This window comes from Labrus mixtus, chromosome 3, assembly GCF_963584025.1.
Source record: "Labrus mixtus chromosome 3, fLabMix1.1, whole genome shotgun sequence".
Lineage (NCBI taxonomy): Eukaryota > Metazoa > Chordata > Actinopteri > Labriformes > Labridae > Labrus > Labrus mixtus.
This window is the reverse complement of record NC_083614.1, coordinates 27,712,799-27,956,591: the sequence shown is the minus strand read 5'-3', so window position 1 is coordinate 27,956,591 and position 243,793 is coordinate 27,712,799. Positions and strand designations below refer to the sequence as shown.

The window sequence follows — 243,793 nt, the reverse complement described above, 5'->3', positions numbered from 1 at the left end:
CTCCCTACTAATACAAATCGAACTGTGATATAAACATAAGGAGAACCTATCTGATAAAAGACAGCTGCATAAAAGTGCAGCTAACAATGTCTTCTTATATGTTGTTTCTCAACTCCTACTCCATTCTTACTTCTTTAATAGTCTTGAGGACTGTTGAATTGGCAACACACGGAAACACAAGTCTTGGCAGGAAGTCCTTAATTTCTTACGGCTGGCAACAGTGGATGCCCCAAAAAGTAATCTGTCGCTTCCAGAGACTAATTTATCATCAGATGATGGTTGGTAGCTTCCAAGACGGCATTATGGTAAACACAAGGTCCTTGATTTTGGAGCTTGACCCTTCGTTTGGGCTATAATACTCTAGTTTAATTTTGTTCTGTCCGGTTGATCCGGCTTCCTCCCACAGTCCCAAGACATGCTCGTTAGCTTCATTGGTGTCTCTAAATTGCCCGAAAATGTGACAGTGTGTTGGTTGTCAATCTCTATATGTCAGCCCTGCGATTGACTGGTGAACAGTCCAGGGTGTACCTCGCCTCTTGCCCAATGACAGCTGGCATCGGCTCCAGCACCCCCGTGACCCCAGGACGGGAAAAGCAGTATAGAGATTGGATATGGGATAGTTTGATTTCAACAACTATTTTTTGAAAATTCTGCCTCTTCCAAACCTCCATACTTTCAGAAGTCCGGTGCTAGAGTCACTGGAGTATTCCTGTAAGCATCATGTCCAACTTGTTTAACCGTTATTAGCTTTTACAGCAAAGAGTTGCAGAAGTATTTCCAAGAATTAGTCAAGAAACTCATGTAAGTACCTGCTAATATGATGTTTTGGCTGTGCAGACTTCATGGAGATTGCAAAGTGTCCCCAACACTTGACGATTCATTATGCATAGAGGCCTAGATTCCTTTGTAGAGGATGAATAAATGCATTATGTTTGAATTATTTAACAGCGACATGACCTGTGTTTCTGAGCTGATGAGCTGTTTACACCCCTAATGTTGATGTTAGGTAAATAAACCGGCTCATTCTGCAGTCGTATCCATCCTCAGTCGTGTTCCTGACGGGCTTTAACTCGTCTCGACGCGACAACAAACACGAGGCCGCTGACACACACACAGAGCCGACGAGGGAAGGGTTTCCAAGATTTAGGACAAACACGGATGAATTAAACATCAGAGCAGCTTCCCACTCCTGAATTCCTTCCACTGCCGTCTCCATAAACAGATCAGCCATCAATCAGAGAGAAGATACACGAGAGCCTGTTTGTATCAAAGGACTGACACAGATACAGACCAGGAGAAAAAAAAAAGTGCTAAAACTGACGAGGACGTCGGCTCCGTCAAAACAGGAAGTGTTGTGTCAGAGCTGAGCGGGAGGCAGGATATGCCCAAAATAAACATAAGGGAAAAAAGTCACATTATTCTTCTCAAAGACAAACAACACAGACGTCATGATAAGAGTCTATATCCATTTTTTTTCTTCTTTTTTTTTTTTAAAAGATTACAATCAGTACAGGAGTCATTACATTGCCATTAAAAAAAAAGAAGATAGATGAGAAAATCTAACAAATCCAAAAATCATCCATTTTGATTTTTGTAGCATATTTGCATTACATCATATTAAAAAAAAAATCATTTCATTTGCAAGTTTTCAAATATAATCCGTAAAAAATACATCCCAGGGTTTGCTTTAGATAGTCCATATAAGCTCTGTTTCATGCAGCATTTAAATTCCTTCATTCATTGTAATTGAAAATTAAGTCGACCAGCTTTACAAGAACAACAGATTCGACAAAATATATATATATATATTTACCTGCATAAATCAAAGCCAGATCATTTTATCTTTAATCAAACTCTAACTAACTAATATCTGAATATATCAAAATACAATCACTTTCCTTCATTTGTTAGAGAAACAGATGTGTATATTCACAGGTATTGTAAAAAGAGTGATAAAATATCTTTATATAAAATGTACACCACTGCTCCTTCATCAGAAAATACCAAATAAATCAACTGTAGTGGTTTCAGAAGATGTATTTTAGTGGGATAGATTTGCTCTGATTGACTTAAAATGGTATTAGCTTCTTTCAGCGTGAGCTACAATTCTCTAAAATCAAAAAAAAGCAGCGTTTAAGATTGCTGTTAGCTTCAGACTCATTACAAGCAGCCGCTGTCAGTGTGATGTGATGTGAAAGATTCCCTCTGTAAAAACAGGGTTCATTCAGGCGTGTAGCATTTCTCCGTGTGCTGAGGGAAAGATCCTACATCAGTGACGCAGAGGACTCAAAGACTTCAACGCTTCCTTTACGTTTCGAGGCCATGGAGACGCGTCCTTTTTATATACATGACCACAACATTTTCTTTTTCCCCCCTCATTGAATGATGTGTGTGTTTTTGTTTTTTCTCTCCGTGCCTTCTCACTGTGCAACATTTGAAACAAAATGTGATGACAGGTGTGAGTTTGAAGTTTTTTTTGCTTATGTTGTCAGCCCCGTCAGTCAGACTCGATCACACAGCAGCCGCAGAGACCTGACGGAGCAGGTTAGCTGAAAGCTGACTGTTACAGGACGTTTTTTTATCCCCCACCATCAAACTTTAATTTTGGCTGCACATCTACTCACTTATGTTTTTACTGCTTACAGGGACTTTAAAATGTTAGAGTTAAAGGTCTGATATGTAAGATATCTACTGAATTAAATCACACAATGACCTTACTACATCATCAGACGTTAAGGAAACATGCTATGTTGAAGTGCCGGCTTCTCTGTCAATGCAGAAGCCAGTATGTCCTCCTTCTAAGTTTAGATTCAGGTCCTGATGGTTAGTTTTTGTTTTTAACCAGAGAAGGGAGGCGGTTTTGAGGAACCCCCACACGGCCGTTTTGCCCCTTGACCTTGGTTTGACAGGCAAATGACAAACCAACAGGTGCTGTAGCGATGAATGGAACTGGTTCAGATAGAACTTATTCTTAATCATTTTAAATGCAGACGCTCTAATAAGCTCCATAAGCAGAAACTTGGTAAAACTAGAATAAATATTGGAGATGGTTTTGGAAAATTGTGCAGAGCTGGCTAAACACTGAAGCTCTCTCCAATGTTTTGAGTTTGGACTGCAGTTCCCATTTTTAAACACTAGGTGTCAGAGATACATATTGGTCCTTTAAAGAACTTAACACAAAACCGTCAAAGCATTAACAACTTTTCAAAGCTTTTATGTCAACGTTTAGTCAAATACTCGTGTTCAAACTGCTGGGATGTTGTCGTCTGTTTCCGCACACCTTCACAACATTTTTTCTCTTTTGCCAATTGTCCCTTCTGCTCTTTTCCCTCTAGACTTACGTCAACCCAGATGTCCAAACATACTCCCGTGTTCGTGTTAATGTTTCTAGCAATGGGAATCGCTTTCAGATATCCACTTGCTGAAACATCTGCCCACCTATCACATGGGAGATAAATGTGTGTGCCTCTAAAAGCACTAAAAACACGACATCTGAAGAGCTTAAGAGCAGCATTTGTTTCCACAAACTCCTGACTACAAACTGTTTTATTCTGAATATTTGAACTGTCCAGATGTTTCAGTGGATTGTGTTTGTAATTTGAACATCAGCTGTTCTGTAATAGTCTTAAAATAAATTGTGGATATTTTAGGACACGGCTTGTATGTAAGACAGAGTCAGAGAGACAAAGCGTCCTTTCTCTACCAGAGTCCAGCTCCACATTCCTCTCATTCTGCAGGGCACGACCTGACCGCAGCTACATCTGAATCTGTGTCTGTCTGAGTGTCAGGCGGGAATTTGTTGCACTTTTTTTTTTTCTTTTTTTTTTTAGGTTCAGGAAATCTCTGCAAGGACACAGCGGTCACTCACAGAGGCGCACTGTGGGAACTCACAGGAGATTGGGCCATTTTATAGTGTCTGTGTAGAATTATTTATCCATCTTCCTACAGTCACACAGAACAAATGTCAGACATTCACTTTGATTGTGCTAAAACAAACGTCACTGTTTGTTTGATTATACCCCTCCAGCAGCTAGACACAGGAGGTGTAAGCAGAGTGATTAATCCAACAGCAGGATATTTTCTCTCTCTTAATGTCAGCGCACCTTCAACCAGCTGAACACACCTGACTCTGTCACTTCTTATGATGTTATTTCTTTTCATGATTCATGATGATTTAAAAAGACAAATGTGTGAACAGCTACTTAAACTTCTGTGACTTTGGTTTTAAAGTTTTCTTTAGTCGATTAAAAAAATCTTCTGAAAGAATTATTGCTTCTTTTTTTTCTCAGACAGCTCCCAGCTTCAAATGGAGAAACTATCAGAGCCATTTCACAACACGATAAAAGCAACATGTCGGTCTGAGACGCTAACTTGTGTCTTTGGTGCGTCGCTTAATTATTCACTTGATTCGTCTTTCATCTCTCTCTGTTGACGGCTCATTATCTCTGCATGTCTTTTCTCTAAAAACAACTTTCAGCAGCCCACCCGCCGCATACCGCCCATCTGCTCGTCCCTCCATCCATCTACAGGTCTGATCTGGGTTTTTGACAAAGTCCACTTTCAGTTCAGGAGGAGGAATATTGCCAGACAGTTTTCAGTCTAAAAGAGACTTTCAGGCTTCAGTGGCACAAAAAGTAGAGTTTTGTTTCTGATAGCGTCGACGTATTGAAGGTGAAAAATTGTTGTTGTTTTTTAAGTGAAGAGTACAAACAAATCATTTGGTCGTCTGTGAATAAGTCTGGAAATGTTTGGAGAGTAAAAACGTCAACATTTTTAAAATAATGAGAAGGGATGCACCACAGTTCACATTGAGTGTTGGGCTGAAATATATTTAAAATGAAGAAACAGCCCAACATGAACATTTCTGCATATATGACATGCAAAAAAAGATGATGCTAGCTGGTTGTCTATCATTCATGTTGCATAGAAATTATATATTCTTTTAATTTAACGATTTTAAAATAGTTTTCTTATTTCCCAGTATGAGGAATGTAGTATGTACACTGTGGAAATCGTTGTAACTTCTCTCTGCATCTCACCCGGGGTCAATACAGTAAAAGATGCCAAACTATTTGTTAATTTCACTCAAGCAGAGACTTGATGGTCTTTGCATCTAGGGTGCAAAAAAAGGTCATTGGCTTTGGGCTAAAACTAACTGCAAAACAACTGCAATATTGTTGATGCAAAAAAAAATTCAGAAAAACATGCATATATGTAAAGAGGAGCTGATTAACTTCTTATTTAGTGGATTTTATGTCCTCCAGACACCAAAAGAAGTTTATCTGATTCTTTCTATCACACACTGTGCAAAACTTCAAAAGGGTCTTTATGTGGAGGAAGTTCAGAATGTGCTTCCAGTAACAGAAAAAGAAGAAGAACATCAATTTAAATGGCCAAACAGTTGTTTAGATTTCTGCAAAAATAGTCTTAGAAACTGGGAGCTTCAAAAGGTCACTCTCAGGGTCACAGTCGGTGCCACAAGCGAGTGTAGGAGGGGACAAGTTATGTTAGCGTTGCTACAAAAAGCACTGGACCAAAAGAAGAAAGGTTGGATGTTTTTTTAAATGGATAAGACTGAGGGTCAAAAGGTCTCCGGTTACTGATGAGACTCAGGCAGAAACCACTGCTCAACAATTTGTACCAACTGAATGAAAAGTGAACTCTGACAAAACCCCCCTGTATCCTTGACACCTCCACATTCTTTCAGCTTCTGTCTCCATCTTTTATATCCTCTGACTCCTCCTTCACTTACTTCTCAAAACCTTTCTTAGCTCTAACTTGTATTATACAGAACGTTATTGCTGCTATGAGACGTATTAGCTGGTTAATGATTGCATTGTAGCAGCTTATGTGTAAAATGGACTTACAGTATGACTTCAATAACAACTGTCCCTTTAAATGGTTCTTAAAATGTCAAAACAAGATTAATAATATGATGCCAGTATATAGTAATTATCAGAACATAATATATACACTGGCAAGCAATTGTAGAACAATCACAATTATAAAATATTTTACGTAGCTGAGTTGTAAAGATCACATATTATGTAACATACTCTTTACCATTTATTTCTAACACTAATATGTGTCTCTAGCCTGTCTAAGAAGATGTGTGCTCAAACAGGCCGTTTGGAGATTTTCCCCTTTGTGACATCACAAAGGGCAGTAACCCCTCCCCCAGGTGGGTGACACTCCCACAGCTAGGTGTTTGTTCTGAACCTCTGAGTCTGCCTTCTCACCGAAAACAATAGAGCATGGAGCGAGAAAGCCCGAGACACCCGAGCCCTTCCAGAGAGGGGGCGTGGTCAGACGGGGGAGTTATAGGCCTGATCAAATACAGGACCAGAGTGGATTTAGAACAAGAAACTTCACAGACATGTTTTGAGGAGCTCTGAGAAGTATTTAAACTATTATAGTATTTTAAACCTTTTAATGTTCAGCTCTGGCCTGTTTTATACAAACTAACAGGGTTTCACATTTTGAGACTATTTAAAGGGACATTTTATGACATTCATGATCACGTGATCTGATTATATTGCATTCCCACGGCAAAATGGACTGGTTATAAAGCTGTTTAAAAAGTTAAAACATTGTTAGCATACAATGATAGTCCTTTTTTCTTTGCACCATATTCAACCTCAGACCTTTTTTCTTCTTTTGCTACTTGCGGCTGTTCGTCTTTTTGGAAGGGAGCTAGCAGTGTCTGTACTTAAAGCAGCCATAACTGTTACTACCCACACATATAAAATATTTTTTAAAAAAGAGACACAGATCAGGTCCCTGCCCTCGTTCCTGGAAGCCCTTGTTCCCTTTTCCTAGAAAAAACCCCGGAGCAGGATGCGATTTAGAAAAAAAGTGGTGGTAAATATTTGATCAGCAGTCTTATGAGTTGAAATTAAAATGTTTAACCACTAAACTTAAATCTGACCCCGGCTCTGCATGTCACTCAAAGGACAGCAGGTCAGGGTGATGCTCTGAGTCTTCAGTGCTCGCTCCTGTTACTTTACTGCAGGGGGCGCCATTCCCCAGTAGGACCTCTTCTCCCAGGCTGATGCGGCAGGGAGTTTTCCCCGAGCGGGGGGTGGAGGCCAGGCGGGAGTCTGGCCCCGGAGCCTTCTGCCAGACGTCGCAGGGTTTGGCTCGGGTCTCCAGCTGGGGCGGATCTTTATTGATGAGGTCTGGAACAGAGAGCTGGAGCTGCGTCTGATGCTCCGCCGCGCCTTCTTTTGTGCTTTCCACATCCTCCTCTCCTCCATCTACCACTCCATCAGCTGGACTTTCAGCGGCGACCTTCTCCTCCGCTTTCACGATCTCCTCCGACCCCTCTCCTTCCGTCTCGCCCCGCTGCTGCTGCTGCTGCTGCTGCTGCTGCTCCTCTTCGGCGATGAGCGGCGTCTTCTCTGGAGAGGAGAGGAAGGAGGAAGTGTCAGCGGCGTCTGGAGAGGAGACCACGGGATCAGAGGAGATCATCATGTCCTGGGTGGTCTTCAGAGCCCGAGGCAGACGCTTCTTCCCTGACGGGGGCGGAGGGTCCAGCCGAGGGAAGGAGTCGAAGGAGGAGATGTGACTGGAAGAGAGAGTCAAAAAACAGAAAGGCTAAGATAAGACATGAATAAGTCACAATGAAAACAAAGCAATCATTAGTGAAAAGAAAGTCCAACAACATTTAGAGGTTTCCTACATGAGCACACACTGCCTTCAAATGTTGTGAGATTGTATTTCTGGGATTGGAAGACAAATAAAGTCAGTACGTTAACATGCACATTGAAGTCGAGCTACAGTTACAGCTTGATTAGGCCATTTGATTGGAATAACGTCCTTGTCTCAGTACGCATGAAATATACGTGATGTGATGCTTCAAAGTTTTTTATGTGCTGTGCTGTATGTTTTTTTTGGATAGTGTTTCGCGCTCTTGGTGCAAGGCGAATTCCCCTAGGGGCAATAAAGGTCTCATTCATTCATTCATTCATTCATACATGATGTAAACGTGTCAGACTCCACTACAGTAGGTGGCGATATTCCCCTTTCAGCCAGTTACTATTGGACCTTCTTCAGTTTGTTCCGTCCAACTTGGCAAATAAGCAAACGGCAAAGCTATAAAGACAATATTTGCCTTTATATACATGCCATGTTTGGTTTGATAGAATCGCAAACAGAAAGCATAATGGCAGGTTTAATTAGCCAGGTTTAAAGATCGTAGCCGTAGCGTGAATACAGTGTTTGGGCGTGCACCGATTGCAGGGAATAAACATGACCACCCACTCCCACTCGCTCAAGGTGAATTCTCCTGATAATATCCTGCAGCGTTCTCACTTTCAGCTCACTCGGACTTTCTACGGGAAAAATACTCCGGGGGGGGGGGGGGTCTGGCAGAATAAAATCTGAGTGAAAATGTTTGCCACTGCTAATTGTGTATCAGTAAAATGTCCCTTCAGAATACAGCTCTACAATAAAGTACTTCATCCTTGCAGGAAATTAAGAAATGAGACGGTCTTATCATGATTGTCTCCTTAACACGACGCTGGAGCCAGATGTAAGTTAGCCTCACTTAGCATAAACGCTGCAGTCAGTACAACAGGAGGCCTCGCCCAACAGATGTGAGAGTTGAATTGATGGTTGCCAACAAAGCCAAAAAGTGTAACTAAGTGATAAATTAGAAATTCTTGGGACATAGCGTAACATTTCTGATTGTCTGAAACTCAGTGGTAGCCATACACAATTATAGAGAGGTGAAACGGCATCAAATTAAAGTGTGTTGCTTTAAGTGGTGGAGCCTGCATGCGTTTATTTGTGTGTGTGTGTGTGTGTGTGTGTGTGTGTGTGTGTGTGTGAAACGGGGCTGAGAGGACCAGCCAGAATTTAAATCTACTTTCACTCGACCGTGTTTAAAAAAAACATTCCAATTTCTCAAGCTGTTCCCCTACACAGGCAGACAATGAATACGGTGTATACATCCCATGGTGATAAGACAGAACTTATCTTTGCTGCTGTGTGATCGTTCCCCAGAGCCGACAGGAACGCACACAAAGATGATGAAGTTCACCGAGCACGGCTGTGCCGTAGCAGAATGCAAAGAGCACAGATACCGGCGTGTTGTTGATGGATTGTAATGACTCAGAGTCATCTTTATTAGTATTCTGTGTTCGCTTGTTATCAGAATGGGTGTTTTGTTTTTGAGGCTGCTGTTTCCCTCTCTGCCTGAGGGTGGGGCTGTTTACCACCTCTGAGATATGAGATGTTTCCATACACTGCATGACTGCGATTCCTAGCTGTTTTGATTAAGCCACACTGTGATTGGATATTTTTTACTTAATTAAAGTAAATCAATGATTTGCTCACTTTATGTAAAATACGTCTTAGTAAAATCTAAATCAGACGTACCATGGCAAGAGGCAGCGCTGCATCAGGACTAAAACCTCACGACACAAGAACACTTTCTTTCCCCTGCTGTCAGCCTCATGAATAATGTCCCTGCCCCCCCGCCGTCCCCCCTCCCCCGACATAACACACATTCACATCCAGCCCCACAGATAAATGTCAGTGATGTGAAGGCTGAAACTTTATGCTTTAAATCAGTTTTGATACATATTAGTAAATCTTTCCCATCCTGGTCTACAGATAATGACATCAACGATCCAAATGCTGGACAGAGAATGACACATATTTATAAAGGTCATGCTCTTTTCATTTCCAGACAGGTAATTAATAATACAAATACAGAGTTCAGCTAAAAAGATCTGAGCTTGAGTCCCCTCTCATACTTTCAAGATTCAACAATGATGAGTCACTTTATTAATACAAAAGCTGTCAGCTCCACTCGGCAGGACCAGTCGGTGCTCCGTAAAAACTTTTACAGATCATCACAGGTACTGTCGACTGAATCTATTCACAGCTCACTGAATGGAGATGAACGGGAGCAGAGCGGCAGAAAAAAATGACTTTTGCTTGACTGATCTTCAGTTGAAGAGACAACAGATCAATGCTTCTGGAACAAATCCTTGAATACACACTCAGAGCCACTTATGTGTGTGTGTGTTTGTGTGTGTGTGTGTGTATACACAGAATACACCCCTTAAAAAAAAGGAGATTTCTTTTCTTCTCTGATTGTAGAAGGAACTTAAAAAGTTCAATTTCAGACGTCTCATGCCGTTCTTTGATGTGCCGTTATTCATTTAAAACCACTTTTCAAAAGTAAATTATATCTTATATCATTCACCTTTTCTAACCCAGCACCTTATTAAAAGTGACAGACGCTTCATTCAGCACAGGTAATTTCATATTTCTGCCGACAATAAGGCTTCAAGAGGCTTTATCATTAAATTGAATGTGAGGACTTGGACTGCATACAGTACAAAAGCAGCACTGACAAAAAGGCTTCATCTAATAAGAGAGCCGGAAGTTACACTGATCCGTACCAGTCAGTTTGTGTCATCAAACCAGCAAGCTTCACGACACCTGACACCAGACACCAGCCCGAAAGAGAATTTAAAACAGTAAAAGTTTAATTTATGATGTTTTGTGTGTACCTGTTAGCGGTGGTGTGGTTGAGTTCGTCCATTCGGCTCCATACAGCACCAACACTCTTGTTAACCTCAGTTACCCCGATGTCCCCGAGGTGACTGGGCTCCTTTCTTCTTAACAAGTCGTTGACCTGAAGAAAGAAAGAAAGACAGATGAACAAAGAACGATAGAAAGAGAGAGAGAAACAACACAAGAACAAACAAAAGAAAGAAAGACAGACAAAAAAGATTGAGAGTAAAGAAGGAAAGAAAGACGGAACGAAAGGAAGGAAGACAGAAAGAAAGACAGAATAAAAAGAATGAACGCAAGACAGAAAGAAGGAAAGGGAGATCGAAAGAAAGAAAAATAAAAAACATGTAAAAATAGGGAAAGAAAGAAAGAAAGAAAGAAAGAAAAATGGACAAAACACAGACAGGAATAAAGAGTGAGTTAAAAAAGGAAATAAATAAAAATAAAGCAAATATCAAAGTAAAGAAAAGGAAAAGGACAAGGAAATGGATAGAAATAAGGAAAGAGGAGGACAATCAGGGAAAGACAGAACGGACAGAACGGACAGAACGGAAAGAAAAGAAAGGACAAAAACAAAAAAAAGAAATACAGAAATGAGGAAACAGGAGACACAAGTTGAGAGAAAAGGGGAAAGAAAGAGAAATGGAATGATTAGAAAAAAGATTAGAACAAAAGGTACTTTGATTCAAATGAAAATGAACAGAAAAAAAGGCAATGAAATCCTCTCTACAGCTCACACATCCAGAATAAAAAGAATGAATCCTTATGCTTTGTGGATGCTGGCATTTACCTTCGCGCCGACAGCCTTGCCCAGATTAATGGCATTTTTAAGCCTCTGTTGTCCTCCTGAGGATGGAGAGTCCGCGGCGCCTGACCCCAGATTGGGATTAGCAGATGCTGGGGAGCGTCTGGCCGAGGGCTGGCCCGGCCTCGAGGTCTGAGGACTCTGCTGCTGGGCGACGGAGTTCTCAAACATACCTTGATCGACTGTGAGGAAGAGAGAGAGAGAGAGGGAGAGCAGACAGAGGAGTTAGAAAGGCAGAGAGGTGAATACACGGCAGGATGTAGCAGAAGATTTGTATCAGCTTCAACGGCACGAGCTGTTGCAAAGCTGCAGAGCCTTCAAGCATGAGTCGGCACATATGGGATGTTTGCTTTGAAAATGAGATGCACAAACTCAGTGATCCAAAGAGGAATACCCTACTTAAATCCTGAAAATCCCCACAGCATTTTTCAGATTCCTCTTGTATCTCTGAAGCTTTGCTGGAAATACAAAGTCAGCAATATTTGGCAGAGGGGAGATCTTTTTTTTTTGGAATGGTAAACACCCTTATCTTAGAGGAGGGAACAACTCTACAGAAGTTGTTCGGATATCTTCTTTGGGACTTTTTTGGGTCTCAATAGTAATCCATTTGAACTGCTTTGAATTCAGGCTCACTAAAAGGAGCACAAGTATAAATATACATTTTCCTTAGTAAATATAAGTAATACCATTTATTTTTGAGGTCGTATGGTCACTAATAGAACAATGCTGTTTTTCTGAGTTGCTAACGTTATGTATTTGCGCCTCTCTTCTTCAGATACTGACATTGAACAAGAGAAGCCAAAAGCAGATAGTGCCCTCTGCTGGTTGAAAAGAGTATTGCAACTTACATTTTTGTCCAATCGATTGAAATTGTCCACATTTGTATCGGTTTTGTAGCGCGAGTAATCGTTACATCCTTTCCTGCAGGAGTTCACATTTAAACAAAACAAAATGCTATTTCTATCTGTATTCTCAACATCACATGGAGGCTCACAGCTTTGTTTATTTCATTGCCTTCACCAGGGACAGTGATTGCATTAACTTCACTCACACTTCCTACTCTTCTTCATATCTTTTCAGCTGCACAATAACTACTAGCATTCATTTTCATTTCAGTTTCAGCTTGAATGGGGGTATTAAAAAAAAATCTTAATGCTAGCACGTCAGGACTTTCTCAAGTTTTTATCTAATGCTGCATGAAGCATACAACTTTGTATGCGATTGCACCAATTTACAGATTTTTCTTAAAATTTGGTTGGAACACATCTAAGGGAAAGAGAGTTTCAGATATTCAAATAGATCATTTTTAGTGGAGTATGAGAAACCTCCTCCTTGGTAACTCTGCAGCTTTGCACAAAACAAACAGATGTTGCATCATTAGAGCAAAAGCCAAATGTATTTTATGAGAATGCTCACAACATTTGAGGGCCAGATGGCAGTGCTGTAACACTTTATGTAAGGACCATGAAATAATATATAGAACACAAGACTTCAGGCAATTGCAATGACACATGCACAGTAAAAATAAAATGAGGCAGAAATGGAACAAAATGCAGGATCAGAAACAGCAAAAAGTAAAAAGGAAGTTGAGGATGTTGCCAATCCACTTACGACAAAGTATCTTACCTGGGGAGAAATGTTTCTCGGCAAGCATTTAATGAGACATAAAAGTATCAGATTTCAGGTCATTTTACCTTTTAAGAAGCAGAGTATTGAGCTGTTTCTGCTTACTCAATAAAAAAAGCTTCTACGAGAGGACAAGGGATGGAAGTTAATGGCTAAAGGTTCAGTCAAGAGCTGCATAAACATGTCTGAAAGGTGGAACATCTCAGACAGATAAATGGGGAAAATGTTGCCATTTGGATTCAGGTGGAGCGCCAAAAAATCGGGTAACCTTGACTTCACTGTCCACACACAATTATTTCACTTACCCACCCTACAGATCTACAACAGTGCATTAGCCAGAGGCAGGAGGAGATGTGATCCAATAATATGAATCAACATGAAACAGAGGGCATGAAAAGTAACTTCAAGGAGACAGAGAGAAAGAGAGAGAGAGATATGAGAAGAACAGAGAGACAGATACACAACAGAGGAGCATGTAAGATGTCTACTGTTCAAACTTATGTAATAGACAAATCTGAAAAGTTATTTGTTGGCGCTTCCATCTTATGTTGGCCGTCTCTTAAAGAAGACTCGTATACTGTAAGGTTGCAGGTTAGCTCTGTAAGGCTGGCTTCCATGGCTAATCAGCGTTTATCAGATTGGGGGATAGGTGGGGTTGGGAGAGGCATGTCACAACCAATTATTTGGCCAAATAATCCCCAAGTGTTTGGTGTCAAAACAATTATTTTACTGCTCCTAATGGAGTTGCAGCCACCCCGACCTCAAATTGTAAATATCAAACACGTCTGATATCTACCATTATTGGGCAACTTCTGACGGAATACGTGCAACAATAACCAATGCGAGCGAACATACCGGGAAGCGTCACCATCCAGGCGTTGTGCACTTTTAGAGCTCACAAACATGGCATGCAGCAAACATTAACACAACTGCGCTCCGAGCCAAGTGGAATATTAAGAAAGAAGACCAGGTTGTGGAATTATGGCAACAGCTCGAGAGCCTTTGTAACGTCTCATTCAAGACATGCCGCAACAGGACAGCCAGCTGACGACGCTGATTGTCCTCCATATTTGCTTTTCTTCTGAAGCTGCGTTTGATCATGCAAGTTCCTGTGAGATCTCGCCTACAAATGGCAGGTGCGTTGTCTCGTCTAGTGGTTGAATTCAGAGGATTCTAAAATTTGTTAAAATGGTCCTCCTGTCTGTGGTCTCCCCCATTTTTTAAAATTGGTTAAGATATGAAAATGATCTAGTGTGTAGCCAGCCTTACAGTATGAACTTTAATCAAATAGCTAAAAGCCCAATATTTTTTTCCATTGGCACATTTCTTGCTGTCAGCTAGAGGTTGAGCTCACTGATTTCTCAGTATAAGATCTATGGAAACACCTTCTTGCCCATATGTTACCGTGACACAAAGGGTGCCTAATTTACATGATCTGGGTCTTTATTCAATGTCCCTGTTGAGTGTGAAGGTTATTCAGAGAGTACTGACTGTATATCACGGTCATCAAGTGAGCTCAGGATCAATAGTGACACACTGCGCAGGCTATTTAACATCCACATTGATCTCACCAGAGAACAAGGCCTCCATCTTTAACTACTAATGGAGATGTAATGGATGGAATTTGTAATGCGAGAAGGCTCCTTGGAGAACTTCATGAAGGACACGAGAAAGGCAAGGTGTTTGTGCATCATGCCTAACCAAACTGCTGCTCATTTGTTTGTGGGATTTAAAGATCGAATGTTTTGCAGTTATTCTCCACACTTGTCTTCAAAAAGCCATGCGGCTGAAAAGGTGAAACCTGCTGTTTGGAAACAAGCCCAGGTCTGGCTCATTTACACACAGATGTGATTTATTAGTAGTATTTATGACCATTTTCCCTGCCGCACTGTCCCCGAGCCAGCTTTAAAAACTCTGTGCTCTCGGGGGCTCCTGTGGACTCTAAACGAATGCAAATTTGGTCATTTCTCAAAGGCTGTCAAATAAAGTGATGCGTTCACATGCGCCGGTATACCCACAGCGGGTGGAGGTCAGACCGTCCTCAATAACGCAGGTTACAATAACTGCAATGACCTGGGAAATATAGAGTTTGAGAAATCCAAGACGTAATTAATAAAGACAACTTAATTAATATAGAAGTACGGCTAATTATGCAGGAGGGAGATTATGGTTTTAGAGTTGCATTTTCAGAAAAAGTAAAAGGAGAATGACTTCAACCAAGGTCCTCAGCCCAGAGTCGAACTGAGAAGAATTAGGTTTAAAAGGAGTAGGTCTTTCAAATCTGGCTAATAGGACGGTTTGTGGCTCCAACCTTCATAAACCGTCAACCATCATAAAACAAACAAAAAAAATTAAATAGGGCATTTAATCTATTTTTAAAGTCTAAAAATACAATCCGAACCAAAAGACCAAATCTAAGTGAGCGTGTTCTTTACACATGACGCTCATTCACTGCTTACACTAGAGACTTCATTCAGTGCGTCACTTCCTGCGCTGACATTTCCCCAGCAGCGTTCCCACCTCACCACTGAGGATTTCATCTGTGCAAACAGTTAATCTCTGTCGTCCTAATGAGTGCAGTTGGGACGTCCCCTGTGCTGCAGCCCTGCTGTGATTTAGGCTGATGAAACAGGTGGACATTTTTTTCCCCCCTCTTCTTCTACAAATCCTGCCGACTGAAGCATTAAAATGAGAGGATTAATTGTTGAGTCAGTCTGCACCGCAGCTTCGTCAGAGGTGGTGCATCAGTGAAGACTTTCTCTCAATCATATAATGCAGTGAAATATCTCGGCTGAATCTTTAAACACTCAGCGTCAAACTCAGCAACCAGTGTGAATATTTGAGTTCAGACCTGATAAGAACTTGTTAAAACAGCCAAACAGCAGTGTCCTTGTTTGAGAACAAACAGAAAGTGAGCAGGAAGTCTTTTAAAACAACGGGCACAATTTAGTATTCAGTGTTGTTCATGGCAACATGCATGAAAAAAAGATTAGTAGAGTTTAAAACAAGCTTTGCAAGTTGGTGACAAAGCTTCAGCGACAGCCTAAAAAACGAAATTATAGGATTAAAAATATCGTCTTTAAACACAAAGAAAGTGGCATAAAAACATCAGAATATGACTGTTGTTGCATGTCTGTGAGTTCAGCATTGACTGGAGTATAACTCAGTCAAGAGGTTAGCATGACTCAGCTAAAAAATAAACACAGCCTAGTGGTTGCTGCCCCAGCTGACAAACTTTGAACCACAGCAGTGGTTTAAAAATTGTGCACATTTCGCCATGACTGTATAGGTAACCTCCCTAAGGGGGGCGCCACCTGACAGCACTTCCTCGCCATGCCCCGCAAAGCATCGCATGCATTTAACTGCTGTGCAATTGTTTGTCAATAAAAGTTACCGAAGGAAATGAAGAGGAAAGGTCTGTGTGGGAGTGAAAAAAAGAAAGAGGAAAAAAGGAGGAAGACATTGTTTGGAGGGTTCCCGCAATGAATTTTTGCTTGGGGCCCCGACAGACTGTAGAATTGCCACTGCGCGCTCCATGTTCAGAGGCTACAGTCCTCAAAAGCGGGCGGCCCGGGTTCGAATCTGACTTGGGCTACTTTCCTGCATGTCATTCCCCACTCTCTCTCTCTCTCCCTTATGTTATGTCTGACCCCGTCCACCGTCCTTTCCCTCAAATAAAGGCCAAAAAATGAATAAAAATCTGTATGCACATATGCACAGTTATTCGACAGCAAAAAGTGGGAGTTGGCTCGAGGGCTTCTCGGCTGTTTATTCAAATGTAATTTCAGTATGGCAGCTCTACACTGACCTCATGCAGAGTCTTTGCTTTATTTCTCCTTCTCCACAAACCCTCCTTCCTTTTGTAATCACAGTAAAAATAAAAAAATAAAAAAAAAATAAAAAAAAAGCTATGGAGACTTTACCAGCAGAGAACTCCTGCAGCCTGTTTGTTTATCTCTGGAGGACTGTGTAACTCTGTCAGATTACTGTGTGGGTTCTGTTTGTCAAATTCTCTTTTAATTACAAACCGGCCTGAAGGATTTCAACTGCCGTAATTATCCTTCATTAACCACCAAAATGAGCAATTCTTCATTCATCTCCAGGAGCGTCTGTGGATTAACAGCGTTCTTCAAACAGTCCGATTAGAAACAAACACACATACAGAACCTTTATGTTGTCATAAAAGCAAAGCTGAACGCCGTCTTTTTCAGTGTGTAATCCCTCTTGTACTCTCAGGTGCTTTGTTGTTAAACTGCAGTCATTTCATCACATGTAATCTGTCACTTGCACACCCTGCAGAATAAACAAGATAAAGAGGAAGAAAGAAACAAAGTGGTGCACAAATCTGAAGCAGACAGCTCTCACTCCCACTCGTGTTCCAAATGGGCTGGAAAAAAAAACTGAAGCCATAACGCAATCCTGCGCAACATGAGCGAAAGGAAAATATATGTTAATCAAACAGTAGAATGAAACTTTAGTTGAACAAAGTCCGGTGTCATAAAAAGAAGCAGGAGCAGCGTTAAAGGTGACATAACATTATCATCATAGGTACTGAGTGACACATAGAAGTCGATGTTCAATGGGGAATTTTCCAGAAGTTGGTGCAGCCAGATTATGATCTTAAATCGAATATAGTGGGCAAAAAAACCCATCAAACAATTAAAAAATGATTTCATGGCTACACAAATCAGGTCCAAAGCATTTAACAGGAAGCTCTGCAAAGACTATTCCCAAGAAGTAAAGACAACTCAATCGACATCCATGCATCTTAAGATGTTAGGCTGATTGTAAACAAAGACCAATTGTTCAAACAACAAATACATTAAAATATTAAATATAATAATATAATATATAAAAGAAGAACTGGTGTAAGCAGCTCTGTGTGTGCTAGCTGGGTTAGCTTTGGATAATAAATTAGAGAGACATGAAGAGAAATCAGGATTTTGTGGACGTGTGAGAGTTAATATGTTGTTTGTGGCTTACATGACATGATGACATTGGCATGATGTTCTCTGTTTATGTGTGGACGTTTGTTTGTTTCTACTTGTTTTACTAATTCATTTTGCTTTAAACGCAGCTAACTGTGTGCGGCACTGGAGTCCAAGACAAATTTCACCACAAGGGGGAAAATAACTTGTATCATATCGTACTGTAACATATCGTAAGGTATCATCTTGTATTGTCTGTGTCGTATCGTATCACACTGCATCTGATGTTGATTGATCAACAATCACAGTCATTGCTCGTACCCATGTGATTTCAAATGCTGCTTCTCACAGTGTGGGGAACATCCTGTCAAACATGACTGCAAAACAAAAGCAGCTGACCGGCTGTTTTTGGGGCTTTTAGGACCACGCAGGAACGAGCAAACAGCAGTTTTACAGAGAGAGAAAGATATTTATCTCTGAGAGGAGGTGTGGAGCCTCAGCTGACCTTTAGATAAATGAACTGAAAAGCAAGTGCAATATGTGATTAAGACATTTGTTTTCCTGGTGTTAAGCTGCTTATTAACCAGTCGTTTAAACAGACAAAGTCCCGACCCCACGCACATTCTATTAATGGTGTCATGTTTGATTTTCTCAGGGCAGGTCGTTTTGAGAGTCGTTACAGAACCTGCTGGTTTTTGTAATACAGAGAACTCAGCTCCATCCACTTTGTTTCTAAATGTTTTCTCTACAACAATGTTATCCTGCAGCGTCATCCTTTATCCTAATGAGCAGTAATGATGAATCATGATGTAATTACGATGATAGGTCCATCACAAACGGTCCAATCAGCTCCCATCATCGTCCTCTGACTGACTCCTCTCTCTCTCTCTCTCTCTCTCTCTCTCTCTCTCTCTCTCTCTCTCTCTGGCTCAGAGCAGGCAGACAGTGAGAGGCTGTAATTAGCTCGACTCGGCTTTGGCATCACCGTTCAAAGTGCCAAACTGTGAGCTTTGTTCTAAGCTGAGGGTAACCCACTTCTGTCAGCGAGACGCAGCACACACACACACACACACACTCATGATATCTAGTGAAAAGTGTCATTTCTTTGTTACTGAACAATCGTGACGAAGAGGTTCAAATTATTTTAGATTTCTATCAAAACGCGAATGAGATCTTGACTATAAGAAAAATTTTCAAGAAGTCAAAAAAGTCTGATATGACTCTCCTACGATTGACTGATTGATTTCATTTGATTATTGTGTCATTCATGAACATTAAGCACATCCCTAAACGGGCTTACAACACACCATCATGAATACAAAAAGACCAGGAAACAAAATCACACATGAGATAAACCCTTCCTGATGTCTCTTCCAGGCTTGATGTTTGATTTCTATTCAAATAAATAAGCGCTCTGAAGATAGATTTCACTAACTTACAATCCAAAGTCCTGTAGCTTAAAACGTTTCACTCAGTCTGCTCATGAGCGAAGAGAAGTCCAGAAGGAACAAGTGAAGGAAGGAGACTGAACGATCAAGCTCCAGACTGCAATATGAAACTTTACATTTAAATCAACTTTCCAATGGAAATGAACACAAGTTTTCAGATTTGTTTCCATTAAAAAAAGAGGGCAATGACAATGACGGTAATTGTCTTGATGGTTAATTCACAATTAAACGTTTTACATATGGCAGCTGCACCCAAAATACATTTTGATCAATTCGATAGACTGGTGAAACTTTTTTGAGGACCCATTTGGAGACTTATAAATACATCTATAAAAGTGACAATATGTCACTTTTCCACCTTATAATCTTAGTTTCAAAGTTGATCTAGCAGCACAATACATTTCACATTTCTACAGAGAGCCCAAGTCACCTGCTTTTAGCTCTGTGTAACTTTAGCAGCGGAGCTCCTGCAAGGAATTTGTACGTCTTTACAGCACTAGTTCACACACCAGCCTTCAGCTAAAAAGAAGACCGTTAGGTCGTCTCGATACTGTTTGATAGGATTTTCTAAGGCTGAGACACGGAAGAGGACGGTGACGGATGAAGCTAAGAAGAGAAAAGGAGAGAATGATAGTGCAACAAGCTGGACTAGACCAAATATTGGACAGGCTTTTACATGCAGGCAAGAGCTTCACAAAACAGTAGGCTGCAAGTCTGACACATCATAGCCGTCAACGTGTACCAAATCAAATTGCGCCATAATCTTCCTTTAAAGAAATTGACCCCAGTGAATATTAACTGGTGTAAAACCTGGATACATATAAATATATATATATATATATATATATATTTATATATTTCAGGTTGAGGACCATTGGGGAGCTACAAATGTTCATTAGGAATGACAGCTTTGGATAATCCTCTTCTCTTAAAAAAACAAGAATAACTTGGAGACATGTGAAGAGAAATCAGGATTTTGTCACTTTACTCCAAAACTGATACAAATACAAAACATGTTTTCCTGTATGTCATGACTGTCAACATTTCTGCAGCATGGATTGAAATATTTGGTGAAAGTTGCTCCTCTGTTTTATTTCCCTTGATATGCTGAATTGATCGAGCCCTGCATGTTGACCGGGGAGAGCAGGGTGCTATAATATTACGGGCAAAGCTGCTTCAGAGCGAGACGCTGTGAGGGACGCTGAAACGCTCCCACTTGAAGACGCAAAAAAAAACACACTAATCTTCAGGGCAGACGGGGTCATTATCAGTGATGTATTAAATTAGAGCTCCTCATTCTGCTACATTAACATGTGCACGTGTGTGTGTGTGTGTGTGTGTGTGTGTGTCGATGTGTGAGAGGAAAACTATACCTGAGGTTTGAGAGGGTGGAAGAAAAATAGCTCCTGCTCTCACACAGACGAGAGGTGAAGCTGCTCATCTATTTTTTACCTGGCTTCATTAGAACATGAATGATTAAAGTGGAGGGGGGAGGCTCTGGTGGGGGGGTCTGTCTCAGACTGATGAGGGATCGTATTTATGGGAAGGATTAATGGAGGAAGTTTCTGGTTTTTCCGACTGACACCCCCAACTTTCTTATCATCTCTCTCTCTCTCCCTGGAAAGTAGAGCCCATCTGGATTCCACTTTCAGTTTGAGGAGGACAGAACGACTTCCTCTTCATACAAAATGTACATTTACTAAAAAGCATATAATTTTTTTGGAGAGGATGTTGTAGGATTTTTTAAAGGCTCTATTTAAAACAATCATTATCATTACTCCGTCATCCAAACATTGACAGGCTTCAAAACTCCTCTTCAGAAAACCACTGGATGATGCGCAGCTTTTTTCTCTGTTTACATCATTTCTTATTGAATATTTATGGAGAAAATAAGACATGTCTCGAGTTGTGGAAAGCTTGATTGACATGTTATGAACATTTTCTGATATTTTATGAAGGGAACAAGCACAAGCTTTGGGTTTGGATAAAAAAAAAGATTAAAAAATTGAGGTCATTGTGAAAAGAAATACAAAAAAACACACAGCAAGAGACGAGATCTGACGTATTGACAGTCAAGATGTTCACTGAATAAGGTTGTTATACGGTTTCCATTTCAAACTACATCTGCACTAGTATTTTACTTTTGGGTGGCTGCTTGTACGGCTAAAAGAGAATACATTCATCAAATATTAATTAAAAACATGATAAACACAATTCTTCATAAATTGAGCACACCCTGAAATTAAGTTGCCATAATCTGATAATTTGTATCCCCTAACATCTGAGTTTTAATTAAGCTGAATTATCTTCAGTAATCTGTGTTTCCATCATGTCTAAATCAGATCCTCCACAAGAATTATGGCACTAGAAAATCATCTCAGCGTTATCTAATAACACAAATATCTCCAGTCCCCGAAAGTAACGCCATCACAGCTGTAAGCTGTGCAGATGTCTCAGGCTCCTTCTACAGAGCTGACCTGCCCTGTCATGTCACACCCTCCTCTTCTTGAACAGAGCCTGACTTATCGTAAACAAAAGCCAGGCAGCCAACTTTGAATTCCATCCCACGAGAAAACATCTTTCAGCATCTATCTCGTGGTGACGGGCCGAGCCTCCCGCTCTGACCCCCTCCGTCTCAGGGGGAAAACAGACGCTCCATTGATAAAACACACACAGTCTTCTCCTCTTCCTCCACCCACTCCTCTTCATCTTCTTCTTCTTCTACCTTTCCTTCCACTACCTGAGGTAACCTTTCCAAACACTGCACCTCTGTTTTCCCTTTGGGTAAAAACACAGCATTTAGGCGACCTGACACCAAAACTTCTGTGAAGTTCTTACACTATGACTTTGACTGTGCAGAGCTCAAATTCTCCATTGCAACTCATACGAATAAATCTCCAGTTTAGTCATGCAATGATAAATCCTGGACAATCTCCACTGAATCCGATACTACTGATTGCATTTTAGTCAACATGGTTGAGCTGAAGACGAGGTGGGCCGTTCTTCTCTGACTGTTCAATCGAAAAACCATTACTGCAGCACTCCTCGGTCTCAGCTTTTTGCCTCCAAATCATCTTAAAAACACTTCAGACAGACAAAGAGGCTGCAGGGTTCAACACACTCTATACGCTCTACTTTAAAAAACGTGTTTCTTTTTAATAATTGTTGGTGGATCATGGGGCTTGGGGCCACATCCCGCCTCGAACGGGGTGCATGAGAGGGTCTAAAGACTGTGGACTTCACAGATTCATTACTGTGCGAAGTCTCAGGTCATCGTTGTTAAGATGAACCCAGAAAATACAAGAAGTATATACATCATAGAAACATTTTTTTATTTCAAAATACGATGCCATCTATAGGCAAAAGTAAATAAATAATTTGACCTCTTTCTGCACTTTGAGCTCTTTTGGTAAGACTGTCTTGAAGCTTTCTCATCTTCTAGTATTTTATACCAGACTTCTTCCAGCACTTCACACATTTATTTGTTAGATTTAGGATGTCTTTCAATTATTTTTCTGTCCATACTGACTCGTTAATGTTCAGGTCTAGACTCTGTATAAGAAAGTCCATGACTGTTTTTCTCTCAAAGTTTAAATTAACTGCAATAGCAGTGTGCGTGGGATAGCTATCATGCTGCAAAATAAAAATGTTCCAAATCAGCCCTTGGCAATATGAATCTTAATATCGTTGCTTAAACAATAAATCTATGCCGGCCTAAGACTTGTGCAGAGAACTGTATACAGGGTATATATATTTTACGTTTTTGGTGATGCACCCATTTGTTCTTGAGATACTTCAGTTTTTTTACCAAAGATGTGGACTAACTAACCATCCATCCATTATCTATACCACTTTTCCCATTCAGGGTCAAACCAACTCCAGCTGCCATTGGGCGAAAGGCACCCTGGACGGGTCGCCAGTCCATCACAGACATGACATATAGAGACAGACAACCAGCCACACTCACATTCACACCTAACAGCAATTTAGAGTCACCAATTAACCTTAAAAATTTGTCTTTGAACTGTGGGAGGAAGACCGGAGTACAGGGAGAGAACCCACCAACGAGGAGAACATGCAATCTCTCCGACAGATGGGGATTCTAACCAGGAACCTTCCCACTGTGAGGCAACAGCGCTAACCACTGCACCACTGTCCAGCCCAGTGACTAACCAACATTGCAATTGAAAACATAATTTTCATTTTCAATCCATGTTTTATTCAGAGTTGCGTTTTTTTTTTATAGACGTATGATATGCTGTCAACACATTTCAAGTCTCTGTGTGAAAGCATCAACAGTAAACGTCTGTCTTGGTGACATGCTTCCAGACTGCATGATGCATTGGGAGAAACCCATCATAAAAGATGGTTTGATCCTTTTCCAGCCTCTCTAATTACTGCAGCCTCATCAGACTACAATGCATTGCAGCCACAGCGGCTGTAATGAAAGGGAACACGTACGTTATTCCAAGCTGGGTGAAGCATGTTCTCCTTTAACTTGCTTTACTGTTACCGTAATCTCACGCTTTAACCTCTACACATGCATGTAGAAATCCACAGAACGGGTTCAACTCCACTTTTCTGGCAATTGTTCATGAACATTCTGGGAAATTACTGATGCAGTCAAGGCGGTTATTTACAAAACTTTATCGGAAAACTATTCCGGAGACATTTTCACATGTGGTTTTAAAGACAGTTTTCTGATAACATTGCTGCTGAAATATGTTTAAGTTTACATGGGTAAGCTTTTGAAATGAGAAATGTGTACTCTGTACAAGCTGACATTATCTTACATTTTGGTGATATTGAGGGCACTGCCTTTGGGAGGAAGAATTGGGCAGGGGGAGGAGGAGGAGGACAAAAATGAGACACCATTTAAAAAAAAAAAAAAAAAAGCTGGCTTCAGGTCTGAAGGTTGTAGCCAGACATGTTTGGGTGCTCTCACTCTCGTCTCTGTCCACAGTCATCAGATCAATAATTAATTTAGCCATTTGCCTCATCACTGTCTGTCTGACCCCGAAGCTCCCTGGAGTGTGAGCGTCTGAGGTCTGATCGTACAAGTGTAGCCGTGGATGGAGGTGAAAAAGAAAAACCAGGCGGGGATAGTTGTCAGTTGTTTGAGCATTGGGTTTCTCTTTTGGGGTTTTTGGCCTTGTTCTTTTATTCTTTGTTTCCAACATCCTCCTCTCTTCTGGTTTCAGTTTGCCGCAATATTTCACAATGGTTCAGCATGCTCTTGCTCCCATTCAGTGACTAAATAATGAAATGGAGGATGTTGGATTATAATGTCTGGCTCCCAGTCGGCGTTCCAGTTTAGCTCCAAAGGTTTTGGAAAATGAAGTCTTTTTAATTCAACTGGGAAAACATTTTCATTAAGTCGCTGGCTCTGCATCGGAGAGCTCTGTATAAAAAAGATGTCCCAGTTGTGATAAAAGATCTTTACCAGTAAGGAAACTTAAAGGTTAGCCTGCTACCGCATCCTGCACAACTTTTTTATTGCACACCTCTCCAATGTTAACCATGATTAACATGTGATGTCGCTTCATTTTGTCTGTTTTATTGTGAATATTTTGTGTTTTTACAAGAGTGTTTAAAGGCGTTATAATTGTTTACACTACAATATCTAAATGGACTAAATGGGTGAGTAGCAGAGAGAGTCACTCCCATGATTTCCCGCCAGCCTCCACGTCATATTTTGTTGCTGTTTTGATTGAGAGCCCCCTGGTGGTGGAATTTACATACTGTGTGTTTAAAATGTGGATTAAAATGTGTCACCTTGTGTAAAAGAGTTACTTGGCATGTATTTGCACACACAACAACGCTAAGACACATTTCTTCCTTTTGCTAGATATCCATTCATAGGGTAACACAGTGAAAGTCAAACTATTAAAAGATTATCTCCAGACCTCTTATTTTTATCCACATCGTAATATAAACACAAAAGGCCTAAAAACAAGTCAGACCAACCAGCAGCAGCTCATGTTTTACCTTAACAAGAAAGTGTGAATAAAAGGGGGGAGGGGAGGCTTCCACATGTCTGAGTGTCTTATCTTTAGTCTTCACATCAAACTGTGAAAAGATTCAATTTAACAGACTAAAAGCTCAAAATGATCAAAGGTGTCCCTTGTCTTCCTCATCAGTTCTCGCTTGTTCTCTGAGCTCGACATCCATCCCTTTTAATACAGCCTGTGCGTCAAACATTCGTCAACCGTCTTTTGTCAGCGTTAAAATGAAGCAACACAAAGGAAGCTTGAAAAGTAAAAAAAGCAGAAATGGGACATGACAGACAGATGTGGCTGAGACAGACCTGAAGCTGCGCTGATATCCAAGATCACTTTTGCTCTTTTAGCCTTTTACATCTGGAGCCCCACACGTTCCAGATTATAAAACCTCCCCCGAGCCGACACTAAGCATGGCCTGCAGCTATGCATCATGGGAACATCAAAGCAAATCGCCACCACATCCAGATGTTGGTGCACGGCTGAAACGTAATCAGAACATGCGGGCGGCTAAAGTCCCTACTGTCTCTGCATGTGTACGCACATGTGTATGAAAGGTGAAGTGAATGCACAAAAAAAACAGCCCCAGTGGAAGTTAAATGTGAAGATGGAGGGAATTGAAGAGGTTAGGGACATCAGTCACTATGTTTTCACTAATAAAACCCAGTGTCACAGTCAAAGCGGACTGAGCAGCAGACATGCTTGTCACAATCTTTGTGAGAACTCGGCTGTTTGTCTCCGATCATTCAACTCTGAGCTCAGAGGATTAATTGCTCTTCTTTAAAAGTCCCTTTATTCCCTCGGCTCTGCTGCTGCAGACATGGTCATGATTAGCTTGCAGAGCAGTGATGGTTCTGCTGTGAGTGTTTGTTTATATGTGACCCGCTAACCCTCTTGTGTCTCTGTCAGCACTGCTACACATCAACAAACAACCCACGCTAACACCTCACAAGCACAGTGAATGCTCTTCTTTGTTTGTGTACGTGTGTCCAATAAGAACAAAACACTCAGCTATACGGATAACGTTATTGAAAAGTTATGTGTATGGACAACTGAACAACTTCCATGGAAACCCATATATTACAACCATATCTCATGTTTAAACCACTGGCATTAATCTGCTGCTATAACAGCCTTGACTCGTCTAGTTTCATTCAGGCTTTTCAATTTATTTGAGCTCCGTCCCGGTTGGATTTTGGTCCCATTCAGCCATAAGCCTTATAGTGTAGTCAGCCACTGATGATCTCAAATTAACAGCGACCACTCATAATACGAGGTGTTGACCTTATTGGATTAACATTGGAATCTTTGATATGAATGTGGTACAAAAAACATGGTTGCTTTTGAGAAAAATGAATCCAGTGTAGGCCACCATTGTTGTTTACATTGCAGTGCAGTAATAATAATATCGAGACCATCGTCATCATCATCATTAAGGTCGTAGATATTCATGAAAGAGCTGGGTCTTTAGCTTTTTCTTAAAGGTGCAAAGGGACTCTGCAGATCGAATGGAGTTTGGATGTTCGTTCCACCACCGGGGGGCAACAGGTCATTGAGCCAATGTTTTTATGCCAGGTGTTAATTTGTCCATTGATTCCACTGATCAAATGTGTTACTGTAAGTTTTAGGTCAAACAAACGTCTTGATATATTGCGATCCGGTTTTTATTCTTTGTTTTCTGTCTGTTTAATTTGAGCTCTGTGAAGCACTTTGGGATGCATGATTGTATGAGAGGTGCTTAATGAATAAAGTTGAGCTGAGTTGAAATGTCTCTTTAAAGTCATGAATGTGTTGGACCATTGGGGGTTTATATTTGAAAAGCAAGTAACACAACTGCTTTACTGCACTGTTGGATTTTTAATATGACTTTTACATCCTTCGCTTCATCGTAAAGATGAAATCCAATTTGCTGTATAACTGAACCAATGTAATAAAAATGTTCACTCTTCTTGTCTTTACATAGTAAACGTCATCGCCAAACAAATTTCCGATGCAGAGTACAGTGCAGGTTTGTGTGTGTGTGTGGTAGAGTGAATTCCTGCAGGTGACAGACTGAGCTTGTAAAAGAAGAGTATTGATTGGAGCTGCTCTCTTGCTGTCCGAGCAGTTAACCCCAGTTTCAAACAACACATGCATGTGTCGGGGAAATCGATATACAAGTCACCAAAGCTTGCTCTGGGGTGTTGGTTGGCCACTTGGCCCTGTGATGGCACCGACAAGCCCCATCGGACATTAAATTAATTCTGAGAGGAAGAAGGAAACCGCAGAGTGTGTGAGAGAGACGAACAGACAGAGAGAAAGATTTAAGCTCCACTCAGCAATTAATCTTCTTAAACACAGTGCCTGATAGAACAGTGATTTTAATTCTTTAGATTTCTGTTTGAGGGCCTGATATGAACATAAATTTATGGAGATAAATTAAACATAAAGTAACATAATAAAGGACACTAGGATTGCTTTTTTAAATGGAGCTCTCTGGAGAGACTAGTTTGTTGATGTGAGTCTATTTAAAAGGCTGAAATGTGAAACACATCAGCCGAGTCTGAGAGTATCATGTCATTTAATGAGCATCAATTGATACCTGTAGCTAACAAAAAAAAGCACATCCAAAACGGCAAACAAGTATGAAAGACAGAGCAGCTATGTGATTACGTGCTCATCTGGTGCTCATTCAGGGAGCAAATGAGATCAAATTGCTACTTTCTGAAGCGAGTTGTCATCATGTCGCTTTGTACAGGGATTTGTTTTTGATTAGTCTCTGCAGGAATGTTAAAAAACCGCAGCTGGATTCAAATTCAATAGAGCCAATAGAGAGACACATCACTGTAGAAGTTTGCTGGAAAAAAGGATCTTAATTTGTAGATGACTTGAAATGGCTTACTGTAGACGTGCAAAAATGAATTTTAAGACTCTTCCAGGGCCTTCAGTCGGCCTGTCACTCCACACTGAGGGTGCTTTTACACCTGAAAGTCAAGTTAAGAATCATAAAAAGCTCTGGAGAGTTTAGGCTGATGTGACAGTATTCCAAGCATCAGTATGTAGACACAGCAGTTAAAAAAACAGGTTTGATTTGAGAGGCTATATTAGACTCGTTTAAGTTTTATATCTTCCACTGTGAAGTCTCTGTAGTAGCGTTGCATGATTTACATTTCTTTGGTCTGCAGTTTATTTTCATCATTCCAAAAGGGAAACAGGAGGACCAAGGTTGCAGATACACAAACCATTGTTATGATAAATAAGCACTTTTCCTACCATCACTCAGAAGGTTTCAAACTTTCTTCCAAGAGTGTGAAAATGGCACTGTGTCTGTCCTTGGCGTTCACAATGATTTCTCTCACAGACGGGCTCAGCTGCAGATTCAACATGTTTAATCAGCTGAAGAACGAGGCAGAAAAGGGCAGACTGGTGCTAGCATGTTCATGAAAAACTGCAAAAAAGAAGAGCTATAGATGCTAAACAAAGGCCTGTCATCTGATTTTATTTTAATTTTATTTGACATGCATTTTATAAATCCCTGAGGGAAATTCTGGTTTACACTGTGTTATTGAGGGACATGCTTCTCACACACATACAGTAGGCCTGAAATGCACACATGCAAGAAACAGGACCTGTGGACATGTATTAGTGGAGAGACGTCAGAGTGGGGATGCTACACAGGGAGCAACCCAGGGCATGTTGGGGGGTCAGTGCCATACTCAGGGGCACCTCAGCAGTACTCCAGATAACAGACCAACTTCCATATTTTGGTGTGCACCAGGATTTGAGCCTACTAGCCTCTAGTTCCCAACCCAAGTCCCTTTTGGGTACATTGAAGTATATACATGCAAGAGTGAATTAACCCCCAACTGCATTATGTGTTACTCTGACTTTGAGAAATTCAACCTAGTACAATTGCAGTTGGTTTAACATGTTCACGTGTATTTTAAAAGTCCAGTTTACCTGCACTAACAAAATAAATTGACTTTTTGTAAAGTCATGTAGACATACTGAATGCTGCTTTGTGTTTCCTCTAGAGCCCTTGGACTACAAATATGTCTGCCAGATTTCTTCTGTAGATGCTTAAAGCACATTAAAATGTACAGATTGGTGTCAAATGCCCCAATCATCAGCTGACACTGAAGTATAGCGAATGGACAATATAGATCTCACATTTGCACTCCAGCAAACACAAACACACACCTTCTTCTTGCCAGAACTCGACTGTATCACATAAATTCATTAGCGTTCAAATCAATACCTTGTTAAGAATGTAGGATTGAGTTCAAACTTTTTAACATTACCCAATGTGCCACACAAAGAAAATCAAAAAAGAAACTAATCTTCCCTTTCTCCAGCGTGTGAGCTCACTGCAAACCCCTGAATGGAGGGTTAATTACAGTCGATCATTTCAGAAAGCGGCTCTTCATAATCCTTTCTCCACAACAAGTCCTTCCCTGACCTCCAGTATGTCTGTTCAGGTAGAAGGCCAAGTGTTGTTTCTGTATAAGCATATTACCAGCAGATAAACCAGCACCAAGAGACTGTTAAAAAAAAAAAACCCACACATCATGTCTGACATTTAAGAGAGGTCGGAGGAAGAGCTGGGTTCAAATGATGACAGGAGAATAAGGTTAAGGTTGAACACTTGTGAGAGAAATATAGATTATGTGGAAGGAAAGAGAGAGAACCTGGAGTATTTACCCAAGAGGCTAGAGAAGAGAAAAGTGTCAAAAGCAGGCTGGAAACAGAAAAGACAAGGTTAGAATAAAGAAATTCAAGTTAAGAAATATGAGAAAATTGATTCTTTTTCAAACTTGTGTGTATGATTTGATTTGTATTGAGAAATTCCTTACAGAGACTGAAATATTGACACACTCAAAAGGACCTTTTTAGGGTTAGGACAAATTGCAGGTTCCATTCAAATATGACAAAAGGCACAAAAAATGTGTTTAGACAATGGAGTCACAGTTAAAAGAGAGCAGCCAACCGCATCCTGACTTAAAAAAGAACCACTATATGGTCAGGCAAATGGCTCACTGATAAAAAGCCATTGCAACATCCTCAAAAGAATGTGGTGTCCAAGGAAACATTCAGTACAAATCTATATTTGACTCTCATGTAAAGGCAAACATCGTCGGCGTAAAGAGTTACCTGCCATTACCTTTTCTTACCATAGGTGGTGCCAATGAGAACAAAATTAAAATCTTAGGGATAGGGTATGCAAACAGTTGAAGATGCAGCAATTACAGCTACATTTCAAACCCCTTTTTCTGTGTGTTTAGAATTAGTTACTGTACTGCTTTATGATCTCCTAATCCTCTGTATAGATTACAACAAATCCAGGGCAATGATAGCTGAATTGCATGGACACAGACTTTTTCTCAGTTTACTTAGTTTTTTATTTGAAGTTTCCATTGGTTGAAGAAAATCTGTGGAGGACATTACTTTTTAATAGGGCCCGACCGATATGAGATTTTAAGTCCGATAACGATATTAGGGAGAGAAAAAATCAGATCCTGATATATAGGCAGATATCTTCCTAAGATTTACGTTCCATCTGTAGAGATAGATATGCATATAGACATTTATTGCATTGATCCATCAAATGCAGTTTTCAAACACTTGTGGAAAAGATATACTGTTTATGAAGACAAAATGTTCACTCAACTGGTAAGTAACTGCACATGAGAGCGATAATGCTTGTTGTAATCCATATAGCGCCCTCTGCTGGTGACAAAGAGCCGCTAGTTGAAAAAAAAAAAAAAAATCAAATGAAAGGCTATTTCACTGGTGAATATATATAGTTAAATTGGAGCATATCTGTGATAAAATTAGCCGATACCGATAGTCACTGGATATGCTAATATCGGCCGATATTATCAGCTGGCTGATTAATGGGTCGGGCTCTACTTTTTAAACGTAACAATTTACTGATATTTCCTTTATGTGTCGACTTTCACACTTCCTACTCACGCACGCCCTTGTCTCCAGGCCGCCAATTAACCTATCTTTACAAAGGTCAAAAATGGGGCTAAGCCTAATATTGAAGGCGTTTCCTACATGATAATGTAAAAGTTAATCTTTCATTAAATGAGATTATTTAATCTTGAGATGGGGGACACCTTTTCAAAATGGAATCTCAGGGTGGAGATGTGTTTAACGGATGATTTATTGCACTGAATTAATTTGTTCGATTTCAAAGGGCTGTTTCATTACGTTTGAAATGACCATATTATCTGATGTTGATTGCATCACTTTTTAAATTGTGTTTTTATGGTTCATAGAGCCCATCTGTAATTTAAATCTCCAAGCCATGAGCTGCTTTATTGTGTTTTGCCCTGATGATGAGCTGTCTGACACGTCTGATCCTCGTACAGCTTTACCTTCACAGGTGCACATGTCGGATTTAAAATAGTTATGACTATACACACAATAATACACAGTACAGAAAAAGAGACATAAGAAGAGAATGTAGAAAAACGGCCAAATAATTAGAATAGGAAAAGAGAAGAAAGGGAAGATCGAGGAGGAGGAGGAGAGCGTGTTAAAGAAAGGACATACTTCACAATTTTTGCCAGTTTCACAAACACTGACAGTGAAAGAAAGAAAGAAAGAAAGAAAGCTAAGAGAACAGTGTATGTCAATGTAGAATCAGGGATTATTTGAGTGTGTTCGAGGACATTCTGGAAACTTTTTTTATTAGTTTAATTAGATTAAAGTCAATGTGGAAGATGTAATGACAGAGCACGTGTTGTCTTTAAAGCCAGAATGTGCTACATTTTACACATAAATACAGCAGAAATCAAGTATATACTGTGTAAATGTCTCTCTGAGTCATGACTGTCTACAATGAGTGAGAAGCCTGACTCCCTACAGCTGTACTGTTGTCAGAGCCATGTTAACATCATGTTTACATGGACGGGACGGCATTGCGTATATAGTTGTTTTAGTCAAGGACTAGAGAAAAGAAGAATAACATACTCACTTATTTTGATGTCACATAAGTGTCTTTAGATCACGCTCATTCTGTGTCACTTCATGTGCAATATGAAGCTACGAGTTAACCAAAGTGTGCTGACATTAGCGTATTAACACAAAAAGGCAGGCCACAATTGCAGCGCGAGCAAAGGACAATTTTATCTCTAAATTTTGCTCTAAATGGTGCTTAAATATGGTGCATTCTAATTGATAACTCCTTCATGTGAACGCGAGTGGAGAGGGGTTGGAGGTGTGCCGCTGGAGGAGAGCGGAGGCTTCAGAATAGCGGAGTTGCACATTATTCCTTTAAGAATCCAAACATAAACCTTAATGCCCACAGGGCATGTTCTTTATGTAATGCTGCAGGTTTCTGTCTGACTCAAGTGTAACCCTGATCAGATCCTGCATTACCACAGATGCAAGATATTTCTTTAAGGTTAGACTAATTAGCCTCAGGTCCATCAAGATGAGATCTGTTTTTCTTTACCCTATGCATGCTGGGGCGGGTTTGCAACTCCACAATTTGGACCCTGAACACATCAACCTTGCACTAAATGTGACCTTCTGACCAGTTTTTCTAGAAGCACTGGACCTTTACAGAAGCTGATTCAGAATTGGCACGCATTCCCAAACAAACCCATCTCTGATAGAATCTCTGTTATCCTTTATTAGGGAAACTCCCTCAGAGAGCGAGAGGTTAACTGGGAGTTGGTTTACTGCACTCTCACTGGATTGTTGATTGTATCAGGCCAAAGCTCTTTGCAGAAGATAGCGAGCACATTGAGGACTGGCCTGGATCCCTCCTTTTAAATCTCTGCAGCATCCACCTCTGCCAAATGCTGGCCTGTCTGCACAGAAGGGGACACAGTATATGGGAAGAAAACTCTCTGGCTTTCCTGGTGAAACAAAATGAACACTTTAATACGGCATTGTGCTTGGAGGCCATACACAGAGCTGGGGTTTAACAAATGAGACCACTTTCCGTTGCCATCCGTGAGCTGCTGTTCTGGCATGAGGGAAGAGGTTTTTGTTTATGGGATGAATAAAAAATAAATAAATAAATAAAAAAAACAGCGGTTCCTCGAGGTCCAACTAATCCCGGCTTTACATAAATTAAAAAGTGAGAAAATGTGTGGACAAGTGAAGTGCAAACATGCTCCGACTAACAAGTCAACAAATCATGAGGAGACAAAAAGAGGGCAGCCGGCAGAAGTCGAGGGCGGTTCAACAGTTCAAGAGTTCAGTAGGATGATGTAGAAAATAAAGTTTACATACATACAGAGTTCTGTCTGAAAATCGTCTTTCAGCCATTACGTGCAGAGCAAGAAAGGACTTGTCCATTCCAAACATGGAGAAGGTAATAAAGTTCCTCCTCAAGTGTTCATCTCATCAGAAGAGCCACTCCAGCGAAGACAAGAGCCCATCAGTCCCCCTGCCCAAATCTGTTCTTTCTGCCAGTGTGTTTGGCAGCTCTGCATCCAATCCAATCTAATCATTAACCCCTTACTTTTGGTTTCACTTCATGCGACATCCTGACATCTTTATGGGAAATACAGATGCACACAAAAGTTTAAACCGTTGAAGGAAAAGGACTTTTAGCATAAATTCAAAACAGGGTGGTAGGGGTACATTTTGGGAGTCTGTGTTGTATGTATATAAGAGGTCAGTGTGTGAAATAAAGAAAAAAAAGGCAAGAGAATGGGAAGGAAGCAAGCGACAGGTTTGGAGGAATAAGGGAAAATGCATCAGTTTGCATATAGATAGGAAATAAGATTCAGATATCTGTTTTACAGGTGCAAAGGTGTGTTCAGACCATAGACAGTTTTTAAGAAGTGGACATAGCTTCTTGGTTTCAAAGTGAAGATGTTGTCGAAGTACCTTAAAACCTGCATTCTTACCAACAGCCAGCAGAAGGCGACTCTGTGTTCTTAAAAAAATTAAGACAGATTGTACAGGGGAGTCTATCAGAAGTCCATTTTTCCAATGGTTTTATGGCTTAATTGTTAGTTTCTTATGCTCAGATGATTAGCATAATGTTCATCTTGTTTCCAGCTTCCAGAGTAAAGACAGTAAGATATAGATTAAGAAATATCAGAAAGCAAAGTGTGCTTTAAACCGGTCTACTTGTGTTTGGCAAGTTGCGTTCAGGGCAAGTGAGACAGAGAGAGGTTAAGCAATCCACCCCTTATGTCTAAATACGTTAACTTTTATATCTGGAAAAACAAGATGCCGATGGCCCGACAGCCAAAACTCGAGGCTTTCAAAACTATCGTCCGCCAACCAGAGGGTCCCATTGTCCACTTCTGACATACAGTCTATGGTCAGACAGAATTGGAATGAACTTATAATTGTACTTTACTCACATGATTTTTAAACAAGCTAACCATTTACTAGCAGCGATTGGACAATGAATGTGAAAAACGTATGCCGTAGTTGACAACTTCCATGACTGGACAAGAACCTGACATATATTCACATTACTTGTTGAACTCAAGCTCCCTGATCCACAGCTGTCTGTCAGTCTGTAAACTTAAAAGAACATATAAATAACAGTAAATAAATAATCTGAATAATACAATATATAAATATATATATATTTTGTACGAGAAATTGTTAAACTGTCCCACTGGGAAGAGGGAAATGGTTTCTATAGCAACTTATCTACTCAATGAAATCAATCAATTAACATCAATAGTGTCTTTTTGCCACTAGTGGCAGCATTGAGAACACAGCACATCTGTTAGTGAGAACAGAAGAAAAATGTGATTTTCAACTGATCTCACACAAAGCTGTGACAACAACCTCTTGGCATCTTTCAGGTACCTCTATGAGACCCCACTGTTATAGTTTAAATTGTTGGTATTTTGCATGAAGCCAACCCATTTCTAATAAAGTCGCTCCCGTTCTTTGCAGTTGGCATCCATGGATGTCAGATTTATTTGAGAAGTTTGACCGAACCGAAAGATATGTTCAGGTTCCCTCTGATCACCAACCAAGACCTTGATATGTACTTCAACAAGATCAGGACTTTTCCAGCTGCCTCTACCTCCTACTTGCTGCCTACCAAAGATCAACGTTGGTTCATTAATCTATTTCAGCCCTTCCTTTTCTCCCACTATACTGATGTAAGCCTGGTATACATACAGTAACTGTACACGTCTGACAGAGGTTAGTTTGCTACATGGTTATTCTTTCAAAACAGACAAAAACAGATCAAGGTAATTGTGTTTTCTCCGACAGGATTTTTCAGGGGTGCAGGTTAGTTTGTTAGACCGCTATTTCATCCCCCAGACAGTCAGGAGTCCCCTGTCTGTTGAGAACATTGAGAAGCCTTACTGTCTCCTCGTCCGCCCCCCAGCCAAAGATCTCCATCGCCTCCTCATCGTCCTCCCCCTCACTGTCATCGCTGTCGTCCGTATTCGACTCGTACTCCGAGGCGATACCTGACTCACGAAACCTGGCAAAGTCCAGGCTGCCCAGAGATTTGACGTCGCGGGACAACAAAGCCGTGTCCTCGGACACCTCTCGACCTTTGATCTCTGGCCTGTTGCCTTTGAGCGGAGGGGGAGGCGAGGGGAGTCGAGGAGGCGGAGGCCCCTGGAGGAAACGGAAACACTCCAGTTTGAGTAGACACTGGTCCCTACCTAGAGGACTTCCCAGGGTCCCGTTGGAGGATGAGAAGGCGTTACTTGTCCCGTCATTGGTGCCCAGTGCGGGGAAGTTAAGAGCAGAGACATCTGGTTTCGGTGTTGTTGGATCGCAGATCACAGGAGGTATCGTAGACCTGAAGGTGATCTCCAGCAAACTGTCCTGAGATCCCACTAAAGAGAGACGAGGAAAAAAGAGGGCGAAAATATGATGAACGATCAAAGGGAGGGATCTGCTAAAGAATAGATCAAACATAGCATATTCAAACTGTGCCTTGATTTAAATTCATCTGCTGTCGTCTCGCCTCTAAAGGATAATGGCAGAAAAATAATATAAAAGACACAGATATCTTTGAACCGTCTGGTGGGCAGGATTCTAACAGAATCAGTCACACAGTGACCAATAAATCAATGTGTGTTTTGTATTGGGTACGTGAAAAAAACAAACATGTTTCAAAGCATTTCATCATCATCATGGAGGAGGCTCTGTGACATGTTTTGCTTCCTCTTAAATAAGCAAACAGTTCAAAACAGAGAAATGTGCATTACAAGAATACTCAGTCTTCTAACTGTCAAATGCAAACTCCTGGTCAGCATGAAACATGAAGAACGTTGTGTTTATTCACGCTGGTAAGCTGCAGTCAAGTTGGAAACAATAGTTCCAAGTCACAAACAGCATCTAATGAAACATCCATAGTAAAGAGACAAGAGCTGAAAGATGCATTAGAGAGTTGATGGGGATTACGGTTGTAAACTGTTCAAGAGAAACAAAAGCCCCGATTCCACCAAGTAGTCCGGTTTGGATCAGTACAGTTTGGTACAGTTTGGTACGGTAAACCCAGAACTTGCTTGCGTTTCCACAGCCAACCGTACCCTTATTTGGTAAGCGGAGTGTAAGCCAGATGGAGATAGCCGCGTCAGCTATGTAATACATCTACATAGCAGCCCAACACATTGTAGCCCGTTATTACAGGGACACAGTAAACATGGGACCCTTTAGGGATTCGACCCCTGGCACCCCAACAGGAGTGTACCAAAAAAAGTAGGACGGTATGGATCCCTTATTTTGGTACCATTACCAACTTTTGATGGTGGAAACGCCAATATATGAGTACCGTACTGAACCAGGCCACTTGGTGGAAACGTTGCTAAATTTAGGATTTATTCAAATAAATTGCAGTGTAGGGTCCAAATCAAGGCCAATGGGAAGTCTGCAGAGGGTACATACTGTACATACATATCTACATTCAATTAGTGGTTTTAGACATTTCTGTGAACCTCGTTGTGGTCCATGGTTTTGCCATGTTGACATAGCCGGGCCTCAAAGCTGCTCTTTGAGGAGAAATGTAACCGTGGGTACTGAAAGTAAACTCCACATAAAAAAAAATAAAAAATCATCAGAGCCGCCTTTAAACATGCTTGTCATGTCTGATATTTAAAACATATGCCTGGATGAGTATTCCTCCAAAGAATGTCAACCTCAAGCATGGGATCCCTGCCATTTCTCTTCTAGCCAGACAGACCTCGTTTCACGCTGTAAAATTGAAGAGGATGCTGTGAAAAAAAAAAAAAAGGCTGTGAAATAGACCTCGCTCATGCTGGATACTTTCTTTTGTGAGCGCAGGAAAAGGACAGGAACTAATAAACCAATGACTGCTCCTTCCTATTCAGGGTTTTCAATAAGCCATGCTAGTGTGCTCGCAGGCACAATCCCACGACTCTGAAACTGACACCTCAGTCACAGACGAAATGCTGCTGTGATGATTTCATTATGCGTGTCCCAAGTCGAAAAGTGTCTCGAGAAAGGTATAGTTTAGAAATGTGTTGGAAAGCACTGAGCCTTTGGAGGGTATTAGGCCATACAGTAGCATAATGATGCTATAATTAACCAAATAAGTGAAAAGAAAAGAAACTTTGCATATCAGAGGATCTAAAGAACACTATTCCCGACCTTGTGCAAAATGACGTTCAGTCAAAACAACCAACATTCAAAGGTGGCAATGACACAACCACTCCCTCTGCATCCCCGAAATGTTGGCAGATGAGATAAAAGATAGCTTTTTGCAGGGTGACAATTGGAGGGCACGCAGGCCGGACTGCGACTGTCTGTCTGAATATGTGATGAACAGGTTGCACAGCGTGTAGAGCTGAGAGGAACAGTGACAGAGGGGACAGGGGAGGTGGTGGAACGGAAGAACGCCGACGGAGTGGTGGTGAATGCTAAACAGAGTGTTGAGCGGTTGATGTAACATCAGAAACTAGTCTCATTTTGCTGCTTTGGAGGTTTTCCATTTAGAAGGGTATATAGATCTGAAGTACCCTCTGTCTAATGTGTACACTTTATGTCTGCTCCTTATTGCTGTAGGTCATTGTTAAGTATGGCTGTGTGTGTGTATAGATTGGATGTTCCCTAACAGTGGTAATGTGTAATTATCTGAATAAGGCAATTCAAGATGCCTATTGCCATCTTTTTCCTTCTTCCATGTCTATCTTTTATGTCTGTTATTGTTATGCAATGCTTTTGAGACACTTATTCCGTTCTGCTGATGTTCTTTACTAAGAAATACTAAGAAGAAGAAAAAGCTTTGCCTGTACAATTGCTCAATGCCACGAAAACGTTATAAAATCACATTGCTGGATACGCCGTCGTCGATTTCAGCTTTCTGCTCGACGTACCCGCTGCAAAATATCGTATCGAGCCAACAAATGCCCAAAAAAAAAATCTGAGCGTCATATTTGCTTCCTCCCCTTCCTGCCATCCCAGCTTTGCTTGTCAACCATTTGATTTGTACATCTTTATACAAAAAGTAAAAACAATCAGAGTACCTCAAGCGTACCACTAGTGGTACTCGTACCACAGCTTGAGAATGAATGTTTCAGTGCACAATGATTTGGTGGATCACTCCTCCTGAGTGTTTCTTCATGTTTTTGTTTATGAATTGGGTCAAGTTGCTTTGACACAAACCTGTTGCTCATTCCACATTTCCCTTAGAGAGCTATTTATGCTTTTTCTTATTTCCTTGTTGAAGCTAACAAACGTCTCATATACAAAATTCTCTTCATTCATATCATGTCTTTTTCTTCTTCCTGTTCATGAACGTTTTACATGTTGACAGGAGTGCATAATGTGTTTCTAAACTCACTGGAGTGTGGTCCGGACATCTTGGTCTCCAGCTCCTGGATCTGTTTAACCAGCAGGGAGATGTGCTGCAGCAGGTCTTTGTTCTGCAGCAGCAGCTGGTGGACTCGAGCCTGAGCCTCCAGGCGAGCAGTGGCCTCTGCACTGAGCTGGTCCTTCAACAGATGGACCTGAGTTCAGAAGAGAAAGACAGAAGCGGAGGTGAAACATGGGGGGGTTAGGAAACGGTGACGAGTGGGGTGTATTCAAACTTTTTTTGTCCTCAGGTACAGCTCTTAAATCAGCACCGCTGTCCCTTATCTGAATTCTACAAACACACCACACAGCAATATTTAAAGGTGAGGGTCAAACTGTGTTTGCTCTTCAAACATCCTTTGCTTGTCGAGGAAATAAAGAAGTGAGTTCTGTTTGCTTTAAATATTTGAGTAAAGATAAACAGGTGAAATAGAATACACACATACTCTACCGAGCTTTTATTCAGCTCATGTTTTCCTACATGACCAACATTAAAAACCGGTGCTCTGAGGGGAGCTTTTTATTCATCTGTCATCTTTAGACAAAACCCTGATTTAAACCAAAGGCCTGCTGTGGAAGCCTCTTCATCAACCGTAATCTTTTCTATCACAAACTGAGTGTTAAGTTGACATTTGGGGAAAGTATCACAAGCAGCAGTGAAAAATAATTGGACGACAGGATGAAAACAAACATTAACTGTTGTTAAGCATGATGCTTGTTTGTGTTTTTTTAAACCAGGTAAATCATCTGTAATTACAGATTTTCACCACAGATGTCACCAAATGTACCAATTAGTGTGCTTATTACCATAATATGTTAAAGGTCACATTTGATCATTTTTAGCCAGTTTAAATAAGTCTCAGAGCTCCAGAAAATATTTCCGAGAAGGGCTCGAGCCGATCCCAGCTGTCATTGGGCGAGAGGCGGGGTACACCCTGGACTGGTCGCCAGCCAATCACAGGGCTGACATATAGAGACAGACAACCAGCCACACTCACATTTAGAGTCACCAATCAACCTAACAAGCATGTCTTTGGACTGTGGGAGGAAGCCTGAGTACCCCGAGAGAGCTCATGAGCAGGCACAGGGAGAGCATGCAAACTCCACACAGAGGACCTATCTGATGGGGGATTCAAACCAAGAACCTTCACACTGTGAGGCAACAGCGCTAACCACTGCCATTTCTGCAATCACGTCATTACAAATGACGAACAAGCCCAATCCACTGTATGTGTAAGTGTGTATGTGCCGTAATGAGGAAACAGAGAAGAAAAGTTCAAACACTGATCAATGAGGATTCAGAGGCCGAAAATGAGAAGTATAAAATCTTAGATCACAGAGAAGAAAATCAAAAACACGCCGTATGACAGGCTGAATTAACGCTCACATGAAAAAAAAAAAACTTGTGTTTTAATGAGGCTCCTAAAGAGCTCATATCTATGAAATATGAAAGAGATAGATAGATCTCTCCAGTGATAAATAAGTACACTCTTTTTAAATAAAATATTATCTTTAATGGGAAACACATCAAAAAGCGTGTATTTTAAAATGGGACTCGTTTCATCTATTATCTAAATAAATAATGAGGCGAGAGGCTGTGGGACGCTGCTGACTCAGCTCAGCAGGTGGCAGTGATTGATCAAGCTCACTGTGTTTTTACCGCGAGTCATTTATCAAAGCTCTGTCAAGAACATTCAGACAACACCTGAGTGTTGATACAGTCAGAGCAAAACAGATCAATCAGTGACAACGCGGTCAATATGTGTGAAAAGGCACCTCATAAACATATGCATGAGGCTGAAGTCTAATGATCAATAGACTTAGACGAGTTTAGTTTACAGCATTGAGGATGAGGCCACCTGACTGATGAGGAACATGAATAGTTTAAACATGTTTGGACTCAGTCTTGACATATGGATGGTTGATTTAAAGAACCTAAATGCAGAGCTGGTCATTCTGGAAAGCTAGCGAGGTTTGGAATGTAACATCTCCTCAAGGCTCCATCTGAACCCACCCTCTCCCCCCGGGGGGGCTCCTTCAAACGCAATGGTGATCACAGCTACGTTTTTTGGATTACACTCGGGAAGACGTTTTCACGCATGCACTCCTTAAAATGTCTCGGAGACAGAACATACCGGTGAGCAGATAAGAGAATGAAGCAGCTTCGCCAAGATGATGCCGGATGCCCATCAGTCGCCTGATGTAAAAGTCATCCCCCTGCCTGCTCACTCAAGGTGAAGACACCTGAACATTTCCAGCTGCGTTCACACATCGGTCACCAAAACTTTTAACTAAGAGGATGGCGGAAAAAATCCAGGTAAAGTTAGGGGGAAAAAATGTGGCCGTTGTTTTTTCACCCAATGGTCAAATTCGTATTTTTAAAAAATAGATTATTTTTTAAATTTTTTATAGTAGGCCTTTACTCGCATCAAACACAACCTGAGGAAGAAATAACCCCTTTCAGCCGACTGATTCTGGCAGACCAAACACTGCTACGGGATGTCACTTGTGATTCTTTGTTATAGGTGCATCTATACACTAAGTTTCTATTTTTTCAGCTCCATCTTCATCATTTTCTGCTTTATCTGCATCATCGTGTGAATTTCTAGCATTTTTTTTAATTTAGTACCTTCTTTATCATTTAAAAAAATCTCAATCATCTTCAGGAGTGTCTTCATCATCTTCATTTTCATCATCTTAATCATTCAACAACAAAAAAAATGCAAACTGCTCACATCACAGCTTTCATCAGTCAGTTGTAAGCTCAATTAGGCATCAAGTTAACTCATGATGCAACAGATAATGACTTGACATTTATTCACCTGGAGTCCTGAAGATAATAACGTTGGATGTCTTATGTAAAATGTCGATTTCTTTATTGCAACTATTCCTTCAGCCAAAGGCAGTTTTCCCTTTCAGACAATAAAACAACCATGACTGTTGTTTCAATGCATTTTCAAGCAAAAGAAGCCAAACAGTTTCTGGTATCAGGCTCTTAGGAGTATTCTCTACTTAGTCTGTTATGCCATTATACACCTCTGGCATTATAATCAGCAGACTTAATGATGATTAAAGTTCTAATATTGGATACGTGATCTCTTTATATGACGCACACTTTCAAGAAGTCAAGCTGAAGGTAATGGAAAGAAACACGAGCCTACTCGATCCTGTAATGACTTTGCTTTTTGTAGGTGTCAATAACATTTTTATGACACAGTAGCAGAGCTCAAGTTGCTGCTGCGATCCTCATGCAACCTCAATGCCTCCGTCTGCAGCTGTGGGCAATAAAACACAGACTCTATTTCGATTAAACACTGAACGGTGTAAAACTTCTATTACTTTCTTTTTATACGAGGGGGTGCAGGAAAAAGACACCATTCATTTAGGGCACACGTCCAAATCCACACACATATGCAATGTCTCGCTGCTCCCCCACAGTCTTTCCAGCAGCAATGACTCTCTGCTCTTCTTCCAAGTCCTCTCTGCATCAGATGTTAGAGGCCCCACCTCCTAACTTTTTTAACACCTTCTACCCTGAGATCATAATCACTTTCACCAGTTTCAAAAGGAGACATTTTCAAGGTTTCAAATGAAATCAGAAGAATGATTCAGGAAACGCAGAGTGAGCCGGATGAGCCCGTTTATTAATGATATTCTGATACGAAGCGATGGCCTTCATTGCATTAATAATGACCCTCGACTTCAAACATGGTCATGCAGGATTTCATATGTCAGCTGTTGAAGAGTGTTGAAGATGCTTTAATCCTTATACAACATAAGTGGTGGAGAGTATTAATATATTGATTGATAAGCAACTGTCTACAATGCTGTCGCTGATGGCCGAGCGGTTAGAATGGGTTGTAGTCCCTGAAGCGGGATAGCCCAGGTTCAAATCTGACCCACTTGTTCTTTACATCAGCTATCTTGTAAGTAACATGGTTTTAATTCATATTTGCAAATCTAATTTTGACAAGCTAAAAGTAGACAAAGCCTCACGAACAAACCAAACCAAAGAACAAAAAGGCTTATCCATGTAGCTTTCCATTATGAGCATTAAGCAGAAAAACAAACAAACAGGCGATGTACCGCACTTCAAACACAACAACTGCAGACCAGGGTTTAACACTTCTGCAGCCGTTACGACGTTTCCTTCTCTTTCTTAACCTGCTGCTTTATTTTCAGTTAAAACGTTACGATTCCTGATTGAACATAAAAATAGATAATCACCAGAGTGTGTCTGAACAGGTAGCACACCAGCTACCCGGGACATTAGTGGGCCGCAAGAGTGGACCAGAGAGCCGTGAGTCACAAGGCCTCACGTGGAGGAGCATGTCATAACTCCTAACGGCCCCCCGGTCTCTCGTTTCAGTCTGATGTGGTAACACAGAACTCGTTACCGTGGCAGCACAGAGGCTCTCGGCTCTTGACGTCAATGGAGACACAAATCAAAGGACAAACTACAAAACAAAGAGTAATTGGTAATTGAACAAAAGCCCACGGGTCACCTCAGGATTCTCTTTAGAAAATGTTCCAGAGAGTCCGTCAGCGGTTTTATATTAATTATTTAAAGCAAATATTTCTATGGATGTCGTCTGTTGCTGTGCATGTTGTTGGTTGGTGGCCTCTAAGTAGCATATGACGAGGGTTAATGATGTACTCGCTGAAACGTCTAACCTAAGTGTATTTTCTTCTGATAATTATTGCTCTGCATGCTTTTATACTTTTTCAATTTCATTTTTTAATCATAATTTCTTTTTTTTTTTGAGTGACTGTGTTCAACAGTCAAGGTAGCACAGATAAGAACAACACAGTCTACAGAAAAGCTGGAGTAGACCATTTTTTTGCTAAGCAATATTTGTTTTTTTTTTACAGCTACAGCTACATTTTTAAAGCGCTTGTTCGGATAAATATTTAACCGCTCACCACCACATGTGAATGTGTTCTGATGAAATACTTTTGAATTGCTGTGGACAGCAAACATGAAGTCAAACACTGATTTGTCGACAGCTTTTCTAAGCATTCTGGATTGTTGCCATATTGTCTTTTAGGTGACCATAGGTGACCCTGTTTTAGAGTGTGGGTAACTTATCATAATGCAAGCCCATATTTTGACATAAGCGGGGGGGGGGGGGCAGATGAAAGGAGCGGAAAAGGGGTGGAAAAAAACAAAATGATCACAGCTGAAAAATGTGTGCTCAGTACTTACTGATCGTGTTTTTACAAGAGAATGATTTTCTGTTTGTGGTGGTGGCTGACCAGTCTAGAGAAGCTAAGCCAACTTGCTGCTACCGTTCCATAATCTCTGCTAGTTTTTCCCGCAAAGCATTTAATTCACTATAAGGAAAAAGGATGAATGATAATCATCAAACTTCTTTTTTTTTCAGCCAGAAAAATGAGTAAATATTTGTAAATTTAGTGGACTAATGATTATTTCAGCATTACAGAAGAATGTTACTCTACCTTTAAAAAAACAAGTTCATGAGTTGAGTTCTAAGTTTATATTGATTGAAGTTAATATAAAGAACGGGTTGTTTTGGGGGAATTTCTCCTGCTCTTGACTTTCGTCTTCTGTTTTAAAAATGATGGTGTCCATTCGTATAAAGTTGAGGCGGCTGTGGCTCAGTGGTTGACTTGATGTTCTTCACTGGAAGTTTGAGAGTTTGATCCCCAGCCCTTGCAGTCACATGTCAAAAGCTGTTTTCACTTACACACTCCTGAAACTTTCAGACAGACTGCCCCTGTAATCCTGCTGAGTTGTTTGTTCACACATGCACCTCACAGTGGGAAACCACATCGGCTGGACAGGAAGGGGCGTGGCGAGGCATGACTTAAGAGCAATGACGTGGAAGGGACAGACAAAAAGCATATATGAGGGTGTAGTGAGAATCCGGGCTACGAGGAGAAAGGCCGGGCAAGATCAGAGGGGGGAAATCTGGCTGTTTGCGTTCACACATGAAGCTCATGACGAAAACTTCAGAAAGTTTTCAGGAGTTCAGAGACTGAAGCCCAGATTGCTCCTGCTGCATAGCCAGCGCCAATGGCGGTTAAATGCGTGTGAATGGAGTATAACTGACAGGCCGGTGTTTATGTAGCACCCTCTGCCATCAGCGTGTGAATGTGGTGTGAATGAGTGCATTCATTATTTTCATGCCTCTGTCTCTTCCCTTTAGCCTCTCCCTCTGGTTCTCTGTTTTCTGTCTTGGACTTGTTTTCAGCATTTGTCTGCCATAAAGACTCATCAGCCTCTTCCCACTGTAATCAGAAGACAGCGGTGCAGAAAGAGACTGAAGATGAAGTCAAAATTCAAAACCTTCCGTCTCAAGGCCTGCCTCCTCCCGTCTGACCGATCGCCAAGCAAAAAAAAAAAAAAGTGTGGAGGAAGACATCCATCTGCTTCCATTATCCTTGCACTTAAGAACAAATGGAGGTGATTCCAGACTGTGCTGGGGCCAGGCCTCCTCTGCAGACCTCATTTGTTAAGACTGTCACGCTGATGATGACTTTGGCGGTGTAATTTACAGCTGACACGATCTCTTCTCCCCGCTACAGAAAAAAAGCAGAGCTTAGCTTGGACACATGCTGCCCCCGCTCACTCCTCTAATAGCACATCAGACACTCCTGCAGGGTTTACACCGAGGCCTTGGGAGCAAGTGGCACCATTTGTCCCGATGCTGTCCGTGATAAGTGTCTCACGGAGCTGATTGAAAAGGCACTGAGTAATTTCATGCACACACAGCAGTGAACAAAGCAAAACAAGCACAATATAAAAGAGCTTAGTCATTCTAAAACTCAACAGACCTTTGTCGTCTGGATATTTGACCAGTAAGCAGCAGACTGTGTTATTGTGGTGCCAAACAAAAAGTGACATTTCTGATCTTGACTCCCTCTGAAGTAAAACATTTGTATCTGTATAAATCAAACGAAAAAATTACACATTCACTTCCTTACTACCTTATTTATATCCTGTGTTATTTCATATTTTGTCTGATTGTTCTCTTACTAAACCATTAGTCCAGCCTACAAGCTGTTGAACAGGTCTTGCCAAAAAAAACACAGGGTTAAACAGTAATCACTACCTACACAGCTCTGTTGAGAACAGCCGTGGTCACTGCAGCGTCTTCGCTTTCTATGTGATTGTAATCATCTGTTTTATTTGACAGTCTATGCAGTCCTGAAATAGGGGGGTCAGTAACTTTTGACCATTGCAGTATCCACATTTTGTGAACTATTAACACACAGCCATGACTTCTAAACAGGAATTCCTTGAAATACTACGGAAGCCCTAAGAGGACATGGAACCATCCGTTTTATTTGACTTTGTTTTCCTGTGATTAGGAGTACATTTCAGTCGTTCTCTCATTATCACAGAATTTATTCATCTCGTTATCTCGGGATTACAAAGCTTGTTTTCCTTGTGAATCAAGTAGATTTAAGTAGTTTTCTTGAAATCTCAAGATATTGATCATGGGAATAACCAGTATTGGTATACCGAGATGACAAGTAAATAATACTTAATAATAAAGTGGCACCTTGAGAAGAAAACCGAAATGTGCTTGTTATCATGGGGAAACAGAGTACATGAACTGTATGGATGTATGTCTGTTAAGGGATCCCTGTACAAGCTACATCAGCTCCTATACAATAACGTCGACCACCACATACTTACAATTTATTGTTATTTTACCTCTTTCATATTCGATAAGAAGGCTAAACTGGCTCAGAAATTGTGATAAAAAACAATTTTGATGAATAACATAGTACAAGAGTTTCTTCCTCCTCGTCGGCGGATGGATTCAGGGCCGAGCCACTGAGTGCACACTTTAACCACTGAGCCTGGACTTTTCTCTCTCTTAACCCCCTGCTCTGTTACTACCCCCACCTACTGCTTAAAGATGGGACAACACTGTCTCCTTCCCCGATTCTGTGTTTGTTAGGTTTTGTACCGAAGTACGATGCAGAATTAAGACGTGAAAGAAAGTCCCGCTTTGTTGCCACAGGCTGTGCAGAAGGAGCTCTGGTTTTCTCGTCCTGTCGGCAGGAGATCATCTTTTTCTCAAATTGGTTTCAGGACAGGCCTAGTTAACTGTTCTTTCATGGAATAAAGGCAGGAATAGACAGTCATAAAGATAAAGATCTCAGTGTAAATCCACATAAAGGAGACCGGACACCAGGCAAAACCAGACTATCAGACCAGTATAACAATCCCCTTGTAGGTCACAAGTCAAACAATTAGGGGCAAAATTGTTGACACTCCTTTGAAAAGTTGAAGAGAGCAGCTATAACCCTTCCTAACTAAAGTAGCGCCCAGACAAAGAGCCAATTAAAAAGATGCTCCCCTTGCGTTTTAGCCGAGTTGGTCCCTCGACAGTTCACCTGCAGCCTTCCAGTGTTCTCTGCCTTCTTATCGGAGCGTCACCAAATTGAAGGAGCTTCAAGCAACTCAAACGACTCCTTCAAGCTTTAATTAGGCGGCAGCGTCGCTCTTCCATTTTCATTGCTTTCTTTTGTTCAAAACTGTTCCCCAGAACAGCCCAAGGACACATTTTCATCTTCCAAACTCCTTCTCTTAAAGCAGTTTAACGCCCCCCCCCCCAATCTACTGAGTTCTTTTCAGAGCAAAAAGCATCTCTTGTCAACTATTTTGAACATTAAAAACAGGGATCGCTCCATCTTCCTACTTGGTTTCACACAAAAGTGATTCAGCCTACGACTAGAACATACAAACTTTAACTGTATGTCTGTTACTCAAAACAACTGAATCCTCATGTTTTAAGACTTACAGGAAAAAGCTTTGTAACTACCACTCAAAGAGCACTTGGTACTTCATATGGAGACCAAATGGGAGCGTAAAAGAAAAAAACATCAGGAACTCGTGGATCATCTTCTAATCTTGTCAAATTGCAGAACTCCCAGCAAGGGGAAATAAAGCAGTTCAAATGATTTCTCCATCAGACATGACTGTAAACAGTGACTCCCTCTTGCTGTGTAAGGGGATTAGGACCGTCGCTGGTGCGTTGTGCGACTCCACAGGCCTTGTTGCTGAGGATGTACTCTTCACACAGGATTACCATCATCGCATTCCCGGCCCACGCCAGGCCCCTTTTGATGTGGCGGTGTTTGAAACCCCTCCAACACTGTGATGCCTCTGTTCTCGTCTCAATTTTTTTGGAAGGGTAAAAAGAAGGGGTGAATGATCGTTGTGGTGGCGAAACGATAAGGAAACTGTTAGAAAAGCACTTAACGCTCAGTATTGGGGGATGAGAGAGCGCTGAATGTTTCAAGAGGGAAACAGAAAAGTCCGAGCAACGGCATGTGAGAGAGAGAGAGAGGGGTAGGGAGCAGCATGTGCAAAGCAAAAAGATTGAAGTGACTGGCGAATGAAAAGGGAAATGAAAGACAAAAGGACGGTGTAGGAGGCAGGAGAACTAGTTGGAGGGAAGACAGGAATGAGAAGGAGAGGAAAATATTACAAGTTCAAAAGTAGGAGAGAGAGGTAATGTAGGACTTAAGGAAGACAAAATAAGGACTGAAGGAAAGATGAGTAAACAAGGGAGACGAAGAGATGGCAAATGTTATTAAGCAATGATAGAGCTTATTTAACTTCATTAACCATCTCCGCCTCCACTCAGCCCTGAATGAGACGTGCTGGCAAGCTCGCTAAATTACCGCCATATTAACTCTGACCTCTGCTCCGCTCAGTTCAGCATCGAGAGTACATATCCTCTTGCCGGGTTTGGTCACAGAGTCTCTGGAGGTTGTTTGATTTTCAATGGTTCCAAGTTGGCCACTTTTGTCTCTAAAGCCCGGAAGAACCGTCAGGACTGCAGGTTTGTTCGGTCATCAATATTAATGTCCAGTGTCTACTTTTGGCTTCAGCGATCCTAGAAATAAATTCAAATATTGTAATCCCAGAGCTGTGGCGATGGTGTTATAGTGAACTCCACCGCAGGTCAATTGTCTTTCAAAACTGTCCTCGCAGCTTTGCAGCCGCATCGATTCTGTAACATCTGCATCGGTACATGTGTTGGCAAGGACCGAATGACGATGTAATTACCATTTGGATTTTTTGAGCACAGCGCCATCTCCTGCAGCCATATGTTGATGGTCATATGACACTTAACCCTACATTTCTCCCCCTGCTACGTTAGCGGTGTGTGAATGTGTATGAATGAATACATTAATACTGATGGACATATAACACAGCAGCCTCTGTGTGAATGGGTGGGTGTGACCTGCAGTGTAAAACGCGCTTTGAGTAGTCAGAAGACCAGAACAGTGCTTCATGTACAAGCTCCAGTCCATATTTCATATCCACCTTGTGACATCAAACATTTTTACAGTCCGCTTTAGCTCTTTCCATTTCAGTCCGTAGGGAGTTCCTGATTCTGTGGTACCAGAAGTTTCTTATTTCACTTCAAAATAAATCCTGTAGTTACAAGAAAAACAAGACAGCAATGGCAAAAATACCAAACATCCAAATGGAAATGCACAAAACACTGTGTCACAACGTCTAGGTCCATTTCTTATTTACAGTCTTTTATTGAGAGCTAACTCAGTAGCCCCGTAAACGCACCAGTAAGCCCTTCCTTAGTAGCCCAGTAAACACTGCTATCAGATGTTTATTACTGACAATCATTTGGATGATGCACCTGATCTGAGTTCATGAAAATCTAAAAGGTCTTTTACTTGATGTTCAAACAGCTCAGTATAGCTGGTTTGTTCCACTTATCTTTGTTTCTAACTTGTTGTTTTGTTTTGGTGGCGTTGTTCCAACAACTTGGGACAGATCTGCCCTGCAATCTGTAAAAGCACTTGGTGTTTGAATTTAATCAAATCATGACTGAGCTGGAGAGTTTGTGATCCTGTGAAATGTTGTCAACACACAGTCGAGACACTTTAAAAGCCAGAAGAGTGAAAACAAAACAACGTCAGCCTGTTTTCTGGAGTGAAACTGAGGCAAAGTCACCGGGGAACATGTTCTGTCCCCCCCCCCCCCCCAAAAAAAGTTATGAGCTCTCAATAACACAGACATACACACGCCCGAACACAACAATATCATAGAAGCACAGATGTAAAGCCAAACATTATCCTCGTGTGTCAGCCAAGTAATCACTGATTCAGCCTGTTACTTTCTACTGTTTGACCTTCAGTGGTGAAGGACGATTCCCCCCCCTCATTACAGCTGGTTAGAAGCAGCCTCAGGCAAGTTTAGTCCGACCTGTCTGGGCAACTTTATTTTGGAGAATGAGGGAGGACTCACAAACAGTCTAAACAGTCACTTTCCTCTCATAATAAACTCTTGGTCTTAACAGATGGTGGATTTGCAACGGTGGTGGATCAAGGCTGTGTCCTAAGTAGCCTGTGCCACCTTTAAAATCTGAGGAGCCACCACAGATACCGCCTCAAAATCCCAAATTGTAATTGGCTATTTTCCTTGTTAGAGGCAGAACTTGTGATAATTAAATATTTGGGCTGTGTCGCATTAGGCTGCTGGTAATTGTGGCTTTGAACATAGCTCTTATTTTTGGGTCCTTTAAGAATGAAGCTATGAGGGGCGCCAGGTAGCCCGGCCGTTATGTTGTGCACCCTCATGTATGGAGGCTATTATAGCCCTCATCGATCGACCCTGGGTTTCATTCCAACTTCCCGTCTCTCTTCCGCTGTCCTATCTGATAAAAGCAAAAAATGCCCCAAACAAGAAAAAGCTGTGAATGTTCATGTTTTTTTTGTTTTTTGTTTTGTAGAGGTGTTCGTGCATTTACTGTAGAGATAGGACAGTGGATAGAGTCAAAAATCACAAACAGAGAGATTTGGGAATGGCATGTGGGAAAAGGAGCCACAGGTCAGATTTGAACCCGGACCGCCCGCTGCAAGAACTACAGCCTCTATGGGGCATGCGCACTAACCACTTGGACACTGGCGCCCTATTTTAGTTTCCTTTTTCATTCACTGGAGTGTCACATCTTCTAGATATTTTTATGTTTATCAATTGAAGATCTAAGATTAGTGGAGACATTCCTGTGTGTGTGTACAAACTTCATGCCACCGCTGCATAAGTCAGTGCCTCAGTTGGGCCAGCCCAGTCAGAAAAATCGGGATCCGCCTCTGCTTCCCATTACATTCACTTAACAGAAAGGTGTGTCTTTGTGCGTTCCTTAATTGAAACATGTGAATCGTCTTGCGTGAGATTGTGGGTGTTTTCACAGACGTCAATCATCATGGAGGTTCATAGCTGTCCAGTAAAAAAAAAATTGTTTAATTAGTTTTGGTTGAAATGCTTTTAAATATACTTGATTCAAGAGATATAACTGAGAGCTACAACTGTATAAAGCATTCTAACTTTCTAAACTAATTGAGATGCAGAGTGGTCGCTCGAAAAGCAGCTCAGGTCAGCCCCACTGTGGGAAACCTTTACTAAATGGCAAAGGAGCCAAGGTCACACAGAAGCACCTCAGGGTAGAACAAAATCATTTGAAATATTCCACTTTAGGTGAAATACTTCCAGAGCAGTTTTAACATCTACAGCAGAGCAGCCACTGACCTCTGGCCTTATCAAAAGTATAATTAATGATATTTATGTCTGGGCACGGTCAATCCAAATGTGAGAGCTGTCAGTCGTAGCTGCAGTCTGTCCATCGTGGTTCGAGGTTAAGACAGAGGCAGAGGCTGCTTCAGTGTGACAGCCGGTTTCATCAGGACCCCCGTGTCCGTCGGAGGAAGCTGCGAGACGTCTGTGTTTAACTGACTGGGACACTTCTGGGTCAGGAGTTTGCGTGAGAAAACGTGTTAAGTTGTGAAATTGCGGTTTCACGTCTCGAGGCCTTTTTTGCAAGCAGCGGGCTGACAAACTGCATATGGGTGTATGCGTGTGTTTGTTGATTAAGCTCATACCGCCTGAAGCCATCGCTGTCACACGCCACCTCTCCCTCTGCAGCCGCCCAGGCTCCGTGATAGCAGGCTTTATACTGGGTTGAACTTGCAAATAACTTTTTAAATGAATTCACTTTGTAAATTATTCCTGAGTTTTTCCAATTGATCTTGTTTCATTTTTTTTTTGTTCAATGCAGTGTGGTCATGGTTGCTAAGTTTCTCATTTAATACAAAACTTTGAGATTCATTTCTTGTGTTGGGATAAAGTGCCGCCTGTATCCTGATCAAGTATAGATAGAAGTAGAATTGATTTAACAGATGGCTGACGTCACTCAGGCTTCGTACATTAACATTTACAGTGTATGGTTACCACAAAGGCCTTTGGGTGCAAAAGCAACAAACGATGCCTCACTGACTCAGGTGTAATGCAGCTCGTCTGTATTCAAGTGGACTCGACTGAAGCCGTGCAGCTTCATAAAAGAAACACAGCGGCCGGTCTAACGGTTCCCACAGCAACACAGAAGTGAAGTCAAGGTTAAAGTACCACTTATTATGGTAATGCCCGTCACATTATCAGCAGGCATCGAAGGAATCTGGGTTGCAATCTCTCTGCAAACAGGATAAATGCAAAGTGTGAAATGCAAAACCCAAATTACCACACAGTCAGATTTATAGCTGCAGTGGAAGGTTGCAAAACAAGTTCATAAGACGTATAATCGGATTTGTTAAATTAACTGTGCACGCTCCATCACAGATACTCTGTTACTGCCTGAAACCCTTCCCACTGCCACTTGGTGAACGCAGCAGAAATCTGTAAGTAAGACTTTACGGCTCACCTCAAATTTGATTTACTCTCCTTCGACTTTGGTCATTTGCCAATGATTAAAAAAACCCAAATATTTTGCCTGAGTTATCATATGTGTGCTTTTGTGTTTTTGTGTGTGAGATGCACCTGTGCCACAGCCACTTGTGTCTGCTGCTGCTGCTGCTGGAGCTGCTGTTGGAGCAGCTGGATCTGGTGGTGGACAGAGAGAGGGGCAGGTGGTGGTGGCAGCGCACCCGACGCAGGGAGCAGCATCCTGGGGCTGGCGATCAGCAGCGAGGCCTCCTCTGAAGGCTGACACTGGGGAGAGAAGAGAGAGAGAATTTATGTGAATATTCAGGAGCAAATCAAACACAAGAGCCACAAAAAAGACGTCAATTTTGGACCAGTTTGTCAGAAGATAATTGCCACCTTGAAAGAACTTTAATTGCACAATCCAATAAATTATTATTATTATTGTTCATTTTTGCCCATTTTCTGCTGCTGGCTGAAATAATTCCACTGTAATTTAAATCTCCATTATTCATTCAGGCTCATAATTTGCTAAATTTGGGCACAACGTTTTACCACACACAGTTCCCCTTAAAGTAAAAAAAAAAAAATTGTTTTTCCAAACTTGTGTTGACAAAAAAGAAGTTACAAGTTTGATGGTGATAAACAGAAAAATAGAGAGAAGAAACGACTGATGAATAAATAAACATAATCAGGACAAGAAACAGCATCGACAAAAAGCCTTTGAGAACAAGACATCGTCAACAGAAGCATCTGAATCTGAAATGTAGACTCGTTGATGAGTTGAACCAGTGTGAAACGAGCGCCGCTGAGAATGCAGATCGGCAGCACTGAAACTCTCCACTCAGACAATAATGAGCTCTGGGACTCAGCTTCTCCGTCATCTAACGCCATCAGGCATCCTAATTGTTTCATGGCTCGAGTAGCCAGTCGCACGCACTGTGCTCTCTCCATCTTTCAACCAGGAGAAAACATGCTTTGATTATGCAGACATGGTGCCTTTATCGTGGCTAAAACAAAGCATTAGCACCTTTTTTTAATGACGTGAAACTGAAGAATCAAACCTATAGCAACATCTGAAGGAACCCGTTTTAAATAAAAGTAGAAAATATGATGATATATTATACTACTTCCTGTTGTTTGTTTTTGATGGATATAGGATTAAAGCACAATGGCACCTTTGCTAGAACACACACTATCATGCCCTTTGTTCAAATGTTCTCCTTATTCACTGACAATGACCAATCACAAAAGAAATGAGTGCAACAAACAGCAGGTTTATTACAAAGAACAAAAAACACACTTTCAAGACTTTTTTTAAGAGTGGGGTTCAATCCACACTGGAGCTTGGCAAAAATCAAAAACAGGTGTCCAACAACTTGTCCTGCTGTTTTATAACGCCTCTTGATGTGAAGGCAGAGAGGGTCAAAGGCATTTCCAATGTTGATGCATGTTTAAGGCTGTGCGTGCATAATATGCAGTGGTAGAAGATCTTGGGTTCAACTGTGAATTAAAAGTGCTCAAGCCTCGTTACAATGTGCTCTGTAGTCCTTTACTAGCATACACAAGAGGTGAGCACGAATAACCACTGCTGCAGATGGATAGACCTCCCGTGAAACGTATAGCAATCTCACATTGACCACACACGTCATAAATCACAAATGATACATCTCTCCTTAAGGCATCGATTTGATTTGGTCTTATAGTCTACATTGCATTTTTTTACATTTTCAAATCAGGATCTGTTTATTAATTTCTTTGTTGGCTTTTATTTTTGCATCAGATTATTTTGTTTCCCTCTTTTTTTGTTCAATGTTAGAAACACTAGATCCTCACAGGAAGTTCTTAATGACACAAGACGGAACAACCTGTAGCCTGCACATACTGTCAGTTCTAAATAAATGACAGAAAGTTGAACTATTAATCCAAGACTTTTTGTTGATGTTCCCGGTTGAACCCAACCCGTACTGAAACCCTAATCCCTAACCGTGACCTCTAAGAAACTGTTACACCACCCCATCACTAAACTGAAGTGAACTGAATTTAGCAGTAAGTAATGAGATTGAAGTCAATTGGGGAGAGATAATAGGAATAAGCTGTGGTTTTGTTTCCGTGATTTACCCCCCCCCTCTCATTAGAAACAAAGCAAACCTTGAAACTAATTCCGACAACAAATTGCAATTTGTTCCAATCCCACAGAGACCATCAGCTCTGGTGCAAAAACAAGGATAATGAAGATGAGACAAGGAGTGAGTGGTTGCTTGCTTTAAGAATGATATGCCAGTCGAACTTTAACTGCTCGTGTAAAATTTGGCTCTTGTTTTTCCAGCTTTTACTTGGATCCACAGCAACAGGTTGCAGGACATCTAAAAATGTTCAAGACGTCCGAGTCTGAACAATATGGTTTCTGACTGAGCGCGGGGTAAAGGTGCTTAAAAGTGACCGGTAGTTCCGACGCAGGATGTGGTATACAAACAATTCGACGCCTGATTGAATTGAACCTGAACCCGCTTTAAGGAACTGATGCCAGAACGCCTCGCCATCTGTCGCTCCTTCTGGTGACACGCTGGCAATGTCAACACACACTCAAACACAGACTACACAAGAGGATGAATGACTGATGGCCTGTCTGAGCTGGATCCTTTAGGTTAATTAAAGGAAATCATCCAAGTCGACAGGTTGTTTGGTGCTTTTTCACATAATGACATAATAGCAAGGCAGGAGTCTCTTCAAGCTGTGTGTGTGTGTGTGTGTGTGCGCGCGTGTGTGTGTTGCATCCATTTACGATCACATTAAATGAGCTCACTTTCTCTTGAAGTGTCTCTTTAAGAGGACACATTATTCACAGTTTTTAACATAGGAGCTCCTTTCTGACACCTTCAATGACACTCAGCCTGCTCAGTAAAGGATAATTAACAGGATTGCTGTCTTTGCTTTGAAACAGTGGAACATTTTCAGGCAACAGAGGAAGCTTCTTTAAATGGAGGAGTGACTGATATGATTCAGCGCTAACTGAGAGGAACACTTTAAGCGCTGTGGACACAGAAAACATTCTCAGCTTTGGCAGAATAGAAAATATTGACAGAAGTAAACAGACTGTCAGCAGCACCAGCCGAATAAAATACAAAAAAAAAAGATTCATGAACCCTTTCACAAACATTTAAGCAGAAATCCCCAACATCATCCCAAAGAAAATCTGTATTTTACCACCAATTTTGAAGAGACTTGCTCGACAAATCTTTAACAAGACAATCAATCCACAATTGTTGTTGAAAATTGGCTGGTGCAAGAAGCATTTAGGACTGCACTGACTGTAGCTCTACTAAAGTCTACATCAGGCATGTAAGGCCCTTTCACACATGAACTCCTGACATTTTCTAAATTATTTTCAGGACATCCAGGGCCAGATATTTTACAGAATTGTTTTAATAATGGTGACTTTTTTTGGATAAACAACATCACAACATTCACAAGAATGTTTCTGCAATACAGACACGGGCCATAGAAAACATCATAGGGGCCACCGAAGTGAGCGGTGAAAAGTTTAAAGCAGCAGAACTCTGCTAAATGTGAATGATGCCAACATGCTTGCGGTAGGTAGAGGCTGGTAGGTACAGTCTGCATATATTGTGGGTGAAAAAAAGATCAGTTTCTGATGACACATGCAGCCTGCCCGGGACAATGTCTGGACATTTTCAGGAGTGCAAGTGCATGTGTGAAAGGGGCTAAAGAGTCTGGAAGTATACCCTTAAAAAGCCCAGTAACAAAAACTGATTTATGTAAAAATCAAGATTCTTCTCTTCTAAGATATAAAATTGATTCATAACTTCCAAAAATCAATTTAATATTTTTTTTTGGGGGGGGTGGGGGGGCTAATCAGTCACTCCCTGCTAAGCGCTAAGGCTAGCTCTTTAACCCATTCAGCCAGTCTCACAGATGACTGGTGTACATCCTGAAGTATGAACTAATTCATGAATAGACTTTGAATCCATGGATCAATGAATCCAGAATCGATTCTGAATCAAATCGTGACCACAAGAATCAAAATCGAATCACAGACACCCACAGATTCCCAGCCCTAACAAACATCCACTGTACCTAAAAATGATATGATTTATTCTCATGAAAAATGAAGCCAATGCTAAAGTGCAATATCCACTAGTTAAACTAAACGTTATGTGCACCCCCAAACAACACCTCCTGGGTCAAACCTTTTTTTTTTTTTAACGAAGATATTTGGCCTCAGTCTGACCTGAAATTACAGCAATCCCCAATCGCTATAAATTCAAAAAGAGCCTAAAATGCACTGGCGATTTGATGGCAAATGACTCTTAGGAGCTGCATGATACAGAGAGTGTTTTAGTGTATATGAATGTCATGCTGGATGTTAAATAAGGCAAACAATGCTGTTGTTGGAGGCCTTAAATGGATAAAGATAATGGAGAACACCACATTTGTAATCTTTCTGTGTTGCATGTTGAAAAATACATTCATAAGAAACGCCTCAGTGCTGATGAGATCCATCGCTCACAGATGATTAACTTGTAGATTTGATGCAGGATGGATGACTGAGTTAATTAACTAAAATGATTGATGGATGCATGAAAAATGATCCAAAGTGATCCATTTTCATTTTGTGAGACCAAAACTCAAGACAAGCGAGAAATCCAATTTGATTTTATCTGCAAAAATATGCCCACACAAACACTCTCACAAACACTCGGTAAGCAGTTTGTTTGGTGAGGGTTGAATATTCAAACACTTTGAGCTGTTCCCGAGCTTTGTTTACTGTACAGAATGAGAAACAACAAACCATTTACTATGAATTCTTAACTTGTTTACTGCAGTCAAAGCCAATTACCAAAGACAGCAGAGAAGAATATTCATACTGAGTTAAAGAGGGCGAAGAAATGTTCCACCACTGAAATTCCTCTCGATAACTGCTTGAGTCTGGCATGCCAGAGGGAAGTTTTTACTTTTACTATTCAAGTCCCACATTAATGCAGGTTCTCAGCAGACAGCTGGAGTCCTCCTTTATCCTTTTAGCCTTTAGTTATACCCAATGAGGGACAAAAAGGGGTGGGAAGGACACCAGAGCACCTTTCACACACGAACTCCTGACATTTTCAAGATAGTTTCAGGACATTCAGGCCTTGATATTTTCAGGAATTGCCCTTTTGCTCATGCACCACCCAGCAGGAGATTATCTGGGTCAGACCTGAAGTTCTCAGTTTTGTTTTGGTGAGGGATGGTGGTTTGTTATAATGCATGCAGGAGGAGGAGTTTTCTGTAGTGATGTTTCTTTTGTGTTCACTTCTACCACATCAAACAGATTGACAACTGAGGTGAGCAGTAAAAAGTATTAGAAACTTGGCTCAACATGAATGAAATCACCTCTCGGCCCATTCGCTCGTGGTCAATGTGTCTATATGCTAGCCCCTTTTACATTGCCTGTTCAAGGTGGGACTTTTCCACCATTGTTAAGCCTCGCAGTCAATGTAAATGTGATGAAGGCATTCTAAGGTGAAGATGTTCCACTGCTGTCATGGCATCGGAGGTATCACAGGTGAAATGGCATGTCGGTAAATGTTGTATTCAGCAGCGCGGAACAGTTTTGAGTCTATTTGCTTGTTTGCGTATTTGAAGCTCACACTGTTTGATTACACTCCACGCCCCTCATGCTTCTGCGATGCCGTATAGCAATGTAAAATCTCACACTGGGACAGCAAAATACCCCGTTGCAGATTCAGTGTAAATGTACAAAGGTGTAGTGATGGCAGAGTGATGGTGGAGTTTTGTAACAGCACTGTTACAGTAAAATACCGTAAAAGGACCATCTTCTGCATTCAAACATCGGCTAACCCAGACATATAACTAAAATCTAACTAATATAAAATCTGATCGTTGGAAATGTTTTAGAAGTGCAGTGCATGTTTGAAAGGGGCTCAGGGAAGAAACAGAGTGCAATAGAGCACTGGTCTAGCCTCAGGACCAACCACTACCTCCGTCATGCGAAATGGCAACTCACTGGAATTAGCTCTGCAAACTCTCTTTTGGGTCCCAACCCACCAGTTGAGAAACACGAGCATAGAGAGGAAAGGGTAACGGGAGACAAGAATGAAAAGCAAGATAGATGTCACAGGAAGAAGGAAGTTTTTCATTTCTCCTCCTCCAGCTCTGATTACATTTGCTGCTTTCTGTCTGTCAAACAGATTATTCCCTCCCACACGGAGACAGACTCACCAACACAGAGGCAATAAAACACCCAGAGGTTAGACAGGTTCTGGCTCCTTTTGCAGCCAACAGCCTCGGCTGCAGAGTTACAACTTTTATCAAGAGCTCTTATGAAACAGCAGATCACACCATCAACTGTAAAAGTCATTATAAAGTAGTAAGAGCAGCGGAGAGAGGGTCTTATGAGGATGAATGTTGGCATCTTAAGCTTTAATATCCTCGAGTTAAGATTCCCTACTTGTATGAATGAATGAGGTAGAGCATTCCCTCACCATGTTGGACTCTGTAACAGTATGTCACATTTAAGTCAGGGGAGAAAAAAATAATATTCCGATACAGCTGCCAAATTAAGATATGTGACTTTCACCTGTGCCTAAACTGTACGATGTCTAACATAAGAGGAGTTCAGGCATGTTGGGACAGTTTTCCATATAGTCCAAGCATTGCAGGAATAGTCTACATCAGTAATTTAATTCCTTAATATCTGTTTCCATTTTAACAACAGACCATGTTGACTACTAACAGTATGTGAAAAGTCCCAATGGTTTTTGGGAACATGGTATTTTAGTAACCAACACCAGTTTTAGAGAGGATACAAGATCAATGACGTCAAAAAAGCAGGCTCCGAAAATGTAATTTGGTCCTTATATATATTATTAAAGAACAAGAAGATATCCTGGAGATGGAAAAAGTACATGATGCCTCCATTACTTAGGAAACTCAGGAAAAGGTTTCTCTGTTATCAGTTCTATCATTTCTATTCCTGCCAATGTTTGAAAACATACATACCGGTATGCCAGTGCAGTAGAATTTCTGTCTCCCCTAGAGTAAGATAACATTGAAGCCCACAAGGTCAGAATTAAGGACACAGACTCCTAAAAAGCAGAGTAACTCTTCACTCTTTTCATTACAATTCAGTTATTGGTAAAAGCAGATTCCACGGCTCTGGTATGCATTTCTAAAACACCCCCAAGGCTGTTTGAAGCAAACTTTCTTTGAAGCTAACAAGGTCTCACAAATATTCAATCACACATGCCCCTTCTTTCTTGTAAGAGCAGAGGTGAGTATGCTTATAGTATAGACATAAGTTTAGCCTATACAGCATGCTTCCGTATATGGTAGAGTGATGTTACCCTCATCTGAGATAATCAGTGGCAACACAAAGAAGTGGCAGAACTCATTCAGCATTACTCTGCACTCAAAATGCACTGTTGATGTCATTTCCTCTCAATTGAGTTCAATAAAATAGCTACTCGTGACTCATTTCAAAGTTGATTAAACTCTCATTTAAATTCAGAATAGTCGACAAGTCCAAAGAAAACCCTCAGAAAACCGTTGAAATGAAGAACATTTATTTAAGTCCCTGAATCACAGTGTTTGCAGGTAAACAAAAGTGTGGTTAGCCGAGTGTGGCTGACCTCGGCAGCGCTACCACCACCAGTCTTCGGTCCTATGAACGTGCACATGCATGTGCTAAATATGGTTACCCATTGCTCCGGTCGAGTGGTTGTATGGTAGTTTAACCTGACATAGCCTAAATTGAATTTTAGCTTAATTTTTCTACATCAAAATATTGTCATGCTCAGCGCTACGAGACGCCATCTGTACACTGTGATGGTTTACATACTGGCAAAAGAGTAAGGTAAGAAGGCCAGATAACCAGGTTATAGTCGGTCCATCGCAACAGCCCCAACTAGTGGCAGTTGGCTGCGTCACAGCTTTGACACAATATTTACTTGGCATCTCGGCCCGACATATAAAAATAGTTTACCGACCACATATTCTGCTGCCCACTAGACATTTGTGTTGTGCCTAAGTCGTGTTCTGACCAATATCGATACCAATATTTCATGACAGGTCGATATCAAGCCAAAAATATCATCCAAAAGTGATATCAACATTTTTCCAGAATTCAATTACTGATATTTCTGCTCAGGTCAACTTTCAGCCAAGGCTTTCAAATAATGTGAAACCAGAATATCAAAGTGTGTCTCAGGCTTTGGACCCCTCAGAGGGAAAAATCTTTCTGGTCAAATGATGCACAATTTTCATCATACCTACCTAGCCACAGTCACTAACAATCTCCTGGAATCCAAAATATTATGTTTCCTTTCAGATAAGGCTCCCAATTTCCTTGGCAATTTCCATCTTTTGCTGTTTCTAATTTATCACCAACCTGAGGTGGGGGCTTTTGAAAGTCAAGGTCCAGAGGCCTGACACACAGAGCTTGTTAAAAATGTCTGCACCTGAGGAACCCTGTGCCCTTACATATCTCTAGAGCCTTTATTGCTTTTTCACCACAGTCATTGTTGTTAATGTCCAAGTAGTTCTAAATGCCAGTCCTGTTTCCTTGGCTAATGGTTATCTTGTTATTTTTTAATGATGCCGTTCCGCCGCTCTGTTGCTGGCATTCATTTGTATGTCTATGTGATTAAAGCTATGGTTCTCATCAGCCCAGAGCCCGGTTGGTTATAATGCCATGTTTCTAATGAGTGACTTTTTCAGCCAGGAGTGCTGGGTGAAGGTAATTAACTACCTGCTAAAGGAGGAAAACAGCCGGGTTGTGGATTAGGACTGTGGTTATTTTCAGGCTCGATGGCTGAGTCTTCGTTGACTCGAGTTAGAGTGAGTGTGTATTTGGAGGTAAAGTAAGCACTCTTTCAGAACCATATCTTACATTTCAGGCTCATGCATGGACATCTTCCCATATGTCCTCACGAAAGTCATTTTATGAACAATATTTCTTGTGACTAGCAATGTTAAAAAGGAATATTTTTTCCCCACCCAATTATCCATTTACAAAAATAATTAAGCACAACAAACCCTAAGTATCCCAAGGGCACCTGTATGTGATTACTACAAAATCCAATATGAACAAATGTGGAAATGCACACTCATTGGGTCTCCTCTTACAAACCTATAACCCAGATAAGACAATGCAAGGAGGCTTTATAAGTAAATAGGAAACCTATATTGTATATATAAATAATTTTCAATCAATAGCCCGGGCTTTCATTTCCTGCATTTCATTAAAATGACCCTGCCTTTAATATTTATATAAGAATGATTGATGCTGAAACACAAAGGTCTTAAACTATCTTGTTAAAGTCAATACAAACTTGGTTTCCCTGCTTCACAGTGATGAATACAGTTGAGTAAACACTTGATTTGGCAACATTTTGGTCTCACAGCTTGAACTGACTTTAAAGTTCTTACTTATTGCAACAACAAAAAGTGATTTCAATCATAAAATTCACCAATGGGTCAAAGCATTGTGATTAAATCATCTTTTTGGTTGCTTTGAGAAAGTGGGCGAGGTTACTTTTTTTTGCCACACTCTCAAGTGATAAACCAGTGTTTCTGACTGTGTATGTTAAGATTTGATGTAGCTGCATGCCTAACACTTTGCCATTCCCTATTTTCAATAGTCTCAAACTGTCCACGTTATGCCTCCTCTAAATAAGGCTTCTTCAGAGTTTTAACGGCTGAACAGATTTGATGGATCATACGCTAAAAGATGTTCAAAAACGCTGGATTTCAGCAGAGAAAAGAAGTACCACATAATGAATATTCAAACATTCCCGGTATGAAGATGGTCCAGATTGAGGAAAAAAAAAAAAAAAGGAATTGAATGTCAGCACAAATTGTTGCCTAATGGAGCGGAAAGTCAAGTGATGGCATTGAGAAAGAGGAAAGCGGAAGGGGGACTATAAAACTGATGTGTGGGAGGAAGTCCTAGTGTTGGTGATAATATGAGAAAGTTATCTTAAAGGCCACTTCACAAAACACTCGAGTGAAATTCATTGTGGACTAAGTCAGCTCTGCTTAAGGTGAAAAGGTCACTGTTTGATATTAGTATTGATATGTATGTATGTATGAAAGCAGCCAAGGCAGATCTAGAACAAAGGAGTGACAGGATTTTGACTATTTCGGACTTGAGATGCCTTCTTGTAGGTAGTTTCCAAATATCATAACTTTACCAATCCACTAATACAAACACCGGCTGAGAAAATCAAACTATCAGACCCAAGGCTTCCAGAAGAAGCGACCTCAACTCAAAACCAATATACTCACAACCCCACTCAGTTTACAGTTGGTAAGTTTAGAGGCTGCAGTCATGATGCCTGCCTGTTTTCAAGACTATTTAAAAGATAAGACTCCGTCCTGTCGTGATTTAAGGCAGAGAAGAAGATGTTAGTGTTGTCTGTGAGTTAAAGACTGTAAGAATACAGAGGAGCGCTCCTCAAACAGAGACAGAGTGGAATGAAGACCCGCCCACAACTGAGGGGAAAGCAATTCATCACACTCCTGGGACTTGCATGAAGGTGCCCTCTTGAAACTTTTATCTACTCGTTAAAGTAAGACAAATATTTCCTTAAAGCTGTGGTGAGTTGGGATGAACTTTTAACATGATTAAGAACCCTAAAAAGAAAAGTGCAACCGAAAGGACTTTCAGTAGATACAGACAAGAAGTAAAGCATCATTCAGAAATCATTTACCAACTCTGCAAATTTAGAGGCTGAAGCCGACCAATGCAAAGCCTGGATTTGTTGAATCAGTTGTAAACTGACTGTAAACAAAGTCAAAAACAGGCACACTCAAAATGTACTTGGCTCTATCTTGTACTTTTTTTTCTCTGTGATAGCCGATGAATGCCTTCTTCATTATTACAATTCAATCCAAACTTTTTGCAGACTCAAGGACGAGACAAAAGACAAGAAATTATGTATGAATGAATAACATACAAAAGTACAAATATCATCTATAAATGTTTTAGATGCAGGGAAATGTACCCATGTATCCAGAGCTGGGATTAGTGTAGTGTGGTGTTTACAGCTAAATATTTCATTTTCAGAGGAATCAGGCTGGACATCAATATGTACTCAAGATTTCTTTTTACTGTCATGCCTGGCCCTAATCCTCTTCTGTAAAATCCTTCAAACTGACAAAGATCAAGAGCCAAAAAATAAGGCGGAAAATCCGGACACTCTCATGCTGACTTCAACGCAAGGAACAGTCACTTCGAATGTGAGCTCCTTCCCAGGGCCCCTCCTGACCCGCTGGGCCCCTAAGCCGTGTGCTTCCTGGTCTCTTTAAGTAATCCTTCCATGTAAGGTACTGGTGGTGATTTCAAGTCTAAAAACGACTGAGGCGCACTAATGACAGCAGGAGGAAAAAAAAAAACAAGAGAAAGAAAGTGCTGCAAGTGGAGTGCTGCCTTCAGCGTTTCACTCAGCAGAGTGTTTACACCTGCCTGACAGCATCTGAGAGCCGACCAGAGGCAAGAAAAGAAGAAAAAAAAAGCCTATCAGAGCGCGTTGAACCACCTCACTTTAAAACAAAAGGTCCTTCTGAACACACTCAGGCACACACTAGTCCTTCTCTTTATCTAATTGAGGCACAAAGGAAACAGCAGCTTATACCATGACACTGACTTCCTTCTTTTGAGCTTAAAACCACAAATAAATATAAGAAAGGTTTGAAAGGACTTTATGTTTGATGCACTGATGCACAGCACTCTAGACGAGCATCTGTCCCTTCTGTCAAACAAACAAAACCAATACATCGTCTAGAAACGAGTTAAAACGCAGTTATCTCCAAACTGTGACGTTTGGCTTTCTAATTCCCTTAGTGGTTTGACTCCGGGCTGATACCAGAGGGAGCCTATTCAAAATTAAACGTCCCGAGTCAACCTCGTGGACAGAGGTGGGATTGATGCGTGCTCTCGTGAGCACCTCTGGGATCTTTTGAACGCGGGCCGCCGAGGGATTTGTCAGTCTAACGGGAGCCGACAGGAAGAGAATGAACTTTAACACCGGCAGGCTGCTTTCTCTTTCATGAGCTTCCAGAGAAAACCCCCTGTAGTGAGTCGAAATCTCTCCGTTCAGGGGGGAGACACACACACACACACACACACACACACACACACACACACACACACACGGTTGCTTGATAAAAATGCACACACGTGGGTGGTAACATGGAGGCACCCAGACACACACACACACACACACACTTAAGTCAATGTTACCTTCACTCTCCTGTCTCTGCACATTCCTATTTAATCTGTCAGGGCTGCTAAGGAAGACAAATGTGCTGGAGGAGAAGCTGCACGTTCGGGGGCAGAAGAACCTACACCAACTTCCTCCGGTGACCTGAGAATGGAGGTCGTCGCCGAGAGCCCGTTGTTTCAGTGATTTCACGCCGTGTTGCTTTCAATCAGCCGCTGCAATGAAAGGTCTCATAACTCTAACGTTAATGGGACCCGAGGACTGTTGAACAGCTGAATAAGTTGGTTTTTGTGACTCTGATTTAGCAGCTTAAGTCCTGCACAGTGGAGTATTGATGTGCGTGTGTGTGTGTGTGTGTGTGTGTGTGTGTGTGTGTGTGTGTGTGTGTGTGTGTGTGTGTGGGGGGGGGGGGTTAGGCAGGAATGTTTTAGCAAGCCCGGAGCTAAAGATGACATAACATCCTCATTTGGATCCTAATGAAAAGTTTGATAAACTTTTGCCTGGAGTGTAGCCTCACAGCTTGTTCGTTTAATTATTTACCATTAATCGAGACTGCCTGAGGAACTACCTCATTACCCAGCCTTAGCTACAGATCAGGGCTTTTCCTGACACTTTTACTGGCAAGGTGAGAAATACCCATAAAGACCAGAAAAAAAAACATCCCTTGAATTAGTGCTTGTGCCTGTGACCATCTGACCATGCAGCAGAGATCATACATTAAGCAGCTCTGTAATTGGCTCTGGAAATCACATTATTATGTTGGTGTGCTGGCAGACCTTCATTCTGAAATAACTGCAGAATAAACAGACTTTTGTGTTGACTTGAATCCCCCCCGGGGGTTAAAAACAAAGCAGGAATGTTTTAATCACTACAAAAAGGGAAAATGAAGGGGCACTTTTTGGCCTAGTGGGTTAGGCTGGCAACCTATGTACAGAGGCTGCCGTCCTCCAAGCGAAGGGGCGGCCCAGGTTCCAAGTCTGTCATGTAACTCCTTCCCCTGCATGTCACTCCCTAAAATCTCTCTCCCTGTATTCACTGTCCTATCAAGACAAACTGAAATAAATTTTAAAAAAAAAGAGGAAAAGGAGATCCTCAAAAACAAATCACTTGATAAATCTAAAGGCTTGTGTAAACTCTGAATATCTCGTGTCACAGCGAGGGGGGTCAGCCTGACCTGGGGTTGGCTGAACAGATGTTTGATTTCCTGCCAAGCTTTAACCTGAGCTGACTCAACATTTCTTATAGTCAGAAACATATTTCTATCCCTTTCCTTGGTTAGATTTTTTCTTTCCACATATACCAAACCACAAACTCTAACATGAATATACTGTGCGAACCTGAGGCTAAACGACGGGCCAAACACATTGTTCACTCGCAATGAAGTGACAGTAAAGTAATTGTCAGTGTGCCACGGTTTGTTTGTTTGTTTGTTCATTGAATGTTCCTGCAACCGAACCAGCACCTGAGAACGTAGGTTGGCTGTGCACGGTGGACCCCGTTGGTCTTTCATATCTAGAAATGTGTTTACACAAAACAGCTTGTAAATGTGATTGTAGTCTCTCGGTAAAGTTCAGAGAACACCTCCCTCGGTTAAATAAAAAAAATAAAAGAATCCCCCTGCATGGACACAGCGGAGGCTCTGTAAACAGGAAACAAATGAAAAAGGCTAAAGAACAAGATTCAGGCCAGCAACAGGTTTTAACCTCTGCCTCTGCACACACCTCTCTCTCTATTGTGAGTTCTTCTCTATGGGGAACAGAGCTACACCATATTAAAGAGATCCTTTCCCCTTCAGCCTGCAGATGCTCAGATTCTGCTTTTTCATTTGTAGGAGTGTTTTCCCTGTCGTGCACATTGATGATAAGGGGGAGGTAGCTTTTGAAGGTGCACTGAAGGGAGGGTATGTGTTTGACTGTTGAGGTTAGATATCAGCGTTGCCAAGCTTTTATACAGGATTTGTATCTAGAAACTATGAAAGCTGGGACAAAAAGTCGACAAAATAAACGTTGCAGGCATTCGTTTTAATCTTAAAGTGACGAGATTTATGCAACTGACCTTGAAAAAGTTACGCAATGAAAGAGCAAGGCCCAAATAAAGTTTGAGTATTGGGCTTCTTTGTGCGACAGATAAAATCATCTAAGTAACAACTAGAAATCCTTGCCCAGGGCCTAAAATATATAGAACACTTTTTGATCTTCACACACAGATATTGGGTGCAAAAAAAACGCGACACATAAACCACCGCTAGTCAGAAATACAAAAACCATCGTCTCACATGTAAGTTTGACTCTGTTTGGGGAACTTCTTCTGATTGTTTGTGGGTGTAGTTTTAAAATGCCTAAATGATTTTATGGTCAGTGTTGGATGAGGTGTGTTGAATGTGGTTGTACCAGCTGTGACGTTGTCATTTCCTGTAAAGGATAAATAAAGTGCCTAACAACAAAATAAAACACAGACATGTAAAATCATGATGATGATTTACCTTGCTCTCCGTGTGGTTCAGGTCAATCGCCTTGACCGTGGCGGTTGCCGTTGCCGTTGCCGTTGCCGTGGCGTCCAGATCCGTCACTCCTCTGTCGGGACTCGACTCCTCGGCCGCCGGCAACTGGACGGCCTCCTCTGCGTCGATGTCCGTCTCCTCGGTGACCGTGGGCGTCTTCTCTGCGCCTGTAAGCTCCCGGGCTGAGCCCATGAAAGTACACACACACACAGGTGGTGGATAAGCACGCACGCCTGCATACACACATGAAGGCATGAGCATGTACACACGCACACATGGGCAGACACACGTGGATGCACTCAAGTCAGAAACGTTATTCATAAAGACACAGTATACATTGTGTGATTACGTGTTTCAATAAAAGCTCATTGTACGGTGCAGCAGCTAAGTGTTGCAGTACTCCAGATCAGTACTGAGACCACTTTGTGAAGGTCACGTCTCGGAATTGAAAGCTTTATTTTACTCTTGGTCTCAGGATTTCGGATTTTAAATCAAGCCTGATCAAGACCACCACTGATCTGCTACTTCTCCACGTCATTAGTGGGATTAGAAGGGAAACACCCCCTTTGTAAAACAACCAATAACTTCCCCAGTTACGGCCGCGACCTTCCCGGTGTTACGGTCTAATCGAGTGACAATCTGATCGAGACGGCTGGAGGAGTGGCACCTGCCGAAACTCAAAATCTTAGGCTCTATTTTTGCACTCGTTATCATAAGCCACATTCACCTGACAAATCCAGACAAACATCTTATGAGTGTATCTGGACTTTATTATTATTGGACTTGTCAGGTGAGTGTGGCTCTGCGAACAAGACTGTTTCACATTGAGGTGCTTTGAAAACAAAAAGTGCAGAGACCTTGTTTGTTGCTGTCACATTCATTTAAAAGCAAGCTGAAATTAAAAAATGTTATTTATGTTCAATCTGGTGATGATTTTTCTGTGATATTTATGGTCTTGGTCTTGATCCCGAAATGTTTTGGCCTCCTCTCGGTCTCAGAGCACTCTGGTCTGGGGCATGCTTTGGTCTCGGTTAGTGCGGTCTTGACTACAACACTAGGTGCAGCTGCTGAGTTATACAACTTTTATTCAAGCATGTAAACAGTGAAACGAGTCACAATAATACCACTGAAAGAGCTTAAATAACGATGCAAATGTAAAAGAGTACAATGCTGCAAGCACTCTGGAGTTTTTGAAACAGCTCTGTCATTTCTGTTAACACATTTTTAATTGGACTAATTGGGACTGTATTGGATATGTGGTGTTTTTAATGAAGAAAATGTCATTAAGAATGGAGACGAGCAACATTGCCAGGAAATAAAACACAATCAGTTGAACAACTACACATTTTCCTTCTTTCTTTCTGCGCTCCATACTTGATCGGTGAAGCTTTACTCCATGAATGTTCTTCTATTTGTCTGATTTAAATAAACTCAAATGCATTTAGATCCAAAGTTAGATCTGGAAATCTGCTGGCCATCTTTGTCTTTGTGGTTTATCATAAGCTTCGTTGAATCAAGTAGTAACTCCACATGAAGAAAAGAAAGGTACACATTTAATCTGAGTATATAGCAACAAAAGTTTTCAAAGACTTACTAAGTCCAGAAAGACTTTGTTCCACTCTCCTTCCTCACCGACTTCTTCACCCTCTCCTTCAACCGCTCACCTTCACTCTCCGTCCCACCACCTCCACCTCCATTTAAACTCCCCCTTCTACCTTCTGTGCCATTAGTGCTGTCCTCCCCTCCACTTAAACTTCATCTCTAACAATCTTCAACTACCGGCTGCCAGCGCTACCCTCGCCTCCATTTCTCTCTCTCTCTCCATCACCACTCCTCTTCCTCCTCATCCTCCCTTTTTATCCAGCGATCAGCCATCACTTTTCCTTTTTCCTCTCAATCTTCACCTCCTCTCGGTCTCTTTCCTCCCTTGAATTCTCAGGTAAAAGGTGACAAAATGGTGAGGACAAAAGGTTCTCAGCATTGCAGTAATGGTGCAGCTATTTATTTTGCAATATGAAGTCAATTTGACTAAATATAAATTGTATAAAACCACAATTACACACAGCTGGGATTTATTCGAAGTGAAATTACTTTTGTTTTGTGAACCACTTTTGAGTTGAATGCAAATGCATCCAGCTGACTGACACATTTCCTGCTTTTAAATTACTGGAATAAACTAGAGAGAAAAAGAAAGAGAAACAATGGACCTTAATAAAGCTTCTTGTCATCAGAACATTTTTCAAACAGGTGAAACTCCATTAGACACTTGTGCAACTATTTCCCCTTTGAGCAGCACAAGTACTTTGCCGAGTCTTAAAAATCAGACTTCATCAGTCTTTTTTAAGTTCAGTGTGTGAACTTCTGAAGATGCCCATCAAGGCGCTCAATCAAATCTTTTGCAGGAACAAACTCCTTGTTTATATTGCTACAATTATAAATGGCTCTTCGTGCTTTTTGGGCTCGTTATAATTCATGTTAATGTGAATTAGAACGATCAAATCACTACTCCTCAGTTTGCCATTATTTGTTCTTTGAGCAGACTTCAGCTCCCCCAGTGATGTAAGCCTTTTTCACACGTATTTGCATGTTAATGAATTAATATTATTCATTTTAGGTTGCAGCATTTTGTGCAACACTTCTTAAAGGCTGCACAAACTTTCTTCTGAGAACAAAACATCACTTTCTCTGAGTTTTCACTCCTGACTCCCTGCTGTGCAACCCAGTTCTCCATCCCCTCTTCTCTTGTAAAAATCACTTGTACACTCCATCTTCTCCCGCTCCTCTAGTCCTCCATGATCCACAGTTCATTCCCCCTCTGATATCATCCTCTTCTTCCTTCCTTCCTATGTGTGCATTCTTCCAGCTCTCTCTTTCTCTAATCCTCAATCTCCCGCTCTTCTCTCTCCTCTCCTTTCATTGCCGGGATAATTAGTTCTCCAGATAAGCTCATTGGTCGTGTGTGACGGCTCTTGTGCGGCTTAACACGCCGTGACAGCCCGAGTGTGAGTGCTGTGTGTACATGCCTGAGTTTGCATGTGTGTGTGTGTGGGGTCCTTGCAGGGTGTGTGGATGTACAGTTATAGTGCGTGGGTGATCTTTGTGCTCATCAGCATGTGAAAGGGAAGCTCGTCTCTGGAGGGGTGGCGGGGGGTCGGTTGGAGATAATGTGCCCCAGCCTGGAGCTCTCAGATGAGGACAGGGGAGGGTGGCCAGCGTCTGCTGCTGTAATCGCTGGAACGATGGAGTGAAAGAGATCCGTTCCTGGGCTTTTCTGACTGCTCAAATCCCAGAGGTTGTGTATGTGTGTGTGTGTGTGTGTGTGTGTGAGCTCTCACACCCCCTCAGAGCCACGTGTCCCCCCCGTGCTGCAGTGAAGCCCATCCCGTCCAGGCACGAGGCGACGGATAAAAGTAGCTCAGCCCACCGGTATTGTGCGGCCCCTTTTTTTTTCTTCCTTTGGGTTGACTCATCCGTGACATTCGCTCCAGCATCGCGCTCTCCTGCCTGCCAACATCAGTACAATGCAGGTAGGAGTGTGTGTGTGTGTGTGTGTGTGTGTGTGTAAAGTCAAGTCTGTCTGTGCTACCTGAGAACATATGAGTGTGTGTGAGATGTCTGCAGATCTTTTCGTGCACTGGAGAATGTGTTACCAAGACTCCAGGTTTTGCATTATTTTTGGACTTTATATTCGACTTCCACCCTGAGATACAGATTTCCATTTTAAGAGTTGCACTGACCTTAAAATATGACCCCCTCATGGTTTATTCTGTCTCATATTGAATAGGCATGAGATCTTCTCTGCAATGTTCACTGCGGAATAAAATTGAGTCCATTGTTCTAGCAGCCAGGGGGAGTCGCCCCCTACAGGCCATCAGAAAGAAACTCCGTCTACGACACTTCCACATCGGCTTTACTTTTGGAACTAGAGGCCATGTCCACTTCTTATGTACGGTCTAATAGTGCTTTCACACTTCTGCAAAACTCCTACAGTTTTCAGGGTGAGCAAACACAGCCGCATTTTTCACTGACTTCATCTGGAGCCCTCTGGTATTTTTTCCACATACCGTCCGAGTGAGCTGATGCGAGAACGCAATTTTTCTTAAATCATGTCTTGCCTCAGGACTCAGGAGACAACAACCCTCCTCCCGTCCAACTGAGACAGTCTGCCCCTGAGAGGTGCATGTGCGCACGACTGGATCAGGAGGCTTTCAGTGGGCAGTCCTCCAGAAATTCTTCAGGGGTGTATTTTGGATAACGGCTCCGGAGTGTCACTTTGTTTTTCTTGTTAAGTAAGCGGTCCATCTCTGACAGTGTAAGGTTGCCTGATGTGCACAAAGTATCACTTCTGTGTCTGTGTTTGGGTGGGAACCAGAAGTTGATTCGTTTCCCCAGTATCAGCTCCTGCTCGGCAATCATTTCCAGTTGGGTTGTTTCTTGAAATTAAAAAAAGGTAAGGATGTGGACAATCTTTTCCTGGGAGCTCCTGAGCTCTCTTAGGTTCCTCTGGATCGGTGGCTTGCCTGAACACACCCCCCACCTGTTCCCTATCCCTCTTCCTGCATCTTATCCCATCTCCCCCTATCCCACTTTCAAACCCGGCACAGTTCCGGTAGATGGCTGTTTCATCATGAGCCTGGATTAGCTTTCTGCCTCTTAAGAGGAAGTTTTTTTTCTTGCCACACTAACTTTTGCTAAAAGTTGCTGAAGTGCTACACTCATGATGGATTAAGCTAGGTCTTTGTAATAGAGCAATAAGTAAGGTCTTTTACCTGCCTTTTGTAGAGAGATAACACTTGTTATGAATTGGTATTATACTAATAAAGATTGATTGATTGATTGATTGATTGGGTAAAATAAGATGACTTTGTTGTTTAGGTTGTCTTAAGTTCTCAATTTTGTGTCACTAGCAGCTGTTTTGTCAGTGTTTCTTCAAAAATATCGGAACAGCTTTTGTGTTCACAGCTTTGGTTTTAAAAACTAATGGATATTAAAGAAATTCCCTCTGAGAGTGACTTCATGGCTGCCTTTCAATTCAATTCAATTCACTGAATTCACCTCATGAATCTTCAAGGTTGCAGCAGCCACGTTTTTCCCTTTCAAACAACACTGATTAAAATGCAACGCTCCCACACAAACATTGAGCCTGCACTCTGCAGATCTTCTGTCTAATGCCTCCTTCTGTTTTCTTCAATGTCAACACTCAGAAGAAAACGTGTGGAAGCACCAGTCAACACATTTTCTGATAAAAAGGTAAGCACACACGTACAAGGCTTTCAACAACTCCTTAAGAGGAGGGCAGCAGTGCTTCACATTCGCACACAATGCAGGCCTGTTAGTGGGAGATGCCGACGGTTTAGCAGGCACATGTTGATCTGGTTGTGTTTGTGTACCTGTGACAGAGGAGTCGATGCCGTTCTTTTCGCTGTGGCAGTCCTCCTGTCCGTCCGCATTCTGCTGCGTGTGCTGCAGACTCAGTTTGTGACAAACCTCAAACGCCTGGCCGACGGTCCGGACAATACGCATGGCCTGACTCTGTGCGGTTAGAGAGGGAGGAAGACAGAGAGAGAAAGGCAATTGTGAGAATCTGTAGGTCACACAATCTGAACCCATTTTGTGTTGCTTCTTCAGATTGAAGAAACTAAGAATATCTATCAAAGCTAAACAAATCTAAGACATTTTTTGCAGCTTCTTATTTTTTTCTTGGATCCTTTTTGACCAAGATTGACTTTCTTTAGTTGATGTTCATCTACTTTTTTTCTTTTGGGTTAGGGTTAGGGCTTTTTTTAGAGGTATTTCAAACAAACCAGAAGCTGTAAAATAGAGGCGCACCTTCTGATCACAAGAATCAGAGCATTTTCAACCTGTTTAGCTGTAATTGGTGTCCCGCCTGATAAATTTAGCCGATTCTGAGACAATCTCAGATTCTCACAGACAAGCTGCAAGTTTCATGTCATGCACAAGGCAAAAACAAACACAAACACTACAGCCACCCACACATGAGCTAACACGAGCTAACGTGCACAGTACACACTGTGCGCAGTATAATCGTGTAGATAATAATATAGAAGAGAGAGGTGTACTGAACATGCGTATTTAGCTTATACATATATATATATAAATATATAAAAGGTATATTTTGCTTACAAATATAGTTCTTTAAAGAAAAAGAAAATTAGAATCGGGCAAAATCCTGATCGAATGGTCAGACCTTGAAAAATCTGCTCCTAGAATCGGCCAAAGAAAATGCAATTGAGCACGTCTAGCTTGAATCACATCCGTCATGTACACGTACAGTGACTTTTTGCAGCAGAGGCACGTGCAGCCTGGATTCAGATTTCCCCAGGGACATGTCTATTTTGTAACAGACACAGTAATCAGGGAACGCAGTGCAATCATGTATAGGTCACAGCGCTGATTTAGTGACACATGGCCCATTGTTGTCATCTTGGGCCTCAGGTAGAGGTGGCTGTCTGTGTTTACTTTCCAAACTCAATGAAACATAAAAAAAAAAAATATGATTTCTCTTTCTGACTGGCTTCTCCCCCCTTTGTTCTCAGGTGCAGAGCTGCATGTGTCTGTTATCTCTGCTCCTCTTTCCGCCCCGCTCTGAAAAAAAGGCCAGTCAAGTGAAAGCAACTTCCGTCTGTTATCAGCCCCGCTCTCGTCCGGCTCGTCACAGCGACGAGGTGCAGACGCAGAAAAAAAAGATTTCATTTTAAGGCACTGAGGCCTAGCAGCCGAACAGCACTCATCCTCAGCTGAATGAGCAGAACAGATTCAGCGTGGGCTAAGGAGCATGAACAGAATCAAGACTCTGCTGGAGGACAAAACCCTTTTTCTCGTCCTGGTTATCAACTCTGAACCAGAATGAAGCATGAAAGCCTTCAATCCAGATCTCTATCAAAACATTGCTTAACTCCAGGGTTAGTATCAGATGAGGATTTGGGAACATCTGGATGTTTTATCTTTATTAAAAAACTTTAACTGATTTGGCAGCGTCGTATGTTCCCAGTGCCCGGACTCGACTCCACTTTCTGTTCAGTGGTGAGGTTTAGCTGAAGTCTTTCTCACAATGTCGTCGACCATTATTTGATCTTTTCATTAAAACATGCAGCCTCAGATTGATTTTTTTGCAGATGTTTCCATGGTGACAAGGCAAAAGCAGCTACTATCAGTAAAACAGGAGTATACTGTATGTCCACATGTGAGAAATGTGCTCCATATTTTTCTTACACAAAATGAACTAAACAACCATGACTCAGCAACTTTGATGACCTTCACTTTGTAGCGTTTAGTGACCTTAACTAAAAGTTACTGACCTAACGCTTCCGCCTTGAAAGTGATGAAACTTTTCACGGCTGCATGGAGTCCAAATTGATGGATATCTTTCAAAATCAAACAACCAAGACTTCATTTCTCAACATAGGAACTACATGGTGCCAGACCCCACCCGGCCTGTTTGATGGTCTGGCCCATGTATTTGAAACACAAGAACATCATGGACCACACAAATATTAGAGATTGTGCCTGCGACACCAACCAGAGTAATTAAGACTTCTTATCATTTCATCACATAAAGCATCATCAACCATCACTAAACAAGAAAAATGGATAGAGGGCATTTGCACCGTGTTTCTCCTGTTGTTACCAACTTGCACCGATGCACTGAAAATGATACTAACACAATCGAGAAAAGTTCCAAAAAGTAGTGAAGTTCGTACACATATGTATCACAACTTTAATCTGACGTCATCTTTTTTTCCCCACTGCTCTACCCTCGAGCAGATAGAGCGGATAGATGAGATAATGATCGGCACTTGAAGAGAGACATGAAACTAAAAGTCAATATAAAAATACATGAAATATAAAAGGCTTTACCTCAACTTGCATTTCTTACGGCGGACAGGATGAAAAAAAAAAACAATATTTCCTTCTTGAGAAACTTTTCTATCCTTCACTCGTCTTTCCCTCTTTTTCCTCCGACCTGTTGTTCTATTTTCATGCTGTGCTTCTTCTCCTTCATCTTCCATCAATCACCCCCATGTCTCCCCCCGTCCTCCTCCCCTATCTTTGTGGACCTTCATTTCATTTTGTTTCACCCAACACTGTTCTCCAGCCTGACAGCGGAGTCATGCTCTCCTTTGAAGACGTGGAGGCAGACGTACAACCTTTGCGAGAGCATGCTGGTGTTGTTGCACCAACTGAGCCCACCAACGTCTCGAGCTCCCCCCTGACTCATAAACTCACTCATCAGGAAACACATTGTCAGAGTCTGAATCTCTTTCTGTTCCTTCAGACTCCTTCATCGTGTCTATCTGACACTCTTCAGTTTGACCCTTTTCAAATTAAACCTGTTGATTTGTGCCAAAAGTAGATCAATTAAGATATATTAAGAATTTATCATTTCTAAAATAATGTGATTCTCCCATTTTTCCCCCTGATATATTTTGGGTATTTGTTGATTTTCTGTTTAACGCCTTAATTCACCTAGAAGTAGACACAGTTTGATGAGTCCACTTCATATTGATTGAGTGTCCAAAAAAAAAGCAGTTACATCCAGCTATCATCCATTTGCTCTCCTGTCAGAGTTGCTGCCTATGTCTCCCCTATGTATCCTGCTCTGTCTAACAGCCACCCCTGGACACATTACCCACCTCCCCCTGATTTCTCATGAGTCATCTTGTTTCATATACTCCTCCGCTAGAATGTCTCAGTTTGTCCTTGCTGGTTTTATTGCTCTCCAGCAATTTCAACTGGTGTTCTCTACAGTTATTTTTTTACTTTGTCTTGTTTTTTTCCATAGTTTTGCCAATTCCCTGACTGAATTTGTATCTGTTTTTGGACTGTTCCCCTAATCACTACTGTCTGGTCTGCAAGTTAACGCTACACTCTTTGAACCTCACTTTGCAGTCTCTGCGTCTGACTCACCATTATGTCCAGTAATATTACTAAAGATGAGTATTGTTTGCAAATATATAGGTCAATGTATGTAAGTCAGTGACAAAAAAAACCCTGAAAATTCAATAGTTGGTTGGTACTTACCAAAACTTACCAAAACTGATTCAAGTTACAATTAGGAGTCAGACGATTTAGAGGTCAACACTATTAAATGAATATGATGTAAAAAAGCTTTCAGAAACTTTGATTTTGTAACTAATGATTAAATAGAGATTTATTTGAATCAAACCCTATGAGTCCACGCGAAGGGCAGGCAGCCTCACCACAAAGCTTGGTCTTTGGCAGTGTAGGCATCAGAGAGCCTCTCAATTTAAGTGAGAGGTCAGGGACAAATCTCTGCAGGATTTCAACAATACAGGCAAGGGCCAGTGTAAGAATAAAAAATAGCAGAATATATCCTAAAAATACCTCGGTGCTGGTGCAATGATTTGGATGTGAGCTCAGGTTTTTTGTCCCAGTAAAACTCTGCCAGCAGCATTTTTTAAAACAGTTTTACAGACTTTTTTTTCTTTTTTTTTTGGCATACTGCAGAGAAATGTGTTACATTATTTAGACCTAATTGTAATGAAAGCATGCACAAACTTTTTCACCAGGAGTAAGAAAAGCTTGGACTTTGCAAAGGTCTCTTAATTACAGAGAGATGCTCAGCTTACTTTTTCTATGAGACCAGAAAACTCAATCAGAATCCATGAAAAAAGCCTGGCATGTGATGAAATACGCTGAGATAAGGGGGCTAATCAGTAGTCTCTATCAGGACTTCTCCCTTTGATTTGTTGGACCAATAATTAGGGCTTCAATTTTGTCCCGTTTGAAGTGGGTCAGGACAACTTTTGGGCAAATTGCAAATCAGTAAACCTACCGTCATGAGGGGAAACAGTGAAACTGTCAGCACAAGATGTAAAACAGCTTTGTCCATTTGCGTGAGTCCAGAAAAACACTCAACATTTGAGTTAATGATGTCCTTCTCTGGTTGAATAAGCAAAATAGCAAACAAATATAGTCCCATTTTTGTTTGGAAAGAGCCACCAAATGTGATTACTTTCTACTCTTGTTAGTGTATTTCTACTGTTTACATCACCGTCGTCACATCGAGATTTTGCCCGATTGAAATTCATGGATCTGCTCCTTTATTTGAATCGTTTGATTGATCAAATATATTGCCTCGAGGTAAAACACTTAGCAACAAGACACAATTATTTTATTGCTTGGCTGTTTTTTTAACTTAACATCTACACATGAAGGAGGCTGTTTCAACAGAGTGCAGATATGAAATAGGACACTCTGGTTGTATCCAAGCAGGCCCCATATCTTCATGATAACCATGTCTTTCTTTGAACAATAACAAAATGGTTTTCTCTGGTTAAACCATGTCTTTACCACACAGGCAGCAGATAACATAACTCATTAAGATTATTTTTATTCTTGAACATTAATATAGGTCGTTTTGAATGATAAAGGGAAAGACACACCAGTTCTTGTTCCCATTTTGTCTTAAACCAACACTTCATCATGTCCCCTTGTTACCCTGTAAAAATAAATTCTGCCCCTTCTTGTTGGCCATATTTTCTCAAGAAAGTGGTTAATGTTTTAAAATGGTTAAAGTTTGATTAGTCACCAAAGCACTTGGTTATATTTGGGAAAAGATCTTGGTTTGACATACGATTTTCAATGCTGGTTTGGAGTGAGCTACAAATAAATGTTGATTTTTGGATCCACACAGGTGTTTAGACCTTAAAGACCTCCATCAAAGTCCTGTGTTTTGAGGGGTGTTTCCACTCTGAGATTCTGTTTCATTCTACTACAGTACCTGATATCCAATGTACTGGACTATGTTACTAAAGCACATTTCACACATGCTCGCACTCCTGAAAAATCCTGATTTAAAGCAGGCTTGTTTCTATCAGCTCCACTGTAAATGTCCATGTGAAGTTGGGGTGAGTAATAGTCTGGACTATTAACCATAAGCAAATGGGCATGTTGATGACATGGTCATGTTGAGCAAAGCTTTGCTGCTTTATACTCCTTACTGCTCGCCTCAGTTGTCAGTATAATATTTCTGCTTTTGTGTTTGTCCTCTGGAAACCTCTGATACTAACCCAGTGCTCAGTTTGAGTTTTGAGCGTGCTTTCAAAGTTGTAAATCCCCCCACTTTGAGCGGCTTAAGAGTGTCTGACATGGATGCTGATGTTTTCTGAATTTGGGGACATTTTGGTACCTTGTGATTGTGAAGAAGATGAGAGGAATGACAAAGCATATTCAGAACCAGAACCCTACTTGGATGTTTAGTTTAAGCCTCACTGGCAACCGCTTTCATTCATCCTTTACAAATGGGCCCTCTGAGCCTTCAGCGATATTTATACCTTTGCTGTATGGACAGTCATCTTCAAAACACTTATCTTTTTCATTTAGCTCGTTTCCTACAGTTGGCGGTTTTCCCTGTATCTGGACATTTTAAAGCCTGAGCCAATTCTCCGTTTGATCTCAATTTTGGCTGCTGTCAAAGCTGTAAAAAGATTTGTCACTCAAAGGCAAAGCGTGTATATACCCTGTAATAAGGACAGGACATAGTTCCTTTGTTGCACATTTGTCACCATCGCCGTCTAGCTCTCGTTCTCTGTCTCTATCTCTTCCCCCCCATCACTCTCCTCTGTGTCAGTTCGACCGAATAAATGTACCCTCTAGTCTATCCCTGTCTTTCTATCTCTCCTCTCTAAACATCAAGCTGCCAGTGACATCAAGCTCCCTGCAGCACAATATTCCCTCTTAGCGGCCATACGATAGGGCCTCATCAAAAGCACAATGCATTATTTATCCCAGATTACCCTCGGAGGGTTTAGCAGTGCTTTCGCTGTCCTATTGGAAGTCTTGGCACGAGTGAAGATAAGGGACAAAAGGGAATGTCATGCAATCAAGAGGAAAGCAGGGTAAACAATGAAATGTGCACAAAGTATTGGTGGTGCAGAATTGGACTGTCTTGATAATCAGCTTACTACGCTAATGATTAGAGCACAGCCTGACCTGTGTGTTCATCCATCCCTCCGATCGCCTGAAGGAAATTAGTAAGACAGCAGAAAGGAATGATATTGGCAGATAGCGAGGGTGTGAGAGTACTGGGGTAGAACATTATCAGACCTGAATAAGTACCGATCAATGAACAGGTTTGTGTGTGACTGAGAGAGTGACTGAGTGCGAGAGCATGAAGTCAGTGGAGTGTGACGAAATGAAGTCACGATGGCTCAGCGGCTCTTCTGGACCATTAGTTCGATTTCCAGACTGTGCGCAAAGCAAGGATACATCATCCAAACACATTTTCACACACAAGCAACGGCATGCCAGAGCTTGGTATTGGACCCTTATAGAGACCATAGACTGTATTAAGCAAGGACAGGAAGCATCTGCGACATCAACAACAGGTATTTTACATGGGTTTGTCAAAATATTTCATAGAGCAGAAGTCTAAAAGCAGATGTTCTGCAAGGGGCTGAAGCTGGACATAAATATTTTTTTGTAAAGCGTAATGTATTTAAGCAAAAGCATGTAGTTTGAGCTATGGGTAGTGACCGAAAAAAATGAGATTGCGGATACAAGCGGCCAAAATGAGTTTCCTCCGGAGGGTGGGTGGCCTCAGACTTAGAGAAAGGGTGAGGAGATCAGGAATTCCGGGGGGAGCTCGGAGTAGAGCCGATGCTCCTTCGCACTGAAAGGAATCAGTCTAGGTGGTTTGGGAATCTGATTAGGTTGCCTCTTGGACGCCTCCATTTGGAAGGTTTCAGGGCACGCCCAACTGGGAGGAGACCCCAGGGTAGACGCAGAGTTCGCTGGAGGGATTATATATCCCATCCAGCCTGGGAACGCCTCGGGAAACCCCCAGGAGGAGCTGGAAAATGTTGCCGGGGAGAGGGAAGTCTGGGTTGACTTACTGCATCTGCTGCCACCGTGACCCAACCTCGGATAAGTGGTAGAAAATGGATGGATGGATGGAGTTTGAGTGAAAGCAGGGCCAATCTAAGCCCAAGCAGGGACTATTTGAGTGCATATAGGTTCAAATATGTAGTGTTCTTAGTATACTGAATCAAATTCTTGAATAAACAATTGGAAAAGTCCCCATATGTATGATGTAGTAGGTCTCAATGCCCCGTGATGAACTCGTTTCCAGCTGTTAAGTGCAAATAAAAAGCAGACATAGGAAATCATGGTGTTTACCATGTATTGTTTTTGTAGATGGGGTTCAGGTGTGTTTTCACGTACGACTAAGCAGACAGCAGGTTCAGTTGTGTCCCACTTTAGAGGCTTGATAAGGACACGACCTAAAGGAGTGTCCTGGAATGGCCTTAGATGCCAAACTAACCCTTTACAATTTCTCCAGGTTTCTTCATCTACTCACAGAAGCCCCTTTCACACATGAACTCCAGACAAAGTCCAGATGACTTCTTGACATTCAGGTCTAGACCTTTTTCTAGATTCGGACATTAGACGTCATATTTACGCCATTCTTGGACACTGTTGAGGAAAATGATGGAGCCCATGAAACGGGTTGGAGACTGAAACTGTTGGTGGATATGGGTTATTTTGTAGACCAGGTATTTGTCTTCAAGAAACCAACTTAGCGTAGATAACCTGAGTGAAGAACACCCAGTTTCAAGAAGCCACAATTTTCAGCCTATTTAAAAAAAATTAATAAAACCAATATAGCAGGAGAAAGACACTGGAGATAAAGACAGACAGTGTATGTGCCGGACAGAGCTGGTAGAAAACAAAGTACACACTGACCTATAACAAGGCAGATTTATTGACTCGTGCCCCTGTGTACATCTCAGTGCTGACATTTCATAATCAATAAATCCCACACTGAAGAAGACATGACTTGTTCATCCGGGGTTCATTTCTGGCTCTGCGGTAAAATTCTTGTCAAAGAAGTAAAATATAAATGTGATTGAAAGAGTAGGAAAAAGAAAGCCGAAGCACAAAAAGCTCAAGACGGACAGATCGTTTCACTGAGATATGGATATTCAATAACAAGAGCTGAAGGGGCTATTCAATCCAATTATCTAAACCAAGCTGTGTCAAGAATGATGGGAGTCCTTAGCATCGATATGACTGGAAATAACCATTTTATATTAGGACTCCTCAAAGTCAATGATGAAAGCATTGATTCTCAGTTAAAATCCTGGGCTGTGTTCAAGCCAATTGTTCTTAAACACTGACCATATAAGGAATAAATCCTCCACACTTCTTGTCCCTAAAAATACAATACTTCAAGAGAATTAATATAAGGAAATGGGCTGAGTTACACAGGACTTTCTCAACGTAATAACCTATGAGTGTATGACTTTTCAAGGAGTCATTCATTATGCATTTCATTATTATTTGGGATGTTCAATCATCCCCAGAGGAAGAAGGTACAACTGTTTCTCTGTGTCGAAGGATGAACAAGTGGAAGCCATTAGCCCACACAGAGAGGCAGCATATGGTTGGAGGGCATCCATCCACAGAGCGAGAACTCAATTAACAATTGACACAATAACCACAGCTCTCTCCATCTCATCAACCAGCTGTGGACAACAGATGAGTCCTTATCCTTCAAAACAATAGAAAATACCTTTAAAAATATGGGCCAAAACCTGTTGTTTTAACCGACTGAGGTCCATCGTTTGTTGTTTTTTGTTTTTTTAATCGAGTGGGTGTTAAGTGCTTCTATGAACTGAAACAAAAGGAATTCACGTGGCATACCCGTATTATAAAAAAACTAAATAAAAAGCACAGCTGCTTACTGAAAGGGATTCATTTAGCAGCAGTGATGTGTGGTGTCCTACTGTAGTCCATTATCAGGTTTAAAAGATTGTCACCAGGTTTTATGCATCTTCTTTATTATCTTCTTGTATCTCTCTTCATGCTTGGCTTGTTAATGTGTTACTGCCTCATTGGAAATGATAGGTGATAAAGATTGGACAGAGGATGTAATGATATGCTCAAGAGATGGGCCAGCATTACAAAGGAAGATAGTAGCATGGCTGTGAATTTATCCTTAAGGTGGAGGAAATCTAATGGACATGGATTGTTCACAGAAAATGTGATGATTCTTGTGTACCAACAGAACATTTTACTTGATTGTGGTGCTAAAAAAAATGGCTGTAATAATCCTTTGGAGAAAATGCCAGAAATCCAATATGACCAGTGGGTAGTGTAGTGATTGTTCTCTGCTTTTGATCCCATGTAGTTTTGAGTGGACTGTTAAACCGGCATGTGGATTTCAATCCAATAAACTCAAGCAGGAGTACATTTCAGTCTTCAGACAATTGAAGAGGAGGAGGTGGAATCAGGAAAAAAGTAAGGTGACTGTGAACATTGGTTAAGGTTTCACAGATGTGTTAATAGTTGTGTGATTTGTCAAAGTTATGTTTTAAATCATATCCCCTACTCTGGGTGACAATTAGCTAATCCTGTTTAAGTCAAAGTCATTTGACAACAGTTTAGAGACTGTTTAGTGTATGTATGGTAAATCTTACTCTCAAACAGTGCCTCAACCTTTTGGTTGTAAGCTCGAGTGGAACCTGAATGTCGACATCAAATATCACAGCAAACAGTACATTTTTCTAACAAAGGTTGAATTTAGGTGATCAGTGTGAATCTTAACTGTTCCTCTTGAACAAAGAAATCATGAAATGTGTTGATTAATAATGGATATGTTCTCACATATAAGCCTAAAAAGTTCCCATTGTAGCGCTCCTCCTGATTTGGGGTCAAGGCCTCAAGAGTGAGTAAACCCTGTCCTGACCACTTGCTCACATAAATGTTATTTCTCACATAAAACTGCCTCCTCCAATCAGACAAACATACACTAAACTCCAATCACAATCAATCAAATACGTAGTGACCTCCCAGCCAAAGCAGCTCTCAGTATTCTGATCAACAGTCCCTCGTCTCTCCTCCATCACTCTCCCTTCAGCTCTACATAATAGAGGGCCAGGTCATTCATTAGACGCCTTTAAACTGTCCATCAGAGGAGGGGGAAGAGCGAGCGAGCACGAGCGTGAATGGGAGAGAGAGAGAAGCACAACGCTCCTTTCGGTGTTAGAACTGATAGGCCACTTAAGGCCTTTTATGTCAACATGATTTAAAGCCGAGCTATTCTTTCCCTGCTGGTAGTTAAGAGGGAAATAAAGTCGGCGTAATCTTCTACTTAATCTCACACTCGCAACCTTGATGTCCAAACACACTCACACAAAACCATACACTGCTTTGGATGACTACTTTACTGCTTGTCTGATGTGTATAGGCTCTTTCTTTATCCCCGTGCTGAGACGGTTTCATTCTTTTATTGTTTTTTTGAATCCTTTATATCTTTCTGCTGCACTCTCTTTGTGAAGCTCTTTTTCAAATGTACTTATCTCTGATCTTTTTTTTTTTTTCATTTTTCTTCCCCTTGGCCTGATGAATACTTACACAACTTCTTTGAACTGTTCAGAGAAGTTTATTCTCCACGTATTTAATTAATGTTAGAAGAAATTGTAATAAAATAAAACCTATAATTAAATCAACTCTTACATCCTCAACAATTTGGTTTCAGACCAAAATATTCAACAGAAACTGCAAATTGTTTTTTCATGACTTAAAGAAGGCATTTGACACTGTCAACTGTGACATTCTCCTGTCTAAGTTACCATCTTTCAATTTCTCGAAAAAATCAATTGACTGGTTTGAGTCTTACCTTCAGAATAGAGAGCAGTGTGTGAAAGTTGACCAAGAAAAATCCTCTCCTTTAATCAATAAAATGGGTATTCCCCAAGGGTCAATTCTTGGCCCTTTGCTTTTCTGTCTGTTTATAAATGATTTGCCTAAATCCTGTCCAGTAGCCGGCTTCCAGCTTTATGCAGATGATGCAGTTATATATGCTCCTGCTAAGTCACCAAGCAAGGCAGCTGAGATCCTAACTGAGTACCTTTGCAATGTCCATCAGTGGCTGGAATGCAACCATCTTGTTTTGAATCAGAGTAAAACAGTTTCAATGTGTTTCTCCATTAGGAAAAAGTGCTCACCTGGAAGTTTTAACGTTAAGATACAGAATAGAGAAATAGAGGAAGTTAGTGAGTTTAAGTTCTTAGGAATCATTTTAGATCCACAACTCAAGTTTGATAAACACGTAAATAAAATCACAAAAACAATCAAGAACAACCTGAACTGCTTTAAATTAATAAGACACTACATACCAGCTCAAGCAGCACAGGTGTTCATGCATTCAATGATTTTCTCTCATTTCTCATACTGCATGACAGTTTGGTCACAAGCTTCACCCTCTACAATCAGAAACCTCTCATCACTATACAACCAGGCCCTGAAAACAATGGACAAAAAAACCTGTCCGGTGGCATCACTGTCACATACTGAAAAAACACAATCTACTCAGTTTTGAGAGCTTTATGCACTTATGTTTTGTCTTTAAATGTATCGACAATCTGGCCCCTGAACCTCTCTCCAGATATGTTCGAAAACAGGACGGAAACAGGGTAACGAGAAGCACTGTGAATGGAGACTGTAGCGTACAACATGGCAGATCTACGTTTGGTCAATCAGCCTTCTCCATCAAAGGCTGCAAACTTTGGAACACCTGAAATAAAATTAATGTCCGACTTAAAATCTTTTACAAAACAGGTGAAATGCTCAAAGCAAGCCAGAGCTGTACCCACTTTTAATTAATATCTTCAAACTTCATTTTAAACTGGTTTATAACATTTGTATTGTTGTACATGTATTTTAATGTATCCTCATATCGTGTTATGGGGTTTTATGTAACTGAATGTTATACATTTTAATCTGTTTGTTTACACAAAGGCCCAATACAAATTAGCAATAGCTATATACTCTTTATGCAGCACATCAGTTTCATGCTTTTTATTGAAATTATGTTAAATTGCATTGTCTCTATTAAATAAATTCATTCATTCATTCATTTCTCTAAGATGTAAAAAATAAAAAAAAATGGTCACAATGGTCTGAACTTATTTAATAGAGACACAAACTGCGTGGAGTGTGTGTGTGTGTGTGTGTGTGTGTGTGTGTGTGTGTGTGTGTGTGTGTGTGTTTCAAACCTGAATGTTTGTCTTAGTAATTCCTTTTTGGGGCTTTTTATGCCTTTATTTTAGAGATAGGATGGTGGATAGAGTTAAAAATCAGGGAGAGAGCGAGAGAGGGGAATGACATGCAACAAAGGATCAAAGGATTCAAACCCCGGGCTGCCAGCTTTAAGGACTGAAGCCTCTGTACATGGGGTGCACAATCTAACCACTAGGTCACTGACGCCCCTTTCTAATTCTCAATGGCCACATATTCCGTGCGTGACGCTGTCCTTCAGCGCCATGGTTTTGCTCCATCGGACGGCGCTCGCCTTGCCCCACTGGATCCGTTTCTGGAACGTGAGTGCAGCCATGATCAGCTGTACACACATCACAGGAGAACTACAAGATCACGCGGGAATAAAGAGAAAAAGGTGCCAACAACACGTTGCTTTGACTTTCCGAGGATGATTTGTTCATTTGGTGCCTGTTTTGATGTAATTTTGATAAAGTGATGGGAATACGATTGTCAGTCCACTTCCGGGTCATTCCATTTCCGTCAAGATTCTGCCGTTTGTAAATTTGTCTCAGCACTTGTAAACGTGTTTCACATCTTGTAAATGTGTTTTGTCCTTGGTAAAAGTGTTTTGGCTTTTGTAATTTTGCTTTAGAAAATGTAAAAATGTTTTTCAAAATGCAGATTTTCCTCAAGCTTTGCACTTTGTTCTTTTGTTTTGCACTTCCAAGCCACCGTATTAAAGGGCCATCCAAAAATAAAAAAGAACATTGTCCTATTTCTGCAGTTTTGAAGAGAATCTCCTCGCTGAATCAGCTGCGACATCTGTTGGAGTGAGCTTCATTTGTACACTTGTAGTCAAAGGTCAGTGTCCACAGAGTCTGCATGAGTCATGTTGCTAATGTAGTCACAGCATTATATTTACCAGGCGGGCTGTAAACACAACTCCACATAAATGCTCCACTACATTTATATGGCGATGTTGATTTTAATAATATATCATCCAAGTGTCCGAATGAGACCCCGTGTCAGGCCAAGAAACTTTTCTTTACCTGTGTAACTTATCTTTTCTTTATAAGACGAAGCGTTTTATTTTTATTTTTTATAGTGCATCACTCTGTTTTTCTGTCAATTAAAGAAAAAATAAGACGAGTAATAAACCCACAAAAACAAACAGTTTTATAAAGACAAACTCACAGGCTTCTCAGCTGAGTCTGTCATCATTGTTACAACTGTGACAAACTGCTAAATGTACAGAAATATGATCCTGACAGTCATCAATGAGCTGGAACTGTAAAACTTAATGGTGGTCGCCATTAAAAAAAGATATTTCCTTTAGACTCTCCATTATTGTGCTGTAAAAAAAAAAAAAAAAACATTATATAGCCACACACACATTTCCAGCTCAGCAGCCCCAGGGCCGTGGTGCAGAGAGAATTTTGGTATGCACATTCTTCAGGGGAGAGAGTGTGTGTGTGTGTGTGTGTGTGTGTGTGTGTGTGTGTTCATGTGTCAGTGTCGGCCTGTCTGTAAGAGATAATGAGGCAGTGTGTGCATCGCTCGGATAACCCCTGGACTCCACCATCAACTGGCAGCTAAAGTGGAAAACTCTAAGCACATTTTTTGAACTGTGTCACATAGCTGGGCTCTGTTTGGACTTTTCCCCTCCACAACACGTCCTCCTCCCCCCAAAATGGGTTTCCAACTCGTTCCCTCAATCCTCAACAATGACAGGACTATAGTCCCTGCAGGAATTATTGCTGCCCAGCAGCCGTGCGTCTCTTTGTTGGCGGCTGTCAGGATGTGACTCAGACAACGACGTGATTTAAAAAAATGGGGCGACGAATTGCTTTAAACAATAGACGACTAACAGGCTGTGAAAACATCGGAAATAAAAACACTTTGCTGCTCTCTTTCTCCAGCTCACAACTATAAAGAGACAGGTTTTGATCAGTTGATTATTGGCAGTCACGAAAAAAAGACAAATTCCTCCAGTGATGCAAAAAAAATCAAAACAAAAACAGTAAGTCAGGTGGTTTTTTTTTTGGGAGGGGGTTACACATCTGGAACTATATTTGTTATGCATTAGTTAAAGCAACATTTAGTTCACATTTAGATCAGACTAGGGAGAAATAGTAATGATTATTTGGGGGGATTTTAAATACCTTTTTATGAAGAGACAGGACAGTGGATAGAGTTAGATATGGGGGGGGGGGAGAGTGGGGATTGACATGCGGGATACGAGCCACAAGTCAGATTCGAACCTGGGCCACTGGTCTGGAGGACTATAACCTCTGTACATTTGGCGTCACTGAATTATTAGGTGCTGGACAGGTGGTTTGTTAGTTGTGGTTTGCTAGTTAGCTAACTAAGCGCTAACACTAAATTCTAAGAACACCAGCAGAGTGTTGGTTTTTAAACGCCTAGCAAAGGAGATTTGTAGGGCGGAGGGGGCTTTAGGATCAAGACTTTGGTCCCTGTGAGGATGAATCAAGGACAGTTTAAGAAAGGGACATGGTCGGTATCAGTCCCCACCTCCTGATCGCCTGAGGCTTTAGTGAGGGGTCAGTTTTGTATCTGTATTCATATCTTTAGATAGAGAGAGAGAGAGAGAGAGAGAGAGAGAGAGAGAGTGGGTTGGGAATAACGTGGAAGGTAGCCACAGGTCGGATTTGAACCCAGGCCGCCCACTTGGGGGACTATAGTCTCAGCACAATGGGGCGAGCGCACTAACCACTAGGCTACGGGCGCCCCCTATCACACCCCTTTTCACACCTGCTTGAGAAGAAAATTTCCCAAAAACAGAAAGACGGGTGTGATTGGGAGAAATCAGAAAATGATGGCTTAATGAGGTTAAAAAACAAATCACACCGTTCACAGCCTCAGGTTAGTCCCATCATTTAGCGTTTCAGTGCTGATCTATAACAAATGAAATACCTTGATGCATTCCTGAGATGTACAGTTCACTATATTTTGCGGCCTCTTCTCACTTCTGTAACATTTGAGCTGTTTTTAATTAAAGGATCAAAACTTGCCCCGCTGTACTTCTTACCTTCTTCTTGGACTTGAAGACGTTGCAGCGGAACACGTTACTCTGTCCGTCTCTGGCGATGTAGCTGAAAATCTTCAGATCCTGGGAGTCGTGAGACACGTAGAATATCCTGAAACATAAAATTAAATAGGTCAACTAAACAATCTGACGATGATGCAAACCAGAATCAGAGCCTGGCAGCGTTTCTAAATGTATCTTAAGACGCAAAACAGGCACTCAGCCCGTTTCTCTGGGGTTTCAATGCGACTTAAGTAAGAACTATTTTAAGCTTGTTTTCATCCAAAGGCAAGGGACTACATTTTAGCTCTCAAGCTAAAAAAGCGCCAAAGAAAGTTCTGATTTTGTTATTTATATCAAATTAACTGAAAGGCACAACTTCCTCAAAGATCTGTTTTTTTTTCTTTTGCTTTGACACTTCAAAACAGAAAGTTCAGTGAGGCACATGAGAGACTCTATAAACTCTAATTCAAAGTAAAAAAACATTCTCAAAGTAACAACATTCATCCGATCCAGTGTGAGGAGGAGACAGGGGGATGTTACTCTATTTCCACTGAAAATATCCTGTGTGAAAGAGGAAACAGTGGAAGCTTGACACAATAATAGAGTTCTCTCCAGGTACGCAGAGACTGTGTGCACCCAACAGCGAGGAAATATACAATATCCTGCAGAGCAGGAAATAGGAAGAAATAAGTTAGGGAGCAAGAATGAGAGCGAAGAGAAAGTATGCAATAACCTGCAGGAGGCAGAACATTTTATAGATCTAATTTATGATGACAAAAGAAAAGTGCTGGAAGGATAAACCACCGCCGATGAGATAAAGTCACAAAGACAGAAACCAGGAAGGTGGAAATCGTCAAGTTCAATGTCGAAACAAGACAGGAAAGTCTTCAAAAGTGTTCAAGGAGAAGTAGAACTTTCTTTAGAAAAGTAAAGGCACACAAAAAACAAATTGACAAGGCCTGTGGGTACCATGGCAATAAAATACCTGCAGAAGAAAAAAAGAAGTAAGGATTCAAGACCAAAAGTTGAACTCTTTAGTGCACTAAGGTTGTCAAAAAGTTTGATTCTTTTATACTTTTCCACACCGCTTGTTTTAAAACGATACATCCTTTTCTTTTTAATGATGAAAAAGAACAAACGCTTTAAAGAACTACAAATCTTCAGACATATTGTTCGAGAAGCTGCAGCGAGGTAAAGCCATACAACACTGTCTTAAGTGCACAAATGTGCTGGTGATGTTTCTAGTGTTGAAACAAAAAAGGCGTATCTGTGCCCTGGAGACAGGGTTGAGGAGTTGGACTGCATTTTTTTGGTAATTAAAAACAATGAATGACCCCAATATGTGGTGCATGAAGGGCCTTTCAGGTAGGACGCGGTGTGCGTCGCGGAGTAGGGCGAAGAGCAGAAGGGGAGCGAACATGAGCAAAAAGCAATGGCGCACGTTGCTAGGTTACCAAAACAATAGTCGGGGAAAATAGCTTCTTTAAAGGTGCACGGTATGTTTGTATCTGTTCACTATTCAGTAGAAAACCACGATCTTTCCCAAACTGTTGGACATTTCTTTTCAAACTACAATTTGGTATCAATGGTATCAAAACAGGCAATCGATATTTTTTCACTTTTACTAGAATCACACTGAAGTTTACAAATCTGTTGCCCTGATGGTACCCTTTATTGCACAATCTTAATCTTTGTCCAAATATGCCACCGAATGTTGTTGTTGTTACAATTAATGAAATTGGCTTTGATATTATTTAAAAAAAGATGCAGGATGGGAGAAGACTTTTGTCTAAAATTGGTTGCCAATGACAGACTTCCATACAAAGTGTTCTTAGTGAACAGACTCTCTCTCTCTCTGCCCTCATTGGCAGGCCGAAGTGAATGGGCCCTCCACACATATAACCCTTAATCGTATCAATGTTCAGCATTCGATCAGTAGTGTTAGCGCTGAATATAATGTAGAATTTGTACAAAAGATGAAACGGAAGAGCTGCACAATACAGGAATGTGCAGGATACAGAATGTGCTCTAAAAGCTAGGAGTTCATTACTTTGGTTAACTTAAAATATCAATGGGTAAAAGAAAGCAGCAGATACCTGCAGGACAGGTTCTAAATTGGGCATTTAGTTCCATATTAAGAGGCCTAGTTGTTTATCTGGGGTAATTTATCACAGTGAGAATTAAGTGGGTGATACTATCAAAGTGAGTCCTTCAGTGTGTTTCTGTGCATGTTAGGTGTTGTGAATGTGTGTATTTAGTTGTTTTGTGTGAGACACCGGGGGGTCTCATTTGTACACTCAGTGACATTTCTGTGGTATTTGTTTTGGACCTTTTCATTGGGAGACGGACTAGCGGAGGTCTTGCGGTTTGGATTGCGTATTTATGAACCCTGTTAGCAGACTGACACAGAGAGCTGCAGTGAGTGACTCACGCAACCTCACGCTAAGAGAGGCCGAGAGTTCTGCTCAGTGCTGCTGCCAAAGTCAGAGGTTCAAAGAAGTCAACTTATCATTAAGGTGCATCAGGTTTCATTTCCCAGACCTCTGTGAGAATACTGAGCTTGAGTTACTTGTTATGTCCTCTGCACTGTCATCAGTGTACTGTGTACCTGCGCAATTGTATTTATTTAATAAGGACAGTTTGCAATTTAAGTTTCAATACAGAGCATGACACAGATGTGCTGCACAGAGATTTAAATCTATTGCTAATTTCCAACTCTCGTCCCTGGTTGGGCCTAGTTTTAGTTTAAGCAAGATGAAACACTAACAAACAACACTAAGTTTGAATGCTTATTGTGGTTAGCATGTATCTCAGTCTGCTAACTAGAAGTGCTGAAGAGTGTCCAGTGTATAGTTTCAGAAGTCATCCTCTGATCCTCGTCTTTGTAACCCGCTACTGGATGCTTTGAATTTCCCTCGGGATCAATAAAGTATCGATCTATCTATCTATCTATCTATCAATCTACAAGGCCACACAATGATGAAGAAGATGTAGTAAGGTCTGAAGCCGAGGCTTAATGAGGGTCTCAGAGTATTTTCTCCGTGTCCATGTCAACAAACAAATAGGACTCGGAGGTTCTCTCGGTTTATCACGCCGTGTCATCTACTGGAAGAAAACAAACCGCTCCCATCCGGCTGCACTTTGCACAAACCTTTTTTAAAATCTCCCCTTTCAACTCTTCATTTCCCCTCCACTCAACCCCCCCAACCCTGAGTCACTGTGATAAAAATCAATGATCCCACATCTGAAGCGGGGGGGGGGGAGAGGTCTTCTGTTCTACCAGTGTTGCCTTCAGGGGACTGAATCTTATTCAAAAACTGTAGGCAATGATAAAAAGGAAACATTACATGCTGCCAGACAAGTGAAGCCGAGCCAAGAGCGAGTGAAAGTGAGCTTTAGCTGACAAATCCCCAAGCAGTGCAGAGATGACAGCTCAGATACATCTCTATCAACGTCTCTAACAGGAACAGCTGCCAAACAAGCAGGTGAAGATGCGTCAGATAGATCACAATCCGAGAATGAGAGAAGCAGGTTTGACATTGAAACTGTCAAAGACGGTTTTGAGGCAAATAAATCAGACTGCGAATACCGCCAAAGGAAAAACTTCTTCTTTTTGAATTTCAAGTGGGTTGCATTCTTGTTTAAAGTCAGAGAAAAATCCACATTTCAAGATAAATGAAATGCACTTTTCTACCCGGTGTCACTGACTGACTCCAAACCATTTCTGAAAATGAAAACAACACGTTCATCTCAATTCAAATCCCCACAAAACCAGCCGACAATCTTTGGCAGGAAGTCAGAATCTGCTTCTTTTTTTTTTTGAGTGGATGGATCATTGAAAGTGCAAGGAGGAGGCAAATATATATATATATATATATATATATATATATATATATATGTATGGAAATATATGAGGCATAACTTTCCTGCCAAATAAACATATTTGCACACTCTGTCGCCTGGCTCATCAATGTTAATCAATTTGAATTTAAGATAAGCTAAACATGAAGAGACACTTGGAGGACAAATCAGAAGGTTTAGATAAGAATTCAATGTGAATTCACCTTGATGCCTCTCCGAAACATCAATGGTGAATCGTTTTAGATCAGTGCATCTAAAATCAGATTGCGCCTCTCTGATTATCGATTTGAAACAATGATACAGGGAGGAAGCCATGAGGGAAACATGGCAGAGCGGATGATTGATGCTAAGGACAGATGATTCCAGTATTTTTAGACTCAGGGATGAATTTACAAAGACAGGATAGCGCCATGAATTCTGCATCACATGGAACCAGTGTCTTCCGTGCCCAAGGTCGTATTCACAAAAGATATCACACACAGGATTTTAGAGCACAAACACGGCCATAACATTTTGCAGCTCAGAGCAAATTCCCCGTGCACAACATGGAATGATGCTGCCAAGCCCGGCTGCAATCTCCGCTGGAAAGTGTGGGCATGAAACTTCTTATAAATGCTCAACACTTAAAACCAACTCCCTGAAGAGGTTTAAGACGTTCTCTCTAATTTCATCTTGCTTTAGCAGCGATGTTATTTGGACTTTTTGTGCATTTTGCATGGAAATGGGCCATTTTTGCATCAGATCTTTGCATATTAGCTCATTTAAATTTGTTTCTAATAGCACCTGAGTGGTTAGATGCTATTTACTTGGCAGCATAGTTATGGGAGCATTCCACCCTTCGCTGGTGCTTTGACAAATTACATGGTTTCTACTTGTCTTATTAGTACAGATGTAGCAGCTGAAAAAGGGACACAATCTTGTAAGAAATTCCCCCGGAAAGGATTTATATTTGACTGGGATTAGGCCATAAAAAAATAGAAGAAGGGCTAGCATTCCTTCGTCAAATAGTTTTCTTGCTGTGTGAAGAAAGCCATCAAATTTTTGAATAAATAATCAGGATATTGAAGACAGAACATTTGGTTTGTTTCTTATACTGTTAAAAGTTAAGAGAATTATAATTATACAGATTAGGTCTCGACCGAAATGGGATTTTTGGGGCCAATACAGAAATCGATATTGGGAGAAAGTAATCTGATTAAGATATATCGGCCGATATCTTTCTTAGATCTATGTTCGATCTGTTCAAACACAGTTATCAAACTCTTGTGGAAAAGATATACATTACAGTATAAGGTAGACAATATGGTCACTCAACTGAAGAGTAACTCTGCATGTACATGCATCACTGCTTGACACTCTGCTGAGAGTGATAATGTACTCTGCGCACTCTGCTGGTGACAGCCAGAAAGAGAACTGCTAGTGTAACTCAACAATACTCAAATAAAAGCTATTTGACCGTTAAATGAATGTAGTAATATCGGCGTATATCTGCGATAAAGTTAGCTGATACCGATCACTGGATATGCTAATATCGGCTGATATTATCGGCTGGCCAATTAATCGGTTGGGCTCAAACACAGATATCAAATGATTCAAATGTGTTCTATTCCAAGGTTTTCTGAGGTAGGGAGGGCCAGAACCTCGCGCTTCTTCATGCCCTGGAGTAGGGGCTGGGCAATCAAATAGCAAATTCATCATTATCGCGAGATGAGCAACACAATGCAAAAGTCTGGATTTAACATGATTAATAGGCTCATTTATTTTACAGAAACATGAAATACGTTCTAACTCAGCATGAGTTCATTTAACCTATTGGTTGGAGGCCTGGGTATAATGACCATGCCTTAACACCACTTTGAGCTACCCTGAGTTAAACTGGTGCCAGCTTGGATGTTTGATTTATTTGAGGGTCTGGAGAGACGTGTTGCAAACACAAGTATTGTTAATCATGACGAACAGCAGATAGAGAGAAAAACTGAGTTCTATGCACTCCTCATTGTTTGGTCGTTTATCACACTTCATATTGTTTTGAACAACGCTATCGCACATCGCATATATTTCTCAAATCGTGCAGGCCAACCCCGCAGACAGGCATGACAACTCAGTGAAACAATGTGATAACACCAATGTAATGTTTCAGAACTGGTTGGTTGATCACCTTAAATTTGAAGTGATCACAGAGGACGCTGTTTTCTGAGCAATGTTTCACTGAGTGTCTGTTTAGTTTTTCTTTTACCTTCTGGTTTTACGGCCTCGCAGTAAAACACAGAAACAGCCTTCACAGTGTGGTTTAAAGGCTCTGAATGATTTTTGCTACCAACAAATCCTCAGTAAAACACCAAGAAAAGTGTTCTGTCATCCTCTCTGAAATCCAAATTCAAATATCTATACACCAATTTTTAACAACTTCTCCTGACAGATATCTCCTAGTGGGATTAATGAAGTGATATATTATTGTGTTTAAAGAGACTTAATTAATTTACAGACCATAAACGTGAAGTAAAATGTTGTTGTTTGTATTTATTTATATTCATTATTTATAGACGTTGACTTTATTGTTTAGAAGTGACCCTCATCTTACACTGACTTACCCGTCATCTGTGACAGTAAAGTTTATAGTGGGGAGATAAAATATCTTGGCTCATAAAGTATCAGCCACTTCAAAACATAAGCCATTGCCAGATGTCTTTATGACAAACACAATTTAAAACACAGAGGTGACTTTGTTTGATGAAATTATTTTAATTCCCTGAGTAGCATTTACTGTAAACGTCTTTAAAGGTCACATATTATGTCAAATATACTTTACCATGTTTCTAACACTAATATGTCTCTAATCTGTCTACAAACCCTCCAATTGTGAGAAAAGTCCATCCTCTCTGTCTTTTACCTGCTCCACTTTTCAGATAACGTGTCCTCAAACAGGCCAGAGATTTTCCCTTCATGACATCACAAAGGGCAGTAACCCCTCACCCATTTTGGTGACACTCCCACAGCAAGGTGTTTGTTCTGCCTTTCACCCGCACCCGTAAACAACAGGGCATGGATCGAAAAAGCCCAAACAACATCCAAAGGGGCATGGTCAGACACAGCTCATTTACATTTAAAGGTACAGACACAGGAACAGCCTGTTCTGAGCAGGGCTGAAATAGAGGGGTTCATAGGCATGATCAAATACAGGATCGGAGTGGATTTATAACAAGAAACTTCTGCATGTTTTGGGGTGCTCAGAGACTTATTTAAACTTGTTGAAAAGGAGGAGAATATGTGACCTTTAACTTGGCTTTTAACACCTTCACTTTCAGTATGTCAGGTTTAATTAAAAAAAAGTGTTGTCACTATAGAAACACATCTCAGGATCATGGTGGGGTGACTATGATGTATGTTTGCAAAAATTTCAAGTGAAACAACAAACCAACTCCTTTAGCTGGGCAGGTAGAGACTCTATGTCTCAATATTAATATGACACTGTGCCAAGAAAAGTCCCAACTCTCAACAACAAACTCTTAACTCTGTCCTTAAGACAGTGAGAGATGCAGGGTGGTGTTGACTTTTTTTTTTCCTATTTAAAATGTCTATCAAATATTTTAGAAAAATCTGATTGAACTCCTTGGCAAGAAAACGTCTACAATCATTGCTGGGAAAAAAGGCCCTACGCTAAATCTACAGCATCGGTGGATCATATAGAGAGACTGCAGAGTTTAGTTCATTATGCAACAACAGAAACAGACAAAACTGTGTGTTCAAAACAACAAGAGGCAGAACGCGTTTGAGTGTGTGCAAAGGATTACTACTGAAAAGCTAGATGGGAGAGAGTTAGAGAGAAAAGGGCGAGATTGTGCATCAATAAAGAGCAGAATAAAAGAGATGCGAGATTGAGAGCGGAGCTGAGCAGATGATTCATGACTCATCAAGCGAGTTTAAGTTCAGCTGTGCGTCAAGAGTTTGACAAAAACACTCCCGATTGTTCACATTTAACCTGCTGCAGCCTCAGAAGAGAAACTGTCAGCTTCTGTTTAAAGGCAAACAAACATAAGTACATGCATTAACTTTTGACATGCGGTGAAAAGCTACATTAACACACTCTTTGTAACCACACACACTCTGTTAACCTTGTTAACAAGCTCGTCTTGAGTATGTCATGCTGTGATGGCCGCTGCGATGCAACGTTTGAGTAATGAAGTGGGCTTGTTTAAGATGGACTCGGTCATTTTTACTTTAATAAACCGCCGCCAATGAAACACAGCTGTTATAAATCAAAGGCAAAGAGGCAATACAGCACACACAGCATCGACAACCACGCAGTTACAGGGAATCGATACAAAACTAAACCTGTGCCGGATCAGGCTGCGGATGTTTGCGTGTGTCTAAGTGTGTGTGCGCCTGTTTCCAGGAAGGATATCACGTTCAGGAATGAAGCACACATACAGCTGTATTGAAATCATATCTCAGCCTCAGGTTATTGTAAATCTATAACATCTCCAGTATCAGTAACATATACAGTACACAGGATACATGCAGTGAGTCACCCTCCAAACATTGTCTCAACTAAAGTAATATTCATAATGGTAATAATAATACTCCAGATCTTGTCTCCTGGTCTTGCGATCACTTTTTTTTTTAGGGATTCAAAGCGCAGATATTTGCGGACCAGCGCTCTCCATGTTGTTGAGTTCTGCTTTTTATTGTTTCTGTGTTTTACAATTGTGTTTCTATGTTGTGTTTTTACATTTTCTGCTTCATCTGTGCTTCCAAACTGCCTATCATTGGTTTTATTGCAACAACAATAAAGATATAAAGTATACTACTCGATACTATTCTTTTGTTTAATTGGCAGGGTTGATTTTTAACATGATATCTGAGTGGTCTTACTTCTCTCTATCATTTATTTCAGGTTCACATAACAATTTGCCTTCTTGATACAGATTCCAATGCTATAGACTTGGTTTTGGCCGACACAGATACATTTATACCAGTGCAAATAAAAAAAAAATATAATATTTAAATGTATTGAATTATTTTATAAACTACAGACTACTAATCCTACATGGATGTGATATGACTGCTCTCTTTGATACTTAGCATACTCGATCCTATAACTTAAAACTTAGCTCCTACCAAGTCAAGCTAACGGTAACCATAGCCCGATTTACAGTGTCTCATTTCTAAATTTCAATTTCAATCCATCCATTTATTTCCTTCCCACTTATCCGCGACGGGTCGTGGTGCTAGCAGTCTAAGCAAGTTACCCCAGACGTCCCTCTCCCATGGGATCTTTTCTAGCTCCTCCTGGAGGATCCTATGGCATTCCCAAGCCAGAAGAGATATACAGTATATTACCTCCAGCTCATTCCAAGCCTTTTACTCTGGGGTCTGCTGCAGTTGGACGTGCCCGGAAGACCTCCAAAGGCAGGTGACCATGAGTCCTTCTAGTCACATACCCAAACCACCTAAACTGGCTCCTTTGCAAAAGGAGCAGCGGCTCTACTCCAAGCTCGCTCCGGATGTCTGAGCTCCAAACCCTATCTCTAAGGCTTAGCCCTGCCAACCTTCTTGTAGCCCTGATCTTATTATTTTGGTCACGACTCAAAGCTCATGATCATATGGGTGAGGGTTGTATAGTAGATTTAACGGGTAAATCAAAAGCTTTGCCTGTCAGCTCAGCTCCCTTTTTCCCCCACAACAGTCCAGAATAACGCCCACATTACTGCTGACGCTGTCTTTCAACCTAACAATTCATTTAACCCTAACTCGTGAACAAGACCCTGAGATACTTAAACTTCATGCAGGGACTCGCTCCCCACCTGGAGGTTTCTGCATTGAAGTCGGTATTGGACCTCTGATACTGTTAATGGTACAGGAACAACAATCTGTCCTTCCGAAGTCTTGTACTTGTCACCGTCTTGACACACTCAGGTGGAGTTAAGTACTGACTGTGTGCTTTTGAATGTTTCATTTGGGTTTATACATATTGCATAATGTGATCCTTCTACTAAACCTTGAAGCATAAATGTTTTAAGGAGTCTTAAAACACTTAATTTTCAGCCTTTTTCCCCCCAAAAATTAAGAACTAATTATAATCCCAGCAAGCTAATAAATGCAATGAAAACATGGCCATTGGTGATGCAGCTTTTATTTGGGTTAATGACTTAATTATGACTCCACCATTGAACCCAACAGTATACACTGCAGGAAAAGGTGGAATTACATGCGTCACTTATATTTATGGATTTAAACCCCCACAAGGATAATTAGAGCCATTTGTAAAAATGGGCCATTTGAACAGACAGGTTGAGTGTCAATCAGCTGTAAAATGGTGCCGTTACAGCCTCTAAAAGATGGAGCTTTTCAAAAAGTAATTGCAGTATTTTGTGCCCATTAGGCTAATTACGAGAACACAGGATGTGTCTTCTAGTCATATCTGACGCATGCGAGTTCATTCATTACACAGTCACATTTTAAAAGTGCTTTTTGATGGTTGTAAACGCAGGGAGAGTCATTTTAATAGCGTACGACTTCACACACATGGAACAAAAATGTGAACGTTATCCAGCTGTTTCATTTTTCTGTTTCTGGATTTCTGCTGCACTGACGACACATTTGCAATGAGAAAGGAACCAAGTTTGTAAAATCTACAACATGCTGGTCTGTAAATGAGATAAGATTCAATTGGGCCCGGTCTGATGGGAAATAAACAAGCGCACGGTGTGTCCAATTATCCCTTTCTTTGCCCTCTGATCCAGTCCTTGCTCGTTGTGCTCCGTGGGATTATATTCAAAAAGGTTTGATGTGTTTGACTGGAACAGGGACCTTTAGCGTCACATGGGGCAATCCTTCTTGAAACTGTCAAAGCAGCAGATAAAAGTGCAATGTGCAGTGGGTCAGAAAGTATCTTCTGTTCTATTATGCACCTCTGTGAACTGTGTTTCACCTCGCCCTCCGTCAGCCGGATCCCTCTGTGGGTGCCCTCATTTCTCCAGGAGCCATCTCATCCGAATGTTGTAACTTTTCTATGTTTCTTTCTCTTCTCGCATGGATTGTTAGCGAGTGCTGAAAAGGCAAAAAAAAAAAAACTTCCAAGACGGATGTCTGTTTATGTTCTGGCGCAGGGACACCAGAGAATATGTGTTGATGAGGGACGTTGTTTGTAATACACTAACTATTGAACTGTTTGTTGCCTCTGTTTTATTTAGTGGTTCAATATGTGCTCGTCTCGGTCCGCACTGATTCAATAAGTCAATACGTATGAGCAGTAACAATCATCTAGGATTCAACTAAAGCTGTTTACACATATGATCTCCAGCAGACGGCCCCTGAAATCCTCCAGAGTTGGTTGTTGACACATGCAATTCGATGCTACCTTTGGTTTGACACGTTCACAATATCAACAAAAGAGCGAATGCAAAACGTAATGATGAAGTTCATTACATGCAAGGAGGTTGTACTGGTCGAGTGTAGACAGTCGTTGGTAGTGTGCCGGTCGCAGAATATAGACATATTTTATGTATGCATGTATATAAAGCAGTGTTTTTCTTCTGTTCAATCAATTCAGAGAAACTTTACAGTTGAATATCTTTCGACCAGTTCCTTCTTTGGATTCTCCAGCAACGATAAGTGAAGTTCTGAGAGTTCTGGTCTGGGTGCAGATCAAGTATTTGCAAAGCCATGGAGGCTGCTGTTGTTAGATCTACACAAAGAAAATTTGTAATTTCTCCACAATGGTGTTGCCATGCATTTTCCAAACACAGCCAAGTTTTGGTCTAACAGAGTTCATCGAAAGCTTCAGTCATGCTGCTGGAAACAGACGCATGCACAAAGGCTCCGCAGTCCAGGATCATGCAAAGCTCTAGGTTTTGCACTGGAAACACAAACACAAAGGTAATGCATTTCACCTTTCATTGCCTAGGCTGTATGCTTGACAGATTCTAGGCAGAGAAGGTCCATATGACTAGGACTGCAGCAGGTGTTTGGTACGCGATAGATTTTTACCGATCCAGGCCTCTGCGGACCGATTCACTAGGATCTGAAACGTTAAGATTGGTCGCCAATAAAGATCGGTTTATCCTTACACAACTGAATATTATACACAAAAGTCAAATATCTTAAAACTAAAACCCCCAACATATTGAGATACCTCATGTGTCCAGCAAACACAGAGAGAGGCCTGGAGAGTTTTGTGGCTTATAGACTTAAAAGACGTGACCTTTAAACTACAGGGGGCTCATCTCTGTGATCATTGGTACATTGAGCTGGGTACTATTTGGGGCAGGAGCGCTACAGTCCATCACTGTTTCACATTTATGTCTGTCTTCACAGATATGTTAGAACATCTTAATTTGCTGACGTTCTTTAGCTCACTTTCTCACGACTTATAACTGCAATGAATGAGTATCAATTGAAACACAAAAAAAAGGTGAAAAGAGCTGATATAAAGCCTTTTGACTGATTTACACTACAACCTCTGCACAGTTCAGCAGATCGCACACAGTGTTCTGAGTTTGTTTTTACTGAACATATCATAAAAAGAAAGGTTTTTTTATGTGAGCCTCAAACGCCTACAGTAACAAGCACGACTTCTGCAAACCTGAGATCAAGCAGACTTAATTACACTGCATACTGATCAGGTATTATGTTGATTCAAAGTGACTATGAGCAGGGTGAAAAGGTAGAGGTTCTCATCAGAAAAGCTCGACCCCTCTGAGCCTGCATGAAGAAAAGCCCTGAAATGTTACGGCACACACACCTCCCTCATACAACTCCCAAAAGTAACACAACAGAGCAGACTGAATCATCGAACAGACAGGCAATTTCCCTCGGTGCTTGTTACAGTCAAGGTGAGACTTAGCAGCTCTGCCTCACTTCTATTCTTTGATGCATTATTTACTGGAAAGGTACGCGCCCCACTTTGTGCATGGAAAGATTCCGAGGCCCTTTTATGAGAAATAAGGTCACTAAATCAATATCTGGTGGCCTTTAATAAACGGAACCCAGTTGAGACACACTGAATAAAACTCCCTCTAAACAAATCAAGAAGGGTGAAATATGCGTGTGTGTGTGTGTGTGTGTTTGTGTGTGTGTTGTGGTTTTTCTTCTTCAGGGGTTTGGACTTCAGAGAAAGATTTTGTTTTGGGTTTAATGCTGCAAACACACTGGTGTGCATGAGCAGCTTTGTATGTGTGCAACAGTGTTTGGACTCGGGGCTTTATTCACTCGTAACAAGTTTTTCATTTTTCTTTTAAAACACAGAACTTTTTCGACTTTCATGCCTGGTGTCCCGACTCCTCAGAGTTTCAGAGGCCCTCAGAATAAAGAACTTTGCAAAATGCTGGAGACCCAGATTCGGTTGGAAAACTCTGGAGTTCATTGTTAGTGTGCACAAGAGGGAACGGGTGGATGGGAGACGATGGGATAAGCGCCTTTACCTGATTCTTTGATTCTTTAGGCGCCTTATCATGAGACTGTTTCTGTCATTTCAAAAACTCGATTTGCCATTTAATAACAAACTAACAACAGGAACTTTTTTTTTTATGCTGCGAGTTGCTGCTGAGTTTATGTCAAAAAAATTTTTTTCACATTACACGTGCAAAAGGCGATCCATTATTACAGCTTTACCTCTATCCAGCTGCATAGGTCTAAATCAGGGGTCATCAACTACTTCTGCTTGCACAAGGGCCAGACTTTAAAATATGTTTGCACATTAGCCTGACAGCTGTCAAGCCCGATGTGAAGAAGTTGGTGTCAGAGGAGGAATGTAATTTCTCAGATTAACCTAATGCAAGTATTTCAGCCTCGTGATTTCAGTTAAATTTTTAATCACCCGAGATAATTTATATTCTTAGGGGCCGGATGGGAAGCTTTAATGGGCCGGATGTTGATGATCACTGCTCTAAATGAAGCTCTGCTGTTGAGTCTGCAGCTCCTCATACATCATTTGTGTGCACACAGTATATATTCAGACTGGCATCATTTAGCGTGTTAATAACGACTGATGAGACTTTTCTGAAATGCTGCTCAGGACGGAGACTATCTCCAATCTGAAACCTACTTTTTTTTAAATGAATTTTCCCCTTGGACGGCGAGACACATTGTGCTGCAGGCCGTCATTTGGAGACGGACATGTGCAGAAGGGGTGTTGGCAGGTGGAACTGCAGAAATGATGCCACGCCCCATCCACTCACCAAAACACACGCTTCAATAAAGCAGCGCCTCGCATCAGTTTGAAGCAGACGCTCTCGGTTATGGAACATTCAATGACTGAAGTCTTCATTTTCGTCACATTTTCTCTCCCCTCTCCTCCTCAACTCAAATAATATGGATGAGAAGGAGCCGCATTTGTCAACAGAGCTGTCAATCAAGACGTTACATCTGCTTCTGCATCTACATTCTATATCAAATTACTAATGAAAACAAAACTAATCAGAAAGATGAACACTTGGACATAAATCAGCATGATCGTAACTATTGTAAAGTGTATTTGACCTTCATATTTAGTCCCTTTTTAACATGGAAGAGGTGGATTTTATGACCTCTACAGCAGCCAGTCTGCAGGGGGTGCGCGCTAAATATTTTGGCTACACTCCCAGGCAGTCGTTGCTCCGTCCATCTTAATACAGTCTGTGGTTGATCCCCTGATGCTGACCCTACTCTGCTTTGACGTATTCCTCATAATGTTAAAGACGAGAGATCATACGATAAGAACAAAATTATCGACGACAGAAGTTCTTCATATTTATTTCCAGGACTGTTTCAAAGCCGCCAACAACTTCAAAAACTGATAATAAAATACATGACATTTAAAAGGCTGAAAGGTTCTCAGTTGCATCAGTTTTTATTTTCCCACATGCTGCCATATGAATCTATCTCCCCCCCCTGAATTAGGGAATAACAGGCAGCACTTCCTTTCAAACTGTGAGATTATTTGCGCTGGTATTTCGCCCCAACAGGGATTGTGAGCGTGTATGATTTACATTACAACTTGTTCAACATCCAGCTGTGAAATAAAACATTAATCTTATGGGAGTGTCGTTTCACAGCTTGCTTGTTCCGCTTCCTTTTTATCCGTACAGTTTCTCCTTCAATGCTTGTTTTAGCTCTTTGGTTTTATTCCATTTCACTTGCATCCTCCCTGTAGAGACCTCCGCCATTGTTGCAAAAATGACTTCTATTCAAAAAAACATCAAGACACAGAGAGAGAGAGAGAGAGAGAGAAGGAGAGAGGGAGATGGCTGCAGTTGCACTAACACAACTGTACATAAAGCAGAGTACAGGATTTGTCTCTTTTCTGAGTCTCCAGAGGACAACAGAAAGACGAGAAGGATAAGAGGGAGAGAGGAAACTTTACTGCTAAATCGTTTTTTAAACCGCCAAGGGTGGAAGTGAAAAGGAAAAAATAGATAAAACAGCTGAGGCAGTGGCTAATACAGAGGAAGCTTCACACAGAGGCAGAGATGGAGAGACATAAAGTCTTTGAATACAGACTCTTTATTTATGATGGTCGTACACTAAATGACCGTTCAAGCAGCGTCACTGCAGCCCCGGACATTTACACAACGTCTGAAAGAACCTCAAGTGTTTGCAAGAGTTGTGGCGGACTCCACTTATCCTTTTTTTGGGGTCTGGCCTTTTGCAAAATGTCTTGAACACTTACAATGCTGTTCTACACCACGCAGGAAACAGCAGACAGAACACATGTGAATACAAAGGGAACCTGCATGATTATTTTATGTTTTTATCATGTATTTTTTCAAATAATCTGCAAAGAAAACAAGCATACAAGCAGACATGTGTACCCACTTTGTTGGAATCCCAGCTGTAGGCCGACTCACTCAAAGACTGAGGAAGGGTGGATTGGACTGTTTTTACACCGTAATGAATCCAAAACTGAGAATCATCAAAAGTAAGAAGGGAGCGAAGTTGTTTGAAAACATCTAGTCAGCCTTTAAGGTGCTACAAAGTGTTTCGTACTGAAGTCAAACTGCTTCACTGAGATGTTTTCTCATCAACTCAGAGATCTTATCCTCCCCTCTCTTCTCCTCTCCTCCCACAAAAACTCCCTCCCTTTATCTGATGAGTGGAGCTGAGTTAACTCCCCCCCCCCCTCAACACTTCACTCTTTTTTCACTGTTATTCTTCAATCAAAGGTTTGCACAGATGAAGTGTGAGCCTGCTTGTGCAAATCAGGAAGCTCCTGCCTTTGTTTGAATCACAACAAAAGCTCATTTATGACACTTTCTGTCAAAAACACATATTACAACATTACAGATTTTAATATTAGGTGTGTATTTATATCAAAAGTGTTTTTTTTCCCTCTAAATTGATTTAGTTTTTGCAACAAACAACTTTAAACTGCTCATGTTATCCACGCACAGACCCAAACACCAGGGGAACGCCTCACGTTTGGAAAAGTTCCACTCGATTGATATTCCGTTACTCACGGGAGTTCAGCCGAGCATCAGCAGCAAGCAGCTGTGCATTAACATTTTTAAAACGAAGCCATGAGAAGCTTCAGTTTCGATATGAGCGAGGCATCTCAATCAGTGCATTTACAAGAGGGGTGTATGGACCTTCTCTCTCTCTCGCTCTCTCTCTCTCGCTCTCTGAAGCTGATGTGATTCTGCTCTCTTAGTTTTGCTGTGTCTTATCTCTGCAGCAGGAGTCGAGGGAATTCTTTTTTAAAACAGGAGTTTTGTTATGTTGCACGGCGCCGCCGAGGGCTCAGGCACAGTTTCAAATTCTGTGCGCTCTCCCTCCCCCGCTCTCTCTCTCTTGCGTGCAGCAATTTTATTAATAAAAATAAATAAAATGAAAACAGAAAATACACTTGAGCGGCCATAAATATACTTGGGCTTCCGGCCCAGGTATCGTCTATGTGTGGGAAACACTGGTAAACATGTATAAGTGCACATAAGGGATTTTTCCACAAGTATATCCTCGAACAATTAATCTGCCAATACGCAACCACTTACCTCTTTATTGTAAACATCTACAAATAAATAATAAAAGCATGTCTCATATGTACTTATGTAGTAATAAAGCTTGAAAAAAAACACTGTAATGATGAATAATTGATTTGAAAAAATAACCCACAGTTTCTTCCTATTGACTAGTTTACTAATCGACTAATGTTTGCAGCGCGCTGAACATTAATTATGTGGACGTGTGTAGTCATACACTGTACACACAATACTTTAAAGAGCAATTAGGGATGGTCAAACTGGAAAAAGAAATCGATATTGAAGTAAAAAAAATAAATCTTGCAGCAGGCAATCGAACATCTTGCCACATGCCTGAGAATACAAATGACTTACCGACAGCGTTTTAACATTCAAGGTAGATTTTGTGGAAATGTGTTAAGACATGAAAACAGACATCTGTAATTTAAAATCTAAGACAGCTGCATGTCAAGAGCAGAATTTACCCCAACACAAATCTCCTCTTCCTGATCTTTTTGCAAGCTTGTGTTTGTTTATGTATGTGTGTATGTGTGTGTGTATTTGTAACCTTGCCAGCCAGAACAACCAGTCACAGCCAGGAGAACGAAGTCTCTCTTCTGATACGGACACACAAAGCAAGGTCGTGCTCACGTACCTAAACAACATTACAGCAAACACACGACAAAGCAGACGCAAACACAGTGCCCAGAGGCGGTGAGGAGTGGGAAGAGAGGAGGACAACGTGAACTAAAGAAGAGACGTTTTGCAGCAGCAGCAGCGGCGGTGGAAGGTTGGATCAGTGTGGAAGAAGTAAATAAAACCGAAGTCCTTAATGCACTCAGGAAATGCAATCTCTCTAAGTGTAAGTAACGGTAACAACACAGTTCTATACCCTCTGAGTCTTTGAAATGACCAATAAACCGAAGGAGTAAAAAAAAATGCCTGTGAGTAGCTATAAACCATCCACAACAAAAGGAACATCTAATTAAGAGTCCTCTAATAAATGCATAATAAAAGAAGTGCTGAAAGGACTTGCTGCACTATTCCAGATATAGTTGTTTTGTTTGGATCAGAGAGGACAGTAAATCCAATAAGCAAGCCAGCTGTACACGCCGTTTCTGCAGTAATGGCTGTTTTCTCCCTGCTGCAGCGCCACAGTTAACAGTTAAAGGTCATTTTAGACACAATTACAGGCCTGTTGGACTAATGTGCGGCCATTCTGCTGCCACTTTTATGTCCTAACAGCTAATACAGAGGAACAGTTCCATGTCAGGGGGATCGCCGATACTAAGAAAAAGAGGTGGGAAGTGGGTAGAGTTGATTTTTTTTTTTGTGTGCAAACATCTGTTAGTAGGTTGTGGTTGTTTTTTTTTTTTTTTTTCAAGTGATATGAAGAATCTGGGAGGAAACACCTTTCATTCTGAAAGGCATAATGTAATGAGTCGGCTCGCTCACTCTCACCTCACATTAGGGTTACGGTCTGGGCATGCAAGTGACATAAACTAAAAACTAAAAAAGTAGGACAAATAATGTTTGGCACAGTGGTCCGGAAGTTTCCAGAGATGTAGACGGCACTATGTACAGTGTACCTGTATGTGCTGTTTTTCATCGTTTTAACATTTTCGAAGTAGAGGTGCACCGATTGGGAAAATGAAAACAAGTCAGGCTAGATGTCAGCGCTAAATTGATTTGGCACAATAAATAATGTCTGTTAACAGGACTGATAACGATGTTTACCAAATGCATCAGTGCACCCCAATTTACAACGACATCATTGTTTTTTTTCCCAAAGATATCTTATTAAAGACAGAAGCAAATCAACCAGGGCTGGAATGGTTTCTCCGAGTGTCCGCCATTGGTGTGATTGGGTTTATTAGTTCAAGGCCTTGTGTGCGTCAAGCAGAAACTAAAGGCTTCCAACGTGATCGTCTAGTATTACTCCAAAATGTGCAATGACAAACACTGAGTTTGAAAGGCATTGGGAGACACTCGTCTTCTCACATCTCTTTTTTAAAAGTTTGGAAACTTCAAGACATCTGGGGACTTCAGAGAGAAGAAAACTTGGAAAAACCATATGCACGGATTAAAAAAACAACATTTCAGACAGCACTTAGGAAGTAAGAAAACAAGTAAGAGAGAGAGAGAAACAGCTGTCTGAGAAAGGAAAGCTAATTAGAGTTCTGAGACTAGACAATACAGCCTCGGAAAAACACAACTATTAAATCTGTATGAAGAACATGTCTGACATCAACCCTGGGAACAAGGAGGAGGTTTAAAATATGAAGCTAATATTTGTTCTCTGGGGGCAGAAAAAAAAAATTGGAGAAATATGCCCGTTCGGATGCTTCCAAAGTCCCATCGACAAAATTAAAAAAAATGTCACTCAAAGGAGGAATTGAAAGGAGAATACAAAGCCTCAGGCAAACGTTAGAGGCATGACCGGCTGATCTTCAGATGTCTTATTTTTGGGCTGCTTCCTTTTGTGAATCACACTGGGAGGAGAGGGAGGCCGGCCAAGCTGTGGGCGACGCTGTTATGTGTTGAGACTGTCAATGATGAAGTTTGGCTCATGTTGTTTTCCTCAGTATTTGGACGCCGCCCAGCACTGTAATAATGCAGAGCGCCACAGGATCCCTCTGAACTGAGTGTGGGAAGAGGGACTCCACTGGTTGTGCAGAAGTAGTTTCCTGGACATCTCAGTAAGTAACAAGGGCCTGCGGCCGGTTTTAGAATCCATGTAAAGAATCTGGATTAGAAATACTTTATGAACTGCCATACACTGGAATCATTTGTACTTGAATATTGTCTCTTTTTTTAATTTAACAATGTTATTGTTGTTCTCCTTTTCCAATTATTTCCCATTTATCCAATTGTGCTCTGGTGTTTTGGCCAAATTGGTTTTCTGTGAAACCTTCCTGCTAATAAAGCCTGAACACTGGAATGGTCCTCATATCTTACAAAGTCTAACAATTAAGTCCAGTACATTGAGCCAGTTTGCCACAGGGGTGTTATATACTTTGATTTAGAACAAAATTAGTTTGTCCACCGTGTGAAGGCTGCGTGACCAAACTAATGCTGAAAAAAACCCAGATTTCTGGAGCAGGGCTGAAAGGAAGCTGAAGACTTGTTTTGCCACACCAACAGTTCATATTCTGAAATGAATGACTCATACTTTATCCAATCTTTCTCCTGACCCTTTACAGACACACACACACACACACACACACACACACACTCCCAGGCGGTTCACACAGCTCAGAAGCGCGTCCAGGAGCCCAGTTGGGGCTTTGGGCTTTGGAAATGATTCTGTCAGAAAGATGGATTCCGCCCGGCTGTTTCTGTGAGCATCTCTGAGCTCAGACGTTTCTCAAAGATTTGGTTTGGTGGTTTGGAGATGCCTTAGCGTGTGCTGCTCGTTTGAGCCTTGTGTAGAGTTTTTTTTTTTTTTTTTTTAGATATTACAGTCCTAAAGATTCCCCACAGGAGTAGTAGAAGCTGAAAGGAGCAAGTGCGGACAGAAAGAAGAGCACCGAAGGTCGCTCTCAAGGATCAGCCGCTCTGTTCCGCTGAGTTTAGTCTTACAGATCCTGAATACATCCCGAAAGTTTCTATTCAACGTTGGTACAAGAGGACGGTCCGTAAATCCAATAAGCACGCCAGCTCTGCTTATCTGAAGGTCAAAGATGAGTATTGCAGATAGCTGTATCATTAGATGGCTCACATTCTTCTTCTTACTGTTTGGATTATGGAAACTTTACCCGTTAATATATATTTTTTTTACAAATGTCTGGTATATAGTTGGCAAATCAGATTACATTTCTTCAAATAAAGACAAATTTACAATTTTAATCATTTGTTTTTACCATTTTGCCACTAAAAAAAAAAAAACAACTTACTTTCACGTTGTCATACTATTTGAGCAATAAGTAAATGAATGAATAAATGAAAAAAAAAGTGGAGCAAAATAGAACGAAAAAAGGACCCTCAGTCTTTTCTCATCTGCTCGGGCTAGAGCTGTATTGAAGTCTGTATTTTTTCAACACAGAAGGTTGACACTTGGTACAAAACTGCAACTCTCAGTTTGTGTCTTCCAACCCTTCCAGTAGCATGCTGTAAATTCATCTGTTAAAGCTGGTGAGAGCAGCTGTCTCCCCTGTTCTGTTGTCAGCCTATGTTTCCCCTGGTGGACTTGACTGATTAAATTAGTCAGCCACATTCCTAAATGAATACATGTTGCATTTAAGCTTTGTACCTCCCATAGGTCATTTCATAGCAAACAGTTTGGTCTGTTCTTAGCTTCTTGCTAGGAGGGATTTTTCTCTAGTTTTTACCTCTCAGCTGGCGCATCGTGTATCTGAAACACGAGAGACCCCTTGGAGTGTGCTTTGTGGTTACAGAGGAGAATGTGGGAAACACGTTTGTTTGCCTCATATCATTAAAGTGTAAATTAGAAGGCTTCCCTCAGCTGCTGGGAATCCCCATGTGAGAAAACAAGGTTTGAGCGTTACCTTTTTGGTGATACTGAACGTTTGATAAATTCTCTCCATAAACCAAAGTCTAACACGTTCACCTCTAGCTTTTTCGAATGCGGGGGAGCAAAAGGCATATCAAAGACCCTCGACTGTGGCTGGACGCCGTGTGTCAAAAATCATTTGGGAGGATTTAGCTGAGCGCTTTGCATCTTGTGTGTGAATCCCCTTTCATCGTCAGCTGCTTTCGAGCTAGAGCCGCTGGCTTTCTGTCACTGAGGCCGTGCACCACCTTATGTGCAGAATCAGCTCTGGCAGGGGGAAGCATGGCAGTAAATACATTCACTGGAGAGCATTTCAAAGGACATTTCTGTGGGAATATTTCACTAATGTTCATTTCTGGGACTGTGAATTTGTAGCGAATGTAAAAAAAAAAAGAAAATCAATGAAGGAGTTATATTCTGAAGGTTAAAAACAGTGATTCAGAGGGAAGAGCAGAAAAAGCAGATGAGTCCAAACACCGAGAACACAAGAGGAGTTTCTTAGAAACACACACGACTTCACGCTCATGCATATTTATTCAAGACAGTCACACACATAAATGATTTACATCCTGTCCTGTAAAACAATCCACATGGACACAGATAAACAAACAAGGCGACAGTTGACAACTTTTCAAGTGCACTTAAAAGTCCCCATGCTGAACTGTAGCTGTAAAACATTGAAAGTGTCACCTCCTCAACCAACTTGAACAATGTCGGACTGCTCACAGAGAAGGCAGATCTGAGTCTGCAGTGGCTGTACATGACGTAGCTCTCTACCTTCAAACAGATGTACTATTAATCAAACCTCAAACACCAGGTCAATTCTAAGTCTTGCTTTTTTTTTTTGTCTTGGGACCCCTTGGGTTTCCTTTAAGGACTTCTTTGGGAGGTCTGCAAGGTCGTTGAAGCAATAGTAACGCCCAAATTCAAGACGATTAATCAAGTATTTCTGATTTCAGGACTCTTTGTCAACACTTTCTCCAGAAATAGCGTGCTTAAGGCAGCCAGTGTTTACCTAAGGGGAATACAGCGACCACACACCAGAAGCTAATCCAAGTCGCATTTCTCCAATGACTTCTTAACACCTGCAGACAACTTTGCTGCCGCATCAACTTGTCAACACGACTCAGTGTGTGACCCCAGCACTAGGGCTGGGTATCTCCTACAACATCACAATACGATAGTCAGCACGATACAGAGGCCAAGATACGTATAGCGATACTCATTGATTTTGGATCATCACCATGTCCTAATGGGAATTCACAACAACAGCGGTTCTTTATTGTGTAGAGAATAACAGCAAATGCATCCTTTTGAATTTGCAAGAATATCTCTTTGCTCTACATCTACCTTCACCTTAGGAACCACAGTTTTAGTAATGAGCGCACTTTTGCACGACTCCACCAACAGTTCACCAAGACTTACGGTTTCTCCCAATCCTGCATGTTCACACTCTTGCACACTGTTATTGTCAGTGTTGCTGCCAGCTGCTCTTTGCTTAGAAAAGAAGCATCGTGTTCTTTTTTGCTATGTTTTTTTTTTTTGAAATAAACTAAGGCTGTCATTTTTTCAATAAAACATCTTGGAAAGACTTCAGAATATTACATGATAATGTTCAAACCCCTCCCTGTTTCCCTCCATCCAAAGCAGTGGGCTGCCATCAGCAGACAGAGGAGTCTCTCTCATGTAAGTTTGCATCTCCTGATTCACGCACCGGCCCGTTGCTTTTGCCACAACATTACTGTCTTCATTTTCTGAGGTCAAGAGTACATGCAATGGTAACTTAACCATTGCATGTACTCTTGACCTTGAAGTCGCGTTTCACTAAACTCTAAACTACTTCAGACAGCCTGATGTGCTGACAGACTGTAAACTTTGAATTCAAAGGGCTTATTACAGTTCCAATGTGAACTTTCTCACCCATGTTTGAATGAATGTTCGAAATGTAGAATCAGAATTGACAGCCCTAGAATGTACACATAGATGGGTTGATTTGCAGCAAAATTGCAACCGCAGACATAACCCAGCCAGGAGTGCTCAATTAAAGCAATCTCCAGCTTCCTGCTAACACAAACACAGTTATTTTCAAATTAAACTAGTTATTTCTAAAGAACGTTTGTGTGGCCATCAATTACAGAAATATAGATGTTTGTTTGCTCTTTGAAGGTCTCTACCAACAATGTAACAGGTTTTGAATAAAAGAAATGGATTCCCGGCTAAACATTTGAACGTCAATGTGAAGCTCGCCGTTTGTTTTTTAGGAATCCAATTTTCTTTGAGAGACTTAATTTTTACTTCTTCTGAAAAGACACAAATCCTTTTAAAAGAGGGAAAATGGAAAAAGAAAAAAAATCTGGAGTGAGAAGAATTCAGAATAGAAGTCTAGCCTCAGATTGAAAATAGCACTGAGCTGTGTATGTGTGTCTGAGGGATGTACACATGAATTACAGTGACTGTGTGTCAAGACGTCTAACTCGTACTCCTACATTTTCAAATGAGACTACCACAAAAGAAACATATTACCGTCTATGTCATTAGAAAAGTCCTGGGAAATAATTTTCTGAAAAGAGTTGAAGACGGCCTCGAATTTGGACATGCTGCCAAAGATGATAGAGCTCACCACTATGCAGTTTTCTCTTTGGATATTTTCCATTAGAGTAACCTGAGATCTCACTTAAAGAGAAAATCTGCTTTAGAGAAGGTGTATGCCGTCATAATTTTAAAAAAAATGGGAAGCCACCCAGTCATACATAAGAAAAAATGTCTTCGTGCCTCTTGGCTGAACAAACCATCTGTTTCTTCCTCCTCTTCAAGTCTACACATCTAGTTTTTTTTTTCATTATACATGATGAATGTTGCACAGTGAGTCATTTGTGAAGTCAGGTGAGATGTAATACAACAACCTGCTTCATTTCTTCATTCATTTTGCCAAATAATCAATGATGTGAAATGTCTCATCACTTGCATACAAACTGAAAGAGGCATTAAAGCAACAAGAGAGATCAACCTTGAGACAACCCCAGGACTGTTAGACGGTGGCCCTCAAGGCCAAAACCCAAAAACCTTTGAGAAAACACAAGGACATTCCAAACCTCTGCTACCTTGAGAATATCTTTTGAATAGTTTGTGGAAATGGCAAAGTACAAGACTCCATCTTGATTTAGCTGATGATGACTTTATCATGGTAAAAACATAAACTGCCCTAGATGTAAAAATGGAATTAACCAATTGTAAGTAATAAATTAATTGACTGTAAGTATTTCGGTAAAATATACCTTTAGAACTTACTAGTACTTGGAAAAAAGTATTATATGGATGGAAACCAACTTGAAAACCACAAGAACTTGTAAAGAAGTAATTTGATGGTGTAAACCTTTAAAAGAAAAGCTTGTATGACAAAAAGTAATATCTGTTTTTGGTAAGATTGTCGCTTCTCTCATTATGGCCAAGATGATTCTGTCCAGTCACAAACAGTCAACTCTTGTCCAATCTTTTCCGTAATCTAAAAAAAGTTATTTTGGTTCGAAAAACGTTTTTTTGGCCTTCAGCGCCCCCGCACTGTTCTTTTAAATGGGAGACATGTTCATTTAATTGGGCCACAATGCCATCCAATTACAATGTCCTTCAACGGGACAAAAACATTTTCAGGAGTTCTAACATCCTTGCCAAACAAGTTGCTGTTTTGTCAATGGAACAAAGCAAGCTGCACTCTTCTGTTAACTGCAGGGAAATTATCTACAACCAGACAGAACCAAACAACCTTGTGTCCTTTACAAACTTTTTTAACTTGTCGTTCCTCTAATGCATTTTCGCCATTTATTTGGTTTTTTAACAAGCCCTTAAAGGCACAGTATGTAGATTCCACCTTCAAAAGATGCTGTTAAGGCATCTTTTGAAGGCTTTTGAAGATTCACCTTAAACAACAAAACTTGATACTACACCTCCTGTTCACAACCAGCTCTTTTATAAACGACAGACATAAAGAAATGAAAACCCAAAGATCTGTCTGTAGCAATAGAAAGTAGGTAAATTTCATTCAGAACTGTCTCCTAACACAGCCAGAGGGTGTGTGTTTGTGTTTGTGTGTATGTGTTTGAGTGCAGCTAGTTACATTCCACCTGCCAGAGAAAAACTGCTCAGTCTGCAGTGTCTCCGAATCCCCTGGATCAAACACACACACACACACACACACACACACACACACACACACACACACACACACACACACACACACACACACACACACACACACACACACACACACACACACACACACACACACACACACACACACACACACACACACACACACACACACACACACACACACACACACACACACACACACACACACACACACACACACACACACACACACACACCAAACTGGCAGCCTGAATGTCTTTTTTTAGCCAGGCTCACAAAGTTCTGAGCAAAACTACAAAAGTACACACACAAACAGTCATCCAATTTGAAAAGAAAAACACAAAGTAGATCTCTCTTTGTCTCTGCCACACACCAAGTTGTGAGAGCTGGAGCTGCAGGGAAGGAAAGACCTCACAGAGGTAGCACAACACCATGGCCATGGAACTAAAAAAAATGTCCCGCTACATAATTTATGAACGTCACCACCTAATGCACTCAGGAGTCAGCCTGAAACTATTTTTTCCTTCACATTTGTGCAGAAGACGCTTGAAATGTATCTGCCTGGTCTCAAGCTGTTGTTTGAATATTTTATTAAAATAGACCCATAAAGACCAATTGAGACCTTAGAAAAAATGTCTTTGGCTTTGAAGATAGAAGAAGAGGCGGCCTGAGAATATGTTAGGTGATCTGTCTGAGCCATTTGCCTGTTAAAAGAGGAAATCTTACAGACTACATGTGGAAACCAAATGTGCACGTCTACTTTTGTTTGATCTGTGACTCTTGTAAAAAGTCCAATTTCCTCACACAGGCTCGCCAAATATATGAGTTGAAAGTCTAGGAATGCTTACTTCTGATTCATTATTTAAGACAGATATTTAAATTGGAGCCCGACCGATTAATCCACCAGCCGATAATATCGGCCGATATTAACATATCCAGTGACTATCGGTATCGGCTAATTTTATCACATAATATGCGCCAATATTACTAGATTTATTCACCAGTCAAAATTAATTTCATTTGAGTTTGATTGTATTACACTAGCATTTCTCTTTCACCAGCAGAGGGCGCTATACGGAGTACAACAAGCATCATCACTCTCCAGAGCGTCAAGCGGTGAGGCACATACGCAGTTACTTTCCATCTGAGTGACCGTCTTATCTTCATTATTTATCTTTTCCACAAGTCCTTGATAACTGCATTTGAGGGATCAACACAATCAATATTTGTATCTATATCTATAATTTTCTCTGCAGTTTGAAGATAGATCTAAGATTGATATCGGCCAATATATCGATATCGGACTTTTTCGCTCCCTAATATCGATATCGGTATTGGACCCAAAAATCACATATCGGTCGAGCCCTAATTTAAATCTCGCCGTTTTACCAGCTACCACAAAACTAGAGAGATATTTAAATTAGTATCCGTGTTGGCAGGCTCACCAGAGAAACAAAGGGAACAGAGAAATCCCCTCTTCATAAATGATACGAGTATAAACAATAATAAAGTTCACATTTGGTCCCAGGTACAGTAAATCAAAGAGTCCCCCTGATTTGTTTGCATCCATTAAGAGATAAATCAGCCTTTTGGATCTCCCATTTGCTAAACCCTCCCTCCCCGGTGTTTTGTAACTCACTTTGTCCCACGCTGAACAGATGGCACGGTAAAGCAGATGGTAATCATTGCAGCAGATGACAAAAGAAGCTAGAGAGCAACTTTGTTTTCAACAAAACAACATGCCATATCATCCTGTGGGTGTGTAGCCCCCAGCCAATAAGAAATAGCAATTATAAACATTGCACAGTTATATACAAGTTGGTGTAACTAGGGGAATAGTGTGCATTTAGATGTGTGAGTTTATTAAGTTTTAAACTGAGAAAGAAGTTGGCAAGATACTTTGTCATGAAAGTTTATGAGCGTTGAGATTCTCCTGACATCCTGCGACTGCATCAGAAATGCTCAATCCAGACTCCATATTAAAAACAAGAACTTTAAAAGTTATGTGTTTGTCTGAACTTAAAGAAAAACCAAAAAAGAGTTACTCATTGCTCTATCAAATCTACATTAGGTTGTAGAGTCCATACCATTGATAGAATGACAGGACTGGTGCACAGTAGCTGAAATCGGATAATTGAACTGGGCTTCAGTTCGAGATATTCTGGTACCAAGCAGAGCTAAATAGAAAAATGTCTCCTAACTTCAAGATAATAATCAAAAAGTGTAAACAAAATAGTACTAAAGCTTTATTATTAAAAAAGTAATTCAGATATAGTGCCAATAATGTTTTCATTTGAACTAGAGTGTTATTATTTATCAAAAGTCCACTTTGGGGGCGCTGGTGGTGCACCCCATGTACTGAGGCTTTGCTTCTCCAGGCGGGCGACCCAGGTTCGAATCCCAACTGTGGCTCCTTTCCCGCATGTCATTCCCTACTCTATCTCTCTCCCTGATTTCTGACTCTATCTACTGTCCTATCTCCACAATAAATGCACAAAAACCCCAGAAATAAATCTTTAAAACTATGAATCAGAATGAAGCTGTATTAGCGAATCTCAGACTGATGTAACACATTTCCTTGCAGCCTGCGTATGAGAGTCTCTCCTTACACTAACTGGACTGTATAGCTGCTTCCACATTTGCACAGAATTCCTGACAAACTCTGAAGTTTTGGGGCTGAGCACAAACAGATTAATTTCTCACTCATGGCTCCATCCGGAGTTTCTCCTGCCAGACCTCTAGTAGAATGTCTGCGTTATGTCTGAGTGAGCTGATGTGAGAACGCAGCAGGATATAATCAGGAGAATTCACCTCGAGCGAGTGGGAGGGGGGTTGGTGACGTCTATTCTCTGTTGTCAGTGCACAGCAATGGACTGTCTGCACATAACTAAACTGCTGCATTATGTTTTCTGTTCCCCAGAATGTTCTTCTCCGCTCTTTTGTTGATGTTGTGATTCTGTTGAACGACACATAGCATTGATATGAAGGCAAATATTCTCATTATAGCGTCGTATAGTGGACTCTGCTGCTTCGTCCACCACTTCCTTGTTGTTCTTCTTACATCATGCTGTGCCTCAGGAGACCTTCACTCCCCCCCCCCCCCTCCCCCATCCAACAGAGACAGTCTTCCACTGTGCGCTGCATATGTGAACAGCCAGATCAGGAGGATTTTAGGGGCAGTCCTGAAATTCTCTAGACATTTTCAGGAGGTCATTTGTGAAAAAAAAAGGCTGATGAACATTTCCTCTGGTCTTGCAGATTTTCTTTGTTGGCATGTTTCAGAGACACATTGTTTTGCAGTGAAAGTGCATGTATTGTGTGTGTGTGTGTGTATATACTGTATGTCTCTGGTTCTAAATCCCCCTGCCCTTCCTTGTGTTAATTCCCGTCATCCTCTGAGAAGCAGCCCACACTCCCGGACTCCCACCCACCAGTTTGTGTAAGAAGTGTTTGGCTCTGCCCCCTTTTTTCCCACTTCAAACCCCTCTGTGAAGAAGTTCACACCCAGCCAATTAGAGTCAATCTGATGTTTGTGTGTCTTTGAAACACCCTGATTATGTGATATAGAAAACAGGCTCTGAAACACACACACACACACACACACACACACACACACACACACACACACACACACACACACACACACACACACACACACACACACACACACACACACACACACACACACACACACACACACACACACACACACACACACACACACACACACACACACACACACACACACACACACACACACACACACACACACACACACACACACACACATTCTGGCTTTGACATTTCACAGTAGTCATGCTAATACAGTACTACATTTATTCAGCGAACACACATGCACATACGCACACACACGAGCATCCATAAAGTTTCTCGCAACCTCATTCAGTCCTTTACAATCTCTGTCTCAGCAGCATCGCGTTCCTGCGTGCTCTGAGCTAATGGACTGTCCACTCCCATTTGATAGCGTGCTCACTTCTCCTAAAGAAGAAGAACTCAAACAGGAGAGAGAGAAGAGATGGAAAAGAGCTTTTTTACTTTGAGAGAAACCCTCCCCCTGAACACATACTGTAGCTGGAAACCTTTCAAGGGTCGTTTCAATGAAATTACAAACACAGCGGTCATGCGGTTTTGTTTTTTAATGTTTCCTGTTATCTGCTTTTGAAGCTTCATACACACTTCTAATGAAAAGGGAGGAAAAGGAAACTCATTTATACACCTTAAAGCCGCATTTGAAAGACTCAACAACATAAAAAATAGTCCGTTTACAAAGTCTCTGTAAACTCCTTCAAAAAGGATATTTCTAAAAAAGTATTTCTGGTGAAAACACACAGAGGTCTGAGTACTATCCAGAATAACTCACACTTGCATTACTTAGAAACACAAACAGCCAAGATGGCTCCATGCTTTAGATTTTCGTAACCATCAAGTTGAGCTCGAGCTTAACACAAACAAACATTCTCAGGGATAATTGGAAATGCAAGAAATCTTCACGCTTCAGCCTATTGGTTTTCCATAAATCCTCCCAAATGTCACTCGACAGCTCGTTCTCTACGTCCCCTCCTCTTGATATGTTTCTTCATGGACACACATGATTCACACTGCTCACCTCTTGAGGTCTAATGGAGTTTTCACACCTGTAGTTTGTTTGCTCTGCTCCACATCATGAACCCACTTAAAAGCGGACCAAAATGTGAGATGAGAGAGAATAATGTTCTCTAATTGATCAAATATCCAGGAAGTAAACAAAGACTAGTTGACCCCTGCGTGGCTGTGGTTGCTCTACTTTCCAATTTCAGCTCAGTGCATGGCTAGCCTAGCTTAGCAGAACGAGAGGGTGAGGCACTAGCATGGCTACGACCTTAGACGAAAAAAGCTTAGAGCAGAAAAAAATATCTTTATTTTGTGATGGAGATTTGAGATTTGTCATCTTAAAAAGTATGACAAAAGAGAGACTAGGACAAACCTCGACCTTCACTTTTAAATAGACTGCTAACTGATGGTGTGTGAAAGAATCTACAACTTTATGGAGCAGACAGAGACACCCCCCCCCCCCCCCCCCCCCACACACACACACACCCAAACCAAAGTACCTCCACCAACACAGAGGATAAGGAAGGGTGGTGTCACAGTGCTTTGATCGAAACCATTTGGAGTAAATGAGGTGCATCAGTCCAAGCTACAGCTATGAAAACACTCAGTTTCTTTAAAGACGTGGGTAAAAAGATCTCACTGTGATTCTGATAGAACTGCATGATTACTACAAGAAGCAGACACCTAAACTTGATATTCTCTGTTTGAGAATAGTACTGCTTAGTAAAAAAAAAGATACAGGGTCGACTCTATCTTGGGTTCAAACAGGTGGGAAAAGATGACGATGAGGATCTTCTATAGTTTTTTAATGATTGAAGTAAATAACGAAGGGAATGAAGTGGCACAATGGTGAATAAAGTATGACCATTGAAAGATTTGTGTGATTATTGTGAAACTCATAAGAGCAGTTTAACATTTCAGGATTTACTTTTAATGTATTTACCAGTTTTAAACATGCATCATTAAAACTCGTGTTTCATAAAGGCCTTTACTCAAATTCCTGCATAATTGAATTATTTCAAAATGCAATATTAAAACGATCTGTTCACCGTAGTCATAGAGCCATTCTCTCGTCCTTTTCATATATTTCTATTGGATTGGATTGGAAAATCTTAATTGTCCCGCAGAGGGGCCGTTTGGTTTTGCACCAGAGGTCCATGAAGACAATTCACATCATGACAAGCTGCACAAAGACATGATACATATTAAACATAACTCCCATGGATATCATCATTATGTCTTTTTAAACTAAAAAAATCTTTGATGTCGAGCAGATACAAATATTAGAATGCAAGATAAACAATGAAAAGATATCATAGAGAAAAAAAAAGATCAGTTAAAACAGACATGCAATTAATAAGTAATGTTATCTAGGGGCTGATACAGATAATAGAGAGAGAGAAAAATCTGGCCGATATCTTTCTTAGCTCTATGTTCAATCAGTAGAGATAGATATAGATATACACATTAATTGCATTGACCCGCCAAATTCAGTTTTCAAACACTTTTTTCCTATAAAGAAGAAAAGATGGTCACTCAACAAGGAAATAACTCTGGAGAGTGACGATGCTTGATGTAATCCATAGAGCACACTTGGCTGGTGACAGCCAGAATGCGAGCTGCTTTTTGTGCTAAAATGACGCTCAAATTAAATGCTATTTGACTGGTGAATAAATCTAGAAATATCGGCACATATCTGTGATAAAATTAGCCGATACCGATAGCTACTGGATATGCTAATATCGGCCGATAAAATCGGCTGGCCAATTAATCGGTCGGGCTCTAATGTTCACATCAACATCAATTAAAACAGGTGTAATCAGGTGTTAAGAAGTTAATAATTAAGGATCTAAGATGGCCATGAGAAACCAATGCATTGATCTTTACAGTGCTTTGTAGTGAATTCCAAGCTGATGGTGCAAAGAAGTGCAAAGCAGATCTACCAAGCTCAGAATGAGCTCTGGAACCTGGAGCGTAAACCAGTCATTAGACCGTGTGTAATGTACTGCAGAGGACCAGACTAACAGAGGAAATGTGAGGAGGTAGCCTCCCAATAAGAGCTTTTTAAATGAACAGGTACGTATGCAAGTCTCGTCTCACAGAGAGAGAGGACCATCCAACATTTCTATACAGCATGCAGTGAAGGCTGCTGTAAGCATCACCTGTAAAAACTCTGATTGAAGAGTGGGAAACTGCATGAAGGGGTTTTACAGAGACACAAAGACCAACAGTCCATAGTAAAGGTGTAATGCCAGCTATAGCTTATTTAGAAACCCAACTGCTGATGGGACAAAGGACCTCAGATATCAGTTCGATTTGGCCCTCCTAACAGAAGTGAACCTCCTCCCTGTCGGCAGAAGTCTAAACTCTGCATGGAGAGGGTGCTGAGGGTCCACCAGGATGGCCTTTGTCTTCTATGTCATAACATGTTTATGCATCAGAACTTCCCAATAACTCGTTTATTTTTCTGAAATCTTTGTGCTGCTCTGTCCTCAAGTCAGACAAACAAATCTTCAAAAGAGCTACAATATCCTTTTTTTCCCTCTCCAAAGTACCAAAGCCAGCAGAAGTGACAGAGACAAAAGATTCTCATTTCCTGAGCCGACACTGTTTATTTAATCAAGTTTGGATTAAAAAGTGTTTGGGAAAAGATCCAATGAGCCATGAGGAGCGAGAGAAGCAGCTTCAATGTGAATTAATAAAAGGACTAGATTAGCCTTTCAAGTTGGGCTGAAGCAATGAAACTGTTCTGTAGTGAATACACATTTTCAGGAGCTTACCTGTAAATAGGATCCTGCATCACCATCATCTTGCTCTCATCCCACGTCCACTCCTTCTTCTGTGGAAATGAAACAAAACAAAAGTGTCTGTTTACTCCAAATTGAAGATGGAAAACAGAGCTGAACCGTCACGCTCTGCATCGCTATTTGTGCTTATCGTATTGCCATTTCTCAGAGTTTTATAAATGTTTCATATCCCTTAAATCTGTACTATCTGAGCTTAAAGGTTATGAAGGTCAACGTATCATAACCAGTGATTAGTGTATAAATATTGTGTCTTTAGTTTTGCAAGTTTTGCCACATTTACCCACAAACACATTGATCCAAAACAGAGAAACTCTCCAAGTCATTTTTTTTGTTCCACATTTTTTGAGATGTGACCAAATATTTTGAAGCTAAATGCGAAAGCGTTTTTCAATAGTTCTTTCTTCTTCTTTAAATACAGTGCATATTGCATCTATTCTATATTCTGGCTTGTTGTGAAAACATTCAAAGGCTCTGTAGCCTGACAATATGTTACAAAGTAACTTATTTGATGCATGTAATTAATGCAAACTAAAAAGTTTGGGACCGCTCCTGCTTGACACCATGATGATGATGTGACAGACATGAAGTGTCCCACTTGAGAAAAAGGGGAAGCTGCTCATAGTTTCTATGTAAAATATCATATTAATGCTAATATTGATTATTTTAAAAAGGGTTTCATAGCTTCCGATCGCCCAGTAGGTCGCGTTTTAGAGTGTAGATTTGACAGCTGAACATTTATCCAAACATAAAAAAACTAAATGAATATATCTGTCCCCTGCTTTGATATCCATTAAGAGACAATTCATTTAGAAAGTAATACATCTTCATTTTTGAGATCTTTGTTTTCCCATCCTTCCTCTTTCCCGTCTCTCTGTTTGATTGAATCCACCTCGGGGTTTAATGTCACAGAATGTCAACACATGAGCACACAGAGATGATGCCCATTGATTTCGTTCTCTGTAGAGCTTTGTTGGCTCAATCATTCAATCAGTGCTACCTCTGCTCCTTCATCGCCTGTGACGTACTCAAGAGATGTAAATAGATTTCAGACGGTCACACTTGACATTCAAACGAGACGAGAACACAGGTGGGGGCGATGCGCGCGTACTGACCGACCTTTCATTCCAGCCGGCCAATTAACTCGACACTGATCCTGCAATGATGTTCTTTAATATCTACGCCCGTCGGCCAAGAGAACGCAGAGGGGAGGTTCAATCTGCTAACTTTCATCACATCTTCCTGTGTCTGGTTTGTTGTTCAACCACAGAATAGATACAAAATCCTGCTCATTATAAAGCCCACTGTTTTCAGAAATATTACTGATAGAAGTTTAAAAGGATTGAATATGTTTTTAAATGTTTATTTTTGATCTTTTTATGCCTTTAAAAAGACAGGACAGTGGATAGAGTCAGAAAGCCGGAGGAGAGAGAGAGAGTGGGAAACGACATGCGAGACGACATGTCGGAGCCGAACACGGCAGAGGTGGGGGACTGGAGTCACTTGACTTGACTCGAGTCGCAAATTTGTGGATAAAAGACTTGACTTGACTTTGACGTTGCCTTTCATGACTTGAGACTCGACTTAGACTTGAGACAGATGGCATGAAAGGACTTTACTTTTCAGGCTTATATTTTGCATTTTGATTGGGTGATAAAGTGCAATGAGGAGAGTGCACACAGGAGACCAGCTGCAGATGCGAGGCCAAAGCAAGATGCACTGAGGAAGAGCTAACCAAGGGTGATCCAAAAATAATACAATTTGGATCCAAGGATTATGTCCACAAACCACTACACAGCTGTCGCCCCAGAGGTTAAAATTTGAATGAGGTGTGATCTAGAAAGGGTCCAAAGGAAGCTGATCTTATTAGACCTGAAGAGACAGATAAATAGGATCAAAAGCAAGTTCAAAAAGACTTGTTGTAAATGTTGTGATGCTGCCTTCAACACAATACAAATCTGCAAAACGTTTCTTTTTCTTTTTTTGCTTGTAAATGTGATGATTTGCAGCGTTTCTCGGACAAAAGAAGTAATTTGAAGTTGTCACTTTGGGCTCTGGGGAAATGTGACGTGTAAATGCTCTTTGCATAGAAAGGAAGTGGTCTGGGCATCTGATTCGGATGCCTCCTGGACCCTTTGGAGGATGGAGACCAGGTAGACCCAGAGTTCGCTGGAGGGGATTATATATCTTATCTAGCCTGGGAACGCCTCGGACTCCCCCAGGAGGAGCTGGAAAACGTTGCTGGGGAGAGGGGAGTCTGGGTTGACTTACTGCGGCTGATGCCACCGCGACCCGACCTCGGATAAGTGGAAGAAAATGGACGGATGGAAATCCTCTTCGTATTTATGTATTGTATAACTGGAGATGAAATCAAGACATAAGGCAGCCCTTCTTTTCTATCAAACGTGAGTTAAAGATGGAGCACTAAATGTCATGTATCGTGCACTTCACACTCTACATCTCACCTGAACATCAGATTTTCACATTTCTTTATAAATACCATCTCATGCATTGTGTTGTCATATGATAAAGATATAATGTACACATGACACACACACACACTGACATAAGGGAGTGTTTATACTAATGTTATAGATACACTTGTTCTTCCAGGATCATTTAGAGAACGTCATTAAGGCTCCATGTAATGAAACACTTATGTTAATCTGTGATGTACATCTGCCTCTAAGAACAAGTCAAGGTCATTACAGCTCCCTCTGATACACACATGCAACAACACAGACACACAAAGCACGAATTCAGCAAGAATTCAACCGTTTTTATGGAGAAAAGTTTGAGCGGATGTTAACAAATAACTGATTCTTCTGTTTAGTCAAAGCTTCAACAAATTGAATTCTTCAACACAGATAATTATCTTAAACCATAAAGAGATATTCATAACACTGTGACAATCAGTAGATTCACTGCTTCTCTTCCATTGATCATGTTTAGCCAACAGGCATGTTTGTACTGAGGATTTATAGCTACATGTCCGCATCTTAAAGAGTTACAACAAATGACTACTTCTTGCATTTACATGCATTTAAAAAAATCTTGGCTGCAGATTTATAAACAGCACAAATATCTGGGAAAAATAGATGCAGGATTAAATGGTTGTTTTTTTGATCGTTATTCATTATTTAGATGTACCATTTAGTAGCTTAAGGGGAGCTCATTTGGATGGTTGTTTTTACGAGAATCTGTCTGCATGTCAAACCCACAGCTGCAGCTCAACTGGAAGGTCGAGGGTTCGATCCCCAGCTCCTGCAGCAACATGTCCGATGTGTCCTTGGGCAAGACACTTAACCCTAAATTGCTCCCGCTGCTTCATCGGCATGTGTGAATGTGTATGAATGGGGTGGTCTGATGTTCACTTTACATGTACATAGCAACCTCTACCATCAGTGTGTGAATGTGTAGGTGTGACCTGCGGTGTAAAAGCGCTTTGAGTAGTCAGAAGACTAGAAAAGCACCGTACAAGTCCATTTTCAAGATTTATTTTTGGGCTTTTTGTGCCTTTATTTGAGAGATAGGACAGTGGATAGAGTCGGAAATCAGGGAGAGAGAGAGAGAGAGAGAGAGAGAGAGAGAGAGAAGGGAATGACATGCGCGAAAGGAGCCACAGGTTGGATTTGAACCTGGGCCGCCCGCTTGGAGGACTACAGCCTCCATACATGGGGGTGCGCGCACTAACCACTGCGCCACCAGCGCCCCCTTAAGTCCAATTTGACGATTTACACTTCAGAGCATATAGATGCATTATTAAACTGTCGCTGCTGATCATTTTAAATTCTGTCCATTGCAAAGTGAGCAGCAGCAATCAACTTACAACAGACATTCAAGTTAGTGAGAGTCCGTCCTTTTCTTATTTAAGGAAACAAACAAACACGTACTTCTGAGAGGAAACAGAAAAATAAAACTCAGCAGAGAAAAATCTCTCCATGCTGACCTTTTCACAGGCAGATTCTTTTCCCAGTTCGCTACAACTCAATATGAGTGTGCACCGGATGGATAGAGCAACAGTTTAAAGCCTAGATGATGCCTGACAGTCACAACTGTTGCATTAAATATTTAGCAGACTTTAGAGGATGCAGTCCAGCAGAGCCGCCTGGAACTGTGAAAAACAAGCCAGCGGGTTCCAGCCTGGATGAAAGAGTGAGGAAGGAAAACTGAAGACTGGTGAGGAGAGTGGATGGCACTTCTAAGTGAGCTTCTCTTTGTTCCCATTCACTGGTTTTCCGCCTGTCAGCCTCTCTGTGATTCTCAGGGAGTGAAGTCGACTCGGCTCTGTCTCTGTGGATTACAGCTGTCAGCCTCACCACACCTGAAACACAGACGCTCTTGTCTCCTGTCTACTCCCACATCGAGGTTTCTTCAGGCTTTTTTTTCTCCTCTTTTAGCTCGCTCCCACCTCCATCCTCATTAACATCCACCTCTGTAAACTTCTACGTTCTTCTTCCCCCACACTTTCGATCTGTCTCAGGCCCTCTGTCCGCCTCGCTGAGGTCTCTATTCTCACCTCCGTCTGCCAACTCATTAAAACCCTTAATTGATTTCCACTGTCTTCTGCAGACAGGAAACAGGAAATGAATGTGCATTGGTTCTTCTAAAGAGACAAACTGAACAGTAACATGTATCTGCAATCACATGCTTTTATAAGCAAGGCTGTTTGGTTGGCTGAAAATAATTCATGACCAAATTATAGAAATGATGCACCTCTTACAGTTCAGTCTAAATGTCTTCAGAGTCGGACTGTGCGAGCTGAGAATGTTCCCAAAGATCTTTCTTGATCTGTGACATCGCAGACAGTCCAATATCTGATATGTAAAATTCATCAATATAGGACCCGATACAGATATAAGATCGGATGTGTCCCATCTCTACTTTTAAATATAGACTTTTCACACTGTACAAGGACAACATTTAAAATAATTGAATCAGTTACTGTAGATTAGATGTGCCATTCATTTGCTCTTAAGCACCACTCGATACGTGTATACCACTCCAGTTTCATCCTATCCCCGAGTTTGACACAGATCAACTTCTCTTTGTTTGATCAAGAACATGTTCTGAATGTTTCCCAGAGGAGTCAACATGTACTTTGTGAAACGTGTGTCTGCAAAACTCCCCTGAACTGTGTCGAACGGGAGAAGCAACTCATTGTCTTATGGAGCAAGAGAGTCAAGTTAAGCTTCATAAAAGATACTGTGCCGTGTGTTTCACATGACATTGACTTGTCCTTCAGCTGTGGACCACAGTACCTTATGTCTTTGATTTCAAATGACCCTACCTGCACACAAAGAGAGGGTTTCTTCATTTGCAAAAAGGATCAAATAAAAAATAAAAAGGTCACTCACTTTTTTCTTTTTCCTCAGGTTGACTTTCACGCCGTCCACAGACACCACTATGTTGACTTTTTTCTTCTTGATGTTTTTCACCTTGAACTCATACTGCAGAGAAAAAAAAAGAGAGACAACGTAGAATAAGAATTAACATGTCGTGTTTTCTTTTCATTTGAAACAATCACATTGGGTTTATCTCGTGGACACGAGCATTTTGTTCCATCAGGCGTGTGGTTAGATAAAGGATGTTCTTTCTGTTCCAATCAGAAAATTTGCTTTGGCTGAGTCGGCTCCACAGTTACTGAAGATTGAAAACATGAAAGGATTGATGACCTTAAAGGATCGCAAATGGAAGAAAAAAATAACAATCTGAAAAAGGCTGACCTTCTGCCCATTACACTGACAACTAGCATCGTCTTTTAGTCCCTGGAGACGGTTGCTATGTGTGAGTAACCTTACAGAGTCCTGTGTTTTACACATGGTGACATACAGAATTGCAGAACCACTATAAAAAAACAGCTCTATGGCAGACTGACCTCTGCGGGTTCATGATGACGAACCCAACACCTAGTCGGTAATAACAAGAACTACGGCTAATATCAGAATCAGAATCAGAATCTGGGTTTATTGCCAAGTACATTTACACATACAGTACAAGGAATTTGACTTGGTGTATTGGTGCTAAACAATTAACAAGGAAATAAAGCAGAACTAGCAACAACTTAAATAATACAGTATAAGAAGCTAAAAGGTAAAAAATAAAAAACACAAAATGTACAAAAGGTGCAATGTATGAGCTGTGCAGTGGACAATGAGGGAAAAAAAGGATTTTCAAGAGTTGACCATCAGAGTTATTACTCTGAAGACTTATTTATCAAAAGATATGTAATTAGACATATTGAATTAAAAGTCTTTATCATTGGGGTGCTGGTAGCCTAGCGGTTAGTGGGCACTCCCCATGTACAGAGACTTAAGTCCTTTAGAGAGGACATCCCGGGTCTGGGTCCGACCATCGGCTCCTTTCCCCGCATGTCATATGCCACTTTCTCTCTCCCCTGTTTCTGACTCTAACTCTGTCCTATCTCTAAAATAAAGACATTAAAAGGATTAACGGGCCAAAAATAAATCTAAAAAAGAAAAAGTCTTCAGCGTAGCTTTTAGCTGCAGCCATTGTATCAAACAATATCGAACCAGATACTACTTTAAGAACGCTACGGGGGCGATCTGCGGACATGAGACACATGCTATGTTCCCTTTGCAGTAGTTTCAAAGTCGATCTAGAAGTACAACAATTTTCAGAGGAAAAGTTATGTAATGCTGCTTTAACGCTAACATTGACGTAATTTAGATTTTAAAACAACCCTTTGAAAATCTTGAGTTGAACTTCTTTCACATTTCTGCAAACTGAAAGTCAGCAAAATAGTGCGGGGATTCCACTCCACTGCAGTGCAATGTTACCGAGCAGTGATGAAAAGGTTTCACAGAAAATGACACACAGCCCCGCTGAATAAACACAGCACACACACGGCTCTGTCACGATCAGTTTACACACCGAAGATCAGACCGAGACAGCTTCCAATCATCTCGTCTGCGTCCTAATGGAGCTGTGGCCGCGGTCGAACAGAAGCACTGCTGCAGGCAAACACAGACAACACAGGCCGACACCGCCACACTGTTTGCATATGAAATATGATGCATGTGTAAACATTGTTATTGTGATCAGATTCATGTGCTAAGACATTATGCAAACTCTCATGCAGCCAGGTGACTGCCTACCTCCCTCTCCCACTATCCTCTGCATGTCGGCGATATTCTGAGTAAGTGGGTTGTAATTTAGTCGCATCGAACCAGCTGTCATGGTAGCCTGGAGACACATTAGCTCCAAGTACCTTCTGTATTTTCTGTCTTTCTCCATCTTTCAGCTCTCTCCCTGAGCTGACATTTCTGTGAGTCTTGCTGGTTGATACATTATGATGAAGTGGAGGTTCATAAACGCGGCTCGAGCCAGAACTTTTATGCAGAAAAAGCAGCTGTTATGAGCCTTAGTCATAAAGCCTTCCTCTCTGAGATGTTGCAAAATGCATCCACTTTGCTGAAATTTAATTCTGGTCTTCTCGGGTATTGATGCCCCAGGGAAATCTGCTCAGTGCAAGTAAAGAAAATAAAAGCAAAAAAAAAAAAAAGTAACAGCAGTGACACGGCTGTGTGTCCAAAACCAGCTGACAGGCTGAATAACTTCAGCAAACACGATAAATACAATGTGTGTTGACCGATGCCACCTCTAGTTCTCTGTTTGATGGAGTTCTCTTTACTTTCAGAGAGTGACTTTGCACCGTCAGTACGAGTTGCCAAAATTCAAAAACGTTTCTGGCAGCGCTGGTGCAAGCACAAAATATGCCATGTCACAGAGGCTGTAAAGAAAAAAAAAAAAAAAAAGGTCTGAAAGCCTGCTGTGTTTGCATTCAATCACCTCTAAATCAAATCTGAGTATGGATTCTGTTTTTTTGAACTTTATGTGCCGTGTTTTTCCCAAATGCTTGCTGGCACTCTGTGTCAATCGATCAGTCAATACTCCATGCTTTTGAAGCTGTCAGTCACTGCCCGCCCTGCTCACTTTAATGTCACCCCTGGACTCATTTCATATTGATTTAGTCATCTCGGATTCTGTTGCATTATGCCATATGAAAAGACTTCAGTTCACATGAAAGCAGTGAGGGTGAAAACACACCTCAGAGCAAGAACAGACTGTGAGGTGCTCGTCTCATTTTAAGTGTTCTACTCCGTATGGAAGATTTCAGTTTGGATGTAATCGTATCCAATGTGCTCTCAAATTTAATTGAGTGTTATGACCTTCATCATCTTCACCAGGGAGCTGGTGTCTTTCTGTTAGATGCAGTAGTGTCTGTCAATGAACTTTTCAGAAAGAGCAAGAAAGTAATCATGTTCAACTTTAGTGGTTGGGAATCACCAGAGGCCCCGAGACACAATATCATCACGATACAACATCATTGTGATTCTAAACATTTTTGCAGTATGTGCTGAGAGTTACGATGCAATATATTATGATTTTACTTTTTTTTTTTACTGCGTATTATATCCACAAAATGAAAGTTAACCTGGTTTTGTCAAATAAGAAAACATTCTCCTATTCATCTCACTTCAGTCTTTTTATTTCTACACGATGGGAGTCAAGCCCACAGACGGACCAACGCTGTGATCAAAGTCAAACTCTGTAAAAGGCTGCATGCACCTCACAATCTGAACTGTTGGTTTTTCAGCCTGAGCGAACTTGAACATTAATTTTGAACGATGCAACTCGTTCAAAATGAATTGTGCTATTTCTTTTCTCTGTAAGAAGAACACAGTGGAGAGAAGAGATGAAGTCTCTTGTCTTCAAAAAAACCTCTTAACAAAATGACAAACACACTCCAGTTCTTAGAATATAGAGAGAGAAAGCTGAAGCACTACGATCAAGTTTCAAGGTGCAGCAGTGATTACGCGTCACAGCTTCATGAGCTCTTTTATTGCCGTGTCGTAACCCTCCTGATGTAATGTCGACATTGCTGCACATGCGGCGCCTGAACGATGGTGAGCCTGATGGAATAGGTGATTGACCTCCTCGGAGATGATTACAGCGGTAATTTAACAAATTTCACGCGGTGCTTGACGGGCTAAGTGTATGCAGCATAATATGACAGAAGGCACTTAACTCTAATAAGCCTGTCTATTCCTGTCTGATACGGCCCCCCCGTTATGGAGTCCAAATCAGCCACAACAGCGCTCACACTCTGCACACTGCCTTCAGTTGTGATCTATCATATGACCGCTGCATCCATCTACATAATATGAGACTGTGTGAATGCATGGTAACAGTCGTACCACAGGAACAGCTGCACTTGAGGAATTGCACGGGCTTTCATTTTTACAACTTGGGCAATTTATTCAGGCTGCCTTTTTTTTTTTTTAAAACGAAATGCTTCACCTCCACAGCAGAGGTGCCGACGGTGTTTTAATGAGCACAGATATCAGCTCACGACACAGTTTAGGTCATTCAGGGTAATCCCTAAGGTCTCTGCTAGATGAGCCTCCTGAATTCACAACTAAAAAGGATGTTCAATTCTGCGGAGCTTTTGACACAGGAGGGAGAGGGAGAAGCAGGGGGATAAAAACAAACAAAAACTAACTGCAAGGATGCCTCGGCACATCACGTCTGTTATTTTTGTTAAATGTATCATCGAGTCATTAAAAGTAACTTCCACAAAAGCTCGGGACAGTCTCGACTCTCTGCATGTCTCACATCTAACAAGGCTCAGCAGAACTTCATCTGTTGGAGAAACATCAAAGGTAAGGGTCAGAAAGTTCTGCACCAAGGCAACAAGCGGCCAATCAAAGTGTATTTTCTTTTTTTCTTTTTTTCAGATTTGACTTGACTTGATGAAACAAACATTTAACCAGCGTTCCAGGGTTTTCATTAAAGTAAAATAGCCATCTCAACAAGGATGAACAAACACAATTAAAGGAGCAGGTTCTATGTAACATTTTTTGATTCATTTATTTATTTAAATCTATATATTTATTTTATTTTTTTGTATAGGGACAAGTATGGAGCAAGTGAAATGATGCCACACACTACAGGATTTATAGCCTAAGCTAATTTGAAAGTCCCGTCCCTAGATGCTTCTTTAATGTCCTTTGAAGACTAAAATACGTGAGGGCGGCCCAGGTTCAAGTCCAACCTGAGACTCCTTTCCCGGATGTCGTTCCCCACTCTATTTCCTTCTCTATCTACTGCTCTTTCAAAATAAAGGCAAAAGTCCCCCTCCAAAAAAATCTTTAAAAAAAGAGAAAAACATAAATTTCTTCTTTCATTTTTTCTATTGTGATAAATTCACACTTTTGGGATGTGTTCATTTTGAATGCTCAAATTGCGATAATGATGCCATTGGGGTAAATGTGTTCAGCCTTACACACAAAAGGTATCAAAAAGTATGAAAGTATTTCAAATTTGGACGATCTTAATTTACTCAATGTAATGTTTGCATAAACATCTATTTCATATGTGATGCACACGGGTATATGAGGTTTGTTTTCCAGCTAATTTCATCGGTAACGATCTGAAAAGTAACATTTAACGAAAAGCTTTACAGTAAAGCGCAAAAATGACAGGAAGTCCCAGGTAAAACTGGTCTCATGTGAACATGTGTTGTTCTGCTGTGTCACAATAAACAGGATATGCTCGCGTGCGGCAGGTTGGACGACGACCACTTCAGTATACGGAGCGGTGACGGAATAAAGTGCGTCATGCAAACTGAAGTGCATGCTCAAGTCCAAGAATAGGCTCAGCCATCATGCAAAAAAACAAAACAAAAAAAAACATCAGTCCAACATTTGCAGCCACTCTTTCCAGATAAAATGGTCATTATTTTCCCGAAAGGTCCGCTCCTCCTGTTTCCAGTATAATCCATCATTTTGGCAACAAAGACGCCAAAACACGGACACAATGGCGTCCTCAGCCAGCGGTGCTATTCTCACTCACTGACATATCAGCCGAGAGCCAGGAGAGAGAAATAAAAGGCTGTGTTCCATTTCTGGTGAAGACCGCACACTGAGTTGTATGAGGAGAGAAAGGATGCAAATAAACATTCAGACACACACGCACACGCGCACCACTGAGGTCAAAATGAGTGTTCAATGATCTCAGCTGGGCAGCACAGAGTGTGTTTGCTGACATTAAAGCTCCCTGCTCTGCTGTTAGACAAGCTCTTTATTAGCTCGTTGTCAGAGGCCTCTCTGACATTACACTGTGTCGTGCATGTCTAACTTTTTTTGTGCACATATTATACTGCTAACACCGTTTCTGCTGTCTTTCTTTTCAGGCCCTGCGGACATGCACGATGTGTTCCAAAGCAGAAGCAAGTTTTTTTTTTTTGTGTGTGTCCTTGACCGATTGTGAGCAAAGATCTGACTCAATGCCACATCCACTCTCAAAGACAGAAAAAAAGAGACAGGGCGCTGTAAAGGATGAAAGTGTGTGTGTGTGTGTGTGTGTGTGTGTGGGGGGGGGGATATGAAGTTAAATTAAGAGCTCAGATCATTATGCTCGTAATTATACAAACTCAAAGTCAAGGTGTCATAACTCTGCAGACTCTCTTGTCGTCGTTAGCTGCTTGATGAACTGCCCTGCATTTCGTTTCAGCCTTCACAGAATACCTGAAGTTACTGCCCAGACTCATTATGAGATTTTTCTTTGTCTCCCTACAAATTCACATTTCATGCTCAATCAATCATACAGCCGGTAGAACATTTATTTTAAGCGTGCTGGTTTCCAAAAATGGCAGTTGTAATCATTTTTACAACATTAGATATACATCAGGAAGAGAAGAGGTCTAATGATCTGTTACTAATTTATACCACATCCCGTCCGGCTTACAGTCTTACTGAGGGATTCTTTCAGATACTCAGCTTAACGTCCACCGCTGAAGAACACCCTTGACTGATCTTTTCTAACATGTGTCCTTTTTTATTTAAAACGCCGCTTCAATCACAGAAGAGAGAAAGAACTACTGGCTGCTTGTCCGGGGTTCATGTCTTTGTTGTTGTTTGGTTCACTTTTTCAAAAGGGTCAAACATGAGAGACATGACAAATCAAGGGCGAACATAACATGACTGATGAGAGCAAATCAGAGCAGGCGAACGTGGGCGTCTGAGGCTGTCTCTGTGCAGACTATCATGCCACCCATTTTTATTTATTTTTAAACCAAGAAACGGTTAACAGATTAGTGGGGAGGCTACTGCAGCTACATGTCTGATGTGTCCTTGGGCAAGACACTTCACCCCAAGTTGCTCCCGCTGCTTTGTCGGTGGCGTATGAATGGGATTAGCTACTTCATGTAGGTCACTTTACATATCGGCCTCTACCATCTGTGTGCGGGTGGGAAAACGCTTTGAGTAGTCAGAAGGCGAGAAAAGCTCAAGTCCATTTACCATGTAGTGGCATAAACGTAGCAAAAGGCATGCAGTGAAAGAAAAACACACAAGTGTGGGTTTAGCCTGTTGTCTGCTGTCGTCGTGGTTACCAGGGGCGGGGAATTTCAGGAACATAAAAATAAAAATGATGATGAAAATGATTTAAAAATGTAAATCAATGAAATCAATCATGCCAAATATTCTGGCCGAACCTGAGGTGAAACATGTTGGTCACAATAAGTCAAATATAGTGTGCAGCGGTTTATTTATGTATTTATTAGCACTGTTCTTTCTTCCTTCCTGAAATCACCTTCAAACTCTCCAAGACTTTATTCAGCTGCCAAATCCATTCAAACGCAGTACTGTATATAGCACAACTCTCCATCATATGTCTCTGCTCATTTGTTGGGGTTACGAGCTCGAAGGTGAGTTATACGCGGTTGACGATCGAGGTCAAATTCATGAATGGCAGACGATGAAAACATTTTGTCATGTTGTCGGCCTATAGAATAAACTGTGAACACCCCCGCCTCTTTTAACTCACTTTGGCATTTCAATTACACACTACGAATTGGAAAAATGTAATGTCAAGTCATTGCCGACCTTATTTTCCGTCCCTCTCGATTTGAATGAAAAATAAAACTATACAAACCAGCTACAAGAATCCCAAGGAAGCTTCAGAAAACAGGCTGCCACATTAGAACTCATGATGCTTTTCTGCAGGTGTGAGGGTCACAGAGCCTAAGACATGGGCGAGCCGAACGTGGTCGATTCCTCTTCAACAAAAAAATCTGTGAAATACCACTTCAGATGGTTTCTGCAGAACCAAAGCAAGAGTGAGCGTTGCGTATCCCCTCGTGTGTTCAGAGCTTCAGCAGGCATCTTCTGATTAGACCACAGATCTGAACGCCCCCAGAGAGACCGCATCTTTCTCAGCTCTTTACACCACGACGCTCTTCTTTCAGTATTTTCCCTCTGCTATACATCATCAACACCCCTTACATCCTTATATTCCCTTTTTAACACTCCCATCTCAAACCATTTTCTTTTCACACTTGTCATTGTAGAGGTTATGTGTATGATCATTTCCCCACTCTCATTTGTCACTTCCGTTTCCCACGGTCGTATTGATACAGCATCTGTCCCCTTGTGTGCCACTCCATCTCTCTTCGTTTTCTTTTTTTTCCCTCTCTTTTTACACTCATTTATCTCCCCATGCCTCTCCTTTTTTTTTTCTCTACAGACCAGCAGCTGATTCAATCTCAAGCAATGTACTTTATGAAAAGGCATTTCATTTTCAGAAACCATTTGTATAAAAGACACAAGGCCCATCAGCTTTCATCAATCAACGAGATGCAGAAATGTCATTGAATCAAAGTTTTTTTTTAAAAAACCAACAGCATCAAGTTTATGTTGAACAAATACCAACAAATACCAAACTTTGAACTCTTTTACACTGACGTCCTTGGAGAACAGCCGTTCATAAATGGAGGTATTATGAGGCAATATATTTTTTTAAATGAAAATGTAATGTTGTTCTGCAAAGGTGTACAAGCGTTGGCGGAGTCTCTCAAATTCAAGGTGTACTCGGTTGCACATCTGAACTTTGGCTCCCAACTTCCCATCATAGCTCTGCACCTCTTTTCCTCCATATGGACCAACATGCAACCAAAACCAAATAGCTTGAATGGCTTTTACGTTTAATGACAACATTTTGTAATGTGTTTTTGTAGACCTAATTAGCAAAGTTGGTCCAATTAAAGGAAAGGCATTCATCCAGTGCTTGCCTTTGAGGATCTGATGTAAACATTACAGTACAACAGTAAACAGGAAGTTGAACTCCCAGGGAAGAACCTGACAAAGGTACTTTAATCACAGTAAGTTGTAAGTTGCTGTGTTAACACCAGCTTCCTAAATTTATGAACAAATTTTGCCAACACACACACACACACACACACACACAGACATAAATTGGGGCAGTCAACAACTTATAAACAGTTTTCTCTTCGCCAAGTAAAAGACTCGAGTTTGGTCCCAATGCATCACTTAAACATGAGCTGCTACATTTGGGACTGCATCCATTAAAGAAGACATTTCCACATCTGCACTGTCTCCAGTGTGAAAAATACAACTTCTGAGAGGAAGTGTAGTCTTCAGGCTTCGTAAACAAGACTTTCCAAGACTGTCGGCACACTTTCCTGTTGTTTGATAGAGGCATCAAGGGAAATGTATTTCTTCAACTGTCACAGCCTTCATGGATAGTTAAAGATGTTCTCCTCTGACACTTTGTCTTCTCATCTCAGTTCCTAGAAGTCACTGTTTCTCTCTCCATCTGTTCTCTCTGTGGTCATAGATCTGTACCCAACACCAGTGGCTTGGATATATCAAAGCTCTAGTAGCAACAGATACTTATAACATCTTCAACAATAGTCCACCCATTTACTTCCACTAATAAAGACGTGGGTCGCTGTTGTAAGCAGGTTAGCACAAACATCCTTCTCCCAAGCAAAGTTTTTGGAGCTGTATACTAGAGTATCCTGAGGTGCTCCCAAGCCAGGTAGGATATGTACAGTAACCCCTCCAGTGAGATCTAAATCTACCCTGGGGTCTCATCCCAGCTTGGTGTAAAACCTCCAGATTGATGTGCCCTCCACAGCCAGCACTACAATTCGTTTTAAATAATACCTCGTCATTTAATTAAGTGGATGGATGGTAGCCTGTAACATACGTTGCATTTATAAGGTTAAAGGGACAAACACCTGGAGCCAAATCTGAAGGGGGAGCTTGCCAGGTAGTGTGTTGTGGCCAGGTTTTCCCTCGTAAGGGTCCAGCCGGTCTGAGCCAACAACACCAGCATGGAGACGTCGCCCCTTTGGGACCACCACCCACAGAGATAGGCATAGGGGTCAGCCTTTATGCAAGCCTGGCGGCAGGCAATGGTATGGACCTGGGCCTGCTGACTCCTGGAAGCTGTGTATGGTTTTCGGTTTTGGTATCTCAAGACGAATCAGATAAAGAAAATCTCTCTCCATTGTTCAAGAGTGGAAGAGATTCCTTTCAGCCCGATCGATACGCTTATGACTTACTGTCTAGGGTGGACAATAATATATCAGATGTTTTTAATAGAGATCTCTATTACTCTAGTAACAGGGTCATCTTTACCCTTGAAATCGATATACTGCTCGTTTCTTGGAAGCCAAACTGAAAATGTAATATAACCCAAAGAAACGTAAGATACGATGATGGAATCCATGAATTTACAATCGAAAGGTACAGATAAACATAAGCTGCTAAGGTTATTTAAGGCTATTCTGAGCTCTTAATCTGTATTTCTCATCGACTTGACCTTTCTTTATCATTTATTTTCCCTTCACCTGCAGTTGTAAGAGCAGCAGATTGGAGGAGGAGATGAGTTACACAGGCTTTTCTTTGCTCTTATTGAACTGCGTCAGCCGAGGAATCCGTCTCTACCCAGAAAGGAAACAAGAGACAAACTCAATTTGGAGCCAGTTGGCGTATCGACGAATCACTTCCAGCACGCTCTCATTTTCAGGGCCCTGCTGTATAAAAGCTGAAGCGGCGGACGGTCATCATTGGTTAGAGAGATAACAGCAACCTTTCATTCAGAATGGATTGGATTTGACGATGAACAGTGAAAATGGAACCACTTATTATGTCGAAATGAGACCATCAGTTTTATTTGACTCCTCTTTATGGCAGAGGCACGGCGGGCTGTTTTTGTTTTTTTACAGGAAATGATTTATAGAACTGGACTAACACTGAGCTATAATTACAGCCAACTGACCCTTAACAACTGCATCCTGACCCTCTCAGTTACTGTTGCTACTCCCGTCCTAAGCATTTAACTGCAGCATAATCTGTACAGTCATAAATTATATTATGTAATATTGTATATTCGAAATACAGTAATTTCACAAACGATCTGTTTTTGATGTTAGTCAGTAGTAACACGGTCAGCCTACCGTCTCAGAAATTAACATTAGGGATCTAATATATGCATTGGGGGTCAAATGCACCCAACACGCACACTGATGCATCATCAGTCTGAAGTTCATCATCCACAAGAAGAAAAGGAAATCATATGCAGCACTGAGTGTATAGCAGGTAGGTCAATGTTGGTGAGTAAAACATCAGTGGAGAGTAAATTTTGTTCAAATGAAAACTGTTTATTGCTTACTTCGGAGAAACAGAATTTGTGTTGGTAGATATTCTTTACCGTTAAGGTTTTCAATAAACAGCATGCGATCAGAAGGACAATATTGGCCCATATTGGTTCTGTTGACAGACATCGGCACATAATATGGCATGAACCGATGTCAGTAGCCGATGTTTATTTGTTGTTCCAAATCAATTCAACACTGAAATCTAGTACACCTAACTACTGATTCAAAGAAGAGTTTTATTACTGGGCAGATTAAGTCACCTGTTGAATAAACTCTGACTTGTTTTTATTGTCAAACACGAGAGAAAATGGTGGCATTGTGGGAGTCTTACACCAAAAGTAGTCATGAAACAAACATTGGTATCGGAATCGGCAATCTGCTGACTTGTTATTTCAAACATCGATATCGGCATCGGCCATTATTTCCCAATCAGTGCATCTCTAGAATTTGCAAATACTTCGCAGGTTGCATTTAATCAACTCTAATAAAGAACAATGTCCCTCCTTTCAAATGACACTGTTCAAGTTACGAGAGCATTCGTCCTTGTGGTTTAAAAAAGCTGTACTCCAATTGACATTTCTTTGGCATTTTTATGAATCTACAGTTTCACACACTTGAAATGTCATGAAGTTGTAAAACCTGAACAAATATTTCATATCATTCTGATATTTATCAATAATTCTCTATGAAATATTGTAACTGGTGCCCTTTTCCCTTTCTTCTTATTAAAAAAGTCGGTTTAGTCTAACTTTGCAAACTGCAGACTCATACATTACTCCCACCTTTCATAGATGTAAACTGTGAATAGGAAAAAGATTGTTATTGGAAGATGAAGTGGCGCTCGAGAGCCCGACCAGTATGAACCCGACCTGTTGAGTCAGCACAGCGGGATGAAAAACCTGAAGGGCCACACAGTCTTCTTCACTCCCTCCACGTGTCTGACTCACACACAGCGGGACATCAGGAGGCAGAGAAGAAACACTCAACCTGCAGTTTCTTTTCATTATCTGTGCTATTTCCGTCTACATGTGAAAAGTGAAATCAACAGTGTTTCTTCATCTCTTTGTACCTCACCAATGGACTATTCCCACGAAAACAAAAAGCGCCTACCCAGCGCATGATTTGGATGTCTATGAAATCTGTATGAGACCGCAGATGACACAAAACTCCAACAACAACCTCAGAAAGTGAAGAGAAAGCAGAGGAAAGCTATCACTTTATTCACTCAGGCTTTCAACTTGCCAAAAGCAACCTATAAAAATCAGTGAGCTGTTTTAAATGTGCGATAATAACATGATTTAGGTCATGTTCGGTAAACTGAGTGACAGCAGGGTATACTCCCAGCAATCATTGAGCCCAATGTGTGTGCATAAAGGCTGCTATTATCTCTGAATGCAGTGATTTAAAGAGGCTCTTTATCTAAACCAACCTTTCTTCTGTAAAGATTCCCCCTTTGATAAACATCTGGTCTGGTGGGACACTCACTTATTAGCATGTCAAAGGCTGACAGTCAGTCATACTCTAAATTCCTCAGTGACACTATAACAAATGATTCTAACTGACTGTCGAGGCTTTAATGTCTCCTCTCCAAAGACATTCAGTTATTTTATTTGTTCTGGAGACAGGCAACAAGGTTTGATTCCTTTACAATGCAGCTAATAAAAGCTTTTTATTCCAGCATTGGGTCCATTATTGCTGAAAGTCTGAAGGACAGCGCGGTCTGAATGAACCACAGAGAAAGAGCACAAAGGCAGCGATGGAAGATGGAAATGGCATAGACAGCAAAGAAGAAGACTGATTGTCTTTTTGTTTACTCCTCTGAAGTCCACTGTAGCACCGGGCTATCAATATTTTGTGTATAGGAAGTGATAAATTAAACATAGTTGTCCCCAATTCCAGGGAATCAACGTTTCCATGGCTATCTTCAAGTCAGCGTTCACCACCGCACAACGTTATGAAGTGGGTACAGCATCTCACTGCTGGATGGTTTAATGGTGTGTAGACAGAAATATGAACTTTTATAGTCTGTGATGGATTTTTGTAGAACCATTGCTACAGTGCAGTTCTGGTCCTGTCTTTATTCCTCAATAGTCAAACTTTCAATAGTCGAAGAATCACACATTGTTGAAGAACAGATGGATTTACTGATGAATACAATTCTATGTATTCTTTCACTGTAAGGGTTCTTTGAAGCAGTAGAAACTGTGTCTCAAAGAACCATTTTAGGCACCTTTGAGGGCTTTGTAAGAGACCTACCTAAAAGAAGTTTAGAAAAATCAATTAAGTAAAACGCTTTTCAGTAGATCTATTGTTTTTTTTAGAAGCAAAGTAAAGGCATTGAAGAGACAACAATCAGTTCTGGCCCTTTGATTTATCTTCCAATACTTTGTTGAGTTAGTGAAAAAAATGTTTAAATTGTTTGAACTTGGCCAAGTAGAAGTTGAAAGTTCTGGCTTGAAAGATGGGAAGTCGTGAACATAATAGGTTTGATTGGAAGTGGTTTAGTTGTAAGACCAACGCTGCTAGGCAACCTCAAAGTGGACGCCAAAAGACCTGAGACAGTCTTGATGCTCTCAAATGCAGGAGGCCTATACAAAGTTATAATGACAGAGGAAAAGATGAGGTTATTTGGGAATATGAAGATTTCCATCAGACAGTCTCCATGAAAAATAAATGTTTCAGACGCCAGATGGGACGTGGTTTGTTTGTTCAGAAAGTCATGACATCCTGTGTGGACACTGTTGTCAGGCTTGTTATACTCTCGTTGCTAACATTCTTTTAAATCAGATCGCTGCACTACACACTGGAATGGAAACTTTTAGCAGAAAAAGGCCAGCCAAGAGCAGAGCAGGACCATTTCCTCAGCTGCACAACGCAAAGAACAATGACCAGAGCAAACACAAAACTACACTGTGCAAATCTTTGTGTTACTAAGGACACTGCACTGCAGCTGTAATCTCTTCACCTCGGTATGAAACACTCGTGTAGGGACACAGAATCACACCGAGCTGAAAAAAGCAACACCTCCAGACAACCAATTACAGAGAGGAACCTCTGCCACTGACGAGAGGATCTTTGCTGGAATTAAATTAGAGCGTGGGCCGAGCTGCTACTGGCTGTCACGATAAAGGCCTTCAAAAGAAAAACCAGTAAAGGATTATCAGCTCTTAGAGCTTTAATTGGCACTTTAATGAAGTCGCCCACAATGTATCTGACTGACTCTAAAAGGCTGACTTCCTGTTTGTTCACGTCAAATACACCTCAGGGTGTGATATTGGTTTCAAAGGGGAACTTTAAAGGGTATCATAAGAGGAGTTTGGATTCAATTAATCACTCAAAGCAGATCATGAAAAAGTGTCATGTACGTTTCCCACAATTAACAATGAAACAAGAGTTTCATTACGAGTGTGTTTAACAAGGCCAATTAGCTCTGGATTAGCAGAACGCCTTTGCTTTTGAAGAAGAGTCGGCTTCCACTTTTGCAGACATTAAAGTTGAGTAAACACAGAATGATCAAGTATTACAAGGGGATGTAATAGTTAGGGAATACAAACAGAAGAACCTGCCAACAGGGGAGGTCTGAAGAGCACCCCGAGGCAGCTTAATGAGAAGATTATACACTGTAATAGTCCTCCAGGCCTGAGGTAAATAAAGCTTTCAAACCTGAAATGATATTTCAACACGTACCTTTGTAATCGCGGTAAAAGATAAAGCGCCTTAAGGCAGAGGAACACCTTTTCTTTAGTGTGGAGCTGCAGCCTGAATTCTAATGAATCTTCTTAGAGTGCTGACATGATACTGGATGGTGTGTATCCGCGTAAAAAAAAACGGTTTAATCTTCTAAATCAATATTTTCAGGTAGGGTGTGATTACAGATTCCAGCTCCAGTGTGGATGCGGCGGTCTCGGCTGTGCACATCTGAAGATTTGGGGATTTTCACACATTCCTGTTTGCAGAGTTGCTCAAGCTGAGTGTCTTTAGCTGATATCTTCCGGTCATTACATCCAATTTTAGAGGGATTGACGGGATGAGACTAACACAGTCTTGGAGGACATCAAGGCTTGAAATCATCCCTGTGTTGATATCCGGGTCATCATCTTCCTGCTTGGATAAATTACTGCTTTATTTTGAGTTATTTTCTGCAGAAATCAAGCATCTCCAAGCAGATTTTTGAAAATTATTTTGGGGGCTTTTTGCCTTTGATAGGACAGCTGAAGATAGATCATAGATGTGGTGAGGAAAGGGCAGGAAAAACATGCATTAAAGGGCCTAGGCTGGAAGTCGAACTAGCAGCAAATTCATTCACCGACTTTGCCTTTAAACGTTGGGCGCCAATGGACTGAGCTAACCAGCCTCAGTTCTTTTTACGTCTTGATTTATAACCTTTAAGAATTTAGAAGTCCTTTAACCCGAAAGGCACACGTGGATTGCTTGATCCTATCGAGTAGGATCCACAGAAGGGAACTAAATTAGTCCCCCTTCTTGTCCACATTCCTACACACTGGTACTGAATAAAATAATGCCACATTTTGGTCCGATTTAAGAACCAAAGCTTCTTGGGAAATGTTGGGGAAAATCATTGTTTGGGTCTGGATAAGGACTTGGGTTAGTTGAAGTACAACCTGGCTTACATTGCGTTCGTGATTGAAAGACGTCACACACAGAAGTGATGTAATGTATGTAACTTTAAAGAAGACATAGGATGTACACTTAGTCCTGTGTTTGCTTGTCCCACCCTTTGACTAGAAGTGCCATCAATTCAAAACCGAACAGAACCACAAGACAGGGACTTCATACGAATACTGACAATTTAACAAGCATTAAAACTAGTGCTCCCCAGTTCAAACTTAACAGATGCTAGCTATATTTTCACAGTTTTGAACAATGTCATTGCACAATACAGATGTTTCTCATATCGTGGAGGCTTAATTGAAACCACAACCTCTATGGGAAATGGTACAACTTGCACCTATTCAGAATTCAATGAGAAAACATGAGCCCCAATCAAATCAATTGAACATGTACACTTCTCCTCCTGATACTAGAGTGTAACAAAATTGTAAATCACTCTTCAAATACTATGCAAAGCCAAGGATACTCAACAGGATTGGACAAATAGAGCACTTTTGTTTGTAGAGGAAAATTCGCCCATCATGCCGTCACTGGTCATTAGGGTTGTTTGGATTTGACTCTTTATTTTTTACCTCAAGACTGCAGGTCTGAAAATGGGAAAATCCTCCACTATGTGAATGTCTATTCGTGTGTCTTTACTGCTTTGTGGTAAACTGGGTATAGAGCACTGCACCAGTGCTTTTCAGGGTTCAGAGAATCTTCCCCACTGGCGCCTTCATTACTTGAAATGTTATTCAATCAGGCTAATGTAGTGCACTTTGGATAAGAGCCTTCACAAACTGGTTTTAAGTCCAAAATCAGAGACCGAAGCATGAACACCACTCTCCTTTCAGAATTACTTTTCCATACAATATCTCTCTATGCACACCATTTCTCCGTTCCTCCCCATCATCCACAGGGAACAAAGGCGTCCTCAGGGGTCGGCCTTCTCCTCAGCCTATAAAGGCTCCTGTAAAAGGCATGCAGTAATGTTTGCTTCAGACTGATGACCGCAGCATTCCTGCTCCCTGCAGATTCAACAAAATGGTCTTTTTATTGTCTTGGACCTCCGCTGCTGCCACAGGCTCACTTATCAGACAGAGTCACACACCCCTGCAGTAAAAGAAACATGGGTACATAAAACACACAATCATGGAAGTGGAGAGACACACAGGCAAACAAATGGAAGCACACACACTCAACAACAGTCCAGCCAAAATTGAATTTTTATATAATGTCCAAACAACGATTTTTATTTCAGGGAGGTTAAATGACAGATGATGTTGTCAAATACATCAAGAATTAATTAACTGAAATGAAATAAGCCCTACTCCAATGTGTCAAGCGGTGACGCTGTGAATTGTGCACCAATCTTGCACCAATGGAACCATGCCGTAGATCTCAGATGAGCTTTTAAAATGATCAAAGTTATTGAATTCATACAATTGTAAAAGTATTTCATTTTTATTACACATTGTCATTGGAAAATAAGAAGTCAAATTTATCTCCTCTTACCAAACTATTTGAAGACACCATTTCTAGATCACCAATAGCCTTGTTTTTTAAAATGTATTATTTACTTTATGTGCTGTAACATATTGGCATATCGGTGTTGTAATGTTGGAAACATGTCAACCCAATTTCGATGCATCTTTGACCTAACAGCGGGGCGCCAAATAGCCCAGCAGTTATGTCTGGCGCCCCGTGTACAGAGGCAATAGACCTGATTGCAGCACCAATGGGTTTCAAATCCGACCTCGGCCCTTTGCTGCATGTCATTCCCCATTCTCTCCGCCCAACGTTTCCTGTCCCCCTTCAGCTGTCCTGTCCAATAAAAGGCTAAATATATCTCGTAAAAAAATAAGAAAATTGGCCAACTGATATATTGGTGGGGCGTTCCAAACTTCTAGGACAGAAAAAGGATTTTCACGGACAAATGTCACCGTTCTGAGCTAAAACAAAACATACACCGTTGTAAAGAGGAACTGTGCTCCAGGATACACTTTTCCCAGCAGTTGGTCCATTTCCTTTGAGATTATTCCGCTCAAAGCCAAACAAAGCCTGAAACAACCTGACAAGGGAGAAGGGAGGAACCAAACAGAGAGCCAGAGGGGGAACACACACACACACACACACACACACACACACACACACACACACACACACACACACACACACACACACACACACACAGAGTGTATTTCTACCCTGTTACTGATATAACATTCACTAGAAGAGAAGTAGAAGAGTTCCTCTGCTCTGCTATCTTATCTCATGGTATAGCTGTAATAAGAAGCCCCAGCAGCCTGTATTTGCCTTCATCCTCGCAGCGCGGCGAGGAGGACCTGTGTGATTACAGGAGCTGTGGTGAGCTATGGCCAGAGGCTGAATGTTCAACAACCTTATCAGCTGTACTGCTGCTCTCCCAGCAGGGAGACGAGAGGAGGGTAAACGCTGAGGCAGAGAGGAAGAGAGGCGCGTTCTTCGGTTTTACACTTTATCGAATATGAAAACAAATCCTAATGAGAAAATAAACCTGTGATTTCTTTCACTTGATTAATCTCACAAACAGCCCAACATTGAGGATATTAAACAGTTGTAGAGAAATGAGCAAAGCAGAAATCCTCCCTGATTTGACCAGTGAGTGAAATGTGCATTTCTGTGTCATCAGCAATTAGACACTGTCAAATATTCAGTATCATGCATCCTGACTGGAGTTGTAGTGAGACGTGATTGTTGCCTTCACAGCGTGTTTCACTGTTGGCAGAAAGGCCTGAGAGATCCATTCACGCTGATTTAGATCGTGATTGTTTTTCTTGCAATACTACTCCCGGTTGTTAGGTCAGTGTTTCTCTTTCTCTCTGTTTGTTTTGTTGATAGCACACCCACTTCTCCCTCTGACACAAGCTGTGAACACAAAACTTCCTCTGTCTGACAATTTCCCCCCTAACAAAGATGTACCAGATATACATGGTCGAGAGTACAACCACATGCTAAAGAGTTTATTCCATCAGAGCACATCACGTTGTCAGTGAAGAGCCGTTCAAAGGAGATTTGTAAACATGCAACTGGAAGTGCAAAGTGAGTATAAAATATGTGCAAAAAGAACGAATCTCCAGCTTGTAAATTGAACGCATACAAACCCTTCTAAACAGAATGGCAAACACTTGTGCCCAGAGTTAATGAAAAAGTGGCCTTTTCCATCCTCGTCAAAAAGCTGACACTCCACCGAAAAACTGAGATGAGAATTTTTTTTTATGATTCTTCATGCACTTTTTGAATGCAATAAAAACTTCAGTTTGCTTTTTATACTCATTTGGCAAACTGGATAAATGCTGCAAATGTTTAGACAACAGCTCTGCTAAAAAAAATCCTTTAAAACCTGGCCTACAGTAACTTCATTTATTTCAATGAACTAGGGCCAGGCCGATATTGGATTTAAGGGGCCGATACCAATGTCAATATTGGGAAGAGAAAAAACATCTAATACCGATATATCAGCCGATATCTCTCTTAGATCTAGGGTCGATCTGTAGAGATAGATTGATATAGATACAAATATCCTGCACTTATCCCTCAAATGCACTTGTGGAAAATATTTATAATGAAGACAAGATGGTCACTCAACCGGAAAGTAACTGCGCATGTACATGCATCACCGCTTGACACTCTGGAGAGATAATCCTTGTTATAACCCTTATAGCACACTGTTGGTGACAGCTACAAATAAAACTACTGGCATAATACAATGACACTCAAATGAAATGCTATTTAACTGGTGAAAAAAATCTAGTAATATCGGCCGATATTATCGGCTGGCCGATTAATCGGTCGGGCTCTACAATGAACATTTCAACCTGGTAAAGCTCAAGTCCATTTCACTGTTTCTGTAGAAATAACTCAAACCATTTTGCTCATGTAATATAAAGCTCGTAATTCGTGCCTCACTTCCCTGCCCTCTAATTATTTTGTCCTTCCTTACATTTCACTAGTTTATTTAGCCAATTTTTTTCCTTTCAGAGCAAGTATTCTCAGTGCTTCATTTAAATTCCACTTCGGCACCTATTCAATAAGCGGATCACTAAAGCAGTCAGGGGAATTCTCGGTCTCATCACACGCAACAGCACGCCGTTTCCCCCTGTGCTACATGCAAATGCCCCTTTTCATTCCATAGGTCGGTAGTCAAAATTGGATTTCCCTAACAGCACCTGCTGCTGCATTCTGATGGTTTTGGACTGCAAGAATTCAAGACTGCTGGAAAGAATGAAGGAGCGAGCAATGTGAGGTGGGTTGTTTTCCACAAGATTGATACTGAAAAGTGCAGAAGTCGGCAGTGAGGTATCTGAAGAGTTTGGAGGCGGGATGCTGAAACGAGGAAGGAGGAAGTCTGACACCTCAGTCACACGTTGTTACAGGGTCAATAATTCTCAGACAAAGATGACTAAACCGAAGGAGAAAAAAAAGACAGCAACTTTTAGAACGTTTGATTGTTGAATAGTGGTCGGTTCAGTTGTTCTGATGCATCCCAGGAAGTCTAATCTGATTGGCTCTTGTGACACAGCGTCAAGAAAACATGTCGCTTCAGTTTAAATTTGCGCTATTAATTTGAATACTTGATTTATTTTGCATGTTTGCATCAGGCCCATTGCGTAGCTCGAGTCAAATCTGTGTCATCTGCTTCATAATCATGTCTTGCTGTTGACCTTGGAATTACTTTTTGTTGTGCACAAGAGTACACTTGCTTTTGGTCTGAACACACCTTGCTCGGTGAAGGTTTGCCCACATAGGGCCCCCTACACGTCAAATTCAGTTGCGAAAGATTTTGTGTCTAACAATGCAAAGAGCATTCCGAGCTTGATGTGGCGGGAGACTGAGAATAGAAAATCATAAAGGGTCGCAAAAGGCGGGCGGAAAAAAAATCCAGCTGTCTCGACTCTTGTCAGCCCTGCTTCTTCTTGACAGACAGCGATATCAAATATAGAATACAGCATTAGCAGCAGTGATCCTTGTTGATCCACTCCAACAGAGCAGATGATAACACAAAAAGTTTCAAATATTCGAGAGAGTATCAGAAAATGAAAGTTAAACCCAGTGTGGACACAGAGAAGATGCTCAGATCGTTGTCAAATAAAAATAAAACATCCTCAAACAAAAACAAAAAAGAAGGACATTCTTCAGAATGTTCCCAATAAGGCTTTCTGGTTATCATTTATCTCACATCAAACATTTCATTGAAGTGTTTCCATTAGCAAAGGGCATCATAAATATCCCCAATCGATGTTTCTAATGATAAAAAAAAAAGAGCAAGATTAAGGGAGTGATGTCAAAGCGCCTTTGAGCTAATTAAATATCCCTTTAATGCTGCAACATTATTATTCAACTGCTCCATAGAGAGTGAAATAATGTGATTTTCAGCTTTTCCAATGGGGCTTTACATTTTAAAACACGTCTTCTTGTCTCCCATTTCATCACAGGGATTCAAATCAATTCTCTCTCATCTGGTGACGTTGGGCCTCCTTTGCCTCAAGACATTGATGAGCTTAGTACTGGATGTTATGTGCAGATTCCTCGGGTTCGAATCCAGCTGACTTGTTTGTCCAATCTCCTTGTTGAATGCAAAGCAAACACCTTTACCGACCTGATATCGCATGAGGAGAAATCTGTTGTGAAAAACAAGTAACTATCTATCTAACACAGAACTAAAAAGGTTGTCATTTAAGCAGCTTGCATTTTTAGCAGGTGTTGGGGGCGAAGTATAGTATGGCAGCTCCACTCCAGCTGGGCAGTTGTAAATGATGCTACAGTCCAACAGTTGCAGTCCTGGACGCTGTGATGTGACGTCCACCTGGACTCGTGTGAGCTCAGGAAAAAAGCAGCTGGGGAACATGAGGCTGAGGCTGAGTGGCAGCTTGTTTTCCTCCGGATATTTGTATCAACTTCAGAGGGGGGGGGGAGTTGGAGGAACTTTGTAAAAAAAAAAAAAATTGGACCCTTGGCAAAAAGGAGCAGGAGATCACTGCCAGGGAGGAAGTATGAACACTGCCCAGATGGCTTGAAACACCAACACACGTGGTTTAGTGATGTAGCAGCAGCTGCTTGTTCAGTAATGTCAATACTCAGTGATGGTAGTGACATAACAGATATCCTATGATTGTGATAGACTGTTGGAAATGGGAATGTTGGGACCAATTTCCTAGTTGATCCAACCAATTCAAACTGGGGGACTAATCTCAACATCTGAAAACACTCAAAAAAAAAGTCCAAATTTAGCATGATTAATTAAAGCATAAAGGAAGCATTAACTTGTGCATATTGACGTGAAAAGCCGTCACCTTTAAGCGGGATCCACGGGTAAACAACGTCATATTAGTATGTTGAGTGGGACTTAAGTTAGCATTGTTGGAAACACCAGCCTTCGATCCTAGCAGGTAAATGTAATGCTTGTGCTGAATGAGGTTACGCATTGCTCCAGTCTCTATATCTTTGTTTAACTTGACACAGCTTACATTTAAACTTTATCTCCATTTTTAAGGTGAAAAAAAAAAAAAACGCCAATTGATGTTCCTACGAGGTGCCATCTTTTCACTCTGCTGTTTTTACATCTGGGCAATAGAGCGCGGAGAGCAGGCCCAATAAACTGGACTACAGCACCGGCTAGTGGCAGATGGCTGTGTAGCAGCTCGTACACAACATGAGACTGGCATTGAGGGCCAATACATGAAAACTTAATTACCAGTTTAACCAATTAGTAATTCAGGTGCACACTTGTGAGGTGTTTAATGGTTTATGTGGCTAGTCGTGCGCATCCCCTTTTTATTGAATGATCCTGTTTCCATTGATCTTAAATAAACACTTGCAGGTAGAAACAACCTAGCTGAGGGTGACAACATGTGCCTATTCCTCTTTAAACTGTTCTAACGTTTCAAACATACACGCTAGAACAATCATGATTTTCCATGAATCGACCTAACACCCCAACAGAAAGCTTTGTGTCGATCTTTTGCGAACATCTCATTGTAGTTTAAAATAGGGTTGAAAACATGCAGGATGCAAGAAGCTTCCATAATGAAGTCGCTGGAGAGCATTCAAAAAAGTTTAAGCTGTACTGATTCCTGGAATGTAAATCAATCGAAGACACTGCAATAATATGATGATTGAACGAGCAAAAAGCAAACAAACGCAGTGACTGTATTTCTCTAGCAGACTTTGCATTCTGGCAAAAGTTGGCATGATGGTATTTAATGTCTTTTCAGTATTAAATAAGCAATATGCTAAAATACCATTGTGTGCAAATGTGGACTGTTTCTAATGTGGAGTTCAAAAGGGTTCAGACACTTAGAGCTGCCGAACAAACAGGAAGAAGGACTTTGAGTTTTGAATTTTTCATGCAGAAAGAGTCGTTCCTCTATTTTTGCACATTAGTGTCTGCTCTGCTTATAAACCGAGCCCACTGCGCCCCCATTCATTCTGTGTTTTCCACCTGCTGACATGAGAGAGTAGATATCAGACTAACCCCCATGCAACAGTCAGGAATCGCTCTGACACATCGCCAGAGTTAGCCCTCGCCTCGCTCTCCCTCTCGACACACGGTTTCATTCACGCTCGCTCTCATGCAGGTGAAAGCGTGCTCAGACAGCTCATTTGAACTCATACAGAGGATAAAACAAGGCCGTCTGGAACGCTGTACACACTGTTACAGGCTTTGCTTTGCGGGATGAAGTAACTGTAATTGGAGTGCCTTTCAAAGTCTTAGCCTCTCATGGAAAAAAAAAAAAACGGTATAAAAGCTGACAGCATTCGCAGGATTTCTCTTCGACGAGCTCACGGGCCGTTGCTCCGCTCGCAGCAACGCAACTGCCAACGCTGCTTCAGAGCTGCACTTGACACCGAAATCTTTTTTTTAATTTATTTTTTTTAACCTTCAGCATCACTTTTAGTTAAGACTGGAGAGAGAAAGCTCTGGCTCGGCTCAATGAAAGTCAGACACTTTTAAGCTAAACAGCTGAAACACTCCAGTGAAAAATGAGCCTGAGTTTGGTGGAATCATGTATCTGAAAATATGGAGATCCAGTTTGAGCACCCTTCAATGAAAGCTTTCATGTATTGCTATAAATCCTCAAACGCTACCAATAGACTCCACTTCCATTGTTTCCACTATCGACTGAACATGAGGTTGTTGGAAAAGTGAACAGCGGGAAAAAGTTTCAACCTTCACGAGTGAATGCGATGGAAAAGAGAGATGAAGTTTTCTTTGAATTTGAAATAAACATGAAACCACATTGAGCCAAAATGTTGCTTGTGCTGCTCAGTTTACTGAAAACATTGAAAGGAATATTATTTTTAACCCTGACACACAAAGGCTGATGATTATGAAACATTAATGATAACCACAGCTGACTAAACACTCATTATCTGAAGCAGTGCTGCTGGAACTTGAGCTGAGCCCTCACAGGGGCAGGGATCTAACCTCTGGTGGGTCGCCACACGACAGGACTGCTAATACGACTTAATGAGTGCTGGTCTCAGGATGTGACTCATTTTCTCAGGGGACTGAACAAGTTCATTACATGTTCCAAAAAAGACCTGCACGAGTTCCTTCACTTTCTTTACTTTTTTGGTGTTAAATATTCTTTGTTGCTGATAACCTTCAGTAGATTATAAAACAAGATGAAGTTATCTCTATAAAGGTTTTTGGTTTTGGATGAGTTGTGTTTGTTTTTTGAGAAAAATGTATAATCGACTGTAGATTTAAATCACTCTACGTGTCTAAAGTTACTGATTTTGGACTTGTTTCCAGTCTTGGGTGCTAGAATCCAACGCTCTAGGCCTCCATTGATTGGTGTTTTAAGTTGCACATGCCCGTTTGCGCCGTGTCAATACAAGAGGTAAGAGCTTCGATGGGCGCAGGAAATTGATTTGTCAATAAACACATTACACACCACCAGCCAAAAGTAGACAGCAAAGGGATACGTCCAGTCAACTGAGACTTAAGGACGAGTCATGCAGTGTCATTGGATCAGAGCACTGACTGTTTATAGAGATGTGTCAGAGACGACCACTAGCATGAGTGTGTTCTGTGAGTATTCAATAAGGCGTCTTGCACTGAATTTAATCTTTTCACAAGTCGCTATTTTATTAACTTAAGCTTTTAAGACATGGGGTGCTGGTGGCGCAGTGGCTAGAGCGCGTGCCCCATGTACGGCCCAGGTACGAATCCAACCTGTGGCTCCTTTCCCGCATGTCATTCCCTACTCTCTCTCTCTCTCTCTCCCTGATTTCCGACTCTATCCACAGTATCTCTACAATAAAGGCACAAAATGCCCAAAAATAAATATTTTAAAACAACATTTTAAGTAAAGGTTGTTTTTGCATGATCCTGAGCATAAATTTCAGCATACCTCGAATCCAAACTTTTTGCCGAGTGGGCGTTATCTTTTTTCGTATGCGTGCCTCTCATTATCCGTCTCTTTTTCTTTTAATTACACCTCTCCTCTCCTCCTCCAGCACCAGCTATGACCATTCAGCAACTTCCACCTGGTTGCTATAGTAACGCACACCGGCATACTGGACTTTTGCTGTCATCACTCTCATTGTCATCATTGCCACAATTGTCGATGTTGAGATTGCGAGACCTTTTCCCATTCTACGTCTTGATCCCAGCCTGTTTTGCATAATGTGAAGAATGGCGTTGATGCAGAGCGGAGACGAGTTGGCAGCGTTTCACGCTCCACTGAAAAATGATCATCAGATGTGAGGCTGAGTAATTGAAAAAAAAAAAAAAGTAAACGGGAAAGTTGTCGCATGGAAGGTGAAAATGTGTTTTGTGTCCCTGCATGTGTGAGAGTGTGCGCCTGGGAGTTTTCCGCCTCTTCTACACCTGAATACCAGCATGACAGATACACTATTTTATCTATCCCGTAGGTGTGAGCGCTGCCTGTGTGTGTGTGTGTGTGTGTGTGTGTGTGTGTGTGTGTGTGTGTGTGTGTGTGTGTGTGTGTGTGTGTGTGTGTGTGTTTGCCCTGGATGACCTACAGAAGTTTTCCCTCCCCACTAACAGCTTCACGCTTCACCGTCTCCAGGGGAGCTGTTATTGGCATCCGGAGCCGAGGGGAACACTTGTCAGGAACAACATACAAAAAAAAAAAAAAAAAAAAAGTCTTCCATCTTGAAGTCTAAATTTGAAAAATTGCTCAAGGTGCACATGTTTTCTATTGATCCTTCCTTCAATCAGGTCGTCTTTATTACTGGTATTGTTTTTTTTTCTGAATAAAGGATGCTGAATCCTGCTGAAGTATTTCCTAAGGGGGGGGGGGGGGGGGATCACTGAGTGTATGCGCGCTAATTGTAGCAAGGAAACAATTTAGATCAACAGTCTTCTCAGATATCTCCTTGGGGCCAACGATTTATCACGCGTGATGCCTCCTAGAACACTTGGATTACATGCGGAAATGCTTGGCATGCTGGTCTATAAGAGGCACACATTAAAAACGGATCCTACACATCCTGTAAATAGACTGTATCCAAAGCTTGTGAAACAAAGTAAACCCCAAAGCAATACAGTCAGCGTCTATCTTTGAGTGTTTGCACTGGTGACGATTTTAGTGTCGTTGTACACAAGTCCGAGTGGATATGACTAGCTCACGCAAGCATACATCTATTTAATATAAGAATAAACTGAATAACAGTAGTTATTTGGGCATGCTATCTTTGGGACAGGACTTATTTTTCTTGCTTCAGTTTGTTTCCCTCTCTCTTTTTTTTTGGTACTCAGCCATCTCTCTTGGCATGTATCTGTGTCTTACTACCGGTATGAGGTCACCCTACACCCAGCAGGTGTTACTGTGAGAAAAGAAACTCTCAAAACTCAGCAGCACACACATCACACATCACACATCACATTCTGTGCTGCTGCATCGTTTTCTGCAGGTATCAGACCAGCCGAATAACAAGCTCTTCGGTGCAACCTAAAACTGAGTTTGTGGCGAAAATAAAACCCCGAGCTGACGAAAGTTCTCTACCAAAAGTAAAGGAAAAGTTGTGAAAGGTTTTAAAGGAAAAGTAGAAATAACTGGAGAAAGACACAAATAAATCAGTGAAAGGACTGCATGCGGTAACAGTTCAGTGTTGCTTTCTCTTTCTGTAATAGCCATCATAATGCAGCATTGAGTAGCATGAATAAGTGAGACCATTTTCTGGCATCGACAGCAACAGCCACTCTTGGACTTGAGGGCGTTAATGTGCCAAGATTCTATATCGACAGACAAACATTGTTTTCCCGTTTCAAGGAGTGAATCTGCATGTGAAGGGGGATCCTGGTATTGTTAAAGCTGCAGGCTAAAGCGGCATCATTTGAGCACTAATAGGATGCAATGTAATCCTTACGGGCAACTGCAGCCGATCAATCTTTCAGTTCATTGGAATGATCGAGCCTTCTGTTTGTTTGACACTTTTTGACTCAACTCGAGTCTCTCTGGAAACATCAAGCACTTGAAATGGACTTGATCAGAACAACAGGATGGAAAGAAAAAAAACATTGCAATCATTCCAGCCTGATTCATGACTGGCTGGTTAAACAAATCTGTTGGAGCAATACCCAAACTTGATGTACCTACTGACCACTTTGACCTTAAAACATTATAACAATGGAGAAGGACAAAAAAACTGCACATGAAAAGCCCAAAAAGAAATGCAGCTTTAGATGACTCGCTGCTTGGAGAAACACTCTCTCGCTACTTTGTGTGCACACTTTGAGATCGTACTCTCATCTTAATCTCACCCAATCACTCAAGAAACTGAGCTCTTTACTTCTAAAGATTTAAGCAGGCTTTGTACTACTGAAGCAGCGATATTTTTCATTTACACAACACAGTAGGTTCCTTTTTATTCACAGCTCAGCCCAGTGGAAACAGCACATAGCCTTTTTTTTTTTTTAACATACCAGATAGCTTGGTTTTGGAGTTTAGCTCCTCAAATGTTTCCTCCGCAGCCTTTCTATACACAGCTTGTAACACGTCTTGTGGCATCTGGGATCTGTTTCCTCTTTCCTTAGCCTTTTCTTTCTTCCTTTCTTTAACATTTAATCTCATTGACTCCACATTATAGAGCCCTTTCCCAAGCCATCGCTCTGAAAGTTTCCACTTCTTTCCCCTCATGTATAAACACCATCCTTCACATTTTAAGTATCTGGTAGAAACACTTTGAAACAACCTGACCTCTAATTAACACCCATGAGGAAAACCCTGCAAACTCACCTTACTTTCCCCATTAGTTCACTGAGTCATCTTGATCATTAGCCACCTATGGTATGCAGAGAGCCTCCCATTCGCCCCAGAGGTGCTTCCAAGTCAAATCAGCCCTCAGTTCCTGCAGTGAGGCTGATGTATGGACTCAGTTAATACCCCAACCTGTAAGGAACATTTAGCCATCCCGTAATGAGGAGCATATCATTTCTGATTCAATCGCCCTGATGAGGCTCGTTCTGATGGATGGAACGAAGCTTACTGGAAGTTTTGGCAGTGAGACAGGAGGCGGGGAATTTCATCAGCTGTGGACAACTTTGTCATTAGCTAACTGTTCAAAGTATAGTTCAGATCAAATGAGCCCTATAAGAGGTGTGATGGAGAGGGACTCGTTAGTCATAAATGGGTGTTAATGAGAGTCCAAGTGGATTCCAATCTAGCTTTGAAGCATTAATTCCTCAACAGCATTAAGAGAGTGGCTGTCTGCCAGATTTGACCAAATTCATCTGAATGCACAACTTAAAGACCAGTGCACCTTTATGCAGCATCCAGTATGCCCTGCTCCCAAGTTCAGATTCTGGTCCTGAATGGTTTGCTTTTGTTTTGACCAGAGAAGGTAGGCAGTTTTAAGGCACCCCCTTAGGCCGTTCTGAACGCCCCTTGGTTTGCCAGGCAAACGACAAAAACCACCAGGTGTTGCAGCGATTGAAGCCGACAAGCTTGTTCAGATATTACTGATTCTACCCGACCTAAGAAGACACAATACTTTAACTGTATAGGTCTTCTTCCTAGGCTAGCTTGAAAACAACGTATTTTCTATGTGTATATTCATAGACTTGAGCTTACCCTCTAATCGTTCTTAGATTCACAGAGAAGCTTTCTTTCTGTAACTTTACTCCTTCTACCCCTTGTCTCCCTGGGATTTGAAAAAAAAAACATTTGAAGTATATCAGTCTTTGCCTCACTCTGCCCTGGATGACTTTGCATTTAATTGCTTCTTTCCATCTATTTCAAATGCAATGCCATTCACCACGCATTCAGTCAGATGACACTTTAACACAGAGTCATGAGGGGAATGAGCCACAGAGCTGTATCAAATATATTTCTGATAGTCATAGTTTCACTGACTTTGCTAAATGGTGCACACATAGTCAGGAGTTTAATCCGTCCACAGAATGTGAACAGAACCACAGTGTACCCAATGTCAAGGAATATTTCAAAACCATAGACATGAGCGGCTAATATTAATGTCCACAGAAGCTTTTGTGGGAGTCATTGATAATAGAACACTGTACTGTAGTATAACAACTGCCCATTGGCTACATAGGGACGAGTACTAGTTTATTCAATTGGATCTCATTCATTCATACTCCTTCTGAACCTCTTAGTAAATGTTAATATTTTGCAGAAGAAGTTGGACTAAGGAACGGTCAAACCTATTTATTATGTGATGAATTGGTTGATGACCTGGATCCTATGTAAACTGTTTGGAGGCGATGAACTAAGATGGAGGCGATTTGTTGGTTTTGCTTGTATTGCGCCTTGTGTTGGGGGAGCTGTGTTGGTACTGGTTGTATCTCACCTCTTGGTGTGTTATTATTTGGGGGATGGTTCATGTCAATGGTGCTGTTGGGAAGTTGGCTAAATGACATGATGGAACAGTTGACTGATTCTCAGCTAATGTGCCTGAACAATTCCATGTTGGGATGATTCATGTAAATGACCCGACACGAAAATGAAATATTCATTCAATCATTCACCAGTGAAGCATTGGCTGTGTTTTCCTTGTAGTTGAGTTCTACACTGGCTGCTTGCCCAACAACAGGTCGATATCCACAGAACAACTACAAATACTACGGTATGTAATGAGCACAGCTGAACACACTCAAACAGAGTTTGTTTTTCAAGCCGTATGAGGGCGTTTCAAACAGAATTCAGTCCAATACAAACGGCCCAAACTGTACAGATTTTCTCACTATTTGCTCAGTATTGATCTGGTAGGCATGACTAGCCTACTCTTCAAACTGTGTTGCAAAAATACAGATAAGACTTACAGCTGCGGGTTTTATCACAGACTTCTTCTGCTGGCCAATGGGCACAGAGGAGAGTTTCTTTCATGGAGTCTTTCTTCTGGGATTTCAGTCTCAGAGGGATTTGAACTCAGGAACCTATCTGTATCAAACCGCTTTTCCAACCATCAGGCTCCTGATCATCAGTATACCAACTCACTTTCCTTTTCCCTTTAAAGTCCGCCTGAGCCTATGGGTGCAGTTAATATTTCATTCTAACAAAATTAGCAATGCAAATAGATCCACGTCTTCGCGCCAGTACCTGAGGATTGATCAACATTGGGGATGAAACTGATTTGGAGAAAATAAGAAGAAAAAAAAAAAAGAGTTTAATTTGTGAACCTCTTAATTCTTCCAGCATCCACAGTGATATGTGTTGTAATTAGCATGATCAGGAGATGTATCAAGTATTCAGGGGAGGAGGAGAGGGGTGTAAATGAAGTTTCTCCTGCATGGTTATGAGAGTATTGTTCCATGTCTGCTCCTCATTACCAGAGGTGGAATAACTTGACTTACAAAATAATGCGAAGAAGAAGAGTTTAGGTGTGGGAAAAAAAGAAAAAACACACGTGCCATGAGAAAAATTAAGATTACAACATGGGGAAATCTTGTCAACAGTTAAAGTAATCAATTTTTACCACACATTTAACAGGGACATATATTAGTCATTTACGCATTTGGAAACATGGTAATGGTTCAAATTGTCTTTGGTAATGAATATGGTTTAACTGTGGAGAGTGGTTTGTTAATTCAGAATAGATCTAATATGCATAACATTGTGTTTCCTCAGCCACATTCATTACTTTCATGTTAATGAAGGTGCAACTTTACCAAAGAAGCCTCAAGATGTTACGACAGAAAGTCCCAAGAGGGAAATGGGGAACTGTTTACTTTAGCTTCAGTACCTGCAGCTATGGTGTTATGATTAAAGGACGTAGCTCGATTGTGAGATTCACTGAGCATGTCTGCTGATACAAAAGTGAATTTAATGAATTTCATATCGACTTGAAATCAGAATACATCAGTCGGGCAGCAGGAAAGCTTTTTTGCCATTGTGTTATCGGTATGCCTGGCCATCTCGTAACGGAGGGGAAAAAAGAATCAAGGATAAAGAGAAGGTTTGAGATTGTTTTCTTACAGTGGAGTTAGAGTTTAGAGTTAGACTGGAATGGGGTGGAGCGATACAGAAGCCCAGTAATTATTATATTTTACAAAGCACTCACAAGCCTCTTAACTGGGATGGCCCTTTTCAATCTGTCTCTGGAATGAAAAAAGCATTCAACCAGGGGAAGATGTTACACTCCAGGCCTTAAGCCTTAGACAAGCCGCCTGTGTCATTGTCATCAGTACACAGCAGGCCAGACAGATCCATCCTAATAAAGTGTACAAGTGTTTCAGAGGGCTGCTAGCACCCCTCAGTCGATCAGCTCTGCATGAGACACTCGCCTTGGGAACCAGCGCAGCCAGGCGGGACACTTAGCTTCATTTCTCCAATTGGATTTCGTTTAGTCTCATGTAGAGATGACATGGAGCTGAAGTGAGGATGGGCTCCGTCAGGCATGATGAGTCAAGTCGGAAACATGCCAAGACAACAGACGGGTATAAAAAAAACGACAACTAAAACATGAAAATAAATCTCTCATTCATTGTGCATGAGCTTACTTAAAACTAAAGAATCTGTAAGTTAAAGTCCTCACATCTTTAGAAGGTGACACATGAAACGTTTCTGGTCTGTACAGTTTTTCTTTGTCTACATGTTATGCAATTATGAAAAATAGAGAAATAAGAGGGTTTTGATGTATAACTGTGAGTTGTCTTTGGCTCCTCCTGACGTTGGAGCGATTACAGCTGTAAAACTTGTTGCACATTTGATCTGGTTATTTATATTATTCATGGCTTAAATTACATCTGGGTTTGGGTCTCGTTGCTAAGGTGGCAGAGCAGACTTTGTATGGCTGTTGCTGTTGTTTGCAGGGCATATAACTAAAAGGTGAAGAAATAGATTCAACCTGAACTGTACCTTCAGTGAACTGAACTGAAAAGAGCATTCCAAAGCCGTGGCAGCTGAGGTCAGGGTTAAAGAAAGCACCCACAGCAGCGGAGTTTATTGGAAACACACAACACCAAAAAGCACCACTAATGATGTTTTGATGTATTGAGGCAGAGATGACTCACCTGTTCATGTGCCAAATCATACTTGAGCTAGTATCAGAGCTGCTCATTTGTAAGCCCTCCTACAGAAGAGGAGCAGTCAGGGCTCTAATTATTCCTGTGTTCTTTGGATTACTGCCTTCAGTCCTGCACTGGTGTTCCACTTGTAAAGCATTCATTATAAGGAGCAGTCATTATTTTGATCATTCTGACAGATATGGATTGAAGTCTGTTATCAGCACAAGGGAAGTGCTCTTGGTTGAATATCAAACCCATGATGGTAATTAACTACGCAGATAATCCATTGAACACATACAGTAGGTTTAATGCAATGTAGATTATAACATGGTGGTTCAATATGACATGTGAAAAATTGTGATCCATGCCCCATTATTCAAGTATTATGGTTATATGTTTTATGATATGGAAATAATTATGGTAATATCAAATCCTGCCGAGTGTGTGCTTAGCATGTGAAGTGTTAACATTATCCAGCCCTTCAGCAAGACAAGTAAGTAGAGTCCTTTAGTATAACAGTGGGGGCAGAGGTAGCCTAGTGTTTACTGCGACTGCCCGATGTACAGAGGCTGTGATGCGGCCCGGGTTTGAATCCGACCTATCATGACTCTACCTTTATGACTCTATCCACTGTGCTATCTCTATAAATAAAGGGGGAAAAAAGCCCAAAATATAAAACCAACAACAACACAAGCCCAAAATGTTCGCACATGTTTCCCTAGTCTGTCTAGAAGTCCCCAGATTATGAAAAAAAGTCCATCCTCTCCATCTTTTGCCTTGGGAATATCCCTTCATGACATCACAAAGGGCAGTAACCCCTCCCCCAGGTGGGTGACGCTCCCACAGCTAGGTGTTTGTTCCGCCCTCTGAGTCTGCCTTCTCACTGTGAACAAAAGGGCATGGAGCGAGAAAGCCAGAGTCACCCGAGCCCTTCCAGAGAGGGGGCGTGGTCAGACACAGCTCATTTGCATTTAAAGCTACAGACACAGAAACCGCCTGTTCTGAGCAGGGCTGAAATAGAGGGGTCCATAGGATCAGAGTGGATATAAGGTTTGAGAACACACAACATGCTGTACATTTTAAAAACTTGTTCAGGGTTTACTTTTTTTTGTTTTCGCACAGAGCTCGAGCGCAGGTTGCCTGAGGGGGAAAGAAATCCTGCATTATTTGACCCAACGCTGCTGAAAACCAGCTGAGTGGACTAGATTAGCCTTTCTGCTACTGCTCCTTTCCCACATGATGCCCGCATGAACTTGCAGGTCGGAAAGTTGAACCCCAGCATCCCTCTGCCTCAGACAAGACCTCCAAATTGGCTCATGGTTATGTGCGTTGTATATGCATTACGGTGTGTTGCTTCTGTTTGGTTTTAAGTGTGAACAGTGTTTATTCATATCTCAGGATTCGTTTAGGCTGAAAAATAAAAAACACATAAATCTTTATCAAAGATAGCTGCCCCGTGTCGAACTCAATATTGTATGAAACCATACCTAATAACTGATGCAGGCAGTGAACACCTTGAACCTGCGCCTCTCAATGTGTTGCTCCCCTCCCTTTGTATCACGGTGGACTTCATCAATCATTCCAGAGCGGCTCTGTGTGATGAAAACCTTGATTTATTTATTCCATGTTGCAATATCAGCAGAGCATGGCATGGAAAGGCTGGGAAGCACATAAACAAAGATGACAAAAGACTTTGCTATAGCTGACATTTGACCAGGTGCACCGCATGACCCTCACTGAAACACAGTTGATCCCAATTAATAATTTCTGTTTTCGCTTGTCATTAATAAGGAAAAGGATGCAGGTGAACTGGGGTGGATGATTATGCGAATAAATCAAGCTATCACAGCTCACTGCGTCGGGCAATTTGTCATCATTGGGGCGTTGGTGGAGCTGGAGCCGGTGGACCGCATCCCATCCCCGCCCCCCCCCCCCCCCCCCCCCTTATTAGCACACGATCAATGTTTAATAGCATGGCTGCTATTGCAGAAAGGCTTTACCATGAGCACATCCTCCTATGTCATTGAACATCACTTTATGCTATAATTCACCTATCTGTGCAGACAGACAGAGCCATTAGCCAACGGTGCATGACCAAAATGAAAAGATGCAGACTGAGGGGCTTTTGCGTTCAAATAAAACTGCCTCTGTGTTTTTGAGGGTGTGTCCGCCACAAACCATTGTGTCTAGACACTGACTGAAACCCTTTTCCTGTTAAACAGGATGGGGATTATGCTGCAGACTGAACAACATATGAGAGGATGTAGCATTTGATAAGACGGAAGGATGATTACGGAGAAATCAAGTGTAAGACCACTTTTGTTGTGGATTGTATGTAAGCTAGCATATTTACAAAATGTGGGCTTTACATGACTTGGGATAATGCCATCAGAGGAACAGATTTTAGGGTTTCAATATGAAGCTAAGACTATTCTTTTCTCATCAGTTAAGGGCCAGACCAAACTCATGAATCTGCCTTCATGGTGTATCTGGAAATGCCACGTTTTGATAAAGAGTTTCCATAAATGCTGGCTGCAGGCTAGTCATTAAAGCAATTCCATTCTGCTACTTATTTAATCTTTCAATTTACAGCACAATTGTTTTTCCGTTTCTGTTTTAGCCTTACTTAGATAGAGTGCAAAGGTTATCGGCAGCTCAGCTGGCAGCTCCCAATGTCCCAATGTGTTTTTTGTACCCTGATTTCTTTTCTGTATGCTTTTTTGTTGTTGTCAGACGACATGGCTAATTGTTTAAGAGAGAAGATTGTTGCCGGTAATTTGAATCCCAGTAAAAGCTTTTTGAAAAACATTCTTTATTTTCGACACAAGAGCTTTTCTACCTGGTTAAATTATTGTGATGGGCTTTGGCAACAATATTAAATTGGTCCCTGGAGAGAGCAGTGATAGCCACAAGCGATGTCAGTCCCCAATCCCCAATGTTTTTGAGAGGGTTTTAGAAAATATAAATGCCATTGTTGGGTTCTAAGCAGGGACAGGATATGCAGCATGTTTAAAACAGCAGCCTCTTTCTTTACTGAAAAATTGTGCCACAGGTGCCGGCATACTTCAAAGCTCCCCGATAGTGAGGCTCATGAATATTTTAGTAACAGGTTACAATGTTAAGCTCTGAGGATGCGCTATCAAACTTCAAAACTGTACAACCACTGGGAGCTCTTCCTGAATACACTGTAGCCAAATTAATAGTGACAGCACGACGCAAGTAAAGCTATTCAAATTGACTGATATGACTTCAAAAACCAAGAGAGACATGGCTTTTTGATTTTCTAATATTTAGGCAACATTTACCCCTTTACCACTTGGAGTATTGTTAGAGATTTGGATGTTTCTCCTAATACAACATGCTATATTTCTTCTAAAGATGTGCGCTAGCTCTGTAAGATAACAGACATTTGAAGAAGTCATTACTTGACCCATGTCATGAGAAGAATTAGTGATGGTTGTAAATACTGGCCTTCACGATCGTATAATGTGCAGAGATCAATCAGCGAACTACCCATCTGTCCATCCTTCCAGCTAATGCTTGAATCATTAGTTGACTGTAAACCTGTCAGTACAATAATCATTTAAGAGTCTGCAACCCCGAGCCACAGCTGGACCTTTGTAGCAGGGAGAAAGATGAATGTCAAATGAAAGGGATGGGATGACATGGGAACTTTTGTCCCCATTAACCGAGTAGGTACATGGTAGAGTTAAAATCCGACAATGCCACTACACAAGTTGTTTCTTCTTCCATCTTAAAAAAAAATCCACAGAATATCGTTCATTTAGATGGCAGGTAACTATTGACTGTAAATAAAAATGCATGAAGTCTTAGTGATGTCACCTATTGGTCTCTGAAGGGCTCTTTTAGAAGCCTACACATGGCGGTTGAGATATTCAAAATGCTAACGCTATCAAACTTTCCGTCAACCTATCGCCAGGCAAAGAACTGGAGCTGAGACGAGCCTTTAATCCTCCTGACAAACTGCTACAACATAGCTGTTTGCAGTCAGATTTGGCCCCCAATTATGCACAACTTGTTTCCTTCATAGATTAAAACAGGGGAGTTATTAAAGAAATGTATCCCCATACGGTGTATGCCATTAAAGACATGAACCAATAAGATCAAAATCATCTTTTGCACAAGGCTGTAAACATGTTTATTATGGCAGTCAAAACCAAAGGGATATTTTACTATAGGGTGTTTATGGGACTTTCAAGTCTTTTGGAGTCAGCCTCGTGGACACTGAAGGAACTGCAGCTTTTTGACTGCCGCACTGGCTTCATTTTTCAACATCGGAGGTTGCAGCTTGCAGGTAACATACCCCAAATTTGGTAACAGACAAACATGGAGTACATGTTTATCCGAAATTAAGCAATAGTCTCGGTTTGGTCCGGTTTAGGCACCAAAACTACTTATTCAGGTTAACAAAAAGTTCAGAAGGCGTACTACTTTTTTAATCAAAGTGCGTATATGGGTTGTACTGCGGACCTGATATAAATGTGGCTGTATGTGTCTTTGCAGAATCTGCACAAAACCTGAAACATCTGATATCAACACCAGGACAAACTTACCATATGTTGAAGGTGGTTGAATCGAGTAATGAATACTCTAACAGAAATTATTTCAAGCCGTAAAACTACTCCATGTTTTATGCTGAAGCACATGCATCTTATCTCATGGTTTATTATATGTCACACACAAAGTAATTACTGGTTTCCAATGCTAAATAATCTGATTAAAAAAAAAGGAAACGGTTTAATGAGAATCTTTCAAATGGGTCCATTTTTCATGTCACACATTTTTTGCCTATGCTGTTAATACAGCACCTGAGAAAAGAGTCCTGTCAGCATTAAACAGAATCATTAGCCATCATTCCCCTTACAAAGCATACTGTGTATTTTTTTCTATTATTAATCTATATGCAAAACAATGTAAATATGTCAATAACTCTGCAGTGGCTGCTGTTTTTAGACAATATCTCATTATCTGCTCATTTCTGTTTTGTTAACACACATTAGTTTATCCGAGCAGAATCAGACTGAAGGATTAAACTGCACTTAGCAATGCTGGAATATCAATAACTCAGCAGTTTTAACATACCCAAGCCCTGCAAGTCTGCAAACAAAGAGTCTGTTCTCCACATTGGCAGGGACATTTTACCAATAAATCTGCAGGCTGGTCAGTCCATTACTCAGTTTACTGTTAAACAGTTGGTTTAAAATGTTAGTTAAGACACCAACATAAAGACGCTTTATCTACAAAACAAATGGGATGTTGCTAATTGTTAAAAGTAAGCATGAAGTAACTGATTAAGAAAGTAAGCAGTATACTCTCCTTTGAATACAGAGGAAAAAAAACTGCATTCAAAGAATCATAAGACTGTTTAAAAAAGCTGATGACGCTCCCGTGATGTCATTCATCGGTTGTGGACAATAATTTTAACCAAAGGTTCAGCATTTTGGGTGTAGCCATCTTGTTTGTATTGGGGGTAGAGGTGACCATAAGTGGCCATATTTATGTTGAATATAGATTTCCCATCATGCATGCTTGATCTTTCACATTTCTCGAAATGGGACCATAATTCAGAAATGGAACCATAATTCAGAAATGGGACCATAATTCAGAAATGGGACCATAATTCAGAAATGGAACATTATGGTGTATTGAAGAAGGCTGAAACAAAGCAATCGAGATCTTAAAAGCATTAGGGGAAATGTTGACTGAGGTAATAAATCCAAGCATGAGGGTGTTACAAACAGTTTGATTTAGTTTTGACACCAAGCATCAAACTTCAGTGTTGCAGATTTGAAAGTGCAAAAACTGCAGTTCCTAAAGTGTCTATTTGAGGCTGGCTGCAAAGGCCAACAAAAACACTATATGCTATAAGTATAAAAGATATTCATATAGGCGCGTGCCTGATGCAGTAGGTTGAGGTGTCAAAGCTTTTTTTCCCGGATGCTTAAGGCCCACCTTAGTTCCAACTCTTAGTCTGTTTCCAGATTGAAAGAAACTGAGCAGGAGGTAGTATTCTCAAAAAGGTGATCGCCATCATAAGTGTAAATCCAAATGAATAAATGAATAATTGATGAGTTACTCCTTCAGTTCAGTGAGTTCAATCCCAAACAACCAATCAGTAGATTGAACTGCGGTCCACCAGTGCTACCAAAGCAGCCTTCCTGTTCTCTTGCCAGCCTAGTTAAAACGTTTTCTTACAGTTCTGTGGCATCTGGGGTCAAACAGGGCAGATATCTTGTCCGGCCATGCTGAAATGTGCAGTGGCAGGAAGGTAATCCCTCATTGGAACTAATTATCCTGAGTTTCTAGCGAGATGGCAAATTAGATCAGCTCTGCGGAGGACCGAGGATCAGACTGTAGCCGCTAACAGCATTCCAGCTGATCACTTCTACTCTGCACCGTGGGAAGATTAAAAACATTCATATGAAGATTTAATGAACAGAAAATATTGCCTTATGTAAGCCTGGAGTAGAAAAGTAATTAACAAATTCAATGTCAACAACATTTAAGAAACCAATGTGACTTATTTCCTCGGGGGGGATTTCAGTGTCCTGCTTTTGGCTTTGCTATCTCTGTCACAATCTCAGCTATGTGTGGTCTCTGAGCTCTTCATCGACTTCCTCCTCTGCTTCCTCTCTTTTTTTCCTTCAAGGTCCATCACTGGTTGTGTTCCTGTCTTAAATTAGAACAAGTGGGACTGAAATCACTGCAAAAAAGTTTACCACCAACACACACTCAATACACTACCAGGGTGGATACACACCTTAAAGTAAAGCAAGTTGCTGTTACTGAAGTATTGGTATTGTGGTTACTTTTTTAACACCGACACTTCAATGAAAACTTTAATTTACCAAAATGTTGTCTTCCTTTTACAAACTGGTGGCAGATTGAATTAAAAAAAGGCAACTGTCGGCTAAACAAATGGGCCATTAATCAGAGGATTGGTGGTTTAATAATTGCTACTTTCCCTTTATGTCGTCTCAAAGACACTCATCTCCAAATTGATTTCCAAAACCTGAGCAAGAGTTATTGCAGCTAATCATTTTTTACTGTTAAGCTTCAAATGACACAGCCGTCAAGCGGTCGAAGTAATGACCATTCTTGTTCTTGGGGAACAAAGGACAAATGTGTTGGCGTTGTTACAGAGCGATGAGTTCCCCTTGACTATCAAGGATAAAGATTTAAGAGTAATCAGAAGACGTCTTATTATTTTTATACATTCCTTTAATGACAGATGTTAGGATCAGGACACTATTTTTATTATATTGCATTCACTGCAGTCGGTGGCATTGATTTAAATCCAGTAACTGAAGAGATTTCAGTTTTTTCTCTGTTAGAACAAACACATCATGGAGATCATCTGATGTTAAAATCGTGTCGGAGAAGAGGATTTTCATTTTGAAACAACATTTTGAACTGAGCCATGTTGGTTTTAAGAAAAGCTGACTTTCAGAATGAATTATTTATAACCATTTATAAGGTATCATTCTGGGATTGTCACCTTTAACCCAATCTATTGCCTTAAATTTCCCATTTTCTAAGTGTGTCTGGGTAGAATTTGCGGAAGTAGTTGTTCTTCCTGCAACATCTCTTACTTTGATGGTACAGTGGTATAGTTGGTTGCTTGGATTTCTAGTCCCTGTGTTTGCTTGTGCTGCAAAGTAGCAGCAAAATTCTATGACTAGTCTAAAAAAGCAACCCCCCAAAAATCCAGTTGTCAGGGATGTTATGAAGGACACATTTTACAGGATTTTGCACTCCTGGGAAGACCTTACAAGCAGGAGAGCTCATCCTCCTCAGCCTTTATAAGACTTCATTCCAAATGGATCGCTTCAGCTGACTAATATGGTTTTACATGTGTGACTAGCTGGTCCATTCAACTAAAGAGCTTTCTGATGCTGTGATGAAGATTGCAACCTTTTATGGCAACCAATTGGGCTTTCAATTTTATGTCTCGTCGTAATAAAAATTCAGCTTTATAGTCCGAGCAGAAGAGCTTCTCCTGCCAAGTGTGTCATTTTTTTTTTTACAGTGCAGTCAGCCAGCTCAATGCCCCACTGACCACACCGTGCAACACTGAGGCCAGAGGTATTGTTCTCCTATTTCCCCTCCATAAAACCTCCTTCCTGAAACCAACACACACACACACAGACACAGAGACACACACACACACACACACACAATCACCTACAGGCCAGATATATTAAATCTCCCCAAGAATTCAGCAGAGAAGGGAGGGTGAGGGAAAATGTTGACATTACACACAACCTAACCACTTTAAAAAAACAAGTCTACCTGCATTTCTGTATCCACAACAAACCCCCTCCATCAACACAAACACTACATACACACTCACTTGTTATGAGTACAGTGTGTCCTGCAGTATGCTGGTACGTGCTCGGTGTCCCGTGCGACGACTACTTTTCTACATCTTGTTTTATTCATGCTGCATGAAGCAGGACACAACGTATGTCTATTGATCCCTGCTGATTTATGGTAATCCTCTGACATGTTGTTTTTTTCCTGTTTTACTTTGAGTGTTTTGTTCTCATCTGCTAACATGGGACGTGTCGCGGAGGTAAACACGCAGAGTTTTTGACACCAGAATGGTGGTTTTGAAAAAAACAACAATCTATAAAAGCATGATACACAGATTTGTTTACCTCTCTTTGGCTTCATTCTCTATTAGTTTGGGCATTGCTTAAAAATGTTAAGACACAAAAGGTTGCAATGTTAGCCTTCATTTTTCTAAAGGTCTCAGAATAATTTCAGGGTTTTGGTATTCATGTCTAATGATGCTGTGCTACAAATTCCATAATTTAAAATTACATGCACACCTGGGACCTGCCCTGTTTATCCAGCATGTAGCTGTTCACTACTGGGAGCTGCCCAGTATAACCTGTGATTTATCACTAACAACTGAGCAGCTTCACTGGGGGAACGGCTGCGAAACATCCCCCCCATGGGACTGATTAAATCGTTCACCATTTAGTCCGTGTATGTTCAGGTGAACAAAATAAGTAAAGGGATTAAGGCTCAAACAACTTCATATGTCAGCTGTTCATTTGAGGGTCAGGGTGTTTTAATAGATATCCCCTTGATAGGTGAAGTTTAATTAATTGGCTAACCAGAAACGGCCCAGCAGGTTTGTATTTGATAAATGGGCTGTGACTTCAAAAAACAATGCCAATTTAAGTAAAAAAAAACATTCAAAGGTCACACTCTAATACAAGCACGGATAGTGTTGCCTCTAGGGGGAGCACTACATGGCACATCTTTATTCACCACAGGAGAGAGAGAGCGACCAGGCAACGGGGGTCTGTGTATCTTTTAGTCATTGGATTTATTGGTTACGAAACGGATATATTAAAAAATGAAAAACTTGTTGTCGTTTCATTTCATAACAGAAACATTTCAAATTGAACTTTTCCCGGTCAAAAATGGATCAGCAGAGGTATGAAAATGGAATTTCATTTTCCATTTTGAAAAGGGAAAAAATACAAAAGAAATACAAAAATAAACAGGTCACTTTTTTCACCAAATCTGTGATCACGTCATCACAGGGGCAGGAGCGGGAAATTGACCCCTGCACAATAGAAAATCTGAAAGCCATGAACCTTCCATATTAATTCAGATTAAGATGATGTAATTAGTCAGAGAAAGGCCAATCAGCTTCACAACAACCAAATCAAATAAATCAAATCAGCACTAAGATTTCATTTCTAAGACCTAAACTCAGGACTGACGTCTTGGATTACATTCTTGGAAACATATTGAAGGTCCAACTCATGACTGAGAGTCAAACAGCTCAAGAAAATATTCAATGTTTTACATCCTGATTCTGTTTCTCTCTCCTGCTGATCTAATGGTTTTTTATTCCCCCTCACTACCTTCATCTTCCAGCAGATCTTCCTTCATGATTTTCCCTTTGCGTAAAAACCGTGATCTTCTCTCCAGCCAGCTCAGTTTTACACCGTGAAGATGAAAACCCACATCACTGAGACGAGCAGCCTTGATCAGCAAAAGCAAATCCGACACATAAAACACAGCAGCCGTACATCTGTTAAATGATTGATCGTGTGTGCTCCTCGTGCGCATGGGAGCTGTGATGTCTCTGATGCTGCCATGCAAACACAGTTGCTAGCCTCTGATGATCCAAAATCCTCAGCACAACATGATTCATTAGACTGGGATTTTTGGAAACTTTCGCTGAGGTTAACCGATGCAGTCGTAGGGTCTGAGGCTACCCCCGGTGTGATTCTGATTCAACGACAGAATGCAGGGAGGGAGGAGGGGGGTCCTGATGAAATTTCATCACGTCGCAATGCAAGGGCAATTTGTGTGACAAGCCTGAGCTGCAAGAGTCACAGCAGAGCCAGAAAATAATTTTCGACTCAGACTGAGTTTGTCTTTCCAAAGACCTGTGGGGATGAAAAGGGAGCTGGATTGCTTCATTTCTTTTCATCATCCAGTATCTATATTGAATCTCTATGAATTACTAGGTGTGTGTCCGAGGCGATTAAATTCCAGTTTGATTCTCTTGATTAATGATCCAATTCGGGGATGATTCATATTCATCAACTTCAGATTTGTAAAAAAAAAAAAAAAAAAAAAAAAAGCAAAACAAGAACCTTCATGTTTGTAGTTTTCTCAAGTTCATTTTGCTCCAAATGATTGTATTGGAGCCAAGCAAAGCCATTAGAGCAATACCAAATCTATTTCATTCAAACCCGCCGTCCATCCATTTTGACACCATAACATGAAAACACAGTCCCTTTGTTTCAAAACACTAGATGATCTCTTAAAAGTGAATTACCTGCGTTCATTATTTTGTCCATTTTGTTCCCTAAAAAGCTCAGCTGGATACATGCTCACCTCTCAGATTGAAGTTGACAGTTAATAACAAACGCTGGGACTTCTGGGTGTGGAGAAATTCTTTTGATTTTTTTTAAATCAAATATCTAAAAATCTGCTATAAAAAAATCCACCAAACACAGGAGATGGGAGCTTGCCAACAGGAAGTAATTCTGACCTCTTGAACTCTTAAAAGAATGGCTGAAGGCGACGTTCTGCAGTCAAAGACACACAATGTTAAGTGAATATTTAGGTGTTCAGGTAGAGACGTGAGAATTGTAATCAGTCATTGTGAGTAAATGAGAGTAGTTTGAAATGATAACCCTGAATTATCACTTTGGGCTCAGGTTCAATGGAGACGGTAAAAATTAGATTCTCTTGTTTTAAAGATGTTCATGTTGAAGAGGTCAATGCCTTCCAAAAACACACTTTTATTTTCTGGAGGTTTCAGTTTGGTTATTGCAATGGAAGCTGCAATGCCTTCATATTCTCGGTGTTTTCTCCCCAAAGGGTAATAACCATTTTATCATCTCCCACAAACTTCATCTTATTGAGCTCAGAAACAGAACTTGGCCAACCAATTTGTGCATTAATGTGGGACGGAAAATGTTGGAAAGGGGCCATGAAAACTGCGGCTTTGAAAATCTGATGGAGATTAAGTTAGAGTGAAAGTGCCAAATTGACCCATTTAGGGTATAAAAAAAGACATTTAGCAAAGTGCAGTGATCACTTCCATCACATCTAATACTAAAAGGCTAACGTTATTCAGCCTTAAAGTGAATGTCACACACTGTAAAGGTATGTCTCTCAACCTTTTCACTGGCTTTCTTTGAAGTGTCTGGCAAGCGTATCAAATGTGACATTTTGCAGCCATTCCAGCTTCAGTGACTGATACAGTCACAGGATTGCGATTGAGAATTGTACCACTAATTAAGCTAATTTATCTTAATTGCACGCTAATTCTAACATCAATAATCTGGATACACATAGTTTTTGTGTTTTTGGTATTTAAGTGGACATAAGAGACATTTTGCATCAGAAGGATTCAGAAATAAGGGCCGGCCGCCCCTGACCGAAACTGACGCAGTTCGACTTCCGCTCAAAGCCCAGCAGGGGGGGCAGCGGAGCGTGCGTAGAACACCTAGTCCAGTCAGGTCTGATTGAGGTGTATACATGCAAAAGTTCATCTATCTCAAACTGCTTTATTTCAATTTTGCACCATTTCAGCAAGACTTACATGGTTGCGTGCATTATATATCAGTGTTTCCCCTACCATTATATTAGGGGGGCGGCCCGCCCCCCCAACGGCCCTGTAAACCTAGGGGAAACACTGTATACTATAAGTCCAGTTTTAGGAGTACTAACTCTGGCAGTAGTGTTAGTCCGGCAGTAGCTCAGTCTGTAAGGGACTTGGGTTGGGAACCAGAGGGTCGTAAGTTCCAGTCCCAGCACGGACCAATTCTGGATATTGGTCTGGTAGCTACAAAGGTGCCAGTTCACTTCCTGAGCACTGCCAAGGTGCAAAGTGAGCAAGGTACCGACTCACTGGCATTAATCACCTTTTTAGTGTTAACTGGCAAGATGAAGGAATATACTTCTAATGCAGCACAAAACACACAAGTTCCGTTTCTGGGCGAACACTCCAGCTTTTATTCTGGTATGGATAAGCAATTGTGAGCTGCTATCCTGTAAACCAAGTAGCCAGCAGAAAAAGCTGCTGAAATGCTAATTATTCAGCAATCACAGCACAAAAAAACAAACACATTTGGGCTGAATGGAGAGAAAGTTAGCTGATGGTGAGGACAAAGTTACTTTAAGGATGCATCAAACTTCATGACCCATTTGTTCACCAGATCAAACAAAGAGGATATGGTGAAAAAAGAGGAGAGTGGAGGAAGTACAGGTCCCCCCCCCAGTGTGTTTGCAGAAATTGCAACAACCTACCACATAATGCCCAGAGGCTCTGCAATATTTCTGTTTGACTTACAACAGAGAGTGAAAAAACAGTCAGAGTGTCAGCAAGTTCCAGGTGATTTAATGGCCATTAAAATGAAAGTCAAGACCAATTTTTGCGGCTAAAAAACAGAATTAATGCTAACCTACATGCTGTGTCACCTATTAGATTCTAACATGATCAGCTATGGCTAGTTGGCTGCAGGAATAAATCAACTTAACTGCCCAAAAAACTGAGCTTGCACCAGCATCAGACCTTAACAACTCAAATTTACTACATCATTACTGGGATATATTGGAGATAACAAAAGGCCGGTGGGAAACATAACAAGTAATGCCAGCCAAACCACTGTTTAAGACCTCCACGGACTACTCGGGGACCTGTATCGTAGAGAGGAGAGTGTATAAAACATAGAAATAAAAAAGAGGTTAGACATTAGACCTTTGATTCTGTACCTGTGTGTTTAATCTCTACCTCCAGAGTCGGGCTGAAGGGTCATGACAGTGATGGATGGTCTCTGTGCTTCTTTGCCCCCAACAGACTAAACTAGAATCAATTAAACGGTATGCTCTGCCCTGAGCTGTGACTTAAACAATCAGCGAGATATACATCATCTTCTATACGCTGCTTCTGCCTCTGAGACAGACACGGCAGGAAAACTGAAGGCAGGCGTGAGACACCACAGGAGAGAGCAGACAGCTACACCACGGCATTTAGACATAGTTACATAGTCCTCCTTCATTAAGAAGAAGAGATGAATTTTATTATCAATTAATCAGACCATTTTTTTTTTTTTTAACTCATAAGTCCTTTTTTCACTGCAATTTTAACTAAACTCAGTCATCATCACGTCTTTGTCACAAAGAGAGCTCCCAGCAGGTTAAAAAAAAGGTGCTGTGGGAGCCAACCATTATATACTACTGTATGTTCATACACTTATTAATATGGACAACCCATCTTTGTCTCATTTCTTCATTCTGCAGTGAAGTCAAAATAACCCCAAAACAGGTGCTGCAGCGTTGCCCTGGTGATATAATTTGGAGCCAAGACGTGTAAAGAAGGGACCTGGCTGATGAACCAGTGGAATTGACCCTGCGGCCTTTCCTCTAACCTTAGCAAACATTAAACTTGGCGACAAAAACATCAAAGATCCGGTCAGGTCGGTACAGTCCACAGCAGAACAGATTATTGTGTCAGTTTGAATCAGGCACACGGGGGTTATCGAAAGTTTAATGACTGCTTTGTAAGTTTTTGTTCTATATTCTCTCTTCCGCTAATCCAGTTGAGAACGCTGTAAGGAGCCAAATTTGTCAGTATTTTGGCTTCACTCCCAAGCTCCAGGTTGTTGCTTTGTCCATCTTAATGTACAGTCTATGAAGCCAACACATCGGCTTCGACCACAAGGATGCCCCACATCAACATACATGTTCCTCAAGGAGGAGCGATGCAGGGGCAGAAAGCACTGGCGAGCCAGCCAAGTGGATGGAAGATCTGAATAACTGGAAACATTACTGCGGGGCTCGTCTGAGCATGACCAAATGGAAATAGCAAATGGTTCTGAATAGATTTCTCTTTAAAGTTGCATCAGAATTAAATCATTGTTTTGCTACAGTAATAATTAATAGTAAAAATTATGAGTAACCCCCAACTTCTGCATACTCCGGCGGGCCGCGGCACACACAGAGTATGTGGAAATTGGGGGTAAGGGTTGTCTCAAGAATAGGAGAAGTATGTGTGCACCAATTTCTTAAATGATAAAAATATCGTTTGGGCACAAATATTTGAAATGCTGAAGCAGTTTGTATTATTACCTCTAAGTGCTAAAATATATATCATTATAAATATTTGGCTTGATTACAACTTAAAGCATAAATTCAAATGTTATGTGATTTGTACACAAACCATATAATCATATCAGAATGTTAATTGTGGAAGATGACTCTGTCTTTATTTCTGATGAACTGCTTACCAAACCAATGTTTAAAAAAAGCCCACAAGAATGAAAATGCATGTGGGAAAGGCAACAAGGGAGGGAGACACGGGGGAGACAGACACATGCAACAGAGTTAGAGAGCGAGAGCGAGTATAAAACAAGAGAGACAAAAGAGAAAAAGAAATAATAATGGGTTGTGGGGTTCAGGGGTTTCAGAGGAGGAGTTTATCCATAGGGTGGCTGTGGCTGAAGCAGAGCTGACAGCAGCAGCCTGCAGCTCTAATGAAAGTGTCTGTGGAGGGGAAAGGGTTTCATTAAAACCATATTGGAGGGCAACATCATTTCATTCTAACAGCCCCCCCACACACACACACATACACACACACACACAGCTAACAATCTCTGTAACCTCCCTATCATCCCATTTCCTCGTCTCCCTTTCATCTGAGCCGATCTAAGGCGAGGGAATCATTTTGCCTGGCGGATGAGCACTGATGCTCTCTGCAGCCAGGCCAATTTTTTGTGCATATAAAAAAAACGACAGCCCCAACAGCTAGGGTTACAACAATAAGAAACCTCTCAAATTAGGAAGAGACACTTAAAGAATGCAAAGACAGCAGCTTTAGATATTACTGTTGTTTGTTTGAACCCTCTGCAATGAAATGAAATCCATCATTGCCTATAGTGATGTCATTTCTTGGGGTGTCTTTGATAGCCACTGCCACCCTCTCTGCACTCAATTTCACAATGCGACAGGCATAATGAGCTCATTATTGAATGTAACACATGAAGACAACAGAGACAGAGGCACTGGCGTTCTAGTACAATAACGAAGGCTCTGGCTGTTAATGCTATAGTCCTACAAGCGGGCAGCCCAGGGTCAGCCTGAAGCTCCTTCCCCCCCCCCCCCCCCCCCCATGTCTTACTCACTTTCTCTTCCCGGTGTCCAGCTCTATCCACTGTACTGTCCAAATAAAGGCTTAGATAGATCTTAATTTAATAAAAATGTGGGAGCTGAGCTGCCATTAGCTTGTTTAGTGCCTAGCTTGTTTCACAGCTTAGGCTTGCTAGAGGGTTGATCGAAGAGTTTTTTTTCTGGGATTTTAAATTACCAGCAACCATTTTCCTTTCATCAACATCCGATCCTGTCCTCAAACCAGAAAAAAAAGATCAAGGTGAAATTGATTTGTCTATGGTGCGTTTCAGTTGGCCACAGGGCTGCAAGCTGAGCTGCCGCTAACTTTCACACTCCAAGTAAGATTCCTCATTTAAGGTTTAAAGATAAACTTCGGGAACTTCCCCAGCCATCATGCAATTACTTTTTACCACACGTAACATAACTATATGAATTTGTCAAAGTATATGCAAGGTAATAACCTCATAGACAAACGTTGCAGCTTTGGAGGAATGAAGGCTCTATCCATCTTTGTTTTTGTCAAAATATCATCCAAATCATATATCACTGTTGTGACCTCGATTTCTGATGGCAAAGGAAAAGTTTGGCTCAAAAAGCCCTGTAACTTTTTAAAAGGATTAATGGAAGTGGTGCTCACTTTTTGGCAGGCTTGAATTTGGCTCAAGGAAATGCAGGAGGAGGCGAAGAGATTAGCCAGATCATTGAGATTTCACTGAGTAAATGGGGGGGGGGGGGTGAGAACTGAGGGTGAGGAAATACCAAACCAAGGTTATAGGAGAGGTGTCTGGAGAGGCCGTCGGCTGCATTAACATAAAGCAGAGTGAAGGAGATAAGGACAGGAGGGCCGAGTGCAGGATTGAGACGCAGCCGCACACAGACGATAGGAGGCGGGACGGTTGCAGTGTTGAGATAACGGCGAGGCCCGGAGCTGATAGATGAGGGCAGCCTCCAAGGTCAGCCTGAGAGTGCAGGGCGACTGCATAACATTATCATCACTTAGCAGTGTGTGCTTCCATATGTGTGAGTGTTTGCTCGGCTATACATCTAGAAAAACATATGCTGTATAATTTTTGTTGTGTTGAATTTTCAGACATTTGTGTAACAAAACTGCACAAAGGCATTGACACAGACAGAGGGGACTTAAACCTATGATATAAAAACAAACCTTCTGCAATCCAATGGGTCATTGTTTGCATAAAAATTGATTGTATATAAAAGCCATCATTCTTTGAGCTGAGAGATAAGACCGCCGTCTTTCTGTCGCCATGGTGCCTGATATAACATCTTCACATTAAGTAAGTTAAAGTGGGGGGCACTGGCAGCGTAGTGGTTAGTGTGCACGCCCAAAGTCTGAACGCTGAGGTGCTCCGGGCGGGGCAGACCTGTGGCAGATTTCCTGCATTCAATTCCAAGCTCTCTCTTGCCCCAATTTCTGACTCCATCGTCTGCTCTATCTCTAAATAAAAGGCATAAAAAGACAAAAAAGATAAACCTTTCAAAAATGTGTTTGAAAAGTTAGGTGAGGTGTTAAATGGGTTGAAAAATGGTGGCAGGGTCAGACACAACCAGGCCCCAATACCATTATCTACATTTATACAAATAAATAAAAAATACAGTTAGATAACGACTTATAAATGCTCAGGTTCAAGCTAATTTCAGCGATATAAGGCTTTTTAAAATACTCAACAAAGCAATGAAACAAAATTAGGACCGCTGTTTCTATCACAGATGAAACATAAAAACACATTTGCAGTCAAGTTTGCATCATTTAGTTTTGCAAAATGCTAATTGCTCAGCAAATCTCGAGTACTGAAAAACACATAGGGTTCGAACACCTTGGTGTTAAAAAGTATTTCAATAAAGTTGACCTATTATGCTGATCCCCCATTTAAAAGTCACTTATAGCAATGCTGGATGCCCATACTAATGTGGGCAATGTTGCAGATCATGAGGTAAAAGTACGCTAGAGTAACCCCAGGGTAATGCTGCAGACTTACAAACTGTATATATACCGACCTACTTTTGATTGATTTTGCACTTAATAATATCCTCAATATGAGAAAATGTTTGGTTGATGCAGCATTTAATTGCAGAAATGTCATCGTTATGGTGCCGTATTTGTTGTGCAAATGCAGAATGTTCAGCACAAACCTTTATTTTGAAATGACTTGAAAACAGCTGATGAAGGAACAGAACGTTTGGTCTCGTTCAGAAGAAAACAAGAAAGAGTCTCCTCTGCGTACGAAAGATGATAACATCCTTACTTGAGCATTACTCTAAACTGTCAGTGAGCAAACTAATCAGTGCACCTTCTGTTTCCAGGTACATTAGCATGTGATCCGTGTGTGCAGAGGGGAGGAGTCACTCTCACTGAGAGCAGAGCTATGAAAACCATGCTAAGTATGCAGGTGGTATGCAGGGAAGGCCCGGTCTCTCTCGAAACCGGTGGGGGGGGGGGGAGAAAGAGAAAGGTTTTTATGTTTACACACTTTGTAACACTGCAATCCTGCACAGCTTTTTGTTATTCTTTAATTGTACTTTTTTTTTTTTTTTTCCAGTTGAGCTTTGGCAACGTGAACGTATGTAAAGGCCTTTTGAATTGAACTGAATTGAAAATTGAAAGGGAGCGATGAAGATAAGGAGGAGGGGTGGGTGTAGAAGGGTGAGGAGGGAGGATGAAGTGAAGGGCAATGAAGAGGAGAGGGACAGGAACAAGGAGCCAGAAGAATACCAAGGGGAGGAGTACGGGGGGGGGAAGGGAAACTTTTAAGTGATAAGAATGAAGAGAGGAATAGAGAAAGGGGTGGAGGAGGAGGAGGAGGGAGGGAGGGAGGGATTACGGTAAAAAGAGGAGATAAACAATAAAGTAAAGGGGGTTGGATGAGGAGAAGCTAAAACTAAAAGATGAGGATAATAGAGTGGAGGAGGAAGAGAGATCTAGAGAGGTAAGGACACAACTGGCATAAAGAAAGAATGAGTGGACACTTTGGAGGAGAACGAGTAGAAAAAGCCGTGTGGTGGGCTGTTCAGGTCTTATCTTCGACTAACCCAACATTATTTATCATCATGTAAGGGGTGGTCTTTATTATGAATTATCATCATCTGTTAGGGTTTAAAATGTTTTAGCGTTGGTCCGGCGCCACAGCTCTCTTGGCAGAATTCTGTAAAATATTGATTAATTTAACGAAAACTATCACCAGATAGAATTGTAAATGGTAGCTCTTCAAGTGTGAATCAGGCCTTAGAGGGTTCGGTCCTTAAGCTGAAAAGCTGGATGTCAATCATGGGTGTGTGCGGTCTGTCAGGGAGCCGTTTGTAATCCCGCAGAAGTGTTGCCAGAGGTGCCAAACCCTCAGTGTAATCGCTGTCTCACTGCTTCTTTTTTCTGTCAGCACAGGTGTGTCGGGGAAGCTGTGCCCAAAAAAAAAAAAAAACACTGCAGAAGAAGAACCAAGGACAACAGCTCTTTTATTTCCAAACAAACAAAATCAAGTTGGAGGTCATCGTGCCAACATGGGGATGAACACAATACACCCGGTGTTGACGAAGACAGGTGGAGGAGAAGCTGAGGCGTGAAGCCCGCCCCCCACCCCCACCTGCCAGAAACATTACAGAGGCTGAAACAGCACTTACACACCGGCCAGAAAAACCTTCTCACACCTCTGCAGCAACACCTCAACATCCTCTGGGTGGCAGACAGACTCACATGCAAACTGTCTCGCACCGTTTCTTCAGACCAACATGGTCACTGACAGAACGATAGGGCTGAAGCAAACCAAAGAAAAACTTGGCTGACTGAAATGAAACATCAACCAATCGCAAATGCATGTTAGCCTATCTTTAGATCGAGCTAATAAGTGACAGTGTAGTCGGTGCACCCTTACAATTACCAATTGTTCTGAGCAATGCTCGGGGGGGCCTTGCATCCTCGTGCGTTACGATTCCAGAGCACCCCCGCAAATGTGGATGAAGTGTCGAGTCGCTGATTTAACCCCGGATTAAATTTAATAAAAGTGATTTCAGAGTAATATTTACAGACTTAATATACTGATACATTTTTAAGTCGTATGGAAATGATTTCCTGATCACACTAAATTTGGGTATGACATGATCTCATATAAATATTGCAAAGTTTCTTAGCAGTCATGTTTGCCTCCACTCTGTGTGTGGTTGTTAAGAACTGTTTTTGAGTTTTTCAATGATGCAGATTTGCACTGATAGGGCGCGATTTTCCCTAAATGACTGCATGAAGGCACATTTAAATACGTGCATGCAGAACCGGTGAACGGAGACACCGTTTGTGCTGCAGCAATTTAGGATGCATTCAACTGCTGGCATGTGTTTTGTGAATTAGCCTAGTTTCACGCAGAGAACTATTAAAAAGAAGGCATAAGAAGTGTGTCTTTCTAACATGAGTCGTCTTGTTTGACATTGCACATCACACTGCAACATGTAACCTTAGAACTGACTGACACTTTCAGTACCTGCAGTGTGGAATTTATCAAATGGGGAACATGACAGTGACTGGCACGTATCTTTCAATGAGTATGATACAGAAAAAGGGTGCAGTCTGTGAAGCATGGGAATCAATAAAGGATGTTGAAGCCTCACAGGAGTGACGAAAAAGTCATTGCTACTGTCAGCTGCAGAATTAGAATTTACCTACAGTGTATCTTTGAATCCCCAAACTCCATCTGAGAGCTTTATCTCGAATGTCAAAGCTTTGAGGAAGGTGACCTCCTGGGTAATGTATGCATGGGATGTAGGCTTGTATGTCTGTTACGGAAGAGAGCCTCTCTCATGGGACTATAATTTAGGAAAGTATATTCCTCCACCCAACACATTTCCAATCATTAATGTACCTGACCTGGGCTGCACATGGACTGTGAGCACTTTCACTTTTTCATGGACAATCTCCTAACATTATTTTTAATTTTTTTTTTGTCAATCCTGCACTGTGTAAATTAAAAGTTAAATGTAACTTATGCTGTTTTTATGTTCTTTCTTTTGAGTGTGATGTGATGTGATTGGGATGCGATCAGATCATTTCTGAGCTTGTAATGCCAGACACATTTTCGATAGCAGAAAGAAACGAAACAACAAGCACTCCATAGTATGTTTGACACCCATTTTTGTCCTTCGAGACAAATAATTACGACCCACTGAAACCAGCTCCGCAACCCACTTTTGAGTCCCGACCCACCACCTGAGAACCAATGTTTTAGAGGCTTGATTATTTTGTATTTCCTGTCATATCCCACATCATTCACAATGTCACTTTTAGCCCTCCTGTCACTCCACTTTCCTAAGCCGCCCCCCCACTCAAACAAAGGTAGTTCATTTCCACTTGTTGCATGCTGTCTACTCCTGACTTGGGTTGGTTGACTGAAGCCCTTTACACGGGTTCAGAAGTACGCCTCCTTTAAGAAAAGTAAACTTTGAGCTACATCCAGATGACTGATGTCAAAGCAGGTTTATAAGTTTAGACAGCTGACGGACATCAAAGTCCTGTTTCTTTTCCTCTGCTTCTCGAGGCTTCTCCTCCCTGACAAAACGCTGCATCTCTTCGGACACAGCCTCCCATGTTGATGCTGCAGGGCGACCACGTCAAAGTTGCAAAAGTCTAAACATCCCCCGTTTTTTCAAAAAAAATCTCCTGAATCATCACCGTCTGGCCGCCTTGCCCAGGGCGCAAACCTCGACTCCATCCCCAATTTATTGCTAACTTTTTCGGCAGAGGGGTGTGCTCTTATCTTATGTGTTCAAAGAAGAGGAAGATGAGCGAGGGAAGCAGCAGAGGAAGTAAAGATGTAATGTGAGAAGAATTAATGGTGCTGACGACACAGTTTCAGGCTGTTTGCCAACTTTATCACTGCCAGCATGCTGGCTAAAGCAAGAGTGTGTGTGAACGGTATAACCGGGATTTAAGACGCAATGGTGAATTCATCCTAAAGGCTCCGCTACACCGTGTTTGTCAAGTCTCACTCGCAAAAAGGGGGGCGGAACAAACGTTTCAGTGCTACAGAAACAGAACAGAGTGACACCAGCTGTTGCGCACGAGCTAAATGATGCTGTCCATATCAAGCTAGGCTACATTAGCATTACACTGTCGGCAGCGTGGGAGCATTTTGGGTGTATCAAGAATGACCACGGAATTATTCAAGACGCATTGTCGTATTTTTGTATGGCGCAGCGATGATAGTTTGGCAGTTGCATGTCATCTATCAGGGACTGTTCCACCGTTTCTTCCTCCCGTCTGCGTGGAGAGGATCGGCAATTGCCTCCAAATAACCAGCTGAAAATATTGGATGTATCTCCACAGAAAGCTCTCATGAATGCTGTTCCAAAAGTTTAAGCGTCTTTGAGTTTGAGTTTGCAGTCAAAGCCTAATAAGTTTTCAAATATGTGAGAAAGAAAGAACAATGTTTACAACACCCTGCGACATTCTCAGCAGTTAAATCTCACTTCCTGGAAGATCTAGTTCTTGGATATTTATGCCCGAGTGAATTACATTTCTCAGAATTGAAATGTTAAGAAGGTTCTGCAGGATGAGCTATATTTCAAAGCCACAGCAGACGGGGGGGGGGGGCACATTACGTCTGTGTCTCCATTAGTTAGAGCGGGCGCTGACTAAGTCCCCTCCTCTTACTGGGAAAAGAAACCCGTGAATCAGCCGACGTGTTTGCTCGGCCTGTGATGAAGGGCAGGACAATGTGAGGGCTTTAACAGATTGTTCTGAGGAAGAGGGCGGCGTGGGGGGGGGGGGGGGGGGCTGGGGGGGAGAGGGGAGAGGGGGTGGGCATTGTCGAAACCTACGGAGAGGTGGATGGAATAAAAAAGGTGATGAAAAGGGGAGAAAAGGTGGGATAAGGGAGACGTGAGTAGAGGGCAAGATGTAGAGAGTAAAGCTGCAGAGACGGGGGCCAATCAGAAGAAAAATGATACTCACTGTGGAAACCAAGCAGGAGGCGAATACATGTAGACATGCAAGTGGTTTGAGACAGCATACCAAAAAATACTTTAACGTTGATCAAAGTAACCTGATATTCAGACTGAAAACCTTCTGAAAACATTTTCTGACCCTGAGGGTGTGAGCTAACATATGTTAGCATAGAATGATGTAATCACGTTGATCACCGCAAAAAGAGCCTGAACGTGAAGCTCCAAACGCTCAGGTTGATCAACCAACCAGCAGTCAAACTTGGCCATAAGCTCTCAAACAAAAAGGACCCGCAAGAAAGAGTATGTATTAAACCCAGTTTATCTTTAATGACCAGTAAGGTCAAACTGGAAGGAGACCCAAAGGTAGGCTGAGAGCACACAGGGGAATGCTTCTGTCAGCTCCAGCATGGGAAGCTCTCTGAATCCCCCACAGAAGCACTGCTGCTGGGGGCAACCATGCCTTAGTGCTGTTCTTGCACACTCACCGCTAGGCCACCAGCGCCCCATCAAATGAGTATTTCTGAATATCATTCTGTTTCTGACACTGTGACCTGGGCCCCCCCAAAAAAAAGATGGTAGACAATGTGGCTGAATGATTGACATCTGATTTTGATGAAGTGCTTCAACTGCATTTTAATGAAGGCATTGCTGCTTATTGTCAGTGGCATGCGAGGTTGCCTCCAGCTATATCTGGTTCAATAAATCCTTTTCATGTAAACAACGGAGGCACTAAACATTTTCAGTTAGCCATGCATGTCTTTAAATTCATCTTGTAAGAGCTAGCTTATTCAACGGGAGAGTTTACAGGGTTTGAAAGAGTGACTCACTCTCTATCAGGCTGCCAGCATGTCAGCAGTCCACCATCTATTTACTATCTGCTGAACAATAAAGCTAGTTAAGCATTAGCTACGTCTGGAGAGCACACCACTTAAGTGGGATTTACCGCCAGCCTTCTCTGCTAACGGGCGAGGCAGCCTGGGAGAAAGTGTCCACAGTGGAGATAAACGTGGCGCTGGGCAGGTGCTGAAGAACACGTTCACATTATCAGGACAAAAATAGCCATCACGCTCAATTGATCCAACAAATCCGATAGCCTCAAGTGCAGAAAATGAGAAGCAGGAGTGAAGGAGGGAGGGAAGGTAATGAGGCATGCATGGGTCATTATTAGCTCCCTTTTTGAACTTTCAACTGTGACCTTTAGGTGAGGATATAGAACTTTAAAGAATATCTCTGAGCTCAGGAGGACAAAGAAAGTCTCTTCAAAAGATACCCTGCATCTAAAAGAAAGAGCGTAGCCTGAATCTTTAACTACTTCAAAACAGCAGAAATGAGGATAAACATGAAGTATAATGCAGAGGAAGAGACGCTGAGAGCATATCTCCCCCCCCCTCAAGACAAAGAGACTTCAATCACTGCTTTCTGTATTTATGCATCAGAACGGGGTCATTTACTGAAATGCACATTTCCATGTCATTCACAGGTGCTACACAAGCAGGCCCCCCTTCAGGTGCTGATTCTCATCAGGCCTCTGGTCATCCTTCATGTCTGACAGATGTGATTTTATGTAGCTTTAGAAGAGGCTCCTGCTGTCTGGTTTCCACAACGAGGTGCACTGAAAGACTGTCCTCCCTGTTTTTAACGTTCCCAGGGACAATATCTGAATAAGGCAGGACAGGGTGACTCACAAGTCAGTAGCATAGGGCAGTAAATGCATCACCTCAAAGGAGAACAATTTTGAAGAATAACAGATTTATTTCCAGAATCTTTTGATGAGGTCGTAATGTACATGTTGGAGGAAAGAAAGGTTTTCCGACAGCAGAGGTGACCTTTCCTCCACTTTTTCACTTTGTCTGTTTTTACATAAACAGCTCTTTGCTTACAGTTTCTGTAACAGCCCACACAGAGTGAGAGTCAAGATGTGTGTGTGTGTACAGCAGCGTCAGTACCGCTCGGGGCATGTCAGAGGCTTTTTGCCGACCAGTCGGGGAGAGAAATATACTCCTGTTGCCTTGTGCAAGTTGTGGAGTTGATGGTAGACGATGTTCCAAGGTGATATGCAACGTGAAAACTGTGGTACGCAATAGAAAATAGATATAACAGTTCTGTTAAAAAAATGTGTGGCCGGTTTTAAGCCAATTGACGAACCATTATATCACGCCTACCTGTCAGTCAGCTACACACCTAACTATGGATAACACGTATTGTACATAAAATCAAAACAAAGCTATTCAAAAATAGTATAGTGTGTGCCTGTGATGACAATAACAAATCAGACCAATATCATATTTGGTACCAGGCTTTAAACATTTTTATTTATGCTGTAAAAACAGGCTTTTTTTTTTGGCTGTGGTGTGTATGGCTTAATTTTTCAAGACCGGAGGTTGCCTCTTGCTCTAAATGTATTATTCCCGGTTGCCGCTTGCTCTAAATGTATTTTTTTTTTACTTTTCTCGACCCTTTATAGCTCAAACAGCTAATCACTCATTTGAAGGTTTTAAAAAAAAGCTAAATATAGTGTTGTAAAATGTCTAGTTTAAAACATTAAATCGCTGGAATCACAGAATTAGGATTACTGTTCTTTCCAAAACATCTCTTAAATCAATTCTGTTTCCGATTAATTTTATAGTCGACAAAATCACAAATTGATGACGGCAGCTTTAAACCAGTCCCAAAAACTTCTCTTCAGAAGCCATTTGAATCTTTCTAGAGTTTCATGAAGTTGGTCAAAACTTTGATTCGAATGAAAAAAAAAAAAAAAAAAAACGAAATGAGATCAACTTATTCTGAGCACAAAGAGCTAGTTGAATGGTGTCTGTGAAGAGGGCGCAATTCAGGGGGTGAAAAGTTTTCCAGTGGTGAGTGAAGGGCACCTTCAGTCAAAGTACCATCCACTGAGGGAGGGAACGACGGAGAGGTTCAGAAGGCCAGTACAAAAATAATGACACCAAGTGCAATGTAAAAGTTTCTCAAGCTCTTCACTCCTTTTCCTGCAGCCACTCGATCTCCAGGTGTATAATGTGATTAGATAAATCCAGAGGTGTGTGTGTGTCTGTGTGTGAGGCAGATGACAGGTGCAGACAGCAGCAGACTGAGAGCCACATGAGTGTGTTTCCCTCTGACCTGACATGACATGACAGTGTTATTCCTCAGAGAGAGATTCAGCCTCGTCTGTTCCTCTGATGTGTTGAACACACAGCGCCGTCGCTCTGCTGTCGCTGCGGTGAGCGAGGGGAAAAAAAAACCAAAAAAAAAAACAGGCATGTACAGAGAATGGCAGCCAAGTTTGCTAAGCTGTTAATAAACTGCGACTGGCTGAGTTCCAATATAGCGTTTGGCCTCATGAATTGTGGCTTTCGGATACATTTCCCAGTCGAATCTGGAGCTTCAAAGAGCTTTTCTACCGTTTAAAATAAACGGAGCCACTCTGCAGAGAGTTTAAGAGGAAATTGGTTTTAAATGTCTGCATGTCATGAAACCGTTTTTCATATAGGATGAAATCATGAAAAACGGTTTCATTATTCAAAACTAAAACACGAAGAGTTCTAACTCGTGCCCTTGCTGTGGATCGAAGGCTGCAGAGTATGACAGAGCAGTGTGTGGGAGATAATGCATTCATCATAAAGTAAAGAAAGAAACGGTGCATTCAACCGATGATAGGAGTGTGCAGGCTCTTCCTTTTCTTTTTTTTCCATTTCAGCCATCTCTGCACGTGTTAATCAGGGTGGATTAATTGGACAGGAGTTGAGCTTCTGAGTCTCGTTAATGTCAATCATGTCGAGGCAGGTTAACTCCAGTTGCACTAATTAGAAGGAGATTGCAATTGATCTGACAGTACAGGTCATATCAGCACAACATGTATGTGGACGTTTCCTTGAAGAAATCAATAAAAGAAAAAAAGTGTGGGAAGTGATTTTTTTTTAAACAATCAGAAAATAGCCAAAGCAGTCACACTGGTTGCAACGTCATCAAAGTGATCGATACAGTTCATCAAAGTCATCGCTACATCATACAAATACTACATTGAAACCCATGTTAATGAACATTGTGGGGTGTGGGGGGGGTTTACCACCAGTTATTTAAAGTTGAAAAGATGCCGGTCCGCACAAGTTCAACCAGGAAGCTGAGGAGAAGAACAAATGATTTAACGTCTTCACTCTCCTCTCTCCAGCACGTCCGCCCCGTGCCCTCTCGCTCCCCTCAGACGAATCCTCAGATGCGTCTAATCTCCTCGTGCCATGCTGCGTCTCAATCTTCCTACGGTCAGTTAACCCAGCACAGACAGATTAATGAGAAATTAATCCTTTTAATTCGCTCTAAAGGTCTCCTCTTCTTTTAACCAGATAAGCCCCTATCAGACGAAGGCCAGATGATGGTTATTATAATACATGTAAATGAAGAGGACCTTTTCATTTAAGAGCATGTTCACCTGAGAGTGAGAAAAAAGGTGGGATTAGATGGCTGTAAAGTAGCTGTTCCCTCTTTGTGAGGCTCATTCCATACATGTCAGAGGGTTTTACATTATATAGCTGCATATCTACAAAGATGGAGAAAACTCAAAGAGGGGAAACGGTTATCTCTTAGAACTGGACAAAGAATCATTTTAATCAAACCAAACGTGGATCAGGGCCAGTCGGTGTCAGAGGACGAGATGTCACTTCAGAAGCGTTGAGCATGGCGGTGCATGCGTCCACACCAATAAAAAGGTCAATAGCCTGATGATGTAATGTCAAAAGATTTAGAGGTTTTAAGTCAATATGAGTTGCAGTCCTACACAGAAGCGAGAACTATACCCGATGTAAACAACACTTTTGAATCAATACACTTTTCAACCAGCGGGGGAGTTTCACCAAAGTGAAGACTGAATTGTTTTTCCTATCAGCGTCATTTTTTCCCCCTCTATCATTCTATAAAAAACATGCACAGCACAAAAGCTGTGTGTTCGTGCATAATGTGACAACAAATTACTGTATAAACAACTCCTGCAGCGCTGCACATGTCGCTCCACTCTAGGTGACATGCTTCCCGACGTTGCTGTGTCATTACTTTGTTATCAGCTCGTGGCCTACAGGTGACTCATGCACACAGCGAACAATGACACCATACATCAACTGGGTGCCTGGCAACCTGCATAGTTCTGACTGACTGCGCAGAAAGAGAGGCAGATAGGAATCTTAGAGGGAGAGAGAGAGAGAGAGAGAGAGAGAGAGAGAGCAGGCGCTGCAGGGAGCATCGTTTTACAAAACTTTCTCTCAGAAACTCTGCAAGGAGTCAAAAGTTACACAAAAGCACAAACAAGCATGAGTGTGTCGTTGTTTCATTGTACCTGAAGTACTTATTTTAGTGTTAAGGAACGAGGGTGTTTGTTGTAGCCTCAGGCAGTGTCAGGATTGACTTGTTTTAAAGTGAAGAAGCTTAGGAATTAAGTTGTCAAAATTGTCATGTTTTCCTGTGCATAGTCTGTCAGCAGTGACATTGTTTTCAGGTTTTATTTGACGGAGCAGAAGCCACTGATTTCTGCCTTAAATATGATTTGGCAACAAATCTTTCTGGAGCAGCTTCACAGGCCCGCACACTATGAGAATACAATCTTAATGTTCAATATTGCATAGACAACATCGCAGGGCATGCACTCTCTATCTTATGACATGCGACATATCATGCTGGCATTTCTTCGCCGCTTGACGCAAACCCAAAACTCATCAGTTTTTCTCGTCGCCCAATATGCAATAAAAGTCTCTCTAATGTCATAATAGTGCAGCCCCTCACTTGAAGACACAGAGCTGACCTCAGTGCATGCAGAGCCTGTGCGTCCTGTATGATTTGAAAAGACAATGGTAGCAATAACAGAGGAGCTAAATAAGTATAATAATCACTTTAAAGATAAAGTGGATTGTTAACCCTGGATTTGTAAATGAAATAAAATAAAATTGCTTAAATCATTTTGACAGTATTAGGGCTTTCACACTTTCAGGAAACTCCTGAAACACTGATATTTGAAGGAGGAGCTGAATGTGTGATAATCACCCGGAGTTTCTCCTGCCAGATCCCTAGTATTTTTTTTAAGGGGAGTGATGTTTGAATACTGTGACTGCTGCACGGTGCACGAGGACTGATAAATACAATCAGTCCTCCTGAAATTAACTTGATATTGCATATGTAGTGCATATGTGAAAACGGCTCATGAGTACAGTATTTGGTTGTCCTCACTCTTCAATATAACATGATAATATACACAATATTTAATCTTATATCCAACAATTCAAAATGACTACTTCTCCACTTCAAATACGCAAACTAAAGTGCAAATGCCAAAACAAGTGAACCTTTTAGTTCCCATTGGGTTGGCCTGCTATATTTCAGCAGGCTCATGCCTTCCAGTGTGACCTCCCTTCCATGTTGGATACCTGTGGTTTCCCTCTATTGTGTTGTTAAACCGGTGTCAAACCATTTTCACACTGCAAGGAGCCAAACCAAAGTCTGTTTTCCTGCCAACAACAACAGCTGCCATGGCAGCACACTGGGAGGTCCACTTTATAGGACCGGGTCACTCCTCTGAAAAGAGCAAGAGGAACATTTTGCACCTTATGCTCGGCTATGTGTGTGTGTGTGTGTGTGTGTGTTTGAGTGCATGCATCACACAACAGCATGCAGATAAAGACTGGCACAGACTGGCCTTGCCTCCAGTCGATTCATAGAAAGTTGTGGTGAGTTAAAATGTCAGGAAAAGTGAATTGCTGGTCTGCCGCTCTCAACCTTCTTTAAAATAATTAGGGAATAAAACACAAAACAATTTGGATGCCTTTTGTTTCCTGTAGCTCTCTCTGTGTGTGTGTGTGTGTGTGTGTGTGTGTGTGTGTGTGTGTGTGTGTGTGTGTGTGTGTGTGTGTGTGTGTGTGTGTGTGTGTGTGTGTTTACAGGAACCATCCAGAAATCCAAGCACACCTACCAGTTCATCACTATAATCCTCAAATACCTCTACACCACTGGCACAAAGTTGGATTAGGTTGTTAAGCCAACATGCTGCCAAGCTGGCAGACACACTGATGAAGATTAAGTCGACTTTCTGGGGCTGAAAAAGCTGTAAATCTTAAGTTTACGCAGCAGAAAAAAAAGAGAGAGAAGGGGAGGAGGGGGCTCACACTCCAGTGCACTGCTTCAAAGGAAACTTCAGAGCAGTGATGGAGCACATGGGAGACCCAAACCTCCGGGCCAGGCAAGACAAGTCCCAGGCACTACAAAGTCTGCACAATCTGATGTCAACGTGATCTCACATCTAGCACTGACACCGTACAGTGTGTGTAAATGATAACAGGGTAGTTGGTGTGTCAAATCATCGGTTTCACACTAGTTATTGCCTCATTTAGATGATTTGTTGAGCCATGTTTCTGGAGCTTCAGTTGGAAATGTCACCCAGGTCCAACTATCATGCAGTTAAATATCATCATACAGATAGGCCTGTCTCATGATTAAGAAGGGGAATCTTGCAATTTAAACAAAAAGTAAGATTTAAATTAAACAATCAAGGTATTTTCTTCAATTCGGCGCTGAAAATGCAAACCAAACCACAAATTAAGAAAAGTTTCACTATATAAAACTTTCTCCCTCCACAGCCTCCCATCATATATCCTGTAAAATCATGTTAAAAAGTTGATATTTTCCGTGACTGAAGTTGCTGTTAAGTCAGTAGAACATATGCCGAATGAAGCAGCAGACCACAGGGGTGCTAAAACACATCATGTCGTCTTCCACAGATCATGCTTAGTGACCGAAAAGTAAGAAAAAGAAAAAAAACCCGCTAAATTAGAAAGGGAGTTTCGCCAAGCGGTTCCACTTACCCGTATTCTTCTCATCGCAGCCACGATCTCCACTCGGCTGCTCGGCCGCGTCACGTCCAGGCTGCCGATGTACTGTTGACAGGTATGATGCATTAATTAAACAATAGTTTGCTTACACTTTATTTCATTTACCAAAACTGTTTAGGAGTCAATAACAAGCTTAGTGCGTAACTTAAAGTGCCCAAAAAGTCGGTTTAATTAACGTTTTGTCAGATAATGAATCCATGATGAACACCTTTAGATACCCTTTGGTACAGAGTGAAGAGTGTGGTTGTTTTAGACAGGTTTCCCACAGAAGACAACACTTGGAAACACACCACACTCTCGTATTTGGTATCGACACTTTCGAGTTGCTGGTGGTAAGTTACCTTTGCCTCGAAGTTGATCCCATGCTGGAACGCTTCCTCGTTGTGCAACGGGATCCTCAAATCATGCCCATCATCAACGAGGTTGTACTTGGTTTTCGCAGGCATTTTCAAAGTATGTCCTTACTCCACACTACAATGAAAAATATCAACCCGGGTCGGTTTAAAAAAAAAAAAAGAAAAAAAGGATAATCCAGGAAAAAAAAAACAACACAATTTCAAAATCCGGTTAGTGCGTTCTCTCCATCGCTGCGAAACGTCCCAGCTTTTGCAAAACCCAGCTACACCGTCCTCAACAGCGGCCAAGTGGCGGCAAGTACTCCGCAAGCGCTCCGGTTGAATTACCGCCCTCCTGATCTTCACCGTAACAGCTTCACAAACACACACAGGATACACGGAACAGCGTCATGCGCGCGGACAGATGTATTTTCCCGACTTTTCCTGTGGTGGGTGTGGAAGTTTGGTCGGTCTGGTCCTGCCTCCTGCCCCCGGAGTCTCTCTCTCCCCCCCCCCCGCCATGGAGGGAGAGGTGTGATTGGAGGAGTCTGGGGATCCCACCTGTTTCCATTGGAACACAGGCGCACCGTGGCTCCATTGGAGGAGGGGCCAAAAAAGTCTGGTACCTGCCCACTCTTTCCCCTCCAACTCCCCCCCCCCCTTGCACACGCTAATAAATACACTACACACACACACACATGGGAACAACCTGTCTCACACATGCAAACTAAGGTGTGGTGCAGCCTTGAGGTATTCTCTGCAAACACTGACTGTGTTATGAATACAATGTAAACATTAGGAATGTTTTTTATTTGATAAGGGTGATCCAATTTAACATGGTGTCAATGAAAAAAGCATGCTCATTTTCAACTTCCCTCCATAGTTGAGACTCTTAAATTTATTTTATTAATTAAAACATGCTGCTTTTAGTATCCCAAGGCAAACTTTGAAACTTTTTTTTTTAGCACTAACTAGACACTAAGGGAGACAAATTACCTGTTTGTGCAAAATGCCTAGAATGTCAACAGATGATTGATGAAAAAACAAATGAGACAGATGGCCATTTACACCCTAGAAAGTCAACTCTAATCCAATCTATTTAATGGGAATCAAAAAGTATGGCTTTTTACAGCTGGGGCAGAAGTGATGTCTCGCTGTCCTGACTACAATAAAAAGGACAAGGCTACCAACTAGTGGTCATTCGTGCTAGCACCTGCAGAGCAGCCGTAAAAGATGCACATTAAGAAAATGAAGAAGCAATGAAATGATGCCTCTCATTTCATTTTTCTGGCTTTGACATTTAAATGTATTCCACCTAATGTTTCAGTACAGTTTCATGTGAAGAAATGTTGCTCCTTGATGCACAACATAAACTTTAAGATCATGAAATCTCCAAAGTTCCATCTTTATGTCTAATATATTGAGCTCCAATTTAAAAGGACCAGATGCAGTTTTATAGTTTGATTTCCTACATTTTGTTACAAGCAGTTTAATTGGCTTTAGGTCAAGATCAATTACTTCTTATTAGAACCCCTATAAAGCAAAATATTATACAATGAGTGCTCTGTTTAATGATAGATATTACTCAGATAATTACATTTATAATAAATCAGAGGAGGAGACAGGGCTAAAAGTGATCAAACATCCCGTTGGTTAAAACATATTTTCTTAAATAAAAATCATGAAGATTATTAGAGGATGGATGTGTTTAGCCACTTGCAGGTCCTGTAACATTCAAATTGGACTTTTAAAGACGTTGATGCTGAACAATTGCAACAGAAAAGGGATTAATGCCTGACCTATCAAATTATTTTCACCCTTAATTTAAATCTTGTACAATGACAATTTGCAGGTGCTGTCTGCAATCTGAAAGAGATCCTTAACCACCGAGCATCCTCCACACCTTCTGTTCAAGCATCTGGAATAAAAGCGTCTCCAGTAAACCTCGATGATACGCGGTCAGTAGACGCAGTCGAGCATGTCTTCATGTTTAATGCAGTTTTCTCATGTTGTATAATGCACAGACCATCTGTGTCACCCTGGGAGGAAAGATGCAGCGCCTTCCCTAAAGGTGGTCGCAGGCAGGGCTGGGGAGAAGAGGGGAGGGGAGGGGAGGGGAGGGGAAGTGGGGCAGCAGTAATTCACACTCACACATCCTCTTTGGAAATATACAAAGCACTGCTGCTAATGGTGTCCTGAGGGCTTTTTTAACTGCAGCGGGATGATTTAGCATCTGAATTATTCTGGGTGTTATGGGTTCAAAACGTCAAAATCTGTTTACCAAATTTTGTCACGTAAAATGTATTCCCCTGATAGATGTCCTTTAAAGGTGGCAAAGGTGCTTGAATTCTTTACCTGAGAATAAACTATTGTCCAAAAAGGGTAAAAAGTAGAATACCTGAATCACCTTCTTTACTCAAGTTAAAGTGGACTCAGAGTATATTAAAGATCAGTTTCAGCATCTGCTGTTTACTTTCTTTTTCTGTGTAAAACTAAAATAAAAATGCGAACTGATAACACTAAATCATATTAGGGAAACTAAACTGAACTATTTGAACAAAAAAATTGATTTGACAACAATATTAAGGAAAATAACTAATGGGAGGACTTCCAGGAATCTCTGGATCTACTCTGAGGTTTATTCATCAATGTCAGCTGGTTCACTTGTATCCATGGTGATATAAGTTGTCCCTGTCAATCACAGACATCACGTTTTCTAGATAACTCTTCATTTTGTTTTGATATTTCCCCTTTTATCAATTTCCTCTTTCATGTTGTATACTTTATGTCTGTTGTTATAAAAAGAACACACTCATAATTCATCTTTATGTGTTACAGGTAATCAGTTTTGATGTGGTCAAAGAAACTGGACTGGTCTGGTTCTGAGATTTCTGTCTGTTCAAGGAAGCCACTGTTGCCAAGTGTTTCCTTATTGGTGGATTCAGGTTTAGTCTCTCCAAATAATAAACTAAGACTAGGCACAGATCTGCTCTACATGTTAATTATATATAAATATATATACATTATTAAGATATATATTCTAACCATGTTGTGCCATATAAGACAAATAGATTGAGTGATGGATTTATGTTGGTAAGGTTTTCTGCAATGATTCAAACGCCGAATAATTCAAATGCACTTAAGCTAACAAACAACTCTTTTTGGAAAATGTGAGAAATAAAAAGTGGATGTTTGTGTTAAAGTTGAGGGGGTAAAATTAAATAATTGTCAGATAAATAATGAAGTAAAGTTGCTGATACAATAAACCTCTCTTTTTATACTCCTAATATCTCAGTCCTCTTTATTAATTCAAATTAAAGCATCATTCATAAATTGAATTCCCTTGTTAAGCCACTTTGTTGATTTTTTAAATCCACATGGGTGACTCATCTCCCCTCAGCAGAACATGAGACAGTCTCCCAGCTTGAAATGACTAAGCCTCAAGCACATGTTCACATTAATTGAAGCCCACACAGCACACGGTTGGAGCCTTCGTTTCCAAAATGCGGTATTTCAAAGGATAAAAAAACTTTCTTTAAAAGTCCCCAAGCTCATGGCCACCTTAATCTCAGGACAGCACAAACAGTGAGATGTCAGATGAGAACAGCTGCTGTCTCTACACTAAGAGTTATTGCTGAATAAAAAACCCTCGGAGGGACCCCCGTGTGCTCTTAAGGCTCTTTAAAAAAAAAAAAAGGATAAAGAGCAACCTAATCCCCGCCAGGTCTTCAAGTACATGTTGATCTGTTGATTAGGGCTTCGGCTTTTAAAGCATATGCTCCCCACAGGAAGTGAGTTTTTGGAGATCAGTGCACATTAACGGCGTGGTTCCACTTAAAAGCCCCCCAAAAAAGCAGCATGTAAGGCTTTCACAGCAGCATGCAACAAAGAAAAAAAAATGTATGCAATATTGTAGCCTCATTCTGTGGAGAGCTGTAACACAAAGTTTTGACACTTTGGGATAATGCGTCATATTTCTACATAATACCAGTAATCCCACATAAGACAGGCAGTGTTATACGTATTAGTGAGATTGAATAATATGTTTGCCCTGAGGTGAGGTTATACAGTTAAGTTATAGCTATTAGAGGTCACCTGTCAAGAGCTAATGCTGCCCAATGCATGCTGGGATAGATGTCAGAGACCTGAAAGACTGAGCAGAACAAGTGGTTTAGAAAACGAATGGTTGGCTGTCGTTTAATGTTGACAGATTTCTCTGTTTTCAAGGAGCATAATGCTTGGGTTTACAAGGACTATAATCCTTGTTAAGGAGTATAATCCTTGTAAACACATCACCAGAGAGTACAGAACCCTGAATTCAGTGTGACAAGGCCTGAAATGTTTGACTTAGTATCAAGTCAAAGCATCATATGTAACAGATCTGCATTAGAGTGTATGAAAAAAATAACTAAATGAAGGCTATGTTAGCATTCAGTCTTTGTGCTTGCTCTGTTCTGATAACACAGTCTGGATTCTACTTCCCATCTGCATTTGTCACGTTTTTTATCAAGTATTGACTACTAACCAGTTTGTTAGTGTCACGTGTCGTCTGTTATTTGAGCAGACAAAGTGCAGTAAATATGACTCTGTTCTTCATGTTTCCAACAATGTTCAAATCTAGAGAGAGGTTTCTTTGTTTTACTGAAAGATGGGAGTTGATAAGTCAAAAGATGAGGAAGGAATCTGGCAAAAAATGTTAGGTTGGCAAGTGTTACTTTTTTTGGTTAGCATGAATTGATGTTAAAATGGTAAATGTTACTTGAGCTTGTGTAGCGCTTTTCTAGTCTTCTGACTACTCAGAGGGCTTTTACACCGCAGGCCACACCTACACATTCACACACTGATGGTAGAGGCTGTCAAGCAAAGTGTCCATCAGCATGAACTAATCCCATTTACACATTCGCACACCGCCACTGAAGGAACCTTAGCAGCTACGGGTTAGCCGTTTTGCCTAAGGACACATCGGACATGGCTGCAGGAGCCGGGGATATTGCATACCTGTGCTTGTGCATGAGCATGTGCAGATGCTTAAATCTACAGTTTCCTTTCATGCCACTTTCTCTGCTTGTGTACAGGAAAACATGGCGACTGACACCTAGCTTAAAATGTTGGATTTGGAGCAGATAAAGAGCGTTTTTCCCTTCCTTCTAGACTATGGCAGCAATAGCGGAAATGTTGTAAATGCTAGAAATACGATGCTAATCTTGGGCTTGCAATATGCGTCATTTGGATGTGTAGTTTAAGGAGGTGCATGTCAGGACATATGTGTGGCTTCTGCAAAGGTACAGGGCTTCTTGAACCCACAGATTTATACCGCAGACGTATGAATCAGACATTAGAAGTCCATCACAACAAAACGGGCTGGATTTTTTGCCTGAGAATATTTCACACTCTTCTGGCCATTTATGAAAGCTCATCTTTCCATCCGTCCACACAAAGCTGTTATTTTTCACCTCTTCAAAGCTGAACCTTTCGTTTTTGCTCACTTGGGTGGAATAATCGGAAACACACCAGCTTCTTGTTTCAGTGTGAAACTGTTCTTTTTCCTCTGGTACCGACTCCATTAAGTGTGAGGTCAGTGTGTCAGCGGGAGCCCTGCAGCTTGGAGACAGTCTCTCTGGCATCTCGCTCAACCACAAGCAACCGCAAGCTGTGTATGTGCGTGTGTGTGTGTGTGTGAGTGTGTGTAAAAGACTGCACGCACACACATATGCACACATCAATGCGCACACACACAGAGCCTCACACATCTTGAGGGCCTCTTAAGCTGAATTAATAATGGCGATTTTTTTAAAGAATGTGGGGCACACAACAAGAGGAGTAGATCCACTTCTCCCCAGAGAGTTTCAGTGAAGAAGAAGAAGAAGAAGAAGAAGAAGAAGAAGAAGAAGAAGAAGAAGGGAAGCAGTGGGACAAATGATGACAACAATACAATTCTGATTGTGCCTGAAGCTGTGCAACAACATGCAAAACAAGAGGAACAGAGAAATATCAGCTCACACTCAGGGATGGATTAACAAAGATATATACACATAATCTGCCTCTGATGCAAAGACAAAGACGTCCAAATGGAGTATCTGTCTACATATGAGGCTCTTACAATACAGTGTTTGTACGGTTAGGTGGCACAAACTTTAGTATAATTAAAAAAGAGCACAAAAATGGGAATATAGAAGATTCCCATTCCCAGAAGAAAATTGTGTTGCTTATTTATTCTTTTTTTTTTTTATGGTACTGACACTGGGAAATATTAGGGTGTTGGGCAGTAGTTTAAATTTGACTGTTTGTTTATACCACAACAGCATTTTGAATTTTAAAAACGGGTTCCAGGGTGCAAACGTTTGAAAACAGCACCGTCTCTATCATCTTGTCAAATGGCAATATGTACTTCCTATTAAAAATTGAGACTTTTCACATCGAGTAGGTGGACAACTACAACAATGGCCGACTCTTAAATTCTGTTTGCTCAATCAATTAGCCATTCACATCCAGGAACCCCGGAAGTCACATACAGACCACAGCTAAAAAAGCTAGTTTTTAGAGTAGAAATTAACATGTTTACAGCCTGGTACAAAAAAGGAAATCGGTCTGATTATGATTGACAGGTCAACCCTCCTCAGCTCCAGCTCTCAGTCTGTCGTTAGGTTGACTGAAAGTGAGGATGAGACAGGATTTCCAGCATGGCGGCGGCTGCCGATGAGCCTCCAGAGCCACCTGCAGTAACCGATGGCTGACGTCACTCAGGCGTCGTCCACTGATATTTACAGTCTATGCTCATTGCAGATTCTGACCTTAGTGTGGACATGCGCTGTGCAAAGAGATCTGAAGAGATTACAGAGATTTCCAGGGGAGTTACACTCTTTCTCAAGATAAACCTTTGTCTTATATCAGTATTTTGTAAAAGTATCTGAGGACAGCTCAATTCTCCTGAGACTCAATAAATGTCCTGACCCTAAATTAACCAACTGCTGAGAAAATACATTCCAACCATATCAGAACCTAAAAACAATGCATACGTTTTGAAAACCAAGCTTTTGAAAGCTATTTTTTAAATTGACTTTCAATACTTTGCCTTTTCCTTCTTGAATTATTGCATTTAAAATACATCAATGTGTTTCCATGATTGCTCTTTGCTGCAGACTGAGACAGCTGTGAAGTGAAAAAAAAGTTCATGGTGACACCATGTGGACATATTGTGAGTTGCAGGTCACCTCAGCTTTCCCACACCATGTTTGCCATGCAATCCTGGTTCAGTCGAACTTTCAGTCAACCTAACGACAGGCTGAGAGCTGGAGCTGAGGCGGGTCTTAAGCCTCTTGACAAACACAGTGTTACACCGCACCCACCTGTCAATCAGTTCAGCAACACGCCTTGTTGTGGTTAAGGAATAAATGAAAACGGATAAGTTATCAAAAAATTCACCCCCTGAACCATGTGTGTCGATCGAGACATGAGCTAATCAGATCAATTTAGTTTTTTGTACCAGACTGTAACGATGCAAATTTCTACTGTAAAAGGCTTTTTGTGTATGTGACTTCCTGTGCTTCTGCAGCCAGCCTCAAGTGGACACTCGAGGAACTGCAGGGGTTTTCAGCACTGGAAGGTGCCGCCGAAAGAGGAAAGGAGCTGTAGGATTTTCATTAATAATTACATTTAGAGAACAAAGTCAACAAAGTATGAGCTACTGTTTCTTTACAAGTGAGTTTCTTTTCCTTTGTGTGGCCCTGGATTGTGTTACAGTACACATCAGTCACTCTGTTACTTGGCAGCTCGAGGACTCTTTTTATTTCTAAATGAGTTTGTGTTCAGCCAGCTCTCCCTGGAGACCGAAGTCCTCCTGAACTCTTTCAAATTCTCTCACAGGGCACATTGTTCGCTTCGACCCCAACAGGCCTATGAAACTGTCGCTACAAATCACAGCAGCACTGCTGTTCTGTTCTGGGCCTATTGACTCGGTCCAGTGCCTAACACACTGCAGCAAACCTACGAGGAGACAGAGGTGTGATTCATTTTGAGTTTATAACAGCCAAGAAGAAAGGTTTGGATGAGAACAAACCTGATCGATGAACACACAACAGCTTGAGGATAGAAAGTGGATGGATGGATAGATATAGATCAGACAGATGGACATAGACCAGATACAGTAGCTGGATAGAAGTTGGATTTGCCGAAGCAACTTTACGATGTGAAGAACCTTTGGAGGTTTTCCCGGGCACGCCCAAATGGGAAGTGATCCCGAGGTAGAAACAGAGTTTGCTGGATGGATTATATAACCCATCTAGCCTGGGAAAAACCTCAGAATCCCCCAGCAGGAGCTGGGAAACGTTGCTGGGGAGAGGGAAGTCTGGGTTGACTTACTGCGCCTGCTGCCTATAGGCGACCCGACATCGGATAAGCGGAAGAAAATGGACGGATGGATGGAGAACAGCAAGAAGAAAACAGGACACCATACACATGCAAGCTGCTGTTGTTGTTTGTTTCATTTCTTTCATCTCAAACCTACATATGCATTATCATTTGATTATAAATGCCAGGCACACTCCACTGGTGGGTGTAACAGAACCACAAGTAATTGAACTCAAAAGCACGACTCAAAACACAGTCCTTGGTAAGGGAAAAAAAACAGTCTTCACTTTTTACAAGCAGACAGAATCCAAAAAAGGGAACAGCCAAAGTCAACGTCAAAAACACATCAGAAGTCGTTTCCAAAAAGTGACTAAGAGAACCAAAAGGCTCGTACGCTTCACACAGAGGTCAAAGACGAACTGGCACAGAAGGAAGGGAAGCCACAGACTAAATACTGAGGTGAGGGGGAACACAACGAGATGCAGCTGGGAACAATCAGGGCGGGGCAGACAATCACACAGGTGGGAAACACATGAGGGCAGGAAGTGAAGGATCTGAAATGAGAGGAGAGGTTAGTGGGTGCATTCGAATTGTCCCTCCTATCTCCTTTCACTATCCACTTCACCTTAACCCCGGGGAAAACGTCATGAGGTTAAGGAAAGATGTTAGGAGAATTCATAAAGGACTTAGGGAAAGGCGATCTCGTTGCTCTGACAATCCGACCACATTTCCACTAGGCCACGTCATTAAATGCGACGGGCCGGCGGAGGTTAATGACGTGGGTCCGCCGTGTTGAGACTACAATGTTCAGAAAATGGACTACAAAAAACGCATCTAAAAAAACTTTCCCCTGTGCCTTCTTACCGGTGAAATAATCCTAATTACCACAAGGTTGGGATTGAAATAAAAGAAATATAGAATACCAGGCTACAAGTAACAAAAGTGAAACCATCAGCTTCCTGTCCACTCAGAAATCAACATCAAAATAAGTATGAAATGAATTGTTACATTAATGATGAAAGATATAAGATATAACCTACACATAATATTTTAAGCATACAAATGTACAACTGCACAAAGCATTCTTAAGTGAATTAAATGTGTTGAATAAAACATCATCTTGATAAAAATGTCTCTTATCTTTTTATCCCTTACATGATATGTGTGACTTTACGATCATCGTTAATGTTTGTGAACGGTCGGATGCGCGACTCGCTTTAAATGTTGCGGCCGCAAGGAATTGTGGGGCGGCATATCTCATCTCCTTTCGTAAAGGATGGTCCAGTGTATCCTATGCTAAAGGAGGTTATAAAGGAAGCATTGACCCACCTTTCCTTAGCTTTTAGAGAATTCGAACGACTCTTATCATGGCCGCCACTTAAATGCTTCCGGGGTTAAGGTAAAGTGGATAGTGAAAGGAGATAGGAGGGACAATTCGAACGCACCCAGTGACCCAAAACAGGAAATAATACATGTAGAAATTAAAACATAACCTAAGACAGAGCTGGACATGACAGTGGGAAAGTATTGAAATATTGAGTGCAATTTTAGCCCTATCAAAGCAGGATTACAGTTTTATAAAGTATTGGCTCTATACATGAAAACCTTGTATTTCAGTAAGAAATACATGTTGAAAATGTCACTTAGCTCTTATATAAAGCCTACAGATGACTACAGATAACTCACAACATATAACAAATAGAAAAATGTAAAGAATAAAACAAAAAAAGAAGAAGTGAAAAGGTCTTTCTTAGAGCTCTATGGTCAGTGTGTTGTTGTGTACAGAGGTATCTAATGCAGATGATGGTGCAGTGATACACAGATAGTCTCTCCCTCTCTCTCTCTGTGGTTCATATTACTTGACTAAACGGCAGCTTCGGTGTCCGGTTGCTTTCTATATCACCTCTTCTCTGTTTTTTTTTCATCGCGTTAAATACCAGTGTCACAAATGAACCCTCAAAATACTGCCGTGACCCGGATTCGAACCGGGGTTGCTGCGGCCACAACGCAGAGTACTAACCACTATACGATCACGGCGAGCTGTCCGCCGGACTGTCCCCCCTCACGAGCTCACCGGGATCAGCTGAGCGTGTTCACAGGACTCTGTAGCAGTGACGGGGATGTGATGGTCTCACGGTAATGACAGCTTCTCTCTCTGTGGCAGAAAGCCTCCGGTTCGTTTGAAGAATTATAAATCATATGGATCATGAATGTCTTGATGAATGTAAATGATCACTTCATTGTTCAGCCTGTCATCCTTTGATTTATCCTGAAGGTAGCCCACTTATTAAGCTGATATTTATTGTAACCAAACTTTAACTTAAAGTCCCTGTGTTCATGTTTAGATCACCGCTCAAATATTTTATATCAGGCTATAAAAGAATCAAATCCAGTCACTGGGTAGTATTTCAAACAATATTTATAGAACATAACTTAACAATAAAGGATAAAGGCATGCTATCATGTAGTCATAATAAAAACATGCTGCTGATGTGGAGCACTTGTGAATATTTATGTTTCATGGATACCTATGTGTAGAATTTTGATAAGAAAATATTGAGTGTATTTTGTAAGAGGTTAATGTATAAGATTTTTGTTTACTATCTAAATCAATTGAAATTATTATTATTATTATTGTAGGTTTAACTGGAAGAAACATGTGAAAATGACAACTTATTTATGAGGTAAAAATAAGACAAGTTTCCGTTAAAAATGTACCAACATTTGGAATATTTCAGGAATTTATGGTAGAAATAAACCAGCAACATACCGTAGTAACAATTAACCATGGTTTGAATATTTATATGTATTCACATTTAAATATCGAGCTCCTTCAGATTTGACTGATCCCCCCCCCGTGAAAACCATTACCATACTTCATTTCATTTCTTCACTCCACTGCTTCAGTTCAAGTTGATTTTCTTATCTGTTCTCGTTTTTGATTTTTTTACAACAAGTAATCCAAAGATGATGTGCTCTACTGTTGCTCTTAATACATGTCATTCTCTATTTCTTGACCTGGACTTGTTCGACAGATGGGAGCTGTGGGTTGGGTGGGAGAGGTTGAAGGAGAGGTCGTATTCGTGTTAGGACCCCCTTGAATATGAGATGATGCATCTCAAGGGGAAATACATTCAAATGTTTGACCCACTCAGCTGGATTAAACATGTAACCCATTTTACTTGGTTACCTGTTTAACCCAGTGTTTAGGTCGACTAATTTGACCCAGCAATGTAGTCAAAAGTGGGGTTCGGGTTGTTGTTAACCAAGCATTGTTTAGTGTGTACTCGACATAATGCTCACATTTTGGACTTTGGTACAATATAAAGAAAGTTAAAGGAGCCATCAGAAGTTCAAGTCTACAATGTAGTGACACCTTTTAATTTCTTACCTTGTAATTAAAATGGAAAAGGTCATTTAAAAAAAACAACAACATATTTTTTGATACATTTGCATGATTTTCAAAATAAATGTCTGTTGGGGCGCTGGTGGTGAAGTGGTTAGTTTGCATGTCCCATGTATGAAGGCTATAGTCTTCCAAGTGTGCTGCCCAGGTTCAAATCCCACCTGTGGCTCCTTTCCCATATGTCATTCCCTAATCTAGCCACTGTCCTGTCTCTCCATAAAAGGCACAAAACACCCAAAAATAAATCTTCAAAAAAAAAAATGTCTGTTTTGCTAATTATACAACTCCCTGCTATGGTTTACAGTTGTAGTTTATTCATTTATTTTGATCAGCAGTAACAATACAATGCTGACTGCAAAGCATACATGTTTAGCACAGAAATGCTTAAATTAACAATCTGTGTAATCAGATGATTTACAATGATTATAATTGGTATTACTGACTACTCTATCTAGTTACAACATGCAGACATATTTAGCTGAATTACAGATCAAAGAACAAGCCTCCTGGTCCAGCCAATCAGAGCCTGAGTCTATCTATACCCAGGCGGTGTCTGTGCGGGCCGGGGCAGGAGCTGGCTGCAGGGGAGCCTCTGATAGGTGCGGGCAGATACACCACGGTCCCCTGGGAGCCTCGGGGCTTGGAGGTGATGGGGTCTGAGCTTGGTGTGACTGAGTGCATGTGCTCGTGGGGGTGCAGGTGTGTGTGGTTGCAGTGTTGATGACCTGTGTGTCCACTGTCTGCTTTTGCATGGGCCTGCTCCTCCGCAGCTGCAGCCTACAGAAGGGACAAAAAAGAGGAAAAAAAATGAAAAGAGTGGACGTTTAAACCATGCAGCGATCGTACCACAAGACGCTCATATGACAATAACCCTCAGATCTGAGTGAGAGAATGAAGATTTTATTTTATTACATTATAGCAGCCCACTATTCTGTCAGTGAAACATCGTGAAAAGTATTTTCTTTCTTTTCTTACACCAGGGGTTTATGGGCATGATCAAATACAGAATCAGAGTGGATTAAGAGCAAGACACTTTACAGACATGTTTTGGGGAGCTCTGAGACTTCTTGAAACTTATAATAATAGAATAATAATGTGACCATTAAAGTCATTACCTGAGGTTCAAAGATCTCACACTTCACTTCCACTGGGTTTGGGCTCGGAAGCTTCTGTGTCTTTCCAGAAGAGAATGTAATATAGACCTCCTCCTGGAAGATGTGTGAGCCCACACAGAAGCCTCTGTGCTGCAGAGACAAAAATCAACAAAGGCTTAACCTCGATCAGAAGAGACTCAGCATTGTTGTTGTTGTTGTTGTTGTTGTTGTTTGGTTTGAACTCAGGCGGTCTTCTTGAGTGACAACCGCCATGGTAACAGAAAAAAATATGTTTTCAAACCAACACATGTTTGGAGTGTCGAGTTCTTCTTTCCCCCTGACTATTCTTTAAATTGATGAATAAGTCAATACATTCTTTAAAGTGAATATTGAACATTGCAATTACAAATACTATCAATCAGCCATTTGGGGATTATTTCAATGTGTTCAGCTTTTAACTACAGACAAAAATAAATAGTGTGTTTAACTCACAGCAAACGGACAGTCCATCGGTGTGCAGCCACTCAGTTCACTCGGATCTGTTTTCTTTGAACACACCGTCTCCACAATGGTGTACTCCACAAAGTATGATGGCCCAAACACCCACTGAGAGAGCACACAGAGACATGGAATAAGTAACACACCTGTGAACTATGAACCAAACTTAGTGAAGGCTCCTAAACTCTCTCAGCTATAGTTATGTAATGAATACCATCAACCTGATAAAAGTGGTACATACAGAACACCCAAACACATCCCTGATGATTGAAAAAGTAGGACAACACAAGGGATGCTACATTTAAGCCTTAAGAAGCACAGACCCATAAAGATTAGGCCTCGTGACGATCCAGGGCTTACAGGATGAGTCTGATAATACCCAAAGAATATAGATCTTCCACCTTCCTCTCCTGAAAATCTAAACTTTGTCCACAGTGTCAACTTATTGGCCACATTTTGGGTTCTCTGTTTAGGACTATTTCTAGTGCATGTTAAGGATAAGGCGAGGGTGAGCAGGACCCCGACGCAAATATACTGTAGAGGGGAGCTGACCCTAAAGGTTTAGATAATGATGACTTTTTGATCATTTAAATAAATGATCATTTATTTTGCTTCACCTGCGAGTAGGCTCTGGTTATGTTCTCCAGAGTGAAGTAGTTGGCCAGGCTGCTTTCTCCATTGAACCTCTGCAGCGAGAGATTGGCCGTCTCCTTTACCACCGGCTCGTCTAAGTTTTCGGCTGTGGGGCAGTCTGGACACACCTCGATGACAGCAGTGGCAGGAACTAAACACAAGAATGAACAAGGGTCACAAAACGTAATAAGTATTTGTTCAAATGTAGCCTAATCCAGACTCTTTGTGACTTTGTGTGCTCTTTCCCATTGGCTTAAAGCAAACAGAATGATTGCAGAATGCTCAGTAACATTTACAAATCACAACAGTATATCAATGTCTGAATGTGTTTTTGTGCTATCAAATGAAGTCCGAAAGACTCCATCCATCTACCTTCACGAAGTGCACAGGAGTAACTTTGGAGCTTGACCTTAGTGTCGATGAAGGCCGACACCATACACTCTCCATACACCTAAAGGACACGAACACAATTATACAAACAAAGGAGAAGGGGTTAAACAAAAATGATCAACAATTTAAAAAAAAGTTTAAATGAGGAATACAAACTAACAACTTGCATTTAAGTTTCTGTCAAGATTCATGTTTTTGCAGTAGAATTTGGTGTCTGCACATCAGAAAGGTATTACAACTTTACTTATTTGATCCAATTTAAGAAAATGCCACATGGCAGCTTTACGGCTGTTAACACACCTAGCAAGCATCGTCAGCTGCAGGCTAAGTGTTCTTGACCACAAGGTGTTGACCGTGGTCATCTTGTTGTCACAGCAGTTCTTTGGTGTTGCCTCTAGTCGGTTTATTTGGACCGTAGGTTTTGTGTGTCGGCAGGGATTTAGCTCCGTATTAATATTGCACAGGCTTACACCAGAGAGTCATTAGTTTGAAAAACATTCAAGAAACAATAAGAGCATCTCAGCTAACGTTGCATGTGTTTGCAAACTTACGATATGGATAGCAACTCACTATTTTGTGAACATTTTCATTTAATTTCTACAATGGAATTATTAGAAGTTACCAAATTTCACCAAAGTAACTTTTATACACATTCATACTAGTTTTTTTCTTCTTGATTTTCTTTGGACAAAACATAATGTGAAGTAGCTATTGCAATTAACTGCGGGGGATTTAAAAGTCAAGTCTGGTATGGTCTCCATGCAAAAGAACTCTCTAGAAGATTTCATTAATTCAACTTCAGTAAACAAGGAGGATACTGAGCCTACAGAAAGACCTGGATCTTTTGAGACTTTAGCCTAATAAGATGTTGAATGAAACGTTGATGTGGATACGAGATAATACTCCATCCTGTGGCACTTACTGGAACTTCACCAATATTTCTAGCCTCACATTGTTTCCATGGTTTCCTGCTGGTGATGTGGCATCTGGTCTCCATCACATCAATGGTCAGTTTGTAGAGAGACCCACCCTTATCCTGGAAAAACACACACAGCGATATGGTTTTCATACATACACAAAAAGTCTGAAAAATGTAACAAAATGTTCAGATTGAGCTTCATCTGTAAAAGCAAACAATCAAGTTTTTTCCCCCGACTTTACTCCAATTTGTCCCTGCCCCCGCCCCCCCCCCCCCCCCCCCCCCTTTAGTAAATTCCCCAAGTGAAGTTGAGGTGAGCTGAGCTGATGTGATAATGCCACAGGAGTTATTCAAGAAAAGCGAGTCAGACGGTGCGATGATGTTTATATCCTGAAACAGGTGCCATCTTCCTGCACGTAATGAAACTGCTTCAGTGTTTTCTGTGAGTGAGTGTGTTCTTCTCTGCCCTTTTTGGAATATAGTGAATATGTTGAAGTACACATATAAGGGCAGAGACTGTCATCATCTTTACAGACTTTGTTGCTTTGTCCACCATTTCCGCATTGTTCTATTTGCGTCACGTCCTGCCTCCTGAGACCCCCCTCTGTGCAACAGGGGCAGTTTCCCGCTGTTAGGGGCAGATGTGAACTACTTACTCTGCAAGATCTTAGGGGCAGCCTGCCTGAAATTTTCTAGAAATTTCCAGGAGTGCATATTAGAAAACAACTCAATTGTTCTCCTTTTTACTCCATTCAAGGCTCTGCAAACACTGCTGCCAGTCCATCACATTTTTTTTTTCATCTTTCAAGGTGTAAGGCAGTATATGACCGTTAATGTTTTTTTGCATGCATTTCTGTGTATGTGCGTATGAGTGTTTTCCCTCACCTTTTCAGGAGTGTGAGAGAGGTCGTACAGTCTGTTGAGGCTCAGGACGTAACCTTCTGTCCGGTCCTGGTTGATCTGGTCCATGGCCTCTTCAGCCACTCTCACCGCCTCAGGATTTAAACATCCTGGAGTGTCTGGCTTGGCTCTTCCCGGCTGCTGCAGCAAAGCCAGACACAGGACCAGCAGGTACACACTCATTCTCTCGACACATAAACACACACACACATACAATGGGCTAAATACAACCCCTAGTTTTAACCAATAAAAATTACCAAAGCTTATCCTGCAAAAAATCTAACATTGAGAACAACACAGACCCTGGTCTGTTAATCTTCCTTTGCGCGATCTGTAATCCAAATTTCTCCAGACAGGGTTTTGGACAGACACATGACAAGCTGGACTTTCGCCTATTTCCTAAAAGATGAGCAAACAGACGCTATCTCCTGCTCTCTAGGCCAATGGCTGGCTCGAACTGACTGAGGGGGTCATAGTTCACTGGGGAACAGGGGACATGATATCAATCGAGTTATTTTATTTCTTCAAGTCACACTATCATGTTTCAGCAATAATCTAATGCTCTTCTTATTGTGTTAGTTAAAGGTTCGTAGATGTTTTTTTCACTTATTATATATTGGGCTATGTGAATACTGAATTCTGATTGGCTGCACCTATTTTGAGATTATGACAAGTTTTATGCAAAGGTAGCGGCTAAAACATGAGAAAGTGAAAAGCAAAAGAAGGCTCTTCTATTATTTACAAAAGTCTAGACCAATAGAGTTCTCATATAGCCTGTATGAAACATGGATGTAACCTCAGTGATGTCATCCATTGGTTTCTGCAACATAGTTTTGAAGCCTATTGGTGGCAGTTGCCATATTGGACACGTTATCTCAAACTAACTTTCGGTCGCTCTAGCAACAGGCAGAAATATGGAGCTGAGACAGACCTTTCGCCACCTAGCATACAACTACAATGCACCCACCTGTCAGTAAGATCTTATGCATATATAATAAGGGATGTGGCATTATATCATTATATCGTAATTAAAAAAAACTGTACAGTGTATGCCAATGAACCCATTAATTACTCCGACCAAATATGTTTTTGTTTCTTTCCTAGGCCATGAACAAGTGGATTTCTATTGTCAAGATGGGCACGTTGGGGCGCGCTGGTGGCGCAATGGTTAGGGCGCGCGCCCCATGTATTGAGGCTGTCGTCTCAAGCGGGCGGCCCGGGCTCGCATCCCGCCCGTGGCCTCCCTCCCGCGTGTCGTTCCCCACTCTCTCTCCCTGGTTTCCGACTCTATCCACTGTCCTATCTCTCCATTAAAGGCACAAAAGCCCAAAAATAAATCTTAAAAAAAAAAAAAAAAAACACTCCAGGAAATGCATCTTTTTGCACTTACGCTTTGGCTTCATTTGGCTCATCTGAAGTTTCCACTTGGTGAACAGCACAGGTTGGCACCTTTAAGCTTTCAACAGAGATGATCTCACATCTCGCGTCTAACACGGTAAAGCCAAAACGCTCTATAGGCTAAACCGACTTGTTCAAAGATCCTTTCTACTGCCGGGAGTAGAAATCAACTTTGTTTCTTTAATATGCTGCTGGAGTGGTTTAAAATGAAGTTGGTTGAGAATAATTTTTAGCTAAGCTTCCTATTCCTGCAGCTGCATTGCCCTGTTTTTCTGAAGATACAAAGTGTATCATTGTGTTGGCATTGTTTTTTTTTTAACTTATGCAACTGGTCAGAGTTAGAGCTTGTCAGATATGTGTGAGTCGATGTTTGTGTACTGCAGACAGCAGATAAGAGTCTCTTAGCTCATATGACCATTAAAAGTCCACAAACACATTGTACACAGAATGGGCGAGTGCAGTCAATGTAGTTGTTGTGTCTGGTCTGAGAGCCTCGGAGGTTATGGAGGGAAGCAATATGCATCATCAGTGACAAAAACATTAACATCCCACGGAGCTTTCATATAATGGTTTACCAAAATCAACAAGGCCTGGTGTGAAAGTTTTTCATCCCCAGGTGACACCAGTGAAAGATTTTCAACAAATTAAATCTGCATAAAGCCTTTTACTTTATTAATTCTGATACAGACCCAGATCAATAAATGTATTAACTCATTTTCTCTAGTGCAAATAACATTTTACTGCAACACTACTGCAACAAGTGGATTACAGTCTACATGTGTTTTTGTTCTAATGAAGTTTGCATCTATCACTTGTTTTGGTCATGGAAGCGGATAAGGACTTTTATCTACTTATAGCTTATCTTTGACCGCCAACAATGCAACCATTTCTTGCAGTTCTTAGTATGTTTAAATATCATTAAACAGGAACCAAAAGACTTTGAGTTTTCTTTAAATGACCTGTTATTACTGACATTTGGTTATGTAGCACATTCTCTTTTTCCTTGTGCATGTATGTCAGTTCAATGAAATGTAAAGTTAAAGATGGACAAGGAATTCAGCAGTGTGTTTCCTGTAAATTATAATTGAATAATTGAGTTATGCTTTTGTTTAAACATAAAAGAAAGGCGGGTATGATGAACACTGAGGTATTACTGAAGTCATGCAGCAGGCCAGCAACAAACACACAGCATCACGTTGCGTCTGCTTCTACATACGACTCATTATCTAACCGGGACAATATACTGTATGTAGAACACAGGGAGAACGTAACTTTGGCGCCGCCTAGTGGCTGGATGTATGAGCTACTCCGATCACGCCGTAATGTCTAGCATGGAAAAAATAATAAGACAAAGTGGGAAGAAAGTTCTTTGTGCTGATTTTGGATGAGTGCATTGAATCAACAAAGGATGAATCACGAGGGTCTTCTTGACCAATAAAAGAAAACACTGGATGAGTATTTGTGGTGCCGTTTATTAATTTATGAAGCCAAGCATCGATGACATACAAACATGGAAAACTGTGTTTGCCAGCTTGATTATACAGTGTGAAAATATGGAGAAACATTAAGGATGCAACCATATTGTGATTTGTTGCTCAAAGAACACTACTGGTTGCAGACTAATGTACTACCAATGGTAAAAAAGGAATGAAGTTGATGTTAAGGTAGTTTTAAAGACTATATAGGATGTTTAAAGTAAAGCGAACCAGGGAGGGGATGCATTTTATGTGCTTATAGTAAACCATCATCTTGGCAAAATATGACTCAGAGAAGAAGTCAAGATGCGAAAGATGTTTCCCCTTTGACTACTTTTCAGTCTGCGAGTGTTTTTTTTTTTTTAAAGATCTGCTCAGTTCTTTCATGAGTCCCAACATCACTTTATGCAGCTGGTTTGAACATGGGGTCTTCAGCGAAGACTTTCTCCACCAGAGTTTCTCCTACTGCAGGGGGCACGCACTGGGCGGAGGCCGCGGTGGGGAAGGCCTCAATGAAGGGCTCCATCACTCCTGGGATTTGGGGGTCAGGCTTGAGGGGCAGAGTGACTCCCACCTCGGGACCAGCGGCAGGGACGTCGGGGAAAGACGGCAGGGTCATGGGCTGGTCAGTGGAGGCCAACACTCTAACCATACCCTCTGGGTGGTCGTGGCCAGCGCTGTCGTGGTCGTGATCGTGGTGATGGTGGTGGTGTTCGTGCTCGTGCAGGTGGGCATGCTTGTGGTCGTGGTCTAGAGCGATCTCGTGGTCGTGCTCATGGGTGTGGGCGTCACCAGCGTGCTTGTAGTCGTGGTGCTGGTTGGGGACGTCGCTGGTGTGGTCGTGCGCCTTGGCATGGTGAGCGTGCACATGGTCGTGGCCGTGCCCGTGGTCGTGGGAGTGCCCGTGGGCGTGCCTGTGGCCGCTGCTCCCGTCATGGTCGTGTGTGTGGTCGTGGTCACTGTTGGCGTCGTGTATGTGGGTGGCATCGTGTTGGCCGTGGCTCTTGGTGTGGTCGTGCACGTGGTCATGGGTGTGTGTGTGGTCGGCGGCATGTGCGTGGTCGTGGTCGTGGTTGTGTGTCGCTGTGTCGCTGTGAGCGTGGTCAGTCTCTGCGGCCATCGTGTGCAGTTTCTTCTCTCTATCAGCAGACTGTGGGACACATAAGCAATGAATCAATGTTACCAATCCAGATTCAGAACGATACCCAGCCACTTAAAAAAAACGGGTTAACTGGAGAGGAGGAATGACTTGTTTTCATTTATTTTATCTTGAGATCTAGAGTCTTACCTCAGGCTCATAGATCTCACACTCCACTGAGGTGTCAGCATCACCAGTGGGAGAGTAGAAGAGGGAAGCCTTGCAGAAGCCCTTGTGCTGCAGAGAGAAGAAAAAAAAAAAAAAAAACAAGTTAAGGGAGCAGAAATCAGAGGAATGCATGTGACTACACTACAGCTCTATAGTTCAAGGTTATCCTTCACTGTGAGTGAAAACACACTTTCTGATATGACCACACCAAGCAGAAACAGATGCATGCAGAAAACTACGACTTCATATGCCATAAAACTTGAGATAAAAATGTTTGCAAAATTCTGTCTTGCAAGAAAAATACAAGTTTGACCTTGAGTTAAAAGAGCTACTCGATATGTATTTAAAGGACCAAAACAAATCCAAATAGTAAAACTTGAGAATCCATTTACATCAATAGTTCCAGCATGCTGTGATAAAACAAGTTTCTAACGACTCACAGTGAACTCGCAGGTCATGAGGGGGCAGTTATCAGCGGCTGCACTCTTGGAGCAGGTGGTCTCCTGGATGGCGTACTCTACATTGTAGTACATGGCCATGGCCATCTGGGTGCACACACAGACACAGAAAAACACTTTAAACAAAGAAGCAGGCACAGTGACATAATATCTTTGTGTAGGAGCTGCATACATAGCTTGTACGTTAACAAGAAAGTTTCATACTGATGGAAGAGGAGGAACACGGATTGCACAGAAGATATAAAAGAGTACGCCAAGATGTATTGCAAATAGCCAGTATTTGGATTAACTACAGTATTATTTCTGCAGGAGTGGATTGAGAGTTTCTGTAGATGATGTGGACGTAGTCTCTGGGTCAGACAAGTGACGCAAGACTCCAACAACATGCACTGCTTAACCTGAAAGCAGATCTCTAGATCCAGAGACATTGCAGATCAGTCCCCAATTCCACGTCTTGTCCAGTGTTAGCACAGAGCTCGTTTAGTTAAATCCAGCACAATCGAGTAAAACAGATGATAAATCAGGGTATGACTAACAACTCGCATGCATTTCTTTTAAGAATTATTTTCTTGTTTAGCTTGAGGAAACAGAATTTATGATGACACTTCCTGTGTCATCCTCTCAAATATTAGTCACCTAAGGCTCTTAACATGAACACTTTAAATGAAGGACACAGTGTTCACCATTAAAGTGAATAAGGTAACCAGCCAGGATGCTACTAGTTAGCATGCTAACAAGCAACTTATTAATGGTGAATATTGTGACCTAAATTTAAAGTGTTACCCATAAAGCGCCTTCGACCAATTGGTGATATCAGTGTGTCTACGTCCAATTCTCTCATACAGTCTATTAGATTATCTTTTTTATTTTTTATTAAACATGTCACATTTTAAATTGTCAGATGAATACAAACAAAGTATTTTCTCTTTAATCGAGGATATTTGGGTTAAAATATTTCAGGCAATTAACTACTTATAGAATTTCAATTTCAATTCAAAATTTGAAAAATGTCTATTAATGTATGATATTGCTGCTGGTGCACTGAGGTATAAGTCTCAAGAGCATCCATCCTCTCCATCAGCTTGGGAATGATTCAGTAGGATTCGGAGCCTTTCCTGTTCAGAATATATTATTATGAATGAGATAATACATAATATGAAATCTTACCCCGGAGGTAGCGCGGCTGATTTTCAACAGAGCGAAGCGCTTGTCCAGCCCGCTCTCCTTATTGAACTTCTCCAAGGAGAGAGTGACAGCCTTCTGAATCTCAGCGCCGTCCATGGCCACAGGGGTCGGACAGTCGGGACAGATATCGGTGACACGAGATGAAGGAACTGAGCAAAGGGAAAAGCGTTTTTTTTAATTTTATGTGCACAAATTACAAGATTGTTTTGACCCAGTTGTAAGTTAGATGATGTTATTAGTATTTTTACCTGGTCTGATAGCACAGTCGTATTTGTAGAGACGCACCACTCTGTGTGGCCTGTTGGTGTAAATAGCAACTTTGCACTGACCATAAACCTGCAAAAAACAGCACAATAACAAATACATACATTAGTTAGAGTCAAACAACTTCCTTGACAAGAACTGAAAGTACTTAAAAAAGAGACTAATCATGAGAATTGACAAAATTATGTGCATGCGTACAGACTTTGCAAACATTTTTAGATATGTGTGTGCCAGAGCGAGTGTGTGTGTGTGTGTGTGTGTGTTTGTGTCTTACTGGTGTGTCGTGTGTGGGACGAGCCTCGCAAGTCTTCCAGTCCTTCCTGCTGAGAACGCTGCAGTTGGTCTCTACAACATCCATGGTCAGGTAGAAAACCACACCAGTCTCTGCCTGTGACACACACACACACATTCAGAGTAAATCATCAAACACATCATGGAAATATCTCACATGAAATTACATTCAACAACATCTTGATGAAAATTATTTGTAAAAAGATGTTATATTCGGTGATCCAAGCCCAGAAATCACTCATCACTCTGGTATCACTTATCTCTTATACGACCCGTTGTTTTCTGGTACTGCGTGATCTTTAACACAATTCAACCAGATGTCACCTCTACTTCAAAGGTCACATATTAATAGCAACATCCATGGTTCAATTGTTGGGATAATCCAGTTAATCTCAAACCGAGGGGTAAATGGGTGTCATGGGCCCCCTTGAAATGTGATTGGTTCCCCAAGATGCCAAGCCAAAACTCTAAAACAGTGGCTCTCAACCGGTCTAAGCCAAGGACCCGTCACCAACTCCAGCATGATGAATCCCAGCCAATCAAATGTATTTTATAAAATCGTGCGGTTTGGACCTCAGATGGTACGAAACATGTGACAGGACTAAAAAGCACTTAATTTACTTACTTACTTACTAAACAAACAAACAAAAAAAAAAACATTCACAGGTACTGTGATCCACTTTTTGAGAACTATTGCTCTATAATACGATTCACAGTTTACCTTGTGAAGAGAACTGCTAGGTTTGCACAGTTTTCCTCCTAAGTGTGTTTTTTTTAAACAGAGATTTATGGTCCTAGAGTGGAATTTTAAATCTTTGTAATATAATCATGATAGTGACAGGTGATTTCAAAGCTTCAGAAATTTCAAAAGATTTTAGATTCATACAACTTTTGATTTCTCTCTGGAATTTTTTGATCCTGAATGATCGACATCCCATTAAATAAATGTGTGAAAACAGAAACAGAAAGTATCACAAACAGATAAAACCATTAATCTGTTATTCAAACTGAATTTGCATATTTTAACCCAACCAATATTATTTTACTTGAACAAATTTGAGATGTGGGCATCAATTTATAAATGACATCACTCTGACAAGGGTTACTCTATTCTAAAAAGTAAATCATATCATTTTCATTGTTCTAAGCATCATGGCGGTCCTCCTCGTGCTGACTCACGTGTGTCTTCATGTGGACGTTGGACAGGCGGTGCAGGCTAAGGATGTAGCCCTCCTTCCGGTCCTGGTTGATTTTGGTGAGAGCCAGCCCGGCTGCAAACTTTGCCTGTGCGTCTTCACATGACCCCTGCTCCATGGCGCCTTGCTCCACCGGTGCACCGTGGACGTGCATGCACCCCAACGCCAACAACAGCGACAACAGTGCACAGTGCTTCATGGTGACGATTCTCTCAAACACCCAAAAATACCCAGAGAGGGATGGGGTGAGCTCTTATATCTCGATATCTCGTCACTGTAAGCACACCCACTCTACCTTTTTTTTCTCTCTCTCTCACACACACACACACACACACACACACACACACACACACACACACACACACACACACACACACACACTTACACACACACACACACACACACAACCACTGCCCTTCCTGTAATCTCAGGCAAATATAACCATTGACCCCCACCCCCTCTAAAAACCCATGGTCCTCTGTTTTCACGGCGCATCAGTTCATCTATCAGCCAATCAATCGGCTACAGTGCAGCCTTGCATAATGGAGCTTATCAGTGGGTAGATGATCAGCCCTGCAGCCATACTGTCTTCTTTAGGATCAATGCGCTGTTTAATCCACTCTGCCCCGATTCTAGAAAAGTTGTCTTTACTCACCGTGATAACACTGAAGTCATCATTTCAAACCTCGAGAATGTTGTAAAGTCATCAAAGGGAAGTCTGGTCGAACACATAAGTCACTCTCAGACTATCTACGACTTCAAAAAGCTGCTCAAACAGTATCAGATCATTGTCCTCATCAAATGCATTGACAACTCTGGTCCAGATACGACTGATTGTTTCACAGGGATGAAGAAGGTGAAGCAGCTTTAGTGCTCTTGGACCAGACGCTGTGTGTCTAGACAGGCCTGCCTCGAGCCACATCAGATTTTTTTTTTTTTTTATGTCTGCAATATGAGAAATATGACTGAGGTTATGACCTTCAGCGTTTGTAACACACAGACCTAACCTGGGGGTCCACCAATATGCCTGTATTTTTCGCACAGGCGAAATGCGTTGTTGTGCACATTAAAAATACAGTAGCCTCAAGTTATTTTCTGTCTCCTACGGACTTTTGATTAATTTTTCAAGGTATGTTCTTGCAACTGGGCGCACCTGAGAATGTGTTCAGGGTGGGCATAGAGGATCCTGTTGGCCATTTAGATTAAGCCTATATTTATATATTTGTGTATTTTCGGGAAGATGATGCGATAAATCTGCTTGCTTTGCCCCCCCCCCCCCCCCCCGCTCCTCTTCACCTCTTCAAACACACTCTTTTTAAAAAATCAGGGACATGCAGAGAGGCAGGGGCCCAAATTCACAAAAGGGCATTTTTGCTCATTAAGCATAAAAAAAAAAGAAGTGTTCTGATCCACACTTGAGCAGGAGACAGCTCTGTTTAGGAGCCATTGTCCTTCCTGATTCTGTTTCTGATACTTAGTGTGTTGATGGATTGAAATACCCTTTGAATACCAGTGTGGTAGAAAAACTTATCTGCTATTATTATTATTATAAACTCGTAACATTGTGACATTTAAAAAAAAAGGATTCAACAATATATTTTCCAGACCATACACATCACCAAGTTCTTTCAGTTTCTTAACTTTAACTTCATTAAGTAGTGCCTGAGGTTAAAAAGAAAAACTGATATATTATTACAGAATCAATGATTAAACCTTTGTTGGGTAGATGTGAGCAGAAGGAATGAATGCACAATCCTGAACTTTGACTCCAATTTTTTGGTTTCTAAAGTCTTCACATATCTGCGGCTGTACTGTGAGATCTGCACTCTGCAGGGATACTGAATCCTCTGACCTTTGTCTGAACAAAATAAACAATCCATGGAATCACCCGGCTACAAATCAATATTTCTCCTGCAGTGAAAGCCTCTATCGGGTACATTTATGTAAGACAAAGAATCATTGTGACACACACACAAACACACACACACACACAAACACACACACACACACACACACACCGAACACACACAGTCCGAGTCAGGTTTTAAAAGCTGTAGGCAAAGTACAGAGAGATAAATAGAGACCATATTTGTGGTTTTATTTGGGTCATATTTTGAGAATTTAACGCTTTTTCAAAGTAAAAGAACATCCAAAAAATGTAAGAAAATGTTTATTTATGGTAACATTAGATGAGTACAATTTTTTTTTACTTAAAAAAAGTTGACGTCAAACAAACCTTTACTGTAAGTGTAGACATTTGTGTCCTTATAGACTTTAAAGAACAACGCATTTGGGTAAAATGGAAAAAGAAAAGTGACATAACAGACAACAAGTAAAAGACATTAAGACAATGACTTAACAATATACTAACACATGAACAATAAAGGTTCCAGTAATGTTTGAATGATGAAGGAGAGGGAGTGAACTGCAAATTTCAGCATACTCATTTACAAAATGGGTTAAGGTGATGGTTAAAATTACTCCCACAAGACAAGTTTCTACACAGGTACATCAGTCATTTTCAAAGTGAAGCGTTGTCAGAGGGCAGAGAGGGTCAGATGTCTTTGGTTCTAACTGTGGGGGCATTGACACAGACCATCAGAGGATTTCAGAGAACTTCTTCATATGGGGCACAGCTACACGCAGACTTTGTATGGGAAAAGGGTTCAAATGTAAAAGAGGTACCCCCCTCCACCCTGATGTACGTTAGTCATTACTGTAACCATCTGCTGCCCTTTGGCCCATTTATCCAGATCTCAATTAAAAGAAGCAGAATACAATCATTTACACTGTTTTTAAGTTCAGTTTTGAGGTACAGACACTTCAAAAGTTCCATGCGATGCTACATAATACTCCTATATCGTGTCCCAAAATAACAACAAACACTTTCAAACATGGAGCCATGTATAAAAACAAAACCTTTTCTGAACCTTAAAAAGTAGGGTTCACACAGAGTCCAGTACTGCGTGCCGTGGCTCCCCCTGCTCCTCACTGTAAATTAAAGCGAGAGCTGTTTCTGTGGGAGGGGGCAGAGCACACGCTGTGCTGTAAAGGAAGGGGGGGTTGGACTCCATTTTCCACACATGCCAAAACCTGTAGACAAAACGAGCAGAACACAGCATGTGGCAAAGTTTTCGATTTATCTAGATTAGCTTGTTTTCATGATGGTTGGAGCCAGAAATCCTAATCGAAACTGAAACTGGATTAATTTCCCGGCACTATAATTAACCTTAGAGAAAATAGCAGATTGCCTAGTCAAAAAAAATTAACAAACTGCTTCTGCTGGCTTTATTGTAAGGTCGAGTATTTTTCCAGCTCTAAACAATATGTTAGACTTTAAATCGGGATATGGCAGCCTCTGCTGCATTTTTAGCTATACCCACAGCATGCTGAAAATACTGTCATTAAGGCGTCAAAGTTCCAGTCAAAAAATGGAATTAGCTCATTATGCTGTATCATCTTTTCCAATTGGAAACTTGAAAACAAAATAATAAACAGAATATCTTTAACTCTGAGGGATCATCAGGAATAATATTTCTAACTATGACATCATATGAAAAGTAAATAAAGATATGGATGAAAATTAACACAGCCAGTCACCATGCTTTTATTTTGGTAAACACTTCCTCGAATGTACACAAGGTGGTGCCACAGTATTTTAAAACATCTGAACAACAGCTGACACCATGGTTTTACACACATAGAAGTGAGTTCAGAAATAAGTCTGTGTTGATATCATTGTGAGGAGAAAAAGCGGAGGAAATCTACAGATGTGTAAAGTGAATATTCTAAGAGAACATTTATTTTACTTAAGTATTTTAACAGACATATCTTCTCAGTCCTCACCACCAACCACAGCAGAGCAGAGACAGATCTCTGACGTCTCTGCTCATTTTTATGGTGAGGGACTTTGAACCGGTGTGGGAGAAAAAGAACGAGGAATGGGCAAAAGGAGGAACAGTCATAGCTTTTTTATGTCTGCTTTTGCCCAGGGTCGTGACCGAGAAATTTCATGTTTCATCAGAAATTCCGGATTCTGCCTCATCACCATCATCATCAGCAGCATCATCGTTGTCATCATCATCATTAATATTATCACTTCAACTCCCCTATTGCTCAATCCTAGCAGTTCTCTGCAGTTTGATGATTAAGCTGTTTCTCTGTAATTAAAAAAAAGTTTAGATTTTGTTAAGGTTTTTTATGAACCTTGGGTCAATTTGTGGGATGTTGTTAGCCGCATACTTTGGCCTCCTCCCACAGTCCAAAGACATACTCCTCAGGTTAAGCGGTGACTCTAAATTGTCCGTCGGTGTGACTGTGAGTGTTGCATGTTGTCTGTCTCTATATGTCAGCCCTGTGATTGACAGGTGATCAGTCCAGGGTGTACCCCGCCCTCTCGCCCAATGACAGCTGGGATCGGGAAAAGCAGTCTTGCCTGCCCTGTGTGTTGACGAGCAGCGCCTCTGGCAGTTCCTTCGATGAAATACTTCAATTTGTCAACTAATCACATTCTTTACTTCTTTATTTTAGGTGAAGTCATTTTTTTAAATGCAGGACTTTGACTCGTTGTGGTGGACTTTCTTTGTGGTAATTGTGATGATATGATTGGCTGATGCTTTGGGTTAGTTTGAGTTCCTTTTTTAAAGAGCACAGCACGTGCAGGTGTCTGCCATGTGATTCTGTATTGAATTACCTTAAAAGGACTTAACCGCCACCCTGCCCGTGTGACTTTAATGAACCTTGAAGGAACAGGGGAACAGTACATGTTGTCGCCGACTGCGGGCGGGGAAGGCCTGACTAATTTAATGAGGGACGGAAGACTTACTTGTTCACTTTAAACAGAAAAACAGTTGCTCCTTCCTTGAATTGCATTTGTTTCTTTATGATATGCTGCACGTGGGAACAGTTTGCTTTTGTCTCAGTCACTCATGTTCAGAGAGCGTGAACTATTACTGGACAAAAAACAAAGACGATCATAAGGTATGCAACGTGTTGTAAAGATAATTCCCCCTGTGCTCAGTAATCACAACACATAGACATCGCATAGACATTGTAAGGTTGAGGGTAAAGGACATGTTGAGGTTGAGGACACGGGGGAGAGAACTACAAAATAAAACAGAAAACACTCAAAACTGAATCTGGAAATAATACTGTAAAAATAAACACAAAGGGAAACAAGCAACACCAGGGGGGAATGAGACAAATTAAAACAGGAAAGGAAATCTAAACACTGAAATAAACAAAATACAAAACAACACAAGGCCAAACCCATGATAGAACCAGAGTAGAGAATGGTCACCCCCGTTCAAAGGGTCAGTACACCAGGGAGAGTTTCAGCCTTCGGCTTTTGTTTGCAGGATTTCTTCTGGACATCATGGACGAAGCACGGAGTTCAATCCAGCAGAACACAAGGTGCACAGTTTATTTCTACCATTTAGGTTTTTATTTGTGCATTATCAAATAAACTCAATCTCCTGTCAGTTATCATGTTATTCATTTTTTTTTACCTCAGAGAATTTTTTTTTGCAGGACTTGCATATAAGACTTGGTAAATCCTAAAACACCGTAATGCTATAAATACGGATTTGGGGCTGGATAACAACCTGATTTAGATCACTCTGTGAACAACATAAACATACAGATACAGAAACACAGGGTCTGACATGCCCTCTTCTGATACTGAAAACAAGCTGGAGGCATAATAATAATACACATGCCAACATTAGAAGCATTAGCAGAGGTTCTTTTATTTCGTCCTGTCATGAGTCCCAGTTGTTTATGATTACACAGACAATCGTTTAGTACAACAGCTGTAGCCTGTGGCTGCAACATGTCAGATTGTTGGTCACATTTTGGCACCTGGGAACACTTAGAGGCCGTCTGCAGAGCTACACAGGCTTACTGAAAGTTCATCTCCAGCGGGGCCTGTGGTCAATCTGTGTCTGCCTGTCATATCCAGTGTTTATATGATATAACCACACATGAAATGATATTTATACAAAGACAGTGCATGTGTTTATGTCGACTTCTACTACATTAAACAGCAACGACTGCTTTATGAAACCTTTGTTTGAAATTTGAACTGTAAGGTAAAGATGAAGCTGTGTTACACTCATCACCAGCAGAGCTTGATTCATGCAACATAATAAATGTAGAATAATACCGCAGTCATTTAAACATGACTACAGCATTATGGCGCCGACACACATTTATGTACGAGTCATTTCAAACTAAAATGGCATCCAGATTTGTTCTGAGAGCACTTTGCTGGTTTTAAATCGTCTCTCTGTTGTGGTAATTTTGACATTTCAATTACTGAAGAGGAGAGTGGCGGAGATTCTGCTATTCTGGGACGGCAAATGTTAGAGCCGTCACACCCACGGAAAGTCATTCTGTGCTGAAGTGCTCTCTGTTTGTTTGGAGCAGAAAACATATTCCAAGTTCTAACAATCAGTTAGAAATAAATGTCAAAAGCAGAGGTCGTTTTGAAGGCCATCATTTCATTCAGTTTTTGATTTAAAAAAATAAAAACCCAGCTAAAAACAGAGTCTGAATTTTTCACCCCCTGATCTCTTTTTGTCTTATCCGCCTGTTTCTGCGGGAGAGTTGAGTGATTGATTATTTCTGCATGAAAGTATGTGATCAATTTTTTTTTTTTGAGTAAGTTGGGATGCTTGCAAGATTTTGAAGATTTGACAAGAATGGGATCAATTAAATTATTTTCTAATGTTCGTTATTATGCACTTGGAGAGCCCTTCAGTCCATTCTTCAGTTTCAGTTCCCTTTGCTGAATTTCTTTGGACACTTTTTTATTGCAAATTAAAATGTGTAATTATGATATTTTAACAGTTTTGGCTGCCTTGTTCTATTAGTCATCACCCCCTCCCCGCGATACATTTTAAAAGGTTGTTAACACAGATTGTACAACGAATGACCAGCGCAACAGCTCCTGAGAATTCAAGCCACAAATATTTACTGCTCCCTCTGTTTACTGGCTGCAGTCATAAGCCCAGTCTGGGACAATCTTAAAAATGAAAAAAGACGTGTAATACACTTTTCTCTGTAATCAGTTATTCGTATCATTCTGGTTAATATCAAATACTTCAATTTTCTGAGAAGTTTAGTTGAATTAAGTTGGAAAAAAGAAAGGATGTAAAGTCATGATTGACAGCTCTGTTAACAAACGTGGCACCTGCAACGATTTTTATCTGGTTAGAAGAGTGGAGACACTTCCTGTGTACTGCCGAGGTGCCCTTAAGCAAGGCCCCAAACTTCCAACAGCTCTGGCGCGATCCCTGTGTAGCAGCCCCACTCTGACATCTCTCCATTAATGCATGTCCACAGGTCCTGTTTGTGCATGTCTGTGATTTGGGCCGCATGTCTCTCGGTAACAGAGTACTTTATGAACTTACATTTCCCCTCAGGATAGTAAAAAATTAGAGGAGGAATGGGGAGAGGAAACATAACCAACACTCACACAAGTGTCATTGGACTTTTACATAACTGTAAGTTTCTGCTCCAAAACCAAATCCCCTCTGTGCACGTCTTGGCTCCAAATATTTTCACCAGCGCATTATGTCTGCATCCACCTCGGGGGAATTCTAGCTTTAATTTTGCACAGCGAAAGCAGATTTATATACAGTCTATGGTTGTAGCACACCTACATACAGAGGCCTTACTGGAATTTGCAATGACATTTAAATTCAAGCATCAAGCCAACAAAGGCTTAATGTGGCCTTGGGTCCATATATTTGATCAGCGTTAAGTCAGTGGTCACATGGTCAGGTTGGTTCCAGTATGTCAGGTGTCCATGACTTCCACAGAAGGAGACAAAACACTCTGCAGAACAACACATCTCCATACACACACGCCCTTAGGCAAAGTGGCTCTGTACCATGCTTAATCACTCACACTGATCCAAGACTAACTGGACCTGAGCGCGATTACCTCTTATAACGTGGTAGGACAACAAATGGATGGCTTGACGTGACTATGAATTTTGCTTAGTTTCTGAGACACAGAGAACATCACATCTACTTCACTGACACTCCAGGATTTCTCCATAATGACGGCTGTCCACATTGTTGACCTGCACTTGTGCTTGTTCATGAACTGTACCGTGCCCAAGAACACCTCTTCCCATAGTGTCAGGGCCATGGAGGTGTACCGTGCTTGAGCATGGAACAGAGAACTCACACTAGTCAAATGAACTGGACTTTAGGGGTGAAGCGCATTTAGGCATGGTATGGATGGCCTATTGTCAGTGCGCCCAAAATGTAGGCAGTCACACAGCAAATTACACGCACACGCACACACACACACACACACACACACACACACAGAAACATATTAAAACCTACACTCATCTGTCATCGTTGTCTCCACATTAGATCAAAGCTCTGAATGCAACCACCCGACAACAGCGGCTCTGATAGGTATCTTAACCTGCATGCTGTTCCACACGTAGCCTCATCACAGCTCATTATGGGCCGCCATGGCTGACTTACTGGCCAGGTCTATAAACAATCACAGCAGCAGGCTTCTCTCTTCCTTTGAGTCCTTGAGTTCAGTGCTGCGGGTCATTACGCTGAAGCTGGAACAGTGAACGTCCTTGTTTGGGTTCTATATGCTAATTGTCACGGCTGAGGGTGCATAATGAAAGCTGTCTTCACGGCAGTCCTTGTGTAACCCCTTATTCTCGGAAGTACTTTTTCTGACAACCTCCTCAGAGTTACCGGATGTGACTTTCATACAAAACGACAGATCTGATCCTGTGAGTGTCCTTATATGGAGAGTGTGGTGTGACTGTGAATTTGGATCTTTGTCTACCTTTTCTGCTTCCAGTAAAGCGGTGAGATGATTAGACAGGGAGAGTACAGATAAGGGGAACAATGGGGGGGGGGGGGGGGGGGGGGGGGGCAAGAAGTGCTATAATCTAAAGAAAAAGTGCATTTGGAGTTTTTCAGGGTCAGCTTCTCTGTAAAGTCTTCAACGATAGAGAAACTGTCTGGACTCTCGACCAAATCAATCCTTGAACAGATTGTAAATATGGTTATTATTGCAGTTTCTTGCGCATTTGCTTCATTTTGACAAGACGGCAGGCTGTTTCTGGGGTTTCTCTAATTACCGAGTAAATCAGGGTACATGTGCAGTTGGAGTGTTTCAAGTCCTATTTCTAACCTTTATTTTTTCTCAAAAGGACATTGAGGTTTCCCTCATTTCCAATGCTGTCTGGGTTACAAGCACATTCAAAACAAGCAAAAACAACAACAACAACACACTTATAATCAGTTACAAAAATAAATGAGTCCAATTAAAACACTTACAATTCAAAACAAAGTGGCTTTAAATCAAAATCTCAGACTATGCAAGAGAGGGAATTGAGAGTTTCCTGGAGGGCGTGCCATGAATTTGAGAAGCAGATTTACCGAGTTCAGTGAAAGCTTGACGGACTTTAAGAACAACCCAATCAGTAGAAGGGGTCATGTAATGGCCCGAAATCCCACCAAGGCCTGTCACGTAAGCTGGAGGTTTTCCAATAAGGGCCTGGAAAATGTGGAAAAACCAATGCTTGTTGTGCCTCTCTGTTCAAGAGAAGGCAAACAGACCTTTTTACAGGACACAATGAAGAGTGCTGAATCTATCACCAGTTATAAACCTGAGGTGAGAGTGATAGACAGCGTCCAGAGGCTTCAGAGTTGAAGCTGCAGCATGTCTTCAAATGACATCATAACTGACATAACATACTTACACTAGGTTTAAATTGGGGAGGGTAAATGACCATGTTGTCATGGCATAGCCCGGGGGGTTTTATAAGGTGTAACCTGATGAGTCATAATTGAGAAGTGGTTGGAACTCACCAACCTATTATCAACTGCAGGTCAGAATAAGACTGTGAACTCTCCATACATTGTTTATCTGTTGTTGTTGTTTTTTTAATCAAAGGTTCATTGTAAATGAAGCACAGTAAACAAGCCAAGCCTGATGCTCCTTAAATTGCACAATCATGCCTGACAGGTATAACCAGCACACTCAGGACAGATGCAGCCCTCGATTGTACGAGAGATGTAATTATTCTTCTCTAACCGTCCGAGAAGTCCAAGGAAAGGCAATGTCGTCCCTCCTCTGAGGAGATGTGAGATCAGCGGGGATGAGGAGAGGCGTTAAAGGCATAAATTATAGTGACAACACCACTTAACAAAGCCATTCACTGTCATCTGCTGTGGTTTATGAGGGTCCGTATCCACCGCCCTTAATGCTGCCTTGGCTCCTTTTAACCTTTGGAGCCATCAGTGTTAAAGTAAATGTCATTAAATACACACACACTAATGATTGCCTTTGAACTCTTTGCATGTCACTTGCAAAATTGCTAGTCTCAGTCTTGTTTTGCCCAGCTGTGTTTTTTTTTTTGCAGTAGAAACACAATATGCTGAAATCCTCCAGCAGAAAAATATAAAAGAGGGATTTTCTCTCTTAATCTATATGAAGTATAAGCACACCAAACACAGGGTTCATTCTCATTATCAGCAGACAGCTATAATCTTAGCCAATGGGGAAGTGCAAATAAAATGCATTACCTCGAGTGTCCACTAGAAGCTGGCTGCAATAGCCCAGGAAGTCCCATACACACCCATAGTAAACTGCCCATCTTTACAGCAGAATTAAACATGTTTGTAGCCTGGTTTAAAAGATGATTTGGGTCTGTATAGCTCATTCATTTATCTGTACACACTGTATGGGGATGAATTTCTTTATAAGTCATTCGTTTTGATAATATTTAGGCTCAAATTTATGCACAATAAGGGGCGGGGTTGAGTTGACTGACAGGTGGGTGTGGTATAGCTTTTTTCCAGGAGGCTTAAGGCCCGCCTTAGCTTCATCATCAAACCACCAAAATTAAGTTATAGACATAACTTTGCTGTTTTTATTGATTGAAATAGTGTCCATAGTGCTGTATAAGAGTTGCGAGTCCCCAAAAATTGTAGTTTATGTTAATATTGTTTGTTTGTTAGTAGTCAGGTGATATAATCATTGGTCATTTTGAAGAGAAGGAAATTTACACTTTGCTAAGCCTTTTTTTAGATTTGTCAGCACTCTGCGCCAGTCACATGACTGAAAGCTAGAAATGGACTCTACATGGGTCCAAAATAATAAAAATGGTAATTTCTAATGTCACAGTTGCTGTGACCATTTTTAATACAAACTTCTATTCTTCCCTCCCTGCTATCTGTCTTTTATCTCTTTAATTTAGCGTCTGCCAAGTTAGTTCTGTCTATCAACAGGTCCTACCCAACTCCTTTATATCTGTGTGTATACAGCTGCTGCGGCTCATGATTAGATACGGCTCTGGATGAAAAGGCCTGCTGAGAGACGGCGCTGGCTTCTCAGTTGGGATGTGTATGAACCAGGAACATTACAGAGCCATCATCACAATGCTGCAGCATAAGCTCAGCCTCTGGTGCTGTACAGTAACCATATCCTGCTGCTCGAATGGACGCTGGTGAGCTGCAGGAGGTTGTGATACAACAGTCATAATGAACCCCTTGATGACAGAAACAGAATAGACCTAGCTAGATTGTAAGAGCGCAATACAAGTATGGCTGCAGTTTTAGTCTGCTGCGGCAAATACTCATCAGCTATTAGAAACTATAGAAATTCTATATATACTAAGTCAATCTTTGAGAAAAAACAAAAGGAAGAAATGTGCATACATTGTTGTGATATGATGGTATGCCTTTGTTTTGCTGTAAATTAACTGAAAATCATTACATATCCATGAAAGGAGTCCTTTTTCAATGATGTTTTAAGTCTAGTGGCATTTAAGGATTCACGATTTGTTAAGGTTTCTTTTCTTTTCTTATAAAACAGCTTGGTCTGTGACAAGCAAAAAATGATGCATAACCTTCAGATGATGTAAAATAACATGAAGTTAGAAAGCTTCATGTTATTTTTTGTTACAGTAAGAAACGTTGAGTGAGTAAAATACAGAAAATTAACTTAAAAAAAGGTGGTACAAGATGATGAATGGGTCAAACAAAAGGTCTATATAATACCAGCCAGGAGCGAGCGCACCAGCTGGGTGTAAAATAAATCTTATCTCTTACATCGGCATTAGCTGTAACAAACTTCCAGACTCTAATTTACACCCAAAGCCTATAGCAAAGAACAAAGGAAAGAACGGTAGCTGCGCTCCGGTCTTACCATGCCCATTGGATGAACATGAACATTGTTGCCTAGTAACACACTTGCATGCCTTACGTCTCCCTTCTCCTGTCAAACTATTGACAGAAGACATGGATAACACAAGTTCAAAAGACGCTAAATCATAATTGAACCCATAGATAAATCAAATGCCCTTACTGTGCTAACACATAGGGCATTGTTACCTGCCAATTGGGATGTGCACTAAAAGCTGGATGTCATGCAGCCCCTTTTAAAGTTTTCAGTCAGGAATCTCAGTAAAGCTGAGTAAATGTGCAAAGATCTACACCAATCAATGATGTTGATGGGTATTTCCCAAATTACCAAAGGTCACAAGGTAATAATCCCGTGCAAATAGTGTTTAAGGATAGCTGGTCAGTGGTAACCATGTTTGGGTTGCCAGGATTATCATCTGCTCAGCCTGTTGTTTTGTGCCTATAAGCGAGTCACAGCAGTGATATTCAATGGAGCATCACTCCCTGTCGTGCTTAGACACTCAATATCTATTGTTGGACGTGAAACATTTGTTGGCATTTAAAAATCCACCTACATGTTGCCTGTTTAGTATCACTGACTTGGAAGTGAAACTGGACTGTAGCAGTTAGCATGCTGGTTCTCCAAGCAGACAGCCGAAGGCCCCTACCCTGCATGTCATTCCCCACTCTCTTCGGGGACTTCGTACTCTATCCACTGGCCTAACCTGTGAAATAAAGGCATAACCCGGTAGTTGCCAAAGAAAATATTGAGTCGTGCCCAGAGTGTCATATTCTGAAGCTCGTTGCCACAAACCCAAGCTGCTGAGTTTGACAAGTTAGGAGAGAAGACGTGGTGAAGAACAACATGTTAACATTTGAACTATTTAAGTTTCAGAAGTTGTACAATTCAGCTTTGAACATTTGCAGCACAGACATTTAGTCTTCTAATTAAAAAAAAAGAAAAAGATTGAATGTCATCCACAAGACACCACGCTTTCTTGGAATATTTATTTATTTATTTTTTCCGCTAATGCACAACATTTTGCTTTGAAAGCCTTCTGTAAAAGACGGGGTGCTCTTTGTGTTATTTCACATAAGTTGTTTTTGTACGAAAGTGCATTTCTGAACAAGTAAAAGTGCTTGTCAGAAGATGATGGGGAGCCAGCACATTTATCCGTAGACGGAGCATCCGTCAAATTCACAAACAACCATCATGACCTCAGCTGTGATTGCAGTCGATTTGTACCAAACTGTTTGCGTTCAATCTTTTCTTAACAAAGGGAACCTCTGGCAGCCCTTTGACTTTTAAAGGCCTACACATGCTGGTTACAAATCACAAAGGTATGTTTTCGCTTCAAGTGCTCTTAGACTATCAGGGAAAGAATCCAAGCTGCTTTTAGGTTTCAGATAAAGAAAATATGTTCAGGGCTGCAGATTAAGATATGATGTCATGTGTTGAGAAGGTACCAGGAGGGAGAAAGAGAGAAGGGAAGGAGGAGGAGATGTTTTATTTCATGCATGCATCTGTCAAAGGGCTGCCAAACTTTGAAGTTGAATCTGCTTGCCTGCATAGCTTAACCTCAAGTATTTATTACCTGGGGCTGAGGCCGCAGATGTTATATCAGTTTGTCCTTTAAAGCCATGATAAAGGAGAAGATCCAAGCAACACGTACAGCAGTTCTTTGTCAATGTCAATCTTCACAGTCCTTCAACTAGTGATGAGCCAGCTCTATGTGCTGGCTCTTTTGTGTGAAAAATGGGAGTTGGCTTACCAGTTCATAGCAAAATGAAAGATACAAACACAGTTGTCCAGCCCCAAGTAAATACACACTAACCAGCATGGACAGTGGAAGAAGGAAACCTGCAAATAGAAGTTTCTAGAAGTGGCTATTTCAGGCTATACTGGCTTTTATTAATGCATATTTGTATGGTTTAAGGATACTTTTACTATCAAAAAATGGATTTTGCTGATTTCTTTTTAATCTAAATGTATACCATGGAACTTTGTCTTTTCTGTAGAGGGATGACTTCGTAGCTCCTTAAATCGCGATCCCCTCCAGAGAAAAACACCTTTTGTTTTGGTAACATTGATCCCATCTGCTCGCAAATTATCCCCGACTTCTCTCCCTCCCTTTCTGTTCATTTCCCTCTCTGCCTCTCTGGTGTGATTGGTCCGTTTAGTGTCATTGTAACCGCTGCTGGTGGGTGGAGACATTCGCAGCCTGCTGTTTAATACAGCAGGAACTGCTATAAAAACTCTGCAGCTTGAAATCGCACCTTTTACAGCTCCAGAGCTGACTTTGGATCTTTAACGTTGAACCATGTGTAAAGGACTTGCCACACTTCCTGCAACATGCTTGAAAAGGTAAGAGATGTAGCTAAAAGGGGTATTATATTCCTGCTTCAGTAAACTTTTATATATGTTAGAGATTAAAGAAGGTTAGGCTTGTCAGTCTCACATTTCAAACACTTGCTAGTTCAAACCAGTAATAAAGCTTCAGACGGTGATATGTAGTAAACAAAATTGGGTTGTTTACATGAAGCAGATCGTCTTACGAGAGCGTGTCTTTGTGCCAATATTTTTACTCCAAACAAACTGCAATGTTCTCTGATGCATTCTCACTCACTGTCCTCTCATCTTCTCCCCCCCCCCCCCCCCACAGTGCCAAAGACATCAAGCACAAAATCAGCTTCTTGCTGGATCAGAAACAGGCAAAGGGGAAGATTGCCAATGCTGCTGCCGCAAAGAGGTCAGAGAAAGTTGAATATGTGGATGTTGTTGTAAGGTATCTGACTGATCATTTTTCACATCCCACATGTAGGAGAATTATCGTTGAAGCAAAGCCATCTGTGTGCATGTCACTTTGGAGAGGCTGTTGTTATTTGAATTAAAATCATAGATTTAATATGAAGCACTAGATAAGAAAACAAGATGAACAAGGTTTTGTCAACATCCAGTATGATGTTAAATTAACTTCTTTATAAAATTAGAAACACACTTATTATGCGGTGCTCAATCATTCAATTGCTGTCTTGAATAAGTCCTGTGAAAGGCTAAAACATTTGAGTTTGATGGTAGTTTCAATTGAAGTGAATGTGTTTTATTCACCTTGATCGAGGTGGATCCAAGAATTCCTTTTTTTTCCTCTGCAAAAAGTTGAATGAAATAAACATAACTGTACCATTCACTTATTAAATATGTCAAGGACAGAATTACAGTCAATGGCTATCCAATTTGCGGTGACTTAAGTAACATAGTGCATGGTCGTATTTGTTTAACGTATGACAGGAGATCTCCAGCTGTCACAACTCATTCAGAAAATAATCTCACTTCACAACATTTTACTGTTATAGCCATAAAAGTGTTTTTCATTGTGCAATGTGATCCTTTCATTTTGATTAAATGATAAAAAAAATATAATTTGTATTAGTTCAGTTCCAGTATAAGTTCAAATCAGATTTGATTTCAACCCTGATGAGCCCGTGGAATTAATCTTAAGTTCCCCTGAAGGCTAAAAAGAACAGCTTTTTATCTATCATGTAACATGTCTCTCAGTGAATCGTTTGAACTTCATGCATTTCAGTTGCCTTGGTTCCAATTGGATCCAATTTATTTTTTGCATCGTATTAATGACCTCATGTAGTGGGAATGAATAACCCACCGCCATTCGATCTGAGTCCTTTTCCACCGTTAGGAAAAGCTAAAGACCCAGCTCTTTCATGAACACCTACGCACTTAATGTTAGTGATGGGACTGACAATGATGATGATGATGATGACTACGATGATGATATTTACGATGGTGTTGTTGCTGATTAGAATTCTCGTCAGAAGCTGTCGATGTTTTTCATGATGATGACTATATATACACGTATATAAAAAACTGTGCTTTGCCTCTGAGCACTTCCTGTCAGCACCTGGGTCCAATCAGACTTAAAGACTTGCTTGTGTTGTATTTACTAAGCGTTTAAATCAACCCCGGTGACTCTGAGCTTGAACCTTAAGACTCTGTTGACATAAAACATAAAAGTCGACGCAGGTCAGGAGGGGAAACGGCATCAAACTGTAGATCTAAACTACTGATGTGTTTTGAATCACCGGATGTTTTGTTGCAGGATTTAATATCAGTTGTTTGGGGATTGTGTCCTTTAATGACAGCATCATTGTGCTGCAGCCCTTTTTTCTGTGTCAATGTCAGATGACGGACATTGTGTGCATGTGATCCGATTTGCAGCCGTTATTGATCAGTGTATTGATGCAGCTGGAGTCTGCATTAGCTGTGCAGATTTAGAACAAAAGGAAAACCTTCTGACGACTGACCTATTTTTGAGGGAACAGGCATTAGAGAAGTCTTATTGAGTGACCTTATTCAAGCTCATTAAGAGAGTATGCTCAATTGAAGGTTTCATGCCAAATTTACAATTGGAGCAAAACTCTAAAAACATCCAGAATACACATTTAATCAGCCTCTTAAAATGCTATTTTTTTTAAATCTATGTTTCAGGGTTCCTTCTGCAGCTGAAGGGGAGAAATGGAAGGAATCGTTCAGCAACGTAATGAGCAGTGAACGTAAGTCTCTGTTTCCAATTAGAAACTGATAAACCAATTAGAGTAGAACTAGGCCAACAATCTGGTGTCCAAGAGCCATATGAAACCCAAAGGACTTTGTCAGAATGCAGATGTTTGACTCATCGGTTCCCCAGCGGAGTCTCTCTCATGATTTCTGAAAATTGAGATACTCAAAACTTAATATTATTATCCTCATGTGACATGTGCTCCAATCATGGGAATATTTTCAGGCCATGCCCTGACCTTCACATTCCTGGCTAAGTGGCTGCCGGGAAAGATTTGGCAATCTTGAAAATGATGCCTATCATCTTTCTTCAAAGCACAAAATAAAAAATGAAACATATATAACAGATGTGCTAATAAAGTTGAATCTTCGTGCTCTAGTCCCTTGATAAATTGATTGTGCGGAAAGTTTGCAAATTAAATAACGGCAATGGGAAATTTAAAAATAGTGGGTTTGAGTCTGATATTGGACTCAAACTCACCAGGATTCTGTTGACCAACCATTGGACTCCAATGTTTAGTCTGCACCTGGAAGTTCCCAGTCTGTGCTCTAGGGACCTCATCAAGAGGTATTTTGTCCCTTTTCGTGCACCGTAGGTAAGCTATCGAAGTGTCTCCCTGTAGTCACAGTGATAAAAAAGAATGACACCACTGCTTCTTTGAATGACTCGTTACACATTAATAAACTCCCAGAGAGCTCAGTTGAAGAGCAAAAGCAACATCCACTCTGTGACATCAAACATTTTACTTTAGCCGTTTTCATTCCCTGTAATGGGTTCCCTTTTTCCACGGTTAAATTAATGTCATAACCCCCGGACATTCATTAATTATTATTTTTTTTATATCCAAACAGGGAATAAAGTACCCTTAGCTTAAGACGGTACACAAATTCTAAATAAAAGAAACTGCTTTGAAACGCAAAATAATGGAATTTAAAACGCAATTCAAAGATTAATCAGGATTCAAGACGTTTGACATCCCTAATTCTAATGTATGATGAACTCATCTGCACTGGAGTATTGGTGGAAATGTTGCTCTATATACAAACCCACAAGCCCTTAGAGGCATTCTCAGGCTCTGGTCCTCTGCTACGTGTCTCAAGGCACTATTCATCGGCCCCTCAGGGCGTGCTGACCAGTGCAGAGAGTGTGTGTGAGTGTGTGTGTGTGTTTGTTTGTGTATGGCTTTATATATATATATATGAGCTCTGTGGAATTGCGCTGTGTGAGTCACAGACACTGAAGGGGAGCAATGGCCTTGAGGGAAGCAGCTGAGTTCTGACCCGCTCCGTTCCATGACCTCCTGCACTGAACTCCATCTTCTGTCTTCTTTCTGCTCTCCCGTCTCCATCTGTCAGTTCTCATTGGATCTGATCTTGGCTTGTTTATCTTGGTCTCCCTGCATCTGTCTTCTGCAGACGTTAATCACTTAGATAAAACTATTTAACTTCCATAGAGGCTCACATCTGCTCTTTCATTAAACTCCAGTTATTAAAAAAACCCACTTATCATCTGCATCTTAAATGCCAGGATGGGAGTGTGTGTAAGGGCCAAGAAATGACATCACATTAAGCAATAAAATATCAAATGCATTCATAGACTCATTTCTTTTGCAGAATTCAAAAGGAGCATAATTGTACCATTAGCTTCACACTTGCAGATATGGGTTTGTAAAGTGCATTTTGAATTAAACAAAAACATGTTTCTTTTTCTGTGTGTCTCAGTGGGTCGTTCAGTCTTCACCAGCTTCCTGAGGTCAGAGTTCAGTCAGGAGAACATGGACTTCTGGGTCGCCTGCGAGGACTACAAGAACACCGATCCATCGAAGTTTACAACAAGAGCCAAGCAGATCTATCAGCAGTTTGTCAAGGCAGACGCTCCCAATGAGGTAATGATTTTAATTTGAAACATGCGATTACACTGGAGATATAAAATGAAATTCATTCAGAGAGCGGCTATCATAACATATCATTTGAGGCTCGTAAAACACTTAATCGTAACTGCATATGACTCTCAATTATAGTGGCTGGGAAATGTGAAAAAAGTTTACAGAGATGAGAAAAACATTTTACATCTTATTAAACCAAATTACAAAAGCAAAATACATTAACCAAGGACAAAACAAGTTAACATTTTAGAAAACAAATGTAAAAGATGCAAAAGACTAATACGAACGCAGAGACAAATTTACAAGTGGCAGAACAGCGAATGATGTTTTGTCCTTTTTGTGGAACTCACCTGAGACAGTAAACATGATTTTGCTTTTTGTCTGGATGGCCTCTGGAATTTTTTGAAAGAAATGGACGAGATGGGGAGGAATAAGGGAACCTTTTCAGTCTGCTCCGTGTACTTCAAAATTTCAGAGACTTTTCACATGAAAAGTAAAATTGCCTCAGCTGTCTCAGGTGGGTTCCACAAAACGGAAAAAAAACAAAACACAAAACATCAGTCGGTCTGTATAAAACATTTTGCTCAGTCTTTCCGCCAAAACGGACTAACTGACTGCTCACTCAGTCACTTCAAGCATTTGGTACATTCCCTTTCTGGAAAGATTTTGTCGTTTGTAAATTTGTATCGGGACAGGTGAAAGTGTTCCACATCTTGTAAATCTGTTTTATCCTTTGTGAAAGTGTTTCACACTTATATTGTGTTTTGTTTGCACTTCTCAGCCACCACACATTATTAACATTCAGACCCAGAAATAAGTCATTTAGCCTTTAGATGAAAGAAAATGCCAGAATTCCCGAGAATATTCTGTACATTCATCAACAATGTTTGTCAAAAAACATATTCTGGCCAATATATAATTAGAAGTAGTATTAATCCAGTATCTTAACTTACTCATACTTTTATTCTTTTTAATCAAAAGGTAAACTTGGACGCTGCGACTCGAGACTTAACGAAGCAGCAGTTGGAGAACGCCTGCCCGTGTTGTTTCGACGAAGCTCAGAAGATGATCTACACCTTGATGGAGAAAGACTCGTACAGGCGCTTCCTAAACGCTCAACTGATGAGAGATCTGTGTCAGACGCGGGAAAGCTGCTGCTGAGGAGAAGAAGGAGAAGAAAAATCGTGACTCTGCAGTGAACAGGCAGGCCGTAGCAGGAGGTGCTTAAAGTGGAAGTGAACAGAGGCGACTGGACGAAGGTGCCAAAGGTGACGATGAAGGAGAGGGTAGACGGTGGTGAACAGTGTGTTTGTGTCCAGTGTTATATCGAGGTTTGCTGTGAATAATACATGTCCGCTTATTAGCGCACTTTAATGTAACTCAGTATTGTATCAACATTGGGTCAGGTATTTTAAAGTCAAAGGTGTATAATGAGTGGTTGAAGCTTTAATATCAATCCTTTAGGATACAGAACCTGTTGAATTGTCAGCTTTGCTTATGATTTATTTATTTTTACTTATATTTATACACAACCTGCATGTGGAGGCATGGCCAGGTTATCTTTATACTTACAACAAGAACCTATTAAAGCTGCTGTACCCCCACTCTTTCATAACATCCCTCATGGGAGTGCATCTTGTTTTGAGAGACTGTAAAAGTGTCCAACAAGAAGTTAAATATCACGTTTTCTCTCTCTCTCTGTTATTTATGCAGGAGAACACAGAAGCATTTTGCATTCACGTGAGGAAATTAAATCTGCTCTGTTTCTCTGGATTAACGAGATAATTACCTCTAAATGACAAATTACGTCTTTTATGACAGTGTGAACAGCCCAAGTCACATGGAATCTGATCTTTTCAAATCAGATTGGGACACTTTCATATGTGGATGCCCACAAAAAATTGAGCAGATTGTTATTTTCTCATTTTCATGCAATACAACTTCCGTAGAATGTTAACATTTCTTTATTGAGTATATGTAAATGTCCTTGCACTCTGATATGTTACATCAAAATGTATCCTAAAGAGTAAACGTGACTGTATGTGGATATTTATAAATTGATGTCATTGTCATATTTATATTACGTCTGTGACTATTCATGAATAAAGTGACGTTTTTGGATAATCTGAACTTTTTATGTTCATCTCATCAAGAGTTTGAAGCCATGCTGAGCAGGTCTTTGAGGCTGAACTGGATCAAGATTCATCAACTTGGCCTCTTAAAAACCTCCACATGCGTATCTGCACGTTTTCATAGATTGTTGGTTTTGGTTGCCCTGTCTTGTTTGAATTTATTGGACCATCAGATCATGCTGCTGAATTTGTAAAGAAAGAAGGAAAAGCACACTTCAGGGCATGACTGCAATAGGCAGAGATAATTTCATTATTCAATATTAGATTTAAATTAGTTGAGTGGATTTTAACACAGTTATTGCACAAAAGATCTGAGAGCAGGGGCGTGTCCAGATAGATAGATGGGTGGCATGGGCCCCCCTTAGAATCTGATTGGCCAGCCGATGTGTCAACCCAAATTCTAAATCCAAGATTGGCTATTTGCTTAATCAGAGGCAGGACTTAAGTTAAAAATCAACTATTCAGGCTGTATTTTTCAGGCTCATGGTCGAACTTTCAGCTCTTAATAAATACTTTGCTCTTGCCTTAAAATATGTCGAAGCCTGGACACAGTCTAACTTGCAATGGACCTCCTTGCCAGTAAATGTATTTTGCAATTTAGAAACCGTACAAGAGTTTACATGCAATTTTACATCAGTAACTTAAATATTTTAAATTGTGACTTTGCACATCTTTGTTTTTTGAGTCCTGTAAGAATCAAGCTAAGGAGATTTATATAGTGCCAAATTTAGTTTCTTTCCCCACTAAGTATACATTAGTGGGGATAGAAAGGGTAAAAAAAAAGTTAATTTCATTTGGGTAATAGGGTTTGTGTTCATGGTTCAGGGCATGACAGGATTTGGGAGTTTTGTCTCGTTGAGGAGCTGCAGCTTTATAACGACCGCTTCACAAAGACACACATTTCTGCTGCCTTTTTCATTAAACGTTAAACTGATTAAAAATTATTTTCAAACAAGATCGATTGAAGAGCACTCTTGCCGATGTCCAGGTAGGCCTTTAAACTAAAGCTCAGGAAAGTGGAAAACTATTCGTCGTTACCGAATCTTCCCTCCTATTGATTGAGCCGAGGTGTCGTTATGGAGCGCTGTGGCCAAGTTGAAAATGTTTTAACTTCCGCACATACTGTCTCACGCTGCACAACACATAGACAACGAATGGGTTCATGAGCAGCGGGCAGTGCCCACCGCATCGAAAGGATTTTGACAGGTTAGCATTTTTGCTCCACTAAATTAACTATTTCCACATCTTAACTGAAACTGACCTGTTGCCAAGCAACCCAAACATTCTCCTGCACACTTGCTAATTTGATTGTGTCCTTGGTTACCACAGGCCAGCCACTTAGTTTTGTGTGCATGTATTTGTGTGTTTTAATTTATAATGTAGGGAGTTAAATACAAGTCTGTTTGGTGATTCAGAGAAACCAGCTTCATTAATCAGGACAAACGGTCTGCTGTAAAGAGGTGAGCTGCTGGGGCGGAGTGATGCATATCGTGAAAAGTCCCAGTCAAGTTGTTTTCCATATCAGCACTCATGGAATGCCTCTGGTCCAATCAGAACACTCGATCAGAACTGATGTTTAATACAGCATAGCATACATACAGTTTATATGGTCGATTCCCACTTACAAATATTTCTGTGTGTTGTTTTAAATGTCCTAATCTAAGACTAACATTTAATCCAGCTTGTGATGTGATTTATTTAGACTCCAGGACCAAGAAGAAAAGTTTTTTTTTTATTGCAGCTGTATTCATGCTCACAGCCTGACACCATGCCTTTTTAAGGACACACATTTAGGACTGTGACGCATAGTTCAGTAAATTAAAGGCTTAGATTTATTCATCGGCACACCTCGATTTACAGAGGCTAGAGAAACAGTTAGTTACTGTTTTTTTTTCTTTTTTGCCTGCTCTGCTGCACAGAACAAGTTTAAAATATAGTTGAAAGGAGCCCTGAATAATGTTTTTAAAAAGGCAGAAATGTGCACACTCTCTCACATACTGAATCTGAGCATCAGCTTGATTTAATTCTGCAGCTAAAACACAGGAGCCTGCAGAAAATGATAAATGCACAAGAGCAAGTGTGCTTAAGTTAAACTGTCATCTAAAATAAATCTCTGTGAGCAGGGCAGCAGCTAGATGTGGGACAAAACCTCTACACTTTCAATATAAGCTATAACAGCAGTATTTTCCCATATAGACTTTAAATCTATCAATAAATCCAGGAATCTGTGTGTGTGTTAGTCCAGTTTCTACACAACCATTCGTCCGATGAAAACACTTCAGTTAACAAATTCATTTTCACGTCTTAATTTCAGGCTTAGGTCATCACACCAATTTTTTGCAATGTCTGCAATGTAAGATGTCCCTGCCAATCGAGGACAGAGGTGCTGTCTTTTGAATTTTGAAGAGGGCGTCATATTTGGCTCCATCTTGAGATCTTCGGCTGGGCCCCAGGTTGTGAACCAATGCTCTTTGACCACATGATGTATTGAAGTCGTGACTAAGATTTCCATTAGGGAAGTTATGTTCAATTGAACCCCTTTTGGATGCTTCACCGAAAGCGATTCTGTCTGTTATAAATTGGATTTTAGATCCACCACTGTTATGACACTTGCTAAGATCCAGTTTCAAAAGGGTCTTTAAAAACTAACCTGTGACTGTGTGTAAAAAATAAAAACAAAGTGCCGTGTATCCACACAGGATAATGATAACACAACATTTCACTGTGTAGAAGAAAAAAAAACATCCACAGCATCTTCTGTAGGCTCCATATAATATGATGCTTGTGTGGTAGTCTTTGCCCACAGCTGTGATATTAGCCAGACTCTGCACAGTTTCAGGGTCTTATGAGAGCTTTATTTGACATTAACCTGCTTACAGCTCAATGTTCTCTCCTGCTTTTCCAACACAGAGCCACTGAGAGGCCAGATAATTAAAACCTGACAGGACATTCTGGTGATCTAATATGATCATGCGTGCAGGGAAGCACGTACACACTAACACATGCACTGGCAAAAGCTACAAAATGCTAACACGTGACCATGTAACCACTCCTATTAGCCCCGTCCATACATCCCCGGGGCTGCACGTCTGGATCCCTGGTTTATTGTCTTGATGAGTTTGGATAATAAAGAGTGCTGGGATGAAGAGATTCATCTAACTGTGGTGTCAGTTTTATCTTCTTATTGCCTTGGATTTGTTGGCGCTGTTGTTGACATGTTTTATCACGGTGATGATTCATCATTCACTGAGCTGTTAAGGGAGCAATCTTCTCATGAAATGGTTATCAAATATAGTGTCCGTCCAAATAAAAAAAGTTAGGCAGATTCATTGAAAACAATCCACAATGTGAGAGAAAACACCGACATATGTGGTGCCAACATCTTGTCGTTTCAGTCTGATGTCTAATTTTCTGTCACTATGTCATAGACAATAAAGTTTTTTGAATCTTGAAGCTAAAGCCATAATAGGGTATAGCTCGTGTGCCTGCACTCTGGGGGCCATGCTGACCAACATCTCCTGTGGCTAACAGACTAACTATTGAAAAGTACCTCATACAACCCCACTTCAAACATACCAAGCTATCCCTTTAAAAGAACATTATATTTGCCACGAAGATGCTTAAAGAATCCAACTTAAAAATAATCCTGAAGGGTGACCTTATCGGGAGAATAGAGATGATCAAACACACAAAGCAGTGAGCTAACTCTCCATTCCTTTATTTCAACATCTTCACAGTTATCAGATAGTCCCTCCAGGACTGGACCATTCAGTAGTTTCGCAAAGCGATACAGGGTAATTTCATGATTAAATTTTCTGATGTTAATGGCTTCAGTAACATTCGAAGGAACGCTGTTGACAAGTATAACCAAAAGTGTTGATTATGAGCTTAGAAAACAGAAATTGCATTTTTAAGCCTGTTTAAAGTCCCCAAATATTTGGAAATGATCAAACCTGATGCATGTCTGCTTGTTAGTGTTTTTGGAACTGCCTTTACATAATTGGCAATTTGCATTGTTGCATCTTTTGCAACAATGATTGCAAATTAATCCATGTAAAACTGTTGAGGTTTGTTTTTGTTTGAGTGGGGATCAGATACGTTTTCATTTGCGAAAAAAAAAAAAGATTCTTGTAAAGAGTTATAGGTGTCACGACCAGTGAATTTAGGACCCAGATGCAGGACACATAAACAGAGGGGTTGATTGGTAATGAGGTTTATTGTGGCAAATGGAGATGAAGATGGGTTGAAGATTCTGGAGGTTAGCAGAGTGAAGGGGACGAAGGCTGACCAGACCAGAGTAGGGGTGTGAGCGTGGCTGAGCAGTTTTGAGTCCAGAGAGCAGCTTGAGGCAGATGGCTGAGCAGGAAGGCAGGTGGGTGAAATGGTGATCCTGAAACAAAGTAAAAAAACAGGATGAGACTCAAAAACAAAACTAGCACAGGAGATTATTCTCAAAAATCGTAAAATTAATTAATCACAAAATCTTAATTAGCCTGCGCCGTAGACTACCGCAGTAGTTGACACAACGATCTGGGGATGAGTGGCTGGAGAGCCGGGGTATATATACTGCTGAGTTGATGAGGAGATGGAGAGCTGGTGTGCAGGTTTGAGCAGGTGAAAGGAATTAACCTCAGTCAGGAGGGAGACACAGAGTGAGAGAGCCATGACAATAGGTGCTTTTAAAGAGAACTCAATGACCACATTTGAGAAAAACCTGTTCAAAATTTTCTTTACAAGGACATCTCTTTTGTCCTTGGTAACACTATTCAGCAGACTGAATATTTTGGGGAACATAATGTGCAATGAATGCTTTTCTTTCCGTCCTCACTGTTAGAGATGAAGTGAGGACTTCCCATCTTCTCTAACCTGAAGTTTAAGGGAAAACAGAAAAATTTGCCAAAGAATATAAACCATTCTTGTGCCTGATGAAAATTTGAACATTCACTCTACTTATGCTTCATTCTTCATTCAGTAGATGCCTCAGACTCATAGTTTTTGTACCCTCATTATGTCACTGTCTACTCCTCCTCTGTCTTAATTAATTGACTGGTTGAGTCATATTGACTTTCAAAGCAGATGGTTAATCAGGTTTAAGAGAAACTGGGTCAAGGCAACAGATGAGGCAACTTCAAATTACACAATCTGTGCAATCTCAGAAGTGATATTTGGTAAAATAAGGTTGGGAGGCTAATACCCAAATGCTCATCTTCTCTCTCCAGATGCAATCATAAAACAGTTAATCCCTGGGCCGTCTGTGACCATTTCTGCCCCTGCACTGTTTGAAATTGTTTGTTCTGTTACACTAGTTATTTGTATTTATTTATAAGAAATATTACAGTTATTACCATTTTACTCATGTTTGTTTATAAGTATTTTTTTATTATTAAAATAAATAAATTCTGTTAAATATAAAGATGTATGCTAGTCTATGAATATTGTCTTTGGTGGTCAAACTGTCTGCAATATAAGGGGCATCGCTGAAATCTTGCCTAGGGTAACAAAATGGCTTTTGCCTACTCTACAGGGGTTACAGCAGCTAGGTGTTTGTTCTACCCTCAGAGTCTGCCTTCTCACGGTAAAAAAACAGGCATGAAGCGAGAAAGTCCACACAAAGAGCCACATCCTGTTTCAGATAGGGGCGTGGTCAGCTACGGACACAGAAACAGCCTGTTCTGAGCAGATAGTGACTGGATATGATAATATCCGTAGATATTATCGGCTGGCTGAAGGTTCTAGCCTCCATAGATCCTCCCATGAGATCTTTCTTTTAGGGAGGTCCCATTTGGTCCAGGCTCCCTGGGACGCTAGCTCCACAGCCCTTGATCGTCGCCCCTCCTCCTCCAGGTTCCGTACTTCCTCCTGAATCATGGCTCTCTTCTCCTTGGCATCTGCCTTCCCCCACTGGTTGAAATGGGAGGTTCCGAGACCCTGTCTTCCTATGCATGGAATCCCAATGATGTCGCGTAGCTTCAGCATGCTTTCTGCTTGTGTGACAGAGGTGTCGGCTGCCCACTTGCGTCCTGATCATGTAGTAACCCCTGCTTGTCTGACTTGTGCGTCCTGGGAGTCTCTGTAAGTCATTACGACTCTGCACTTTGCCACCTTGAATTCCTCCACCACCGATGACAGGGGTAGTTGGAGCTGTCCTGATCTAATGTAGAGGCCTACTGAAGTGAAGCTTGGAGGGATTCCCAGCCACCTTCGGAGATGCTTGTTTATCTTCCTCTCCACTCCTTCCACGGTTGTCATTGGAATTGCATATACAGTCAACAGCCACATGAGTCTCGGCAACAGACCATGTTGGTAGAGCCACACTTTGAATTTCCCCGGAAGTCCTGATTTTTCTATCCTCCTCAGCCATTCCTCTGTCTGCTTTTCAGTGCTGGTGATGTTGTTCCTGTCAGTAAGTGAATCATCAAACCACTTTCCGAGGCATTTGATAGGATTCTCCTCTATTGATGGAATGGCCTCACCCTGTATCTGCAGCTTGAACCTGTTTGTTACTTTACCTTTTTTTTAAATCACCATACTCTTAGATTTCTTAGGCTTAAACTTCATCCTGGCCCACGTTGCCATATGGTCAAGAGCTGTCAGCACCCACCTCGCCTCCACATGGGTTGTGGTTGTCACAGTGAGGTCGTCCATGAACCCTCTTATTGGGGGTTGTCGGATGCCAGATTCCATTCTTGGTCCTCTGGCTTCTTTTCCTGCAGCTGTAATAATGAGGTTCATTCCCATGATGAAGAGGATGGGGGAGATTGTGCAACCAGTTACAATTCCTTTTTCCAAGTTTTGCCACTGTGTTGTAAACTTGGCTGTTTTGAACCGTAGCTGGATGCCTCCGACGTAACTGGTGATAATTCCCTTGATATGCAGAGGGATGTGGTAGTGGTCCAATGCTGCATGAATGAGGGCATGAGGGATTGATCCATATGCGTTGGCTAAATCTAGCCAGACCACTGTCAAGTCGCCTTTGTTTGCTTTGGCCTCCCCGATCATCTGACTGAGGACTCCGGTGTGTTCCGGATATCCAGAGAAGCCTGGAATCCCACCTTTCTGGATAGAGGTGTCAACATATCCGTTCTCAGTCATATATGAGGTCATCCTTTCAGCCAATACTGAAAAGAAGATTTTGCCTTCTACACTAAGGTGAGATTGTTCTGAACTGGTCGATGGTTGAGGAGTTCTCTTCCTTTGGGACAAAACATCCTTCTGCCTTTTTCCAGCATGATGGAATAGTACCCTTTTTCCAGATTCTCCTAAAGAGCTTCCACAGCCTCCGAAGGAGCATCGGGCACTTTTTGTATACTTTGTAGGGTATGCTGCTTGGGCCGGAGGCAGATCCAGTTCTGGCCCTCTTCACCACCTCTTGGACTTCGTTCCAGGATGGTTCGCTGATGTTGAGCTCTTTGCCAGGTGTTTCAGCTCTACCGAGATTTGGGTTGGCATCCAGGGCTTCACTTCTGAAGGTCTCATTGTGGGTCTCCCTCAGGAACGCCTCTACGTCTTCTCTGGGGCTGGGCAGACTTCCAGATTTTGATTCGCCCAGCAGTGTTTTGGTGAACCTGAAAGGGTCTTTAGTGAACTGGGCTCTTCTGTTCTCCCTCTCCTTTCTCTGTTTCCGGGTTCTTTCTGCTCTCCGGAGACTGCAGAGACATTCCCGTATTTGACTTGTCAAATCTTTGATGCCTTTCCTTTCATCGGCGGGGTCTCTTTTATATTGCTTGTTGAGAGCCTTGATTTCTTCCCTCAAGCGATGGATTTGTCTCTCCCTTCTGCTTGGCTGTTTTGCAGAATTAGTGTTAACCTTCTTGTCTTCTGTTCCAAACTGCTCTCTTGCCAGATTGTATGTGATTGTTGTGAGGGTATTGACTTTCCGCTCGGCTGTTCCTGCTAGCGTGACTTCTAGGATTTTATCGAGGTCTTCGTCTAGTTGGTGCCATTCCTTAGTATCGTTCATCTTGGGCCATTTGATTCGTTCTCCCGCAGGGTGGGCTTGGCTCTCTGGGGTGGTATTGGGTGGGCCCCTCCTGTGGACTTGAGGTGACAGAGGTACTGAGAGATCTCCCGTGCTGTGGGGTGCTTCCTGACAGGAGCTCTCCTGCGTCTCACCAGGTATTACGCCCGTGCGCTCTACCTGTGGCCTCTCTTTTCCACACTTGGTCCTGGCTTGGTGTATTTTCAGCCCTTTTGTGTTCTTACAGGTCTTTCCGCAGTGACACTTTATTTCCAATACCTCCCCAGTTAATGTCGTTTGGGTGAGCCATCTCTGTGTCAATAAGTCGTTCCTGGCCGTTACCTTTGTGTCTGTCCTGTTGAGTCTCTCATCCTCCCCCCCTCTCTTGAGACTCTGGGGGTATTGCTCATTGTAATTTTCAGTAGCTTGGTTGGTGCCCTCTTGCGAGTGCTGTTGCGTGAGGTTGCTGGTCTCATGCACCCACGACAGTCTTTCCTGGAGGTCAGCTGTCTTTCCAGAGTCACCAAACTTCCTTGGTTGCCATCCAGACTTTCCTGGAAGTCACTGGTTACCCAGAGAACAGTATATCAAGGTAAGACAACAACACTGCTGGAACATTAATCCTTGTGCCCTTCTCTAATTTATTTATATTTTTCTGCTGTGAATTAAACAACTTCTGACTTGCTCAAAATTACCAAACGTTCAATTGTTCTCAGGTTTCTAACCCTTTAAATTCTAGGTTATTAATGGTGATTAGAGTCTTGGATATGTGAAAGACTAGCAACAACGTTGATTTGATTGCATTAGTCTTTTTTATGTACCCTCTGCTTTGTGGCCAAAATGTACACACAAAATCTGCAATAAAATGATCAATTTCTTCTTTTGTATAAATTGCTGTTTTTTCTGCTTTTGTTTTCTGCTCTTTTTACGGCTTTTGACAGAGGAACAGAGGGAAAGACCCCCGGTATCAGGGGTGTGTGAGAGACAGAGTGCTTCGGGAGAAATCTCGTCTTTTTTTTGATTAATGCATTTTATTTGTATTATTTATTTATTATTAATGCAAGACAAGCCGGCCAGAGAGCAGACTGGGGAGAAAGAGGAAAAATATTTAAATATTACAATAATTTATTATTATATCATTTAAATAATAATAAAAAAATTAATGAATAAGCAACGTCAGGTTATATCAATGATTATAATATTCTTCCACAACATCATCATTCGCATCATCATTATTATTGTCAACATCCACCATCATCATCACTACCAGCAACAACAAATGTGTGCTATTATTATAATGGGATGTTTCACAAACCCTCCCATAGATAAACCTTAATGCTGAGCCTCTCTAATTGACTATGCTGGCATATTAAGTAATAGAGGACCCGCCCTTCACGTATTTTCGAAAAGTGCTCAAGTCTTGTGACAA

The 243,793-nt window shown here is 41.1% G+C and overlaps 4 protein-coding genes, 1 long non-coding RNA gene and 1 other non-coding gene across 9 annotated transcripts; 1 reads left to right on the top strand and 5 right to left on the bottom strand.

Annotated features, from left to right (window-relative positions):
* Positions 1–1,452: 1,452 nt before the first annotated feature.
* On the bottom strand, positions 1,453–190,364 carry LOC132969472 (carboxyl-terminal PDZ ligand of neuronal nitric oxide synthase protein-like). Of its 2 annotated transcripts, none has more exons than XM_061034336.1 (13): positions 189,888–190,364; positions 189,520–189,591; positions 126,845–126,937; positions 121,464–121,522; positions 88,621–88,729; positions 72,935–73,076; positions 67,527–67,777; positions 52,917–53,087; positions 39,084–39,249; positions 35,938–36,114; positions 11,321–11,517; positions 10,527–10,651; positions 1,453–7,567 (listed from the first exon to the last, which is right to left on the bottom strand). In XM_061034336.1, exons 1-13 carry the CDS (start codon positions 189,990–189,992, stop codon positions 6,943–6,945), a joined length of 2,292 nt encoding a protein of 763 aa, XP_060890319.1. In that variant the 5' UTR covers positions 189,993–190,364; the 3' UTR covers positions 1,453–6,942. The 2 variants fall into 2 exon arrangements, with proteins under 2 accessions (XP_060890319.1, XP_060890320.1); XM_061034337.1 differs by having other exon boundaries at positions 67,527–67,726; positions 189,888–190,363.
* Positions 64,542–65,454, bottom strand: LOC132969525 (uncharacterized). Its single transcript, XR_009671742.1, has 2 exons — positions 64,943–65,454; positions 64,542–64,909 (listed from the first exon to the last, which is right to left on the bottom strand). It is a non-coding gene; the product is annotated as an uncharacterized LOC132969525 (long non-coding RNA).
* A 9,828-nt stretch (positions 190,365–200,192) lies between the features above and the next one.
* trnah-gug (transfer RNA histidin (anticodon GUG)) lies at positions 200,193–200,264 on the bottom strand. The gene has a single exon. It is a non-coding gene; the product is annotated as a tRNA-His (tRNA).
* A 1,818-nt stretch (positions 200,265–202,082) lies between these two features.
* si:ch211-284e20.8 (uncharacterized protein LOC563738 homolog) lies at positions 202,083–206,459 on the bottom strand. The gene is made up of 7 exons (XM_061034335.1): positions 206,053–206,459; positions 205,171–205,284; positions 204,231–204,309; positions 203,843–204,009; positions 203,220–203,333; positions 202,749–202,877; positions 202,083–202,410 (listed from the first exon to the last, which is right to left on the bottom strand). Exons 1-7 carry the CDS (start codon positions 206,248–206,250, stop codon positions 202,153–202,155), a joined length of 1,059 nt encoding a protein of 352 aa, XP_060890318.1. The 5' UTR covers positions 206,251–206,459; the 3' UTR covers positions 202,083–202,152.
* A 2,850-nt stretch (positions 206,460–209,309) lies between these two features.
* On the bottom strand, positions 209,310–213,868 carry LOC132969499 (histidine-rich glycoprotein-like). Of its 2 annotated transcripts, XM_061034339.1 has the most exons (8): positions 213,624–213,868; positions 212,428–212,541; positions 212,138–212,225; positions 211,872–212,038; positions 210,687–210,791; positions 210,229–210,315; positions 209,962–210,090; positions 209,310–209,787 (listed from the first exon to the last, which is right to left on the bottom strand). In XM_061034339.1, exons 1-8 carry the CDS (start codon positions 213,837–213,839, stop codon positions 209,344–209,346), a joined length of 1,350 nt encoding a protein of 449 aa, XP_060890322.1. In that variant the 5' UTR covers positions 213,840–213,868; the 3' UTR covers positions 209,310–209,343. The 2 variants fall into 2 exon arrangements, with proteins under 2 accessions (XP_060890322.1, XP_060890321.1); XM_061034338.1 differs by having other exon boundaries at positions 209,310–210,090.
* A 14,156-nt stretch (positions 213,869–228,024) lies between these two features.
* Positions 228,025–234,399, top strand: rgs4 (regulator of G protein signaling 4). Of its 2 annotated transcripts, none has more exons than XM_061034334.1 (5): positions 228,025–228,181; positions 228,480–228,566; positions 230,321–230,385; positions 232,112–232,275; positions 233,257–234,399. In XM_061034334.1, exons 1-5 carry the CDS (start codon positions 228,138–228,140, stop codon positions 233,434–233,436), a joined length of 540 nt encoding a protein of 179 aa, XP_060890317.1. In that variant the 5' UTR covers positions 228,025–228,137; the 3' UTR covers positions 233,437–234,399. The 2 variants fall into 2 exon arrangements, with proteins under 2 accessions (XP_060890317.1, XP_060890316.1); XM_061034333.1 differs by having other exon boundaries at positions 228,480–228,602.
* Positions 234,400–243,793: the final 9,394 nt, after the last annotated feature.

What these genes read in the sequence shown, in the direction of transcription:
- LOC132969472 (XM_061034336.1), bottom strand. Translation starts at nt 189,992, where the DNA reads ATGCCTGCGAAAACCAAGTACAACCTCGTTGATGATGGGCATGATTTG. An exon ending in ACCTGAGGAAAAAGAAAAAA is followed by an intron (nt 121,523 to 126,844) that starts GTGAGTGACCTT and finishes TCATTTCCACAG; the next exon opens with AAGAAGGAGTGGACGTGGGA. An exon ending in GACCCTGGGAAGTCCTCTAG is followed by an intron (nt 11,518 to 35,937) that starts GTAGGGACCAGT and finishes TCTTCCTCACAG; the next exon opens with TCGATCAAGGTATGTTTGAG.
- si:ch211-284e20.8 (XM_061034335.1), bottom strand. Translation starts at nt 206,250, where the DNA reads ATGAGTGTGTACCTGCTGGTCCTGTGTCTGGCTTTGCTGCAGCAGCCG. An exon ending in TAACCAGAGCCTACTCGCAG is followed by an intron (nt 203,334 to 203,842) that starts GTGAAGCAAAAT and finishes GTGCTCTCTCAG; the next exon opens with TGGGTGTTTGGGCCATCATA. An exon ending in GTGAGATCTTTGAACCTCAG is followed by an intron (nt 202,411 to 202,748) that starts GTAATGACTTTA and finishes TCCCTTCTGTAG; the next exon opens with GCTGCAGCTGCGGAGGAGCA.
- LOC132969499 (XM_061034338.1), bottom strand. Translation starts at nt 213,839, where the DNA reads ATGAAGCACTGTGCACTGTTGTCGCTGTTGTTGGCGTTGGGGTGCATG. An exon ending in GTCCCACACACGACACACCA is followed by an intron (nt 212,226 to 212,427) that starts GTAAGACACAAA and finishes TGTTTTTTGCAG; the next exon opens with GTTTATGGTCAGTGCAAAGT. An exon ending in GTGAGATCTATGAGCCTGAG is followed by an intron (nt 210,091 to 210,228) that starts GTAAGACTCTAG and finishes TGTGTCCCACAG; the next exon opens with TCTGCTGATAGAGAGAAGAA.
- rgs4 (XM_061034333.1), top strand. Translation starts at nt 228,138, where the DNA reads ATGTGTAAAGGACTTGCCACACTTCCTGCAACATGCTTGAAAAG. An exon ending in CCTGCAACATGCTTGAAAAG is followed by an intron (nt 228,182 to 228,479) that starts GTAAGAGATGTA and finishes CCCCCCCCACAG; the next exon opens with TGCCAAAGACATCAAGCACA. An exon ending in AGGCAGACGCTCCCAATGAG is followed by an intron (nt 232,276 to 233,256) that starts GTAATGATTTTA and finishes TTTAATCAAAAG; the next exon opens with GTAAACTTGGACGCTGCGAC.